The sequence below is a fragment of the Rhinolophus sinicus genome, linkage group LG04 (assembly GCF_036562045.2).
Source record: "Rhinolophus sinicus isolate RSC01 linkage group LG04, ASM3656204v1, whole genome shotgun sequence".
Lineage (NCBI taxonomy): Eukaryota > Metazoa > Chordata > Mammalia > Chiroptera > Rhinolophidae > Rhinolophus > Rhinolophus sinicus.
The window spans coordinates 142,257,395-142,545,752 of NC_133754.1; the positions used below are offsets into that span (position 1 = coordinate 142,257,395).

At 40.2% G+C, this 288,358-nt stretch overlaps 2 protein-coding genes and 1 pseudogene across 11 annotated transcripts in view; 2 read left to right on the top strand and 1 right to left on the bottom strand.

Moving 5' to 3' along the window:
• Nucleotides 1-11,539: 11,539 nt before the first annotated feature.
• CFAP95 (cilia and flagella associated protein 95) lies at nucleotides 11,540-167,364 on the top strand. Of its 9 annotated transcripts, none has more exons than XM_074330542.1 (13): nucleotides 11,540-11,879; nucleotides 38,067-38,175; nucleotides 51,598-51,716; nucleotides 52,589-52,657; nucleotides 71,164-71,221; nucleotides 113,528-116,449; nucleotides 116,604-116,685; nucleotides 133,172-133,397; nucleotides 133,995-134,093; nucleotides 134,351-134,503; nucleotides 135,885-136,765; nucleotides 139,624-139,738; nucleotides 165,029-167,364. In XM_074330542.1, exons 1-6 carry the CDS (start codon nucleotides 11,707-11,709, stop codon nucleotides 113,822-113,824), a joined length of 825 nt encoding a protein of 274 aa, XP_074186643.1. In that variant the 5' UTR covers nucleotides 11,540-11,706; the 3' UTR covers nucleotides 113,825-116,449; nucleotides 116,604-116,685; nucleotides 133,172-133,397; nucleotides 133,995-134,093; nucleotides 134,351-134,503; nucleotides 135,885-136,765; nucleotides 139,624-139,738; nucleotides 165,029-167,364. The 9 variants fall into 9 exon arrangements, with proteins under 9 accessions (XP_074186643.1, XP_074186641.1, XP_074186640.1 ...); XM_074330540.1 differs by having other exon boundaries at nucleotides 135,885-136,751; XM_074330539.1 differs by lacking the exon at nucleotides 165,029-167,364 and adding an exon at nucleotides 147,753-147,795 and having other exon boundaries at nucleotides 135,885-136,751.
• On the bottom strand, nucleotides 30,351-30,980 carry LOC109446298 (large ribosomal subunit protein eL15; annotated as a pseudogene).
• A 6,263-nt stretch (nucleotides 167,365-173,627) lies between the features above and the next one.
• Nucleotides 173,628-288,358, top strand: part of MAMDC2 (MAM domain containing 2) — a 132,942-nt gene continuing 18,211 nt past the window's right edge. The window contains exons 1-11 of one of the 2 annotated variants that reach the window (XM_074330547.1): nucleotides 173,628-174,284; nucleotides 174,638-174,751; nucleotides 236,689-236,966; nucleotides 238,464-238,548; nucleotides 241,736-241,873; nucleotides 251,839-252,095; nucleotides 256,538-256,631; nucleotides 262,693-262,836; nucleotides 265,758-266,023; nucleotides 283,100-283,193; nucleotides 284,886-285,034. In XM_074330547.1, coding sequence (XP_074186648.1) covers nucleotides 174,251-174,284; nucleotides 174,638-174,751; nucleotides 236,689-236,966; nucleotides 238,464-238,548; nucleotides 241,736-241,873; nucleotides 251,839-252,095; nucleotides 256,538-256,631; nucleotides 262,693-262,836; nucleotides 265,758-266,023; nucleotides 283,100-283,193; nucleotides 284,886-285,034 — 1,653 coding nt within the window. In that variant the 5' untranslated portion in view covers nucleotides 173,628-174,250. Of the gene's footprint in view, nucleotides 174,285-174,637; nucleotides 174,752-236,688; nucleotides 236,967-238,463; nucleotides 238,549-241,735; nucleotides 241,874-251,838; nucleotides 252,096-256,537; nucleotides 256,632-262,692; nucleotides 262,837-265,757; nucleotides 266,024-283,099; nucleotides 283,194-284,885; nucleotides 285,039-288,358 lie in introns of both variants that reach the window. The other variant, XM_019730591.2, reaches the window with a different exon arrangement.

The window sequence follows — 288,358 nt, forward strand, 5'->3', positions numbered from 1 at the left end:
TATGCATTTTTCCAATAATAAGGTTCAATCAAAAAAAGAAATTTAGTTCATATTAAACGAAATAGAATAGACACTGATAAATGAGAGGCAATGACACAGGATGAACTTTATAATTAAATTTAAAATGCATTTCAGAGTAGTTTCCTTTAATATTAAAATTCTAATTCTTGATAGAATTGGATACAGGCTTTATGAATATTTTTGTAGAGGATATTGAGATCTTGGTAATTTTTTTTTAGAATTTTATGTGAAAATAAAATCATACTTGTTCTAAAATCATATTTTTGGTGAAAGCAAAGCATTTCATCTTCCACTGTGGAATAAAAGTTTTATGTTGAAATGTTTTAGAAATCCAGAACCCTTTTCCTTCTCTGGATTCTTGAGTAACAAGAGAATTCTGAGGAAGAAATACTCAAGTCCTCTAGTCCTATCAAGGACCATGGCCATACCACAAGGAGTTGGAGTTACCCACACAAAGGGAAATCAATCCAGACACAGAGAGGATGAGAGCAAAAGAAAGGCAAAGTGTGAGCCAGACCTTCTTTAGTATGGAAATGAAATTTTATCCCAAGTGACAAGGAAAGGGACAAGAGACACAAATAATTTGACAATATTTTATGAAAGTCTTAGGGTATTGCATTGTATCATTTCAGAGGACGTTAACAAGGAAGGAACTTTGGAAACCCTGGAAACTATTCTGAAATGCATTTTAAATTTAATTATAAAGTTCATCCTGTGTCATTGCTTCTCATTTATCAGTGCTGATCTAACATACAGGTACTTACTGTCTTAGGTGGAAAAGTCAATGTAGCTAGAGGAGACAAAGTTACAGAGGTAAAGGCTTAGCTGAAGAAATAGTCCTGTAGTCTTAGAGACCAGACTCCTCTCCTGCAAACAGAAGAATGAATATATCATGGTCTATAGAGAATAAGAATGAGAGCATTCCTTGGAATCTAAAGATAAGAAGACTGACTTCTGGCTTTGTCTCTTGCTAGTTATGTGATCCAGTTTACTCATAGCAAAAGAAATGACACTGTATACCCCACATCATTTTTGTGAGGGCCAAGTAAGAAAGCATATGTAAACATGTTTTATAAAATGATACATGGATGGATGTCTTATTGTTACTACCTACAGTTAGGTTTCTGTTGTTTTTGCCTACCAGGTATGCTTTCCTTTTATTTTGGAAATAGCAACCAACTTTTCCCTTTAGTCCAATCTCATACTTTTAGTCAAAATTGCTCAGTAGGGACAGACCTGATCCCTGGAGGGGAGCCCATGACAAAGACCAAGCTGGGGAGAGAAGCATATCACAACCCGGCCTGGCTAGGATCTTTTCAGAACAATCATGAGTCAAGTCAGGCCAACTGGTTTCCAGGACTTTTGCTGGAACTAGAGGAAACTTTATGTTGTGAGATAGTGGGGGAACAGTGTAAATTGGGGCCTTTTGGGGAGGGCTTGCCTGAGAATAAGCTAACCAGAGAAGGAAAGCAGAACGATGAAATAGAGAAAGTGTATCCTCAGCTCTGGAGTTCAATGTACTTGTAGCCAGAAGTGCCCCTGGGACTCCCAGTTACATGAGTCCAAAAATTCCTCTTTTCATCCTAACTACATAGTTTGATTTGGTTTTCTGTTATTTGTCATCAACATTGTACTGGATGATGTCACAAATGATTAGGGGAAATTTAACTAGAAATCATTAGTGTTACTTGAAAAACTTGTGTACCTGATTTACACTAAAGCAATTATATGAGTACTTCAAATTGAAAGCTTAAAAGCAGGGAAGTTTTCATTTCCTTCTGTATGTTTTCCTTCTTAGGCTCTGTCTTCCAGAGTTAGCATAATAGAAAGGTCCTAAGAACATTAAAGTTTCCTTTTGGTCAAATTACAGTAAGTTTTCTTTCCAAATAGTTTGAATACCATAATTTCAGCCTATCTTCTATTAATACAAGTGTTTCAAAATACTTTGGGTTGATTATGTTAATTTTTCTTCATAATATTTTATTATTTACGAGTATTTACTTTTTCACTCATCAAGCATATATTCAAAGTCCCTGAATCCAGGCCTAAATCCTTATTATTTTTTCTTTTGGTAGGAAAAAAAATAGATTCAAGAACAAATGCATAGCAGACTTTTTAAAAAAATAACAAGTAACTGAGAATTTAGCTAATATTTAATGAATTATTTACATGTTTTAAACTCAAAACCAGGGATTCTTCACTTTTTTGTATGTGACAAATGGAACTTTTGAACATCTAGTGAAGTCTATGGACCTCTTTTCTGAATAATGATTTTTAAATGCATAAAATAACACAGAATTACAAAGAGAACTAATCATAGTAGCGTATGTAAATGCTGAAAAATGGCAAATGAATGACATAGTATTATATGTACTTTTAAAAAATGAATGCATTAATTAAGAAGACCCAGCATGGATCTAATAGCTCCCAGAATTTCAAAGTAGTATGAGTGTGAATGCTGTTTTGGAATATTTGCAATAGCAATAACATAATAAAAATATATCTGTGATTTCTGTTGTGACAAAGTCACAAGCATTGCTAATGCCATGTGGTCTGTTGCCTACATTTGTAAGCGAGGGAAATAGAAATCTTAGTTAGAAGTTAGAGAAAACAAAGCTGTAATCATTATTTTTTTTGGTCCGAGTTATGAATTCTGTATTAATACCTATTTTAAATATTTTCACGTAAATGACACATGTTAAATAGACTATTCAAAGTAAATTTGGAATAAGATTTGTACTCAAATGATATTTTAGTTAAAGGAAAATTTAAATTTACTTTAAATTAATTTGTTAACATTAAATTAATTTTAATTAATTGGGAAATAAGCCATAATTTTAAATATAATTAATCAGTGTTTTATTACACTAGGAGACTAATACTGAACAAAGATTGGGTTGAGAGTCCAACTGTCTGCATTCAAATCTTGTCTTCATTATTTGGTAGCTGCATAATTTTGGAAAGTCATTTGAATTAAGTAAGCCCTATTTTTTCATCTTTAAAATGGATCTGAAAGAGTTCCAATTTCCTGAGGGTGCTGTGATAATTAAATGATATAATTACCTATGTTGGAATTCCTAGTATAGTGCATAGCAACTAGAAAGTGCTAAATGAATACTGGCTTTGCTTTTTCCTGATGACAATCCAAGTTCCCTGCATTGTGCTACACACTAGGTTTGCCAAAATGATGGTGTCCTCAAGTCACGCTAGCCGGGAAGATAAACATACAAATGCTGAACTTTTGTACAATATGATGGGTGACATCGTAAGACTTGTTCAAGATGCTGCAGGGGCAGAGAGGAGGGAGTGTTCGGTTCTAGCTGGAGAAGGTGGAGTGGGCAGTGGAGAGAGGGAGACACACTTTTGTAGAGAAGGTGATACTTGTGCTGAGTGTTGAGTGCCAGACCAGCTTGGTTGGTTTTGCTGATGGTCCAGCATCACCCAACCTCAGTTTATATACATGGAAAGGTCAGACTAATAGAGCGGAGGGAGAGCAGTAGTGACAATTTCTTTGGATAGAGTTCGCATAATGCTATGGTCTTCTCTTCTCCCCTCTCCATTCAAGTCAAGTGAGAGGGGTTTTGAAATATTCTCAGAGAGTTCCACATGTTCCCCAGGGATTTGGAGCACTTGGTGAATAGTGCCCATTTCCAGTCTAGAAATGTCTAAAGGTCAAAGGCCTCCTGGAGCTGTGTGTGATGGCAGAGTGTGGGGGCAGAGCCCCAGAAAGTAGTTTCCAGGCTCTCGGCCTCACATAGACAGGTGCTGGCTCAGGTAGTAAATGGCCATCAACTGTGATGGGATGGCCATCAGCTGTGGCTAGTTGGCCGTCAGCTGTAACCAGTGAGCCATTGGCCACAATATAACTGCTGTGGCTACGCTAGCAGAGAGGAGAGAGAGAAAGAATGGGGGCTAGCAAGAAGATGGTGGCTGGGCTGGCAAGTGTGGATGGCGGTTTGCGGACAGTGTGGATCCAGCCTCCAGTGAGAGTATAGTGCCGCCAGAGAGAGAATATAGTGGTATGACTCCCCCATCTATGGCTCCGTGGGTGTTCCTTTTTGGCCTCACCATATCCTGCGTTCTTGTATGGGGAGCGGGACCAGAGACCCCGCAGGCCTTCCTGCATGACACAGAGCCTGGAGAGAAGCAGCCTATGCTTCCATGGTTTGGAGGGCACCAAAAGTCCTGAGTGTTTCCTGTGGGCAACGTTGGATACTGGAGAGATGAACTGGGCATGGGCCAATTTCAAAGGACTCTACCCAAGTAGTATGCCACGTAGTATGCCTGCTAGGGTATCCTCAACATCAGGAGGATACACAGCTTGCTCTTAGCAATGATGCAGCCCTCTCAGGGGGCCCTTGAGGAACCTGCAAAATCTCCCCATGTGCTCCATTTGGGCATCATCACCCAGAGGGCCTTAACACCAGATTCCAAGTTCATCAGTTAAATAATATCTTCTTCTCCCTTACCGCTCTTCCCTTCCTCAATCCTAGGAGGGTGAGAAACTGCATGGTGAGCCCAGGAGGAAGAGAGGAGTAGTTATGTTGGGAGAATAATAAAGCAGCTGACCCTGCTTCAATTCCCCTGGAGGGCGGGCTCCACGGTGGACTCACCTTTGTAGCCTCCACAGCACAGTATCTCAAAAACCTCCCTTTTCTGGCAAATACTATTTGTTGAACATTACCTCCAGCTTCCTATGAAAAGAAACATTTTAACTCTTTTCCCCATCTTGAACCATTGTGGGGACAGAACCCCAGAAAGCAGTTTCCAGGCTCTCGGCCTCACATAGACAGGTGCTGGCTCAGGTAGTAAATGGCCATCTACTGTGATTGGATGGCCATCAGCTGTGGCTAGTTGGCCGTCAGCTGTAACCAGTGAGCCGTTGGCCACTAATATAACTGCTGTGGCTACGCTAGCAGCAAATGGGGGCTAGCAAGAAAATGGTGGCTGAGCTAGCAAGAGCGGATTGCAGTTAGTACGGTGGATTGCAGCTAGCAAGTGAGGTTGGTTGGCAGAGAGAAGTAGTTGTGGATAGTGTGGCTCCTGCTTCCTGTGTCTCCAGCCCAGCCGCCAGTGAGACTATAGTGGTATGACTCCCCTATCTATGGCTCCGTGGGTGTTCCTGTTTGGCCTCACCATGTCCTGTGTTCTCATGTGGGGAGTGGGACTGGAGACGCCGCAGGCCGCCCCGCACGACAACCATGTTCCAAATTGTAAGGAATATACTAATTACTCATAGAATGGGTGACAAGAAACACGGTATTGAGTACCCTTCTTCTATGTCTAAGTCTCTAGTTCCTTTATGTAGATAAATGTTGTCATACTGCACTTGCTTTTAGTCCCCTCCTGACTCTAGAAGATGATCCTGCTCCCTAGCTTATATCTCCCTACTTTAAAGCAACCTAAACATGATGCTATAGAAAGATATTTAATTAACATAGGAAACAGCCACACAAATCTGACTTTTGCCAACCGAGCATGGGAAACTCAAAATCATGCAATGCTCAGACAGTCCCTCAGGGTTCAGAAAGTTTTCCAGTTTCTTCCCTAGGCTCCCGACCTCTACCCCAGACTGGGACTCTGGGCCCCCTCAGCTGTGTGCTTGGCTTACTCAACAACCAGAAACCTCCTACACACACCTGACTCTCAGAAAAGCCTTTCAGGCAGTTCCTTACCAGCCTGCTCACCGTGTAGGGTCACTGGGGGTGGGTCTTGTGGGAAATATGGGAAAATGTCCACCATCACCAGGAGCAGAAAGGAACCTAAATCCACCTTCTTTTCTCTGAGCTTCTTCCCTGGGGAAAAGGTTCCTTTATCCAGATTAAAGACATGAGGAACAAAGAAAGCCACAAACAGTATTGAACTTAATTTCAAGCGCAAACTCCTCTCATGAGAACTGTGAACTGGTGGCTAAACTGTCTCATTCTTCTTGCTAATGAACACTGAATGTGCCCAAAAACCCCAAAGCAATACAGGGGAGAAAAGGAAGAAACCAAGGGCTTAGATCATTTGTGAAAATGGATAGTCAGTCTTTGAATAATTAAGGATATCCAATTTGTCAGATATTAAAGAAATCCCTAATCTACATTTATGTTAGAGCATGTCATCACTAATCCAGGACACTAAATTTTTATCATAATAGTTATAGACAATTCTGCCAAAGAATTTCACTTATTGGCTGGATTAGATATCAAAATAAGGGAAATGCGGAATTATAGAATGTTCTACATTGAATATTTAATAAATTAATCCCCTGTGCTGATAGGAGTTCTAGAAATAATGCCTGTGTGTGACCACACTTAGTGTGAGTCAATAAAAATGTCCTGAGAGCAAGTCAAAGCCTAATAGGTGCGCAATCCAAATTAGAAGCACAGAAGAAACATACTCAAGGTGAAAATCAGTCTAAAACCGATCACTGGTGGTTATGAATAGTTAAAGGAAAAGAAAGAAGATTGGAGCTTTTGTCAAATTGACTCCTTTGAGAGTCCTCCTTTGAGGGTCATTAAACATGAGTTTATTCATATAAATTTGGGCCCTGGTTTCTAGGTTGTATTTTTCTTTCATATTTTTCATATAACTTTGAATTATACCAGAATTTCAGCAATAGATTCTAACTCTAAAATCCATATCGCTTCTCAAAGGAGGAAGAAGAGGAAGAGGAAACAGATGGAGAGACGGAAGGAGGAGAGAAAAAAGGAAAGAGAGGAGAGAGGGAAAGAAGTAGGGCATGGAAGAAGAAGGGATAACCAGACATTTCTCATTCATTTTGACATAGCAGGTGGACCCCAACGTTTTCATATGAAATGTTCAAAGGTGAGCCCTTCGATGTATACATAGTGGGTAACAGGAGGCCCCTATTCCCGGAGAACTAAACAAAACAACAACAACAACAAATGCAATATTTGATAAGGACATAAATACTTAGTTTTAAATTTAAATACAAGTTTTCTTATATATTTAAACTAGATTCAACAGAGATAATACAAATTCATTTTCTTATGTAATTTAAAATTTTGTATCTCAGCTTAAATGAATGACATTTAGTAGAGAGAAGAAATGGCAGAACGTGCTGATGGTGACTTTGGAAAGTCCTGAGCAGAGCCTTGTTCAGGAATTAAGCAGATGAATTGTTAAGACAGATAAGGAAAGGAGATGGAAGAGGTCTGCCTCTGTGGTCGTTTGCATCTGGCTCGTTTACATCTATTTCAGGTTTGCTGTCCTGCTAAGCTCTGCTGGACAACCTCTTTAAGGATCTGATAATGCCAGTAGAGAAATATATTAGACTGGGCTCAGATGATGAGATTCTCACTTCCTGAACAGGTCTCCCTGTACTTAACCTACAAAAAAGTCCTGTTGGAGCCCCCTGAGCTTACCCCAAAGCTATTAAAAGAAATTAATATAAATAGAGAGCATTGCTTTAAGACCTACACTTCATTGCTTTGATGATGTTTGAGGAAAACAGGAGTAAGTCAAGTGTGCTGAGGATCAGCGATTTTACATTTATAAAGCTTATTAATGGTTTTGAAGTGAAAAGACTTGATGTGAATACAAAACCATCATTATTACCAGTGACATATCCAGATATCTTGCCAACATTTTTCTGATCCAGACTATTAAGTTTCATATTAAAACATGATTAAAAATACTCATTAAAGAGAACTTGTAAACAGACAAAGCTTCAAAAACAGTGAATATACTTAGGAAATTTCACACAAACAACAATCACATTTTAGGGTGCTTTTCCCAAATAATAAGGACAAAGTTAGGATGTAATAATACCAGCAGTAGTTCAAATTTAATTGAGGGCTGAGCATCTACTACCATGTTTCCCCAAAAATAAGACCAGGTCTTGTATTAATTTTTGCTCCAAAAGACACATTAGGGCATATTTTCAGGGAGTGTGGGGACAGAGCCAGGAGTGCAGTTTCCAGGCTCTCAGCCTCATGTGGAAAAGTGCTGGCTCAGGTAGTAAATGGCCATCAACTGTGATTGGATGGCCATCAGCTGTGGCTACTTGGCCGTCAGCTGTGACCAGTGAGCCATTGGCCACTAATATAACTGCTGTGGCTACACAAGCAAAAATGGGGGCTAGCAAGAAGATGGTGGCTGAGCTAGCAAGAGCGGATTGCAGAGAGGCGGATACCGCCAGCGAGAATATAGTGGTATGACTCCCCCATATATGGCTCCGTGAGTGTTCTTTTTTGGCCTCACCATATCCTGCGTTCTCATGTGGGGAGTGGGACCAGAGACCCTGTGTGACTCCCTGTGTGACAAATGGAGCAGCGAGCAGGGTATGGTGCTGGCCAAAGCTCTCTAAAGGACAGTGGAGCAGTTTGTGCATATGAAGACTCAGTCTCAGGAAGACCAGGAGGAGCAGCTGCTGGAGAGCTCGATCCCCGTGGAGAGGTGGAAAGATGTGGACGGTTCCCCAACCAGCAGAGGCCAGAGAAAGCGAAGGTTGTTGCGGCCCTGTGAGCTGGGAAGTACTTGCTGATGCAGCCCGGATGCTGGACTTGTCCCAGGAGGAAAGGCTTGCTGAGTCCTCCATGGGAGCTGAGGGTGAGGTCAGGGTCATCCCTCACCCCCAGGACAGCCCTGGCGAATGACTATGGACTATGGGGAATGGGCTCCATTGCTAATTTAGTGGACCGCTTGACTGTTTGCTTGGGAACATACCACCATGTAGTGGAACTGGCGGATATTTGCTTTTGTGTTTTGGTGGCTGCCGTCGAGAATATGTGAGAGGCCCTGGCTGTGTCCAGGAAGTGTGGCTGTGCCCAGAGAGAGTGGCAGTGCCCTGAGAGCCCTGGCTGAGTCCAGGAAGTCTGGTTGTGCCCAAAGAGAGTGGCAGTGCCCTGAGAGCCCTGGCTGTGCCCGGGGAGACTGGAGGTACCCTAAGAAGCCCAGGAAGTCTGGCTGTGCCCAGAAGGACTGGTGGTGCCCTGAGAAACCATGGCTGTGCCCAGAGAGCCTGGCTGTGTCCTCCAGGCTCCTTGCATAGAACCCCTCGCAGAAGACGCTTGTCGCGTAGATTGTGAGGCGAGACCCTGTAGGGGTGGAGTGTAGGGACAGAGCCAGGAGTGCAGTTTCCAGGCTCTCAGCCTCATGTAGAAAGGTGCTGGCTCAGGTAGTAAATGGCCATCAACTGTGATTGGATGGCCATCAGCTGTGGCTACTTGACCATCAGCTGTGACCAGTGAGCCATTGGCCACTTGTGTAACTGCTGTGGCTACACAAGCAAAAATGGGGGCTAGCAAGAAGATGGTGGCTGAGCTAGCAAGAGCGGATTGCAGAGAGGCGGATGCCACCAGCGAGACTATAGTGGTATGACTCCCCCATCTATGGCTCCATGGGTGTTCTTTTTTGGCCTCTCCATATCCTGCGTTCTTATGTGGGGAGCGGGACCAGAGACTCTCCATGACTCCCTGCACGACAGGGAGATGTCTTATTTTTCATGTACAACAACCTACATTTATTCAAATACAGTCATGTCATCTTCTTTTGGAACACCGTCATAACGTACTAACTGTGTGTGTCTGGCTGACGATCTTAACGGGCTTATTTTCAGGGTAGGTCTTATTTTTGGGGAAACACGGTAGGCAATGTTCCACCTGCTTTCAATGTAGTTATGTAATCCTCACAAAACTCCCTGCAGTAACTACTGTTTTATTTCTATTTTGTCGATAAGGAATCAACAAACCAAAAATTCTACAGTATGTACTGGTGTGTACAAAGAGAATGGAAAGCATCTAAATAGAAGGTTTTCAGAGAGTTAATCTACATGTCAACACGAGGATGTTGGAAAGTATTTAAGAGACATAGAAGACAATGAAGCTTATAAAGTTATAGTGGGGAAAGAGAATAGTATAACAAAAATGTATATTCATAGACTCAAATAGGCTGTCAGCTTGGCTGAAGGAACTCTAAAATAACAAACTATCTCTTGCTTGTTTTCTTAACTTGCTGCTGCTTGGTGTGCTGAAAAGCTTTTCAATCTCTGCAGCGCTCGTGTCCCACAGCAAAGTCTTGGCTCCGGGCAGCCTCTTTCCTATGTCAAATTGGCTGCACATTTATTATTTTGCCACCACTTTAAGCATAAGTTAAATAAACACACAACCAAACCAATGATAGTAATGATGCTACTATTTGGAGCAACAGCAACATGCTATGCTTTGTATATAACTGAGCTTAACACAGAATATATATATTGAAGTTAACTTCTTTTTCTCTTCATTCCTTCAAGAAGGAAAGAGCTAAAGTAGCAGTCAGCACTCTACTAGCACCTAGCTGGTTTGGTTATAAATAACATGGCTTAACTATGGCTGTCAGTAAAATAGGGGCCTTCGGTTCCACAGGCGGGGTACCCCCACTGGGCACCACAGGCCACAGCAAAACACTTCGTGGTTGTGTGTAATCAAATTTGTGAAAATGGATCCAGAAGAGTCCCTCACTGTTTATAGGAGTGCTATCATAAATCTTCTGCAAACCAGAGAATCTAGAATCAACGTATTTGTCATGTGAAACATCTCTCAATTTGTTTCTCAATTTGAGTTTCTGTGTACATGTGGTCTTTTCAAAGTAAGACCCTTCTGGAATTTATGGAAGCCCAAGTATCTCTATGATAATCAAATGCAACATTCATTCATTGGCTCATGCAACACTTTGAAACGATGCCATGTACTCAACAGCACTGTGCCAGGCAGGAGGGATGGCCGTGACCAAGACCATTAATGCCCTTCGGGTGTTCAACTGAGGTTGGGGAGAAGAATTCTGATGTGTTAAATATTTTTTACTTGGAAAATAAAAACGAAATGAACACTTTCTGTCTGTAAGACAGCTAACTGATGATTTCTTAAAGGCAATGCCATAGATCATCTTTTTTGAAATATCCTTCTCACATATAACTCACAACGCAATAATGTGATGAATTTGTGTTGTCCCCAAATAGCAAATGTTTAAATGACTAGAACTTGGAAAGTCTGAGGGAGCTGAGTGTCCTGGAGCCCTAACCTGTACCTAGAATCTGAAGGGCCCTTCAATTCTTGTGTCCACTTGCCTCCACAGTCCCATCCCCTCCTTTGTTTTCCAGAGGAATAAACTCATTCTTATTGGAAAGATTGAGAGAGAGCAGCTGAAACTAGGACCAGCCAGACCTCATCCTCGGACTTTTTAGCTGATTTGTTGAATGATTCAGCTCTTCCTCTTTCTCAGTTAGAAAAGCTATATAGAAATGACATATTTTAAGGTTTGAGGGGTGTTCTCTTGCTCTCTTTCAGTCAACCATGTAAGCAGAAGGTGTGGTGGCAACAGATGATGGATGGTTGAAAGGACTTCCGCAGTGACAGCGAGAGCAGACCCCTCTCCGGGCTCAAGTCCCATTAGTCCTTAACTGACCCGCGTCTCCCCATTAACTCCTCCCAACCACTCCGGGAATTAGGCTGGTGGGCAGGTCCCAAGACGCGGATCTCTCGCCCTCTTTCCATGTAGCCCGGACGCTCCCCTCATTGCATTCTGGGAAATGTAGTTTTCTTTGAATCAGCAACTTCTCTGTCTAGGAAACCAAGGCTATTACGTTTCAGAGAGCCCTCCATTGACCCCGCCCCAGGTTGCTTGGGAGATGAGAGACGCCGAGTCTTGGTCGACCTTGGCGCCGGGCGGGATCGGTGCAGAGGGAAATCCTCCGAGATGTGTACCTCGAGGGCGGCCATGGAGAACTCGAACAGCTTCAGCCAGGACGTGTGCAGCAGTAGGCAAAACCGGTTTGAGCTCGGACCCACCGACTTGCTGGAGCGCAAAGGCTCCCTGACCCTCCGCTCCCATCACAAGAAATACTCGAAGCCGGTGTTGGTGTATTCCTGGTGAGCGAGCTTTCCAAAGTTTCCAGTTCCCTGGTGCCGGGGAGGGAAAAGGGAAAGGGTGGGGACGAGGGGACAGGAGAGTAACAGAGAGATGCAAGAGTGGAGAGGAGGGAAGAAACAGATGAGAATGAGAATAGAGGAAAGAGCAGAGAAAGAAGGGAGAGGTGAGAAAGAAAAAGATGAGACGAGAGAAAACTGAGAGGAGAGGAGGGAGAGAAAAGAAAGGGAAGCAGCTCATCAAAGGAGAGGTGGAGGAGGCAGGAGTGCGGGTTGGGGAAACGAGGAGGACACAGTAGCTCCTCAGCACACACCTGACACCTGCTGCAGCCACCAGCAGGATGTTCTGGAGGATGTTTGCAGAGGCCTGGAAATCATGTTTCTGAGACACGTACTTACTCATAAAAGGCAGGGTCCATCAGGGGGCCAGAGGCACAGCAGGAGGGAGATGTTTGCAGAGGGTGGCCTCCAGAACTGCCATTTCTTGGAGGCAGTGAGACACATTGAATGATTTGAAACATGTCCCTAAATATCCCCTAGGCTACTAGGACTCTTCTAGCCAAAGATTGCAAACTGGTATTTCCCACCGGGTAAGGCCAACAGTTTGTTTGGTATGCAGTATTCTCATTTTTTTTTTAATTTATTACCTACACACAAAACCAGGAGATTACACATAAAAATCCAGGATTCTGGGTTTTTTGGGGGTTTTTTTCTTGAAAAGTTGAAAGGCCTGGCAGCAGGATTTTGTTCCTGCTGGCAACTATGAATGTACTAGAGCTGAGCGCTGGCTACTCAAGATGAGTGTTCTCTCATACAGGTACTTGCCTGGGCCCAGGAGGCATTTGCTTTACTTCCTCTACCGTAGTCCTTGAGTTTGGAATTCACTTAGAGATTCTCTTGTTTTATTAAATATTGTGGCAACCAGGAGCAAAACCATGACATATAACTGGAAGGAAAATGGGAACTTTTAGGGCAGTTAGGATTCTGTCCTTTGGCTCAATTTTGCTGGCTATACTGTTGGCAATAATTACTTTTGCAGTGTTTGGAATATTCTAGGGAAGAGGGAAGAAAGAGAAAGGAGATGTCTCAAATCTTGTCTCCTTTATACTTCTGCCTTTGAAAGAAGATGAATGATTTTGACTCTAGTGCTAAGGTTAAGCCCTTCTTGAACCCATTCATTAGCGTAATGTATGTGAGTTCTGCAGTTTCTGTCTTAGAAACTTTCTACAGCCTACTCCTTAGTTTCCCACTAGCCTACTCCCTTTCTTTCACTTTTCATCCCTGAAACTGACTGCCTATTTTGAATTCTGTGTCAGTGGTTATACAGATTTGAAATCAAAAGCTACATTGGGAAACAGAAAATCCTCTTTTAGCCTCGTCACGGGCCCTCAAGCAAAACACTTAGCTCTTCCATGAGTCTGCTACTCCAAAAAGACTTAGGTCATAATCTAAATCATTACTAGAAATTATTGTTAAAAATAAAGATCTTTCTCATGTGGATAGTGCTTCTGCTCTTCATTGCTTTGGAAAGTTGCCTGTGAACGTTGTAGATATCAATAGCAAAACCACAGAAGAGCATAAATAAGAAGGAGTTGAGGAACTTGGTGGGGAAGAAGGGCGGTATAACACTGGAAGTCGTTCTGGCCACTGCTGGAAATGTAGAAAATTCTCATGCTGTTGGTTTTAGAAAGAAGGTTTGGGAGCAGCAAGACATAAATTCAATCCAACTAACATTTGTGTGTCATGCTCTTTGCTAAAGCAAACATTTGCTCACACCTTATATAATACGCTATTTGGGTGGCCTCTCTCTCGACTGAGTATTTGATCAATTAAGTGACTACACCTGTGAGTTCGCAAAATAGAATTGGTGAGTGGGAGAAATTCTGAGTTACCTCTGCTTGCATAGTTTAAGCATTTGGATGATTCCTGTGTTTCTGTTTATGTGGTATGTAATACAAGTCTGTTGGACCTTACTACACATATTTAAAACAATTGTATATAATGGACATTGTAAAGTGATATATCCAGAATGGCTGTTAGAGGCATCTCTGACACGTTACTGAGATAAGACGTTGCGTAGTAGCCATCTCTTCCTTGCAGCTTGAGTGGTGGATAGAGAACCATGTCACCTGCATCACACCTTGATACTTCTGCGTGAGAGAGGCCTTTTCTAGAGATTATCTTTCTCTACTGATTTCTGTAGCATTTATGGAGCTATATCATCAGATGATTCCATCAGAAATTCTGAGTCGTGGGAAAATTTTCTCTTGGGGTTTCTTCCCAGTCTCTGGAATAATGGAATACTAAGAACCAGAACAACTGTATTTGCCTTAACCCTAATCCTAACCCTAATTAATAAATTGTCTGGTGGGAGGCTAGTTCTTATTTATTTATTTATACTCATTTCTTCATTGGCCAAATCAATATCCAGTAATAAGTGATTATAATTTAAAGCAAAAAATAATTCATTTGAATCTTTATGGAGGTAGTTCATGCTTTGGTCTCCATGGTGACAGAGTTTTAAGGGCTCAGGTTAATTTTATGTATTTGCAATTTCAATTATTTTCTCTCCTGCCAAATTAAAGAGCCTGCGCGTTTTACACTCTCCCTACACCACCCCATAACAGAAAGAAACAGACAGAGAAAAGGAAAAAAGGGAGAAAAATAAAATGTAAAATGTGGTGATTTTTTGTAGGGTAGGGAACTTCATAGTTTTAAAGACTTTTCCAGAAAATAATTTGGGCAGAAGAAATAAAGAGCTTTCTGTGACAGTCTTCAGACTTATACCCCACTGTATGGTTTGAACATGTTCTTATGTATGTAAGGTAGTCCCCATTCAGAGGAGCACCCGGTTCCTGGCTCCAGGATAGCATTAGTGTACTTAAATAGAAAATAGAGATGCATTTTCTAACTTGCTGTATCATTCTTCTTGTATTTAATCAGCAACTTCCTCAGGGATTCACCTGGAAGTATTTAGAGTCCTTCATATCAGTAAGGACCAAGCCGGAGTTATGTAGTTCTCTAGCCAGCAGCCCCATCTCCTCACATCTGCAAAACCTGCTCAAAAACCAGGCTAAAAAAGGCAAAGAAAACAAGAATGCCCTTTAGTAACCGCATACTGTAGCCTGCCTCTTTGTTGAAACCCATAAAGTTTTCTCCTTCCATCACACCTCTGTCCTACATTTAACAATTCAGGCCCTCAAGCCCTCAATCAGAAGCTTATTAACTCTTATTTTGTGCACATTTTAAGTAGGTTTGGTTATATGGTTTCCTTGTACACAGCATAGGATTTGGAGAGGAGAGGAAAGAGACTTTAAAGAGGCTTTTTTTAAAAAATAGGGGAACAGCATGTTTCTCCAGGGCCCATCAGCTCCAAGTCATTGTCCTTCAGTGTAGTTGTGGAGGGCGCAGCTCAGCTCCAAGTCCAGTCGCCATTTTCAATCATTAGTTGCAGGAGGCACAGCCCACCATCCCATGTGGGAATTGAACCGGCAACCTTGTTGTTGAGAGCGCATGCTCTAACCAACTGAGCCATCCGGCCACCCCTCCCACAGCTCAGCGGCCGCTCATTGTCTTCAATCTAGTTGTGGAGGGCACAGCTCACTGGCCCATGTGGGAATCGTAGTGGCAACTCTGTTGTTCAGAGCTCGCGCTCAACCAACTGAGCCATCCAGCCACCCCTAAAGAGGATTTTTTGGTCAATAATGAGACGTGAGAAGAGCAAGCCTCAAGGTAAGGGTAAGAACACAGTAGGTGCTCAATTGATGTTTATCAAAGAAATGATCAAATGACTGGGTAGAAAGAACATACACAGAAACCCAAAAGGTACTGTAGGATGGGGCCCTTTTATAACTTAGAAAGTCCCCGAGGTAAAAGACTATAGGATAGCACGAATCCATAATAAAACCAGAGCTGATTTTCACAGCCATAATCCTGGTGCAAAAGGATGACATGAAGACATGTTTGGTCACTGCTGTTAAGTGAGTTTAGAGAGGATAACATATTAGACTTCCAATTAGAATGGTGACGCATTTTAAATGGGAGCTTGTGTTTTTCCTAGTGGTTGTGCATGACTTACCAGGGACTGACAGGTCCTAAGGAGATTTTTAGTTACTATAGGACAGAGGATATTTACCCTTTAAAGAGATATTTTTATTTCTTAACTCATTCTTTAAAAAAAAATCTAAATTATAATTTCATGAGACCATTTGAGATGATGTAATAGTAGAAAAATGACATGGACATATACTCACTGTCTAGTGGGTAACAGAATTAGAAATCTGCACACAACTGAGACACATATATAAAATTTATTTTCTGAAACTGATCCTCATGGCTTTTTAACTGTTGGTTACTAGAGAAAAATTCAAATAGGCCAATTAAAGGGTATCTCTGTCTCTTTGAGTTATATTAAAATAGCCTCTTTCAGTCCAGTGCCCATTCTTTCCGAGTCCTTTCTCCTCCACCCTCTACTTCCCCCACTGGCATCTGTGTGTGTACGAGAGTCTGAGGTTATGAGATATTTTGGTGGGCAAGGGGGGGGGGAGTGAGACCCCCAGATCTATGTGTGGGTCCCTTTTCTAACTCACCTCATCCATTATTCAACTTCTGTGCCTGCTGCTGGTGAATTTGTGACTAATCCCCTTGGTCTGTGGAGGACCTGACGTCTCTGCTTACAGACTCAGTTCCACTTTGGCTTTTGCTGTCACATCCCTTGTGAGGCTTGTCCTTCCTCAGCCCCTGACAGGATGGTCACACTACCGCCACTGTGGTAGGTGCACCTCCATCCCTCCAGGTGTCGGCCCTGCCGCTGGGCCCCTGACACTCAACTCCTCTCCCATGAAATGCTCTCCAGAGAGGGTGTGCATATGTCGTGGTTTGCCCAGGATAGGTTAGCTCCCACGGCCTGAGATTTAGTACAAGTACCTCTTCCACTTTCTAAAGTGATCTACTGTAAAAATATCAATTGAAAGATCACCCTGTCTGTCCCGTGTTTGGGAATTTCTGGGTTTTACTGCTCATTGAAGCTTAAGATATTTAAACCTTTATATTTTTCAACAATGCTTGACTTTCAAGGAAAACTATCTCCCTCAGCACTCAAAAACTCCATTTTGTTAGTCAGAAGTTAATCAGCAACACTTTATTTTTCTTCATAGTCCTAGCACAACAGTCCTAAATCTTCCCAAGGTAAATGTGGATGCCTCTGATTTATTAAAGCAAATGTTATTTTAAAGAGTACAAAGAAAAGTACAAAGATTAATATTTAAAAATATAATCTCACTATAAGGGAGCAAAAAAAAAAAAAGCCATGTGTAATGGATTCTTTTGTTAAAAAATATGTCGGTATGCGTTGAAAAGAGACTGAAAGGACATTCACCATGTAACTAAATATTTACTGCTGAACGGTAGATTTATGGATTATTTGTAATTTTCTGATTTTCTATTTTCCACTTTTACATTTTCCATAACGAACATGTATTATTTTCTAAAAGAAAATTGCTTTTAGAAAATTAATATTATTTTCTACATGTTTCCCTTGAAGCAAGCATTCTCTAAATGATCAGAATTTAGACACAACACTTCATCTCTTTCAGCGTCTGAGTCACTCTTCATGGTTTATTATGAGTCTTTTTAAAATATCTTTTTAATTGCTAGTTTATGTTGGATAAAAAGGATGATGCTATTCACATTCATTTGGTTTAGCCACCCTTTCTTTCTGTCTGTGTTCTAGAATGGGAGATCCCACGCCATGGTTATTTTTAATCTAGTCTTACATTCTTATTTCTCAGCACACGCACATACCCCAAAATGCTTTTGAATGTAGTAATTTTTTTTTGGTGGAAGCACCTTGTTTTCTGTTTTTCAAAATGAAGTCCAGGAGACTGTGCATCCTTTCGCCCTGACTACAGGTTTTTTTTTTTTCAATTTTATTGTCTTATGAAGTTCCAATCAAATTCTTTTTCTGAAAACTTATGGTCATAGAATTGTTGGGCCTTGACCTTTGTATGAGGTTTTGCTCCAATTAACTGGCACTGGCCAAAATAAACCAATTTTGCTTGCAAGGTGAACACTTGTAAGGCGTAGTATTACAGAACAGGTATTTCCCTGTGTGGGTGCACTTGGATTGCTGTAGACAGGTACCTCTTCCTGAGCCATCCCTGCCCTTGGGACCATTTCCCACCAGGGCCACAGGAGCCACCAGAGCCCCCTCATCATCATAATTCTGCTGTATTCTTTCCTTCACAGACAGTCAGAGGTGCTTTTTCGCCAAGCTTTCTTTCTCTTACCTCACTGATGGTCCCTTCTGAGTAAAGATGTGGGGAGTGAGAGAGGAGGTAAGAAGAATGTGAGGCTTAGTGACATTTTGCTAAAGAGAGGTTCAGTCTATGAACAGTTTGATACCCAGGCTCAGGATTTTTAATAGCACTTGAACTAGTATTGTTAGGTAAACTCTGAGTTGGCTTGGGAAGCCACCCCATTGGTACCATTTTCTGTATGTACTGGTCAGTTGTTTGATTGCAAATGACAGAGTCTCAGCTTACACTAGCCAGAAAATCAAGAGAATGAATTAGCTCATGATGTTCATACAATGGTTGATAACCAGATAAGAAGGGTAGAGACGCAGCTCAGCTTTAGAAACACCTGGAACAAGGGATGCAAATGCAGTCAGGTCTTGCTTCCTTTTCCTCTCTCCTCCTCTTTGTGTGTTTACTTCATTGTATCATTGAAAACTACGGGAAACATGGCTGCTGCAATTCTGGAATTTATACTTTACATCCTCATCCCACAAACAAAGGTTGGTTTTAAGGTATTTTCAGTTCTGAATCTAAAAATTCCAGGTCAGATATCCATTCCTGGGCCAAGTGTCTGTTTGGGCTCATCTGACTGGGCAAGTTTAGATGGAAACATGGTAGCTCTCCAATGGCCAGGGGCAAGGTGGATCAATGCAGAAGAAAGAAGTGCTGGGCTGGCAATCCTATAGTTATCTACTAAGTTATCTACTACTTTCCATCCTATCCTAGAGATCGTTACAATATCTACTGTACAGCTAGATAGCTACTGTAGTGGAGAATAAATGACAAATTCCAAAGACCCAATTTTATAGCAAAAGTTTAGACTACAACCCATTAATATACTGGGGATTTCCTACATTGCTATTATTTTGACTTTAAACTACGTTCCCCCCAACCCCAAACCAGTATCAACCCAATGCAGCTTTAAAAAATAGGCTTTAGATGTAATGAACAAAAACCAGAAATCTTGTGTAGAGATTAGGTGAACAGATCTTTGTGGTGCTTTGGAAAAGTTAGTTCTGAAGAAACTTTACTATTGTGTTACTATATTTGATAGATACTAATCTTTTATTACTGTTTCCTTTATTTAATTTAAAATACAAATTCATTTTAATTGTTATTAGTCACATCGTGTATTTTCTTTATTTTGATTTAACTGGGTTTTGATGCATTAACAAAAATAATTAATTGGCAGAAAAATTATGTTTCTTTGTTACGAGGTTAGATCCCCAATCAGATTGTTCCCAGTTCAAAAAAAAAAATGGAAGTAATGTAATGTTGTTTATTTATTGCAAAGAATTTAGTCTCCTTTTATAGAACATGTTAGGAAGAATATTTTAAAATGACAATATATGAATGACTTATCACAAGTTTTAAACGCTTGGAAAAACACTGTGATGCTCAGCCAGGAGCCAGAAACATTAATTGAATTAATGTAAAAAAAAAAAAAAAAAAGCACTTAAAAATGTGTTCCTTCTAAATAAAGAACTCTTTTTTAATAGCATTTTTCAAAAACAATACATATTTATTGAACCATTGCTCTGTTGCAAGCACTCTGCTGGGTCTGGGATTTGACAGTGAGCAAAACATCTTCCCTGCCTTTAGGAGGTCAAGATGGCAGCAAGACAGGAGTAGGGAAGGCTAACTGAACAATTACAATGCACTGTGGTACTACTTGCTGGGATTAGGGTGAGCAGCTACTCTGGGAACATCTAAGAGGAGCACTTAGGCCTGTTGGACCAGGGTAAGTTTTCTAGAGGATGCTGTTTTAGCTGGTAGGATTCATATGGAGGAGATGTCACAGTTAGTTTTTAACGGAGGGCATTACTATCCTTTTCCCAGAAAGTTTGGAAATCTGTGTGGGCATTTTTGACAAGTCATTCATGTATTTTAATTTCAAAATATTCTTCCTAACGCTTGCTATAAGCCAAAACTAAATTCTTTGCAATAAATAAATGACATGAGGTATATTATGTGAATTATTAGAAAAATTTAGTATAGGTAGATTGCATGTTTTTTATTGGACTTTTTCGTATGTTAAAGAATCCTACAATAAATATAAATATAAATAATTTGGAAAGGCTACCTCTGGTTGGTTTACACTTATATTAAAGTGAGTGTAGTGAAAATAACGTGATCCACTATAGGTCTATTGCCCCCATCCATGCCTGTGTATCTCTGACAAGTGAACACATCAAGGCCTGTCAAATGTCCTGCTAGATATTCAGGCACAAATAAGAAATTTCCTCCCACAATAAAACCATCTGGGCCTTGTATTGTTTTTTTTTTTTTTTGGGTGGGGGTGACATTTTTTTTCTTTCACAACTTTATTTCTTTTTGGAAATTATCATTTTAGACTTTTATCTTTACTGAAGACAAATTTGGTCAATTGTTTTTCTTAGAAAGTATGTATGTTTTCTAGCTTTCCAAATATATTTGCGTAGAATTAAGGAATGTAGTCTTTTTCTTTTTTTAATTAGTTTCAGGTATACAAAGCTATGTAATAGTAAGACATTTACACCCCTCACAAAGTGATAACCCCCCCAATCTACTGCCCTTCTGACATTGTATACAGCTGTTGCAATACCATTGACTGTATTCCCTATGATGTACTTTACATCCCATGACCATATATTTATATATGTATATATAATATTTAATTATAGTTGACATTCAATAGTTTGATGGTTAGATCCTATTTTATCAACTTTATTAAGATATAATTCACATAGCATATAAATCACCCCTTTAAACTGTGTAATTCAACTTTAGTATTCAATTTTATTATAGTCACAGAGTTATAAATCCATCAACACAATCAATTTGGGGACATTTTTATTCCAAAAGAAATGCTGCTCCCTTTAGCTGTTGCCCCGAAATTCCCCCAGCCCTAAAGCCCTAGACAACCACTAATCTACTTTCTGTCTCTATAGATTTGTCTACACTGGGTATTTCGTATGAATAGAATGATGTAATATATAGTCCTATGTGACTGGCTTCTTTTACTTGACATAATGTAAGGTTCATCCATATTGTAGCATGTATGAGTACTTTATTATTTATTCATTTATTCATTTTTTATTTTTAAGATTTTTATTAAAAATATAGCTAACATATAATATTATATTAGTTTCAGGGGTACACCATAGTTATTTAACATTTATATACCTAAAGAAGTGATCACCATCATAAATCCAGCAACCATATGACATTGTACCATGCTGTCACAATATTACTGACTATATTCCTCATGCTGTACATTACATCCCCATGACTTACTTGTTTTATGCCTGGAAATTTGGATCTCTTATTCTCCTTCACCTTTTCCACTCCTTTAAATTTTTTCAATTATAATTGACATTTAATATTAGTTTATATTAATTTCAGGTGTACAGCATAGTGGTTAGACATTTATATGATTTAAGAAGTGATCCCCCTGATTAGTCTTGTATCCACCTGGCACTGTACATAATTATTACCATATAATTGACTATATTCCCTATGCTGTTCTTTACATCCCCATGATGATTTTGTAACTATGAATTTGTACTTCTTAATCCCTTCAACTTTTCACCCTGCCCCTCAACCCCCTCCGATCAATCACCCCAACAAATCTAGTACCACACTGACACCATATATAGTTTTACAATATTACAACTTTATTCCTTATGCTGTATATGCTATACCTTACATTCCCATAACTACTTTGTAACAACCAATTTGTACTACTTAATCCCATCCCTCTTTTCACCCACACCCCAACCTCTTTCCCATCTAGCAACCATCAAAATGTTCTCTGTATCTATGAGTGTATTTCTATTTTGTTTATTTTATTCTTTAGATTCCACATATAAGTGAAATCTCATTGCATCTGTCTTTCTCTGTCTTACACTCCACTCAGCACAGTACCCTCCATGTCCATCCATATTGCCACAGATGGCAAGAACCCATTCCCTTTCATGGCCAAACAATATTCCATTGTATATAAGTACCACCTACTCTTTATCCATTCTTCCATCAATAGACACCCAGGCTACTTCCATATCTGGGCCATTGTAAACAATGCTACAGTGAACATATGGATGCACATGTCCTCTCAAAGTAGTGTTTCGGCTTTTCTCAGATAAATAAATACCCAGAAGTGGAGTTACTGGGTCCTTCTTTGTCTCTTGTTATAGCCTTTGTTTTAAAGTCTATTTTGTCTGGGATAAGTATTGTTAACACAGCTTTTTGTTTTGTTTCCATTTTCATGAAATGACTTTTTTCATCTCTTTACTTTCTGTCTTTGTGTCTTTTTCAATCTGAAGTGAGTCTCTGGTAGGCAGAGTTTTGTTTTCTTATCCATTCAGCTCTCCTATATCTTTGGATTGGAGCATTTAATTCACTTATATTGAAAGTAATTCTTGATAGATATGTATCTATTGACATTTTATTATTCATAATTTTGATTTTTTTTCTGTCTTAAAAAAGTCCCTCTAACATCCCTTGCAATACTGGTTTGGTGATGATGAATTCCTTTAGCTTTTCTTGTCTGGGAAGCTCTTTGTCTGTTCTTTGATTTTAAATGATAGCCTGGCTTAGTATAGTAATCTTGGTTGTAGGTCCTTGCTTTTCATCACATTGAATATTTTGTGCCAATCCCTTCTGGCCTGCAAAGTTTCTGTTGAGAAATCAGCTGACAATCTTATGGTGCTCCCTTATAAGTTACTAGTTGCCTTCCTCTTGTTGCTTTTAGGTTTCTCTCTTCATATGTAACCTTTGCCATTTTAATTATAATGTGTATTGTGTGGGCCTGTTTGGTTCATCTTGTTTGGGACTCTCTGTGCTTCCTGGATTTGTATGTCTATTTCCTTTGCCAGGTTAGGAAAGTTTTTGGTCATTATTTTTTCAAGTAAGTTCTTAATCCCTTGCTTTCTCTCTTCTTCTTCTGGTACCCTTATGATGTGAATGTTCTTATGCTTGATGTTGTCCCAGAGGTCTCTTAAACTATACTCATTTTTTGGATTCTTTTATCTTTTTGCTGTTCTGATTGGGTGTTTTCTGCTACCTTGTCTTCCACATCTCTGACTCAATCCTTTGCTTCATCTAGTCTGCTGGTGATTCCTTTCAGTGCATTCTTTACTTCAGTTATTGTATTCTTCACTTCTGACTGGTTCTTTTTTATGGTCTCTGTGTCCTCTTTTATGCTTGCTATCTCTGTTTTGAAGTTCCCCCTAGGTTCCTTGAGCATCCTTATAACCAGTGTTTTGAACTCTGTCTCGGGTAGTTTGCTTGCCTCCATTTCGTTTAGGTATTTTTCTGGAGTTTTCTCCTATTCTTCCACGTGGGATGTATTTCTTTGTTTTCTCATTTTGGCTGCCTCTCTGTGTTTGTTTCTATGTATTATGTAGATCTGCTATGTCTCCCAGTCTTGGCTGGGTGGCCTTATGTAGTAGGTGCCTTGTGAGGCCCTGGCACAGTCTCCCTAGTCACCTGTTCCAGATGCTCCGGGAGTGTCCCTTGTGTGGGTTGTGTGTGTCCTCCTGTTAGAGTTGAGCCTTGTTTGCTATTGGCATGTCAGTGAGTGGGATTGGCCCTCAGGCTGATTGGCTGTGGGGTTTGGCCACGTCCACAGCTTATGGGCTGCTTGAGGGGGCTTATCCCACTGAGTGGGATTCAACCCAGTGGGCTTTGGTGCCTGTTGAGACTGCCCTTTGTGTGTTGCTTTTAGGGCTAATTGGTCAGTGCTCTGCTGTGGTCTGAAGCCCATGTGTTGGTTCTGGGGCCTCTTGGGAGGGGCTCCAGTGCAGGCCTAGGTCACCCACTGCCTGTGACCAGCTGGGGACTACCTTGTAGAAGCTAAAAAGCTATCTGTGGTTGTTTGCTGCCTGTGCTGAAGTTGGAGGCATGTAGGAGAGGACACACTGTGAACTGAGGACAGCTACCATCAGCACCCGGCCTGGGGTAGCTCTGCAAAAAGCCAGGATATGCAGGCCTGCTGCCACCTGCTGGCTCCCTTAAGGTTCAACCACTGATAAAGCCTCATGAGATACTCGAGTTGGGTGAGGCAGGGTGTCACAGAGTCACTAGAGTGGGAAGTTGTGGTCACCAGGTTAATGCAGGCTCTGGTTTGGTGCCAGTGCTGATCCTGGAGCTACTTAGTAAAAGTCTCAGAGCACACTGAGGCCAGTTGCTGCCCAACTGGGACCCAGGGACTCCCATAGTTTTCCAAGAAATGATGCAATGATGGTGGGGCTGGCTTATCATCAGAAAGTGCCTCCAGTGTTGGGGGAGTTGGGTAGGGTGCAGTTTCAGTGAATCAGCAGGGTGTAGCAGGGGAGCTCATCCAACCAACCAGATTCAGATTTGGCCTGTGGGGGGTGGGGGAGGTGGTCTCAACAGAAGAAAGATGGCGCCCTCCTACCGGCTGCACAGGAGGAGCACCCCCATACAGGGAAAATGGCGACTATCTTCCAGCCTTGCCCCAAAGCCATACACCTCAGTCTGCCCACCCCCAACCCCATATGCCTCCAATGCCTCCTGAGTCAGCGTCCCTCTGCCGGAGCCCAGGATGAGTGCCTGGGTGTGAGATAGTCTGTTCGAGGGCTGTTTAAGAGGACTTCTGGGTTTCCCACAGCCTTTCATCCCACCCAGATGGTTGGAATCCTTACTGCTTTTCACAGCCAGATGTGTGGACGCTTCTTGGCACCAGTACTCTGGGCTAGGAAGGCCAGTGTGGGGCTGGGGTCTCTCACTCCTTTAGGGGGAACCTCTGTGGCCAAGGTTTCCCGCCCAGTTCTCAACTGCCACATGGAGGTTTGGGGCTAACCCATTTCGTGTCTCTGCCCCTCCTACCAGTCGCGACATGGCTTCTTCTTTATACCCTTAGTTATAAAACTTCTGCAGCCAGACTTCAGATGGTTCTCCAGGTTAATTGTTCTATAATGTAGGTGTAATTTTAATGTGTTCATAGAAGGAAGCAAGCACAGTGTTTAATTACTCTGTCATCTTGGATCTCTCTGTACTTCATTTATTTTAATTGCCTAATAATATCCCATTGAATGGTTGGTATACCCCTCTATTTTTTTTTTTATCTCCCGGTGCCCTTTTCCTTAATTTTTTTAGATAAAGTTTGTCTATTTTGTTTACTTACTCATTTATTGTTTTCTAACTCATTTCATTCTGCTTTTATCTTGAATTATTCTATGACTCGGATTTCTTCCAACTTGCTCGTTCCTTTTGTTTTTGAATTAGATACTTTATTTATTTTTATTTTTTCATATTTATTGATGTAAGACTTAAAGCTTTGAATTTTTCTCTGGGTACTGCTTGGCTATATCCTAATGATTTTTATAAGTGATATTTCTATTTGGGATTTTTGAGAAATTCAACAATTTAACTTTGAATTGATCTTTGGTTCAGTACTTGTTTGATAAAATGTTTAAACATTTCCAGATTGAAGACAGATCTCTTAAAAAATGTGTTATGGATTTCTAGTTTTATTGAATTGTATTGTTATTTACATCTTTTAAGATATCCAAATATTTTTTCTTAATTTTTATGAAAGTTTTATGTGCACTTGAAATTGTATCCTTTAGGCTGGTCTCACTCTTCCCACATGCAGGCTATGTTCACCCATTTACCCAAGGAAAATGACCCAGATTACATCTAGTCACAGGTCAATGCTCTAAGATCTCCACATGCTATGCTTTAGTCTCTCTGCTAAATCTAGCTATGGCTCTACTTGGTTCAAAAACCTATAAAGTAACAAGATAAATTATTGGCCCCCTTCCTGTCCATCTACTTAATATATGGCACAATGGTGAGACAGGGACAAGATAACTGCTGTAAGTAGTCCCACTCAGAAAGAGGAAAGATGGAAGTGACAGGACTGTCATTTGTCCACAAGCATTCTTTTTTTTTTTTTTTTTTATAAAGGCGTATGTTTAATCAAGGAAGAAAAATGTCTGTTTCTCAAGGAAAAAATTTGAAAATGTCTCATCCATTAGAAAGTAGTAACTGTTGAAAGTTGAACACTGATACAAAGGGAATATTCTAATTCAGAGAATATAAAATAAACATTTAAAATGGGGGTGGGGAGACCTGACTTTTTGCATATTGTTTTATCCTTTCCATCCTGGGTTTAGGATAAAAGAAAGCCCTTACTTGCTTGTTAGAAGAAGAAAGCATGCACTTGAAGTTCCTACTTGGCAGATGTCAGTTGAAAGCTCTGCTTATGGAATGTGCTGCAGTGTCAAACTCTGTTGGATAATTTTAGACGAATGTGTCATGTGTGACATGGAAATATGGCATGCTGTACATTAGTGATTTCCCAAGTGTTTGGATCAGGGAGTAATGCTCTGGGAAAGTGCTCTTTATCTATGAGTGTGCTCATAGAGCAGTGGGGGAAATGCTTTTGGTGGAAATTACTTTAGTCAGAAAAAGAATCCATTTACAATATGCGCCTTCCAACATCTTTCAGACAATGCATTGTATTAAAGAGGCATTTTTGATTAATGTTTTATAAACATTTTTCAGCATGACAGCTTAAAGTCCCTGTAAAATTGTCCACAAGCATTCTTAAATCCAGTCAGGCAGACATTGTTAGGGAGCCCTATACTGGTGTCAGGAATGTTCTTTGATTAGACATTGATTTTGCCTTCTGGCAGCAGCTTCCCTTTCCCATTTCTCTCTGTGGCTCTTGGCTCTGCCCATATGTGATATTTTCTATTATTCTACTTGACCACACCTGCAATGGTGTTAAGAATACTCGTATACTCTTTTGTGGGTTGTTGATCTTTCTCGGTTCATTCCCTGTTCCCAGAAGTTTGAGGGCGAAAGATATTTTAAATATTGAACAGATAAAGGATTCTAAAATGCAAACTTCTGGCTTGTTTGGAAGTACAGTTGTTAAAAATTTAGTAAGTTTTTGATTTGTTTGAATCCAGTTAGTTCCAACTGCTAGTAACCTCACTCTCCATTCTTTCTAGACAAAGTTCTCAGACTTGATGTATTTCTTTACTTTTTCTTCTCATAACATTTTGAATATCACTTTGAGACTGGTGTAGCTACAGAAATCAGAAACCCTGGGAATTTCTGTTTGGCCAGCTTCTTAAGCTGATATTTGTTCCAATGCAATTTAATTCACTGGGAGAGTCTATCAATAGGGTGAACCTTGCTGCAAGCCTGAGCTTAAATGGAACTCTGTCTCAAAAAACTCTCTCTTACTCTCTTACTGTTTGAGATCCAAAGGTTGTTGGCTCTTCTAACATTTCAAGGATCCAAATTTCTGGAATCTCTTGTTTCCCTTTATCTTCTTGTAAACCAGCCAATTTCCTGAATTTTTTTCTCTCTCCCTTTTTAAATACCTCCGCAAAAACAATTGTCAATAGAAGTTCACACACAGAACTAACAAATTGTTTTCCAATCTCTTTCCCAATCTCACTAGGTACATGATTTGACTCTTCACCTGTGGCTATCAAATGTCTGGACTTTCCTGCCTGTGATATCAGTTTCCAGTTTCCTATTCTGCCTGGCCTTTAGCCAACGCCATATATTTTAGATTTTATTACAATGGCACCTACCCTACTTCTGGTACTAATTTCTATGTTAGAATAGGCTAGGTGTAGTCCGTGATAACAAACAGCTCTAAAAAATCCCAGTGGCTTAACATGTAAAGTTTTATTTCCTGCTCACACAAAGTCTGCTATAGGTTTCTGATATCTGTGTATCTCCACATAGATACTCCTGGACTCAGGTTGATTGAGGCTCCATCATCTGGAAAGTTGTCAGTTGCTCTGGTATGAGAATTGTACAGAAGCTTTTACTGTTTTAGCCCAGAAATAGCACATATCATTTCTGCTCATATTTATTTTATTGGCCAGAATCAGAGAGAAATGAGATACTAAGTACAATGGGAGTAGTGAAAACCAGGATTGTCCTCGTCAAACCAAAAGGCCTCACTAACTATACAGGAGCTGAGAATTTTAACCTCTTGCATTCCCAGGAAAGCAGGAGACATAGTATTAGGGAGCACAATGTGTATCACTTATGGAAGACTTTCTTGTGAAACTCCCCTCCTAGGTGGACTCTACGATGAAACTTTTGTCTCCCTAACCCTGAAGCCATTGCCCCTGTACAGCAGTTAACAAATACCCTGAGGGAATCAGCAGATTGGGTGTTTAAAGTTCTACTGACATTGGTTACAGGCTTTCATCCACAAATTGGCCTGAAAATTTCCAATGGATTTTCAGCTCTTAAATACTTTTTCTTTTTTTTTTCTTTTTTTAAATTGGGGAAGAGGGAACAGGACTTTATTGGGGAACAGTGTGTACTTCCAGGACTTTTTTCCAAGTTAAGTTGTTGTCCTTTCAGTCTTAGTTGTGGAGGGCGCAGCTCAGCTCCAGGTCCAGTTGCAGTTCCTAGTTGCAGGGGGCGCAGCCCACCATCCCTTGTGGGAGTTGGACCGGTAACCTTGTGGTTGAGAGGACACACTCCAACCAACTGAGCCATCCAGGAGCTCAGCAGCAGCTCAGCTCAAGGTGCTGTGTTCAATCTTAGTTGCAGGTGGCGCTGCCCACCATCCCTTGCAGGATTCGAGGAATTGAACCGGCAAACTTGTGGTTGAGAGCCCACTGGCCCATGTGGGATTCAAACCGGCAGCCTTTCGGAGTTAGGAGCATGGAGCTCCAACCGCCTGAGCCACCGGCCGGCCCCAGCTCTTAAATACTTTTAATGTGTTGGAATTAAACATATATATATTCTAGCATTTTTCCATTGTGTTCAGTGGAAGAGTTGTGTGCATATTCACAAAAATGTAATTTGGTTGGCATTGTGAGAGTTCCCAACTCTGGGCAATATCATTACTGAGATTTCTTGCTACTGCCTGTTATCTCAACTTCTTCCAGTTGTCTTTGACTGGATCTTGGCTGCTTATGGTAACCCTTGCACGTGATGTAATCTGGGGATTATAACTTCTGATTTTGCCAAAGATTTAATTTGCTTATAATTCTTCCTTTTCCTTTGCTGTGTTTGAGCGATTTCTAGAAAGAAAAGGGGAAAATACTGATTTGTGTAGCTATGTTCAGAATGGAAGACTATTTTAACTCTAAATTCCATTCATGAAGAAAGGCTTGTTCATTTGTTTCTAATGTGAATGAAACAAATTGCTTTGAAACCAAAGAAATTTGTATTATCTACTTAATATGCAATTGCTCATACATTCACAGAAGTGTGCATTAAAATGGGCCTCACATAATATAATCTTTTGATGTTATTCTAGAGTAATTAATTCAAATTATTTAAGCCAGTAATATTAAAACTATAGAAATAGGAGCTAGCACAGGTAATTAGGTGTTTGCTTTTTGTTTTGGAGTGGGGCAAACTGGTCTTCATGCAACTCATGCCAGATATACTGTCAAGGTGTTCTTGGAACTACAGGAAGTACTAGTATGTAATAGACTTTAAAAACTCTGACTTTCAAGAGCCATCCATGTTGTAGCAGATGGCAGTGTTTCATATTTTCCTATGGCTGAGTAGTATTCCAGTGTATATATGTACCACATCTTCTAAGCAAAATAAATCAGACTAAAAAAAAATAAGCACCATATGATTTCACTCATATGTTAGCTATAAAACAGAAAGCAACAGATGAACAAATAAAACAACCAACCAAAAATCTCATAAACACAGACAACAGTATTGTGGTTAACGGAAGGGAATGGAGGAGCTAGAAAATGGTAAAGAGGGTCAAATATATGGTGACAGAGACTTGACTTTGAGTGGTGAACACACAATGCAATACATAGATGATGTATTATAGAATTGTACACTTGAAACTTACATAATCTTATTAACCAATATCACCCCAATAAATTTAATTAAAAAAACCTCTATTTCTCCTTCACAGAATTTATTTTACACCTGTTATACAAAACAGCATTTTAAACACTGACATATAAATTCCCTAATAAGATAAAGCGAGGACAAAAGTGTTTATCTTATGAGAAACAAGGTATACCATCACTTACACGTACAGTCTTCAATCACTGTTGCACTTTAACTTTCCTAATTTGATAATACATTCATGAAACAATCTGCAGACAACTAGTTTTAATAGACACATAAATTAAAGAACACTTATAAGCAGATGTGACTGTCCTTAATTGTTTATTAGGTAAGAATATTACCAACATTACTGGTGTTAGTGGTAATGGTGGAGCTGGAGAATATTATACCTTCTCCAAGCTGCACAGCAAGAACCCTCACTAATATGGTGGAACTTGTGGTACTTCAAGGCCATGGCTCTTGAAGCCTGCAGATATCAGCCCTTGCATCTCCCCGTGAGTGTGGACTGGTTTGGTGATCCACTGGGTATCAATATTCCGTCTGACAGCATTATGGAATGGATCAATGAGGATAACCTCAAAGAATTTGTATGTGGAATCTTCACCAACCCAGTAAGAATTCAGGACTCTCAGAGCCACACAGTGGCGTCTTGCTCACTCCTCAGCAAAAGACTGAAGGCTTTGAGCAAACTTTAGCTGATTAAAACTGTGATGGACAGGCTTGCCATAGTTCGCACATTTATGAACTGGGCATTTGCAGCTACCACCGAGCACATGAATCCAATATATGCCATAACCTTGCATGGCCTTGTATCCAAGCCTGTGTGCTTTATTGGGCAAGTTGGGGTGTGTGTGTGTGTGTGGGGGTCCCTGTGGAGCGCAGAAAGCTGGCGGTACTGCAAGCAGTGCACCCTGAGAAGGAAGCACATTACATTGGACTGCTTCTTCCCCCATAGCTCTTGGATGTACTTGGTTCTAGCGTCCATCTTGCTTATCTGTTGGCTGTGGCCAGAAAGAAAGGAAAGAGCCTTTCTCCTACAGTCCCTTTCGGGCTCCTCCAAACCCGGACTCTATTTAGCCCTACTCTTCCACCACCAGCATGTCTTTAATCAGTCAACATACGCTGTTTCTGGAGGAGAGGATCAAAGAACCCCTAAGAAGTATCGTAGGATTTGAAGATAATTAAGATCCAGTTGTCTGAAGATAGGGCAAGAAAATTCTTACCCTGGTTTGACGAGGACGGTCCTGGTTTTCACCGCTCCCAGGGTACTTAGTACCTCATTTCTCTCTAAAAATGTCCCAGGTGGGATAATCAATTATAGTGTTACCCTATTTAATACATATCCCTTCAGTTGTTTTCATGGTCATGTGTTCAGCAGTTAATCAGACTGACAACATTTATTTCATGTTTAAACTGTTAAGATAGGTAAAACCTCCAAGTGCAGAATTCCTTTTGTTTCCTCCCAATATCTTCCATAGGGCCTCCTGTTTTTGAAGATTTTTTTAAATAAAGAATATTCACAGTAATGATTGGTCTTAGTTACCTGCCACTTAATATATGTTGAGTGAAGAAAATGACTTCACTTATTTGCCTCCATCAAATGGTTTTTCTTTTGAGTGCAGTTTAGACTTCAAATTCTGTGGTTTCATGGTTATAGATGCACAAATCACATACAGCATGAGACACATTGAAAAACAAAGTCTGTCTTCATAACTCTGAAATGTCACAATACCTCCCAAGGACATAGGATTTTTCTTATAATTCTGCAAATGCATCTAAAAGTCTCCATTTGTCAGTTTGATGAATGTGCCACCAAATAACACTACCTTATCATGTAAATCATTTGTGTATGAAATCTTTAAAGAAGATTGCCAAATGTTTCTTTGCAGACTTTGATTTTATTGGTTTTGTGCTCTAATGTGTCAGGAGACATAGCTGACTCTTGAGGGTTATTTTCTTTTAAAGTCCTAGATAGCAGATGATTATAAAACCTAATAGCAAAGGTATCTTGCTCTTCTCATTTGGGTTAGATTTACATCAGAAAATGTAATGGCTGAAAGAGTAGTTGTGAATTACATTAATAATTCTAAAATTTAAAATTAATATATTCTGCCATCTGGCGACTTAACTAAACATTTTTAACATCTTTGAAATTTGCAGAGAAAATGTGTCTCTCATCAACTAACCAGAAGCTAGAATTCAGCTCAGATTTTCATTGTTCTCATGTTAGATATTGCTCAGATTCAAACTCCCTTTGCAATCAGTGTTATGCATATGTATGTTGACAGTTTTCCCATTCAGCAAGTAGATTTATAATTCCTCCTGGGACAAGCTTTGGCTGCAAAAGACTAGCATCTCTAGATGCACAATTAGTCCTATTTATGTGTGCTTTTGCAGAGTGAGCTGGGATACTCTTTATTTTTATGGACACATTTGAAAGCTGTTGGTCTCAGCATTTAAATTAAGATGACAAAAACAAAATGTAAGAACATTTATTCAATCAGTCATTTAAGATCAATGAGCATTTACAATGTGTTAGACTATGCTAGGCACTGAGATCACAAAGATGAATAAAAAATAAGCCCTGTGTCTAAGAAGCTCTTAGTCTAATGAGAAGGCAGATTCATTAATGGATAATTATAAAACAATGTGAAAGGCAGAGCAGTGATATTGGTTTCTTTGCAACCCCCCAGCTTGCCTCCCCCACATAGACATGGGGCCACAGAAACCCTCCCGTGTAACTTGATCCCCTTCCCTCTGAGGCGTATCCTGTGGCTGAACCCCACCCTGTCCTGCACTGACTGCTGGGGCGGCCTCAGGAAAGCTGACGATCTCAGCTGAGTATGCTCCGGACTCGAGTTTCTTCAGCCCTGCAACTCACTTGAGGATTTGTATATATATATTCAAAGGGGGCTTACAGGTCTGGTTTGATGTGGAATCATCCAACTTCTTATGGTAGGAAGCTCAAGCTCTCAAAGGACCCCAGATATGGACCTATAAGGGTTGACAAGTGTAGTCAAGAGGTTGACAAGACATGAATTGGGACTATGTTAGGCCTGAGGAGACAGGAAGAACAGTATCTAGAACAGGGGTGTCCAAACTTTTTTCAACGTTTTTCACCAAGGGCCATATGCGGTAAAATACACAAACAGCCAGGCCACTCACTCGAGGTGAAGTACGTATTGCCTCACCTGGTTTGTTTAAGTAAACTAAATATGTTTTTAGAATTTGCTGCGGGCTGATAAAAAATGGATCGTGGGCCGCAGTTGGCCCATGGGCCGCAGTTTGGACACCCCTGATCTAGAAGATTCAGATGATGGTGGGAACTTGTATACCAACTGGGTATGTTGGGCATTGGCCCAGCATGGGACCTGCACGAACTGTCTTTGGTCTACTAGATTCATTGAACTTGACCTTCTTTACATCAGTCTAAGTAGCATTTTTGACAACAGGGTAATGATTCCCAGCTCCTTTTTCTACAGTTGACAGCTCTGATCCTGTCCTGTCAGCCCTTTCCCCATTCCTAATTCTATTCATACTCATACTATTTCTACCACAGTAGAGAAAGCAAATTTCATCTCTTATAATTTAGGATATCTTCCATAAAGATCTGTCATGTAAAGATATAGCCAAATCAGTCCGCTCTGGGCTTGATAGAGCAAGGCTGTCAGCAGAAGCAAGGCTGCTTGTTAAGGAAGATTCTGGCCCTGCTGGCAGGAAGCCCTATGAGCCCTCCTGCTCCTGGCAAAAATGTCAGCCAGCACCTGACAGCCTGCAATCGAAGACCCAGCTCTTCCTTCAGTCAGCAGCATGGAATACCTGCATTCAAGCTGCTTTGGCCTTGAACTAACTGCTGACCAGCTGCTGTCAAATTCATGTCTGGGCAAATTACTATCTGCAGGAGCCAATCTGTAGCCTAGTCCAGTACTGAACATTGATGACCTTTTTGCTAATCCAAGATGATGTACAAGCTGTAAAGACATGTACATTTTTTGTATAGACAAATGTATTCCCTTTCAAGGAATCAGATTATTTTTACCTATCGTTGGTGTTAGAGGTCTTCTTATTAATAGGCGATAGATCGTTATTTTTAATGATCCCGTGAAAACAAAAAGTTGTCAGTTTTATGTTGGTTCTACAAATTGTGAGGGAAAGTTTTGCTGCTGCCTTCAACTCTCAGGTTTGGGAACCACTGATCTAAGAGTCTGGTATGCAACCGTACTCTAGAGCTTTCTTAACCTCAGCTCTATTGATATTTTAGGCCAAATATTTCTTTGTTGTGAGAGTTGTCCTGTGCATTGTAGGATATAATCAGCATCTTTGGCCTTTACCCACTAGGTGCCAGTAACAACCCACCCCACCCAGATGCAACAACTGAAAATGTTGCATCTGGGTGGGGTGGGTGGGGGCTGTGCTAAAAACGTTTGAAAGTTATTGTTCCAGAGACATTGTAAATTTTATTTTATTACGTTTTATTTTTTTCCTCCTAAATTATTTTTATTGCAGTAAATGACAAGTCATGGCAAGTTACATGGTGACCATAAATAAACGCAGGTAGCAAGGAGAACAAGGTTATATAAAGTATGTATTTATTATACTTTGATTATTTTTATGTCACAAAGATGCTGAAAGGCTTAATTTGTATTGATGAAGTATTTAAAAATACCCAACTAAAACATTTGTAGATAGATAGAATATTATTACACATAACAATATTTTGCATTTATATGTCACTTTTCACTTGAGACGCTCAATTCATTGATTCATTCCTTTCCTCAGCATATATATGATTTTCAGTTCATCTTGGGCAAATTGAGGCACAAGCCAATGTTCACCTGACATAATACAAAGTCATGGAATTAATTAGGTTACTCCTTTCCTTTATAATACCCTAATCATTTTTACTATATTTTTATATGTATAGTAAATATACAATTAGTATACAATAAATATGCTATATTTAAAAATATAAAAATATATTTAGTATGTAATAATTCTTTTGTATTTTATATATTACTTTACATCTTTTATCATTTTTTTCATGTATATTTCTCTTTGCAAGGCTGGCAGCCTCTTGGAAGTAGAGACAGATCTTCAGCTGTGTCTCTCTCAGAGCCTGCAGACTGTGGGCACATCATTTGTGGGCAGCCTGCTGGCATTAGGGAATGCCAGTTGCATTAGCTCAGTCCTCCGAAGAAACACTTATAGATTCATGTTTTCAATGCTGGGCTTTTGGCTACTATCTGAGATTGCTATAAGGAAAGGAACATAGCTATATCTTTTGTAATAATCTAGTTATAATACAACTTAAAATATATGGTGGGCTAGTCAGAGCTGCCTTCCCACTCTCACAGGCCCTAATTATCTTTGCCCTCATGGGCTCCTCCCACCTTTAAAAAAATTAAAAATGATAGCTTATGAATGCGTTGGTATGAATTTGGATACAATCCTAGCTGGATTATATTCTTCTTTTTCTGATTTAGAGAATAATTAAAACATTCTCTGGGCCCCTAAGAGCATCACAAGCCCTGGGCCCTGGGCCTATGGTGTCCAATACAGAGATGGGCCATGGGGATAATACATTGAAATGTTTCCTCTTCATTCCTATGCTCCTAGGGAGCTATTCTGGTTTTATGGCCTCAGGGAAGAATGACCTAGCAGGCAACAAGAGCCAGACTCTTGATTTTGGGTTTCAAGCACTTGGACCTTAGGATGAACCATACATTTGGAAGAATAGATGAAGAGTGGGGCTACCTTGCCCCATAGTAGATGAAGAGTTCATGGACTAAAGATGGAGGAGGCCGGAGAAGTTGAGAATGTGTGGATTTGTCCCAGATCCCAAATTTGAATTAAGACTAGGGAAATGCTGGAGCAGATGGGACCTGTTGCTACCTAGCCCTCTATTTGTACAGTAGTGCCTGTGGAGCTGTTGAAGGTCGGGACTCCTGTGTCCCCCAATCGCAGTACGGTTGGGGATACAAAATATGGTCTGCTTGGTGGGCCAGGCAAACAGTCCAGGAACAGCGTCAGGGTTTCCAGGAACCTGGGTGGAGAGGGACACAAGAAGGATTTTTGGTGGCACAGTGCCAGTCTACACAAGCATCTGTGCGGCGGCACCAGGAGAGCGTAGCAGAGATCTGCATGGATCCATCATGGAAAACCACAGATGCCGCCAAGGAAAGACAATGACAACAAAGATGGATTCTTGGCATCGAGGCACCACACAAATCTTTTACAGCTGGAAGGAATCCAGAATTGACCAAAATTAAGGTTTTCCACCTGGAAAAATGAGAGCTTGGAGAAAAGTTACATTATAGAAAAACTAAGTTTCAATTCTTGTATTCCAGAATTTTTTGAAGTCCAGTTAGTATTCACTGTACATAGATGTTCATGGTGCTTTACAGTAGTTGAAGGACCTTCTGCCTTTATTTTTTTTCATTTTAATTCCTTTAAAAATCTTAAAGAAGTACTGGTATTATTTTTGTCCTCATTTTACACACGTGAACATGGAAGCACACAAAGGTTAAATAGCTTGCCTAAAGTCACACAGCTAAGACCTGGCTTGGCAATGACTCAAACCCATGGCCTTATTCACTCTACCACTGCCAGTTCTTGATGTTGTTCAATATCCCCCCTAAGGACTTAAGTGAGACCTTCTTGTCAGGGTCTCAAAAAATGCTGGTGTGGTACCAAAATGCTTTTAGTTATTTCACACTTTAACGCTCAGAAGGGAGGCAGGCAAGAGGACTCACACCCTGGAGCTCTGCCACTCCTCCCTGGGCTCCCTGTCTGCTGTGTTCTCAGAGGTGCGGAGGCAAGGGTGTCATCGAATGCAGTGCAGGGGCCCAGATGAAGTGGTGAGGGGTCAGGTCCTCAAGGACCTCCTAGCTTGGATGCTGGGTGCCCCATCCAGGTAGAGTGGATGCTGTTCTGCTTCCATAGCCGTGACCACACTCAGCACGTTGTATATTTTCCTTGTTTAGTTTTCTGTGTCTTCTTGCCACACTGTGAACAACTGAGGGCAGGGACTGCATCATGCTTGCTCACCATTGCATCCTCTGCACCTAGTAAAATGCCTGGCATGTAGTAGATACTCAAAAACACATGCTGTTGGGGCGGCTGGTTAGCTCGGTTGGTTAGAGCATGGTTGCCGGTTTGATCCATGCCTGGGCCACTGTAGGCTGCACCCTCCACAACTTGATTGAAACACCTACTTGACTTGGAGCTGATGGGTCCTGGAAAAATACACTTAAAATAAATTTTTAAAAAAGTTTTAAATATACATGCTGAATGAAGGAACAAATGAAGGGATGTATGGATAGCTGAATTCTTGGGTATCTCAGGGATCCTAGCCCCGTCTCCCTCAATAGCAGGGCCCCTTCTGGGGGGTGGTTGGGTTTGGCTTCCTTTATTTCACTCAAGAAAGTTTTATGAAAATAGCTACTTCACCTCCTTTTCCCTTCCCTGTCCCCAAGTCGCTCCTTTATTATCATTTCTAACCAGTCTTTCACTCAAGATGTTTGGAATATTTTTTTCCTCTCCCATCTACGTGTTTTAAAAACCGTGTTTTTTTCCCTAGCTTATGTTTAATTGTCAGTTTCCTTTAGACCCTCTTTAGAAGCAGGAGCCCATGTTATAAATTCATATGAGTAAATATTGTGGCTATCATTTTGAAAAAAATACAATTAAAATTCATAGTAGAAAAAATTTCTAAAATGGCAAGTTGCCTTTCTAAGATATTACCATGTCTTATTTTAAAATTTACTTTTGGTAATTAACCTACGTTATTAAATAAGATTCACTTCATTGGAATCACTGAATAATTGCTGTGTTTGGTATGTATGGTTTCTGTGATCTTAGTTTTATCACATGTGCCAAGTTGTTTTTAGGAAGTAGCTTCAGTATGACTCAAAAAGAGATGGAAAATATGTTATGTGTCAGACATTCAGCAAATCTATCATTAACATAATGTCACAAATACAGTAAAATTTCATTGTAATTAAAAAAATTTAAATGCAATACATGATAAATGAGATTTATCTCCTAACCGTTTCTTAATTTTTTTCTTCAGGCACCGTGACAGAGAAGCTTATCCCAAAGATTATGATATAGAGGGTCCTGAGGAAATAAAAAAACTGTGTAATTCAACATATGGGAGACTTGGAACTGACGAACCCCCAGTAAGTAGTTGCTGCTAATTTCTTTAAGTCTGGAATCTTCCTCCTTATGAAAAATGAAAAAGTAAAGGGAGGAGCACTTCGTCAGTGTCACCTGTCTTTGCTGTTAGTTACTAAGGCAGATGACTTAGTTGTCATGTGGCTCAGCGACCTCACCTGTAAAATGTGCACATGTCCTAAGGCCATCAGGAAAATTAAATGAGATCAAGCAAATAAAGTGCTTAACTCAGTGCCTGGCACATAGCAGAGGCTCAAGAAATTATTACTGTTGTTATGATGCTGTCACTGCAACTGCTAGATGCCTCCTTTAACCTTCACAATAACCCTGTGAAGTAGGTATTATTATCTCCGTCTTATAGATGGCTAGAAACTTCTACAGGTTAAGCAGCTTACTCAAAGTCATACAGCTCGGGAGTGGAAGAGTGAGAGTTTGAACCTAGGTCTTTGATTTCAAGTCTTTTGTACTTGTCTGAAGGTGGTGGATTTGTGAGTAATGAAAACGTGCTACTGATAACCTCATAACATGTGTATGACACAGTTATGAAAAGAATATTCATTGCGTAAGTAATTCGTATTTGAATTGTTGTGAGTTGGTTACTGCTTGGCTTTTAGGTTTCTGTCCAGTCAGCATGAGGCAGGCAAGAGCTCAACTCCCCAAAGACCCCCAAATTGTACAAAGCTAAGAGCTTTGGGGCTAGTTGAAGACTCAATTCAGCCTCTTAGGATGGCCTTGGGGCCTGAAGAGCTGGTAATTTGACAAGGGCAGATATGAATGTGTTGGGAAGACTGGGTTTGTATCATATTCTGCCCCCAAAGACTGAGCTAGTCTGAAATAGGGCAGTCCTAGGAAGATCCATAATTCTACATTAGAAATGGATCTAGAAGATTCTTCATTCTCCAGGATGATGGGAATAATAAATTAGCTTATCAGGGCCCGTTCCATTTCCTTCCATCCTTTTACAGTTGTAATGGTCTGAGAGTAATAAGGATAGTATGAAAAATGGGGATTTATTACACAAATACAACAGCCTGTATATGAAACCAAGAACCTTACAAGAACCAAAATAGCAAGACAGCCTCTCTATCACTATCATCTCTATCTCTATCTGTATCTGTATCTCTGTCTTTAGCTCTCTCTGCTTGCACAAACACAGTCTCTCTTGCCATCTCTGTTTTTCTCTGCTCAGTTGTCCTCTTGCCCCACAGCTCAAATTTTAGGGGCATTCTGATGGTTTCCTCAGTTTCCATCCTACCCTCTTGCCTTTGAACCACGTAGCCTCAGTGGTCATTAGCCAGCACATGGATGGGGCTCTCAAGTCTGATGCCCAACTCAGCCAGTAGTCACCCTGCCCCACTCCCCCAAACCCAGCATAACCTTGCTTTCTTGAGCACAAGACTGGTCAGGACAAGAAGTTGGGCAAGGCAGGCACTGCCTGGCATGCACTTAGAGTCTTGGATCCCTTAAAAACATTTATGTGTAATTCTTAAATGAAAATGTTCTTGGTCTCTGTGATGTTGGAGGAAATGAGATGAAGTGAGATATGAGATGTAGGAACCTCAAACATTCATTTTTTATATTCTGTGCATTATAGTCGTCAAGCCTCAGATTTAATAGAGGATGTATCAAGAAGATATTAACCCTCTCTATGACTTTTGCTCATGGTCCTTGAAACCTTGTCCTTCCTCTACCAGGTTTGCAGTATGTATTAGACAGGAAGGAAAATAGACCAAGGGGTCATTATTTCTCAGGAAACTGCTATTCTCATATCTTAATAGTAAATTACATTTTTCTCTGTAGATTTGTTTTGTATATAAAGCACTCGTTTATCCATCATTTTTCTTGCTCAACTCAACAAAGTTATGAAGTTGACAGAAAAGACGTTATACCAGTTCTAAACCTAGATTCACTGATTTTAAATGACTCACCCAAGGTCCCAGGTATAAAAAGGGGAGGATATAGGCCCAAAGCCTCCATATGTTCATGTGTCAGGTGGGATGCAGGATGTGTCAGAGGATGGGTACATACCTCTTCCTCTTATCATAGAGTTTTGACAGAGGCCTAAATACTAGAACACTCTTTTTTTTGTTGTGTTTTTAAGGAGGGCGCAGCTCACAGTAGCCCATGTGGGGATCGAACCGGCAACCTTGGTGTTATTAGCACCATGCTCTAACCAGCTGAGCTACCCGGCCACTCCAGAACACTCTTGATATTTGGCAAGAACCACGTGTCCTAAAGCAGGTTGCTGGACCACCTATGCAGGACCTCTAAGAGATTCTAAACTAGGTTAGACCAGTCTGAGTGCTTATGTTCTTGAAAGAAGATTTATTTAGTTGTAGGTTGCATGGCCCTCCTTCCATAGTTGAGAGGTGTTTCAAGGGAACCACTCAGAGAGATAATAGGTGTGTCCTCAAATTTAGAAGACATAGGGCCCAGGTATATGACATGATTGAGAACCTAATGGTGAGAGGTCATGCCTGGTCTGGCAGAGCAGAGAGAGAGAGAGAGGGAGCAGGCAGCCCTTGGAGTGGAGATGGTGGTCAAGGATGTATGAGTGTATGGGTTTACCCATGGGTCCGTTGCAGAGAATTTGCCAAAGCACTCTTGAAAGGGCAACGTAGCAGGGGGCAAAGAGACTCAATATAAGACACCCACCAGATACCTAAGGCTCAGGAAGAAGCATAACAATCAACCAGGAGGAGGAGAACCTTTACCTGCTTCCAGCAAGCTGCAGTTGGAGGTCCTTGTAAGAGAGACTCTGGAAACAATTACAAATGTGCCCCATGAGAGGAGTCCGTTTTGAATGTCCTCCAAGGCCAGGGCCGCCAGCACAGGACAAGAGCATATGGCCATTTAAAATGATGCCTTTTAATCCCATCTCTCCCCATCAGCCAGGCCTGGGAGGGAGGGCCCTGTGAGAGGGGGCAGGTAAAAGAGAGAAGCCTGGAAGGGAAACAGCAGGGGACCAAGGCCCCACCCATGTTTAGGCCTAAAGCAGCACTGAGCTGGGAAGGTGAGAACCTTAAATCTAATACACTTAGAAGCTTTGATTACTTCACTGGACTGGAAAATTTCGTAACTGAAATGAGATCTTTCTTGAGATTGAGGGGCCCAGGAAAGCTATGGGACTTGCTTAAATTTTCCATTAAGCCAAAGGAAAGAACTAGCTCTCCAAGTGGGAGGGAAGAGGCAGCTTGATTAAAATGAAGTTGCTTTATGATCACATCCTATTGATGAAATAGGATCAATTCAAGGAGATGATTACATGAACAGTGTCTCATTTCATCGTCTGGACAACTCTCCAAGCAGGTACCACATGTGACCCTCATTGTATAGACGAGGACACTGAGGCAAGTAAAGCTTTATCACTTGTTTGAAATCAAATAGCTAGAAAGTGTATTAAAAGTTAAAATCCATTTGTCTCCCCTGGTTCCAAAATCTATGATCTCAAATACTTTCCCAAACTGCCTCTTGGCGTGCCAGGTTGCTCTCTCTTCCTTGTCCAGTGGCCTTTTAAACATCTGACACTGCATCCTCCTTGCAGAAAATGAGCCTGATTATTATTATTATTTATTTATTTTTTTTCCTGTGGCTTGAGTATTGTATACATCTCACTGCATATGTCTTGGGGCTTTGATTTCTTACAGCTTAGCTTTAACCTCTGTCCTGTTACCCAAATTATGTCCACACTTGTGCTGGCTAGCCCTAGTCCCATCTGTTTCTCCTACTGAATGCCTTCTTAGCATTTTTGGTGTTTTTGCAAGATTGCTGCTGAGTGGTTGCTTATGTCTACCAGCATTTCTTTTTAGCTGATTGAAAGTCTCCTTGCCTTTAAATACTGCTGCTGAGGCTAAGGTAAGCATCGTTTATTTGTAAAGAGAAGTAAGATGGAACCCACTGCGCCTACATTTTGGCTGAGACTCCAAAAGGTCAAGAACAAAATCATGTGCCAAAGGGAAATATTAGGCCATTTAGATAAGACCCTCAAAGAAGATAGTACCCTTAGGCCACAACTCACATACAGGATATAAGAGGATTGAAATCCAAGAAACCAAAAGAGGAGTTTGAGAGTAGAGACATCGTTTTGGAAAAAGTGTATTATAAGTCTCATCTGCATACCCTCTTGGGTGCCTGGTGAAGTTACAGATATGAAATTCTGGGGATCTGTTCGAAGCAGCAGAGCAGAGAAAGATGGGCACCAGCTACATGTACATCATTGGTAGGGCAAGGATAAGTGAGTACTCAGGGTCAGATGTGGCTTTTGGAGATTAGACGTGGGCCATGTTGAATTGAAAGGTGATATGAGTCATTTCAGAGCCTATCTAAGAGCACCTCATGCAGGGATGGGGGGTGGGGGTTGGCTAGATTCACAGGGGCTGAAGCAGTACGTTTAAGTCCAGCCAGTGGCATCCTGTGTCATGGAACATCCCATTGAATGTTCCCAGAAAGGATCTCAACATCTTCTAGAACACCCCAAGAAAGTCTGCTTTGAATGTCTAGCAGTGCGAGAGAGGGTCAGAGACAGACACGGCCAGAGGAAACCAAAACAAGAGCATTGTGCTTTATGAGAAAAATATATATTTGGTCATTCAGATGACCAAAATATCTTCATCCATAGTTCCTGGCTTACAGCTCCCCAAACCCTCGGAGTTTCCTAAGTGTTGAGAGTGGAAAAGATATCTTTTGTTGTGTGAATGAGGTGATTTTTTTTGGAAACACCTGAGGATAGGGGTTGGTAGCCAGTGACACCAGCCATGTGATTAGAGGGTTGGAACTTTTAGGACCCCTCTCTGCTACCACCTCCTGAGAGAGAGGGCTTGGAGATGGAGTTTAATTACCAGTGGTCAATGATTTAACTAATCATGCCTATGGAATGAAGCCTCCACAAAAGCCCAAAAGGATGGGGTTTGGAGAGCTTCCATGTTTGTGAACAAGAGGAGATGTGGGGAGAGTGATGTACCTGGAGAGTGCATGGTAGCCCCACCCCTTCCCCATACCTGGCCCTGCGCATCTCTTCCATCTGGCTGTTCCTGCCTTTTATAACAAACCAGTAATCCAGTGAGTAAAATGTTTCTCTGAGTTCTGTGAGCCACTCTAGCAAATGCATGGAACTCAACGAGGAGGTCACAGGCACCTCTGATCCACAGCTGACAGGTCAGAAGTAACAACCTAGGCTTGCAGCTGGTATCTGAAGTTGTTGGGGTGGAGACAGTTTTGTGGGATTGAGGCCCTTCATCCGTGAAATGTGATGCTACCTCCCCGTAAATGATATCAGAATTGAGTTGCAGTGTAGGACAGGCACTCAGTTGGTGTCTAGAGAATTACTTGATGGTGTGGGGAACACAATGCCTCTGCCACCACAGTGGAATTGAGTGGGCAGAACACCAAAGAATTTTACCTCTTCCTTTCCTGCATTTACCTCTCTCCTTCCTCATATCCCCATATTCTTGGCTCCAACATCCAAGGAGCCAGAGGGAGTCGGGGAGTAGGGAAGAAGTCTAAGGGGGACTTGAGAAGAAGCCCACTGTGCTGCCTTTTTCCACAGAAGGAGACCAGGCCAAAGCAGCCTGAAGTGGAGGCACAAAACATCTTACATTTTAAATGAAGAGTGAAGTTTTGACTAGTACATGGGACTGGGTAGTTTACTTACCTCCATTAGACTTTTCTTGGGCGAGAAGTAGCCAGAAGATTTTTATATTATCTGAAAGTGACCAGAAAAGTCCTGGGACCTATTGTATATTTCATCAAGCAGCATAAGAAGGAATTAGCTCCTCCAAATGACTATGGATGGACAGTGATGGAGAAAGAATAGATTTCTTTTTTCTCTCTCTTTTTTTAAAGATATAGTTTGAATTTACTTTTTTTTTTTAAATTTTACTGGGGAATATTGGGGAACAGTGTGTTTCTCCAGGGCCCATCAGCTCCAAGTTGCCATCCCTCAATCCAGTTGTGGAGGGCGCAGCCCAGCTTCACAAGTCCAGTTGCCACCCTCAATCTCTAGCGGCAGGGGACGCAGCTCACCATCCCATGCGGGAACTGAACTGGCAACCCTGTCATTGAGAGCTCGCACTCTAACCAACTGAGCCATCCGGTTGCCCCTAAATTTATTTTTCTGATTGTACCTACTTACAAGTCCCACTTGTTCAATGAGCCAGTTATCCATTTGTGTATAAAAAAGCATTCACGTCATCCCTTTCTCGCCTCTTTCCTTACTTTAGTTTTCTTCATGGCTCTTAAATCACTGGACAGATTTTAGACTTATTTAATTTTAATTGTCTGTCTCCCCCTGCTAGAATACAAGCTCCATGAGAGAAGGAACTTTGGTCTGTTTTTTTTCCTACTGTATTTCCAGTTTCTAGAAAGGTGCCTGGCACATAGTGAGTGCTCAATAAATACTTGTTGAAGAAAGAAAGGAAGGAATGAAGGAAAGGAGGGAGGGGGAAAGGAAGGAAGGACTACATTCAATAAACATGTACTGAGGTCCTATTATTTTGCCAAGTGTTGGAGTAAGAAACATTATGCCAAGTTATTACGTTAAATGCTAGGGTAAGAAACAGAATTCAAAACAAGATCCCTCTATATTAGGAACTCAAAGGCATGGAGGAAATTGGGATGAGCAACCACAGTGATGATGGATGCTATGAAAGGGAGAAGTGTATGATGGGTGCTGTGAGGGGCACCTGAACTGACATGGGTGGCAGGGAGGGTCAGACATGGCTTCCTAGTGGGGATGGCCCCTGTGAAGCTCCTGAGCTGAACCATCTCTTGAAGGAAACTGGAAACATAGCCCTCAGATTTCAATGGTGGCTTAATGAATTTCCTATGCTGATGGTCCCTCAGGCTTCAGGAATGGGGCCACAGGAGATCCAGATTTACAGGGGAGCAGTAATTCAAGTTCACTGGCCTTTCTCTGGTTATCATTAGTCTAAGTGATTTTGGGAAAGAGCACTTTAAACTACAGTATTTTGTTTTGGTATTTTATTTGGACTTTATTCAGGGGTTACTTAGCTATACCAGGATGCGTCCCATGCAAACTCAAATGATCAAGAGTACTTCTGTCATCTTTTGTTCATTTGTCAAGTCTCTCACCTGAGACGACCCCAGGCCCTGTCATAATCGCAGTCATAAGACTGACTCTACGGAAGCGGGACATGTTGAATCCTGTAATCTCAGAAGGATTAAGTGCAGAGCACATTTGGTGCGGTGTCATAGAAGGTGACAACTTTTCGGACACAAAGGAACAAAGAAAAGCGAGTTATTTTGATAGACAGATTTTTCTCATACAGCTAATGAACCAATGCCAAGGCATTTTTGGAACTCACAAGACAATATTGATGAGCAAATTAGGCTAATATTAGTATTAACAACATTACAGACATTTTTTTTAGACTTAAAAATGGCAAATAAATGACTAGCACAAAAATATGCTAACACTCATTTTATAAATAGATGAAGCACAGCTAAGTAGGCCTCAGATATGAGCTAGTTTAGTGGATGAAAATAAGACGTTTAAAAATTATTAAATTAATTAAAATATCCCTTAAAGGAATATAAAGGGATATAATTATACTGGATCTGAGAAATTCAGTTGTCATTTACTGAATTGGTTCCAGTGTTTTTTTTCTTTGACATTGAATGTTATTTTGACAACTCTAGTCTTATTGATACTTCTTGCATTCAGATCTAAGTACCTGAAAGAGGCATAGAGATCAAAGTTTTGTAAATGGAAGAATTTTAAATGCTATTGTGGGAGAACCACTTCAACCAGGAGAAAGGAAACTGTTTTGGGATAAGGGGACCCCTCATTCTTCCTGTCTCCATAATCTCTGGGCTTGGAGTTGCTGCCGTGGGTTCCAGCCTCTTTTCTGATATCAGCACACTGAATTGACCTGTCCAGTTTCAGAAATTCTGTATCAATTTTGGCCCACTAGATGTACTTTCCTTGTTTTCTGCTGCAGCTGTGGGTTTATTCTAGCAAATATCTTCTCTATCATTGATAGGGATTTGGGACAGGAACGAAAGTAGTCACCTGCCATTTTGATCCCATCATTCTCCTTTGCAACTCTTTTTCTATAGCACTAATCATGCGCTGAACTTAACTTTTAGATAAACTGGATTTTAATTGTTTGTGTATATCAGTTTGCTAAAGCAAATGTAACTGTTATTGTTGAACAAATGGAACTCAAAATGTGCAATCACTCCACACACACACACACACACACACAGACACACACCTATGTTTTTTGCCTCCATTGTCTGTTTGCTCTGCTTTGTGGAGTTAGTTTTTTCTCTACCCATGGATAAAATCGTGGGCAATTTCCATCATTTTTATGGGCACTCTCAGATAGTAAAATGTCTATTGGTCACATTTCAATAATTAAAATATCTCATCAAAATTATCAATTTCATATAAAATTAAAGCTCTTCCCTTTCTCCAGTTAGGGTCTGCTCCCAGTCTGAGAAGTGAGCGGAGGGAAATGTGTGGGCAGGGGGTTTTAGCTGATTTTCTATTTCTTCACTTGCTCTGCTCCTCCCTTCCCTCAGACAACTAGACAACTAAAAAGCTCTCTTGTGATTATCTTCCTAATATTAATTACTTAGCTGTACCTGTGTTTGTGACATAATTGTTTTGTTTTCTGAGAGTGACTGGAAAAAATATAACACTTGTCCAAGATTTATTTTTTGTAGGGGCAAGGAATGAACCATCCCCCAAAGGCTAGCATAAAAAGGCAGTGGAGAAAAACAATGGAATTATTTGTCTGATTGTACTGCATGAGACCCAGTTGATTAAAATAATAATGGGAAGGAGTCTCTCGCTTCTCTGGGATCCTTTAAATATGACACTACTGAGTTCACCTAGACATCAAAACAGCCAGAATTTCCAAGGGCAAAACTGCTGAGAAATAGGAATAGTCTTTTGAATGACTTTTAAAGATACAGACTTCTAACAAAGTCTCAGTGTTTACTTGTTGATGATAATGACTTTTTTGGCAATGGTGCAAAAAAGCTACAGTTGGTAGGGGAGTGCTGTTTAACAGGGTAAAATAAGACTCTTCCTCAGTTATAACGGAAGGTTTAAGATCATGGAGGCCAACTTCTTCATTACAAATTGAGATGCCGAATTACTCATGTAGAACATGCAAAGCATTTGGGCAGTAACTGATTTTGAGCCTCTTGGTCTTGCATCCACCTTGAAAATTAAAAAAAAAAAAAAAGTTGAAATTGAACAGATCTGGCCAAGACTATTTAGAATTTAAAGGGGTCATTTGGAGCTGGTGTGCTTACTGAGTCCCACTCCTCTTGTTGTAGGGGTGATAAGTATGTCTCATTCACTTCAAGTCTTTGAGAAAAGCCTCAGGGACACTAGGCTGGGAACTTTTTTTTTTAATTGGGGAATATTGGGGAGCAGTGTGTTTTTCCAGCACCCATCAGCTCCAAGTCAAATTGTTGCTTTCAATCTATTTGTGGAGGGCGCAGCTCACTGGCCCATGTGGGAATCCAACCAGCAACCTTGGTGTTATGAGCTCTGCGCTCTAACCAACTGAGCCAACCGGCGGCCGCCTAGGCTGGGAACTTGATTAGTGTCTCCCTGAAGTTGGGGAACTTGGTGGACAGGAGTCTGACTCATTCCTGAAGCAGCCTGTGGCATCAGAGAAGAGAGTTGACTTGGGAAGTACCTGCACTTCCTTCAATATAGGTCAGAGGAGTATGCTTTCTGGCGACTCTACAAGGAACCCAAGAAAAAACTGTCAGTTGAGGATCATATAAAATGACTCATCTGAAAGAGAGTCTGCCAGGGGGTAAGTCATCCTCAGCAGAAAGAGGCTGGTTACCCTCAAATGTGGAATTTGAGCGAAGTCCTAAGAGACCTGCTCATTTCCTGTACCAGTCACCCAGGTTATGTGTCTACTGGGTTTTCTTAATGCTGCACATGTGGGAAGAATTCACCTTGGAAGATTAGAAATGAGGACTTTAAAAAAATTGATACTCAGGAAAATAAGGAGTAAGAATGATATTATGAAGTGAACTTTCTGTATTTTTTGTATTACCATTTGACTCAAGCTTGATTTTATTATGCAAATTAAATGGAAATTTTAGTGATTATCCTGTGAGTTTGTGAGTTTGTGCTGTTAATTTAGCTGTCACATACCAAATTGCCAATCTCCAGTATATATAATATATATCCACATCCCAAAAGACTTTTAAACATACATTAGTGCTTTTATAAACTACCCACCCTTATGTCAGGTTATGAACATTTTAGACCAAAATAATTTTTCACACTACAATGGTGTAGGATTAGGTTTGCCTACATGCAACGAAAATCGCACATCAACAGTGGCTGTTCACATAAGGTTTTATTCTTTCATGTAAAAAGTCTGGAGGATAGCAGGCTAGGAGTGCTATGGAAGATCTATAAATAATCGGAAACCCACTCCTTCCAGCTTTCTACTGCTCTTCCATCTTTTGGGCCCAAGACAGATGCTGGAAACTTGTCATTATATCTGCATTCCATGCAGCAGGAAGGGAAAAACAAAAGAGGGACCTTTCCCAGAGGTTGTATAAATTACTTCCACTTATGCCTCACTGTCCAGAACCAGTCCCTGGTTGTATCTAAGTATAAGGGAGACTAGACAATGTCATCTGAAACACCATAGGCCCAGATAAAATTTTGGGGTTCTATTACTGATGATAATAGGCGGTCTAATATTGGGGGATAACATTTGCCTCTGATAAAGAAAACACGAGGTTAAAAAGCCGTCTCTGGAGTCAGATGGCCTCTCTTTGATTGTTGGCTCCACCATTTATTAGGTTGTAACTGGTCAAGAGTCTAAAACATCCCGTGTCTTTATTTACTTAGGTGTAAAGTGGGAATAGTAAAGATTCAGGAGCATTTAATGTGAAGACATTTTGAATGGGGTCTGGCCATGTGCTATTGTTACTATTATCCCCATGGTTTAGTACTATTATCACCAAGCTACAGTCAGTATAGCTTCTGGAGTTTACTACTCTAGCCCTAGAATTTAGTAAGATGCCCAGCACTTCATAGACATGGATGGATGGATGGATGGATGCAGGGATGGGTGGATGGATGGTTGGATGGATGGATGAATGAATCAGACTGCATGCGTTTTAAATTGTGGAACTTCTACTTTCTAGATGGTTTACATGGTCATGACTTAATCCCCTTCAGCCTCAGTTTTCCCATAAAATGAAAATAAACTCTTCCAAGCATTCTTTCTTTCTTCCTCCTGATCCATTCTCCACCCTTTTCAATCCTGCTCTGGGCCAAGGAGGCTGACTTTTATGGATTGCATCAATGAACTCCCTGGCCTTCTGGCTTCCTGTTGGGATTGGCCTGTGGAAGGCACTGGCAGGTGATCAGAAGTGGGAGGAGAGTGAGCTTGAACATTTATTCCTGTGGTTTCCTCCCTGCAGGGCCATGGTTTGGCAGTGGCTATGTGCTACAGACTGAATGTTTGGGTCCCCCGAAAATTATAATGATGAAATCCTAACCCCTCAGTGGTATTAGGAGATGGGTCATTTGGGAGCCCTGGGATGGGTTGTGAGCTTCTAGTAAAGCCCCCAGAGAGCTTCCTCCTCCTCCCTTCTGCCATGTGAGGACACAGTGAAAAGATGGCCTTTTCCAGACACTGAATCGGTCGGCACCTTGATCTTGGATTTCTCAGCTTCCAGAACTGTGAGAAATAAATTTCTGTTGTTTACAAGCCACCCAGTCTGCAGCACTTGTAACCAGTAATGGACTAAGACACTGTCTGTCTGTTCTGAAAGCCACAACTATCAAGTGGCCCTCTTTTTACAGCTGTAGGTCTTTCAGGGTTCCAGTAAGTACCCCTCCCTCATGGCTCCCCACTATTGCTATCCTCCAATGACATTTCAACATTGTTTGTTGATTTTCTGAATGCTGGCTGGCCACACTTTTATTAATACAACCTTCATTAAAATCTCTTCAGTTCCCCATTTCATTGTTCTTTTTCGTCTGCGACCATGATTGATACACAACACTCCTAGGGTTACTTGGAGTGTTTAATGAAATAACGCATACACAGTGCTTAATGCAATGTCTGACACAGAATAAGAACTCAATAAACTTAAGCTCCACCAATGCTATTATCATCTGTTTTTGTTTACTTCTCATTATTTCATGTTTGGTGATATCTTTGTTTCATACAATTTTCAAAGGTGTTTATTAATTTGTTCAAGTATTTTACTGCCCCAAATGATCAGAGCATACCTAAGGTTAATTTTGGGGTCAAACTTACACCTTAAAACAAAACGGTAACTAGTAATTTTCCCCCCTAAAAGATATGTCTTATTTTTCGTGAAAGTATAAAATATGAAGCCCAATACTGTGTCCTCTGCCATTGACTTGTGAATCTGGGAATCTAAGAAGAGGAGTAGTTGAACTGAGGGTGTAGGAATCAGAGCTGGGAAACTGGGCTGGGAGGCTGGTGATTCCGGAAGTTGAGGTCTTAGAGGACATGACTCAGGGAGCCAAGGATCAGCAGGGCCATGGAGTCGACCAGGGAAGTAGGACCAGAGACTCCAAGTAAAATTGCTTTCAGTAGGATGGATTCCTAGTTATTATAGAGCCTTATACTGACCCAAAGTGGACCAAAGGCATGTGATTATAGCTATGATAGTCTTGCAGTTGAAGTCTCCAAATTTCTATACAGTGGTTTCTCCGTTTTTAAACAACATCTAATGAGATTAATATGATCTGGGCTTCCTTGGGTGTGTTGTGGAACCTATTCTGGAAGCTCAGGGAAAGTAATGGGTTCTCTTGGTGGTGGTGAGTTCTGGTTCTGTGCTGTGAACCTCCACATTTGTGATCTTCTAGCGTTTGTATGGAAATATTCAATCTTCAGCCTCCGTTTTTGTTCCTACGATCCCCTAGATGTTACCCATGATGCATCTGCAATTGGTTAGAGTACATCTTACAGTCTGAAAATTTTCCTCATAGTAATAATTGCTTGTAATTCATTGAGTTTGTCATCTACGATAGAGAATGGAGAATGATGATGAGGACGATGATGATTGTGTCTGAAGTCCTATGTGATTTACAAAATGATTGCTACAAACATTTCTTTACTTAGAGAAGTTAAAATATATTTACCTTGAGAAGGAAATAGAAAGCAGATGTAATTACTATTTAATTGAATGCAGTACTTTCCATTTCATAGAAACAACTAATTTGAATTTTATTTTCCAACAACACATAGTAAGGAATTGCCATTTTTACGTAGTTATGATGAAATAGTTAACTGCTATGAGATATCACTTATTTTTAATGTCAGTGAATTCAACAATTAAAATCAGAATGTTCTTCAAAGAAATATATTTTAGTAACTGACCATTCTTTACAGTTAATTTACTTTTCTTATATATGGCTTCTGCTTTTCCAGACTTGGATATCAGAAACACAAGAACAAATGGCACAAGTTTATTTAAACACAGAACTGGCCGAAATGAAAAGCAAGGCTTTATTGAATGAGGAAACAATGAACTCTGGGATTGTTGAAAGGTATGCTTAATATTTCCCTTTGCTTACAGACCAGGCACATACAGGGAAGGATTTACATAACTGTTGAAGTGGTATAGTGACCCCAGCTCACATCAGAGGAACACATCTCAACGCTTTCTGTCGATGCCATTCCATCTGTTTGGAATTCCCTTCCCTCGGTTGTTTGCCAATCAGCACTACTCATTCTGGGTCCAGCTACAATGTCATTTCTTCTGTACACGTGTTTCCAGTCAGGGTTCTGACTATCTAGGTTTGACCCCCAGCTCCACAATTGACTTATAAAAGTCATGTGGTATCGATAACCCTCAGTTTATTCACCTGTACAATAGGAATTATAAAAGTATCTACTTCGTAGAGCTTTTCTGAAATTCAGATGAAATAAAGTATGAAATGTGCATAGAAATATTGCCTGAGGTGCATTAAGAATTAGGTAAGCTGTTATTAATCAGAATTAGTTGCTCTTATGTCTTTGCCCTCTGAGCATTTTGCTTATGTTCTACATAGCTGTTGTACTTAGATTCTAGTTAGTTATATGTATGTGTGTTTCCCCTGAGACAGAGAGTTCCTTAAGGGTTGGAACTGTTTCTTAGTCACAGCTATAGTCCTGCAACAGTACCTTTCTATGGAAGTGTGATATAGACTGTCTTATATTGTAATTATTGGAAAATGTAGTCAAACTAACGATGAAATGCTGCAATGTCCATTTACACACTGGGACATTTTACTTTGCAAAAGTACATAAAGTTGCAAACATGGAAATCCTTTAAGAAAGAATTGCCATAAAAATTCAGTCCCAAATTAGTTTTCTCTGGCTTTGATAGTCTATAAATGTCAATCTGACGTGTTTCTAAAACTTGTTATCTTCTTCCCAGGGACACTGGCTTGCCGATGACAGGCTTTGGAGCCCTCTTTACTAGACACCCACCAGATCGGCACAAATTGTGAGTAATTGTTAAACTGCTTCAGATTGCACAAAATGTTTCTTAATGATTCAGGAGGTTTGTTTGCAGGGGTGAAGCGATGAGAGGAGTACCAAGGCCAACAAAATGCCCTTTACGTGGCATTTTACAGAATTCTTTTTTTAACAAAATGTTCCCCCTGCCCCATCAATATGCATAGTTGGTGCAAAAGTAATTGCGGTTTAAAAGGTTAAAAATAATTGCAAAAACCGCAATTTTGCGACGACCTAATAATAATACAATCAATCCATATTGTTCATGGATTCCATATTTGCGAATTCTCCTACTCACTAAAATTTATTTATAACCCCAAAAATCAATACTTGGGGAGCTGTTGCCATCACTGACGAACATGTAAAGAGTGTGGTGATAAGTGTGAGATGCCCACGTTACCAGCTGAGGTTGAACAAGGCGAGGCTCTCATACTGTAAGCAAGTGTCCTTTCCAGGTCTGTTTAGTGACATTTTGTGTGTGTGTGTTGCTGATGATTTTGCTGTTTGAAATGGCTCCCAAGTATTGGGCTAAAGTGCTATCTAGTGATGCTAAGCAGAAGAAAGTTCTGATGTGCCCTATGGAGAACATCCGCGTTAGATAAGCTTCCTTCAGGCATGAGTTATGGGTCCGTTGGCTGTTTTACAGAGTCTGCCTGAGATGGGAGTGAGAATGCCCTAAACGATAATGTCACAGCTCATTTCACAGTCACCTGTTATGATTCAGGCCAGGCATTCTAAGCCTGCGAGTCCTGACCCCGGTTGCTTCAGTAAGGCTGGCCTGCATCCCCAGCCTGCCGGAGCACCTCTGAGTTGGCTGGCAGCTCCGCGAGGAGTATCCCCAGGATGGTCCTGGAGGAGGGTGTGCTTCTGGCTTTCATCAAGGTGATGAGCTAAAAACATCCTGCCGACTCCCTTCCCTGTGCTGTAATCCCAACTTTCCAGCAAAGACGTGGGAAGGCAGAATGAATCCAGAGGCAGACTTTCAAAACTGTATCAAAACTCTGAGAAACGCTAAAGAAAATAAAGGACTAGAATAGGAGAAGTCTACGGGATGGGAAGAGGGGAGAAAGGAAAAGGTCAGAGATGAGGTCACTAGATGGAGCCTCAGTCCAGTCCAGCGGGGGAGCTGGGATCGCCGTGGGCCAGGCTTAGGCAGGAGATGGATGAGTCTTGTCTATTGTGTTTGCAAACTCGGATTATATGCTCAAAGTTGCATTTTCTGCATTGTCTTTGACTGCTGTTTTTAATCCAAGGAAGAAAATGCGACAGCCAGGGCTCTATATAATAGAAGATTTGACACCAATAGTCAGCTTCTCTGAAGCTCCGATCTCAGCACTGAGATCTGTAATGAGAGCCTTAGAGAGCCAGTAGGACCCTGAGTTGTCTCCCCCAACTCCAGTTAGAGAAAGCGGTCTTGGATATAGAAGAACTGGGTAGTGCACCTTAGGGAGAAAGAAATGCCAGGGAAAATAAGTACAGTTAATCCCAGCCATCTGCACTCAACTCGTATTTCCCACACTCAGTGAAGACACGAGCTTAGGCTCAGTTTTCACTGGTCCGCCTATGTAGTCATCAAAAGTGGAGGCAACGGATAGTTTTAGGAATAATACAGATGAAGTTCCAGTTTTAAAAAAATCGTGACACATCTAAAGAACAAAAGCATCATGAAGAACGAGATATAGGCAACCTATACCAGGGGAAGTAGATCTGATGGAGCAAATGGAACAGGAGTTGAAAGCTAATGGAACAGAACATTATTATTTAGGAAACCAAGGAAACAGCAGCAAAATAACAAAAATCAGGTTGACATTAATTTCCCAACAGCAGCACTGGATACAAGAGCATACCATTAAAGGATTGAAGGAGAAGAATTTTGAACCCAGAGTTATTTAAATGTGAAAGTCAAATAAAGCTATCTCTAGGTATAAAAGGGCTGGTTTCAGACTTACTATCCTGCCATGAATAACTATAGAACTGGGCAAAATATATTAGGTAACTTTTGTCAAGTTTGCTAGCAACCAGTGAGACTCTGTGTCCTTGAGAAGAGCAGTGACTCACCTGAGTTTACCTGGCCGTGGTGCAGGCAAATGAGCCCAAGTGCAGAGCAGTGTTCTTGTTGAGTTTGGAGGTGGCAATGGGAACTTAGAGCTTCTGATAGGACTAGAGTTGGTAGGACAGGGTATTGGAGACAAGGAAGTTGCATGTGGAGGTGGGAACAGAAGTCTGCTTCGGGTGATTGATCAGGGTCTGGACTCTGCATGCACTCTCAAAATACTACATCAACTAGGGCTATCTATAGTGTATCCTGATATTTCCCAGCGGCTCTCTCCTGCATGGTGGTATTGTGCAGTGGGCTCTGGGGCTAAGAGACCTGCCTTCAAATCCTGGCCTTGCCACGTACTAGCTGTGTGATCTTGGGCTAGTTGTATAACCGTTCTGTACCTCAGTTTCTTCATCTGTAAAATTGGGATGCAGATTACACAGGCACCCATATTATAGGGTTGTTGTGATGATTAAGTAAGTTAATATGTGTAAAGCAATTAGGACAGTAATAACTGATGCATGCATGGTTAAGTGCTAGGTGAAAGTCAGCTGGGCCAGATACTGGGCGAACCTGTTCAGTCTAGAAACTCGTATCTATCAGTTCAGGGGAAATTTTCTTGATTTACTTCATCAGTGATTCATTTTCTGTTCTTTCTTTTTGAAAATTCTTTATTTGGATGTTAGATTGCTTGCCTCAGTCTTTGATTGTCTTGTCTTTTCTATTTTAGTTTTGTCTTTGTCCCCTACTTTGCTTCTCTGTTTCTTCAGCTGTACTATTGAGTTCTCTTTTTGTTTTCTATTTTTATAGCATCTTTTTTTTTTTTTTTAATTTAATGACTGCAATATCTTCTCTAGATAATATCTATCTGGAGATGTTAAAGATAGTTTGTTTTTGTTTAATTTTTTCTTTTTTTATTCATGCATAGTTTCTATTTCCTCCAAGATTTTTCTTGTTTTCAGTTTGTTTTCTTTGTCAGCAGGTATCTATCTTCTATGTTAGGTTTTCCTCAGGTGTCTGGTAATCAATCCTTGGTTTTCTCCTCATGATGAAGAGATGAGGCTTGGAGCGTGAGTGAGACTTGTTGATTTGGAGCGGCATTGGAGGGATCTAGGTGGGTTTTTATTTTTTTTTGCCCAGAAGCGCTAGTGTCAGTATTTCAGTCTTTCCTTCTGAGTTGTTCAGACTCCCCAGAGGAAGCTCCCTGAACTGCCCATCTGAAGGGTGAGGGCCGATGCCTGTGTTCTTGGCGCGAGAAGGGCATTGGCTGGGACATCAATATTAATCCTTCATTGTGTATGGTCACTGACCCATGTTGTTGCTCAAGGTCTTTCTCTTTTACCCTTTCCAGTGAATAAATTTCTAGCTTCCTGCTGGACGAGGGTAAGGGCAGTCGCCCAGCACTGGGAAATGGAAGAGGGGCTTAGAGCTCTATGTACAAGTAACTGCTTCTTAAACAGCTCTCCCCAGTTCTCCTTCGCTGATTTAAGACTCAGCTTTCTGCTAAGTCAGAGACCACTTGTCCATCTTCTCTTTAGCTTCCAATATTTGTTTCTCTTGTCCATTTTTCTGTTTTTCCTGTTCTTAAGGATTTATTTATTTATTTATTTAAATCTCTTTAATGTGGTTTTAGTGGAACTTTTTGAGGAAGCAAGATGCGAGGTGTATGTTCATTCTTAACTCTGAAGTCATCAAGTCTCATGTGCAATGTCACCTCCTCCAGAGGAGCTTTCCTTCCCACTGTCACACCCTGCCCCCATGGTATGACCCTTGGATATTCATATCACTGTGTGTTTCTTTTTTCCTAACACTATCCATCTTGGTTGCAATGAATTGCATTCTTGTTTGCCTTTCGTGCTAAAGTCAATGCTCTGAAGAGCAAGACTGTCTCAGCTCTATCCTGAGTGCCTAACAGAGGGCCTGACCTATAGCAAATGCACAATAATTATTTCTTGAGTTAATAAATTATATATTATGTTGAAAAGCAAATTATAATGGGAAAGGCATAGCTAATTCCTATCTTATTTGATTTAGGGCTTCAAGGCCTGCAGAACCAAAAGTTGTTCTCGGTTCTATTCTGGTAAATGCATTAGAAGACATGGTCTCTAGAAAATCAGCCCTTATTGGTTTGAATTGTTAGAATTACTTGTTTGTTTTATTTGATTCATGAGTATTAACAAGGAAATAACTACATGAGCACCTTCCACCGTTCTCTGCTAATTTCGTATGTAATTCTTTCTTTTAGTTAATGTACACTAATTATAGGACATTCCACACAATAGAATGCTTTGGTGTCTTAGAATCTGCTCTCTTGAATATTAACTATTCTTTTGCTTATTGCCAACTGTACAGCTGTGGAAGTTAAATGTCAACTTTAAAAGGCAATGAATAAGCATGAGTTTGCTCAATAGACCAAAATAATGTGCTTCAACTTATAAAAGAAAAGCAGTAATTGAATTGTAAATTTAGATTTTAGGTTGTCGCTTAATGGGAAAAAATCAGAATACAGGTATAACTTTGTTATTGAGACATTAGTCAACACATTTATCTTAATTTTTAGATAATGTTCATTATGTTGTGATGGCATTTGACAATGTGTTTCTTTTCTCACAACTTAACCAATGGCCTACCTATTTATTTTGAACCAATGTGAAGAGGACATAACACCTTTCCTCCATAAACTGGCAGTAAATATCTCAGTGGAACATACTGAAAACCACAATAACTGGAATGCTTGACACCACTGGACTTATCAGTCCTGACCTTAACTACAGAAAAGTCTCCATATGTGGATAATTCCCTCCACATAAGTCACAGAGAAAACAAAAATTAAAAATTGTAATGTAGGGAATAGTCAGGTTGAGACTAAAAATAGTATCAATGACTTAAGCTTTAAAAATGAGATTTCTATAGTTTGAGGCTAAGTGAGCTAATCTAGAACCAGAGCTAATGTTTCTCTTGAGAGTTGGTTGCATTTCCATCAGTGAGTTTCCGAGGAATTGGCATGGGCCAGTGATGGAAGGAGTGAGAGGCAAGGAGGCTCAAAGACCCCTTAGACATCAAGGGGTCTCCAGCACATCTTACTTTTGGTGTAGAAAAGTAATGAGAGGCACATTTCCTTTAAGGCACATAGGAAAAGTGGATGGGAATATGAATATAATTAGTGAGTTAATTTAAGAGTCTTTCTTGCCCTCCCATCTTGTTCTCAAGAATCCTCAAGGAACTTTCACTTAATTTGGAAGTACTCTTTGAGACATGGAAAGCTAACTCACTAATTATCAGAAGGCCCCTGGATATATGATTATCTAATACAAAATCATTTTATGATTTGTCCATAGAACCAGACAGGTGTAGCTGATTCCTTCTAAGAAGTAAGATTTTCCATATAATATCTGGACTGAATCTGTGACCGTTAAACAAACAACCACAAACCAAAACCATAGGATGAAAAAAACAAACAACAGCAAAATCCATGTGAAGCAGATCCGATTTTGAAAGGGAGGTGTAATCTAAGTAGAATTTTAAGATCTTATTTCTCAGAAGCCCTTATTTAAATATCCATATGTTAGCCAGGTGTGGTCCTGGGATGATGGCTTTTAGGAGAAGTTAGTTTTTCTGACACGGAAAACCCAATTCTGGCATAGAGTATTTTCTGGGTGAGAAGCAGATTCATGGGAGCCTGGGTCAGTTTGCAGGCAGCCCGAGAATACTGACCACCTACTGGAGGACGGAGAGATACGCAAGGTCAGCCCTAAACTAAGGTGTCTTATCATTTTTACCAAATTTCATTACCTCTTGGTGGTAGTGATTAGTGTTTATTGTTGAAATTTTATGATAAATGTGTCATTTCCAGAATTCATCCAAACACTTATTGCGATCCACACGACTGGAGAAGAAATTAATAGTGTTTTGGATCACTGGGTAGCTTTTTGGACACAGTGTGGTTTTTCAAAAAGGGCATAGTATGGGAAAACATAAGCCATGGGTTCTACTTCTAGACCTGCACTAACCCTGCTATGTGACCTTGTGCTGGCTAATAAATCCTCTCTGGGCTTCAGTCGTTTCCATCTGGAAAATGAGGGGATTGAATCAGATGATCTGTGAAGTCCTTTCCTGCTCTAAAATTTTATGATTCCAAAGAGAAAGGCATCTGTAGTCACATAAATGGACAGTAGAAGGAGGCCAAGAAGTAAAGAAGTAGTTCAGGCAGTTAAGTTTGCATTGTTGGCACAGAGCACTTACCCACATGTGTGAGGAGCGATTACGTCACAGTTAGTAGTAGAAAGCTTAGGCCACAGTTTAAACGTTCAGTGTATTCCTCCCACGGGGCATTCAGCATCTGTAAAAACTTTGGCTCTCTTCACAGCAATGGGACTGCACGTCAATAGTAAGAGAGGTTTCTTTGTCTCCTTTTTCTTTTCTCAAAGTACAGTGAAAGGAAGGCATTTTACTTTCTTTTCTACTCAGGCACTTGTGTGTGGGGTTATCTCTTCCTAAAATACCGCGCAATTGTGGAACATTTTTCCAGAAGAAAAAAAAAGTTTAAAGAATTGCCCTGTCGTGATGGTGATAAGGATAACAAAAAAAATGTGAAGAGGAGAGTGGTGTGCTGAAAAGACCGTGGAAAGGCAGTGAGACAGACTTGAGTTCGATTCTTGATTCCCCATCTTACTCATTGTCGGAGCTTTTGTTTTCATGTGTCCAGCTTTCTTCATTTGGATAAATCCTCGCCCCCATCCAGTTAGGCCATAAAATGCTTGGGCTGATTTTGTTCCTCACTCTTATCTCCCCACAAGCCCAAGTGTTGGGTATATGATCAGAAAGCACTCTAGGTTAATAGTTGGAGTTTGGGGCAAGGTGCTCTCTCATAATTGGAGTTTGGAGCAAGGTCCTTTCCAGGGGGCAAGTTACAGAGGGCATCTGTCTGCTCGGGGAGCATCTATCTGTAAGTGAAGCTAAGCGAAGGCATGGAAACAGACAGCTCTGAGGACGGTCTTTTTATGTGCGGTGGAATTTTCCTCTTTGTTTTTTTTTTTTTGTTGTTGTTGTTGTTTGTTTGCTTCATCAGTTTGATTTGAGTTTCTACAACTTTAAGAGTGATACTCATAACAGTAAACACTTACCTGGTGATTACTCTGTGCCAAGCATTATTCTAAGGGTTTTACGTCTGCTAACTCATTTACTCCCTACAAAAACGGGGAGTTGGTTCCATCATTATCTGCGTTCTATGGAGGAAAAAGCAAGGCACAGAGAAGTCAACTAACATGGCTAAGCTCTCATAGCTGGTAAGTTATAATGAGCCAAGATTTGAACTGAAACGGGCTAATGCCAAAGCGCATGGCCTTAGCCATTTTTCTATGCTACCTCTCTGAATGATGTGCCATTAGGAGAACTCCAAACATCACTTTCTCTGTCAACATGGAGATGATAATTGCTACATTTAGGCAGGCCCGGCCTGAGCACCAACCTCATAAAGGAAGTACTCGGGAAAGGTTCTTTATCTCTTTTGAAATTTCTGGAATCAAATTTTCCATTTTTCAAACAACATGGGCTACTGGTTCCGCAGACATGCCTTGGTCTTGGCTTGACATTTTTCCTCTTTGAGGCAAGAATCCTGCCTGAGATCGTATCACCAAAATGGACTCCCAGGAATGGGTGCTTAGCTAGTGCTGAGTGAACGATTACTTTTCTAGAAGGCCAAACTTGCTGAAATGACTTCCGAGTGAACCAAAAGGCTGTTTCGCTGTGCATTACTCCTTCATAGAGGGTGTCCTTCCTTAGCTGGTAGACTTTGAAGCCAAATGGCTAAGTAAGTGGGACACTTTTCCATTCGTTGATGTTTGGGGTTGTGACTCAGGTCCTGACTTGCGTTGTGTGTCTTGGCATAGTAGTGTTTTAATGGTGGGTAATAATAACCTATTTCATTGCTATCCCGGCAGGGTAATTCAAATCATTTGATAAGAAAATTTATGTGAAGGCACCTGATATGTACCTGCTAGATCTAAAGTTTGGGCATCACAATAGATTGATGTCTGACTCAGACCATCCTTATAAGTGTTTGTTGACTCTAACTTCATTAAAGTAGCTACTCAAGTTATACCCACCAACTTGAAGACCAGGTTTCTTTGCATATTCAGGTGGGCTCAATAAGGTCTTCCAGATAAAATTATGAAGATAGGCTTATTTGATTTACTTACTGTGGTTGCTAGTCTCCAGAGGTGACCTCCAACAATTCCTTCCCTCTCTGTACAAGCATGCCACAGCTCCCAGCAAGAGGCAGAGGTTATTTGCCTGCCCTCTGAAACTGGGTTGGTCTTGTGACTGGCTTTGGTCAATCGAATGTGGCAGAAGTGATGTTCTGGGACTTCTGAATACAGACCCACTTATGGGACTGGTAGACTCTACTTTCTAGTTCTTAGACTCTAGCTGGCATGCCGTGAGAAGCCCAAGACACATGGAGAGGGACCAAGGCACATGGAAGAGAACCAAGGCACTGAATTTGATAGCTCCAACTGAGCTCCCAGACCACAGGCAAAACCAAGTGCCAACCATGTGCGTGAGCTGTCTTGGATATTGAAGTTTAGTCAAGTACCTGGAAACCTGTAGCTCTAACTGATGTCAAATGGAGCGAAAAAGCCAGCCAGCTGAACCCAGCCATCCCAATATAATCAGAGATAATAAAGTGATGGTTATTTTCAGCCACTAACTTTTAAGCCACAGAAATAGGTAATTGAAACAATCTTCATATCTCTAACTACTGTGATCAGATGGCTATTTCTACCATTATTTAGCCTAGATGACAGGCCTATATATAATTGCCTATTTGTCATTGCTAATCCATCAGGGATGCAAGCAGTTCAAACTTTTGGGACTGATGAGCTAACAAAACAAGTAAGTGGTTAAGATTTTCAAAATGTCATGGTGGTGGAATTTATATTTAGTCCTCACATTTCCTTTTATACCATGTACATTAATGATGAACTGATATTACTCGTATTTCTCTTAAAATACTACTGAAAGTTTATATGGTTGTCATAAAAATATCATTATTTATAATTACTTAAAATAAAGTCTTCATTGGGTCCCAGTGGATGATATTACAATACTATGAGTCTTTGAGACACGGTAGTGGTTTCATAGGAATAAGAACTTATCAGAATTACAGAAATCTTGCTGCTCTCCGTATCTAATTTGATTCCATATGTGGTCCTTACAGAGTTAAATTATTACCCTAACATGTAAACCTTATATTGTTCTTTCAAATGGCTTCCAAAACTTACTAAGCCTAAAGAAATTACATTTGTCCAATGTATCTGCATTCATTCTTCAACATAAGCATTTAATGAGTGCCTACTATGTACTAAGAACAATCAAATACTAGACTAGGAAGATAGAGACAAAGGACAGCCTCATTCCTGAAGTAGCTCATTTGTTTAATATATTAAACAGAAAAACAACCAATCAATACTCATATATCAGTCAGAAATACACTTGGCTGAAAGTAAAAGAAAACTTAACTGATAATTTGAATAATGAAGGAATTTGGTCACCTGGCATGAAATATAAGGGAATTCAAGACTGCTATGGCACCTAAACAATGTCATCAAGGATATAGGGTCTTTTTGTCTTTCTTGTCTATGAGTTTTGCAGGTTGCTCTCTTTCTCACAGTCTCAAGATGGTTGCTATGCTTCCCAATCTCAATCTGATCTAGAAAGAAAGAAGTGGGAAAGGGAAACCCTCTTCAGGATCTTCGTTCTTCATCTATTGGCTACACTGTGACATCGCCACTCTCGGTTCCAAGAGTGGTTTGAGCTTCTAAGTAGAGAAATACAGGGAGAAGGGAGATTGAAACAGGTGTTGAATGTGCCAACCTACACTCTACAACATGCTAGGGTGAACATAAGGTGCAAGCGGAGGACATAACTCAGATTTGGAAGGTGAGAAAAGGCTTTCAGATGGAAGTGACCCCTGAGCTGAGTCATGGAGTGTGAGTTGGAGTTGGCCAGATCAACAGGAAAGAAGGGCACCTGGGCAGAAGATAAAGGACCTACCAAGGCAGGGAGGAGTGGGACCTATGATGGGCATGCTTGGTTCATAGAGTACAACTTTGCAGTGACAACAGCTAACGTTGGAGAGAGATGATGGAGACAAAACAAGCAGGGCCTGAAAACTATGTTAAAGTGTTTGGACTTTACCATGCAGGCTACAGTGAAAGCTTTTCAAGTGGTGTAGAAATGATCCGATTTGTGTTTAGAACTCAGAAAACAGATTGGTAGACAACTGAGACTGCAGTCAGAAGACTAACCAAGGCCAGACATAACAAGGACCTGCCCTTTGATGGTGGTGTGGAAGGAGGGAAGGGTTCAGATTTCAGACATATTAAGGGAGAGGAATAGACATCTATTTGATGACTGATGAATTGTGAGAGGAAAGAAGACTCAAGGTTGATTCCTAGGCTCTGGCTTAAGCGACTGGGGTTACTGGGGCCATTCACTGAGGCAGAAAAATGGGAGGAAGAGCATATCAGATAATACCGATAAGTGGATATTTGAGACAGGAGCAAGAGAGAAGTCACTGACCCAGACCTAATTGCTAATATAAGTATCCCAACGAGTTCCTCTGCCTCCAGGCTCCTCCCTTACAATCCATTCTCCACCCTGCAGCTTGAATAATCAAATTAACAAGCAAAAAAAAAAACACACAAAACCCATGCCCTTCCACTGTTTGATACTGTTTTTCTTCTAAGTGTTAATGGGCACATCCTATGTGTCTATCACTGAGTTAAGGGCTTTATGTGCCTTATTTCATGGAATTCTCATTCTTTGAGATAATTGTGGCAATTGCCTCCATTGAGAAGGGGCTCAGAGAGGTAATTTTCCAAAAGGCCTTACCTACTAAGCACCAGAGCTGGGTTTTAAACTCATGTCTGTTCTGCCTGACTGCAGAGCTCATGTTCCTTAATCACTGTTGTACATTCTCCTTCATGCAAAAATGTACATACGCGCCATATCATTCAAAGAACTTCCATATACATTATCCGCTATCCCTTTCCTCCTAACAATTATATAAAGTCATTTGGATAGGTATTTTTTTAATTGTATCGAAAAGGAAAATAGAAGAGGAAATCAAAGCACCGAGATAATCAAGGAATATAATTCCTCATTAATTAATAAATCCATCCATCTATTCTATAAATATTTATGGGACAGAAACTGATGGGGGGGAATTAAGATGCAGAAGGTTTAAATGACTTGCTCAAGGCCTCAAGATTACCTAGTGGTAAAGCAGGGATTAGGATCTTGGGGTTCCCAGACGTGTGTGTCTGAGGGGAGAACTGCTTCCAAAGTGCTAGGTAACTTAGCAAGGGCTTGGTTTTGATTAGGAGTGAGAGCAGCTTCAAATGGTCCTGCATTTTATCTTTCCTCTCTACCTCTTGCTCACTAGTTTCTTAGGAGTTGATTTCTAAAACACAGGCCTGGCATTCAGCAGCTGTGGAAGGACTATCAGATTTGGAGTGTGTGTGCAGGGGATGGTGCAGGGAGACTTCATTCAGTAGGTAGCAGGAGCAGGGAGTGATGGGGATATTCATTACAGCACAATATGAGATTTAAAACAAATGATGGTTGCTGTTAAGAATGAGACAGAATTTCCCAGAGTGGTTGTAAGCTCCCCCTTCCCTCCTACCACAAGAGTCAAGTAGACTGCACAGCCCTCTGTTGCTGAATGCTCCTTCTGCTGCCTGCGATGGGATTAATTCCAGATGAACTCTCTGCTACTTGAGGTCACTTACCCAGATGCAGACTCTGAGGTGGGACCATCTGATTTACTGAGATGTCACATGCCCTTGTCCTGGCTGCCAGGAAGCTGGGAGAGAAACTGTCTGCCCCTCCTCCAGAGAAAGCAGCAAAGAAAAGCTGATGTTTAAAACTCTTCCAGATTTAAGAAATTGTGATTCTGTGGGCTTTGGTGCCTCATCTTGTCATAGATTCACACAGGATGTCACTGGTGGTAGTGCAGGCATAGGTGTTTTGACTAGTACATTGGCTTTAATGATAACTGCGGTATCGGACTACTTTTCCTGTCTCATCTTAGGAGAGACATCTCTAGTTCTTGGCCTTTAAAGGTCGAAGAGGGCATGTGTGGCAAATTGTGGGTGGTGCTGGGTCCACCTTCCAACTTCCAAGAGTACTTCTAGCATAGCGTTACCCCTGGTGAACTTACCAGAATCTTGTCTTCAGTTTTACATTTCCAGAAAAACCCTTTCATCTGTGCTTCAGAGTTTGTCTGACTCACGCAGATTGACTTGGTGCTCATTACACTCACAAGAAAAGCCAGAATTCTAATTAGTTGATTTATAATGAGAAATAAAATGTTCAAGCATAATAGTCATGTCAGCCTAATAAGAGCATTCTCTCTCAGTTAAAAAAAACAACATAGGACGTCAAACTGTAATTGAATGTTGTTCAGAGCTTTTGGAATCAAAGTGAGGGGAGTTTGTTATGTGATTACAATGGTCACTGGCCTGAGACTCTGATTTCCTGATTGTAATAGTCAGGATTCTTTCGGTTGTTAAGTGACAAATAACACAGATAAAATTACCTTGGGCCAAAAGGGGAGTTTATTGAAAGACTACTGGAGTACCCTATGGAACTCTGGGAAATTCCATGGAAGAGTTGGTCTTCAGAGACTGCTGGGATCAGGACTAGAAAATCCCCAGGATTCTCTTCCTGTTGTCCTCATTTGCTCCCTCTGCAACTAGGGATATTACATCCCATGGTTCTCTTCACAGGGGAGTGACTGGCCCTTTCCATTGGTCTTTCTTCAGAGATCCCACTGGAGAGCCCTGACATGGGCTGGAGGCTGATATTTGGACCTGTCAGCTATGGGGAGGGATGGAGTGGTGAGCAGGGCCCGGAGGCATATGCTTGCTCCTGGAGGTTCCAGGCAGTGAATTCAAGTCAGGGTTGGCTGCCATAGGTCAGAGTGGATCACTGACATCGTTGTACTTCATCTCCGTTCCCAGAACCAGAGAGGTCTATTTACGAGCCAGGACATGTCTTCCCCAGGATGATGCCAAGAACCAATGGCTTCCTTATCTTTCTCACCTCTTGCTTTCCTGAGTTTCTCTGAAGGCTATTTCTCTTCTAAATGGACTTGTTCTTTCCTTGTGTTCTTCATTTCAGCTGCAGCCTTAAGCTGATATCTAAGAGGAAGATTTATGTTGATTTTCTATATTTTTATTCTCAAAAGACCATCTTATTTCAAATTTGACTAAATATATCACTTAAAGATTGTTGAACTGTTCTTCAGATTTAAAAATGGTGGTGGTGGTGGGGGGGTGATCACAAAAAGTTTGTAAGTGACGGAAGGTCATCATTCAGTCTTATAAAAGTTCCCATTTAGTTGAGCCACCTTGCCTTTTCAAAAAGATAACTGAATACTTTAATTTCTACCTATGTTTCCTTTAAGTTCTCTTTCAAATCGATATCTCTTTATATCTAATTTTTATTTTTCATTATAATTACAATTATTTTATAATTTGCTTTATTCATTCAATAAATATTTTTCAGTGCTTACCTTGTATTAGATTCTCTGCTAGAAGGTGATAATAAAGAGAGGTAAAGGGCCTGAACATGGGTGAAATGGATTTCTGCTGCTTTAAGTGAGTAGAGAGATGCCTCACGTTGCCTTGCAAGGTTGGCCTGCCCAAAGCAACACTGATATTTGACTTCTCCTATCATTTGAGTCATAACTTTGGATGAGAATAAGGTAGGGAAACAAGTACACTGTCATCTATTAACACTTAAACATCTTAAGATTATGGACTATTTCTATTTTAAGGTTATTGAATATTTCCATATAAATACCACATATTCAAACACCCATCAATCTACTCATTACCTGATTATAATGTAAATCAATATTTTTATCAAATTTGCTTTATATTTTTCAGAGAAATAATTTATCATGACTTACATAGCCATCTAACATATCTACCCTATTGATGGACATTAGCTTCCAAATTTTCACTGTTACACAGAAGATTGCATTAAGTATCCTTATACATGTCTCCTTGGGTATATATGCCAGGGTTTCTTTATACTCAGAAATAGAATTGCTGGGTATTAAATATATGCACCTTCAATTTTGCAAGACACTGCCACCAGTAGTGTATGAATATAGCTATTCTTTCATATCCTTATAAATATATTTTGAATTTTTATCAATCTAATGGATATAAAATGGTATCTCATTGTTGTTTTACTTTGTACTTCACTATTACTAAATTTAAGACTAAATTTTAAGCCTGAATTTATCTTAAAATATTTATTAGCCATCTGATTTTTTTCTACTATGAATTGACTGTTTATAGGCTTTGTCCATTCTTCTATGGAATTTTATATTTTCTTGATTTGTAAGAATGTTTAATTCTGGGTACTAATCTTGTTTTGATTAATTTTAGGATATCTTCTAGTTTATGGCTTCTCTTATAACTCTCTTTATGCTGTCTTGATCAATAGAAGTTTTAAACTATAACTTAATCAAGATATATATATATATATCTATACACACACACAATGTGAGACTGTAAACTTTTTAGAAATTATATATATAGTATGTATATATACATATAAAGCATATATAGCATATATTGAGTTGTACTTCTATAAACAAAGGAGTTATTTTATGTCCTTCAACAAATGTTATAATTTTCTCCATAAATGTCTTATAAATCTTCTATTAGATGTATTCATGTAAGAGCCTTAGAGATTTTGTTGCAATTATAAATGGAATTTGCACACTTTAATTATGCTTTCTAATTTCTTGTTGCTGGTATATGGCTATACTATTTTTGTATGTTGATCTTGTATCCAACAACCTTCTTGAAACTTGCCTGTTGTTATGATTCCAAGATTCTTTTGGATTTTGTTTTCTAATTAGTTTATTGGGGTGACAATTGTTAGTAAAGTTACATAGAATTTCAGGTGTACAATTCTGTAATACATCATCTATATTTCACATTGTGTGTTCACCACCCAGAGTCAGTTCTCCTTCTATCACCATATATTTGACCCCGTTTGGATATTTTAATGTAGACAGTCTTATCTTTGGAAGATGAAAATTTTGTTCCTTCCATTCCAATTATTATCCCTATGCTTCTTTTTCTTGTTTTACTACATTTGCTAGAATCTCCAATACATCATTAAATAGAAATGCTGGTAGAGGTCTTCTCTGACTGTTTAGGAATGCTTCTGGGGAGGATTTTCATCAGCTTAGTTTTGGTTCTTATTTACTGTTTCCTTCTCATAGTAATCAGAAGTAATATTTTCTGTACATTTTAAGTATGTTGAATTGTCCTGGACGAGCAGCAAAGAGGTAATTCTATGGAGGGGGAATGCGAAGTTTGGAGAGTTTCCTCAGTATATTAGTTCAAGAGTGCCCTCTTCAGTTAGAACAGTGAAGTGGACTTTATTTCATTAATGACACCTTTTAGACAAGTAGTGGTTGTAGGACCCTTAAATTCTGGGCTTGATTTCTATTTTTTTTCTTTATGTTTTAGTTGCCCCCATCTCCACTTCCCTAAAGGCAGTGCCTTACGAAGACTGCCATTGTCTTGCTTAACTTCCAAGCCTGTTTCTTGGAAAGCCAGTGTTCAACTCTAGTCTCAGACTGGTTGTCAGTTTTTCCCCATCAGGGAAGGATGGTCTCTTTCTGGGTCCATGTCCCCTGTGTTCCATCTCCACTAGGGACTTGCCACTCTCTCCTCTCTGCCATGTGATCCCCACACAGTTTTGTTCCAGCCTGGGCTTCAGATCTGGCTCTACTGTTTGTTCTCCAAACTACATGTAAACCGAAGTTTGTAGTCTTCATTAGCCTCTATTAATCTCTATGCATGGGCTAATTGTGTGATTTCATTTGCTTTGCTGTTGCTCTGTATTGTTTCGGAGGATGTATGTAGCATTTTGGATTTAAGGAACCAAAGGATCTGGGAATGTTTTACAATTTTCCTTTATGAAAGTGGAATTGTCATTTTATCTTTACAATTCTGTCATTTTTTGCCTTAAAATTCTATGTGTTGTTAGGTTTATTGGCTTAGGGTTTTTATATCTTCCTGGTGACTTATTCCTTGAACCGGTAGTAATGATTAGTAAATCTTTATAACTAATAATTTTTGACTCGAAGTCAATTACATATGATATAAAAACACTAACTTGCTTTTGGTTAATATTTGTGGGATATATATTTTTATATTCTTCTACTTTCTACTTTCGTTTGAAAATAATTTTATTTTAGGTATAAAAGCACAGAGTTGGACTACATAATAAAATTTGATGTTCAATTTAAGTCTGAAAAAAATACTTTCTCTGCTGGGTTTAACCCCTTTACTTTCCTTGCAATTGCAAAGATATTTAGTTTTATTTTTATGATTTTAATTTGTCTAGTGAGCAGAAATGATTTTACTCTCCTTTTTATTCTCCTTTCCTGCTTTCTATTAGATTGGTCATTGTAAAAACAACAACAACAACAACAACAACAAAACCCTATTTGCTGGTTTGAAAGTTATACTTCTAATTTTTTTTTTTAATTGCCAGTACTCAATCTTTAGTGTGCATCAAAATCACCTAGAGGGCTTCTTAAAACACAGATTGCTGGGCCCCACCCTTGGAGTTTCTAATTCAGGAGGTCTGGAGTGGGTCCCAAGTACAGTCATGTGCTGTTTAATGACAGGGATACACTCTGACAAGCGCATCATTGGCGATTTCATTGTTGTTTGAACATGGTGGAGTGCACTTATACAAACCTGGATGGCATAGCCCATTACACCCCTAGGCTGCATGGTATATATAGCCTATTGCTCCTAGGCTATCAACCTAGAGTGCAAGCCGTCTACTGTACAAAACCACATGAGGTTAAATGAAGCACAAGAGAAAATGATGCAATCAAGAGACATCGTAAATGTGAGATAAATGAGTCTGTTTCAGCATTAACACAGCATACTGTTATACAGGAAATTTTTTTTTTTTGGTAGAAAGAGTACACTCTAAAATAGTGATAAATAGTATTGTGTATGGACTTATACACAAACCAGTAACGTAGTCATTTATTATCCTTATCAAGTACTATGCACTGTATGTAATTGTATGTGCTCTACTTTTATACAGCCAGCAGTGCAGTAGGTTTGTTTCCATCAGTTTCCCCATAAGCATGTGAGTAATGCATTGTGCTACAATGTTATGACAACTGCTACACCACTAGGTGATAGGAATTTTTCAGCTCCATTATAATCTTATGGGACACTGTCGCATATTTGGTCCATCATTACTGAAACTCCATGACGAAGCACATGACTGTATTTGCACTTCTAACAGGTTCCCAGGTGATGCTAATGCTAGTACTTTGGAAACCACACCTTGAAAGTCTGTCAGGAATTGTTGGTCACCACCAGGTAAATATTAGCGATTGTACCCAATAACCATTCTGAGTTGGACGTTCTTGTTGTTTTGGAATTCTTTTACTTGTTGAATTCTTTTACACTCCCACAAGCTCGGCCATCATTAAAATGTTTAAATTTCCTTGTATCTAATATTTTCAGGTGTGCAATTCTGAGGATAGTTTCTTTGACCATCTAGTCCCATAATATTGCCAGGAACAGAAGTAGGTATTTAATTTTTCATAGGAGAATAATTTTTCCCCCACCCTGAGTTCCAAACAGAGAGAAACTTCCTTGCAAGTTTCCCTGGACTGGTTACTGGAGGTTTGTCCTCTTCTTTTTGGTCTCTTTCATGTGGAGATTCAGTCTTTACAGATTCCTGGTTGTGAGTAGTAGGAGTTTCCTCTTTGCCTTCTGTGAACCCACTCAAGAGCATGTCTTCTGTCCCTATGCTTGGGACATGAGCTTATGGCTTCCCATTCTAATCAGTATACTTTTCTAGCCTCTCAGGGTTTCCCTTTTGCGCTTGGCTGTGCCTGTACACTTGGGGAAGGGAGGATGTATTTCCTCCTGCATTTCTGTATGTTTCATGGGATGGAAGTTGGGGAAGCTCTTGTTATCTCAGTCTTCCTGGTTGTTTTCTGTGATCTTTTCAGTTGTCATCCAGGAGAGGACGTGAGGCATAGGATCCAAAAGGTTTGAGAGGCAGAAAGTGGGTGGTAAAGAGAACTGCAAACGTCTGGAAGGGACTGAGCTGAGGAACTTGGGGTTGGTAGCACATCGTTAGCACAGGGGAGCAGGAGATGATGCTGAATCGGAAGTAATGAGGGAAGGGCACGCTGCCGGTGGTAGTTAGCGCTATAAACAAGGCCTGGGCAGTTGTGGGCTTTAAAATGTTTATTCGGGCCACTCCTTCATAAAATGTTTTCATTTCATGTAAAATATATACTGCTAAAATTGTAAAATATCTTTCTTGGAGTCATTCCTTTTCTCAATCATCAACTTATCCATCCTCCTTAGATATGCATTGACCACATATGCTGAGAACTACACTCCACCATATGATTATCGGCCACTTGTGAGTATCAGAGGGCTGAAAAGCCATATTCTAATACTTGTTTATGTACTTAAAATGGTTCCTTCTATCTACTAAAGAGTCAAGTTTGGGAAGAAAGGACAAATTGCTGAAATTTATGATGTTTTATATTTATTTAGCGATAGTAGCTCTTTGTGGGAGTCAATGTAATGGTTTATGGTTATGATTTATTTTTGGCTGTTTATAGACTTCAGGGAGAAAATATTGCAGTGTCTGAAATATATTAGTTACTTTCTCCCTCACCTTGTTTTATTATCCTCATCCCTGAATTCAGTTGATCTGAAATAAGAATCTACCTTTCTATTCATTTGTATTGTATTGACATGTACAAGTAAGTGGCTTAATTTAGCTCTGGGAAATGTGTGTGTTCATAAAATATGACCATTTGACAACTTTAATATACTTTTACTTAAAAAATTAAACAACAGAAACAAAACAAGTCTGTGTCCTATTAGTCTTATTCTGGAAGACTTAACCAGTGCAATAGATAAGAGATTTGATTATTGAACAAGAGAAGAAAATATCCTTACTTTCAGATAGTATGATTATCTTCATAGGAGAACCAAGGTATTAAACTGAGTAGGAATTAGGATGAATAAGTAAGGTAGTTAAATACAAAACAAACATGTTAAAGAGTATCTTTCCTTCATATCAGCACTAACTGGCGAGTAAACTATAAAAAAAAAGTATACAAATTACTGTAGCAACAAACATTTAAAATACTTTCATGAGGAAAAAAGTCTAGATCAATAAAGATCAATAGAGAAGATACGGTAGTTTATCTCCAAAGATGGCAGACCTTCCTGTTTGCACAGGCCACTTTCCCAGCAAGATTTGAATGTTTCTCCACCTTTTGAATCTGGGCTGTCAGGTCCTCGATTTGATCAATAGACTATGGCAAAAGTGACCTTGTGCCAGATCTAGACCTAGCTTTTAACAAGACTGCTTCCAACTCTTGGAGCTCTGAACCACTATGTAAGAAATCCAGGTGATTGTGCTAGAGCAAGAGGCCATGAAGAGAAACACTGCTGCACTTGACTTATGAGTGAGGAAGCCATCTTGGACATCCAGCCTAGTTGAGCCTGGACTCCAACTCTAGCTGCCATCTGACTGCAACCCATGAGAGATTCCAAGAAGAAGATAATAAATTGTTGTTTGTAGCCATTATTTTTTGTGGTATACATCCGAGAGATAACTGGGACAGAAATCTCAAATAAAAGGGATAACTACCATTTTAGAGGACTGGAAAACTAAATTAATTATAAATTAAATTTATAAATTTAATACTCAGTGGGGTGAAGATGGAGTGAGATGAGTTCTTCTTTTATATATACTATTTTTAATTTTTAATTACACTTGACATTCAACATTATATTAGTTTCAGGTAGACAGCATAGTGGTTAGACATTTATATAATTTATGTGTGACCCCCCCAATAAGTCTAGTACCCACCTGGCATCATGCAAAGTTATTGCAGCATTATTGACTATATTCCCTGTGGTGTATTGACATCCCTGTGACTATTTTGTAGCTACCAATTTGTATTTCTTAATCCCTTTATCTTTTTCACTCAGCCCTACGACCCCCTTCAAGATGTATTCTTTTACCTGTTGCCAGGCAAATTGTTATTTGCTTTAATTTTTCTGGAAGGGAATTTGGCAGTATGTATCAAGATACTATTCAATCTAATAATTCTTCTAAGAAATTTCCCCAAAGAAAAATAATTTAAACTAGGAAAAAAATTTATATCCAGAGATACTCATCACTGGATTATTTATAATGGTAAAACTTGGAAAGTACCTAATGTTTTCTGTTAGAAATAGTACTAATTAAATAATATGATGAGATTTACGCAACCTTTGTAGCGTCCATAGATAGTGTCTTAATAAATCTTCATTGAAGGCTAAGAAAAACATTAAGATATAAAATTGAATGCACATTTTATCTAAACTATGTAAAAATGTAGAGAAAAACACTAAAGAAACAGTCAAAATGCTAGTAATGTTGGTCGTTGAATTGTGAAATTGTAGGTGATTTTCTTCATCGTTACATTTTTTAGCATGATCATTTATAATCAGAAAAACCACAAGGAAACAAATTATTATTTAAAAATGAATTCAGGCCCATTTCCTTATATAAATGGAATTTGGCTCCATCTCTAAACAAGAGGGAGTTGAAGATACATAATTAAAACCTCACAAAAATCTGAAGAACTAATGTCCCCCTACACAAGAAATGTGTAGAATGTGGGATGTGTCCTCAGAGTGCATAAATCTTTAGTCATTGTGTTGTGTATTTATCATTTTAATTTTTTCAGCATTGTTTCTACTATTTCTCCATTGCTTGTTTCCACATTAACAGCACAGCATGCCATGGCAGCAGTTGTTTGGCTTCATTTAGAGTTTTGTTCATTCACTTCTAACTTCCATACCAATGTAATTGATTTTGAGACATGTTCCTGGCAATTTTTTCTAGCACCCCCATTTAATGAATGCTTGCATAACACTGTTATAGGATACAAAAATTATCTTAAATTATAAGTGGATAGCTAAATAACAGCAGAATAGTGCTGAAGTTATCATGCACATAAACAAGTGTATATACTTCATAACATACTAACAAATGAAGCAGAATATTTTTTTACTTGCTAGATACTTCACCACATGGCCTTAGTATAAATAGTTCACCATTCACTGAGTCCACCATCTTTGCAATTAAAGAATTCAGGATGAAATCTTAAAATATTTGGATTCATATTATTTCAAATTTTGTGCATTGAGACTTTATTAATTTTTATATTATGGTCTCTTATATTTGCTTGATTCATATTTGCATAAAGTGGGACAGCATTATAGGATGATTAAAGGGAGTACAAGTTATCACACCATAGCTCTAGACATAAATAAGGAAATATAGGGTATTAGGAAGATGTGAAATCATTTCCAAGGAGAGAAATGAAAGGTAATTGCATGCTACTTCTTCAGAACGCCACCTCCTACACTGGATGTGTATTATGGCTCATCTCAATTTCAGTGAAAGCTTTTAAAAGCTTCCCCATCTTTCTCTAAAAGAACCAAAATAGAGGAAAAATTGAAGGTAGATTAGAGGACTTGTCCAAGGCTGGCTATTTGCAGTCTTTAGGACAGGGGACAAGTAAGCCAAGAATAATGGTGGAGAGTCTACTGAACACACTCAAGATGAGTAAGGAAAAGAATTAGTTCGTGCAGGGACTAGCAAACTCCGGAAGTTGAAGGGTGAAGGAAATGAAAATGTTGAAATGAAAAGAAGAGAAACAAGCACAGTAGTAGTGAAGGAATGAGAGAGCTAGAAGAATCGGAGGTGATGAGTAAAGGGGATGTGCTGGAGTTCATGGGGACTTCAGAGGTAGAGCAATTGTGGGGAATGACAGAGTCTAGGATGTGGCCATCGGATGAGTTTCTACAATGGAATCAAAGCCATTGACTTGAGAAAGTGAGAAAATGGGAACACCAAGTGTTGGCTAGCTTCTAAATGTGGGCCTACAAGACAGCAGGAAAGAAGGGTGGGGCCAAAGACTGAGTCAGATGACCAAGACCTCACTGAACTTTGGGGAGCACTTTGGAGGTTAATGGCTCCTTCCAGCCATACAGCTGCTATTCGGGTACATCTGGTTGGTCAGCATCAAGTGTGAAGCACCATTTTGTCTTCCTAAATAGAGCTGCCTATTGACCTATCTTTGCAGGCATATGAGTTACCTTTAAATAAAAAAGTGTTGTATACCCTAGTTCATTTAGGGATAGAAAGCTGAGGAAGTTTTTAATAGAGAATTGTGTCTTAAAGTTGGCATGCATTCCTAATTGACCACATGAGGTCCATGCAGTATTTCACAGTAGGGAAGAAAAGAGGCTGCATCTGTTTAAGAAATAAAATTAAAAAAAAAAAAGAAAAGAAAAGAAATATTCCCCGTAACAGCAGGATCGGCCTGTCCTACCACCGGGCCTTTATGTACTGGTATTACTACAGCGTTGTTAAAATACTGATATTTCTGTACCATTAGAAATTAGCTGTGGCCTTGAATCCCTCAGAACCCTGCCACCTGAGCAGCTCCAGCCCCTTCCCTGGACTCGCTGGACCCAGGACTGCATGATGACTTCCTGCCTTCATGGGCTCCTTTTTCCACTAAAAACAAACAACTATACATTTTATAACTGCATTGGCATTATATAATCCAAGTTGGATTATGTTTGCTTTTTGGATTGAAAAACTTATTAAAGAAGTATCCTTTTAGAGTATACTTCTCATTGGCATTTGGTAAAGATTACCCATGTTTCCTCCCTCCTTTTGTCCTGTCTCCTTGGCTCTTTTTGACTATGTTATTGTATTTCATGGTCATGTTATGTGATTCTGTTATTGTTAACACTCTTGAAAGTATTACCAATACACGAATAAGTGTTATTACAAAAAACTAAAGCATATAATACTCATTTTTTTTTTTCTGTGAAGTACTTTTGAACCTCTGTACCCTATTTTAAGCAAAATGTCCCATTTCTCTTACTAACTGAAATAAATGAGTTTTAGATTCTTCTGCAAATGAGGTAGTGGTATCGGGTGAAATTGGAGAAGGGGGGTCCTGTGGGCGTGCCTAGTACCTTTTGAATGTCAGTGTATTCCCAAATGCTGCTGCTAGTTAACCATGGAAATAGCCTCCTATTACCTGAGTTCAGGGGGAGATGGTGGCCTACTTCATACCTGAAAGATCTCAGTGTGTGCTGTACTTATATGTGCTGACCTTGTGCACGTGCAAACAGGTATGATTCTGTAGCTGAGAGGCAAACAATTCTCCTTCTGAATTTCATGGCATTCTGCCAGCACTGAGGGACCGTATTTTCTAGGCTCAGCTGCAACCTCAGGATCTACTGGCAGTTGCTTATATAGTTACGCAGGCTTCCACAATTCCCCACTTAATTGGGGTGCAATAGGATTTGCCTTATTGATTACCCTCAATAATGTGAGTGGACGTTGTCCAATCAGTGGATGGTAGCCTTAAGAGGAAAAGCTTGAGGTTTCTTGGAGAAAAAGAAATTCTGCCTCAACACCTGTAATATAGAAATCCTGCCTGAGTTTCCAGCCTTCCATTCATGTGAACCAATTACGTAAAATCTCAGTTCAGTCTCTCTCTCTCTCTCCCGTTCACTGATATAAACAGAAGGATATTCGTGAGTCCTCTGACTCCCAAATTCTACTATTTGATTCTCTTTCATTTATCATGCCCCATCCTAAGTCACTTATTTGTGACCAAGTGATCTTTTTGGAAGGACTGTGGCAGACATTTAATTTAAGTCTACTTGAAAATTAGGGAATAAATATTATAACTTCTCATCTTGTGTATCACCAACTGAGAAATTGTGGGTCTCTATTCTTAGAAAACTCAGATTCCTAAGCATTTTTTAGTACTGTGTCCTTTTTGTAGTAAGAACCCTCTTTTTTCTGAAATTATGCTTTCATCTTATATTGCCTTCTGAAGTTAAGTAACCATGATCTTTTTGTTTCTGGATTAAGTCATACAGCTCAGTTCTACTTCAGGGAATTTGGGATTATAGGAGATTTCATTCTTTTTGATTATCTTTAATTTCTACAATAAACATATTTGACTTTTGTAATGGATAAAAACAACAAACAATTTTTTTTAATTGAGAAACCTAAGCCTCAAATTTATACCTAACCACACCATTCCAAATATAAAACAGTAGCAAGTATGCTCATATAATATACACTGAAGAATAAGAAAAATAATATTTGTTTTTATATGATTAAAATTATAGGACCAATCAAAATTTGTGCATTAAAAAGAAAAAATTAGTCAATAGCTAAGGTTTAATGTTTTTGATGCTGGCCATTACTAAAGTTTGTGTGGTATTAAATCAGTTTATTTTGTGAAATGTTTGTTCATGTAAATCCGCCCATTTTTCTTTGTGATGAAACCTTACCATGTTGACTGGACTCATTAACGATACAAATGTTTCATTTATACCCATAACCTAAACTTCCTTGCACTTCCCATGACTATTTTTCTTTAGTTGCATACCTGTACTTGTTATAAGCACTCTTCCTTTGTAAAATAGTATCAACTAAAAAGGGATAGTAAATGTTTCTTAAATTTGTAACAGAATTACATCTAATTAGTTATATATTTATTATAGCTATCTATGCCAATTACTCATATGTTTGTAATGCAATCATCAGGAGAAAAAATATCCAATAAAAATGAAATCATTTTTAAATAGTGAAGGAAATGAATGAAGGGATCTGTCTGAGATGCCTATCTCCTGCCGTCCCCAGGGTTGATACAGTAGATTTGGCTGTAGGGGAATTGTTCTTTTCCTCCCACATCACTCTGCATGTGTGCTTAGAAGACAACCTTATTAAGGGAAGACAGGTCTTCAGTCAAGTGCATATAAGTGCTGAAGACTTTTATGCATGATGTGTACTGAAAATAATGAAACAAAATATCACAGCAATCCACTTTTATGTTGACTTTCATTCCATCCAATGTGACATTCACATTAATAAGCTTGCTGCCTAAAATACCTTTTTAAAAGTAAATGAAGTACCGCAAATGAACATACTTCTAGAGGCATGCTACGGTAGAATGGTCTTTGCTGTATGAATGCCAGGTGGCAAATAGCTCTCTGTAATGGTGGACACAAGGTTAGTTCACAGTGACTGATTTGGCCAGGAAACAGAACCCATTATGTAGTTTTATAGATGGTCTGGATGAAGGAATTGAACGATGCTGTCAGGTTATCTTAAAACATTAAATTAGGCAGAGTTACCGAAGTTCCAGAAGGCAGGCCTAAAACTGAAAATGACCTTGAAACAGAAAACTATCAAAAATAACAATAAAAGATCCTAAAGAAAAGGGATGAAATCAAATAAGAATAACGACGGAACAGTCTCTTGGAAGATTGGGAAAAACTGGGTGAGGATGGGGTCTATGGTTGACTAAAAAAATACCAATGTCATTTTATTCTGTAAAATGTTTCGGGAGATAATGGTGCTTAGAGTAAGAATATAACACCCAAGGGCTGATGGGGATGGAGAGGAGGGGCTGGGGAGCTAAGAGTAGGACGCCATCACTTAAAGACACACGGATAGATTTTACTGATGTAAGTGGCAAAACCTGATTCTGTTTGTCCTTCCTAATGAAGGAAGATCGGTTGGGGGCCCTGTTCACCAAGAGGACCCTCCTGTAACACCCTAACTTATCTTTCTATGATATGTTAAAAAAGAAAAAAAGAGAAGAAAAGGAAGAAGAAAGATCTTAAAGACAGATCCCCCCCTGTAATGATTCTCTTGCTGCATCTTAGGGGCTCCTGCTTCAGCAGAGCCTGTTGCCCTCAATGCTCCTTTACCTGACACTCTTTGTTTTTCCATCTTCTATCAGGATGTTTCATTTGACTTTTTCAACCCTTCCTTGAGACAGCACATTCAATGATGAGGAGAGATTGATTCTTACTGTTGGTTGTGTTTGGTCAGGTCTTGCCCTCTATGGTGCTTCTCTGGAAGTGAGTATCTGTTGGCTACCAAGCATTCTTTGACCTCCCTCTCCCTTCAGAATCTATGACATGCACCACTCTCTGAGTATCTTTCCTTCTTTGCCCTTTATTGTTTCTTTATGGATCCAGCCATACGTGTCCCCAGGATTTCGGCCCCAGAACCCTACTTCTCTCGTTATACACAATCTCAGAGAATTCATCCATTCCCATGGCTCCCCAGCCATCATTTTTTTGGGGGAACATGTTTTTATCTAATTTCAAACTTACAGGAAAGTTGCAAGAATAGCACAAGGAGCTCCCACATAATCTTTACCCTGAGTCACCAATTGTTTACCTTTTGAGAGTAGGAGACATTGTACCCCTTGACCTCTAAATAGTTCAGTATATATTTCCTAAGAACGAGGACTCATGTATAGTCATGGTAAAGTTTTCAATCTCAGGAAAATTGAAGCAATATAACTACGTAATCCGCAGTCCATATTCAAATATAATTCATGGCTCCAATAATGTTCTTTGTAGCTATTTTTCCCAGCCAATGATTAGTGCTGTGCTTGGCACACTGAGCTCTCTCCAGGTCATCTGTCCCATAGCACCACCTTCTAAATAAGCATTTTGTACTGATATTATCGCTAATGGAAAATGTCTAAAATGTGACTCATCATTTCCTCCTAAAACAAGTTCTCCCCGATCTCTGTGTCTTTTTTATTTTTTTTCGTGGTGTGAGAACTCTCCTAGCCATCCAGGTTTGAAGCTATGGAACATCTTTGGTTCTTTATCCCAGTTAGCCAGGTAAGTCCTCTAAGTTCTTCCTGTGAAATGTCTCTCTGGTGTGGCTCTGCATAAGCCATTGAGTGCTGAGACCCACCCATTCCACACCTCAGACAGATCCTTTCACTTACCCTCATCTACCTGAAGGGCTCAGAAAAAGTTAGCAGAGATTGTCCTATTTTAAGTTAACTTTGTCAGAACTCAGGCCCTGTGTAACACCAGAATAATGGACAGCAAAAGCAACAGTAATATGTGGTAATTCAAAAATATTTTTCTATACACAATTTCTAAACACTTCTTCCCACCTCCACTCAACTGATGTTGAACAAACATTTAATTATTATGTCAGAGTGTTGAAACTATAGCAATAGTCTACAACTCACACATGCAGAAGAAATGTGTCTGGTAACTGGCCTTCTTTCTGAGCCCACCACCAGAGGGAAAACGCTAACTTTTCTATCCATTTAAAGCTTAGTCCGATTCCATAAATTAAATAGTTCTGATAAGAAGTGTTAATCTCTCTTGAAAGAACTCACTTTCTCAGAGATCCTTTCCCCTCCTGTTTGCAGGGTAGAGCTAATACAGCAGAATTGAGGCTGCTGTCTGTTAAAAAGCCTGCTTGCAAGGTTGGCCCGGGGTGGGCATCTGGAAACTTGCCTTTCAGGATAAGATTCCCTAGTAAGAATGGTTCATTGTGCCCAAACTGTGCAAACAATGTGGTTTATGCTGAACGCCTGCTTTTCTTCTGGAAGTCTAGAATTTTGGTATGTTGAAGGCAGTGGGTGCCTGTATGACCAGCCCCCGCCCCCCCCGAAAAACCTGACCACCATGTTTCTAATGAGCATCTCCAGTAGAGAACATTTCACAACTCATTGCTGAGGGAATTGTGTGCGTCCTGTGTGACTCCCTGCAGGAGGACTCTTGGAAGTTTGCACCTGGTTTCTTCTGAACTTCAGCCCATGTGCCTTTTTTCCCTTTGCTGATTTTGCTGTGTATCCATTTGCTGTAATAAATCATAACCATGAGTACAAATATATGTTGAGTCTTGTGAGTCCTCCTAGCAAGTCACTGAACCTAGGAGTGCCCTGGGGAACCCCAGCACACCCTACTTTTCTCCCTGTGGCAGATTGTTATTGTCCCCAAATGGGTGCAACATCTACTGCCACCCCGCGTGCTCTTACAGTGTGATTTTGACAGAGAGGCAGTATCTGTGTTATCTCCCCTAGGATCTGGCAAACTATGACTATGGTGGAAGTGATGCTATGTGACTTCTGACTCAGGTGATAAAAAGCAATATGGCTTGCTCCTGGTTCTCTTTGTGCCATCCTTATTCTCAAAACCCGGTTACCATGCCATGAGGAAGCCCAGACAGGCAGGTGGAGAGAACCTGTGTAGGTATTCTGGTCAGCAGCCACCGCCGAGGTCCCGCAGACAGCCGTGTCAGCTACCAGTCCACGTGACAGGTTCCGGCTCCAGCCCTCGAGTCACCCTGGCTTTCCCTTCTTCCTAGATGAGGCTCTCGACATTGAGGAGCAAAGAGATACTGTCTTTGATATACCCTTTCCAAATTCCTGACCCAAAGAATCTGGAAACGGCTATTGTTTTACACTGCTATGGATTGGTAATAGTAACATGCAGCAATAGTAACTGCAACCCTCCCTAAGAGGGCATCCAGGTAAATGGAGAGGGGTACGACTTAGCATCTTGCTGCCAGAAGGGAAGAATAGGGTGTGTGTGTGTGTGATTTTTTGCCTGTTCTTGTCTCCAGGATGATATCCCTAGTCCACCTGGTTGCTCTTTTCCTTGCTGGACATTGCTAACTCTCAGTCTTTTCTTATTTCTCTCTGGGCTTGGTTGGAACCCTCATGGCATATTTGGGATGACTCTGCCTCATTTCCACTCTTGTAGATATTGTTGATCCGACAGAAACCTTCTGTGACTCCCATTCAGTCCCAGATCTGATGTTCAGCTCTACAGCTGAGAGCTAAATCCCCTCTGCAGACTTGCAGCTACTCGGATCTTGTTTATGCCACTAGATACCAAAAGTGGCTCAGATGACTCTCAGAGCCTCCCTCTACCTGACCATGCTGCTCTACCGGCTTAGTTAGGTATGTGCCGCAGGCAAATGCAAGGGCAGCCTGAAAGGTGGTCTGTTTCAAGCATTCTCATGAGGACTGGGGGCCAGGAGACCACTCCCATGCCTTTCTGCCATTATTCTTGTTTATCTAATGCACTTCTTTCTGCCCAGGTCAAAGGGATTCTGCTTGATTAAAGTCTAGGGATGGGTAAATTGGGAAACACATTGGTTGTTCCTGCTGTCCTGCTTTCCTTTCCCCTTATTTTCTTCTTCCTAACAATTCTCCAGACTTCCTTTTCTTCCTACTCTTCATTTCAACTCTCGTTTAAGCCTTATTGGCAAAGGATGTTTTTCTGTACATTTGGAGAACTCGATGGTCTGCTTCTTCCTAGTTTGGTTATTAATATCCTAAAGTCCTCAAGACTGTGAGTTGGATTGCAAGGTGTGTGTGTGTGTGTGTGTGTGTGTGTGTGTGTGTGTATAAGTATATCTGGGTGCCCCATGATCCAGTCAAGCTGACACAAAAAATTAGCCATCACACCCATCAATTGTCACTCCTCCTTCCTCTCTGTACCCCCATCCCCTAAAAAGCTGCTTTTTGTCTCTGTGGACTTGCCTGTTTTGGACATTTCATATAAGGAATTATACAATGTATGGTATTTTGGTTTAGCTTCTTTCACTTAGCATAATGTTTTCAAGGTCCATCTGTGCTATAGCACCTATCAGTATTTTATTCCTTTTATTGTCCAATAATATTTCATTGTGTGGATAGACCACATTTTGTTTATCCATCCATTAGCTGATGACATTTGAGTTGTTGAGATCCAATGCTAATCACAATTCCCGAATTCAATCCTTTCCACCTTCAGTCTTTAGTACCTCCTACTGCCAGAGTCCTTTTCCTAAAACACCACGTCTAATCTTGTCACTCACCTCATCAAAATGAATTGTCCTCTCTGCCTAGGAAATGATAAATGAACACAATGACCTTGCATTAGAAGCTCTCTTCAGTTTGACTGCAGCTGGGGTAGGAATGAGCAGATCCTGCCTCCCTCTGAGAAGGCAGTTTGGGCCAGTGATGCTCAGATCTCATTTAAAATGCCTCTGTCTGACCACAAACAAACAAATAAACAAACAAACCCCACAGAAATAGACCCCAATGACAAAAAGCAAAAGTCCAAACTATACAGAAAGTGACATGGATATTATGTAACTTTAGGATTTTATTGTTTATATTTCTTTTCATCTCTTAATTATTAAGAATTTCATGTGGGGCCTGCAGGGTTAATGGGTCTTACAGTTAGTTGGTTAGTTTGAAGTCCTGGCTGAGTCACTTAATATTGGTAGTCTTTAAATTCTCTCCTTCTGTGATTTTAAGCAAATCATCATTTCTTATATGTTAAGTAGGAGTAGTAATTCCTACTTCAGAGCCCTGTTATGGATTTAAAGGCATAAGCACTCACCAACCATGCCGAACTCATAATAGGCTCTTAGTGAATAAATAGACACTATAATGATTGTTACGGTTGAACATATGGTTAAAATTTTCAATTATTTTCAATAAAATTATTTCTAAGATTAAACTACATTTTGGTGTTCTTTCATTGTTTTATAGCTTTTGGTGACTTAATTTCAATATTGTCATATTGCTTTAAAATTAGTACCAATTTAAGGCAGATATTAGATAATCAGCTCAAGAGCTTTATGTTCCTTGTCCCCATTACCCTTAATGTAATCTGAAAGAATCAATATTTCCTTTGGGAAATGGTCAATGATAGTGTCTTGTTTTATTACAATAGAAGCTTTTATGATATGCTCTAAGGATAAATACCTTCAACGTTATACTGGGTAATGGTGAGGTAAATTTCTTACAGGAATGAAACTTTGAGCATGGCATTTACTGGAAAGTGTGACTTGATAGCAATTATCTTATATATAACCCAAGATATTATTCTTTGGAATGTTTATAACTTATATTTATTTTAAAGTGTTGAATGGCAGGGAAATTGTAATTGTTCGTGTCTTATGTAGATGGTTATAAAATTTAAATTGTTCTTTATGTTGTATATTTATGGTTTAGAACAATTTTAAATGTGTAATAATTTATCTTTTTAGTTTTATAAATAAGACAACCATGAACTAGTTTCTTCTTTCAGAGTTATAAGTACTTATAAATCTAATAGCCATTTTCTTCATTGAGGCATTTGTAATTTTGAGAGGTTAAATTAATCAATTGTTTGAAAATTAGCGTTTGATCATAAGATTAACCATTGAAGATCAACTTTTAGAAATCACCCCTTTTTACATATTTTAGTCACTGAATATCATTTTTCTTTCTTCCCTCCTCCCATAGGGTTATCCTTGTCAAGATGATTATTCAATAGTCCACAGAAAATGTCGTTCTCAGTTCACAGATCTAAATGGTTCCAAGAGATTTGGCATCAACACTTGGCATGACGAGAGTGGGATTTATGCTAATTCCTATGTAAAAGAAAAACTCTGCCCATTAACTGTTGGTCCTATTGTTCCACTTTTAAAATAATATATGAAGTCAGATCCTCTAACTAATGAAAGAATAAGGGATTTAACAGTTGATGATTTTCTATCCTAATAAATGCAATGGATATATTACTATAGTAGGTTTCTTTAAAACCAAATTTTATATTCTAGACCACTGTGTATATCCTTCCTTTTGTAAGCTAGTCAGGTATTTTCCAAAGTTTAGTGTGTGCACCAGTGAGGGTATACAACACAATTGTAGAAAGTACTTGGTGGAATTTATTTTATTTTATTTACGGATGGTATTTATTTGAATTTTTATTAGAAAAAATGCATAAAGCTAGCATAATCTTATGATTGCATAGGGTATGGCTAATTTTAAAAAGGGAACTAACTAAATTCCACTTTTAAGTGAAAGGTGGCTTTCAGATTTGACATGAAACTCTAATGGTGGAAGTTTGGGTAACACTGGCGCTATAATAATGTTGAATGTTTACGTGAGTGTGTGTGTATCGGTGTGTGTGAGTGTGTGTGTGTGTGTGAGTTGGGGGAGTGTCTATTTATAGATTTTGATTTATCTATGGTGGCTAGCTGCACTGTGGATTATCTATTCAGCATAGTGCTTTTCCTTATTGAAGTTAACACTTTTTGAGTATATGGGATAGCAGAGATGCAGACAATCTTAGTGAAACTTTAGGGGTTTGATGGAAAAATCCAATCATCTAGTATTAGATTTAGAAATCCTAGCAGTTATTTTGACTCACTCTCCGGTTTTACAGGTGAGCCGAGACCTACAGAAGTTTAAGTAGGTTGCCCAGGGTTACATAAATAAATTCTAGTGACCTTTGAGGTGCAGTGGAACTCTTATTTCTTCTGAGAATGGGTTTAATTATTTGGTCAGCCTAGGCTAAGTTTATTCTCATTATATTTCTTTAAAAAATAAATTCATGAAATAGCATTTCATGATAAATGTTAACTTAGATTGCCTCCAACTCTTGACTAGCAAAATATAACAAAAACTATAAACCTTGTAAGTGGAGAAATGATAATTAATAAAGAAAATGTGGATATTCCAGGTAAGCATTCACCAGCAAAGTTTTACTGTAATTTCTTGCTACTTTAAACTGTGTCTATAAATACACATAAATATATATGTACATATACATTATGTATACATAAATATGTATATTATATATGTATATATAATGTTAATTATATATATATATAAAATGCTGGAGGTGCCAAAAAATGTATACAAGTGGACACTTTGGTCAACGTTGCTTAAGCGGTAGTTCATCATAATCAGAAGTGTCTGGGAAGCCGGAATAGTGCAGAGAAAATATAACACTACAGTGTGAGAGAGAATAAAAGGCTGCAGTTGAGCACCTCTTATAATTGTGAAAGTCAAACATGACTTGTATTCATCTTTTGTTATTGGTATATATTGAGTATTACAATTTTAAAATAGTTTTCCTTTCTTAAAATGTGTATACATTTTTTTGGCACCCTGTGTGTGTGTGTGTGTGTGTGTGTGTGTGTGTGTGTATAATGTTAATTCTTCATATATTACCTATTTTAGTGGATATGCATCCACCTAAGGTTACCTTCCCTTCCACAGACCACAATTTCAAGATTAATCATTCCTAAAACTCATTAACTTCCCTTCCACAGACTACCAATTCAGGTTTAATCACTCCTAACACTCATTAACATATCTAGAGTAGACAGATGTTTGAAGTTAAATCTGGATGTCAAGTTTCTTACCATTTGTTTTTTTTTGTGTGTGTGTTTTTTTTGTAAGGAAAAAGTCTTAATGGATATCATTACCTTTGAAGAATGCCTGGTACCTATTCACCTATTTTAGCAGGAATTCTATATTGTCACAATAACTAACATCTTATTTTGCATAAATGAGCTGGGTCTGCCACAAGGGGGTCAACTTAGAAATCAATTTTGGTTTGGTTAGAAGGAAAATATAATGAGAGAGATTGTATTTAAACTAGTCAAGTAAAATGGTACATTGAAATGAAGATTTCAGCAGGGGTGTGCCTCGTTCCAAGTATTCAGTTGCCATCCATGAGTGAATAAGTGAATGTACTGGACCCAGTGAACACTACCGCATTATTCTAAAACCTAGATCTTTTAGATGTAAGTATTGTGTATTCATTTGGATTTCTTTACATAACTGCATCTCACCAGTATCAAAGACCATTCAAACAAGAAAAACTGGAACTCAGATTTGATCATTGCAGAATGTCTTTAGGAAGTGACCACACTGCCTCCTGATGGGTCCACACGTATACCTAGTAGGATTCCACCTGAGACACCAAAGCAGCACTATTTCTGTGTGTTTATAAAATTAACTTCTCTCTCCTTCTCTCTGTCTCTCTCTCTCTCTGTCTCTCTCTCTCTGTCTCTCTCTCTCTGTCTCTGTCTCTGTCTCTCTCTCTCTCTCTCTCTCTCTATATATATATATATATATATATATGTATATGTATATGTATATGTATATATTCACATTTGTTTTGTTTTATATTTTCCTTTTGGCCTTTATGCATTGTTATGTCAGAACTGTTGGTGTGAGTCCACTGTGACAGAATGCAGACTGCTATAAGGAGAATGGGAGATTGGATGGGCAGATCCTAAGCAGCAATATCACCATGGTGATTCTTTAGTTAAATTTGTCCCACAGATAAGTTTTATTTAGTCTCCACAGTGTGTTCTTTTTTCATTAATTAAAAAAAAATCAAATCAAATTTTCTAAATGAGAGCATTTTTACTTAAAAATGTAGATTTCTGCGTGCTTGACAAATTGTCATATCTGGCAAAGCTAGGCCTCATTTTGATACAGCAACAATCATCAGGGGTATTATGGGAGGTCCTCTTTAGATGGGGTTAAGTTCATTATTTTGTTGCATTTCTCACCTGGAATACTTCATTCGTCTATGGAGGCATTATAACCCTTTACCTAAGGCGAAGTGGAACAAATATGAAATTACAGATTGTATGGCGGAAGGGAAGGAGTAGTAGAAAGGTGGCAAAATTGGCAACTTCTTGGTGACTGAGATTAGGATGGTAAAGGCAGAGGCTGTATCCTAATAGTAGGGACATAGCAAATCTGGTTGAGTTTGAGTACAAATCAAATCCCAGGCTTTGTAGTGCAGAAAATAGAAATAGGGAGTTGGCCAAGGGCTTCATGGAAACCTACTCCCACAATTACCTTTTCAACTCTGACACCCTCAATTTCTCACAGCATTGGCAATCTTGACCCAAGACTCCTGCGAGCCACACACACACTGCCCTGGCTTCTTCAGTTGCTCCATAGCTGGCTTGTTGCCTTCCTTCTCCTACTTCTCATATCCAGGTATTTCACAGGCTTGGCCTTTCCCCGTTCTCTGTACAATACCTTGGGTTCAATGATCACCTTTATGTACAGCTGTGATTTCATTGTTTTATTTACCATGACATACACAAGAGAAAGTATTCACATGTATGACACAAAGCCTTGGCTAGGCCCAGGGTGTAATGAGGTCCAAAAAAATTAGTTGGAAAATAAAACAATAGTTGGTGATGGTTAATTTTATATGTCTCTTTGATTGGGCCACTGTGCCCAGATATTTGGTCAAGCATTATTCTGGCTGTTTCCGTGAGGGTGTTTTTGGATGAGATTTACATTTCAATTAGTGGACTTCCAGTAAAGCAGATGGTTCTTCATAACATGGGTGGGCCTGGATAGAACAAAAATGCTGACTTCCTCCCGGCAACAGGGAATTTTCAGTAGGCTTTTTTCAGACTTCAACTGCAACACTGGCTCTTTCCAGGGTTTCCAGCCATATATATATATATGGAAGAGGGTGGGCATAACAGTCAGAAAAGAATTTAACAAAGGTGTGACATAGGAAAACTTTTCAGAATGCAGTTTAGTGAGCATATGATACTATTATAGGTGTACATTAGTTCACATACTTTTGCCTGCCAGAAACAAAATGTTTAAACCAGTTTAAACAGTAAGTACATTTACAATCTCATGTAACAAGAAGTCCAGGCCCCCAGTGTGTTATGTCCGGCCTCGGCTTCTGCCCTCCTCAGATTGGCTGCATAGTGGGTGAAGTGGTTCCAGACCTCATGTTCAGACATGCAGATGTCCAGAGGAAAAAGAATGGTTATCTCTTCTTGAATGTGTTTCTCTGGAGCTGGGAAACCTTTCCCAGAGGCCTCCTCCAGGCAGTCTTAGTGGCTACAATTGGAGCCCATGCATATTCCTAAAACAGTCTCTAGCAAAGGGCCTACCGTGATTGGCTTAGACAAACAGACTCTCCCTGGGGTTAGCTTCTTCTGGATCCTGCTGGGTGGTTACCTGAGGCAAAGCAGGGTCCTGTCAGGAAGAAAGAAAAGGGCAGATAGACGTTGGGTAGGAAGCCAAGAAAGTTCACCAAAGGGGTGACTTGGAAGTTGGCTGTCCTTTTTTCATGCAGTTAGATGCTGTCTTGGTTCTCTGCCAAACAAAACATTGGTTTCTTTACAAAAAAAAAAAAATCAGCCCACATAGATCATATTGTTTTTGGAGAACTTAATTTCAGTTACTGGGACATGAAGATGAGTTATATCACACAGCACATGACAGTTCACTTGAAAATCCCCATTAAATGTCTTTGCTCTCACATCTTTTCCTCCTCCCCCTGCTCTTGCATCTTTTCATTCAGCCAAACCCTCACATTCCAATGCACATAGCTTCTCTCCCCTTCTCTCTTTCAGGAGTTGAACTCACACTCTTCTCTTTGTCTTTTGCTGGAAAGCTTTGCCTACTTACTCCTAATCTGAGGCCCTGGAAGTCCAGCCTCCATCTTCAGAGAATTATCAAAGTATCCATTCACTCACCAGTTTCTTCATATCATTATATAGAGAAAAATCTATGATACTCTATTTTCTTTGAAAGTGTAAATCTTTTGCAAACTTGGTATTTTTAACTAATATGAGTAAAAGGCTCTTCGTGACCCATCTCACAAGTCATTGTAATAGATTGGAGTCCTGAGACGGTGTGGTGGAGGCTTTCTAATCAATAATAATCAATAACCCCAGCCTGAGCTCGCTCCTGAGTTTGAGTTTCATACATACTGCTCATCTCTACCAGACAGAAAAAGAACCTTATGTTCAAAATGAAGTAACGTCATTTGCAATCTTATCTGTCTTGTTTCCTATTGCTGTTTAACAGCAGCACCGTCCTCCCAACAGTCATTTAAAATTTCTTTTCTTCCTTGTTCTTGATATTAATCTAGCACTTCCCAAATTTCCCTATTAATAGGTGTTCCTTGAAGAAAGTGTTCTGTGGCCAAATGCCTTCGGGGACTGCTGTATGCCATACCCTTTTCTTGGAGCATTACAATGCACATCCAAATATTAAAGACCCTGAGAAATTCTCTAGAACAGAAAGTAGTTAAGCCCTATTTAATCCAGCATCTCCCAGGCTTATTTTATCATAGAATCATTTTTGCAGGGACTATATGTTAATGTATTCTGTGTTATTAGTATTTCATGGAAAACATTGTTCTAAGCAATTTCTAAATAAGGATGGGTGACAATTACAATATGTATTGTCTAGTAGGTACCACATATGTACGTGAAGTAGATTTATTTTATTCTGGTTCTATTACAAGAGAAAAAAAGCCTAAGTACCTCTTAATAAACAGACTTAGGCAGAAATTCGACCTCATGATGATGACGTGAGTATAGGTCCCCCCTTATGTGTTATAGTAATTGCCAGGCACACGTTCTGCACTTTCTCCCTTATCTTTCTCAGAAAGAGTCATGGCCAACTCCTGCTTTACTTTCTCAAAACTACTTGTGTCATATTTCACCTCTGAGACTTTCATTAAATACCACTAGAACTTGTGGCCTATGGTTTCGATATCATTTAATAAAGGCAGAATTGAGTATTTGTAAGTAATAAGTATTTTATTCTACATTGTACTACCAGGCTAAGGACTAACGAGAGTCTTTCTACCTTAGCACTTAGTGTGTTGAATTCATACAGGTGTCCAATGCATGTTCATTGATGAGTACGTAAGATTCTATATCTCTTAGCGTAACCTCAAGAACTATCAGAATAAAATTTGCATTTAATTAAATTTAAGTCTATACAAATTGGTAGAGTTGCCAAGTAGAAAAACAAATTGAAAAGGATAACCTGAAGTAAATTTGGAAATATTTGGGAGAGAAGAAATTGAAGTTGTGATTGGAGAATGGGACGGGATAAAGAATGGATTAAAGAGACAGTATTTTTCAATATTGTATATTTTTGATGCATTTAATTCAAATTTTTATTAAAAATTGTATACAAGTTCCCCGTAGATTAAATTCAGGTAGGATATTGATATGACAATTGATATAACACTGGCAATTGAAAAGTTGATTGGGCTATTTTTTGTAAGACCCAAGAGTTGGCCACAGAAAAGCCCTTAGTCACTATTTAAAAAAAAAACTGCATAGTGCATACAGTGGTTTGGTTTTTGTTTTGTTTTTTAATTGAAGTACATCAGACAATGAAATATTTCTAAAAGACTCAAGCAAATACAGGAATCTGAAAACACTTTTCTGTTCAAGTCAACTGAAGAAAAGAACACAGGAAAATCATAAAGAAAAGAGCATTCCTTTTCAAGATGCGTCTTTCTCATCAGTAGTTTAAAGTCCAGTGGAGTGTGCAAAAAGCTCTTTCATAAAGCAAGAAAATGTAAAAAGAAGCTGGTGGCATTTCTGATTGTATTGAATAACTGCAAAGCAGTGGCTGTGAAAGGGAAGAAAGAACTCAAGGAAATGGGTAGTTAAAAGGCATAATAAAACACACACACACACACACACACACACACACACACACACTATAATAGAGATATATCAAAAGGACATGGGAGTCTACTGAAAGAGCTCCAAATGGTCATAGCTGGAACGTAATTTTAAGCGATAAAATTTTTTAAATTGTATTAGATTATAACCCAAAGTATAAAATAAATATCCATGAGTAAATAAAAGATTGAATAAATAAATAAATAAATGAGGGAGAACAGAGAAATCTTCCTTGCAGAAGAATTCCGAACAACTTATGTAGATATTCCAACTTTGAGGGCATAAGCATAGCTTTCAGTTTGTTACGTGTGGGCTGCACACACTGACGTTTTCCCCAAATAGTACCATATGGAAATGAAGGGAATAAAAGTAACTTTATAGGGGAGAATCCTGATAAACACATCAGGCAGATGATCAAGGTCAACTTCAGTAGTGATAAATACTGTTGATGGTATGTACCTTTGATATAATATGATGAAAATGGCACTTGACCTCTGTGGTCTTCCTCTAAAACCCTATAACTCCAGTCTAATCATGAGAAAAACATTAGATACATCCCCGTTGAGAAACATTCTACAAAATATCTGACCCGTGTTCATCAAAACTTTCAAGGTCGTCAAAAACAAGGACAATCTGAGAAACTGTCATAGCCAAGAGGAGCCTCAGAGCACATGGTTAATAAATGTACTATAATATCCTTCATGGGATTCTGGAACAGAAAAAGGACATTAGATTAAAAACGAAGGTGATTTGAATAAAGTATGAACTTAGTTAACAATAATGTATCAACATTGGTTCTTTGTGACAAATGTATCATAGTAATGCTAATAACAGGAAACTGGTAAGGAGTATATGAGAATTCTTTATACTTTCTTCACAACCTTTCTGTAAATCTAAAACTATTCTAAGGTGAAAATTTTTATTTAAACATTGTGATGAATGCTGGCATCTGAAGGTGTTAGCTAAGAAATTGTCACAAAGATGTGATATCTGATATTTGATAGCCAAGCCTTGAACGTGAAACTTGTTTTTTCGATAAGTTGATTTGCTTGGATGAAATAGCTTATTTTATAAATGGTTAAAACATATATGAATTCAGCAAAACTACTTTCCTCCCCCCCCAACAAAATCTGGTAGGCAAAAGAAAGGAAGGAAGAAAGATGGATGGAAGAAAGGAAGGGAGGGAGGGAGGGAGAAAAGGTAGTTGGGTCCACAGATGAAAAAAAAAGTATTATGTAATTTTATTTATAAAAAGTTCAAAACATATAATTAGGGGAAAATTAATCTAGAATGTTGAAAGTTGAAGTGATGATTATCTTTGGGGATATGACTAGGAAGGTCATCAGGGCTGCTTCAGGAGGCAGGTTGCGTCTGTTTTTGACCTGGGTAGTAGTTGCCACACTCTATTCACTTTGTGAAAATTCATCAGGCTGTAAGCTTTTGTAGGCTTATTTTCAATATGTGTATTATACTTCAATAAAAATTTATTAAAGAAAACAGTTTAACCTGAGAGGTTTGCCAGTTTGCTTTTTGGCATTTGTTTAAATATGGACTGTAAATGGCTTCAAATAATAAACATTTTTCAAAGTGGAAGACCTAGTAGTTCTGTGTTGTTGTTAGAAATGTATGTTGTCTATTTATTTCTTCATTCATTCCACAAATATTTACTAAACACCTTTGGCTGACTTGTCTCTAAAACCATAGATTGTATGGGAAATAGACCTATGAATAGATAGTAATATATTATGATTAATGCATATATATAATGGTATGTGTGCAAATGTAATGGAATCATAGAGACGTTCTTTGGTCTATCAGGGAAAGTCAGAGATGGCTTCTCAATAAACAGGGACACATGAGTTGATACATGATGTACAAGAGTACACATGGATGGTGTTACATAGAACAAGGTGTGATAAGGAGAGAATTCTAGACAGAGGAAACAGCTGCATAAAAGTCACAGAGGCAGGATACATTTTGGAAAATTCCTACAGTTTGGGAGAGTGGCAGGAAGTGGTTGGAGCTGAGTATTCCCGGCTGACACTTTGTGTCACCCCCAAAATTCATAAGTTGAAGCTCTAACCCCCAGTGTGATAGTATTAGGAGGTTGGCCTTTGGGAGGTGATTAGGTTTAAATGAGGTCATGAGGATGGGATCCTTAGGTTGGCATTAGTGCTCTTATAAGATGAGAGCAGAGAGAGCTCTTTCTCTGCACCATGTAAGGACATAGTCAGAAGACAGCTGTCTACAAGCCAGGAAGAGAGCCCTCACCAGACACCGAATCTGTCTGCATCTGAGTCTTGGACTTCCCAGCCTCCAGAACTGTGTGAAGTAAATGTTCGTTGATTAAGCTCCCCAGTGTATGGAATTTTGTTATAGCGGCCAGAATTGACAAAGACACCGAGGCAGCAGAGGAAGACAGGAGCCAGATCATGAGAGGCCATGTGTATCATGCAGAAGAAAAGACTTTATCCAGGAGATGATGAGCTTTCAGCAGTGAGTAATATCATAAGAAAAATGATTAGAAAGATGACTCAAAGGCACTGTAGGGGAATAGAGCGGGAGAGAGAGGATGTGAGTGTGGACAGAGCAGCAGACAGAGAAGTTGAAGAGTCAGAGTTGGCAGGCCTTGGCGATTAAGTGGCTGAGGAGGGAAACAGGTGGGAGTCCAAGATGGCTTCAATGCTGCCGTTAATGCGCAGAGAGCACACTGCAGGAAAAGTGGGGACGTAGAGGAAGATGAGTTCTGTCTGGGACATGTTGCACTGGGGACATCCAGGTAGGGATGTCTCACAGGTAGTTATAATGGGAATGAGGCCCAGAAGAATGATCTGGAACTATAAGAGTTTTCTGCAGTGGCTATATAGTCAGTAATTAAAACTAAGGGAGGTCTGCATTTAGATGTTACATGTAAGTAAGTGTGAAGATCATCATGGAAGAGGGTTTGTAGATAAAAGGATTAAAGAGTTGAAGCTCTTAGAAAACTGCTGACGTGCTCCATCATGCCTGGGGCCAAACTCGGTAAGAAGGAAACTGTGTTCAAGTGTGGATGTGTGGAATGTCCAGGAGTCAGGCGGTCCTAGTGAAATGTATACATTTTCTGTTTCCTAGAATATGGTCAAATTCAGAAAACATCCCTTTTTCTTGCTTTAGAGAAAATACATTTCTACAATGTATACATGTCTCGTCAACGCATTCTATTTTAAGGAGTTCACCAGACCAGCATTGAAAATGTTTGATATAAAACGTTTACTATATCACCTATGATGTGATCTAGCTAAATGTTTAACTTGAATACATTAAGCCTTTAGTTCTGTCTTCAAGTGTATCATAAATACAAAGGCTAGAAGAGCAAACTAAACGACACCATGAAGGAAGAATTAACAAATTTAAAAGGTGGAACATTCTGCAGACAGTTGTCCCCGTTTATTCAACAAGTCAATGAGGTTTAAAATTTTAAAAAGAGGAGACTGTGCAAGACTAAAGAGGGTTCCAGGGTTGGACTGTTGTTTGGACCAAGCAATTGTAAAAGCATTTTGACGATTAAAGGCATTAGACTCTGGACTGGACTTGAGAACAATGAAAATTTTTCAGTGTGGAAAGGTTTGGCTTATTAAGTGAATAACGTTGAGACATAAAGCATCCTATATAAAACAAATCAATATTTATAAATTATGAAGATCTGAAAGTATATACAATAAGCTTTTAGCAGAGATAACATCTGGTGTATGTAATAGGATATTTTCTAACTTCTACAATTCTATTTCTTGGCAAGATTGAAAAAGTTATTTTTTTGTGTGTTAAAAACTGAAATGAAAACAAACTACAAATGAAGTTTAGAAAGAATACTTTTTTCCCTAAACACTACAAGAGAATAAAATAACTTCATGTATTAGTTTACTAAGACTACTGTAACAAAGTACCATAAACTGGGCGGCTTAAACAATAGAAATTTATTTTCTCACTGTTCTGGAGTCTAGAATTCTAAGATCGAGGTGTCAGCATCATTGGTTCCTTTTGAGGGCAGTGAGGAAAAATGTATCCTACGCCTGTCTCCTGGCTTCTGGTGCTTTGCTGGCATCACCCCAATCTCTGCCTTCATATTGATTTGGCATTCGCCATGTGTGCATGTCTGTGTTCAAATTTCGCTTTTTATAGGGACAACAACCATGTTGGATTAGGAGTCCAGCCTAGTTTCGTTACCTCATCTTAACTAATTACATCTGCAGTGACCCTATTTCCAAATAAGGTCATATTCTGAGGTGCTGGGGGTTTGCATTTCAACATATGAAATTTTGGGTGGGGTTACAATTCAACCCAGAACCCTTCTCAAGAGAGGAGTCCTTGTTCTTTCAAAGGGTGTCAACTTTCCTGCACATGGGAATGAAGGCTGCAGTCCACAAGTTGTTTTTTCTTTCATGAACCAAAATATTGTCCTTAACTGAGACTTTTCAGCCAAGAACATACAATGGGGAAAGGATAGTTTCTCCAAGGAATGTGCTGGGAAAACTCGACAATCACATGCAAAATAATGAAGCTGGACCCCAATGTTACACCATACATAAAAATCAATGGAAAATGGATTAAAGACTTGACCATAAGCCTGAAGTCATATAACTCCTAGAAGAAAACATAGGAGCAAGCTCTGACATTGGTTTTTGCCAATTATTTTTTGTTTGACACCAAAAGTGAAAGCAACACAGGCAAAACTAAACAAATGGGACTACACCAAACTAAAAAGCTTCTGTACATCAAAGGAAACCCTCAACAAAATAAAATGCAACTTTCAGATTTGGCAAAAATATTTGCAAATCATATATCTGATAAAGAGTTAATATCCAAAATACATAAAGAACTCATACAACACAGAAGGAAAAAAATGGGCAGAGGAAGTGAACCAACATTTTTCCAAAGAATACATACAAATGGCCAACAGGTACATGAAAAGATGCTCAATGTCACTAATCATCAAAGAAATGCAAATCAAAACCATAGTGAGGTATCACCTCACACCTTAGAGAAGGGCTATTATCAAAAAGAAATAGATAACAAGTGTTGGCCAGAATGTGGAGAAAAGGGAACCCTTGTGCACTATTGGTGGGATGTAAATTGGTGCAGTCACTATGGGAAATAGTATAAAGGCCCTTCCTAAAATTAAAAATAGAACTACCATATGATCCAGGTATTCCACTGCTGAGTAGTTACCCAAAGGAAATGAAATCACTATCTTGAAAAGATATCTGTTCATTGCAGCATTATTCACAACAGCCAAGGCATGGAAACAACCTAAATTTCCATTGACAGATGAATGAATAAAGAAAATGTGATATATATATACATACATATACACATATATATTAAATATATATACAATGTGATATATATATACATATATACATACATATATATTAAATATATATTATATATATTAATACATATTAAATATATATTAAATATATATATCACATTTTCTTCATTCATGTGTATTAGATAACATACACATACATTGCATATTATTCAGCCATAAAAAAGGAACTCATGCCATTTGCGACATGGATGGAGCTGCAGGGCATTACACTAAGTGAAATAAGTCAGACAGAGAAAGAAAAATACTATATTATCTTACTAATATGTGCAATTAAAAAATAAAAAACCTAACTCATAGATACAGAGGACAGATTGGTGGTTGCCAGACAGACGGCAGGGAGATGGGTAAAATGGATGAAGATGGTCAAAAGGTACAAAACTTCCAGCTATAAGATAAATAAGTCCTGGGGATGTAATGCACAGCATGGTGAGTATAGTTCACAGCGTAGTATTAGAGATTTGAAAGTTGCTAAGAGGGTAAATCTTTAAGTTCTCATCACAAGAAAAAATATATAACTGTGTAGTGATGGATGTTAACTAAACTTACTGTGATGATCCTTTTGCAATATATACAAATATCAAATTATGTTGTACACCTAAAAATAGTACAATGTTATATGTCAATTATATTTCAGTAAAAAAGACTTTCTCTTTACCTGTAAACAAAAAAGTCCCCACTGTAAAATAATAACCAAGCTATAGTGATACCTTCCTAGTATAAATTTTATTTGAACTTGAACTCAGATACTCACAAGCTGAATAAATGTTTGTAAAGATCCTACAGGAAGGGTTAAAAAAAGAAACAAGTACTTATTACTCGGAAAAAATCCTGTCTTTTGGAGAATTAGTGTTGGTCTCTATGATACAGTTCCTACTATTTTATATAAGACCCAGAAATGAGGATTCAGTATCAAAATATTTGTTTTCTTTTTATACATCGGGCAAATATTGCTATGGAATTAAGTGTGGTCTGGTTAACGCTTAAAATTTGGCTCCCTCTACTGGAGACTATAAAGGAAGGACATCCCTTCTTTTAACCTGAAGTATAAGAAACATATATAGAGGTGGAGTTGACAACTCAGATTTTCCAATCTTTGCGCATATATAGAAATTTCCTCGTTGAGCAACTTGTGGTTTGTAATGGGGAAAACTTGTAAATCTCACTGTTTGTGAATCAGCCACAAACCGCCCCCACTTCAAACAGAGCTAATGTTTAATTCAGCCCCCAAAGCAAATAAGAATATCGCCCTGACATTCAGTCTTCCCCTCATTGAGACATGGACTGCTGGTCTGCATTTAGGCTTTCAGAGCTGGAAGGAACTGCAGAGATCCTCTAACTCTTCGTTTTCCTCAGTGGGAAAGAGCAGGTGAAGAAAGAAATGATTTCCCAAAATCATGCAGTAGGTGTACATACTCATACAACCAATTATGTATGACGCACTTCTGTAAAATTTTATATTGATCAGTACTTCAAATCAAGTTAATAAATATTTCCTGATTACCTACTATGTGTCAGACATCAAGAGATGTACACAGATGTGGGGGACAAGATCTTTGCTCCTCAAACAGCTTATAGTTAATTAAATTGTATGAATGGTGATTCCAGGTTAGAGACAGCTTCCAGGTCTGCAACTCCAAATGGCCAATTAAATGACCTTTCCACATTAAGAATCACTTCTTGACAGATGATTGGTGATTTCTTTGCACAGCCAGTTAACCTCCTTCATTAGGTGTTGGCTTCCATACAGCTAGCTTTGGGATTTGAATGGCTTTTTGAACTAAAAACCTGAGTCTTTGATGGGGGAAGGTGATATATGAGTTTCAGCGGGGTTACAAAATTTTGATTTTGTTTTTAATGTAGAAAATGACTTTGGATTATCCTGGTGAACTAAAGTTGCTTTTGAATGGAAATGACAGACTCTCCATAAGTTTATTCATTCCTTGGAAAGCACATTTGCGTATCCTGTTTTATTTATTGGTCCAACAATCTCAGCCTTAAGCCCATCTTGCAATGCTAAGATGCCCATGCAAGTCTTGTAGTCAGTTCAGTATATTACTTTTATCTGCCCACTGTAACTTCACATCAGTAATAGTAACACCCTTCATTACACACCTGTATGCATATATAGGCCCTCAAGAGTGATCTAGTAAGCAGAGAAAGAATGGAGCATGAAAGCTGTTCTGACTTTGTTTGGACCACTCCACTGCTCACTTATTCTGCTGCCCCAAGAAACAATATTAAGTTTTTATATAGAGGCAGTACATTGTAGTGATTGCCAGAGCTTCAAACCCCAGCTCTGCTGTTTGCCAGCTGTCATCTTAGAAAAGTTACTTGACCTCTTTGTGCCTCACACCCACATAAGGTTGCTGTGGTGATTAATGAATTAACATACATGAAGCCATTAGAAGAGATCCTGGTATGTAGTGAGCACATTTATGTATTGACTTATATTATTATTACTTGATTTGTATGTGCAGGGCAACTAATAGGGTATTATAAATTCTAAAAAGGTGATTTACAAAATGAGACTCAACTCAATAAATACCATTTCATGCTGGCTCTGGACACAGATGTAGGGGAGTTATTCTCTGGGGAGAGTGAGGCTTTTCAGTAACCATAGACACCAGGGTGAGAAATCTCAGTTCTAACCTAATGAACTAAATGTCAGTCTTCTGCTGTTTCCATATCTTCTGCTTAGAAGATATAAAAGCATTATGGAAATGATTTTGAAGTCTGTGGGGGAAGGGGCCATGGGGGACCCCCTAGGTCAAAAGTCAAATAATGTGTATTTGAGCACACCACATCTCTCTTCCTTCTGAAACATTTTTAGAAAACATAGGTTGTCCTATTCCAAACTCTTTGATAGTCCTTGGGTGCTAGATTTTAGCATCAAAGGAAAGATACAACTGCAATAAAAGGACTCTGTGTTCTTAATATTCACAGTGTAACATCAGGTGCTTCCCTCAGCACCTCTCTGAAGACGTTAGACAATATGAAATACCTTCCAGAGCTCAGAATCACTCTGCGGTTTCCCAGTACCTCACAGTCATCAAGGTAGATGTAAACGTGATTATTGCAAATGACTAGAAAACTTTTCCAAACATTTAGCTTTTAAAACTCAGATCACACTTAATCAATTGTTTCCTGTTTTATATCACAGACATCTCTTATTCTGTTCAGTCCAGAAATCAAACAGAGCTTGAATTAAGATCCTGTTTTCCAGGCTATTTCTGCAAGATGGAAACACGAATTGGTTTTCAACTTCTTCAAAGCCTGTACAACACGTTGAGATTTAGTTGTTTAATTATTTGTGTTACCTTATAGTGTCTATCCAATGACTAACAAACCCATACCTTCTATGAGCTGTTTTCTCTTAGTGGCTGTGATCTCACCAAGGTAAAGCATGATTTCACCATAAGCATCTGTCACTGTTAATTGGGGATCTCATACCATGTCACTAGTTGCTACAAACCCATTTGGCATTAATGAGTGGGCAGCGTATACTCCATAGCCATTCTGCGATAAGTTAACAATTAATAAACCCATTAAAATGAAGGGTTGCTGGACTTCCTGCATTATAGTGTGAGGAGCCCTGCTGACTTGCTTCACAGAGAAACTGGTGAAAATTATTTTTTAAAATGTTAAAGCCTCTAGAAATGCTCCTAAGGGCAAATAGCAAATGAAGAAACAGCTATTCAAGCAAATATGCAAGAACTTGGTAAGAAAAATGAGAGTTTGTGTTATCTGAACCAAGACTACATTTTCCTCCTCCTCTCCCAACTCAGAGAGGCAGAGACTTCATGACACACTGTGGCAACCAAGAAGACAGGGATCCTTCTCTTCCCAGCCCCTAGTTGGAGGGCTTTATTCCCAGGAGCAGGATTTCAGCATTTCTTATCCTGCCTGCAGGCATCTGTTGCTGAGGCTAAGTCCTGGCTGAGTGCAATCAATAAATGAGGGTACCTTTCCCCTCAGGCTCCATCTGTGGAATGGAGACAGTACCTTGGGCATGACATGCTGAGAGTACTGGGGCCCCATGGCCCTTACCCCAGCTCATGAAGTGGTGGCTCCATGCCAGGAGAGGCAAGCTCAGGCTGCTGCCATCCCCATCCAGCAAACACTCAGCACTTAGAGCACAGAGTCACTCAGAAAGAATCTTGCCTTTGTCCCCACCCCTAGATCCAGAGCCCTGGCTCATAGATCTTTCCTGGGTGGAGAAGAGGCCATAAAACAGATAGCTCTCAATCTCTTCTCCAAGGGAGCCAACTTCATTTACAACAGACCATGGAGAAGTTCAAGCTAAAGGGCATTCTCAAGAATAGTGGGGTTAGTGGTAAAATGCAATTGGGAGCAAATTTGTGGATTTAATGAAGGTAGAGCCTAGCTTGTAGGTAGACTACTTTCCAGGAGAGAACTAGAATTAGAAGGTTGGGAGGAGCCCTTCTGAGGTAAGAACAAACATCAAACACTGACATCAGAAGCCATTCCTTCAAAGGAGCCACAATTTGATTGTATTAGTTTGTAGACCTATTTATGACCCAGGATATGTTAAAAACAACAGAGCAATCAGCTGGCAATTAGTGGAGTTTAACAGCTATATGTGGTCAGTGAAAGAAAGAGATCCCTACCAATACCGCTGTCATCCCAGGGTTACTGAGGGCACACCCAAAGGCATATCTCACTGAGGAGCAACATCAGAGTCTTAACACTATGGGTGGAGAAGGAAATAAACTTCAATAAAATAATCCAGCAAGTCAGTTTAAAAAACAAGCAAATAATAACAGGTCTGGAGAAGAGAGTCTAATACCAGAGCTGCTACAATATTCTATTGAAAATATCTAGTTTTCAATAAAAAATTATGAGATATGCAAAGATACAGAAAAGTATGACCTATACTTCAAAATAGCCATTAGAAATATGTTCATAGAACTAAATGAAAGGATGATTAAAGAAGTAAAGGAAGGCATGATGACAATGTTGAATCAGATAGAAATATCAATACAGAGGTAGAAATTATTTTACTAAGAACCAGATGGAAATTCTGAAGTTGAGAAGTACAATAATTGAAATAAAAAACTTAATAGAGGTGTTCAGCAGTTGATTTGAACTGGCAGAAGAAAGAATTAGCAAACTTGAAGATAGATAAATATGGATTAAGCAAACCGAAAAACAGAGAGAAACCAATTCATTTTATGAGGCCAGTATTACCCTGATATCAAAACCAGACAAAGATATCACAAGAAAAGAAAACTACAGACCAATTTCTTAAGCATACTGATGCAAAACATCCTCAGCACAATGCTAGCAAACAGAATCCAGCAACATATAAAAAGAATTATACACTATGACCAAGCAAAAATTATCCCAATAATGCAAGGTTGGTTCAACATCTGAAAATCAATTGATGTAGTAGATCATATTAACAGAAAAAGAAATTCACCTCAATTGATGCAGAAAAAATATTTGACAAAATCCAACACCCTTTCACGATAAACATTTAACAAATGAGGAATAGATGGGAACTTCCTCAACCAGAAAAAGGCCATTTACAAAAAACTCACAGATAACATTATATTTAATGGTGAAAGAGAGGATAATTTCTTTCATTTCTTTTTAAGATCAGAAACAAGACAAGGATGTCTACTCTCACCACTTCTATTCAACTTGTACTGGAGGTTCTAGCCAGGGCAATTAGCAAAAAAACAAAAACAAACAAAAAATTGTTCAGATTGGAAAGGAAAAAGTAAAACTATATCTACTTTCAGGCGGCTGGACGTCTTGGTTAGAGCGTGAGCTCTGAACACAGCATTGCTGGTTCGATTCCTACATGGGCTGTGAGCTGAGCCCTCCACAACTAGATTGAAGACAACGAGCTGCTACTGAGCTTCCAGAGAGGCAGCCAGATGGTTCAGTTGGTTAGAGCAGGAGCTCTCAACAACAAGGTTGCTGGTTCAATTCCCACATGGGATGGTGGGCTGCGGCCCCTGCAGCTAAGATTGAAAATGGCAACTGGACTTGGCGCTGAGCGGTGCCCCCCACAATTAGATTGAAAGACAACTTGGAGCTGATGGGCCCTAGAGAAACACACTGTTCCCCAACATACCCCAAATTAAAAAAAAAAAATTAAAATTAAAAACTATACTGTATTTTCCTGAAAATAAGACCTAACCGGAAAATAAGCCCAACCTGATTTTTTAGGATGCTCATAATATAAGCCCCACCCCCAAAATAAGCCCCAGTTGAGATTGTCAGCCAGACGGACGCATTTAGTACATTTGTTGCAACACACGAGGGACGTATTGAATTATAAAATAATAATATTAATATATAATAAATATAGATAAATAATATTATTGACATTAATACTTAAAATAAATGATAATATAAATTATAATTAAGTATTTGTAAATACCCAAGCGGGTGCCTTTGGACGAGAGGTAAGCGCCTATGTAAACAGATGAACTCGAGACTTATTGCCAAATGACCAATCGGAGTACAGACACAGTGCTTGATAATGAACAGACGTGGTTGTGTCTAATATGAATCTTCATAATTCAATACGTTGTGTGTTGTAACGGACGTACTTAATGCACTTGTGTGAAATAAAGAAATGTTTTCTCAATTTTGGTGCCTGCAATTTTTTGTCACTTTTGTGTGGACCATCATTCTTAACTGTCATCATTTTTGTTGCCACTCCTATCTTGTAAGTGTTCAATTAACACTTGATTTAATGGTAGATTTAAAGGGAATAATATTTTGACCCCCCAGACAAGATGAGTGCAAAAAGAAAGAGGTATTCTGTCGAGTACAAGAAAGGAATTGTGGGGACTCTTGGGGCAAGAATCTTACGGCTTTCTGCAAAGAGAAGAAGTTGTATCTCCAAATGGTCCGAAAATGGCGAGCAGAGTACAATAACCTCAGTCAACAGGCAGATGAGGGAAATGCTAAGAAGTGCAAATGTGGATCAGGTCGGCAACCATTATTTCCTGAGCTGGAAGACATCATCTGTGAGTGGATTGCTGACAGGAGAGCAAAGGCTTTGGTTGGCTGATATTCAAGCATTTGCCCTTGCAATGGCACCACAGTTAGAAATATCCCCAGAAGAATTCAAAGCATCACAACACTGGCTGGATGGCTTCCTTCAGCGATATGAACTGTCTCTAAGATTGAACAACACTTCAAGCTGGAAGATACTGAAGTTATTAAACGTGCACTTGCATTCCAGTCCTTTGTTGATGGCATCAACTTTTCTAAATACCAGCTCTCCAACACGATTGCTATGGATGAAACTGCAGTGTTTATGGGCCAAGGATCTCAAACGACAGTTGATCAGAGGGGTGCCTTGTCAATCTACATTCCCTCCACTGGTTACGAAAGTGCACATGTTACCTGTATTTTGGCAATTCTTCTGGATGGAAAGAAAGCCCCACCTCTAATCATCATTAAGGGCAAGAAACATAAGGTTGAACATGTTTCGGGCATTTATGTTTTTGAAACCAAAAAAGCCTGGTGCATATAAGCAGTTATAAGGAAATGGGTCGATTTAATGTTGCCACTTGTTTTGTGAGGTGACCAAAGAGGTCTGCTAGTCTGGGATTCAGCCAGCACTCACCGTGCTAAAGACATGAAGAACTTTCTTACAGAGAGAAAAATAGGAATGACTGCCTATCTCCAGACTCTTGATATTGCAATAAACAAGACATTCAAGGACCATTTGTGCATGGAAACCAATGATGACATTGAAAATAGAATGGAGAGAAATCAGCATGGAAACTTTGTGCAGCCTATCCTGCAAGAGGTCATGACTTGGGTGAAGAATTTATGGGATAAAATCACTGACAGCTGTGTTGCCAATGCACTCCGAGCAGGCAGCTGGACAAGAAGTGCTCATTTAAGGAGAGCTCCATTGCTGAACATGAGAGATTGGGGCCAATATTTCTACAGGAAATGGAGTCGCAAGAAAGTCAAGCCGGAATTCAGGGTTTGGAGAGTTATGACGATGTTCCAGAAGAAGATGACATGACTGTATTTGAATAAATGTAGATTTTTGTACATGAATAAATGCATAAATGTAGATTGTTGTATATGAATACATATAGATTGTTGTACATAAAAAAATAAGACATCCCCTGAAAATAAACCCTAATGCATCTTTTGGAGCAAAAATTAATACAAGACCCGGTCTAATTTTCGGGGAAATACGGTATAGATGACACAATCTCATATGTAGAACATCCTAAGGCACCCACTAAAAACTATTACAACTAATAAAGAAGTGTGCAGGATACAAATCAATTGTATTTTTATACACTTTGCAATGAATAGTCCAAAGATGAAAGTAATTCCATTAAGGACTGCAGTTTTTTCAGTGACCCACAGTATTTGCACAGCCTGCTTCAAACTCATAATGTCCTTCTAAATCCAATAGTAATTAAGAGTTATCTCTGCTGTATTTAGAGAAAGGAAGCATAGGAAATTGATGACTTTATCCCGCATGTATTCCTAAATATTATTTTATTTTAAAAACACATGTTGTCCCTCACTAAAAAGTAAACCCCAGGATTCATTCATTCAATAAATGTTTATTGAATCCTGCAGTGTTCCAAGCACTGCTCTGGGGATCGTTTTTCTCATGAGGAAAACACCAAAATTTATGTTCTCATGGAATTTACATTCTGTTAAGAGGAGACAGACAGTAATCAATAAGCTTAATAAATATGTAGATCATAGGGTGTGTTTGAAAGTAGCCAATCCTATGGAAAAAAAAAAGACCATGAAAACAATAGTTTAATGAGTTTTACATGAAAACCCCGGTGCCCAGAAGAACACCTGGCTCAGGGAGGCACAATGAATATTTGTTGAATAAGTGAATAGTTGTTAAGTGAATAGTTCTAAGTGAATAAATTAATAGACTTGTATGTTTGGCTTCTAAAACTTTGCAGTTTGCACTTTTGGACTGGTTTTCTTTTGAAATCACTGCATCTGTAGAAAGAATTTCACCTCTGTCCTCCTTTCCTGTTCTGCTTTGCTCTACAGGGTGGCACAGTACAGTGGTTAAGCACAAAAATCTCTAGAGCAAGACTGCATGGATTCAAATCCCAGCTTTACCACCAATTTTTGCAAACTTTAATTATATTTATAGTAATTTTTTAAATTGCATTCATTTCATTACCTAAAACTTGAGGCTTTGTGTTTTGAAGACCTTCCTCTTACAGATAAGTTAGATAGTGTTTGTTACCTTCATCTTGATCATTCCCTTGACTTCTTATATTCACCCAAAGTTTATTTTGTCAGTTGTTTGCAAGAAACTGCCCTGGGTGCTAAGGATATTACGTAATGATGTGCCCATCATAGGTGGATGTTAATGATCCTTTTTAGTATTAATAGAAAATGTGACATATCTAGATTCTATGCAAAATGTGAACTTCTTGTCAGGTGGGACGCTGCATTCACATTTAACATCCTCAGAACCTTACATACTATGTTTCCTCGGAAATAAGACCTAGCCAGACAATCAGCTCTAATGCATCTTTTGGAGCAAAAATTAATATAAGACCCAGTCTTATTTTACTATAATATAAGATTGGGTATAATATAATATAATATAATATAATGTAATGTAATGTAATGTAATGTAATGTAATGTAATATAATACAATACAATAGAACAGAATAGAATACCAGGTCTTATATTAATTTTTTGCTCCAAAAGACTCATGAGAGCTGATTGTCTGGCTAGGTTTTATTTTCGGGGAAACACGGTAGTGACTGGTACATATAGACATGCAGCAAATGTTTAATGAATGAAAAAATGTTATTATCCTGTAACAGCAATTAGTTATATATGCTAAAGGTACACATTTGCCACTGGTTGGACATTCTGTTTAGAATAGCTTTAGTCTGTCTGAGGTTGGTCTGCTTGGGTGTGGACTCCATTTTAAACCAACAGGGTCTGCATGGATAGAGGACCAGGTGACCTGTAGCTTGCAAGAAGCCCAAGACACACTTCTCTACTTTGGACATCGGCCAGCCTAGGGCCAAGTTCAGAGAGTAACTCCTTCCCTCCTTGGATGTGTTATTGCAACTCTCCCTTGTGAGCTGAGTTTTCATTCCTGTGTTTCGTTACCTGTTCTTATTTCTTCTTTTATAGGTCATATTTCAAAAGTAAAGCAACAGTGGAGTGTGTTAAGATGCGTCAGTCAAACTGTAATTTATTAGCTAAGCTAAAATGATGTCAGGAAACAGCAAGCCCTTTGGCTGTTTATTTTTTCTCGTTGTGGATGGAAAGAGTAAGCATAGTGGTGACTCAGTTGCTATGGATACCAAGTCTTTGGATAATAAAATCCTTTTAACATAATCCAGTTAGATTGGCTTTTCTCTTAAATATTATGTCTACCCAACATATTAGATTGGTGCAAAAGTAATTGCGGCTTTTGCAATTTATTGTTTAACCTTTTAAACTGCAGTTACTTTTGCACCAACCTAATAACATTTTTTAATACAAAAAATTATATCGCTTTCTCCCAATATCAGAAAGTGTACTTTAATTTTTTCTTCAATTTTGCCCTGAAATTTTTCTTTTTCCTATATCTCTTCTTTCCTGCAGTAGAATAGATGACTTGAAGAAATAAACTATATCTGTGGCTTTCCTTCTATCTAAGCAGGAAAACTGATTTTGTTGGTTTCACATAATTACACACAAATATTGCAACACAGTTGACCAAGTTATGATGTTTAAAAGCTTTTAACTCAATCTTCAAAAACCAGGTTGATTATAAAAAGGTATATAACCATCTCCTCAACATTCCATTGCTTCATTGTGTCAAAATTCTTTGAAATAGAATCTGTTTAGGGTGCATAATTTTGAATACAGCATTAAGTTAATTGGTTGTTGCACAGGAAAAAGACCACCAAGTCGTCAAAATAAAACTCAAAAAGTGGCGACTCATAGTTCAGAAATGTGAAGAAAAAGTCTACTCCCGTGTGTAAAAGTAGTCAAACACCTTGCTAAGGACATACATATTTAAAGGTTTAAATGCCATCATTCATCTATTTTTCAAAAGAATTCTTAGAGTGCATTTATCAAAACCCAATACTTTTTGAACTTCTATTTTGGTCCCTTGTTCCTCATTTTAACTTGCATCTTTCTTTAGAAAGGAGCTAGATTCATTATATAAATTTTTAAATATGTGCAATAAACATTTTTCTGGACTGTTTTGCTGGCTGCCATGTTGGAGATGAAAGAGCCAGTTTATGAGTCCCAAGGCCTGGATTTTAGTCCCAACTCTGCCACTGGTTGTGTGGCCTCCGATGAGTCATTTAACCTCTCAGGTCTTAATTTCCTCATCCAAAAATTAGAGGTCAGGCTACATAATTTTCCAAAGCCCACATGACTTCCTAAACTATCTACATTACTTTGAACTTTATCCACATCTCCAAGGTTAGTAACTTTTTGAAATAGGCTTACTGAGTTCAAAATGAAACAGAAAAGAGAAAGCTTTAGCAGTACAAGCCTGCTGGCAACTATTTTTTTTTCCCAATCCTGCACTAAATTAAAATAGTTTTAAATTTTCAGTGAAAAATTGGAATTAGACAACATTCAGGTGAAGCCTTTCAAAACCTTCATTGTGGGTGGTACTTTCTCCAGATGGACAGTTAGTGTGTAAAGCAATACTGGCTAATACTAGCATTTATTGTTCCCTTAGTGAATGTCAGGCAGTTCGTGGCTCAACTCATCAGTCCTCACAGCAGCATAATGATGCAAATAGTATGATGTCTATTTTACAGATAAAAATGGGCATAATAAGGAATAAAAAGATGAAGTCTTTTGTCCTAGGTGGCTCCAATAGTTGGTGGCAGAGCCAGGATTTGAATCCGTACTGACATTATATACAAAAACTCTATAATGCATAGACATTCAGCATTTGTTTGAGGCTTTTTTTGTTTGTTTGATTTTGTGCCTTATATGTTCTTTTTATATCTCAACATATATCGTTATCTCCTTTGCAGTGGGCCTTCTGTGCATGCCTGATATCAGTGAAAGGTACCACTCCCATCAATTACACAAAGGCAGAAACTTGGGAATTACACCTGACACTTTTTCCCCCCTCGTTTACATTCCCCACCCTTGCAACCCATCACCAAGTCCTGTCTATTTGGTTTATTAAATACCTTTCAGGATGGATGTATGAGTCAGGGTCCCAGAGCAAGAGTCCCTGGCACACTTGAAAGATTTAACCTAAGGGACTTCAGTGAAGGGAACTTTTATAGAGTGTAGGAAAACTCAGGGTAACCTGCAAGAGACGTGGAGTGCTAAGGAACTAGCAACAGTGGAATGCTGTTGGCATCTGTAATGACTTGCATTGTGTCCTCTTCAAAAAGATAGGTTGGAATCCTAACCCCCCAAACCTCACTCTCTTGCTTAAGACTTTAACTGGCTCCTCATTGTTCTTGATAAAACAAATTTCCAACTGGGTCGTAAGGGCAGATGGAATCTGTCCCCTCACCTGGTACTCCTCTGTCTCGGTCTCAATCTCTCTTTCGTGTGTGTGTGCGCGTGTGCGTGCGTGCGTGCGTGCGTGTGTGTGTGTGTGTGTGTGTGTATACGTCTCTTCCCTGGCTACCTCTCATTACCCCTAATGCATTGTGCTCCCTTCTACCAGGGAGCCTCGGTAGTTGGATGCTTTTCCTTCTGCCTGGTGTACAGCCGCCACCTTTGTTCCTATTGTTAGCCTGGGGTTTTTCAGCAGGTAGAGTAGTCTAGTCAGCAGTCCTAATTTTTGAGTCGTCTCAAGCTCCAGAATGTGAGTGAAAGAAACTTCAGATGGTTTCAGTCCTCAGCATCAAATCAGAGAGTCTTCCTAACTAACCAGTGGAGTCCAAGATATTATGAAGCGGGGCCTGCCATCCTCACTAGCCCCAGACCTATAGAATCCCTGAACTTAGAAAAAAAAAAAAAGATTGTTTTAAGCCACATAGGTTTGGTAAAATTTGTTCATTTGTAACTGATGCATATATGCACAGAAAGTGTTTCGAGTATATATATTCAAAAATATTAAGGGTGGGTTTAGTTGGGGATGTGTTTGGGAGGAGAAATATAGTAGGAAAAGGGAAGAAATGTTTACATCTTCAAGGGCACATTCTTTTACAATAACATGAAGTAATAGAAACTTTGCATATTTGAATGAACCAAGTGTTCCATAGGGAAACTGTCATGGCGAAGGGAACAGTGTTAGAGCCGGGGGTTGCGGGGAGTCCCTGCAGCCTCAGGACAGGCCTTTGGAGAGGAAACCTCACCCCTCCTTTCCCCTCCCACTACCACCTTTGATATTCCAGTTTGTGTCATCTAAAAGTCACCCCAGAGAGTCAAGGGGAGGAAACAAGCTTGGAGAATCTTCTATTTGGGGGGTTGGTTTCCACAAGATGACCCTCTTTATTACAGTCAATTTCTGCAATAGCAGCTGCAACCACAAACCAAAAATCTTTATATGTGGCCGTTGAAAAGCTATGTATAGATTTAATGAGTGACATCCCGGCCCTGTGAAAATTCACAATGAAAGAATGAGACTTAGCTGCTACTCCACTGCCTTTTGTTTTCAGAGTTATACTACTGGTAACCAGAAACTAAAAGGATCCTGAGGGGGGAATGAACCTGGTATGTTCAAGTAACACAGAGAAGGCTAAAGCATCATGAATAAGAGGAGGAGGGAGATTAAATCTGAAGGTTGAGCAGAGGGCAGAATACGTAGGGCCTTTTAGGCTGAGATAAAAAGTCTGGATTTTTTCCTAAATGCAATGAACAATTATTGGAGGGTTTTCAACAGGAGACTGATACAATATGATTTACACTTTAAGCAAATCTCTCTGGGTGCCATTTTGAGAATGTGAAGAGCAGGACATCAGTCAGGGGTTGTTGCAGCTGTCTAGGTGAAGGTATGTCAGGCTTGGGTATTGTCAGAAAAAATGAAGAGAACTGGCTGGATCAGGGATGTACTGTGAAGACTTCCTGATGGGTCACTTGGGAGGCTAGGAGAAAGGGAGACGTCAAATGCAACTTCCAGTTTCTGACTGGAGGGGTTGGGTGGATGGTGGTGCCATTTATTGAGATGGAGATGATTAAGGATGGAGTGTGTTTGGTGGGGGAAAAAATGGAAGTTCTGCCTTGGCCATCTTAGGTTTGAGAAGCCTGAGGCTATCCAAGTAGAAATGTAATTACTCTAACCAGGCCCCCTGACTCCAATACTGGCTCCAATTCCCTTCCCTCCCCTAAGTCCCCCATTCTCTTCTCTAAGCATTGCTCTATTTGTTTTTCTAAAGACTGGCTGGAATCATGCAAGGTCCATGCTTAAAAATATTCACCATGCCCTAACTTGCTCCCAGAATCATGTACAGATACCTCAGTCTGGCTTTCAACCGTTCAATTATGCTCTGAGCATCTCCTTTCAGCCTTATCTCTTATTGTAACCGCCATGTATCTATTGTATTATTTAGCCCAACTGGACAACTTTCTGTTTCTCCAATGGACCTTGCATATTACTGCTTCCATATCCTTGGCCAAGCTTTCCCATCTGCCTGGAATGTACTCAACAGTCATAATCAGTTAGGACTCAATTGAAATTATAAATTGCAAGAGCATGACTCTAGACCTTTCTGGATAGAGGTATAACACTGACACTGAATATTATTTTAGTAATTCCTCTAAGTGTGTCTACCATCTTTCCGGCATTTAAAAAGAATTTATATAAAGTAATAGTTTCAAATGTTTATTGTTAAGCAGTGATGCTAGTACTGTGAGCAAAATAGTAAAGGCCAAAATACATATAAATGAAAGGGTCATATGGCCCCAAATGAATAGAATGAGTGGTACATACCTTTGAAGTCTCATTAATCTTTGCTAAGGAACCATGAGAGTAAAAGTCACCCCTCAGAAGTTCAAAAAAATTTTTGAAAGATTCAAAGTCTAGGAATGATTTATGGAAAAATCCAGTGGAAATGCCCTTTCATGAACTAAAAGAAGAACTCAATATGATTAAAGGAAAGCAGGGTGAGAGTATGATTTTAATAATAATAATAATACCCTTGAATAACAACTTAAATGCTCGCACAATGTTCTTACTGTTGTTGGTTCACTATTACTCCTCTTACTTTAGCGAGAGGCCTGATGTTGCTTTTTGAAGAAGTTTGCAAAATCCTGGTACCTTGAACAGAGTTATGCACTCTGTGGGCTCATATCATTATTGCATCCGTTGGAAAACATATCTGATAATAGGGAAGAAGAATTAGCACTTGGCCATTTTGTAATGGAGATGGAGGTTAGGTACTATCCCGAATATAGAAAAAGCCTCTTCATTGGAATTCGCTTATCTATATTCTGTTGGGAAAAGAAAGTCATGAAGTATAATAACTCTAGGTTGTAGTTAGTAAATTCTGCCATCAATTACAAAATATTTTCAAATTCAGTGTTATAGAGGGCATGTACCTAGGCGCTACAGATGCTTCTTTAAGTGAAGTGTTTTTGTTTTTGCATTTTTTGTTGCATCGTATATGACCAAAACAATGATTACATTTGACTTTATAGCTAAAGTGACAGAATAAATTGTATGTGTTGATCATCAAATTGAAATCCATTAAGATTCATTGTTCAACACAGATTGAGCTGTGCAGTGAGCACTAGATCTTCTTTTAGCCAGAAGTTCAGAATTCCAACCCAAGGCATTTACAAATTCCCCTTTGAATAGCTCTTCTATCCACTGGTGCTATTTTTGAGGCCTTAAAATTTCATCCCCACCCCTACCCAAGCTGATTATGTTAATTGAGTTCAGAACAGATGTGTGTGGCATCTGTGCACATATGTTCCCTGCAAAATTCTTGGGAGTGGAGGATTAGTCCTCCACCTTTGAAGCAGATCCCTTATGATGAACGCTCTTGAAATCACTATTTCTGGATCTGAGAAATTACACTTCCTGTCTCTAAATCTATCTGTGTTTTATGTAGCAGGCAGGCAATTTAATGAGTTGCCTTTTTTTGTTTCCCTCCCTGATTTTTTCCCTAGCACATTCCAGTTTTCCAGCTGGGGTCGTCAGCCTTGGGACTCACGCACTTCTGGGCCTAGAAGTCAGCCTGGCAGGCCCAGCTCCAGAGCTATGGCCTCCTTACAAAGCCAGCTTTGTCACAGGACCCCTTGTCTATGGAGAAACCTACCAGAGCATGAAGTTTCTTTCCTCAGTTCTTGGAGTCTCAGACAAAGTTCTGATCATTTCACCAGGCATCCTGACTTCCCTATGAGGTTTCTATGGCTCCGCTGTCAACATTTTGCAGTACTGACTTTGGAGCACTTGAGAGAGCTCCAAGAAATAATGCCCGTTTTACATGGGGAAAAAAAAAAAAAAAAAAAAAAAAGCACCTCATTTATTTTAGAAATGATTAGGAATGCCAGTTATATTTGAGAATGCACTGAAATGTCTCATGCCACAGGCAGGCATACTCTCCAGGCGGGGAGGCCCCACACAGTCTAGGTTCATACTTACTAATGCTGATGGTCTGGGGGTGAATGATACTTACCACACCAGAGTCCACAATGTCCTCCTGACATCTGTCAGATGACTGTGGAAAGGTCGAGACAGCAAACCAGAACATGCCACCCCAAAATACGCCTCTTTGGCATATGGAGTACTTTGAGAAACAGCAGACACAGGAGAAGCTCTGAAAACAAAGTAGAAGTTGCCTTTTTACAGGGGAAATTTACATTTATAAAGAAAATCACTATTTGTAAGGTGTCCCCCTCACCACCAGCACCACCACCAGGAAGAGAAAGATGGCTGTAAATCCTAACAGACTCTGATTAATGGAGAGGCACTTAAATCTGCATAACAAAACTTACCCTTGTTTACTGTCTGTCCTTTTCCTCCTGACTTTCCCATAACTTGTCTCCCCCACACCATTCTTCGTTTAGCTGAAGAGGGTGTTTTAGCTCAAGTGCTATCTACTTCCCTGAGTTCCCTGAGTTTCTTCCACATACATGAGATATACTCGTATGTGTTAATAAACTTCTGTTTGTTTTTCTCTTGTTAATCTGTTTTTCATAACAGAGGCTCCAAGCAAGAAATTGGAAGGATAGAAGGAAAATATTTTTTTCCTCTCATATAGGGATGTGACAAAAGTGAATCCAGTGTCACCTACATACTGGATTTTTTTTTTCCTTGCAGATTTTACAATGCATGGGTATTTTTCTACTGCTGCTATCTGGGGAATCAATCCGGATTTTAAAAAGATCTTCAGAAGTGATTCTGACAAAATCCCAGTCCATAATCCTCTGCATCTCTCCTAAATCTCTCCTCCTCTGTCTGTTATGGCTCCATGTGATTTACGACAGAACCAGGTCATCTTGGAAACATGTACAGATCATTGCCTCACAGTTCAGCAGGCATTTGTCTTTAAAGGTAGTTCAGCACTACTTTAAACTTAATTCAGATTTTTCTAATAACTTCCAGGAGTTATTATAGCTAGGATTATATGGTATGTATATATAAGAATTATGGATCTCAGCCTGTGGGATGGCATGTACTAAGTGCATTGCTTGCCTTACCTTCATAAACTCTATGGTAGGGACTACTTATGCCTATTTCACAGATGAAAACAGAGATTCAGAGAAGGTAACTTGCCTAACACGTAAGTGCTAAAACTAGACCCTGAACCTAAATATGTAGTTTGAACTACCATGCTGCATTTTCCCTCACTGCCTTTCTCTGTTCGGTTTTTACTTTCCAGTAAAAAATCTGAGCTAATTTTCACCATTTCCCCGGCCTTGGGAAAATGACTAACCTTCCACCTGGACTTCAAGTGCATCCATTTCTTTGGGTTTCAAGCAATCATTGGGAAAATATAATTAAAAACAGCCCAGAAAACCTCTCCACAAGGTAGAAGAGAAATAAAACAATTTTAATATTGAGTAAGCATTAAGCCAGAATGTGGCGTGCATCACAGACGACCCGCTGAAGGAATTTCAAAAATGCAGAGCACTCTCACTGTGTTATATAGCTGAGTGGAGGGTATAGGACATAGGTTTTGTAATTGGAGTTCAGGTAACAAGTTAGACCCAGATCCTCCTAGGGCACTGGGAGATGGGCCTCATTTTCTTATTGATTACATTCCAAAGCAATGGATTCCAGGTTCTTGAAATTTTCTTGCATTGTGAGACTGTCAAGAGGCTTATTTAGCCATTAAAGAAATTAACATACATTTGAAAAGGATAGAGAAAGAAATTCTGAGAAAAAGGATGGGAAAGACAAAAATCTCTTCCTTTATCTTCCACAGGGAGAATTAAGCCTTTTATTTTTTATTTGTATTGGCCTCTTACACTATCTATAATAAGTCCTAACTCTTCAGGATCACATTGAGCTTAACCTCCCTTCACCCTACGCCCAGCTTTGGGGTCCGTGCTTCTGAACGGCTCCTGCGCCGGCAATTTCATCAAAAGGTCTCCCTACACCCCTCCACCTAGAATTTCATATCTCTGGTCTCTCAGCTCTCCTTAAAGCACCCACCACTCCCAGACACAGTCTCTGAGTCTATTTTCTTTCCTTAGGAGCAGCATTATAGAAATCATTCACTTCTCTTCAACTGAATTTCCATTTCACTTACTCTAGGGGCTAGACTGGAATAACTTCCAAATAAGCACCTGCAGTGACCCTGCCCTAAGCATTTAGTGACTTTCTGGAAGTGATCAGCCCCCAGGAAGAAGAGGGAGAAAGATAAAAGTGGCCTGTCAGATATAGATCTATCTGCCAGTTAAATGACCAGAAAAACTTAATTTACCTCCTGAGCTTGATATAAATCAAATCTCAGTAGAATCTCAGGCTTATGTAAGGGCGAAAAAGTTTTCCTTGACCCTTTTAGGATCCCGGGCTGGGTCCAAAAATTAAACTGACAAAGTTTAATAGGATAAAAGAACATACATTTAATATAAGAACATGTCATTTAATAGAAGTTTTAAGAGACACAGGAGCTTTCATAAGGAAAGGAAGATTCAAAGAAGTGATTAAACCTGAGCGTTTTTGTGCTAGGTTAGATGAAGAGTGGACAGTCATGGAGAAATACGATAGGACAAAGGATATAAGGCAAGTGTAATAAACTTAGTAAGTCCTGTTCATTCAGATTGCTCTCTGTGTCCCTGTGTCTTGGACATACTTCCTGTGTGTAAGGAGGGCACCTCTCACCTGGGGGTTTTATAACCTGTTTCAGGGGTAAAAAATGGGGGAAGGCCAGCGAGACCTTCTTGCTTCTGCCATTTTGTAAACATTCTTCAGCTTAAAATATTTAATATGCCATGGTGCCATATTTTGGGGCAGTGCATTTTGAATGCTGTCACTTATCATACATCACATTGTTTCACACTGGAGTGCGTTTCTTCCCCTCCAATTCTTCTTCAGACAATTCTTGTCCTCCTAACACCTCTTTTACATACAGAGCTGCCTGTTAAAAACAACTGATTTCATCCATGGATGAAGTGATACGATGCTGAAGGGGATCAAGATATGCCACCCCAAAATACACCACTTAGGTATAATGATTTGTAGCTGAAGGTATTTGAGTTCCTGAAATCTGTTATCTGCCTAAAAAATGGTGCCTCCCAGAATAACGCAGTTGTCATAAATCTCATCCGTAGAGCAACTCTAATCTTCTCTTCTGGGGGATGAGAAGTCAACTCTACACCCAGATAGCCATTTTCACAAACTAGAATTTTCCATTTAGTCTCCTAAGAGCCCACTTATCTTTCCAAAAAATCATTTGTGTTTTCATAAGTGCCCTTTTTTCTCACCTTTTAAGAAGTGATTTGTTCTCCCAAAAATGTCCCTCTGCTCCTTCTCACTCCTTTCCCCCTATTACAATGATATATAAACTCTCACATTTCACCACTCCTTCAGGTGCTCACTTCTTTGGTGATGTCTCTATGTATGTAAAATTAAAAATGAATAAATTTATATGCCTTCTCTCCTTTTAATCTGTCTTTTGTCAGTTTAATTTACAGGACTCTAGTCACAGCACTTAAGAGGATAGAGGGAAAGTTTTTCTTCTCTTATAAAGTCCAGGATTTGCTTCAAAATGATGTGGAAGAGGAGAGTGGATAGGTAAGAATTGGCTCTGGGTTGAGTGTTGTTGGGATTGGTGATATCCCCGTTAGCACTCTCCATACTAAAAAGAAATTTAAAAAAAAATTGACTTGTTGTTGCCAAGAATCTGCTAATTTGATTTCCTGTCTTTGGTTATGATTTTTATTATTAGGAAGAAAACAAGGAAGAATTTATGGCTGAACATTCCCTCACCAGATTTTCAGAGGAGATATTTGGTTGTCTATATGGATAAAGTAAGTGATCGCCCACATGTAAACTGATAACTATTGTGTATTGAAAGCCTATAACATGCTAGGCACCTTGTGCAATACTTCATAAACACTATTTTGAATCTTTACAAAAGCCCTGCCTGGTAGGTGTTACTATGTCCTTTTTATAAGTATGGAAACTGAGATTCTGATAATTAAGTTGGCCAAAGTCACCCAGCTAATAAATGACAGAGCTGGGATTCAAACCCAGGTGTGTCTCTCTCAACTCTGTGCTTTCACTCATATAGTTAACAAATGTTTATTGAGTGCTTGTCATGTACCAGGCATTGTTCAGAGCCGAGAACTTGGAAATGCCATCTCTGCCCAAATCAGCAGAATCTACCTCTCCTCCTTCTATCCTGAACCACTTCCAAACCACGGATTTGGCTTCTGCACAGGAAAGTAGGACCTGACACTAATCTTTTTTCGACTACATGCAAAGCCAATGTACAGCAAAGTTATTGTCAGGAAAAATTGTCGAAGTCTTGGAAATATGCGAACGAGATGACTGCATGTCCATTCAGTGGAGTGCTGGGCATTGTCTCGTGGATGCTTTGGGGATTAGCTGTTTCCATGGAAGTGATACCTTTGGTTGTCTATCTATTGATGGATATCATGCCACTTTATAGGTAGGAATAAAAGTTCCTTGGAGAAAACTGATAACAATGTAAATGATTCTGGCCCATAGCAAGAATGCAGACAATAGATTTCCGCCCTGCAGAAGGAACCATCCCAAACATTACATTTTATTACCTGATATGATACTACCCAAATTTGCTCCTATTAGCAAATTTATATCAGCATTACTGATTGCCAATGGCTGGCTGGTTTGGAGCAGTCAGAGGCCTGACCATAGTAGGTCTCTCAGGCTGTGGGGAAGAGTCTGGACTTGACTGACATTGTGCTGGGAAACCAAGGAGTGATAGGATGTGTGTTATCCTCTATAAGGAGCCCTCAGGCTGCATGGTGAGCTGAGTCAGATAGAGATGGGGCCTTGGGGAAGCGGTTCCATCTCGTTTCCACAGATACATCATATGTAAAGTGAGGAAAATGATAACTGCACTGCAAGATTGTTGTCAAGGTTACGTGAGGCTGGAGACAAGCCTGCCTCCCCTCTCGTGACGTAAATCATTAGTAAATCATCGCTCACTTGGATGGGTGTGATGTCAGCCAGGCTGGGCTGACTTAGCCATGAGATGAATCCAATGGCATCTTCTGAAGGATCCTTACCTCATCTCCAAGGGGAGAGAGGGGTCATGGAGGTACAGTTAAGTAGGTAGGGGATAGGGGATAGGGGTGGGTGAGAATAAGAATTTAAGCACATGCTTTATGAGCCCTGGCAAGTTTGCAAATCTAGATTGAATAAGGAAGAGTTGAACAGGGCTTTTATTTTGCTTTGTCTTAGTAGGCAAATGGGAACTATTACTTAGTATGCTTGTAAAAGCCAGAAAAAAAATAAAAGAAGCAAGAAAGTGTTCTATATTGCACATCAGTTTGGGTTGAAGAAATTATCTCATGCATAGATTTCTTGGTCTTCCTTTCTGAAGTGCCTGAGTAATGACTTTCATCCCTCTTGCTTGGGGAAGTTCTTTGGGCCTAATTATACAAAAGGGAAACCTGGCCTAGAAAAACTCTGAGGAGAGAGAAGAAAAGAGAACCTTTGGTTCCCCAGAGTGTCTGAGGGTTCTCCTTGCCCTTTACCTGGTGGGGTGTGAGGTGGAGGACCTGGTATAACAACAACTCCATGAGGTTGATATGTCTCCCCCATGTACCCATATTGAAACTGAGGCCCAGAGGGCTTAAATAATTATGCAGAGCTGGTAAGTAATGCAGCTAGGACTGAAAGCAAGTCCCACCTGACTCCAGATCCCACACTCCTAAAGCTCAGGGTAGGTATGTGTCAGCATTTTTGTATGGTTTGACCGACAGCAAGTAACTATTTTTGAATCCAAAGTATTTGAATGTTGAGTATTTTTTAATTAAACAAAGATGGCACTGTTATGTTCCCTGCTCTCACAAATTCTTTTCCAGTTTAGGTAGTAAAGAACACATAGATTTAAGGTATTTTAAATTTGGGATCTGTAATCTTCAGTTCTTCTAGAGAATAAACAGAGCAGGCACATTTTTAGAAAATCAGATTCCTTTAATTTCTTATTAAAAATTTAGCATGTTATTAAAATTGTGCAAGAGAGTAGGTTTGCTTTGTGTAGAATACATTCATTAGGGTGGTTAAAGCAAATACATTTCAGATTTATTTTTGTTGCTTAAGAAAACTGACCAACGTTAGATGGTAGAGAAGCTGCATGTGGCCAGGGAGTGTTTTCTGTCTGGGACAGTGCCCGACACCGACAGTTAATAAAGGCACCCTTGGCTGTCCGCCCTGTATTAGCTCAGGTCGGATTTATTTCTATCATCTGATGGCCATTTCTCTGCCATGTAAGCATTGCTGCAATCTCAGTAAAGTCTGGCTTCTTACCACTGAATTGACAGAGTGGGACATGAGACATTAAGACTGACTAAGGAGTGTGTGTGTGTGAGAGAGAGAGAGAGAGAGAGAGAGAGAGAGAGAGAGACTGTGTTTTGGAGGCAAGGAGAACATGCATATTTAATTTTTGGAGACAATGCGTTAATTCATCGTCATATAAATTCTAGTCTGTGGCAGGCCTTTGTGGTATTTAGCCCACGAGTAAGCATTTCTGCTTTCATTTGTTCCAATTCTAGCCATAATTTTGTAAATGACTAAAGCAATCGGCTCCTTGGTTTATTTCTTCTCCGAGATGTATGTAGAAGAAGGCAGAGTGAACAGCTATTTTTGAGACTAGCAAGGGGATCTCAGACCCTCCTCCTTACACTTTAAAGGAGGCATTTAAAAACACCCTTCTTTTTTGGTCAGTTCCTGCATATTTGCTGACAGAAGAGAGGCACTAAAGGTGGTGGGTGGTGGTGGGTGAGACAGTGAGCTCCCAAGGCCGTGTTTCCCCCAAAACCATGTCATCACATCTCAGCACTGGGTCTTATTCATCAGGATCTATTGATTGTATGTGAATGAAACCCACAAAAACTAGCTTAAGCAAAAGGATAATTTATTAAAACGGCAAGGAGGCAGTTTAGAATATTCCAGGGCAGGGATGTATTACAGCTCATCAGCCAGAAGCAGATGGGAACCAGGGCCTGAAACAGAGTTTAGCTCTGCTTTTCTCATTCACCTGATAGGAAAAAAACTACTCTTCCAATGCTTTTGGGTTTAAATATTACAGTTGTGACTCTCTAGAAATATTTTTGTTTCTCTGCCTCTCTCTCTGCTCTCTCTCTCTCTCTCTCTCTCTCTCTCTCTCTCTCTCTCCCCCCCCCCCCCTCTTTTCTCCAGTTCTAAAATCTTAGAGAAGAGACTCTGATTTACCAATCTGGGTCAATTGCCCACTCCCAGACCAATCACCTGGATAGATTTTGGTATAAAAGATAAATCCCAGGCAAAGCGTAGTTTGGTGAAAGAAGTGGGCTGAAAAGAGGCGCTCGTGATGCAGAGGAACAAACCCGGGCTGAGGGCTCAGGTCACCACAAAGCTGCAGCTTGGAGACTAGCTGACTGTATGAATTTCTATATTTTTCTGGGCATCCGTTTCCTGGGGAGGAAGGTCGATTAGATCATCTCTATGGCCACTTAGGGGTTTTACAAGTTGCTTTTCCTGTTGTAGTGGAAAATGGAATTGGTTTAATAAGAGGAAAGTCTTGGGAAGAGAACTATAAAGTTTATTAGCAGAATCCAATCCTTCTGATTTGGGCCCACTATTGACATCTGAAAAGGGATGTTTTGCAGGTTTGTTTTTATGGATGTTTGTAAGATTAGTGGATGTTTATGTACGTGGCTGGCGGGAGGAGGAATGGAATTCCACATACATCACTGATATTTGGCTAAGCGATTTGCCCAGATATGATATGTTTGTGCCTAAGACTGAAACTGAGACCATGGAAGCAAAGGTGGAGGTTGCATTGGTGAAATACAGCATTTTGAAGGAATGATTCCTTGTACTTCCTGTAGTTGTCATAGAGTCCAGGCAGAGGGTGGAAGACAAAGAGGCTCTTAAATAGATAGAACTCAGAGCTGCCTCGCTGACCATATGCTGTCCTCTCCAACTCTCCATCCTTCGTTCCTGCCTGACTCAGCTGTTCTCTTTACATCCCCTCTCATCCCTCAGTCATTCTTTGTTCTCTCAGTCTTTCAGTCCTCTTCTGACAGCATTTGACTCCCTATAAACTCTGAACCCCACGTCATGTGTTGTCCCGCCACCAACAGCCATCACGTTAGTTGCCTGTTGGGCCTCGCACTCTGTCTTCCACACCAGTGAGAGCTCCCCCATCCCTCTATCCCTGACACAGGTCACCCATCTTTTCTTTTGACCTTTGTCCACTGGGCATTTCTCTGTCATCTTCTCAAATCTCCTTTTCATCTCAGTAAAAATTCTACCAAGTCCTGGCCAAGACTAGTTCCTAATACCTGTCTCTGTAATAACACTGTGCATGCTGCAACTTAATTTTTTCTCTCTCCACTGACATTTTCCAATTTACAAACAAACAAACCATTTCTTTTTGCCCAGGTTTTTAATACACAGAAATATTGGTAGTTAACAAAACTAAACCAAGTAAACTTAATATTTTAACCCAGTCTCTTGGTTATTGTTAAAACTTAGTGGAACAGGACTTCAGATCAGGTTCTAGACTGGAAGGACACATTTTGAATAGAAACCCCAACTCATACAGGCTGAAACATTAAAAGGAACTGAGAATCGTAAAGAGGAGCCACAGAGAAGGCTCGGTTCTGTGGCTCAATGATGTCATCAAGAACCTAGCTTTTTTCATTTTGTCTATTTCTCCTTCCATGGTGTCAAATTCATCTAAAATTAGCTTTTCTTGTGGGCCCAAGATGGCTACGCGAGCTTCCTGACCTGCGGGCTTCCTGGGTCACCTCTACAGGCAAGAGAAACTTCATCCCAACATGGCCAACCAAAGTCCTGATGTTTAGTAGTCTGCTCACCTCTGACCAATCACTTTAGTTATGGAGTAAAATGTAATGTGGCCATAACCTCAGTCACATATTCTAGTGGAGCTTTCTTTCCTGAAACCACATGGCCCCCCTAAACTAAAGCAGAGTGTTTGCCCTTTGCTTGTGTGCCTGCAGGACCGGCAGATTGGTTTAGACCCCAATTACCAACCCATCCCTGAACCTATGTCCAGTTGGTGTTCTAACCTCTCTTTGCCCCAGCCCCCCACTCGAGGCAGAGCACTAGATGTTACAAAATACCATGTGGAAAAAGTCCAGAACTGTGTATGGAAACCTGTGGGCAGACATGAAAGGATGCAGAGAAGTGGTGAAGGGGTAAGGACCGCTTGACTCTGTAATAGTCATGTGGTGATGTCATAACTTTAACTCTCCAGACATCTGTTGGGAGGCTCCCATTGCTAAAAGTGGAACAGCTGATTAGAGGACAAAATGAATAGAACTTGCACTGAACTCCGACCAGAAAGGAAAAGCCAGTTGGTCAAACAGAAGGTATGGGAAACATGGCAGGGAGTGACTGAGTCACCTTGGAATTCACAATATCAGAGAAAGGGAACAAACGGGCATGTTCAGACATATCCACTGGATTCTTTTTGTTTAATCAGAGAAGGGTAAAATGAGTTTAGTGTCATTTTCTAAAAGGGACTTTCACTTAAGAAGAGCAGCTTTTAAAAAAGGAATGCCTGCTCTGTAATTTTGGGTTGTCTAAATGAGGACACTGAGGAGACATGAAAGAACTAGAATGCGCTCAAGGAAGAACCCAGCACTAGATTTAGAAAGAACAGAAACAGAAGCCTGGAGGTGGAGCACCTAGTCATGGATGAGTATAAGACCAGGGCTGTGGCACAAATCTGCACAAATGAAACATCTTCAAGACCAATTGTGAATAAACAGATACTTGAGAAAATGTTAAGACCCTCATGATTGCAGGGCATTGCTTACGTGGCAGTCCAGTGGCTGCCTCGCTGCCTAAGGCCTGCCCCCTTTGCCCACACCAAGTGATTGCCACAGCCATTTTATCCTCAAATGGCATCTCCGTAACTACCTTTTCATATGTGCACATGTCTTACTCTGCTCCATTTCGGCCTTAATGGATAGAGACAGGGACTGTTTTACACTCTTCTTTTTATCCCCCACAACATCTAGCACAGTCTCTTGCATGGAGTGCATGCTCCCAAACTGAATATTATTGACAAAGGAGGAGGTTAAGTTAATGATGATGCCAACTATCATAGCATTTGTCCTGGTGAAAAATGGTGGTGTCTGTGATGAAGGAGTGAAGCACCATGGGAAACTCACTTAGCTTCAGAAGTCAGCGCGTTCAGTTTTGGGATAGAGTCAGGTTGCAAAGTACGTGGGGGTTAGATTCCAAAGGCGCTAAGGCAGGCATCTAACGTAGGCAAAATTGCCATTTAAATCCCTTAAATCTCAGTATCTCTCTGTAGGTGATTTCAGTTGTGTTGGAACTAGTGAAGTGTTAGCTTGAACACTGATGAAGCTGTTGGTTCTGTTTGAGGCGGGCCATGCTGCACCAAAACTTATACTTTTCTGGGTGTGTGAGGTTGTAATGATGGTGCTGTTTGCATTTCTACGAAGTGTGTGTTGTGAGTTATGCATATTCACCCCATTATAATTATGTGGCATCCATGTATTGATGCCTAATGGATTTAGCTGAGTAGTTTCATCCTCCATGGCTCCATGGCCGATAACCTTTTAGTGCAACCTTTTGGGAAAATTGCCTACCGTTTGGCAAATCTAAATAAACAAATGGTGTTGAAGATGCCTTCTGCTGAGTTGGTGTTGGAAGTTGGTGTGAAGGTGGAGGGGAGGGTGAGTCCCTTAGACTCTTCAGTCTTCCCTCCTCTTGTCCACAGTGGTACTTCCACTTTCTACCCTATCCCCTATTTTGGAATTGCTTTTCATTCCTTTAGCAGATGTGGACTATTGCATCACCAGCAGATGGCTAGTCTATTTGGGATGAAAAGACTACTATCAGCCTAACACTGCATGTAACTATTCCTGGTTATAATTCAGAGAGGACATTTGGAGACATTAATTAGCTTTGGAGGGAAAACTGCAAACCCAAGTACAATGTTTCACTTGGTTAGACTCAAGAAACAATTTTAATGACGCTGATGAATGTGGGAGCCAGCAATTAAATAAATCAACCCATTAGGCAGAAAATGCAAGTCTCTTTATAGCAACAGTCAAGCCATGTAGTGATGGTTGATAGGCAATCGTTGACTGAGAAATTAGCCATGAGGTCAGCCTAAATATGAGCTCCATGAGTTCTTCACCTCAAATGCCCGAGAAGGGTTGCCTTGTTTTGTTGATACTGCTGTTAAGGAAAAAGAAAATCATGAATCTGGACATCCTTCCCCATAATATTAACCATCTGCTTAAATGTAACCTATTTATTTCCTGGCTGACATTCGACTTTTGTGGTTCTTTATTTTCATAGTGATTATGAAAAATCCCTAATGGTGACTGGTGCTCACTAACAGAATAGGGGACAATCATTTGGAGGCTTTCTTCCAAGTTCTTCAACTACAAGCCCCCTTCCTCCCAAATTCCTTAAATTCAAATATTAAAACTCCAAGAGGGTGGCAAGGCAAACCCATGTTGCTTATAAAAAGTTCTCAAAGGAAATATGTTTTGAAAATTCTTTTAAGAATTAACCTTCTATGGATAGAAGAAAGCACTGAGCAAAAGGATGCAAGACCAAGGTCAACTAACTTGGACTAAAGGGAAAAAAGGATGTCAGCCTGTTTTGCAGAATCCCCCCCACCCCCAGGTGCAGAAAGGACTACGTCCTCTGCTAATGGCGAGCAGCTGTTCAAACAGAGCTCCTCATCACCTCAACTGTCATAACCACAAGTAGTTGAAAACATAATGTTTAAAACAAGTGACAAGGTGCTACCTCTACATTTGAAGGATAATGCAGCAAAGGTTGGATTAAAAAAAGGAGGAGTCTCAATAGATACTCTTTAAACTTCAGCTATTTTCCTTAAACTTTGACTTTTGTCTGGCCTATTGCCTGTATGGGGTTAGCCCTGTTAGAAACAAGATCCAGCTTCCATGAGCTCAAATTTGTATTGCATAGTTAATTCTGGGGGACACTCCTGAAGAATTGGAGCGATACCCATAACTAGTCACCCCCTTGGAAGTTTTCTCATCAGCTTGAAATCTGACTGATCCTTAAATCGTTAAACAGAAGGGAAGAGTTCATTTTTGTTGAGTCTTGTTTTCCGTAAGAAAATTACAAATGACTGCAGTGAGTTGCCTTGTGAGGGTCCTTGTATGATTCCCCAAACAGAGATACATTCAGTTTGCCCTATTTATCAATCAGTATTTTTCACTTACCTGTCACCTTTTTATTAATTAGTTCAAAGTGCTCTATTGGAATCTTCTAGGGGCAGAGGATGTGTTGCCTCTGCCTTTGCATTTTTCCAGCCCCTACCTTTGCTTCAGTTGATGTCCGATTCACGTTGACCGGGGAGGATCTTATGAGCCGTTAGCCATTAAAAGCCCCATTGAGTAGAGAGCAAATGTAAGCAGAGGAAGTGGAGAGATTGGCTTCCTCTCTCACTGGGTGGATAATGACCTCTTGGAGATGGATTGAAAGCCAAGAGTCAGGAGAGAAGGATGCAGCGGAAGCTGGAATTCCACACACTTTCCCCGCAACCACCATGTGATGTATGGGGCTGCTCTTGAAGGTGGAAGGAAATCTGCTCTGTTCCAAGTTCTCTGGCTTTTGTCCTCAAATGTTGACCATAATTTCAAGCCAGTTGAGATGAATACCGTGTTAGTGGAATTTACATTCCATCACTTAAGAAATGTTTCCCTTTCACTTGGCCATGAGCGATGTGTTTCTCTTTTTACTTCCTCCTGCTGCCCAAATAAACCGCTCTGCAAGGAGTTAACGGTTTTATGGCCACGCAGCTGGCAATAGGAGATCACAGAGCTCAGTGCAGGAATCCAATTATTTCCTTTGTCTGAGTTGAAAACTAACACGTGGGAGAAGCGCCTCTGCTTCAGGGTTGTTTGATTTAAGGTTTTGTTCTAGAAAGGACAGGTTCTCTGATGCAGCGTGGCTCCCGGGTCACAGAAGCTCACCTTTCTGTCCTACTTGATGCTGGCCACCTGAATACACTTGGGATGCAGGAAATAGGACAAAAGAATCCTTAGTTTCTGACTACTTTAGGGCTTAGGATAAGTGTTAAACTAGCATTAAATATCCCAGGCTATGGATGGCTCAGTTGGTTGGAGCATGGGCTCTCAACCACAAGGTTGCCGGTTCGACTCCTGCGAGGAATGGTGGGCTGCACCCCCTGCAACTAACAACAGCAACTGGATCTGGAGCTGAGCTGTGCCCTCCACAACTAAGATTGAAAGGACAACAACTTGACTTGGAAAAAAGACCTGGAAGTACACATTGTTCCCCAATAAATTCCTGTTAAAAAAAAAATTATATATATATATATCCCAGGCTAATGATCATGGTGATTCCAGCAACTTACTATCAAGTAGGAGATGCTTAGGGAGTAATTTGAAAAGAGAAGCTGCCACCGAGACCTTCCAACTAACCCTTGGCCAGCAAATGTAGAAAGAAATGCATAAATACACAGAGAGATAAGATAGATAGCTAGAAAAGCCTGGAGTTTTTCATTGGCTTGGAGTCGGTAGGAGAACTTCCAAATCCAAACCCAAGACAGAATGTTTGTGTTTCATTTTTTTAAAAAGTGGCCATTACAAAATGCAAAAAGAATAGAAATAGCTGCATAGTTTCCCAGTTATCAGAAACCACTCTGTCACCTAACCCAGTATTCTCATCTATTCCCTATCCATTTTGTCCCAGAAATCTTGTGGAAAGATATAATGATGTACTTACTCACAAAAAAGCCCAAAGAAGTGAGTGAATTATCCAAGGACTCAAAATCATTCGAATCAGAATTGGGGTCAGAAACCAGGTGGAGTGGGATAGGCCGGAGTGTGGACCTCGACGTCAAAGAGACCTGGGTTTGAGGTCCTGTGCTGCAGCAGAAAAGCCCTGGTCTCTTATCTGAGCTTTCATTCTTTCATCTATAAACTGGGAAAATAATACTCATCTAGGTGATATGTTAAAAGGATTAGTGATAACCTACATAACGTATTTTCCCCACAATAATCCAGAAGAGTTGGTGGAAGGGCACCGTAGGTAATAAGACAGAAAGGAAGTTGGACTCAGATTATGGAGGAGCTAGAATTCATCAGCTGTGCTTGTCAAGATGTTTGGTCAGAAGGGACAGAGATGGGCTTTGACCAACAGTGTTATGGCACAGCTGAGCCTATGAGAGGCTCCACGGAAGCCCATGGGAAAGATAACCGAGTGGAGTAGCTCAGCTCTTCCTACGTGGCCACAGTTAGACTTTCAAATGCTGACCTGGTCCTTACTCCAGTGTAAAGATATGGCAAGCGGGATTTTTACTTCACATGGGATGCTCTGTCCTTTGAACCTCAGCAATGCCTCTATTAAGGACCAGGACCCACTCACTCAGATGTATTCTTTCCTGGTGTATACCATTTGCACTGCTTGTTGGCTGGTTTGGGGGTAAACTGAAGGGAAAGCATGCTGACACATCGTCCAAGGCTTCATTCTTGTCAATCCTCACACTTGGACCATCCTGTGTGGTCTGACTTAGCTAAAAAGCTTAAGCCAAAGAATAATGAATTAAAAGGACACAGGGTAGCTCAGGGATGAAAGGAAATGCTGAGCAACCAGATCTTAACAGATGGGGGTCAGTCTTACTTGGGGATCTATGGATCTATAGGAGGCAAAAATAACTGAGTCGTTTTTTTTGAGGTACTACTAATGGGATCAATTAGTTTCCATGATTTTCCCAAACTTGGGTCATTCCTCTGAAAACTCAAATTCCTAGAGGAAAGAATCTGATGGGTCCAGCTCAGGTCACCTATTTACAGTCCCACCCAGACCCTATCCCATGAAGGAGAGGCTTTTTTTTTTCAAGGAGAAGGAAGAAGGGAAGTTGAGTAAGTTCAACATCAGCTGTCTCTCCTCACGTTAGGCCTCTCATAGAAAGTGAAAGTCTCCTGAGACTGTAGTCCCACAAGCTCTCTGGGGGAATCTGCCTTTGCAGAGTGAGAAGTGATTAACCAAGGCCTGTCCGCATTTTGCATGTTACTCCTGAGCTCAGTACGTCTACGTCACTTAGTAACCAAGCTCCCGTAACATAATATGAACACCGCTGTTGAGCATCACACAATCCAAATGGTGCCGAGCTGAACAAGAAGTCAGTATTTTGGAAATATGCCTCCTGACATGGACATAAAGAGCTGATTGTATTCTAGGTCTCGTTGCTGAGAAAGGGGTCTCTCCTAAACAGCGGAGATACAGGAACTACTCAGGATTGCAGCAGGAAGTGTCACAGAAGGGCTGCTGTCTTGGCACTTGAGGGCTGAGTATGGCCATCTGAAATAGTTTTCAGGGGAACAGCAGACAAGACTCAGATGTTTTGTCCCTGCGGCATAATATGCTGGTTCATCCTGAGTCAAAGCATTCAGAAACAGTTCTCCACCTTCCTAAACGAAGTGGCCATTCTGAAGTATGGATCCCTCTCTATCTGTGTCCCCTCTCCCTACTCTCTCAGGGGCCAAGGATTCTCTCCCCACACAGCCAATCAGAATCTGTTTTTAGCAAAGAATGTGAGCTACTTGTTAATTTAAGAGTAACCAAAAGCTACTATTTGTATAACACTTCCTGTGCATCTAAATGTTATCTCTTTGAATCTTTACAATGACCCCCAAGAACTGGAATGCTCATTTCCCTCTCCATATCCTCTCTCTACTTTGCTCTCTCTTTCTTTCTGCCCCCAGGAGCTTGACTTTCTATGAACCATATCAATGGGCTTCCTTGACCGCTGGTTTCTACTTGGGTTTGGCCAGTGGGAAGCACCAGCAGGATAGAGGAGGGGAAGCTCAAGGCATGTCCCCCCCCCCCCCACTTCCTCCCCACTGGACCAGGGATGAACAGTATCTATGTTTCACCTGGAAGGCCGCAACTCCTGCTGTGTAGCCCTTTTCTATAGTTACAGCTGTAGCTCTCTCTTTTTTGTAGGAATTGTTTTCTCCCCCCTTGTCCCTTCAGATCTAGTAGTAATAAAGGACTCCTAGCTTCAACCCTTCCCAGAGTGCTTCAGCATGCCTTGCTAGTTTCTCTGAACCCTGAACTCAGCTTTATGCAGAGTCCCTCATTAAACCCTCCTCAGTTACCCTATTTGAGTATATTATCTATTGGTTACTAAGACTCTCCCTGTTATAGCTGGGTATTACTGTCCCTATGCTACAGATGAGAAAACTGTGGCCCAACAAACAGCATATTGAACCCACGCTGTTTATCTATAAAACACATGTTCTCCCTACTAACCTAGTCTATGTAATCGTCTTCATATTTAAGAGAGCTCTTGCCTTCAGCTAAAGAATTATACTCTGGCCTTTCAGGTAGTCACTTATGTGCGGGGATGTATTTTTGGAAGAGTGACCCTTTCTTCTTCCTACCAGGCATAGGTCCCATTCTGTCCCGCCCACTAAATGTGGTCTGGGTCCTCGTTTTCAAGTTTTGAAGAACCTTTCCTTCTTTAGTTTAAAAAGAATTGCTCTGATGTAAGAAGTCCTACTGTGAATACTTTTGTGAATAACTATCCCATGATTTTTAAAATTGTCCAACTAATTTTTAACTATAATTAATTTTTAAATACAGGTTTCTTGCACTGTTTACAGTTTCTTTATTATGTTTTTGTTTTATCTCAATAGTAGATTTAGTGCAAAGACTTGCATTTTTCTTTATTCTCTAAAAGGCTGAGAGATGTTTTGTTAGGCCATGTAAAGAACCATTGTTATTAAATTGGTATTGATCTTAAAAAAAAAATTGCTCTCTTTTCACTCAGGAATACCTCCTGAGATTTTGATATTTGCAGTTCTATAAAGCAGAACTCTTAAACTTACTTGGAAACAACCTTAATAAAATCTAACTTGAGGCCAAGTCCTGAAATACTAGATCAGAGAGGAACCTAATTAGCTTTTTTTTTTTGTACTCTAAATGCAATAAAGCATGTTTGAGCTGGAAATGGCCATAGAGGTTATCCAGGTTCTTAACCTCATTTTGAGTAACATAGACTCTCTTAAAATTTGAAAAGCTATGAAACCTCATCCCAGAAAAATACAAAATTCTTCTCTCTCTCTCTCTCTCTCTCTCTCTCTCTCTCTCTCACACACACACACACACACACACACACACACACACAAACACACACATACAAACGCACACAAAATATTACCTATAATTTTGCGGTTCATTGTCATCCTGAAGCCCACTCATGGGCCATTAGATTAAGCCTCCCTCTTCTAGGCTAATCTCTTAGGTTTACAGATGAAGAAGCTGACAGTCAGATAAAAAGACTGGCTCAAGGTCACACAGCTCATTAATTTGTATATCAGTCAGGTTGGGCTAAGTTATGCTGCAGTAACAAACATCACATTTCAATGGCTTAAAACAGCATATTTATTTCTTATTCATCCCGTGTTTCCACTGTGGATGTTTTGCTCCATGTCATTTTTATTTAGGAATGCAGGGTGACAGACAAGTAAGTGCCTTCTAGAACATCATCTGTCATCATGACAGAAGGAAAGAGAACAGTGTAAACTATGCACTGATTCTAAAGCTTCTGCCTAAAAGGGACACATCACTGCTGGTCATATTTCCATTGACCAAAGCAAGTCAGATGACCATGCCTAACCTCAGGTGGCCGAGAAACATGTGGTGGATAGGACACATGACTAAGAAAGCTGGGAAAGCCTGAAGTAGAACCAAGCCATTTTTATCTTTTGTCTAGTGCTCACTATTCTTCCAAGGCAACTGTATCAGAATCTAATTCATCTGGATATAGCCCACAGAAGATTTGTCATCAGCTTAGGAGAGCTGTATTTCTGATATAAAATCAAGACTAAATTGAAGGCTTCTGTTTGTCTTATTTGTAAGTGTTGGTTTTTCTGGACCAGTTCATTTAAGGTCCTATAGCAACAAATGAGGCCTGTTTCATACGGGGTAGGTTGATATTGATTTTATACAACATTCATTTTCAAACTAAAAATTTTTTTTTCCTACTGTCTGAATTGCTCTTATGTTTCCAACACTCATTCATTTTGGACGGCCTCCATAGCATGGGACCATGGTGTCACCAATGCAAACAGAGGAGTTTCTGGATTTTTTATTTTTATGTTAGTAATTGATGATAGTTGTGGCTCTATTTTTATCTTCAATTGTTCATTTATTCTGCAATTTACTGAATACCTTTGTTTCAATAAATACCTTTGTTATTGAATGCTTTGTTTTAAGGGTTAGTGAGGATTAAATTAGAAATTTCACAGAGTCTGGTGCAAACTAATTGCTCAAAACATGTTGGCTGGTTTGTGTGTTTGTGTGTATTTGTATATTTTGAAATCAATATAGGGTAATGATTGAAAGCACACACTTACTATAAGTGTAAGATTTAGGCAATTTTATTAATCTCTGTGTCTCAGTTTTCTTTATCTATTAAACAGGAATAATAATACTACCAAACTTTTGGGCTGCTGTGAGGATTAATTATAAGAATATATGTAAAGCAACTACTCAGGACCTGGCTCAGAGAGAGTCCTTGATGACATTAACTATTATTAGTGTTATCAGCACAATTACTGGAAAATATGATTGCTCTTTGCCAAGTAGGCAGTGCAATGAGGAAGAAAGAGCACAGGTTTCTGTGTTAGTTAGACTTGTATTCCAATCTCAGCTCAGTTGTGGTGTGAACTGAAATAAGTTACTACTCTGAGTTTCAGCCTCTTCTTCGGTGATACATGGTAGCTCTCCTCACCTTGCAGGGTGTTGGGAAGACCCTGCAGGGATACATTGCAGTGTCTCACACAATGCATGGCATTTTGGGGACAGTGGATAAATATTAAGTCTTTGAGATGTTGTGGGACATACAAAGATGAACCAAGGAACCAAGTCTCTCTCACCTTCCAGGGTTTATAATCTCATTATGGGGATAAGACATGTCCACACATAACTATAGATACCCTAAAATGGTGAGTGCCATAAAGGAGCTATAGCTAATGGGCCACAGAAGTTCACATTAGGTGAATTACTATAAAAGGATCATTTAACGGGGCTGTTGGCTTCGGATGAACACAAGTGCTCTTTCCTAAAATGATATTTTAATTTACAAATGCCATTTGTTTTCCTCTCTCTCTCTCTCTCTCTCTCTCTCTCTCTCTCTCTCTCTCTCTCTCTCTCCTCATCACCCACTCCTTCCCCCTAACCCTCAGAATACCCTATTATGCACCACTGATAATTTTGTATGGAGGGGAGAAATTAATTACCATCACTGCCAGCACAGTTTGCTGATGTGCTGTGTTTTTTGGCTGTGATATTTACAGCAGCTCAGTTAAGATTTAATTTTCTGTTATTCCCTGAACTTTGCAGCCCTCATTTTTCATTTGCTGTCTGAGCTTCATTGTTCTAGCACCCTGGAACCACTGCTGGAAAGACTTACTTAACATTCAGAATCGATGAGCAAACAGGAAAAACATTTTACCAGAGACAGGCTACAAGTGATGTAGATTTAGCTTTGATTCTTAGCGATAGTTTCATATCCTTCTTTCAGCTTCCTGTGGCCAACTGCATTTCTCCATCTACTTTTCAAATAAGGTACCTTAGAGGCAACTGAACTTGGGCGTTCTTGCCTGGAAATGCTACAGTCCAGAATCAAGCTGAGTGTTTTTATTATTTCCCTTTAATCTTGGCCTCTGGACTTGTTTGATATTGTAGGAAACCTTTTATTTTTCATTTTGTCCCCTCTCATGAGTCACTTGCTATAATTTCCCTATGACACAAAAACTTGTCTAAAGAGATCTCAGGGCAAGCAGCCTTTTTTTGGCCTGGTTATCTGTAGATTCATTTGATCAGTGGGACGGGATTTTGATTACAGTATTTTTCCACTCAAGAGCTCACTGCTCCCTACACAGCCCTTTCCCCTGACCTCTGAGAGCATTCATCAGGGATGGGGTGGTGGAATACTTTCTCATCGCATGGCCGTTCACTCTGCAGCCCCACTACTAAGATGTCAGCAGGCTTACCATCATTCTGGACCTGTGGCATTTTGGTAACTCCGTGCGTGTCTCCAACATATATTCCCATATCATTTTATGCAATCTGACTATGCCTTCTTAGCCAGACTTCATTGGTGGGTGGGACCTTAGCTAAAATGATTTCCCCTGGAATTTTGGATTTGGGACTGAGAGATAGGTAGGCAAGTCTCTTTATAGGGGCTGGAGCTACAGGTGTCCAAGTCAGGGGTACTGAATGCCATTTTTCTTCCAGGTGGAATCAGCACGCAGTGAAAAAAAAAATGGAGCAGGCTCACAGAAAGGAGAGAGAGTGGAGCCATAGAGATGGAAGGTCCTGAGGGCCACTGGGAGCTCTGGTCCCCCTTGTTCTTATAGCATAGGAGTGTGTGTCTTCATTTTCATTGGGCGCCACAGATACCCTCAAACTTTTCCAATGAATCTCACCGACTTAGACTGGTGAATGTTGGTTTCTGTCACAGGTAATCAAAGAGTCCTAATTGGCTCAATGCTTTTCCTTCCCAAATTGCTGCCTTTTATGCTTCTGGTAATAGCTAACAAGAGAACGTTTAGGTCATTATTCAGTACCTTGGTAACCATAGAGGAAAATGTTAACACGTAAATGTGCTTTAAAAAGAATCATCAGCTGTGCCCAAAGAACTGAAAGCAAGGTCTTGAAGACATATTTGTACACCCATGTTTGTAGCAGCATTATTCACAATAGCCAAAAAGTGGAAGCAACCCAAGTGTTCATAGACGAATGAATGGATAAACAGAACGTAGAATATACCTACAATGGAATATTATTCAGCTTTAAAACGGAAAGAAAGTCTGTCACTTGCTAAAACATGGATGAAGCTAGAGAACATTACGCTAACTGAAATAAGCCCATCGCAAAACAAAACAAAACAGTCAAATAGTGTATGATTTCATTTATATGAGGTACGTAGAGTAGTCAAATTCATTGATATGGAAAGTAAAATGGTGGTTGCAAGGGGCTGGGGAGAATGGGAAGTGACAGTTTAATGTGTATAGAGTTTTAGATTTTTTCATTTGTTTGTTTTGTTTTGTTTTTTTAGTTTCAGTTTTCAAAGATGAAAAGAAACCTGGAGATTGGTTGCCCAACAATATGAATGTACTTAACTTACTAAACTCTACACTGAAAAATGGTTGAGAAGGTAAATTTATGCTATGTGTATTTTATCACAATTAAAAGAATAATAAAATTCCCTGACTATATCATTTATTTGGGGGACGTAGAGAAAGATAGTGGAATGACCCTGGACTGTGAATAAGAGGCCCAAATTCTATGCCACATTCTATTCCAGGCTTTGGACTCGAAGAAGTATGACTCGTCCAACATTGTTTAACTTCTTTATGACTCACTTCATTCGTGTGTTCCTTGAATTCATTCATATGAGTACCTGCTTTGTAGGTTCTGGGTCCCATGCAAAATGCTGGGAACATGATGATGGACAAGTTGTGGTTTCCTGGAGAAGCTTGTGCATGGGCTGCAGTCTCTGGCCATGTCTGGGAAGATCAACCAAGAGGATTTCAGCAGATGAGAAAGTGAGAAATGGCGTTCCAGGTAAAGAAGCAACATGCACAAAGGCCGGGAGTCAGGGAAGGGCCTGCCTGAAGCGTTTGGGAAATTCTGAGAAGCACTTTTATGTCAAAGCCAGGGCAGCATATGGGAGCAGATGAGAGAAGAATGTGGGAAATGGGGCTGAATAAGGAGGCCAAGATGGGTTGAGAGAGGCTTTCCTGCGGATGATTTTGGAGCTAGCCAATATTTCTCTCTGTGCGTTCTGTAGACCCCCTGCCTCTCAAGAGGCTCTTAGACAAGTAATCCGAGAGATGTTTCATTTTTTGTCGCCATCTTTGGTATTTTGGGTACTTCTCAGCATACAAAAGGTTAGAATTCCTTCTATAAAATCCTTATTGCCTTTGTTTAATCCAGCATTTTCCAAATTTCTATGACCATGGAACTTTTTTTTTTGTGTGTGTGTGTATCCTTTAGAGGCAGACCTATATTTTAAAAAAATCAATCACTTTGGAAAACCTATGTTAAGGTTGGGACACAGGAATATAAACCACACCTAATTTTGGTTTTGTTTTTTAAAAGAGGAGGGAATTTTACTGGGCCATCATCTCCCATTCTGTGAGTATTTTCAAGACTCTGGTTCCTTTACTGCCGTCCCATGCTGACTTTCCCAAATGGGGAGATGTCCTGTAGGAGAGGCTGCCATGTAAGCGGCAGCTGGATTCGGCATCTGTATAGTGTATTCTGCCCCAAAGGAATGTCTTTCCTCCTCCTAGAAGCAGGTCTCTGAGACAAGGATTTAAGGGCAAGTAATTTATCTGGGAAATGATCCCAGGAAACATTCATAACCGAGTGAGAAAGTGAAGCAGGGAAGGTAAGGCAGCTGATACATAATGTGTTATCAAGCAGTTTCAGACTGGGGGCAATTGAGGCTTTGGGGAACCCTGAAAGGAGTGTAAATTCTGTACTTCTAAGTGTTTCTACCGGAACGGCAAGGGAGCTGGGGCATTTACCCACCTGCTCCTGACAGTGAGTGGTTAAGAACTGTTCCTTTTAATTCCCTGGCACTCCTGGTTTGTCACCCACATGAGCAGAGCAGACTTCAGGGTTTAGAGAAAGTCCGCAGAGAGAGGCACGCAGGGGCCTGACATCTGGAAATCAGACTGACTGGTAAGGGCCAAGGGGCTAGGGATGGGGTACTGAAAATGTCTGCTACAGTCTCAAAGTTAGGGAAGACGGAGAGGACATTGTTACTGTTTTAATAGCTCTGTTGTTTATATTGAAGGAAGATTTTCTGATAATGTGGCAAGTTTCCGTTCACGGCTTCAAGATTCTAGAATTTCAGCTACAGTTCCCTTCTGTTTGACAGTGATCTCATCTCCAATTATTTGCTGATTTAACTCTCACTTTCGCCTTTTCATTCTAGGTCCCAGGTTTTTCACTTACCTGATTAGTACTCCAAGCTGTATCTTAGCCCTTCTGAAGAGGCATGTCATTACCATCAAGTTTTTGCTTTTCTTTTGGGGCTGGAGTCTCCTTTCTAAATTGCCTTTAACTTTGGAGAAAGGCTCATTCTGCTCACAGACATTGACAAGAAGATTAGATGAGCCACTCTGGGCTATGTCCCCGAATCTGCCCTTTCAAGTCCCCCTCAGCCTCCCGAGCAAGCCATTTGGACACCTGGACCTCAGCACTTACCCTTTCAGCATTCACCACTCATGCTTTGTTTTTATGTGCGTTTCATTTATGCAACAAGAATTCGTGGACTCCTACAGTGTCCAGGAAGCACCACTGCACATGATCTGGGAGTAGCAGGTGGAAGGTGAGGAAGCAGCGAGGACAGTGGCTCCAGAGAACAGACTCTGGAATGATAAAGACTTGAGTGCAAGGCTCGCGTCAGCCTTTGGGAAGTCACTTTGCCTTTCTGAGGCTCTGATTAACTCATCTATAAAATGACACCTCTGTTATGGGCTGCATTGTGTCTCCCTAAATGCATGTGTTGACGTTCCAACTCCCAGTACCTCATATTTGGAGACAAGGTCTTTAAATAGGTAATTAAGTTAAAACGAGGCCATTGGGGCAGGGCCCTCATCCAATGTAACTGGTGTCCCGATAAGAAGAGGAACAGCCACAGGGGTGCACAAGCACAGGAAACGACCATGTGGAGGCAGCAAGAGGGTGGCCGACTATGTGGAGGCAGCAAGAGGGTGGCCGTATGCAAGCCAAGGAGACTGGCCTCAGAGGCATTTAACCCTGCGGATACCTTCCTTTTGGACTTCCAGCCGCCAAAACTGTAAGAAAATAAATGTATGTTTTTAAAGCACCCAGTCTGTGACATTTTGTTATGATAGCCCTAGCAAACTAATATACCCACTGTATGTGGTTATTAAGAATATTAAATCATATGATGCACATAAAACTCTTAGTACAGTTCCTGACTCATAGACAACAATGAGTACATGGAATTATTTTTGCTATTATTATTACAAAGCTAGACTAGACATAAATGCCATCCTGAAATGACAGTGTGTTTAGATGGAGAAACATGGACTGAAATACCTATACAACAAGATGGAAAATGCTGAGTGCCAAAAGATATAAAGAAGAATCTATGAAAATCCCAAGAGGAAGGTCTGGGAGGAGGGAGCTTGGAGAGACTGAGATGGGTGTGACAGAGAAGAAGCATTTGACCTGAGGTGGATAGTGTTAGTGCATGCAGATGGCAGTGCTAGGATGTTAATTATACATGCATGTTTAATTATGTGTATTACATATTAATATACCACATGCATACATATCTATATTTAAGTGACCTGGAACAATACTCATTATGCATTCAGTCAATAGATATTTAGGGGGTGCCCACATGAAGTTGCTGTTCTAAATGTTAAGGAAACAGCAATGACTAAGTCCCTACCCTCATCAAATTTATACCCCACGGAGTGATGTTCATAAATGTTAAGAATAGAAAGATTCTGAAATGATATGTGCAGTATGATCCTATTTTAAACATGTATGTGTCTATAAATTGATGTTTTATAAAAATGCTATCACGTATGTATAGTTAAAGAGAAAGTGAGAGGGCTAGAGCAACAGACATTTGGAAAGCTAGAAACCAAAGTGTTAAGCGTGATTGTATATCAATGCTGGAAATATTTTTCTTTATTTGTATTTTCCAAATTTGGGGGCACTAAACCTGTGCTTTATATATAAAGTTTAAAATGTTGTATATTATGCCTGCAATTAAACAACCAAGTGCTAAAAGTTAGAACTTCACAGAAGGTGCAAGGAAAGAGCCTTTGCCAGCTTTCCTTATTCCCATCTCCTAGACAATTGTCACATTTCTAACCCTGAAGGCCTTTCTTTGTAGTTGTCGTTATTTTTCACATTTCCACTTGAAGGCCTCTTGATGTTCAACTCTTTTCCCTACGTCTGCTACCATCCTCTTTGTTTATGGTCTATAAATCCTTTTATTTGATAAAATAAAATCTTCAGCTTGAGGGGAGTGCTTTCCCCAGAGAACATTATGCTCAAATTCTGAATCTTTGGGCTTTTAGAAGGAAAAAATACTCCATAAATGCAAGTTATTGCTGTTTCTATTTGTTTTATACTTCCTAAATGTATAGAAAGTGTTCAAATAAAGCTGGCTTAAAAGTAGCTCATGGATTTTACAATAAGAAGCAAAAACCACAGAATTTAGGATCCCCCTGATGGTGCAGGTCTCCCATTCACAAGAGGGGTTCTGATATAAAAGCATGGTGCCCTTCCTGGCCCCCCCAAAACATAGGAGACAGGCCCTGACTCACCAGTCCTGAGACCAGAATCTCAGCCCTTGGGTGCATAGGCAGAGCCAGATTCTAGGCTGAAGGTCAGGAAAAGTTTGTGGGTCATGGCAGCGCTTCTGGCAAACATAGTTTATCTTTTTTCCATTGAAGCCCCAGTCTGCTTGGCATGACCTGGTTTATCTGGCAAACCTGGTTAGGTGGTGCTGCAGCTTTTCAGAGCTTTGGACATCTTGCAAATAGACGGCATGGTGATTTTAATAGGCTCACAGTTTACAGTATGATATTTTCACATGTCTTTTCATTGATTTACTCTGGTTTCTTATCCCAGGGATTCCTGTCTTTTCTTCTTAATTCAAGTGCTAGAAATTTTAACTACAATTCTTGCAATGCATGTATTTATTCCATAAATTTTTTTTTCATCCCAAACGATCACTTGTGATGTGGGCCCTGCTGTCATTTTGAGTAAAATTAATCAGTTTACCTATGTAAATGTTTTAAATGAATGTCCAGTTCAGTGGGGTTCATTATAATTTAAGTAATGATTTACATAGATTCTGGACAAAATAGAATGAGTTATTTAAATTTGAAATGAACCTACATGGATATATTCACACCACTGAAAACAACTCAAAAGTTAAGAAAAAAATCTGATTCCTCATTGAGAAAGCCATTTATGTGATGGTTTCACGTTGTCACTTAAATTTTTTCTGTTTTCTATTGGCTGGTAGGATAAGTGCATTACCCTGGCCTGTCAGACCAGGCATGAACTGGCCTCGGCCTTTTCTGCAAGCCTCACACTCTAACCAGAGCATAATTACTTCTTTAATTTCCTCCAGAGCACTAAATTCCTTTATCCCTAAGTCTTCACTTATATTAAAAAAAAAAATTATTATTTTCATCCTGGAAAACTTCACCCATTTCCCTCCATCTGGGTAACTCCTGCTTATCTGTTAAGCCTCAGGTTACAAGTGGCTTCCTCGGGGGAGCCTTCCCAGATTGGCTTGGTCTAGGTTAAGCCCCCTCCTCTGTATCGTGTCATCATAGCAGGTCATTACTGTCCACTTCTCCTCCACGAATCTGTAACATTGCTAAGAGTAGAGACCATTTCTTTATGTTACCATTTTATCCCGTGTACTTAGCACAGTGCCTGGCTGGCACATAGTGAGTGCTCAATAAATATTTCTTGACTGAATGGGTCCATTGAAATAGTTTGTCCAGAGAAGGAATTAGATTTCAAGTGATTTCATGAGTCCTGTGCTGCCATTTACTTGGGTGCCTGAATCATCCAGTCAATTCAGATCGAACAGTTATTATAGAATACCACATGTGTCAGCTGTTTCCACCTACACTAGTTCATTGATCTTCTCCTTTCTGTTTTAGAGCTGAGGGCACTCAGGCTCAGCAAAGCGAAGAACTTGATCATGGCAACTCATGATGAATAGAAAGAATCCTGAGCTTCGGAGACCAAACTCGTCACTCTTGGCCCTATGTCAAGGTGCTGCCTCTTTAAGCTTTTGACTTTTGCCATGATCTCTTCCTGCAGCCATCTGGTAGGCCATTGCATTAGAACCTAGGAAGCCTTGGATTATCTACATGAAAAGTACAACTTAGGCAGAAATCAAAATGGAATTCTGGAGGGGAATTGGGGGAGGAGCACTGCTCTGGAGATCCAGACACCTGTTCTGTTCTTCCCTTTGTTACTAACTAGCTGTGTGACCTTGGGCCTGTCACTTAGTCTCTCCGGTCCTTTCTTCTCTATACAATGAGTGGGAGTGATTGGATAATTTTGGGGGGCCTTCCAGTTTTAAATTCTACAATCCTAAGCTTGAAAGCCGGTACAAGGCATCAGGCTTGCACATTGATTACAAGCAGGGCATCAAGTCTACCTGAGAGACAGCTCACCTCTCAGGGGCTTTTCTGAAATTGCATTCTGAAAGTAAGAAGTGACGAGAGCTACCCTCTTATTTACGTTTTTTGTATACACCAGGCAACAGAGTAATCACCATGAGTCATGGGGGGAGTGGAATGAAAAGAATGAATTGTGCCACCTTTTCATTGGCTGTCATCATTGGCCTTTGAAATAGGCCCTAGTGAACACTGGTCCTCTGCACGCATTCCCGTTTTCATAGAACAGACTCCTTCTGAGCCACATTTGTTCTATGAAAATCGTCTGTAGCTCTGTACCTCTTCAAACTACATTATTATTTAAGCACTTAGCAATCAGACTTCACATCTTATTGCTGCCCAAGCAAATCTGAAATGTAAAAATGCAAAGTGTAGAGAATGAAAATAGATTTTAAGTTGTTTGCATATAAATTGATTTCCATGAACAATTAAAATGTACCATAATTTGCAATGCTTTTTAGAGGTACTAAAGTAAATAAAGTAATTTTATTATCCACATGTGAACTTAGTAAAATTACAGGTAAACTGTCATTCTGAATTTAAAAAGTGAGCCAATTTTGACTTTATGTAGCTGAAAACAACAGAGTAAATTAAAAATATATGTAACTTTAAAACTTTGAAGTTATTATAGAATGGATATCAGTAAGTACCTTAAAATTCCCTTTAAAAATTGAAGTTGTGGAGAAGGCAACAGAAAAAATATTAAAATTAACAAGAGATTTGAACTTGAGGATTATTAGTCTAGGTTAAAGCAGTAGCTGTGGCCAAAATGATAGAAAGTGAAATAGAAAATGAAGATATTTACTTTTCCTGTTTTCTCTGATTGTGTGACTTTGAAACTACATCAAAAAAATCAGGAAATTAATTTTTTTTTTGCTGTCACCAGCTAACTGTGTCAATTTAGGCAAGTTGCTTTAACTCTTTGGAGAGAAATTTTGCTGTGCATGGAGTTAATATTTTATAAAAATTGTTAAACCTTAGCAACTTTATGAAAAAGCTAGAATGTCCTGCTAGGAATGACACCACAGATTACAGCCTTATTTCAAGTTTAATAAATTCTGGAAGTAGATGTCTACACTTCATGGAAAATAAGACGCATTTTATTTCCATACTGAATCAACTTCCTGTTTTCAAATGCGATTTCTGTGAAGAAAATGGCCTGAACATTGACACTGTAGTGTAGACACGTAAAGGCCAAATCCCACAGATCATAGCTTAGCCTGTGTGGAAAATGTAGACTGTACTCCATTAAAAGATAGATTTAGACTAAACAGACATATTTCTAGCAGGGCACTTGCAGTATTGAGATATCTCATGGAAAATGGATCTGTTTTTTTTTTCTTGTAGCAATGCTGCCCATTTTTTGGGAAGTTAATTAAGAACAGCACTGCTTCCTTGTTGACCAACAAATCAATAATAACATCCTAGAGTTTTATGGCACCTTCTTCAAAAGAACGTATCATGCTCAAGTGAGAAATTCTATTTTTCTTGTTCATAAAATTTCTAACTTGATTTGTCTCAGTGATAATGTAAAAATACATATAACCTACGCACCATAGAGAATGTTTATTTCATCTGTTGATACTCAGAGAGAAGCAAGAAATAGAGTGAGCTTCAGTGGTCAATTGTGGTTTTGAAACCAATTGAATTTCAAAGCAACTGTAACCACAATGTAGATTTAGGGAGCAGGGCTCATTTTAATGTTGAACTTGAACCAGGTATTCCAGAGTGAACTCTATAGAATTCCACGATGAAGTATGAGAGTCAGTTGAAGAAGGAGAAGCAGGAGAAGATGATGAGCAATGAGATAAAGATTCAGTTAGTGCAAGAGAGAACAGTACTGAGCTATAAGGAGTGATAAAAAAAAATACAGTGAATGTTCAAATTTTTAAAAATGTATTACAGTAAGAGACACATTGCCATTAATCCCCCTCAAAATCCTCCCCCTCGCTTCAAACACACTTATCCCATCATTTTTGCCACTTTCTGAGGCAGTTCTGGAAGCCCTCTTTCATGAGTGTCTTTAGTTGCGCTGTCGTGGCTGCCTCGATGTCCTGAATTGATTCAAAATGTTTACCTTTCATGGTCATTTTGATTTTGGGGAAGAGCCAGAAGTCGCACAGTGCCAGATCTGGTGAATTAGGTGGATGAGGACATACTGTAATGTTTTTATTTGACAGAAATTGTCACACCAGAAGCGATGTGTGACATGGAGGGTTGTCATGATGGAGGATGAAGTAAAGACACTCACGAAAGAGAACTTCCAGAACTGCCTCAGAAAGTGGCAAATGTGTTCAAAGTGAAGGGGAGTATTTTGAGGGGGATTAATGGCAATGTGTCTTCTGTTGTAATACATTTTTTAAATTTAAACATTCACCATATTTTTCGATCACACCTTGTATGTGGCTCAGAGGCAGGACCAGGGATGGAGGGGATCTGAGGAGTGGAGGATAATCTGTAAATTATGGTGAGAGACTGCTAAGGCTGTAGACACGAGGTCAGAGAGGCACAGGCATAGCAAACTTGAGGATGGTGATGGATTACTGGAGGGTATATTTGACTTTTCATCAAACATGCATTCCTGAAAAGTTCTGTGAAAATCTAATTGTCGTAAAGTAAAAATGTATTTAATAGTTAGCTATTTAAAGGAAATTTAAGTTTCTAAAGGAATGGGTACTTTTGTAATACAAATGCCAATCCCCTAACTTATTTCTTTGAAAATGCACGGTTGTTGTGTATATTGAGTTTTCTCAGAGCAAAGGACTCAGGCAGTTGAGAGAGAAATGCATATTATTTTAGCTTTGGGTATCGCATCAAGAAAAGACAGACTGTTTCCTGCTGAAAGAGGCTCTTGTAATTATCTAATTCAACTCCATTCTCCAAATGAGAAAACTGAAGATTAAATGCTTTGCTCAAGGACAACCAGGGGTTCACTGAGAGTTAATCATATGTTAAGTGATTCATTCATGGTCCTCAGCTGGCTGGCTGAACAAATGAGAGCTAGAACCCAGCAGCTCTGCCTCCCACTCAGGCCTCATTCTCTGCATCTCCCTGGGATTGGATGGCTGCTATGCAGAGAGAATGAACGGAAGCCACAGTGCAGCTGTGCACTGTTGTCCTCAGGGACCCTTTCCAGCTCCAGAATCCTATCGTTCTATATCATCACTGCATCTCTTGTGTTTTAAGACTGTTATCTGAAAGGATTTCTTGTAAGATCAGGAGGCAGCCAAAAACAGGAAAAGAAATAACTGTTATTGGCTCCCAAATGGCCAGGGAGTATAGTACTATATCTTATGGAAGGAGATGGATAATGTGAAAAGAAGAAATTTATCTTCTAGAAAGCAATAAAGCTTTAAAAAACACCAACGCAGTTTCCCTTCAGTTCTGCCAGAATCTATCAAATATGGCACCTTAAATAGGTCCAAGTTTCACAGATATCAGGAAACCCCAAGTGTGGTGTTTTTGAAGGTGTCATACATCTCCAGAAACATGTCATTTTGTTCCAGCTTTCTCTTCTGTGCACGCCATATAATTTAGCGTCTTGCCATTTATTCTCAGAGATTTCTCATGTATCTCTAGTTTCCTAGAAGTGAGCCCTTTATTTTTAACTGAAGAAAATGGATTATGTGAGAACTCAGAGAGAAAAAGAGAGAGAGAGAGAGCGCGAGAGAATAAGATTAAACACCATTCTCACACCCACTTTTCTATTCTCTGCTAAGCACCATAGAGATGGTCTTCAGATAAGGGCTCTAATTTTAATCTCAGGATTTGAAAATGATTTTATTTCTAAGTGACAGCCTTACGTCACCTATTTCCTATTTTGATTTCTTTTCCCCTTACCTAGCACACACATTTCTTCCTAAAAATATTTTAGAGCAGCGTGCATTCACATGAAGTGTTTAATGTAGTTGGGTTATCCAAAGAAGAATAAATATAACTGCTCTGAATGAACAATCCTAACTAAACCACTTTTAAATAGAAATCATGTTCTGAGATGACAACATTGTCTACATTTTGAATTGTGTGTAAAATACTGAAGAAAACATTTTATAAATAGCCATTCTGAGCTTCAGTGTAGACGGAACCATAGAATCAAGGAATGCTAGAGCTGGAAGAGATATTAGAATTTCTGGAGAGGTTTCCTCACTTTACAGATGAGAAAACCGAAGCCTAACATCTCACTTCATTTGTTTTCTTTTCCTCAAAAATCACAGTCCTGTGCTGCCTGTTGTCCAATATCTGAAAATATTACTTAGTATATTTTGCCAAATTTGCAAGGTATGGTGGGAGTATAAGTCTGGTTCCAATTACTTCATCATGGTTGGAAGCTGAATTTTTCAATATTAAATATTTTCAAATTTTGCAATCTTTCTCTCGCTGTGGTTGAGAGCTAATTCTAGTTCTGAGCCAACCCCTTTGATAACTAGTGAGTGATGGAAGCAAGAGGGCTCTCTGCTCAGGGCCCCACTCTTTGGAGAAACACGCAAACACATGCACACATGAATATATTAGGAACACAGGAGCAGCGATGCCTCTGTCAGCTGACAGCTGATGTTCAGCGCTGATTCAGCAGGAGCCACAACAGAAAACGTATCCTTGTGACCTGCACTGTTCAGGCCCCAGGAGACTGCTACATTTGAACGCCAGGAAGCTTTGTGAGTTGTGCCACCATGATTTCAGAGGCGGGCACTGCTTTGGGGGTTCTGGGAGGATTTGAATGGCAGAAGCATTTAGTGAGAGGAAAGAGAAATTAAATTCTTCCTCTCAGTCAGCCTGAATATAATACATTCTTATTTATCTTGCCAATAGTGCCAAATGTTCATTTTCTTGCTTCTGTTTGTGTTACAATTTGTTGTCCCAGAGATACTCACAGATTACTGTAGTATTTGCAACAGTTGCACATGGCAGCTAAAGAATGCTTGGAAATATTTAAAAAAAATATGTATATATATCTATATCTATATATATAGATATAGATATATATATATTTCTGTTAAATTTATGTGTATGTAGATGAAGACACAGCATTGTGAAGTGTGATACTGAGTCTTTACCTCACAAGACTGATACTGAATCCCATAATTTTGAATAAGTTAAATTACGTTAAAATATTAGTATTTAAATACATTTTCAAAAGAGCAAATTTTAGAAGTTCAGCATTATTTTAAAACTTTTAATTTTACGTTTTCCTACTCATTCATTGCAATTTGTATTTTGCCTTTTAATTTTAATATGCCAAAAAATAACATTTCAAAGACATTAAAAATCTTTATTTTTAACATTTAAGTTAAATGTTTGATAAAATATATTCAAGATTTGTGTACTTTGATAAATTATATCTTAATATTTTACACCATTGGGAATGAGTACAGGTTGAAATCATGGTAAATGCAGAAAATACAAAATGTAGTACAGTTATATATCTGAAGGGGAAAGAGTAAACGTCATTATAAAGGTGTTTATTTGACAAAGCTGAAGGATAGTATGTATTCTACTTAGCAGTTAGTTAACTTGATTTGGCACTTTTAAATAATTACACTTAGGATATGAGAGCCATCAGTTGTATTCTGCTCTAGAGTCCATGAATCTTAGGGGTGGGCCTGGGTGAGAGGGATGGAGACGAAAGTCTGTTCCTCAGCTGAGAGAGGGTCTCAGTGTATGTATGTTGTGTCCAGACTGGGCAGGGTGAGATGAGGAGTATAGGGAGACTGATTTGAGAACACTATTCTTCAGAATTGCGGGTTATAGCTCGGTTCTGGGGTCTGCTTTCCCTAACCAATGGTTCTATGGTGAAGGCCAAAGGCAAGCAGGCTGGGCTTGGGGGCAGGATTCCAGCCAGCAGAGAACTGAAGCGCAAACAGGGCCACTGAGGTTGACCTCTGTTCATGTAGACAAGGTCAGAGGAGGAGATGGTGGTGGCTGGGGCAGAGGGCAGAACAGACAGGAAATGCCTGCCCTACGTCCCCTCCAGATGGCCAGCACGCCTTGGCTACAGGCTCCAACTGGCCAGTTGTGCCAAGACTCTTGGGATGCTTCCTGCCCTGGTCACCATTCGCCAGACTTTGAACTGGTGGCAAACATCATTGACTCCTGTTCAAAGGAGTAGGAAGCAGAAAAATAATAGGGCTATTTTTATCTACCCCACGTGATTAAGGCTAGTATTTGCAGTGATGTTTTATAAACAGTTTAGTCATAATCACCTCGCTAAGCATGTCTCCTGTGACAAAATTTATGTTCTGTCTGTGATTGTCTCTGCTGGGTTACTTTGACTGAGCCAGGATGGATAGAGTGTTGTCTTTGTGCTAGTTTCTGTGGGAGGCAGTGGGAGAACTTCGGGCAGGAGAGAATGGCTATCAGCGTTTAATGGATTGCTTCAGCTGTGAGTGGAAGTTGTGCCTGTGAGAAAAGTCACTGAAACAAATCAGAGACATTGTAAAATAACCATGCGAGGCCATTCATTTGGCTAACAGATAGTGCATATCTCTCACCAAAGCAATCACTGTCCTGCGCAAAGAGTTAGAAAAGCCCAAATTGATGATTGCCTTACCCAAAGTGAAACGTTAGTGCCAGTTACAAATTAGCCAAAGACACATGACGTCTTAGAGGGGAGAGACTGTGCTATGTTCGTTTCTGTATCTCCAGTACCTAGCTCGGGGGTTTTCAACCCTGGCTGCACATTGGAAACTGCAGGGAGCTCTTAAAAATACTGCTGCCCAAGTGCCACTCCAGACCAATTAAATCAGAATGTGTTAGAGATTTTGGGGCTGGCATGTTATATATTTTAAAGTTTCTCAGGTGATTGCAGTGAGCAGTTAAGGCTGGCATGTGCTAAGCTAGCTATCAAGCTGGACACATAGTAATAACTCATGAACTGAACCTGGAGCAAGTAGCTTTTGCAGATACCACTGTAACTGAAAGAAAAGGATGAGCAAAGGGCTGTATCCTTCCAGTTAGCAAACGGCATCATTGGAATGGTTTGTGTAGAGGTGCAGTCTCATGGCCATTAAAGAGGTGTGTGTGTGTGTGTGTGTGTGTGTGTGTGTGTGCGCGTGCGCGCGCGCGCACATGCACGCATGTATGTGTGTGTATTTTGAGGGGTGGGGGGTGTTATTTTAGGCTTTTTTGGAAGCAGTTGAGGCAACGACCTTTCTAAGACTGCCTCTTCTGGCCAGAAGCCCAGAAGAGGGCTATGGTGAAATCATTAGAATTGTAAAGTTTTACCACATCTGTTGCTTTTTGTGGAATAAATGACCTCTGTTCAGATTTTCCCATTTGCTCATGTGTCTGAGATAGATGCAGCTTCCTGGTACATAGGGGAAAACTTGGCTGATTGACCCTGGCCAAGGGTCATTTTCCGTGTATCAAATGTACAGCCCTGAATCACTCAGTTCTGTGAGCTTTACTTTTGTGCCAAAATGTGCGTCTGGGTCTGAGGGGGTCCCTAGCACATATATTTTTGAATTTCACAAGTGCAGAATGATGTATGAATTTGTGTACAACACAAATATTAAAACATTGAACTAACATTTCTAATGGAGGATTAATGAATATACTAAGAGGATAACTCAATGGCCCTTATTCTTTGTTTTCCTCTTCTTCCCTAGGAAAGGGAACTAGTGTATATCCATGCACAGGTGACTACTTTAGATAAGTATTTTTGTTTATACCTGACTCTTTATATGGGAATTTCCCTCATCTTGATTCTTTCTTTTTTGGATTTTTTAATTAGTTTCAGGTGTACAAAACAATGTACTAGTTAAACATTTATCATTTATGTCCCTCACATAGTGATAACTGCCCTCTCCCCATCCACTACCCCTCTGACATCGCACAGAGCCATTATATTTCCACTGTCTCTATTCCTAATGCTGTACTCCACTTCTTGTAACTGTATATATACACATATATATGTGTGTATATATATATATGTATGTATATATACATATATATATGTGTATACATATATATGTGTGTATATATATGTATATATATATATATATGTATATAATTATAGTTGACATTCATTATTGTTCAGCTTCAGCTTCTGGTGGACACTGCAGTGATCAGGCATCTATATCATCCTCATCTTGATTCTTGACTAAGTATGACTGAGTTCCAAGAATAGGCTGAGATATGACTATCCAAAAAGAAAGAGCATTACACCTAGTCTTGCAATATTTTCCATTGTTACTTTGTAACTTCTAGTAAAAGACATGTCTGAACATTTTGGGGGGTTGCTTAATAACTTAGATCAACTATGGTAATCTGTCAAAACAATAAAAGCAAAAGAATGAATGGAAAGATGAATAGATGGATGAAGACCCAACAACAACAACCTCTGACATCTGTGGCTGTCCTGTGATTGTTCTGTAATGCAAAACTGGCCCATCTTAGTTTTAGTTTCTTTCAGGTTTTCTCTTGCAGAAGAGCTGTCTCTGCTGATGGGCAGTGAACCCAATATGGATTTCACTTTATGTCAGAATCTGCTCTATTCTGGTTATCCACCCATAAACCAGATGGTTCTTGTGACCTCATGTCTGTAATTGATACAGAGTAGAATAAAATGTTTAGGGCATGTCATAAGAAAAAAATTGGACTTTTTAAAAATATGTGACTTTATGTTTTATTCTACCGTGTTTTCCCGAAAATAAGGTCAGCTAGGTCTTATTTTCGGGGAAACATGGTAGAATAAAACAGATCAGCTCTACTGCGTCTTTTGGAGCAAAAATTAATATAAGACCCAGTCTTATTTTAATATAATATAACATCATATAATATAATATAAATATAATTAACAATATAATATAATATAATACCTAGTCTTGTATTAATTTTTGCTCCAAAAGATGCATTAGAGCTGATGGTCCGGCTAGGTCTTATTTTTGGGGAAACACAGTATTTACAGCTTCATACATTGAATAAACAATGACAAGTTTTTTTGGAAGCTTCCTGCCATTTGTAAGATCAGAAAAATGTTACTACATCTTGGGAATTTTATATAATAGTTAGGAACCTGGAGTTATCTAGTCCATTTTATAGATGAGAAAACTGAGACTCAGAGAGAATGATTTGTCTTAGATCTTGCAATAGCACATCCGGAACTAGGGCTCAGGTGGCACATAACTGGTGAAACTGGGTCAGGAAGCAAAATCTAATGTGGGCCTTCATATGATGAAGAGTCTCCTTTATTTCTACTAAAAATGGGGAAAGTTTATTTGTCAAGAAAAAAAGATTTGGGAGATGAGGGGTGGATAGGAATGAGAAGGTGGGGAGAAAGGGAAGGCGAATCCTTGTCTATGTTATGACTGAACTTCCTCATAGCTGTAGAAAATATTCTAGGAGCTTGCACACTGTTGGGATTTCCATAGACTAGATTCAAGGCCACTTAGGAATTGATTGATATCTAAACTGAGGTTGTGGCCACATCTTATCGGTCTCAGAACCAGCTTAGGGTGCCTCCATTCTGTTGACCAGTTGACCCCTGGGCCGTGACAACCACACCCATCTTGCCCTTGTAGTGACACTCCCACAATCACTAGTCTCAAGTGGCCTCCCATAGCACCCCATCCATCTCTTCCATCAGTTTAGTTTTGCAACTCTCTCCAAGACTCAACTCCTACCCCTGACATTTTAGGGATGAAATAAGACTAAATATGACAAATGAAACCTTGAGTATCACAGCAATGAATGATAATAGCATTCCTCAAAGAGTCTGCTGAGGAAGAAAAGATTGAATTAATCAATACCAATTAGTATATTGCTTAGCCTGACTTGAATGGGGTTCGATGAGTTGCTTGACTTTGGTCCACTCACTTTTCCTCTTTAGGTCTCATTTTCTCATCTGTGTAATGTGATAGCAAAACTAGCAAGCCTCTAGATTTTCTTTCATTTCTAACATCCTAACTAGTATTTTATGACCCTCATTATTTCTTCCACTCTCTTTCCCTGTACATGATTCATTCACTGATGGTAGTATGTGGAGCAGTGGACAGTGAACTGTCCAATGCTTGGAGATTAAGCACTGGCCCATTTACAGCTAGTTCACCAGCTGTGGCATCCTGTATCGTCACTTCACCGGGGCACTTACTCACTGGGACTTGCCTCCGATAAACTTCACTGAGCATGTGCATTATTACTTTTTCCATTGAAAAAGCCATTCACTTCCAAGAACTTGAAAGTCTTTCTCCCATCCATAGCCTCTGCACCCTCTAGCAAGGCCGAATCTGGTACAGTGATTCTCCCTTTCTGTGCTAAGCACCTCAGACTAGACCTCCGTCTTAAGCCACATAAAGGAAATAGGTCACTTGGAGTCCTGTTAATACAGCCTGATGACACAAGCCATATATTTCTTTGGTGATTTTGGGATCCAAACCACAAAGGGTACCTTTAAAAATATTTTTGAACTTTAGAGTTCATTTTGGGTTCCAGAAAGTATCTGCCACCTATGAATCTTTACTTGTAGACGTGTCCTACATATCATCAGCTATGCTGTCGATAGATCTTTACCCCTCTCTAGTTCCTTTACCTTCTTTGTCACAGGAATGAATGCATGGGCATTCTTTGGTCCTGGAGGGAGCATTTGCCTGGGAAATGAAAGTCTGCTCTTTTGTTTGACAACCTTTATTTTGTGTTTCTTTGAGACAGATTCCTGAGTCATGTAACCAGTGAACTATGCCAAATTCTTTTATTAAAATCTCACTGACGCCTGTGAGATCGATAAAGAATCACAGCATTAGAACATAACTTGACCTAAAAGAAACTGAAAATTATCAAATCCAACCCTCTCTCCTTATAGATAAGGAAACCAGCCCCAAGAGGTGAAGGAACTTGTCTGAGGTCACACAGCTTACAAGTACCACAGAGTGATACTAGCATAAATAGTTGGGGGAGGGGAGTACGTGGAACAAACATAATCACCTTTTGGATAACTTTATGTTTTAAGGAAGCCCATTTTTTTCAATTTTGTATTTTAAAGTTTTGTCACTAAATTTGGTATTTTAAGAAAATACTTCCAACGTTATAAAATAATCTTAGCACTAATATGTATTACAAGAATATCTTCCTAGACCTGGCTAGTAACCTCAAATGCCTCAGGGGGACAGGCAGGTTGGGGGACACAGCCAGTAAGATGGAGGGGTTTCCTGCAAACTGAAGCTGTAAACCTTGCCTACAGGCCTTCAAATTCTCTATTGCCCCCCTCCCCCCTCTCCACTTCTCTTGCTGCTCCCCCTTCTCCTCTGACATTTACACAGCACTGGACCAACAAAACAGTGCAGCTTAGGTAACAAATTTCCTCCCCTGGTGGAAGCTGTAGTTTCTTCTACTGTAATATGAGCATTGATTCCTTCTTACTCACCGCATAATATCCGTCACATGGTAGGCAGTCAATACATGTTTTTCAGTGGGTCCATGATTAACTATGTATTGAGATTTTGGTTTTGAATTCACTGTAATGATCTGCTTTTGTAAAGATACACTGGTTTAGAGCTTGATGAAAATTTTCCTAAAATGTACCATATCAAGTGTACCAGTTTTTAAACTGTGAGAACTTTGGCAAGGCCATCAGTCATTTACAACCAAATAGGAATTAATCCCACTCAGTCTGCTTTCCTCCTCACCCTGAGCTGAGATCAGTCACATTTGGAGGGTGGATAAGGCAGAGGAAAAGAAGAATCATATGCCAGGGGGTGTGGCAGGGGAGGCGGCACCACTGCACAACGTGAGGACAGGGGAGATGGGGTTTCAGAAGGCAAAACAAGAAGTGAAAAGTTGATGAGAGTAGCAAACAGTGCCTATTTCACAATTTTGTTTAAGGCTGGCGCTGCTAGGTTCCAATACAAAGGAAATGGGCTCACTTTTAGATGCAGATGACGCATACACAAGCTCATTATAAAGTCATTGGAAGAAATTTTGCCCTGTAGTCCGTTTCTTTTTCTGAGAATCCTTTCTCTCCTGCATTCTCATCTCAATCTCTCTGTCCCTCCCTCCCCCTCTCCCTCCTTCTCCAAACCAATATACTGGATAGAAACATATTCTCTCATATTGGGGCCAGGTATCATCAATTAAATCCTGATCATTTCAACAACAACACAGCCTGTAGTTCAACATACCATCGGGCCTTCAGGCAACACGCCAAACACATGTCCTTGTTTAAGGGGAATCAGGAGCAGAAGTGCTCTGAATTGCACTTTTCAAAACCTGCTGTGCACGCGTGCCAACAGAACGGGGACCATTTCCTTTCAGAGCTGCCATGAAGAGCATCCAGATGTTTGCACAGAGCTAAAGTACACCTGCACCAGTGGCTGCTTGTTACAGCAGCTGCCAGGACCCTTTGCAAAAGCAAGCCCCCCTGAGCGTCACGAAGTGTGTCATGGATGATGTGGGGCCACCGAGTTTCAGGGGAAAGCATGCTGGACTCAGCCTTAGGCAATCGGAGTTTAGCTCCTTGGTCTCCCCTTTCTGGCAGGTGATCTTGGGGAAGCCCCTCCACCTCCCAAGCTCCACTCTGCCTGTTTGCGAATAAACCCCCACCCCTGTTCTGCTCATCAGTACAGCTGTCATTTCTTTAGCTTCCATTTTATGGTGGGCACACCTGGGCATCCAGTAGTGAATTGATTCCTCGTTACAGCCCTGTGGGTGCTTAGACACTATTATTATCCTCACTTCACAGATGCTGAAACCCCAGCTCAGAGCCTTTAAGAGAACCAAGGTAGCACAGCTCGGAAGGGCAAAAGCTGATGTTTCAAACCCAGCTTGCTTCCAGAGTTGTTGAAAAACCAAATGTTATACTATATGTACAAGGGCTTTGAAAACCATAGTCTAGAAGTTGCAAAGGAGAATGATTTAAGAACCTAGGATTTCTTAGTCAGAGAGGACGCTGGCTGGGGGGCTGGGGGGGTGGGTGGGGTTAGGAAAATTATTCACCCTCTCCCGGCTTCAGTTTCCTCATCTGTCAAACCGGGATGCTAACAGTATCTGTCTGGGGGGTGACTGTGGGAATGGAATGAAATTGTGTGTGTGAGGCATGCAGCACAGAAATGTCAGCTGCTGTTACCGTTGTTGGAGGATGATTTTAAGGTTGATTATAAATTAGAGAAAACTATGTTCACAGCCCCTTTCTCCTCTTATACATGCCGTCTTCCATTCGCTTCCTATTCCCGCTGAAAAGCAAAAGCCAGAAGGAAAACTGATTACTAAATCAATTTTTAACAAAAACACTTCTTTTAGCCTGAGTAGCACATGTACTTAAGCCTCTCTGTTCCTCAACCTGCATGAATAATTTTTAGCATGCAGTACTACAAGAAATAACGTCCAGTGCCTTCTCCAGCATGTCTATCCCCTGTTGGCCTGCACCCAGGGTTCGCAGAAGGTGCTCAACATGCTTTTGCTCCTGGTCTCTTCTTGGCTCTAACCAGTCAGCAGCTCTCCCACCACTGGTGTTCGTCCTTTTCCTCCCACTACTGGGCCCCAGTGGCCGCCTTATCGCCTCTAGCAGCACCTCTGGCTCCCACTGTCCCTTTGGTCTCAGACCCTAACCTTGGGTCCCAGCCAAAGCCCTTGGAGCCTCACCCTGTTGTGATAGGTGGTGGAGAGACTTGGCTTTCCTCAGGCTGTGTTGCTTTGCCTTCTGACGTTCCCTGCTTTGGCTCTCTGATGATTCATGCAGGGCATGTACCAAGCAAAATAGCAATTGAGGCCCAGATCGCGTCTCTCAATATCAGACGTCCAGATGTTTCCCCAAACCCAGAAGTTGTGATCATGCAGCTAAACTCCAGTCCCTGAGTGAATTGTTGACTTTCCCTCCTGATGTGGCATCACGCAGGCACAGCCTGTGACTCGGGCAAGTGAAGGGCAGGCTCTCTCAGTGCACAGACGTCAGAATTGTCACTGATGAAATGTACCTTTTCTAAATAAGCAGACCTGAAAGAGGGCTTTTCAGGCCAGCTGCAAAGCCGGACCATGTAAAGCTTTCATCAAGACTGTGAGGAGGCTTTAGTAACAGAGAAAGACAGTGTAGGATTCATCTCTTTCATGCCAGCAAAGCATGCTTTTTCAAATGCCTTCTTCCTCTGTGGCCGCCAAGGTATGTCCAAGTCTTCCTACTGCCTGCTCCTCCCCGACTCACATGGTTGAGTGGAAATTGCATGATCTACAGAGGACGTCCCCAAACCCGGGAGGGAGGCCCAGCTCAACCACTTACACCCCTCGTGTGCCGAGCAAGTTAGCTAGCTCCTATGAGTCCTGACAACAGAGGTTGTAAAACCTAACACCTACCTCTTAGGAGAGTTAAAAGAGCTAATATTTGTAACATATTAGTGTAAAGTAGAGCTATGTGTGTGTGATGGGTGTGCAGGTAACTATATGAATGGTATATGTCCGTGTGTCTGTCTAGGCCTACATATGCTGTCACTTTACATCTTCCTCATGTTGGTGACCCATTCTTATACATATAATATCTTTCTCTAATCACAAGCAGCATTTGCAATTTCATCTCATCCCAGCAGTAATTCTGGAGTGAGTTATCCCTTTAAAAAAACTACTCCTAAAAGTGGCTTTCTTGTTCAGACATTATAGGGTTGTTGAGTGTGTTTTGATTTTTTTATGTGTGTGCGTGCATGCAAGCGTGTGTGCGTATCTCCTAATCTTCCAGTTCTTTCCACTGAGACAGTTTGTCTCCTGCAAGCCTCTGTTAGAAACGGTCCTGGTGGCTGTCCAGTGGGGCTGGCTGGCGGACCTGCTCCAACTCACTGATTTCAGAATTTCCGTTGGCCATTAACAGCCTGTGTCCTTCAAATATGTCCTAGCTAGTTTAGTACTAGAGGGGCTGTTGGCTCTAACAAACACAACTGAGTGATTTCTTCTGTAAGAAAAAGCATTACTACGGTACTGTCCTAGCCCCCTCCCCTCCCGATACATCCCCCTGGTGTGGGATGGCTGGGAACGTTATGCTTCGTCTGTCAGTGGGTAAATTCTCCAGGAGTCAATAAAGCCCTCTGGGAGGGGTAGTAGTAACTCTGTGAGAGTACTGCTTTACTACTTTATCATAATGTGAGAGTTCTGAAACATACTAGTTTCTCTCTCATCCAGAGAGGATTTGAAATGGCTTCAAAAATGCATGCCATACAAATTAAATAAACTTCAAAGACAGATACAGCTAAGAATTTAAAATGAGAGCAGAGTAGCACATAGCCTTGTGTAGTGGCTCTTGTCAGATAGCCAGTTTGTCTCCAAGCTCCCCAGAGACCAAAGCAAAGAGGGACACTCTCTCCGTTTTAAGAGCTGTAGTAAGTATTATTACAATGTAGATCCAAACCAACATTTTTCTCAAGCCAAGAAGACATTCTCTGTGACGTTTCCCCAAGGAAAGCCATTCCAATAACTCTCAAAGTGCTGGTTTGACCTAAATCGCTGGACAACTCAAAATCTTTGGGACAGTTTGTCAGCTGGCCTGGGCCTAGGCAGTGGGCAATGGTCAAGTAGGTGTGCACAGAATAAAGACACAATGTTTAATCTCTCACACATGGACATAAAAACGAGGGCTGTAGAGAGCGTGATGAATCTGCCCCTGGCTCTTCCATATAGCAGCATTATGTAATGTCATGTAATTGAAAACAGTACTAAATTACGGAATGTGTGTGATTTTAGATCCTGCGACTCAAGGGAGAATTTTATTTTATCCTTCAAGAGGTTGCCAGAGTGTCTCTATCTATCCTTTGAAATTCTGAGGCAGTTCAGGAATCCCAGCATAACGCGCAGCAAAGCAGAGGGCCGGCGATGTTCTCTACGCTGATATGTCTTAATTATAGCGTTGTAACGATTTACACTAATGTCCGCTCCTCAGCTAGGCTGTGAGTTTGCCAAGAGGAGTCTGTCTTATCCATCGCTGAATATCAGTGCCTGGCATAGTGCTTTCTACAGTAAATGAGTCTAAGAGGAGTGAATATTATGTGCTAGTCAGTGCTGAATGCTTTCTGGTCATACTCATTCAGTCCCTCTAACAGCTCTATAAGGTAGTTATTATTATCATCCCCATTTTACAGATGAAGAAACCGTGGCCTAAAGAGTGATTTGCCTGTTTCCGGGAAGTAAATGATAGAAGAGAGACTTTAAGCCCGTTCTCTCAGCCAATGCACTAGAATGAAGACCAAGTGTTAGTGTTTGGAGAAGGAAAGCCAGTCTTGGGCTTGGGAGGCATTAAATGTATCAGTGGATTGTATCACTAGAAAATAGTAAAATACATTGGTGTTTTTGGATGCTTCAGTTTTAATTTCCTCTCCTTATCACAGTCCCAGGAAGGAGACTTGGAGCAGTTTCAAATCTCTGACTTACGGCTCGTGATCATTACCTTCAGAAGCCATGGGACACTCCTAGGGGCAAGCACTTTATACATCCTCATTTCTTAAATTAAAATGTAGTAATGCAGCCAAACAGGTCTGCGGATGGTACTGCATTAACCGATTGAAACTCCGAGATAGAAAAATAGAGATAATAATCTTTACTTCTAATTTCTCCTAAATGTTTATGCTCTCTCAATGTCAAGTACTATTTACACGTTCACATTACTTCACTCTGCACTCAGCAGATTCTTAAGTGGCCTGACATCGCTATGATTTTCTGGGGGAAAGAATGAAACAGTTGCAGTAATCTTATGCTGGTAATTACTCTAACATTTTGCTCAATAAATCCCTGTTCTGTAAGGGAACTATGCCCTTTTAACATGCTTGGCATATTTCTTTTCCAAACGCGTCCCAAATAGGTTGACTACAAATATTTCTGCTAATGAGATGGCCTTGAAATATCATTGATAGGATTAGAGGCATAAAAAGTGAATTTCATTAGGTTGCTTAAATCCTCGTTTTGATGACATAGTAAATCTCAGAACAACCGTGAGCGGTAAAAAAAATGAAGATCCTTTTTGGAGACACATAATTAGCTTATTCTCATGTACCTACCAGCTACCGTAGCTTCTAACTCAGTCTCGTACCACTTTAAGTACATCAAACAATTAGACACTGTTATAGGGATCCTTCCTGCGCCCAAAGGATTCTTAAGTTTGTTTAAAAAGAACTCTAGTTTGAGAAAGGCATGAAGATATCGATTAAATTCTCCCTTTTCTTCACTAATATTCACTGTAAGTTGGTTGTCATCTAAGTGCTAACACCTGGTACCTAACGTGAGCGTACATAGTAGTATATAATATACTCACAATAAATTTAGTTGAATCAAATCTTTAATGTTTTGAAAAAAAAAAAAAATCTTTAATGTTTTGTCCTAAATGATAGGGTTCTGCTTTGTCAGTTATTGGATGAGTATTCCTTTTGATGTGACTCCTGATGAACTCAAATGTTATTTATGAAGGTGTGTTGGCATTAAGGGTAGAAAGAGGGATTTTTCTGAGCCAGATATAAGCATGGCCTTGGAAATACATGTAGTGATAGCAACCGTGCATGAGAATGCCAGTTCCCCCCCACCTCCCACACCAATGCTGTTTTGAAGCCAGTTCAATTATCTTGTAGAATGTTCCATAGTCTGAATTTGCCTGATTGTTTCCTCATAGTGGTGTTTAACTGGTTTTCCTATCACCTGCATTTCCTGTAAAATTGAAGGTAGGTTTAAAGGTCTGGGTAGATTCAGGGTCAACATTTTAGGAGTAAATACTTCATAGATGATGTTGTATATTTCATGTTGCATTGCATCTGGAGGCACATCTAGTCACACAGCCCTCTATTTGTGATGGTTGGTTATGATGGTGTCACAATTGTGAAGGTATGTTTCTCACTTTACAATGAGAAAGTAACTAATGGGATGCATTTATTTAATGTTAACAAGATTGAACATATTTGCATATGTTTTTGGCCAATGAATTAATTCCCATTGTTGAAGAAGCATGGTTTTTTGTTTGTTTGGAATGGCGGGGTTGAGGGGGCAGTGCATCCTGGGATTCCTCAATTCATATCAGGCAGATTCCCATTTATCAGTAAGCCCCAGATGATGTCCAGGCCATTTCAGCTTAAGCCAGGGAATTTTGGGAATAATTTTGTGTCATGTACTTTTTAAAATAGGAAATACATTACATGATTTAAAGTTGAAAATGTATAAAGGGTAATAAAACAGTGAGCGACCTCTGTTCTAGTTATATTTCGCTGTGTAGCCAAGCACCCCAAAACAGCAGTGTAAAACAGTAATGATATCATTAGTCAGTAGTGAAGCCGGAGGCCAGTAGGTCAATTCTTCAGAATCTGTCTTGCAGTTGCCATCAGATAGTGGCCGGAACTGGGTTTCTTCACGCACCTGTCTGGTGCCTGAGATGAAAAGACTCAAACAGCTGGGGACCAGAGCAGCTGGGGCTCCTTAGTCACCTCCCTCCTTCCTCTTCTCTCTGTCTCTCACTATGTGGTCTCTCCGTTGGTGGCCTCCTGGTGACTGGGCTTCTTACATGACAGCTAATTATCCCAAGGGGACCCGATACATGCTGCCTGGGCTTCTCACACGCAGCCTTGGGATCACGTCACACCACTTCTACTCCATTCTGCTCATCAGGGCAGTTGCCAAGTCCCACCAGGGTCCAAGAGACTCCACCTTCTGATGGGAAGATGGTCAAAGAACTTGCAGCTGTGCCTCAAAACCATCATACACCCCCCCCCATTTTCTCCCCAGCCACTCACTCAGTTTACTTTTACCAAAGCAACCAATGCCATCAGTTTCCTGTGAAGCATTTAAGAGATGCTCTGTATACAAGATGACCATATTCTTCCAACTTAGCGTAATGTCTTCCGTGTTCTGTACTTTGTTTTTTCCTTAATATTTCATAGCGATTATTCAAATTAGTCCATAAAAAGGATCTCCTTTTTTTAATACCTCTGTAGTATTGCATTATATAGCTGTACCACAGTGATGTAACCAATCCCTTGTTAATGCATATTTCATATTGCAAACAACACTAATATGAGTAACTGTGACCACGCATACATCATATTGGATATGGGTAAGCATGTTTGTACTATAAATTCCTACATAAAACGAATACTGGAGGTGTAGAATTACAGGGTTAAAATGGTATGAGCCTCTTACCTTTTGATAAATACTGCCCTCCATAGAGGATAAAAACATTCTCACTGCCACCACGCGTGAGAGGGCTGCTTCACACCCTCACAAACCAGAATTTTCTCAATTGTTTGGGGTTTTGCCAAGTTAAAAAACAGTGTTAATTCAGTGTGGTTTTAATGTGCATTCTTTTTGAGTGAGTTTGAGCATTTATTTTCCTGTTTAAGAACAACTTATATATTTTTTCAATTCCTGAAAAAGGTTAAAGATCATTTTAACATAAAACAAATGTTGGCGATGAGTGAAAAGATGTGATTCCACATTTTTGGTAACCTTAAAGACCTCTTAACATTTCAAAAAGTCCCATTTTCCTGTATCCTGCAAATGAATAAGCTGTGAAGATTGAGACCCTATGTGATTCCTGGAGCTGCTCTGTCTCTCAAACCCAGCCTGAAATTCTCAGGTGGGCAGAAATGGCTTTGAGATATTATGAGATGTCTATTTCTACAGTGATAGCCACTCTTTTGTCCGGAAAATTCTTAATTTAAGAAAGGGTTCTTCACTATCCCTTAGAGCTTAATATGAAACTTTCACTATTTCTGCAATCCTTTTGCTAACCTCCAGACTTGAGATGAATGATCTGCCTTTTGGATTTTGTGAACCTTCCTCAGGCCCCCTTCTTCCACTCCACTTTCACTGTCTCCTCCTCGCTCTCCTCAGCTAATATTTTATTTTATAGATTCACCGACTACGTGGCAATTTAGTCCAGTACAGTGTAGTCCCAGCACTACCAGTACGATGTAGTAAGTAACAGAGCATCATGGCAAAACTTTGTAGGCAAGACAGAGGACACATGGGTGTGGTTGAAAGGCGCCGGCACTGCAGCCAGAAAAATCTGCCATTTACTCACCTGGCCTCTGGCCTCTTGGTCAGCTTTTCAGAGAATCAGTTTCCTCATCAGAATGTGAGGATAATACTTAACTTACAAAACTGGTTTGCTGCAAAGATCAAGGTAAGGAATGTTTTCAACTGAGATTGATTGAGTACCTATTATGTCCAGGTGGCTTTGCATACTTGATCTCATTAGTCCTCAGGTCCACTAACTTTCCAACTTACTGACTGTATTTGTTCCTTAGGACTGCTTTCACAAATTACCACAAAACGAGTGGCTTAAATCAATGACTTTTTCTTTCACAGTTCTGAAGACCAGAAGTCTGAAAATAAGGTAGGTTGGTTCCTTCTGGAGGCTCTGAGGGAAGACCCATTCCATGCCTCTCTCCTAGCGTCTGGTGGCTTCCCAAAAAGCCTGGCATTCATTGGTTCATAGATGCATCACTACAATCTCTGCTTACGTCTTCTTGTGGACTTCCCCTCTGGGTGTGTCAGTCTTCTGTGTTTTATAAGAACACGCGTCATTGAACTTAAGGCCCACCCTAAATCTAGGATGATCTCATCTCAAGATCCTTAATTTAATTACATCTGCAAAAAAATCTTATTTCCAAATAAGGTCACATTCACATGTACTGGCGGCTAAGAATTGGACATGTATTTTGGGGTCCAGCATTCCACCTGCTACAGCGACCAAGCTAAGAATTAAATCCAAGTGTTTCTGATTCTCAGACTCCTCTGTGAAACTATGTTGCTAGTGTTAAGGACCACATCATGGTTTCTTCTTCTTATTTTGGAATTATATGGTTCCCTGTGCGTCTAGATTATACCAGAAAGTAACCTGGGCTCCTGGAAGAAACCATTGAATTCTACTAAATTATTCATTTGCTTATAAGGACATTCCCCTGCCTAAATAATTTTTGAATAATAAATTGAGTTATGCACTCAAGAGTTGTTAAATCATCCAAGCTTGTAGCAAAAATAAGAAGATAAGATTTATTGAACGCTTAGTATGTGTCAGGCCTTGGCTAAGGGCTTTAGATGCATCATCTTATTTCATCCTAGGAAACACTGACTATTACTCAATCTCTCATTTATAGAAGAAACTGAGGTTCGGAGAGGTTAAGGAGTTTGTCTCAAGTCATAGAGCTGCAAAGTAGTAGAGCTGAGATTTGAACCCAGGCAATCTGACCAAACCCCATGCTCTTGAAACCACAGTAGAGTAACAATACCACTGTGGCTCCTGGCATGGGGTTCAGACACTTACTACCAGGCAGGGCCAGAGGTAGTTGAGTTGAATGAGCAAAGACTTGTTAATCATGCAAATTAACCATGTAGTTCTAATAGGAACAGATTGGGCATGCAGATGTCTCTTTGTTTTCCCTCATTTCAATTTTAGAGTGACACTGTTGAAAGATATTTGGAACTGTTGAATGAAAAGTACTTGGGACTTTACCTCAGTGTTTAGGAACAAAAAAGGTATTTCCTTTCTGTCATTATCATTCCAATTCCTTTGGTCTGGAGTTTCCCTATGCATTCATTACTCAGAACAGTTGTTCTACATTTGTCAGCACATTATAATGTTAATTTTGCTCAAGGAATATAGCGTTTTTCCCCACCACAAAGGTTGAATTTATGTTGATTTGTCATCAGTGTACATTTGCCATCAAAAACAAATTTCCCTTCAACAGGGAAATATAATAAAACGCCACCTACTATGAGAAAGGATGTAGGAAGTTAGATGTAGTCAGCACTATAATTCTTTCTTTCTGATTAATATTTTAAAGTTATCTTTACTTGGCACAAGAAAGGTAAATCATTAATATGACCCTGAAGTCTAAACAAAAGCTTATTGCTTTAGAGTATATTCATTTATTTCTAATGCTCATGTTTTTGCTCACATTATTTCTAATGTCTGTTTTTAAAGAATGGCTTTGTGAAAAGGTTTTAACTACTTAAAATATTAACTACACTGTCTACCATTACATCATCTTATGCTAAATGCTGTCTTTAACTAGAGCTGCTCATTGTATTCTCATGCCTTTAATGCAATTCATTAATGATGGTATTTACAGCTTATATGAAAAAGGTCTTTTTTTGTATATTGTCCTCTTTTAATTAACTTCGGATCCTTGAAAAAATTTAAGTCTAAAAGTTCTGATAGATTTATTTTCCTCTTAAGGTAATAATGTCACTTGTATTTAGAGGACCGAGATAGCTTGCTTCCATCTCCAAAGCAGTCTTTGTAAATCACGCAGGTGAGAGTTTCTTGGGAACATACACTTGGATTCAGGGTTGCAACTTAGTTGCACTGGGATGAGCAAGACAGGAAACAAAAGAAGAGCACCGGCAAGAGAGGAAAAGATGGCTCTCTTGCGCCTTTGCTGCACTATGTCCTTTCCTCAGCATTTGATACAATCAAGTTACCAAGGCAACAAGAGGCAAGAGACGTAGAGTGGAATTGCACTGCAACTGGCAGCCAGTGTGTTTTGACTTCAAAAGCCATAACAAAGCAAACTTTTTCTTTGTTGTGTAGAAAGTTTCTACTCTATTATTTGGAGCACTTTCTGTACTCCAAACGAACCACCTGATGATTCTTGCTCACCGCAGTTTTATATGGATTTTCTATAAATTTGAAAGGAACAAAATGTCTTCCCTGGGTTTCTGCATGCCATGGATTTACCTGACAACAGTGAATTCAGGGAATTTCCCAACACTTCTGTGGGGAAACTATGGTTTTCATGATAGAGTCAGGGAGGCAGAAGAGTGGAGAGCTTAAGTGACTTGCTCAAGGTCAACTGGAGATCAGGGAATGTTTGGTTCCAAACTTCCTGTGCTAATTATTATTAATTATGTGCTTGTTAATCATTTGTTTTTCTTTAAAGCTGGAGAAAAAGAGCTGAAGACCTTTCACAAAAGGAAACTAGCTTTAGGTATTGTTGTCGTCGATAAGCACCTTCTGCTATTCTTGGTTCCAAGCCTTTTATGTTGTTTTCATTGCCCAAGGACTGTTAGAGTTGTGAACCACCACCAAATGGAGAGAATTGCATACTGATGCATGTTCACCTGATGCTCAGTTTTTCAATATGCTGCACAGACTATAGGCTGCAAGGCTGTCACTGTGGTATCTAAATTTGTAGGGGTTTAGATCCCAACATTCAGATCTCCTAACCCTGGTGTGCCCTGCACATTACTAAGTGAGAGGTCTCACACAAAAGATAATTCTTCATCTCCTTTTTTATTCGACCTTAACATCTGAGTAAATACCAAAGTATGGCAGTAATTAAATAAATTATCTGGTCAATTGCAACATCATTTTGATTTACAAAATTATTAATCAATTTTATTTTTTTATTGTGGTATAATATACGTAACATAAAATTTACCATTTTAACCATCTTTACGTGTACTGTTCAGTGGCATTAAGTACACTCACGGTCTTGTGCAATCATCACCACTATCCATCTCCAGGACTTTTTCATCATTCCAGATTGAAATTTTGTGTCCATTAAACAATAATTCCCCATTTCCCTCAATCTCAACTCCCTGGTAACCACTATTCTATTTTTGTCTCTATGACTTTGACTATTCTAGGTACCTCACATAAATGGAATGTAATATTTGTCCTTGTGTCTGGCTTATTTCACTTAGCATAATGTTTTTAAGGTTCATTCATGTTGTAGCATGTACAAAAATTTCATTTCTTTTTGAGTCTGAATAATGTTCCATTTTATTTATCCATTCATCTATTGATGGACATATGGGCTGTTTCAAACTTATGGCTACCACGAATAATGCGTCTATGAACAGTGATGTACAAATATCTGAATCACAACTTTCAATTCTTTTGTATGTATACCTAGAAGTAGAATTGCTGGATCATATGATAATTGTACGTTTAAATTTTGAGGAACTGCCATACTGTTTTTCATGGAAGCTGTACCATTTTACATTCCCACCAGCAATGCACAAGTGTTCCAATTTTTCCACATCCTCACCTTTTTATTTTGATTTTTTTTTATCATAGCTATCCTAATGGGTATGAGTGGATAATAATTCTCTTTTAAGCAATATTAACTATAGTGGACAACCATCACATTTGCAGTGACCTGTTATCTTCTAAAAATATGTTCAAATATGAGAATTTGCATGTTATGAATTCTACCTCTCCAATAGAGAACTTAGTGTTCAAATCCCCCAGCTTCTTTTTCAGCTAGAATAAAATCACGTGACCTAGATTCCACTCATCAGACACACCTATGCAAGATTAAAATTCCTAAATGACTAATAAAAGATCTAAGCCATGTTCAATGCCACCATTTTGTTGGCTTGGGTGATGGCAATGACATCTGGCTTTGGGGGGCATTAACAGTTGTAGTAGGTCGAACACAGTAGAGCTCTCGATGTCTAAGGTGATAGTGGCATTTCTTTAGCAGGCCGTTTCTGTGCCATGATTTGGGGTGTTGTTCCTGGAAGCTCAGCCTCAAGCCTATTTCTACAACCAAAAAAGTTCAGTTCAGCCTAACTTCAAACTTTAAATGCATATCCAATTGAATACTTGTCTTCGCCCTGCCTCATACCACCAGCGAGGCTTCTTTCTGGAGTGGGGGAAAGACACTAGCTCCACAGTCACTCTTCCTTCTCTCTTTTTCCTCCAGTTGTGGTTCTTGCCATGCAGGGGCAGGGAGGATGGATGAAGAAAAGAAAAAATATTCACCTGATCGGTGCGATTCTAGTCCCCTTTCAGATCACATGCCCCTCTCGGTGGCACATGTCTAAATACTGGCTCTCTGCTGGTGAGATTTTCTATGTATGCAAGTGACCAGAAATTATGGAATCCGCATAAGATGTCATTAAAGAACAGTCAAGGAAGATCCAGTACAGCATGGTTGAGGACAGCAAGTGGAGAAAATCAAACCAGTTCATGTTCTCTCCTCTCTGATTTCAGGTTGCCTAAATGTGCTAGTTGTTGAAGGTGCAGACATTTGAGAAACCTCTTCTTGGTTCCAACTCTTCACATCACCTGGACCCATCTCCTGACCTGGAAGATTCCCTCAAATTTGACCTTTACCACAGCCCCCTCACCCCCAGCTTTGACCCATGGTGAATACCCCATAGACTCCAGCTACCGGAGTTCTTGCTTGAATAGTCACCCTCTTGGGCAGTATATTAATAAAGCAGCTCAAGCCTGGCTCTTTGTGGACCTGCAAGAAACTTACACAGCTTTGCCCCACCAAGTAGTAAGAAGACAGACTGCCCTGTCATCTTTCTCCATTTCTTTGCCCCCTGCACGTATAGGTACAGGGCATAGATCAGCAAGTGCACTGTTTAACATAACCCAAACTAAGAAATACAATGTCAGGAAGATACTCTAAATCTCTGAGAGTCATATTTGAAGCCCTTTTCCCATTGGGGGGATTTGGAAAAAGGCAGCTTCTCTTTTCTCTCCCAAGGAGATAGGAGGGAAAAGCCATATTACTCATCCTTCACCAACAACATTCAACTCACAGGATTTTCCTTTCTCCCCCTAATCTTGTCTTACATAGACTGGAGGTGGAAGGGTGTGTAGGGCAGAGGCTGAAGTAATGTTTGGAGGTTACAGAGCCCATTTAGCCACTTCTTAATAATCCCTGGAAGAGTTGCCTGGCCCAGATCAATTTCATTTCTCTTTTGAATATGGGGCATTCCACATTGCTCTTTTCTCTGGACATAGGCCATCTTCCACTCAGCATTCTATTACGTCTATTCCCTGGATGTTCTCCCTGGGTAAAAGCCCATTACTCATAGCCTCTTTTCAGAATTTTATATTTTTGCAGTTTATCCAAAGGCTGTTCTTATGTCTCCAATGATTTATCCTTATGGGTATAATTTGTGGGCCTGGGGATATCAACTGGCCCAGCATACAACTGTAGTGCCATACATGGATTCCTAAAGGGGCTCATTCCCAGATGAGCCCCTTCAAATCCCTCTTCACCAGGATTGTTGGGAACCCTGAAGAACACCAAAGACAAGGACTGAAACAAAAGGTGACCAGAGAATAAAGAAAGATTACTGGCAAAGGAGCAACTATTGGAGTATCAATAAACTTCTCAATAGCACCAACAGAGGCCAGAGGGTAATAGAATAATTATTTCTGCATTGAAGGTAGGGATTTCTGTTTTCTTCCTTCTGCATCCATCATGCACTTGCATACTTCCCAGACCCCTAAACTTTTGTATAGCAATAGTGCAATTTTGTTTAGATCAATCACGAATGTTTACATTATTATGAGTGTAAGTATGACTTACTTTTGAGTGCATGTGACTTGCTTTTGCCCCCTGAAAATGTTTAAGATCTTCTTGTTGTCCCCATTGTTTGATATTTCATGGTGACATGCCTCGGTGTGGGTATTTTCTTCCATTGTCCTGAACGCTTAGTGAGCCAGACTTTCAATCCAGAAACTCATGTATTTGAATTTAGGAAGTTTCATTAAATTATTTCTTTCTTTTTTTTTCCTCATTCATTTTCAATTTTCTCTCTTTCTTAAACTTCCATTATTCAGATATTGGCCTTCCTATACTGTTTATACAAAACAGAATGTTTTATACAAAACAAAGCTGATTGGAAGATCTGAGTGGGTTTCATTGGAGGGTGACATGCCTCGGCCATTTGTAAGGGGAAACCTCAACATCAGTATCTTTACATTTTTCTTCTTGATCTGGTCTGAAGAGATGACTACTCCATTCTTCTAATTCTCCCCCCTGGAGAGTAAAGATCTGACCATAACCATTCTGGAAGCTGAGTGGGTGAACAGCGCTTGGAGGCAGCATCTCAACTTTCAGGTCTACACATTCATTGACTCACCCTGGTTTCAGGGTGGTACTCCTGCTATTAACCCAGTCTGTGCCACCCAAGTCCAGTATACCTCTGTTTGGCCCTTTGCAGAGTATAAACATCCATTCTTTAGCTGGGATAGTGTGATAGTTAAATTTTTGTGTCTACTTGACTGTGCTAACAGATGCCCAGATAGCTGGTAAAACATTGTTTCTGGGTGTTTCTGGAAGAGATTAACATTTGAATTGGCAGACTGAGTAAAGAAGACGGCCTTCACCAATGCAGGCGGGCATCATCCAATCTGTTAAGGGCCTCAATAGAACAAAAAAGTGAAAGAAGGGTAAATTTACTGTGCTGGGACATCCATCTTCTCCTGCCCTCGGACTATAGCACTCCTGGGTCTTGGGCCTGGACTTGGACCAGTACTGACACCATTGGCTCTCCTGGTGTCAGGCCTTCAGGTTTGACTGGAGTTACACTACTGGCTCTTCCAGGCCTCTAGTTAGCATATGGCCAACGGTGGGACTTCTCAGTCTCCATAATCACGTAAGCCAATCCCTCACAATAAATACATTATATTATATTACATTCTATTATGTTATATAAATTATATTATATATATAGTATGTATTTTTTAAAACTTGAGATTACTAGTTTTTGTGTGTGTTTTTTTAACTTTTTATTTATTTTAAGTGTGTTTTTCCAGGACCCATCAGCTCCAAGTCAAGCAGTTGTTTTAATCTAGTTGTGGAGGGTGCAGCTCACAGTGGCCCATGTGGGGATCAAACTGGCAACCTTGTTGTTAAAAGCACCGCATTCTAACCAACTGAGCTAAGCGGCCACCCCATATTATATGATTTTTATCGTATTGGTTCTGTTTCTCTGGAGAGCCCTGACTGATACAGGTGGAGAGGAGCAGTCATCCAGTTGCATGGAGTGTGAAGGAGATCTAGGGAACTAGTGCTTCTCAAACAGCTTTTCTAATCCTCCTCTTTTTAAGCCACCTTCTTCACCCGCATTACCCGTATTACCTGATGTCACTGTCGCCTGGATTCTTGATGATGTTGTGGCATAAACTGAGCCAGCTTCAAATCTGACTTTCTTTGATCTGCTTGGTCAGTTTTCATTTATCCCTATTCTATCTTCCAAAAGTTTGTTGTTCTATCTTCCAAAAGTTTGTTGTTGTCTCTTTTTCCATTCTCCATATTCTTTAAAATTCATACATTTCTAAATAATGATTATTCACTGTAATTTTTCAATAGTTTTTGGAAAAGTAAAATTTGGATGAGTGTGTTCTATCCACCATCTTCACCCAGAACTTTACTGTAGAAGCCTATATCCAAGAGAACTATATTTTATGACTAATATTTTCAAAGATTAGGAGAATTGACCTTTTGTAGATATTTGCTGAAAAAAAAAGTTACTAAAAGATGTACCTCAAAAATAAAGAATTTGAACCTTGAAGAAAGGAACAGAATGCAAAAATCAATAGACTCACAAATGTGGTGGGGACCCAGGTGGATGCCACCTGTGGGGAAGCCATTCCCTACTGGAAGAATGTGGTGATGTTGCTGGCCCCGTAAGAAAACGTGAAAGAGATGTAGAAAGCAGCCCCCATTGCAAGGCATTTCCACAGCTAGTGGAAGAGGCCATTTCAGTCCCATTGCCTTGTTTTAGAATCAAGCCTAGAGGTGAGGGAACCAGTTTCCTGATGTAATATTCCCATGCCCCACCTCCATGAGAGAAGTTCTGAGTCCGAAGTGTTAGATACTCAGAAGTCTATTTCAAACCTGCTATGGGTGAATAAATAAATAAGCTACCCAATAAAATAAATGAAAAATGAATGTGTATATAAGGCTGTAAAATGGGTAATGCGAAAAGCAACCTTTTCAGTTTGGGTGGAATTATGGGGGCTTCCAGCAGTTCAGAGACAAGATGTCTCACTTAAAAGTTTTTTTTTTTAAGACACTTTTATTGGACATGGACAGACTTGGCCCTCAGGCTATAAGCAGGGACCAAGATAATTTCCTGTAGCCTCTAGAAACATAATCCTGTAAGATGCCTCTTCATATGGTCCATTCCATCTTTGCTCCACCTCAAGTGTCATCAAACAAATATTTCTATTTTAATCCTGAAACTATTTTCTGCATTACTATTTTTAATGTCCTAGTTGTTGGTACTTGCAATGGTATCCACTCACTAGTTTATATTTTACTTCTGCTCTCATAGAGCATCAAAGCTACAATTTACCAATTGTTCAATTTATATTTCTAGTTTCCGCGTCCCTCCCATCCCCAAGGGCATGAAACTATATGAAAGGCTACTTGGAAGGATAGACTCCATCATCAATTTCAACTACAAGCCTGGACCTGTGGAAATACTTGAGTTGGTAGAAAATTGATATTAATACTTACCAGTGCTCCGTGTGCCAAGTACTCTTTTGAGTACTTTTTATACAACAGTATAAACCGATCTAGCATGACCACGCTGTGAATAGGTACTATTATTATTTTCATTTTATAGAAGAGGAAACTGAGGCCCAAAGAGACCAAATAACGGGCTCTAGGATTCATAGTAGGTGGCAAGTGGCAGAGCAACAATTTGAACCCCTGCAGTCTGGCTCAAGAGTCCATGGAGTCAATGACAAAATTATGCTCCCTGTTCTATATGACACTTTCTTACTATTTTTAGGCAGCTTCCCCCGGCCCCTTCGTTAACACTGATAGTACTTAATTTTGTTGATGACGAAAAGATTAAGCCAGTGCATTCTTAACCCTGGCTCAGTAGAATCACCTTGCAGAGCTTTAAGGAAATACCAATGCTTTGGTCCTAGCCCAGAAATTATAATTTAATTGGTCTGGTGGTGCCTAATGTTTGCATTAAAAAGAAGCAAGTCCCCAGATGGTGCTAAGGTGCATGTGGACTTGCCATTCACTGGATTCGCTCACCAAGGCATCTTGGGATGCCTGGTGGTAGAGTTTCTTCATTATCACCAATTATCTGGGCTTTGGGTACTAGCAGATCTGGAAGAATTGGTGGTATTTAACATCTTTAAATCCCAGTGCTTTAGCCCTTTGCAATTCAAGCTTTCAGATTAGTGGTAATGGTGGGATGTGGCTTCTCATTGGGAATGTGACCGCACAGCACGTCCACAGGCATGCGTGCACACACCTCACACACCTGTATAGAGCTGATATTCTGTGTGGGTGTCTGTGTCCAAATTTCCCCTTTTTATAAGGACACAAGTCATATTGGATTAGGAGCCCACTCTACTCCAGTGTGACCTCATCTTAACTAATTATATCTGCAATGACCCTGTCTCCCAATTAGGTCACATCCTGAGGTCTCTGGGGCTAGGACTTCCGCATGTGAATTTGGGGGTTAGGAGGACACAGTTTAACCCATTAAAAAGAGTTTACCAACAGGAGAAGGGGAAGAAGGCATGCTGACTCTGAACAGAAAGAAGAGCATGTGAGAACATGAGGAGTGGATGAGAGGACACGGTGGGAGGAAGGCAAATGGCCGGGGGCGTGGGTGTTAGGGTGGGGTGGATGTGGGTGGAGAAGTAGGTCCCACTCTGACCACAAAAGACTGTGCCCACAGTACCCTGGGTCTGGGCACTTCGCTGGGGCAGAGAGAAACTCCCTTTCCTCGTCTCCGCCCACCCTTTGGGTAGAGAAAGGAGGGGGAGGGGCAGAAATCTGAGACCAGGACATTTCAAAGTATCTGCTCAAACCACCCCTGGGGGGAAAGTTTAGAGGTCAAGCAGACGTGGTGGTAGCTAGAGTTGGGTTCACATTCCGGTCCTATATTCTCGGGCAAGTCACTTAAACTCTTCAGGCCTAGTTTGTTCCCCTATGCATTGACCATGAAACCACCTGGCACCTCACAAACACTCAACAAAATGTGGTATCCCTGTGACGAGCCAGCCCAGGGAACTTGAATTAAAAAAAAAGAAAAGGTTGCATTCAATACACAGTGAAGGACGTCTGACTCCAAGCTAGGATTCACAGTAAGCTGATGGAGGAAAGATGAATGATGGAGAGAAAGTATCTATTTCCTTCTAAATGCTCACTCTCAAAGAAATAGCTACTTTACCAGTTCAGGACATTTGAGTGTGGCAATTTGAACAGTGGATTATACATGTTGTAATAAAAGGAGATTTGTAAGTACTGGTTAACCGTGGGCCTTGGTCCCTCACAGTGGATGATTCAGACCCACAGCAGGCATGTGACTGATCCTTGGGGGTGAGAGGCAGCTGGTGCTGGGCAGGAACCAAGGGATACCACCAGCCCGCCTTGGGGCAGAGCCCACATACACCTCCTGCTGGAATGCAGCAAAGGTTATTGGCAGGACAAGCCACAGAGCCTGGAATTATTTTACCATTTCATTTCCAACCTGAGAGCAGGCAATGAGTACGGGCATGTTGGTGTGTGTGTGTGGAGAGAAAGCATGAAAGCAGCACAGAGCAAAACACTGAATGTAGAGTAGGAGGCAGAGGGGAGCCCGAGACCGATTGCAGCACAGACCTAGAAACAGGGACATAGAGACATTGACAGATAGACAGAGACAGACAAAAATCAAGAGCAGAGGCAACGTCTTGTCAGAGATCAGAGGTTATAGCATAGATTATAATTTTAGACCATATAACATGTAATAGAAAATAACCAAAGTGTGATTACTATAAAGGATGTTATGAATACGCTTACATTTGTACAGGACATAGAGTATTACAAAGTGCTCTCCACATGCCCAAATACTGGCCAGTGAGGAGGCGAGCTAATGACTTCTCATCCCATCCCTGCTACTTTGAGCCATGTGATTTTGGTTAAAAGTCATCTGGACTCTTTCTACCTCCACTTCCTCTTCTCTAGAATGGGGCTGGTCATGTATGACTGGCTATTGGGTGGTGGCGAGGGCTCTCTTTCTCCATCTCCTTGGTTCTATCTGGGTGCTGTCAACTCCAGCTCAAGAAATGAATTGAGCAGGTTTTGGTTTACTCCCACAAAGGTTCAAATATATTTTGTTTTAATTAATTGCCAGAGCTATTACATATAAATCTGGACATCGGGCTTCTTTTGAAAAATGGGTGGAACGGACGATGCTGGACCTCTGTCCCACCATGGCAGCTGTGCCCCAGGCTGGTGCCAGCGATGCCCGTTGGTTAGGCCTGCTTGCTCCCATTCACCATCACTCCCCATTGTCTCCCTGACACCAGCACTCGGCATTCATTTGTTACCTCCCTGGTCCCTGGGTTTTAAATGTTTACAAGAGCCTTTCTTCTATCTCACCAACGTATTTTATTGAAATGATCCTTTCATGGGTCAGTCTCCATCCCAGAGGCAGAGAATGTGTCTTGTTCACCCCTGGATTGATGAGCTCAGAAGGATGGGGACAGATCTTGTAGGACCTAGTAGGTCGTTGTGAAGATTTTGCGTTTTGCTGGATGATTTGGGAAGTTGTGAGGAGCCTTGAGCCAAGAAGAAACATAACCCAGTGTCTGTATTAAACGGATCCCCTGACTACTGGGTTAAGAATAGAGTGGAGGTGGGCAAGGCAGAAGGAGCAGGGAGACCACTGTTAGGAGGCTGCTGTAATATCCCGCGGACGACGATGGCTGTTTAGAGCCAGTGACGGTGGGCGTGGTCAGCACCTGCTATATTCTGAGTCCCGAACGACAGAATTTGGTAATGTCCTGAGAGGAAGAGAAGAGTCAAGGATAACACTAAGATTTTTATGCAGAGGAGAGGCAGGCGTGAGAAGGAACCTTCGGCCTTCCTGTTGGGACCTGTTAAGGATGGACTAGCTCGTAAGTGTCCAAATGAGAATGTTGAAGGGGCAGCGAGGCAGAAGAGGCTGGACTTAGCGGGCAGTCGGGGAGAGAAATACGCATTTGGGAGTCATTGGCCTATCGTTGGTGTTTCAAACTATGAGTGGATGAAATCCCTGAAGAAGTGAGTAGAGAAAGAAGCAGGAGGTAAAAGAACAGAACCGAGAGGCACTCCAATGTTCAGGGGTCGGAGAGACAACAAGAAACAGCCAAGGAGACAGCTTCTTCTCAGGAGCTGCCAACGAAGGACAAGGAAGGCATGTGAAACCAGGTGATGGCATGTGAGTAGGGCTTTGATAGTTGAACAGGAGTTTGTTAGGCTGTGGTCCTCAAAGCGTGGTTGCAGACTAGCAGCATCCGTCTGAGCATCTGGAAACTTGTCAGGAATGTGCAGAACCTCCGGCCCCACTCCAGATCTATTGGATCAGAAACTGATGGGGGGGCCCTCCAGGGGATTCTGATGCTCCTCAGGTTTGAGAACCACTACCCTAGGCATAAAATTGCCTGCACAAAATTATAATGAGGATAGAAAAGAAAAACAAAAAAAACCCCAAAACCCCACAATTTTCTTTACTGGAAGAGAACATTTTTAAAGACCCACTTAGTGCCCAAAGCAAATTTGTAGCACGTGGGTACCTCCCAGCAAACCCCTCCCCCATATCACCACCCCCGTGCCCCACATCCCAATTTAGAGACCTTCTATTAATTTACCATGGCTCTCTGGAGAGGAGGAATGCCCCCATTTCACCGGACAGAGGGAATGCTGAGCACCAGGCATGCCAGACATTCCACTGCTAAAAAGGGGGGGTGCGTGTGGGGGGGTGGTATTCCAAAGTTAGCATTACTGGGCCATAAATGCTGAAACTCCTGAGACATAAAGCTTATTCCACCCTACAGTTTCCAAAATTTCCTCTAGGTTTTCCTAGGAGAATTCTACGCTCTTCTATTCTGCAGAGAAGAAGTTTAAATTAGGGCCAGCCTTGGAGGACTGGCGTGCCAGATGCGGGGAGGCTGTCCCCAGAAATAAGCTGGTTCCCACCGCTGATGGGCGGGGCAGAGGGCCTCCTGTCCCAACCCAGTGGAGGGGCTCCTGGAAGGCCTGCCCCCTCCAAGTGTCTGCAAGGGGTCTGGACCCAAGCTTTAAAATCCTGAGCGGAGTCACTGCATCCCGACCTCTCCTCTCCCAGCCAGTCCTGGCTGGCTTTTCAAATGGGTGCAGTTGTCTCCTCCCCACCCAGCCCCATCCTCGCCCGGGACCAGCTGTGCCGCGCGGGCCGGCCTCAGTAGAGACGTGGTCAGACCCGCGGCTGCAGCAGAATTAGCCGCTCTCTCCATTCAGGCACCTTCAGCTTTCCGCTCAGCTCCGGGAGCCGCTTTGCAAAGTTGGGCAGCTCCAAGAGCACGCTTTGCCTCTCCCTCCCGGTCCCCCCGCGCCCCCGCCTCCCACGCTCCTTCAGCTGGGAGCTGCTAGTCCCAGCTGGCTGGCAGCTTGCACCCCTTTCTGGTCCTCCGCCCTGAAGCGCAACCATGCTGTTAAGGGGCGTCCTCCTGGCAGTGCAAGGTAAGGGGGAACCCCCCCCGGGACACTCTCGTGACCCTCCCCCTCTCCTGCAACCCCAGTGGCGGGGCTGGTGGTCCTGGGTTGGGCCATCCCAGGGTGCCTTCGGATCCTTCTCCGCAGCCGCTAACCTCGCTCCCCAAGCCAACCCTGGGGTGGCGATGGGGGTGCGCACCGGTTCGTACACTGGAGGCACCCTGGAGGTGGGCAGGGAAGGGGCTAGTAGTGCATTTCTCTGCTGCCCCCTCCTCCACGCCTTTCCCCCACTTTCACCAGGTAGTTTCCCAGGGGTGCCCCGAGTTGATGCAAACGCTCCCCGGCCGGAGCCGGAACTGAAACTCACTTTGTGCCCGCAGCCCTGCAGCTTGCCGGTGCCCTGGACCTGCCCGCTGGGTCCTGCACCTTTGAAGAGAGCACCTGTGGCTTTGACTCGGTATTTGCATTCCTGCCGTGGATTTTAAATGAGGAAGGTAAGGGGCCTTAGTGCGCAGGGGTCCAAGATGAACTTTCCTCCTGCTGTTTGGCTCTTTCACGTGGGTAATGTTATCTTGGAGTTAAATCCCGTGGGGAGGAAAAGTGTGCGTCACAGATCCTCTTTCCAAACCTCAGCTGTGCTGCGTGGATGGCCAAGGAAGAGATGGGGGTGGGGCGGGGGGCGTGCTTTGTTTACCTGGCCTGTGGGCAGAAGGTTTTGCCCCTCCGCCCAGGACTCCTTAATGGAGAGGAGAAAGGGGGCACAGCTAATGATTGTCACCCACCTCCTGTGTGCCCCTGGCCCGCCATCATCCTCTCTGGTCCTCAGTAGACACCTTTGTGAGCTGGGAAGGTTCTCATCGCGCCCTGCAGGAATGGTTCCATAATTCTGTGATGGGATCTCAATGCTAAGATCTCACATTTATGTTGTGCCTGACAGTGTTTTGTTGCATGACTTCATTCTCATACTCCTGTTGTATTTATAACCCAGCACTTGGCAAAAGAGGAAACCAAGTCCATGACCTTGTGTGCGAGGTCACTCAGCTGGCCGGTGTTAGTTGTGGTCTCACCATTTGGGTTCTACTGACAAAGTTTGAACTAAGATGTAACTTCTTACCCTTCATTTATTTAGTAAAAATAAGTAGTTCTCCAGTGCCCCACAGCAGGCATTGAGTGTCCCTTCTCCTCTCCTTTCTCCCTCACTTGTGGACCCCCTTTAGAAGATTGATGCCTCAGGCCATTTGGATTCGGAAAGAGCCTCTTTAGAACAATGCTGCTGTTTAAAGGAGACCAGCTCACCTCCTTCCCCTTTCAATTGTCCTCATGCCTCCAATCATCCAGCTTGGCTCCCTGGAGAAGGGTGGAGCCCAGGACCCCTGATTCAGATGTAGGAACTGTCATTACAGTTTACTCTGCTCCAGGCTTCTGTTTGGGGCTTTGCATACATTAGCTTCTCTGCCCCTCACTGTAAGATGATGTTCACCCCATTTTAAACCAGAGAGAATCTCAGTATTAGACTATTCAGATGACTGGCCTGTGTCACATGGTGTCTTTGAGTGGTCAGCTCAGAGCTGCCTGGTTAGGGGAAAAAACAGGGAACTAGCTCAGTAGTAATCTTTATTTATTGCCAACGGTTGCCAAGTCCTGTCTACTACAGTTTATTTAGGGGTAGCTGGGAAAAAGCAATTCCTGATTTGTTATCTGAGGGATTCCTACCTGGCTGATGATGGCCTTAGGAAAGTCTCTTTCATCTCACCCCTTCCCTTTCCCTGTTCTGGCTGTGTGTGAAGCATTTTGAGAGACGGCCTGACAGAGGCCACGGGACTGGCTTTGGAGGCTGTATTCTCTAGCACAGTGCTTTGCAAACGAGCTGCATCGGAATTACCGGGTGCATGAGTTACAACACAGATTGCTGGGCCTCACCCCCTGAGCTTCTGATTCAGTTCGGCTGGGTGGAGCCTGAGAATCTGCATTTCTAACAAGTTCCCACGTGCTGCTGCTGCTGGTCTGGCTGAGGACCACACTTTAAGAGACACTGACCTTCACAATGTGTGTGTACACACACACACACACACACACACACACACACCCCTCAGCTGGTGACCCTGAGCAGCGCTGGGACTAGGATAAAGGAGCCACTTGCACGACCCTGGGAGTAAAAACCTTAAATCTTGTGCTCTAGAGACCTCTCTTGCCTCAGCCTAATCCTAGCTTGGAGAAAAGGAAATCAACATCACCTGTTATTCCAGGATCCTCATTCTCTGAGCATGCACCCTCCAGGGGCCTGAGTCTCTGACCCCCTCCTCCCGACCCCCCGGTCCTCTCTCAGGAGGGTGCCCCCCTCAAAGCCTGCTGCCGCCTGGGCCAGTGGGCATGCCACAGCCTGCTAAACTCAGCCGCCTCCCAGACCTACAGGAAGTGCTCTCCGCTGAGTTGGCACCTCTGCACCAGTGGCAGTTAAACAGTGCCCCTTCAGGGAAAACAGAAAGATGCTTATAGGGAAAGGTGATTATGGTTTAATAATATAATGAAGGCACTGTTTCTTCCCATTTTGCTTGCTTTCTGACTTTTAACAGCCACTGCTTTCTGGCTCAGGTCTGGGACTACTGATTTGGCTGGGGGAAGTGAATTCATTCTCACATGAGCACTCCAGGCAGAGCAGGCTGGTTAGGCTTTGGTAAATACAAATTGAGCTGTTCAAAGACCAGAACTTGGACATAACGGTCCTCTCCAGAGAAACAGTAAATTAGTTGTGTGCCAACTGCTGTGGTTGCCAGCTGAGAAGCCATCACTAAGAATTTCTGTTATAAACCCATTTCTAGGTTGGTAAATTAAAGATAATAAAATTGTCCTGGGCTGAAATTTGGCAAGTTGCTTGCAAGCTTCTCTGCAAATTTCTTTCATCTTGCTGCAAAAGTCCTTGGAAACTGGGTCTATCTAGCTCCATGTGTTGTATCCACCGCAGAAAACTAGGTTTCAAAGACTTTTGTTCATAGTATTTGGAACACAAATGGCACTTTCTATATGTCCTTGGTCACTAGATTAATTTACAGTGGAGAGAACAAGGCTAAAGTCCAGTGAAGGGAACTGAGTAGGAAAACGAATCTGCTAAGTAGAATTTCATCACAGGAGATTCAAATCTGGGGATAATTGTCTTCAAATATCTCCCCAGCTCCCCAGAATTGTATTTGAAGTCCACCCCTTTGGTTCATTTCAAGTATTAGGTCTCTAAGCATCTATGATTGCAATCCCAATGTCTCTAGTTCATGGCCATTTTGAAACACACTTGGTCTCCCCTGGGCACAGAATGTGTGAGTTTGGACAGCGCAGTGTGTTGACTTGGGTTGTGTACCACAATGGACGGCACCCCAGGGACAGGGCGCAGCCTGTGCAGGTGACCTGGCCCTGCAATATAGCCTCCTCTACTTTCTAGTATTGACAATGGTTGCATTTTTTTTTTTTTTGGTAGAATTTTTTTGTTTTCCCTAACTTGTCAAGGCAAGTGTGATTATATCAGACTCAAATTTGAACTCGCTTCTCCGTTTTAGTTTTGAATTAAATCCAGGAAAGAAGAGATCTATTTTGTCCTATAAGCATCTTCTTTATTCACAATTCAGAGCATATTGGAATCTCTTTGAACAGTGGTCCTCAGCTGAAATCGAGACTGTTGGTTCCATTTTCCCAGTGCCAGCTGTGGGGGCAGAAGCCCTTCGGCTGAGGATTCTTGGAGACTAGAAAGTTGGCCTCTCATCTGAAGAGTCACAATCTAAGTTAGTCATCAGGTAGAGTTTGGCTCCACTTCTAAGTTGTGGACATTTTGCCTTAGCACCTTTAACCTGACTCCATCGGAGGAACTGGGGAAGGGAGAGGAGTAAAATCCAAATCCTGGTACTGCTCCTTAATTGGAAATTTGAAACACCAAGACACACAGGATGGGAAGGTAGCTACTGAAAGGTGTCAGGTTAAGATGAGGCCAAAAAGGAAACTCAAAGCACTTTTGTAGGGAAGGCATTTTTTCTACAGCTATGAGGGTCGGGGTTTGAGAAATTGCCTAATATCGGAAGAATTTGAATAGTATTTGTACCTGGGAGCAAGGGCTGGTATCTGAGTCGGGACCAGCCCAGAGGTTTGGCATAACCGAGGGGTGCGGGGTGGGGCCATGGTAAAAAGTGTGCTGAAATTACATTCTAAGGACCTATGGGTGTCTCTTTCTAACACCCCTGTTCTTCACCCAAACTCCTTCCTTCTCTCTCAAGGACACGTCCAGTCACGTGGCCACCTGAGTTTCAGTTCTGCACTCAGTCATGTGCCAGTCATTATAAATAGTGATAAATCCTGACTGATGCTTCGTAAGGCCCAGCTAGAGCCAAAAGCCAGGCAAAGATCCCAAAGGGGCCTTCCAGGGAGAGGAGGAGCAGTCCTCCCTTCCTGTGGATTGCAGCTCTTTTCCTGACCCTGGTGGTTGGACCCAGCATCCCATCCTAATCAGTTTACAAGGCAATTCCCAGTCCCTGGGCCTGCATGGCCCCTGCTTGTTCGTCTCCTGGTGCCCTCTCAGCAGGAACACAACCCCCACATTGTGAAGAGGGTGGATAGCAGCACAGGTTGGGAGTGTTCCTTGTATGTCTCTCGGAAAGACGGTTGATACCAAGAATTGATAAGTTATTCTGCAGTATCACGTGGCATTCCCTAGGCAGCGCTGGCTCCGACTGCTGTCAGTTTGAGCGTGCTTGTTGTGTGCTGTGCCTGCGCGCAGCAGGGGTTCTGCCTGGGATTCTAGATCTTAGAGCTGGGCCTTAGAGGTCATCAGTGCCATGTCCTCAATCCTCGCAGGAACCCACTGGGCCTAGAGTCAGGCAGTGGCAACCTCTCGTTCTCTGGGCTCTTCACAAGATTTTCCCTCCAGCATTGCTGCCTCATCTCAGTCTCCACTGGATCCTGGAGCTTTGGTGCCTTAATTATAACTTTTTGGAAACTCTTCATCAGAGATATAATTATAATGCACCCATGTGGAAGAGAATGGGTTCCAAAGGTGCAGTGCATTGAGCCTACCAAACCCACAAAACACAACACTTGTGGTCATTTAGTGTATTTATTCACTTTTTCAGGTGTGTAGGTATCCTACCTTCCTGGAATCTTTAGCATATAGAGAAAGACCTAGCACATAGTAGATGTTCAATAAAGATTTGTTGAATTAATGAATTTTCTGAATAAATAGATGAAGTATCGGATGATTAAAAAGTCCTTATGTATTTTCATTTAGGCTCCTGGTTCATTCTGTACCTTCAAAGGTGATTCCTTATCATGAGAAACAACTTACACCTAGTGGTTAGTGCAAACTCTGGAGTTGGAAAGCTTGGATTAGAATCCAGTCTCTGCCCTTTCAAACTGTGTGGTCTTGGGCGAGTTAGTTATCCTCTCTGTGTCTCAGCAGTAAAATGGGGATAATAAAAGTACCCATCGCATGAGGTTGTTGTGCAGATTGAATACATTAATGCATGTAATACGTACTGAGCACTTTATACATATAACCTGTTATTCTTACTCTCACTATGACTAGATTTGTATTTTTATCGATCATGATTTCTTCGAAATCAAACAGCTTTCCAACACAGCTTCCGGGGAGCTAAGAAGAGTCTAATTTCCTTTTGATTATAGTTTTGCCATTTGCTTTTCATTTCTACCAAAGGAAGAACTTCCTTCGTCTTATTTGCTTCTATTTTAAGCATCCATGAGCCTCTCGAGCCATCTAACGCTTGCGTGCCTGAACGAGGTATGGAGGTAAGTAATAAGACCAAGTTCACTTTTGACTTAAAGTCTCTCCCAGACGCTTAGACTTTTCCTTGGTTTGTGTCAGGAATGCTTTGTGCTCTGTCCCATCCCTGTCCCACTCTAGCCTGCCCTTCCCTCTGTATCCATCCCACAGAGCTGGTACCTGAGCATCAATCAGGCCCCGTGATTGGTGGTGCTGGTGCCTTCTATGAGATGCTTAGCCAAACTCCTCTCTCATCTACTAACCTCTTGGGCAGGCCCCTCACCCTTGGCCTCCTTGAGATCTCTTGCTTGACTCCTCCAGTGGGATTTAACCAGCCTGGACTGGTAATATCTGTCTGCCCCTCCAGTCTTGACTAACTTCTCTGGACGTAGGCTCTGTCTGGCCAGACTTCTTCCTATCAATGCCAACACCCAGTCTGGGTTCGTCCCTACTCAGATTAGAGTTGCTCAATGGAGAGATGGTACCCAGCTCCGGGCTTGGTTCTCAGCAAGGTGCCTGGGGATTTTTAGGGTGTTTCCCTTCTCATAATTGCAGAAGTCAGCTGTGGCCACAATGTGTTGGGAGGAAAACGCAATATCTTGTCGTAAGACTGTCTGCCTCCATTGCCGTCTTCAATCTCTTAGGCTACAGTTACCATGTTACGTGACTTGCATCTTGGGATATAGTATTCGTAAGAAATCCTGGTTCTTACAGTAGCTGAACCTCTTTGGTATGTCACCCCAGCAGTCGTCCTCCTTCTTTTACTAAACAATGTTTGACTTTTAAGAATTTGAGTGAAACTCATTTATGTTAATAGAAGTGATGGATATCTCAATAAATAGAACAGGAGGTAGTTGAACATGCCTTGGCCATCTTGGCTGGTCAACCCTGATTTTCATATCTGCTAATTTTCCCGTCACTCTCTTTCAATTTTTCTTATGCTTGTCTTATCAACTCAATGATATACATGTATTCATGTATTCAGATCTAGGTTTTTGGAGTATTTAATTATATATATATGTATATATATATATACACACATATATATGTATATATACATACACATATATACATATATATATATATATATATCCTGTGCATTAGGCCAGTGGTTCTTAACCCTGACTAGATGTTAAAAACACCTAAAATTGCCTTTAAAAATCATCATGTCCAGGCTGTACCCCAAGAGATTCTGATTTATTTGGTCAGAAATGGGGCCAGACTTGGCATTGTTCACCAAAAACCAAACACTACAAATTAACAATCTCCCCAGGCCTTTCTAATATGTGGCCAGGGTTGAGGACAGAGCCTTAGAATGACTGCCAACTCCCCGCCCTCTCCAGAGGTAAGAAAGAAGAAATGTCCTCTTGTTAAGAATCCCTTGATGATTATCAGTTGCCCACAAATAAAGTATAAGCTGCCTAGCTTGGCACTCAAGACCCTTCACGACTGGCCCCAAATTATATTTCTACTCCACCCTCCCTTTAATCCTTAATATGCTGTTCACTCAATATGCCCTTTACTTTCTTGCTTCTTTGCTCTAGTTGCAGTGTTCTTGACACTTGTATTATTCTGATTTGTTATTCCCCTGCCCCATCTTGGCCTACTTAAATCCTATGTATGCTTTAACGTCCAGCTCTTTCTTGAAACATTCCCTGAGTTTCCCAGGTAAATGAACCTCTCCCTTCCCGTTTCTCTCTTCAATTCCCACCTTGTAACTCTTATTAGCGTCTCCTTATTGGAGTCCCCGCCCCTTCCCATCATCGTATCTTTGAGAACAGGGATCACGTCCTCTCCACCACACCCGACAAACAGTATCTTGTATCAACAAACACTTCAAATTTAATCAACCTCTAAAGCTCGTGTTGAGATAGATAAATAGATAGAAAAAAAAGTAGAAAAGCCTTGACATTTTCCCCTGTAGTGAAAAAGGTTGTGTTTAATAACCCTTCCTACTATAGGGCTTCAAAGATTTTGGAGGCTTCTGTTGTAATTTCCAAATATAACAGTGAAGCGGTATTTCAGCTTGCCTCACCAATATGTGGTCTGCCTCATCCCTGACACACCAGTGGACAAATAGCCGTTGGATTATTTAGCCATCAGGGCTGCCTAAGTCCTTTGATCCTCTGCCATCACAAACAATCACAGTGCAACCTCAAGAGAGACACTGCTTGGTCTGAAAAGTATTTTTGGCAAAAGATTATCAGACTTTGAACTGGCTTTTGAGAGCTGTTGTTTCTAAGGAACTCAAGTGTGAGACATCAGTAGTGCCCACCCTGATGGGTAAACGCAGGTAGAGCTGTGTGTCTGCTCCTAGAAGAATCTCTTGCCCACTGATGTGACTCATGGAGAAACCAAAGGATTAGGTTTGTGATTCAGTGAAATCTGCCAGAATATTTGCTTTCTCTACTTTATGAGAAAGTTGTTTGTGTTTTCGGGGATTCTGAGGCTCAGAATAAGATGATGAAACAGAACAAGTGGTACCATACCATAACTTCATCGTATCCTGGATGAATCATGTGTTTTACAAGAGAAGCTCCTAAGAATATTTATTGTATAAACAAGCATTTGAGTGCTTACTATCCACCAAGCACTGTATTAGTAGTTGGAGTACATAGAGAACAGGGAGTGCATACAAGGTCATGGTCCTTAACCTTGGTGGCAACCATCGGAGGAAACATAAATCTGTAATTATGGTCAAAGATCTTCATTACAAACAGCATGAGTTGGCTGTTTAAGCAGAAAAGGTGTTTATTAGAAGGGCATTTGTTGGCTCTTAGAATCAACAGGAAGTCTAGAGAGCTATGTATTGGGCAATAATAAAGAGATATCAAGTGTAGACAAGATCTTTCTGGAGGAATCATTTGTGTGACTTTGCTACTGGACATTTGTCACTGCACTGCTGGACCTGCCTGTACATTATCCTTCAGACAATAAATAGTGTGTGAGGAGGGTCGATTGGAGCGGTATAAGATTGGCAGGGGAGGTAGTTAGGGAACCATCTGGCGGTCTGGCTGAGAGATGATGAGGGCTTGAAAGAGGACAGAGGTAGTGGAGGTGAAAGGGAGGGAGTCAATAAAACACCAAAGAGGGGACTAAATTGTCAGGACTTGATGATTAATTGGGTGGAAGTGGTGAGTCAGTGAGTGGAAAATGACTCCCAGATTTCTAGTTTGGGCAGCTGTTTGTTTGGTGGTACCAGCGGTTAAGAGAATTTTGAGAAAAGCATCCTGTTAGGGTAGAAGATGTGTTCAGTTCTGAGTTGCCTGGGAAACATCCAGGTGGGAGAGTCCATCAGGAATGGACACTTCCTGTAAGAATGTAAGAATCTGAAGGTCAAGTACAGTCTAGACAGGACTATGGCTGTGGGAATCTTCAGCATAAAGATAGTGGTTGAAATATTGAGCAGAGAGAAGATCACCAAGAAGAATATATAAAGTGATAACAGCAGGAGGCAGAGAGCAGAACTTTAAACTCATGTTTAAGAATTAGGCATAGGAAGGGAGCTGTGCAATGAAAGAAACAGAAGGAACCAGACTTACATGAGGAGAATTAGGAAAGTGCAAGACCGCAGGCCAAGGTGTTAGGAGTTTCAAAAGCAGGATGTGATCAACAGTCTCCAATGGCAGCAGAGAGGCAGGCAGGCACAGTACGACTTGTCTGTTGGAAATGACAGTGAGGGGCTTGACTGAGTGCAGTTTCAGAGGAATGACGAGGGCAGAACCAGAAAGCCCCGGTGGAAGAATAATGACGAGGAAATATAGACAGTTAGCAGAGAATTCTCAGCAAAGAAGTTTGGATATTCTCTCTTAGAGAGAGATTCAACCACACCTACAGAGAAACTTTAAGCGAAAGGTTTTTGTTTATATTTTGTTTTACTTTGTTTTTTGTAGGAAGGGGAGAGTTGAGCTTGTTTATAAAGTGAGGGGAAGGAAAGGACCAGTAAAGAAAGAAGATTCAGGAGAGGCTTCCTCATTTGCTCTGTATTAGACTCAGTTTCCACTTTAAAAGTTCAGAAACCTCGAGAACATACAAATTTCCTCGGCCCACATAACCCAAGAGTTCTCCCCTAATGGTTCAATAACACTTAAGTGTCAAACTCAAAATGAGGGAAATTTTATTTCTGCAGAGGATGTGGGAGATTGGGCTGAATCTGTGGTAATTATGATGCTTCCTGGAATTTAGTTATTAAAAAGCAAAAACGAAGCTTTGTAAGCTACAGGAGAATGTCTTGGGTGTAAGGAAACTAATGGCATAGCATGTTCTGTTTCTGTTTAGGAGTCGTTCACAATGAGAAGTGTGGAGTTACACCTAATGAAATAGTTACACAATAGTTTTCCTACGCAGCCAGTATCTGAGATCCATAAGTAGCATTTCATGGTACCTGCCAAGTCTGTTTATTATCATTATCTCTAACCTTCACGACAGTGCTGGGGGTGATGATTCTCAGCATTTTATAGACGAGACAGGGAGGTGAAGATAACATGCCCAGGGCAACACAGTTAGAGAGTCAGTGTATGGACCCAAGCCCACCTGGCTCCAGAGACTTGCGCTTCACCTGGCCCTCGTCTCCCTCCCATCAGTGAGCAGGATGACGCCTTTGTACTTCCAGAGGTCAACACCAGGAAAGACAGGCATGCAAGATTTATGCTTCTCTAGAGTTAGTGAGAAACCTCTGCAAAATATTTGATGTCCCAACATTCCCACTTCTTCTCTGAGTTCTAGGCCTCAGCTACAAAGAGTGTTCCTGCCATGCGGTGCCGAGCCTTTGGCACCAAACAGGCCTCAAGCAGAGATAGGGGAATGTAATTTTACCTTTCTTTTTTTTCCCTAGCAGATTAAAGTTTACTCTTGGAACCATTTGAAGGATTCTCTTCTCAGTCCTCAGCATAATTTTGGCAGAGAACTTCAGGGAAAATTTATAGCTTGACCTAAGATACTTGGGCAGTCCTAAGGAATACTCCTAAATTTCGAATACATCCATTCCTACTGTGAAAGAATTTTAAAAAGTACACAGTTAAATGGGCTTTTGCAGGCTGGCTGCCCTACTAGACAAGCATTTTAGTACTTATTCATCCTATTACTCTGAACAGAATGGCAATGTTACTATACAGCAAAGAGATCTATAATTTAGATGGATGCCGAGAGAAATTTCCATTCCTTATTTGAAAACCTTTTGCTTCACTGCCAAGAAGAGCTGAAGTGTTATTTGGAGCCATGCTTATAATGAAGATGACTTTAATATGCTTTAACACTCAGAAGCTGCCTTCTCTGCTTACCAGTATTTTAGGACTAAGTCCATCTAGTCTGAAACTCTAACTTAAGAAATTTTCTTTTTTAAGCTGCTATAGATTTCTTCTATGTTTGTGATTTATTAAAAATGGATAATGGACTGTTGGAGAACTTTCTTTTTAAGGTCTGTTTGACCCTACATTAGCCAATTTAAAAATATAAGCTTTATGGAAACCCTTCTGTTTTTCCATTACAAATTTTGAAAGTCCAGAATAAGTCTCTGAAATCACATCATTGTTTCTGAAAACGTTTTTCCTTTTCCACAAATTCTGATGAGGAAAATGTGAGTTAAACATTGGTATCTTTTTGTTGTTTTTTTAAAGGATAAGCACTGAAGACCAGACCTTTTTGAACTCATATTTGATACTTAGGAATAACTGAAAAAAAACAAACAACAACACCAGGATATAATAAATATATCCTAGGTTATATATTAGCTCTGCAGATTTTTGTCTTTGTTGTCAACGCAAATACTTAACAAACTAGCTACACATGGTTCTCTACTGAATATTGTGTAATAAAAGAGAAGTGATGTCAGAGATAACACATCTAGAGATGCAGAGTATCAACATAGGCATGATTCATTTTTAATCTTGGGCTTGTGGACCAGGACTTAATTGCGTTCCATACACATGTGCTTTAAAGAGTGTTGAATTCAAAATGAAATTCTATTAATTATACAGAATAAATCCCATGTGTCTAGACCACCCCCCATTTAAAGACTATATCAATAATTACCAATGATATTATGTTCAAGTTTGATCCAAGTGGCCTTCTAGTCTGTCAGGGACTCTGTTTAGCTACTTTCGAGAGAAAACGAGGGCAGCCTATTTGGGTAACAGCTGAAAGCCAACAACTCAGTTTCTAAGAAAGTTGCTTTGTCCCTCAGAATATTCCTCAAGCCTCTTACCTCTCCACAACTCAGCTACTCACAACAAAAATTGCTGGAAGATGAAAATGGTGCAAAATGGTTTATATTTTTAATTAACTCCATTCATTTCTCATTTTGGTTACCAGGAAGTCATTCATAATTTTATGACTATATTCCTGTCATAAAATAAGTTTGGAGACATTTTTATGAGTTGTCTCTTGCTGAGCATAATATTAACCTAGTAGTCTAAGAATTTCTAGAAAATGGAATGGGTCTTGGAAAAATAGATAATATTTACTATCGGTCTAGTCAAATGTGCAATGGATCATGGTCACGCACAAAAGATGCTGCGTTTGAGGCTCAAATGATTTAAGAACCTTTCCTTGGAAACAGCTGACAAAAGAAAAAGGCTGAAGAGTGAACCGCGGAGATTCAAAGTTTCAGTCTCCTTTTCGTCTCGATCACCAGCCACCAGGTGCACTATAGAGTGACATGCCATCAAGGTACCCTCAGCTGGGAGTTTGAGGATAATGCCTGGCATATTTTATTTAAATATTACAAGAACGGACACATCAATGGCCACTTTTTATGTTTATCCTTAGATCTCATTTCAGAGTTGCTAAAACAAACTCAAAGACCAAAGTGGCATTTGGAAGCATTTACTGGGCACTGGGTGATAATTTTGGCACTGATTCAGCAAACCTGGTAGAAAAATGCATACTTATTTTATGGAACATTTATTGACAATTATTATCTGCCAAGCACTGCGCTAGATGCCTTGCCTGTATAATTTCATTTAATTCTTACAATGACCCAATGAGGAAGATGAAGAAAGTAGGGTTTAGAGATTTTTTTTTTAACATTCCCAAAATCATGGAGCAGGTAAATTGATGGAGCCTGTAACCTACGTTTGTCTCCACACACTAAGAAAATAACCATTCTGCTATTTTTACCTCTCTCTTCTTACTCTCACTTAACATGTCTCAAAGGATCTTTGTGATAGAGATAATCACAAGTCATGATAGTAATAGCTGACTCCTATGGAGCAAATTCTCTCAACTATATACTGTTCTGTGCATTCGATGTTAACTAATTCAATCCTCCCGACAATTTCGTAAGTTGAGTCCTCTTTTCATTCTTACTTTGGAGGTAAGGAAAGTGAGGAATGCAGAGGTAGCATAAATTGCAGGTCACATGGATCCTAGGTGGCAGGGCTGTATTTTGTAACAGATTTTCTGTCTCCAGTCTGTGTTCTGTGAAGGAGATAGCAATTGTAATATTCTTTTCTTTTTTTTTACTGCACTTTGAGATGAAAATCTTTTCTACTTAAATTCTGAATGTCCAAGAGAACCACATAAAGACATTATTTCTTCTAGATGCCTCCACACACGGGAGCCCTACCAGCAGATACATTCTGATTTGAGGAAGTTTTAAATCAATATTTTCCTTTGGAAATGGACCAGGGCCCCAGGTCAACAGAATTCCTGCTTGTTTCCAAGTTTAAATGAGATTATTTTGGGAACTTCTGTGAGAGTCTCACACTCACAACATCCCCAAGACTATCCTGCATTCTCTGGACAAATTCCAGTAGAACTTGTGTTCCTTGATTATCTCTATGGTCTTGTTTTGAAAATGAGTCAAGTCTCCTCATGCAAAAATAAAGGTAGATAGTTAGATAGATAATAAAAATGTGGTACCATGTTTCCCCGAAAATAAGACCGGGTCTTATATTAATTTTTGCTCCAAAACACGCATTAGGGCTTATGTTCAGGGGATATCATCCTGAAAAATGCTAGGGCTTATTTTCCGCTTAGGTCTTATTTTTGGGGAAGCACGGTATCTGCTTGCTTAGGTTATGCAAAAAGACACTGGGAACTCAAATTAGTAAGTACGTAAGCAGGAAACACCATACAAGCAGGAGGGCAATGAAAGTTCTTCACCCTTGGAATACAGACAGTGGTGCGCTCAGTCTTCCTGTCTGTCTTTTCTCAGTCTTTCTCTCTGTCCTTATAGTGACTGATGTCTTTTGATCCATGGGATATGAATATGCATCTTTTATTTCATTCTTATAGTGACTCATTGAGGAAGGTACTCGATATGGGCAAAGACAATGTGGTTTAGAGAGTTTCTTGTAACTTTTCCAAAGCCTGTTCATGGGGTGTGAACATGTGTCTTAAGACACCATGGACAAAGAAGGGTCTATGGCCTATTGTTCAGTGAGTACCTTTAGCTTAATTTTATTCATTTAACAATTTCTACCTATACTGGGCAAGGAAGGTAACAGCAGTGACTAATAAAGGTACTTGTCCTCAAGGAGCTGCCCGTCTAGTAGAAGAAATAAGATATATCAATAGTAACTGTCTCAATGATCGTTGAGATAAGTACCATGGGAAGGAAAATGTAAAAGGTCCTGGAAATTCAGCGGTTAACAAGAGTGGATAAGCTGGAGCCTGTTGGTGGACTTTGTCATATTGGGTGAGATGTGACCAAGAGGGTATGGCTCTTAGGTCATGTGAAATGTCAGGAGCAGCAGAAGCCAAGGCCAGAGGTGGAAAAGCAAGGCCTTTTGAGGCCTTGCATATCTCTTTTGACAGGTGTGTTGGATGCATGAAGGAAAAATACATAATTAAACCTGGTATTTGTCACTTCACTTCAGGCCATTCCCATGCACGTGATAAGCAGAAAGGTCTGTCTCATTTGAGTTTGCAGCCTCAGTCGCTAACACTAAGGACAGTTGCACCCTAGGACCTCTACATTACACAGTAATCTGTGCAGAAAAACTGCCAGTTCCCAGGCGTAGAGAGGATGCAAAGGCTACAAGTAGTTTCCTGTAGGTTGGAGAGCGCAGTGGTCAGTAACTGTTACTGATTTCTGGATCCCACAAACTGTCACTTTGGATAATAACTGACCCGTTGATAAAACTCACTTTCTAGGTTTACTAAAGAAAGGCATGCTTCTCAGTCTTGAATTCTGACTAAATAAAAATAAAATCATGAGTAGTCAGCAATGAAAACTTAGCCTGAGGAAGTTTGATGTAATAATCATGGCCATTAGTTACTGTGTTGCAGATATATCCATATTATCTTCTCTAAACCTCATTATAGACTTGTATGATCTGTGTGGCTATCTCCATTTTTAAAGATGCAGTAACTGCTACCCAGCAAGGTGATTCAACCTGTTCCAGGTCACACAGTCAGAGCAGGGATTGGATCAGATCTAATCCAATGCCTGTCCCACTGTCTTGCCCTTGGGGGTCTTCTAGGAGTGAGTAGGATTCCAGCCTCTCATGTGTTGACTATTTTGATGACCTTTCCTCCCAAACCAGCCTCTACTTTTTTGTCTTTGCCAGGAGCTGTTCATCTTTGCTGTCATCCATCACGAACATCTCCCAAACTCCACTGAGGCAGGGATTCCTTTGTGTCCCCACATTCCCATGTGGCCTCCTCATGGCAGGGCAGACATTTAGTAAGGGCTCAGGTCATCTTCCTCCCTCCCTTCCTGTTAAGCTCATCTTGCAATGTCCCTTACCCTCCTTCCTTCTCCCAGTGGCTCTCAGTCCTTTATGACTCTCTCTTCCAAGCCTAAAACTAGTTCATTCCTCATTCAGGGAACCTAGTGCCATTGTCACAAAACCAATATCATGTCTCACTTCCCAAGCCAGCTTCAATAAAGTAGAAATGGAGACAAAGCTTCCACCACTACATTCAGTTCTTTCTGGCCTCATTCCTTGAAGAATAGATGTCTTCATCCTTTTGTCAGGGACAGTGTGATGGATCATGGCTCTATTAGCTGGAAGAGATGCTAAAATCAGAGGTTATGTCCCTGTGACGCTTATGCTATTATACCCAATACACGATTCTCAAGGTCCATTTACTGACTCAGTATCTGCTTATTCTTTGATAAAGGAAATAGATGAAGATGTGTATAGTGCATTTCCTATGCCTGGAACCCTCCTCTCACAAACCATCACTGAGTGGTCTCTTTCTCATCATTCCAGCCTCAGCTGAAATGTTACCTGCTTCCCTGAGCACCCTCTCTCAAGTTCAACGTCTGTCATAGTCATTACTACAGCGCCTGATTTTAATCCTCTCTAGAACACATTAGCTCTCTGATATTTTTCTTGTTATTTAATGGTGTCTATTGTCCATCAACTCAGTTGAACTGCAAACTTAGTGGGAGTAAAAAGCCTGTCTCCCTGGTGTCACCGGATTCTCCCATGTCCAGCACAGTGTCTGCCACCTGAAAGATACTCAGTCAATGTTTGGAGAATAGGTGAATAAATCTTGTGGTGATGCTGCCTTCGAAATGTATGAAGGCCAGCATGTTGTCAGGATTTGTTCACTGAAAAGAAGGACCAGATGAGCCTGAGCGTTACAGAGACGTTCTGTATAAGTGACGCGTTTTCCCCCAAGGATGTATCTGGGCAGAAGCATCAAATACAGAAGGTGAATGTTTCAGTTATGCTTTGGTCCTGCGGTTATGGTGCAACCAACTCTCCCTTTGTCTGCTGGATTGAGTGAGAGTTCCACTGGGGGAACACAGGCTTATTATCTAGAAGCAGAATGGTATTTCCTTCTTTTGACAAATGAAAAAAGCAATTCCTGCAACAAAGAAAAGATATATACCATTGAGAAACTGAATTCTAAGGCACTGCCCAAACATGAATGAGAAAGTGTGTGTGTCTGTGGGTGTGTGTCTGTGTGTGTATTAAATCTGTGGTCTGCAGAGTGATTTTTCAGAAAACTGGTTCGTTCCCAGTCCCAATGGTGTGTGAATTATTCAACAATTGTCTTAATTTTCTTCTCTTCACCTAAGATAAGCCAGGCTGATTTCCTGAAATTTATCACAGTAATCAAACTCCTGATCATGTGGAAAACATTCTCCCGTATCACATATTTTTCCGATCCCAATGACATAGAACTCGGTATGGAGCTCTTGAAGCATGTTGCAAAGAAATTGCCAAATAACAGAGGTCAGAGGTTAATAACAACGTGTTGCATTTCTACACCCTTCTCTCTATGGAGGGACATGATCACCCATATTGTAAGTGAGATTTTAGATCTATGTTCCCCAGGCCCACGATGATAGGACCACAGCCCCTGATCCCCCAGTGATCGTGGACCCCTGCGTGCTTTACACACGTTGCCCTGTTTCATCTCACAGCCATCCTCTGAAGTGGGTGACGTTCCCTGGAGTTCACAAGTAAGGAAATGGAAGTCCCTAGTGGTTAAGTGGTCTGCCTGCTGTCACACGGCTGAGCTGGGCCGTGAAGCCTTGTTGTGGAATCTGCCCTGGCTCATCACTCCCAAAGCACTGTCATTGTGTTGGAGCCTCTCTGAAAACACTTGACACTCTTTCATTTTATTGGCCTTGTTTAAGAACATATCTTTTCCTTCCTGTTATGCTATGATTCTAGAAGTCAGCATCTGCATCTCTTCCTTCTCTTAATACCGTATATGCCTTGGTGAAATGCCCTGCACATAATAAACCTGGGCCAGGACAAGGCTGAGGCAAGTGAGGCACTCACCGGAGGGGGAAAACTCATGGGGGCACCAAAACAATGCAGTAATGAAGCTCCATAATATTTTAACACACTATTTAAAAATGCAAAATTAATGCAAAAATTCCATGATGAAATATGTAACATATCAATTTTAAGTAAAGGAAGGCTCTGAGTCTGCTCTCGGCCTCCCCAGCCTGTTGCTGGCCTTATCAGTGCTCTTAAAACATGTTGAATGAATGGCTGTAGAATTGGTGTTTGGCTATTAATTGGTGGTGCTATGAATGATCCAGTGAAATGTTACCATTCAGAACTCACTGATGAATCAGATGGACTAAACTCTTGGCCTTTCTGGCTGTCAGTTTGTCCGTGAAGATGTTGATTCAGCTGTACTGGTCACGCCCACCCAAGCCTGGGAGAGCCACCAGAGTCTAGCTTCCCTACCAGTCTACTCAACGGGGGTGTTTTCTTAGGAGAAGTTCAACTCTAAATTAAAAACTGTCCTTGGGTTGTCTAAGATTCTGAAGTTCCTGGAATTGCTCTTTCATTTTGTTATTTTTTCCCCTATCTTTAGTCTTGATATTTCAAGAACTCAGAGTACTTGATTTTGAAGGACAGAACTGTGAGGTACTAAATATGCACACGTACATTCATATACGTCATTATCTCTCCACTGTCCTCACCCCTCCACCAGGACTAGGTAGATAATAAGCTCAATAAATGTTTGTGAATGTATTATTGGGCTGTAGGAGACTGTAGGACAAACAATAGTTTAATTTTGAGCACATTAAATTTATATCTGAAGTCACCATTATGTTTTATAGCCAACAAAAAGCTTTATCCCAAACAAAAAGATTGGCAGGCCTCATTTGTTTCATTTAAGTTAAGCCTAGTTTTTCCATGCTGTTTTCATTGTTTGTACTTGTAGCATTGGAGACTTTGCCAAATGAGGAATCTAATCTGTAAGTAGAATGCTGTTGCACGGTTGTTCACAATAACAGTGGGATAGAAAGCCGAGGTCTCAGTGTATCTTGGGCAGCTTCTCCCCTCAGCAAACAGGCCCAATTATAGAACAAATCCCCACTTCCAAGGCAACTTCAGTCTCTCTCCAAAGACATGTGTCTCCAAAGCCAGTAGAATTAGAATGGTGCAAACAAGCTTCAAGTCTACAAATGGCCAGACTGAAAACTGAAATTTAAGGGGAAAAGGCATGTCAGTGCTGTGGCAACAAGGGTCTGAGCAGAGGAGTCTTTCTTCTTCCTACAGGTGTGGCCTTCTGCACTGGAATGCAGGTGGAGTTGATTTTGGCTTAGACTGTTGAAAAGAAGGAGCCATTTCCATCAGAATAAATCTTTCTACTGCTTAGGTATAATCCACCCAGACAGACACAATCTAGAAAGATTTAGCAATTTTCAGCAAGACCAAATGATTCATTCATTCAACAAATGTCTATGGAGGACCTACACATGCCAGGTGCTGGGCATTCAACAGTGAACAAAATAATAGTCCATCTCACATGGAGGATGTGTCCTATCGGGGGAGCTTAAGATCAATGATGCAACAAATAACAGTATGACGTGACGGGTGGTATAAGGTTCATGGAGAGAAACGGAACAGGGGAAGAGGAGCTGTTTTGTCTCAGGTGGGCAGGGAAAGAACATTGCAGAAGAAATGTGTGACCAGAGGAGGGAGTGAGAGTGGGAATGAGTGTGGTATATGGTGTGTTTGGGGAATGGCGAGGAAGTGAGTGTGGCTGAGGTAGGAGGAGCAGCAAGAAGGCCAGTGTGCTCAGCGCACAGAGAGCTAGGGAGAGGGGTTGAGAGGTAGGAAGGGCCAAATCTTGGGGAGATATTCAGGCCATGGTGAGGAATTTGGATTTTAATCTAGTTGAAATGGGAAGCCATTGAAGGGATATAAGTATGGATTCTATTTCAAAAGGATCACCCTCCTGCTTTGTGGAGAATAAATTTGAAAATGATTTCTATGTGGAATTTCTTTTCAGGCCTGAGGTAGGAAAGTTTATTCCAAAAAGGCATACTAATACATACTTCATTTTAAAAAGTGAGAATAGAAGTGTGAGTGAGAATAGAAGTTAGGAAACCAGCCTTTGCAGTAATGTAGGCATGAAATAATTGTGGATTTGATTCTGGGAGAGGTTGTGGAGTTCAAGAATGGATTTGAGATATATTTTGGAGATACGCCAACAGGATTCATTAATGCAATCGATGTGAGAGAATCAAGAATGATGTCTAGGTAAATGGCTTGAGTAACTGGATGGATAGTGGTGTCGTTTAGAGAGATGGAGAAGAGCGGGAGAGGAACAGATAAGGAAGGGCCATTATGGGGATGGAGTTCTGATTTGACATGTTACATTTGAGGACCTTGATAGAGCTATAAATGTATATATTCAGTAGCTATTTTGATATGGGTGTCTAGGGTTCAGAGTAGAGGTCTGGGGGTGAGATGCAAATTTGGGGATTATCAGCATGCAACTAGTATTTAATGCTCAGGTCTGGATGATCCACTAGGGAGATAGTATAGGTAAAGAAGAGGAAGAGGGTAGAGGACCATGCCCTGGGGGTATTCCAAGATTTAGAATGGAGGTGAAGAGAAGGTGCCAAACAGGAAGACTGAGAAGAGGTGACCAGGTGGGTAGAAGGCAAGTCGAGACCGAGGGATGCCTTAGAAGCCAAAAGAATAGACACCGAAAGTGTTTCAGGTGGGAATGTCCAACTGTGTTGAATGCAGCTGAGAAGTGAAATGAAGACCGAGAAACCATTGGATTTAGCCACACGAAGGTTTGTGGTGATCTTAGCAAGAGAAGAGCAGTTTCCCTTTGGCTGGGAGAGCCCGGCATCATGACCTCTCCACGAAGTCATTTGTGAATGTTTATCTCTTGGAGCACAGAGATATATACCAATGTCCTGCTGTTGAGCAGACTGAAAATGGTTGCATTCTCTGGCATAGAATTCATTAGTTTTTGGTATCCTTGGTTTCATTCAAAACCAAACCAGAGTCCAATTTCTTCGCTTGTACTGATTGTTTGCGTTTTTTGCCTATTACTTTTGAGATGTTTCAAATCATAGACTGGCCCAAAGGGAGGGATGTTGGTGATCATTTTCACAATCCCTTTATGTGATGGATGAGGATACAGAAGGCTGGGAAAAATAGAGTGATAGAGGAAGACTAGAATGCAGGAATCGTAACTACATCACATTTAGGGTTTCTGATTCATATTACCCTTTCCCTCATCCCAAAAGGTACTCAACTGAACTAGGTGAGAAGCATTGTCCCAGGTGGCTTGAAGTAAAGGTGTTCTAGTTCCTAGATTGCTTCTGATCTGAGACTATACCTGTCAAATGGAATCCGCTTCATTGATTAGGTAATTTTTAAGGATATTATAGAGACCCGATTGATAAAGGTCTGAAAACCGCCTTGTATCCCTTGTCGATAGCACACGCAGCCCTAATACTCTTTCCTGCTTGCTCAGCAACAGCCTCCAGCAGATTTCCAGGCAGCTACCAACAGTCACTTCATATGGCTATGAAATGAAACCTATCTGCCTTACACATTTTAGAAAGAAGCTGTCCTCGACCCTAGCCTCAGCAAGCTTAGAGTGCACAAGGGCAAGAGCTGTACATAGAACAAAAGAGTCATAGATTCAGAGGTCTTTGATCAGACAAGGTGCTCAGGTGGTCCTAGGTGCCAGTCGTTGGCTGGTATGGAGTTTCTTTGCATGAGTTTATTATCTAAAGATAGGATCTTTCAGTTTGGTGATACAAGTGGAAAAGTCAAGTGGGTGATACAGCTCTTTTGGATAACTTAAGAAAATGATGTTGTTTATGAGGAAATTACCTCTTAGGCACCTGCCTGGCTGTGTGACTCACCAATATGGTGTCACTATGGCAACAGCTCCTCACCCGGATCAGAGAACCAGATCTCAACCTATCACTATGCACGGCGCCATCCAGGGTCTCAATGTGCTGAACCATGTTTCCTTATGCGAGGCATTTGTCCTAAGTCTTATTTTTAACACCTGTAAAGTGAGAAGAATTCCCATAAAAAATGCTGTGAGGCTCATATGAACTGATCGAGTGGATGCACATTATAAACTGGAAAACACTATACAATTGTGAACTGTTATAAGACTTACAAAGAGAACTCAGAGCTGAGTTAAGCTTGACAATTTGACAGCTGAGACTATAAACGGAAGGAAAATATTTATTTTAGTTAACTTGTGAATTAGGCAAAGGGCTGTTTTATGAGTATTCGGGGCACACATGCTACTTAAAAGGCACAGTAATGACCCTGCGTGTAGGACAGCCTGTATTCCGAGGCACTGCCTGGAGCTGGAGATCAGGAGAAACAGCATGCATTGTGCATCTCTTCTGCAGACTCGGGGAGCTTTGGGCTGTGTAGGATTCAGCCAGAATGGAGACCGGTCTCTTTCCCTCAAAAGATTACAAGCCAATAGGGAATGGGAGACAAACAGTCCAAATCCCAGGACAGAATGTGATGTGTAGAACAAGAGAGATACAGAGATCCAAAGAGTGGAGGAGATTTGTTGGGGAAGGGAGGTCAGGGCAGGGAAAGAGGTTTCTTAAAGAGGTAGAATTTACAATTTGCTGTGGTCCACGGGTCGGATTCTGAAAGTTAGGTAAGGCAAGCCAAGCGCAAGTGAGAAGCATAAAGGTAGGTTGCAAAATGTATTCCAGTAAAAGAGCTGTCTAATGTGATTGGAGCAAAGGTCAAAGTGGGAAAATGATCATAGCTAACGCTTATGGATTGCGTACTGCATATCAAGCACTGTCCTAAAGGCACTAAGTGTATTACTTCACAGGGACCCAGTGGAATCGATATTATTGATGCCATTGCATGGATGAGCAAAGTGGGGCACAAAATTTGAGCGAATTGCGCAAGGGCACCCATCTAGTAAGTGGCTGAGGCACGAGTTGAATTCAAACAGTGTCATTAGGGGTCCACACTTTAAACCACTCTGCTATGTTTCATTCCCAGAGTCTAAGAGGTGAATAGCCAAGATGAGGCTGAAGACCTCTTTTGTGGCTACACCACCATAGAGGTGTTAGGGAGCAGACATGAGTGTGCTCTTAATTCAGTAGACCAGTGTTCCCCCAAAATTGGTGCATAGACTACTAGTGAGACAGTTTATACCATATTTCCCCGAAAATAAGACCAGGTCTTATATTAATTTTTGCTCCAAAAGACGTATTAGGGCTTATTTTCAGGGACTGTCTTATTTCTTCATGTACAACAATCTACATTTATTCAAATACAGTTATGTCATCTTCTTCTGGAACATTGTCATAACTCTCCAAACCCTGAATTCCAGCTTGACTTTCTTGTGACTCCATTTCCTGTAGAACCATTGGCCCCAATCTCTCATGTCCAGCAATAGAGCTCTCCTTAAATGAGCACTTTTTGTCCATGTAGCCTGCTCATAGTGCACTGGCAACACAGATGTCAGTGATTTTATCCCATGAATTCTTCACCCAAGTCATGACCTCTTGCGGGCTAGGCTTCTCAAAGCTTCCACGCTGATTTCTCTCCATTCTATTTTCAATGTAGTCATTGATTTCCATGTGCCAATGGTCCTTGAATGGCTTGTTTATAGCAATATCAAGAGTCTGGAGATACGCAGTCATTCCTGCGGGATCATTATTTGATCTGTTCTTCTCTCTGCAAGGAAGTTCTTCATGTCCTTAGCCCGGTGAGTGCTGGCTGAATCCCAGACTAGCAGACCTCTTTGGTCACCTCGCAAGACAAGTGGCAGCATTAAATCAACCCACTACCTTATAACTGCTTGTGTGCACCAGGCTTTTTTGGTTTCAAGAACATAAATGCCCGAAACACATTCAACCTTATCTTTCTTGCCCTTAGTGATGATTAGAGGTGGGGCTTTCTTTCCATCCAGATGAATTGCCAAAATACAGGTAACACATGCACTTTCGTAACCAGTGGAGGGAATGTAGATTGACAAGGCACCCCTCTGATCAATTGTCGTTTGAGATCCTTGGCCCATAAACACCGCAGTTTCATCCATAGCAATCGTGTTGGAGAGTTGGTATTTAGAGAAGTTGATGCCATCAATAAAGGACTGGAATGCAAGTGCACGTTTAATAACGTCAGTATCTTCCAGCTTAAACAGTGTTGTCAATCTCAGAGACAGTTCATATCACTGAAGGAAGTCATCCAGCCAGAGTTGTGATGCTTTGAATTCTTCTGGGGATATTTCTAACTGTGGTGCCCTTGCAAGGGCAAATGCTTGAATATCAGCTCGGCGCACAACCAAAGCCTTTGTGCTCCTGTCAGCAATCCATTCACAGATGTTTTCCAGCTCAGGAAATAATGGTGGCCGACCTGATCCACACTTGCACTTCTTAGTATTTCCCTCATCCACCTGTTGACTGAGGTTATCGTACTCTGCTCGCTGTTTTCAGACCATTCAGAGATCCAACTTCTTCTCTTTGAGGAAAGCTGTAAGATTCTTGCCCCAGGAATCCTTCACGATTCCTTTCTTGTACTCGATGGACTAGCTCTTTCTTTTTGCACTCATCTTGTCTGGGGTCAAAATATTATTCCCTTTAAGTCTACCATTAAATCAAGTGTTAATTGAAGACTTATGAGACAGGAGTGGCAACAAAAATGATGACAGTTCAGAATGATGGTCCACACAAAAGCGACGAAAAATTGCAGGCACCAAAATTGAGAAAATGTTTCTTTATTTCACATGAGCAGATTAAGTATGTCCATTACAACATACGACGTGTTGAATTATGAAGATTCATATTAGACACAACCACGCCCATACGTTCTCAAGTGCGCACATTATTCGTGTGTTGTGTCTGTACTCTGGTCATTTGGCAATAAGTCTCGAGTTCATCTGTTTACATAGGCGTTTACCTCTCATCCAAAAGCACCTGCTTGGGTATTTACAAATACTTAATTATAATTTATATTATCGTTTATTTTAAGTATTAATGTCAATAATATTATTTGTTTATATTTTTAATGATATATTTATATTATTATTTTATAATTCAATATGTCCATCATCTGCTGCAACGGACTTACTAAGTGTGTCCATCTGGCTGATGATCTTAACTGGGGCTTATTTTGGGGGTGGGGCTTATATTAGGAGCATCCTGAAAAATCATGCTAGGGCTTATTTTCTGGTTAGGTCTTATTTTCTGGGAAATATGGTATTTCAGATAATACACACACCAATTTTTAAAAGTTATATATTTATCTTACTATGTATTAGAAAAATCTATATTTAGCATATCAAAACCTTGATCATGGAAATTTTTACTTAGAATGCCACTATATATTAAAAGTATGTCAAATTAAAGAAAAACTCTATTAAAGAAATTCGTTAATGAAAAATAATAGTAAGGTTGGTAGAAAAATTTGTCAAAAACCATGAAAGTAGTCCTGGAATGCCTAAAATTTGAGAATGCACTGGATGGGCAATGGGAAGCAGTTAAATTTGCTAGAAAACAGAGGGACATATTGAGATACAGTCTATTAAAATTAATCCTGTTTCAACATTTAGGATGGACTAGGGGTTCTTCAGTGAGATATGCAGTCTAATATTAGTGGACTGGATTAGTCAATGTTCAACCAAGAAAACAGAAGTCTCTTTAAATCTTTGCAACAAGGGGATTTAGTGGAGAAAATGCAAAGGTTATATAGGAAATGGAAGAACTGAGGAGCCAGAGTGGGTATATTGAGGCAGCCCAGGAAGCTGCTTCCTTAGGCTGGAGGGACAAAAGGAAAAGGTTGTTTTGGAGCCCCGGTTCCAAGGCCACAGGCAGAAGCAGGAATTGCACTGGAGCCATGGAGACATGCTGGAGGCATACAAGTGACATTACTTAAGGCAGAGAGGGACAGGGAGCTTCTCCCTCGATCCAATTCTCCAAACTCTTTCCTCCAGCACCTCCCATTGTCTGAACCTCACCTAGAAAATGCAGCACCCTGCAATACAGAGTAGGGGAAGGGGGAGAGCAAAGTATAGATCTGAGCCAGAGAGGCCCAGGGCCAGCGCTCTCTGATCAGGAAGTAATTATAGAGGGTCCAGTGGAACCAGAGTGCAGAGGGTTTCTTCTAGAGACATCTGTAGACAGAATGGACAGGATTTGGTAATTGCTTGGAAGGCAGCGGGCGCGACAGAAGAGGAATAAGCAAAAATAAACCCGAGATTCAGCCTTTGGTTGTGAGTCTCCTGGCTATTACCTTCTCTTTTATTTACAGATGTTCCATCTCATTTGTGGCATTTCATTTCCATGCACACTAGAAAAATCTTTATTCTTGTTGTTCCTGTCGGGGTTTTTTCTGTTACTATAGTTGTTATTTTACTGGCCAAGTTAAAGACTCATATCATTATGTTCAGTAACGGGTCTTTAACTTGGCTGGTAAAATAACTGGTCATATAATTACTGTGAAAATAATTGTATTATACCCACAGGCATTTTTAATGTGATTTTTCCAATGATAGCACTACTTTCTTGTGTGGCTATTATCCCAGCCTGCTTTCTTGGCTATATATGCTAACGTACCCACAGGATCTTCAATACTCTTGTGGGTCAAATAGCCAGGGCTTGTCTTTATAAATAATTCATAGATGATGGGGTCAGAAGCAAATTGTGAATGTACAGTCTTCTGATAGTTTGTTTAGAAGAGATTATCTGACCAGTTTAAAATTGAAAGCAACTTTGTTCCTGATTGGCTTAACAGAGGCTAAAGTCCATACAAAGTTTTGTTTCAAAGGAGAAAATCGTGAAGGTTTCCAAATCCTGAGATGGGGGACTTTGCGAAGATGATTGTGACTATTTAGCATTAGCCCTGATCCACACCATGGTACCTTGAAGGGAACTGTTTTGCTTTCTGGAACTTCGTGTTCCTGTCGAGTTGCAGGAAAAGTTGGAGAACTTCAGTCAGAAATATTTATTCTTTTGGTTGCTCTCCCCTCACATCCCAGGACATCATTTTCATGTCAGCATGATCTTGGCTGAAGAAGAATTTATTCCTTTTAACATTTTCCTCAACTTAGAATAACAGTCCTAATGTGCCTTTTCGAAGCCCTGTCCAAGACTGCTGTGATGTCCCTTCCTGCGGGAGGTGGTTTCAAAAGGGACAAGCTGAACTTTGGAAATAGTGTAGGGTGAGTGAAGGCTGCTGGTAGGTCATATTTTCATCGTGCATTGTTAGAAACAGGCATCCACTATTTGGGAGATCCACCAATACTCAAATCCTTCCTTGTCCAGTGACCACTTGATTTTTGGAGGTCCCTGAGAAGCATACATGCACAAAATGGACAAATGCCTAACTGCTCCTTGGGAGGAGAGAAAGCAAAATCTAGACTCATCCTATGGAAGAGTGGGCCTGGACCTTTACCACTACAAGAATATGGAAGAGAAGAAAGACTAAACCCATAGGGGCTTACGGAGTTCAAAAAGCTAAAAAAAAAAAAAAAAAAAAAAAAAAAAGAAAAGAAAGAAAGAAAAAAATAGGGTCCAATCATTATCATCAATTTGAGGAGTTGCCCTTTTTTTTGAAGAGTGGTTTCTTCCTCTTAATTTTAATTAATCCTTTGGAATAAGTGAGGTAAGAGATAGGGAGGCTGAGCATCAGCTAAGAAAGCCCACATATTGCTAGTGTAGTAGATACTAGCAGTACAGCTGGTAGTAGATACCAGCTGTAAGTGTTGAGTGTTATCTACGACTTGAGTCACTGAAAGTACAGGGCTGAGTGCATAAGAGATGTTCAGTGACTCCCTACAGATTGAACGTTTGATTGATTTGAGAGACAAGAAGATCTTATAATAATGTATTTCATAAATAACATGGTGCTATGGCCCAGAACTTGAATTCAAACACTAGACCATTTTTTGACCTTCTTTCTAGGCACTTATTTGCCATAGATCCTTTACTCGTATACTCACTGCCTCATTACATGTCTTATTCTCTTGTTTTAGCAGAATATATTCTTCTGCCATTCCACACTCAGTTGTCACACATGCCCCCATTTTTAAAGTTACTATTCTGAGATTTAATATGTAGTGTCAATAAAAATATTTCAATAAATAGTGTTGCTATTTGCAAGGCATTCGAAAAAATGACCAATTAAATATTTGAATATCAGTGGTTATTTCTATTAACTTCTTAATGTCGAATATCCAATCTAGAACTCTATAAAACTGCGGGAAATAAAGAAAGACCTAGTGGAATCCCTCAATAAACAGTAATTTTCAGAAGGTCAGGAGATCATCACTGGTCTAGCAGAGTGGGAGGCCCGTATTGGCGCTGGTTTTGATAGAGTTAACTTGGGTTCTGTTGGGTTAATAATGTGCGTTTTACCATGCACTTTGACCCATTCTTCCTTGTAAAAGAGACCAACTGTGAGATGAAGGAAGAGTTGAAAGGAGCACTTGATTTACTGAAGATGTCATAGTTTCTTTTCCTGAACCAGAAAATTCCCCAGTTGGGGCCATGTTACCTTCCAGGGGTTCCAGAGTTAAGAGATTACTCTATTTTTCTTTCCATTCAAGTAGAAATAGTTAACTAAGGACCCTAACATGAGTCACAAGTCTAGAGTGTTTTTGGTAAAAATATTCTTTCTTTCTATGATCCTCAAATTTCATAAGATCAAAATGCCTGCTTATTTAATTCCTCTGAGCTAAATTGTCATGTAGCTTACCTATCTCCCAGAATCATTGTGAGATGCATGGAGAGAGTGGCAATATAAAATGTTTTGTAAACCTCAATGTTCTATACACACTTAAGGTATTATTCTTATTTTTATTCTTACTTACTAAGATAATGCCAAAGAAAGCATTTGCACCACACAGCCTTTGGGTAATTTTTTGCTTTAGCTCCAGTTGAAAGCATTTCTATTTGGGGACTGGCTGATGGGAGAGAGAATCAAGAGTCAGCAATTCTAGAAAGAACACAAAGTGGCAATATTGAAGAAACTAATAAGTTGAGGAAGAGAGTGGAAGCCCCTGGGGTTGGATAAGACTGGTTATAAAGAGATGAACAAAGGTTGGAGGAAGGGACCGAACTGAAGTTGAAATTTTTCTTTACTTACAAAAAGCTCCTGGGACAACATTACAAAATGAATTTATGCAGTATAAAGGAGGTACACTGAGAGGCTGAATCTAAAAATATAAATGTGGAATATTTAGAAGAGCATTCATTTTGACTATTTTAGGAACCGCACAAGATTATAATCTCACAGAGTTTATTAAAGATTGGTTGCTCATGAGTAGGGGCCATCAATATTATGACTGACAATGATAATTTACGAATCATTTATTGTTAGGAAGTCTTTAGTGTTTGGGTAAGTTGGGGAGGGTGGAAGTTGCTGATCGTCACATGATTTATCTTATATTTAATTCTTTAATAAAAAACAAGGTATCAAAGTTTCCTGCTCAGCAACACCATCTTCATTTAAAACCCAGTCTCACAAAAGTGTGGTTCCTAATTGTACTGGTCCCAACACTGTGTGACTTGGTGCCTAAAGCCCAAGTTCCCAAGGAGTAAATGTCTGGTTCTAGATGAAGCCCCCTTTCCTCAAGATAAGTAAGTATTCAATAAGACATCCTGAATTCTAGTCCTTTCAAAGTATATTATAAATTCTCTTCATTTTAGAAGTATGATACTGTATGTGCTAGAATAGTAATGGTGGCTTCATACTTATCAAACATGTTCTACATACCAGCCTCATTTCATTATTATAACAAGTGTATGAACTGGATACTGGTACTATTATTATTCCCACTTTACAGATGAGGACATTGAGGCACAGTGAAAATGTTCAGTAACATGTCCAAGTTATACTCAACTGGATTTGAACTTAGGCAATCTGGGTTCTCAACTATTAGACTGAATTGTCTCTCTAAATATTTGCTTTCCCCAACTTTCAAAATATCAGAATAGATATTTATCTTGATCTCTGCCATATTAACAAAAGAAAAGTCGGACATAAAAAAGTACACCACAACTTAAAGGGCGAGAGAGGCAAATTTGAAGAGGAAAGGTGAAAACATATTTTTATTACTTTTATCTAAGATGCAACAGAGATTTGTGTAAGGAAATGAAAAATGGGCTGCAAAAGAGGGAAGCTCTTGTTTCCATGCTTAAGTATCTACAAATATGTGGTGTAAAAGGGAGAAGGCTTTCCCTTCTGACCAGCCAAGTTTATTTTAATTTGGAGTAATTGTACGTCTTGTACCTGAGGAGCACTGAATATTTGTAATGAAGTGTCCAAGTTGGTTTAAAATCAAAATAAAACCAACAGCTGGTATAATGGCTGATTTATCCCAAAGGGAAGATTTCCATCCAGGCAACAGAAAATTCTTGTGGGAGGGGACCACTGACTTTTCCAGATTCCGGATGGTCTCTCCAAATGTCAGTATGGTCTCTGCAGCTCAGATACCTCCTCTGAAGCTACTGAGGGATTCTTGAACTCTGGCTTTTGGCTAAGGAAATTGAAGAGACTAGTTGGAAAGAATCACTGCTCTGCAGTGATTGGTAGATGGTGTGCAGCAGCTTTTGAATGATGTGAATTACAGACAGGGTCCTAGCAACATTGAAATCATGATCAAATGTAGGTCCTTTATATTTCTGGCATAAGCCATGAATCTCATCTCACCAAGACAGTGGTGGGAACGAAGGGGTTAGAATCTCACTCCTGGCCTGGCCACGACCCTTTTCTTTCGTCATTCCAGTCCTGTTCATGTTTTATCCATGTTGTTCGCTTCTACATCTCACATTGCTCTGGTTAGTGCCTGTTATGACTTCAGCATGTAAACAGCCAAGGAGAATGCTGTCTGCAGCTGCCCATAGCTCAGCCCTTAAACTCATAGGGTCATGGATCCCTTTGAGAATGGGATGAAAGCCATGGATGCTCTCCCAGCAAAATATTCAGACACATACTGGTTTGTCTGCAATGTCATGAATCTTTGAAACCTGCGCGGTACCCCAGGGTAAGAACGCTGGCCCCAGTAACTTTACATGAGAGGTGTTGTTTGGGGTCCAGCTGACATTTTGCCATTCCTAAGTATGACCTTTATCCTCATGGTCTCAGATAGTGGCAAATATCCCAGCCATTATAAATGCATTTCAGGCAGGAAGATGGAAGGAAAGGATCATTTTTAAGGGTGTCTCACAAAGGTTGGCCATAAAACGTATGCTGACGTGCGGGGCTGGCTCCATGGGTATGCCATCAGTGCAGTTACACGGGGCCCTTCACTTCGGATTTAACGCTCTGTAATCACCCTCTTGAAATTCTTCATTAATTAATGTTTGAATTTGTGTTTTATAAGTGAAGTCCAACAGAACAATGGAGAACGTGCTGGGGGCTTGAAGCCTCAGCTCCTGCAGGGGTCTCACGCCCTGCCTCCTGTTACCGCCCGAGGACAAGGTCTCCATGGCTGGTCCTTCTCCTGCTGATACCCTGTGCCTTCCCAGTCTTCCCATCTCCATCCCCACCTAGTAATTGCTGTGGACTTCTGCCCTGGGCACATGGGCCCAGGCAAGTGGGCCCAAGGAGTGTCAGTGTCAGGTGAGGTGTTCCAAGATATTTCGGAGCAAGGCATGACAATGGTTGTCCCCATCATGACCTGTGAGTGTCTCCACGTCCCCACGAGTATTGGTATGCCCAAGGGAGAAACATCAGACAGCAAATAAAAATCATCGTGACAGGTCGAGAGAGAAATCCCAGAAGAAATGGAAAAGCTTTAAATTTAGACCTTTAATAGCACCTTCGTCCTGGTTTTTCAATAAGAGGCTCTGCTTTTTTATTTTGCACCAAACCCTGCAAATTATGTAGTCAGTCCTGCTATGTCTCACTGGCCAGCCACAAAGAGCTGCATGAGAAATGGATAAATACAGTCTTTATTCTGGGTGGCTGTTCCCAGCCCAAAATCAGGAGTTCCGTTACCATGGAAGATGGGGACAATGGATATTGAGGTGGATAATGAGCAATTTCTACATATAACACTTTAAAACTAATGATCGGGAACCAAGCATTATTGAAAGTGTTTGCAACTTTTAGCTCATTTAATCCAAAAAGCAATAGTCTATTAGCCCCATTTGACAGATGAAACACCAGCACACAAAGGGGACGTCACTTGGCCCAGAACACACGTCTAGCAAGTGATAATGCCAGTCTGGACAGTCTGGCTTTGGGTCCAGGATCCCTGCATGGCACCACCTTTGCAGCTCAGCCTGCAATATCCGCCATCTGTGTCTCGGCAGGGATGTCCTAGTTCTTTAAGACAGTGTCTTATAACAAGTTAGGTCATGGGATCACTTGCACCAGAATGGCTACAAGATTTGTTTACAATGCAGCTTCCTCGGCTTTAAGCCAGACTACTGAATCAGAATATCTGAGGGTGGATCTCAAGAATCTTCGTTATAAACAAATTTCCCAGGTGATTCTTAGGAATTTTAAGAAATGTTGCTCAAAAGCTTTAGGGTACAATAAACTTCTGGGATGAGATTTGTGTGAGAAGCTGTGAGAAATGAGGTACTCATTAATACATTGGTGACAGGAAAGCAAAAGATTAAAACCCAGTGAAAGGGAATTTGGCAGTATCTACCACGTTTCCAGATGTATTGCCCCCATGTTGCGGCAGTCCCACTATCCAGAGGTTTATCCTACAAACAGACCTACAGATGTATCAAGTGGCACACACACAAGATTATTCATGGTGGTATTGTTGATAATAGCAAAGTATGGAGGCAGCCCAGGCATCCAGCGGTGGAGAGCTGGCCACGTCCATCCACACAGTGGCACACTGCTTGTCCAGAAGACCGAGAAGATCACTAAATACTGATGGAGGGAACTCTCCAGGACGTGTTGGGAAGTGAAGAAAACAAGGTTCCAACAGTATACATACATAACAGTGTAAACAATACAGGCAGGCAAGACGATCACCTCTCACTGGGAGCCATGTGCTCCCCAAAATGACTCTCTTTATGGATTCTGATTCTCACGGCTAGCCTGGCAGGTGGAAACGGCAGAGTCAGCTCTGGCCCCTCTTAGGAAGCCCTAGATTGTTGAAGGCTTCCTGACAGCTGTCTTTAGAACTGATGGAGGTACTTAGGGCCTGTTCACCAATACCATAGCAAAAGAAAACGTCCTGTTACATCTCTTTGGAAACAGTAAACCTAGCGTTCGAGTGTAGAATGGTTCTGAGATTACATTAATTTTTTTTCATCATTTCCAATTGGAAAGACTGCTCCTTCAGTCCTGGACTGGATTTGGAGGGACAGACTAGGTATTTATTTTTTAAGTGCATTTGGGTGATGGGTGCTCTTCCTCCAGCTCTGTGTGATACCTTTCTCCTCTTGGATTTGGATCTCTCACTCCTGGTAGCGTGTTTTCTTTAGTACCTAAGAGAATGCTTACACTCTTGAGTGGAAACACGAGGGAGTTTTGCTAACAGATTGTTCTCTAAAAATAGTCCCTTCAGCCTTTCCCATTACACTAGGTGTCAAGGCTCAGAATTAGCAGAGTGGTTTGTTGGAGCAAAAGCAGCACAAGTGTTCCCTTGGAGATTGTCATATATGGCTGTGAAACCCCAGGAAGGCAGACCTTGGAATTCTTCTTCTGAGTTAAGAGGAGAAAACCCCAAATGCCTGGTCAATTTTTATTTTTTTTACATAAAAAGTAAGGATTAAAAAATACTCCAGCATCAGGAAGTTGATTAAATAGTAGATGATCTGTTAGCATAATAAAAATTCTGCTGCTTCCTGTGTTTTCGTCCTGGATTAATTTATTCTGGGTCCTGTCATGATGAGTAGTGGTTCAAGAATGTGGGGTGGGTAGAATTTGAAGCTCCATTTTCATGGCCCTTTATGTAAGATCTAAGAAGTGTAAATTAGCCGTGTCAAAGAACGACGGGGTAGTTGATGGACAGTAGAGGTAATGCCCTCCTTCTATACCCCCTCAGGCCTCACCTCGGTACTTTAGTTGCTCTAACTTGTTAGATGAATCTCATCTCAAAGGCCCAAGGTTATATCCAAGGTTAATCTGGACCAGTGATGTCTAATAGAACTTTCTGTGATGATGGAAATGTTGTGTACCTTTACTGTCCGATAGCCACTGGCCAAATGTGACCATTGAGCAGTTGACATGTGGCTAGGGTGACTGAGGAACTAAATTTATAATTGTATTCATTTCAACTAATTTAAATTGAAATAGCCACATTTAAATGTCTAGTGGCTATCCTTTGAATGGCATAGCTCCCCACAGTTGGAATGAGAATCAGGATTTAGGATTTCCGAACTCTGTCTTTATGTCAAATTAAGATGGCAGTAGTGTCATGTTAGTGCTGTGTGCACTACATGTCCACTATAGAACAGATATAATTGACCCTCACCTCCCTTTGTGATGTTCTGAGAGGTGTGTGCCATCCAGACTTCCTTCTTATGCTCCATGAACCAGAGATGCCAATGCTAAGCTGTCCTCTGACTGTGTTGGTCTCATTCGCAAGAACCGAACCAGGAGTGAAGTCTCTGGAGAGACAGGCTGGTATGAATGCCCTGCCGAAACAAGAAAAGGTGCGAAATCACAACAGTGCACCTGATATTCACAAGTACTAAAACTGCATTCCTCCATGTGTGTCTGTGTGTGTTCCCTTAAACTCAGAGTCAATGAATTAATTTCAGGAATTTAACGTTACTCACATACTCATAAAACCCAACTCCACTTATTCCTGCTGATAATTTTTACCAGGAAATAGAAAAGAACTGGTCACTGTAGTGTATAGTTTGTGGGGTTGTGACAATTAGGGGCTAATTTATTGTTACAAAACAGTCTTGAGTGCAGTATTGCTATCTAAGGTGGCTTTGTAAAAGCAAACACTATTCAGTCTGTGTATTTTACTAACCCTACATCAATGTGATAACTCTCTGCTACCCCCGTGTCTCTCCTTCAGAGTGTTCATGTTGTACCTTAATCCCTTAAGTGGTATTTTTCAAATCACCTGCTACCTAATATTGTTGATACTGTTGATTAAGAAACACTGTGTAGTCGAGCGTCCTGCCATACAACCCACTAGGTCCTGCCAACAAAATCCTCATTCACCCCCAGCCCCCCCCACACACACACACATACACACACTCACATCTCTAGGTCTAGGACAGACAATGCCAACATTTTTAAGAGATGGGTCTCATTCTCCTTTCCTTACGAATTCTATCTCCTTAGGGTGTGGGGGGGTTGGATGGCCCAGAGAAAACCCAGCCTGCTTCAGGTCTTTACTCCTAATACTTTACTCCTAATACTGTCCATCTGGGAATTGGAAGACTTCCAGGGTTAGCACAGAGGAAACCATCTTCCAGAATTAGTCTTCACTCCAGCCTCCACTTAGCTGGTGTGCTTTGTGGTCAAGGCCTGGAGCTGGGTCACCATTTCCACTTCTGATGCGTGCCCATTAGTAATAAACCATGCTTTACTTGACCCCCCTGAGAAGAAGCCTTGAAATGCCATAGACAGCTGACTGTTGGCCCACGCACGCTCCATTGTTTGCATCCTTCACTCCTCAAAGTGAATCCTCCTGTCATAAGCTGTTATGTACAACTTATGGATCTAAGATGATTTTGTGATACTGGAACACAGAAGCTCCCCAAAGGGCTTATTCAAGGAACAAATTTATAACACATTACAAGCTGCTATAAGAATGACATTAACTACTCTCCTCTCCTACCGAGTGAGCCCCCCAGCGGAGTGCCAGGACTATAAACAGCCCTAGAATTTCAAACCTTACTGTTTTGTTGATGAGCACACATGGTCCGTGAGCATACAGCGTGGGTGGTCTGCTGGGGGCTATGAATCAAAGCCAAGGGGTTTTGTTCTCTGGTGAGCCTCCACATGTTATTTATGAGCACTTGACTAAGTGCTTCTAAACTGCACATTTAATGGCCACTTCTGGGTTTTTGACAGGAAAATGGCTACTTGTTTATTCACACATGTCATAATACATCTGCCCTTTATAAGCCAGAGCCTCAGCAAGGACGCATGAATGGGCTATAGGGTTAGATTCAGTGGACCTCCATCTGATCCACAACCCTGTACGACCTCGAGGAAGTGATTTGATAGGTGTGCCTTCGGCCTGCCACCACCATAAGCAAAACACACCTGCCCTTATCTGGTTGAGTGGGGACATGTGCAGCTGCAGTAGGTTAAGACCAATGCAAGTTTGCCTGCAAACAGAGCTTCTCGGTGGTTAGATGTTATGCAATTGCAAGTGTTATTGCTAAATATTGTTCTTATTTACTTTGCATATGTTGAAACATTTAAAATTTATCATCAATTTTGTAGGACACAGTTCTTTTCCCACTCTTCTGTTTTTGCTTTACCAGATTATTGGTTATGTTGAATTACCAAAACATTCACGCATTTGTGACAATCCAAATAATGCAGATGTGTATAAATTACCACTTAAGTCTTCTTCATATTCTTATCCCAGCCCCTCGAGGTAACCAGTGTTATCAGTGTAGTGCACAACATGTACCTTTCCACAATTCCTCTAGGTGTGCAGAAACGTCAGTTATTATTTTTGTAGTTTATAGAAGCATGGATATGCCTTTCACATGCTGTGGCTATACACACGTGCGCGCATGCACTCACGTGTACTCAAACATACGATATATTTTCAGGTCAATATAGAACTACCTCATTCTTTTTAATAGTTGACCACCAGCCAGTAATATGGACTGTAATCTATCTAATCATTTCCCCATTCCTGGCCACTGTAGTTTTTCCTCTGTTCTTAAGAAATAAGGGGAAAAGCAAAGGTTGTTGCTTGGCTTTATGATTTTTGTTTTCATATGGTTAATCTTGACCTTCACTTTCTTTTAAGTTCCTCTTAATTAGGTTTTTTGTCCTTCACATAACAGGTGGTATAATAAATATAATACTGCATATATTAAATATATATGTATTATGTATATAAATATATATGTGTTATATATAAATATATATGTATGTATTTTTAAATCTTAAGTCCCTTTATTAAGAAAACAGGAAGAGAAAAGTGCCTTGCTCTACAATAGTAGAACTTGCAAGAGTGGTTGGTTTGGTTGCGTGAGCATTTGGGAGTATTGTTTGTTTACATAGTCAGTTTCCTAGGTTTCCGCGTGTCACTGCCAATCTGTGTGACTTGGCAGCCAACTGCTCTTCCTAAACTGTCTTGTGGCCAAATGCAAACTAAACGTCGAGGAATGGAAAATATTGCAGTTTCTAAATGGTCAGGAACGTTTTCATTCTAGTTCCTATTTTGTGAAAAATAGTGTGGAAACACTTAATTTTAAAAAATTGTCTTAAGTATTTACACTGCACACAAGGCATGAAAATATTTTTTACTTGGTGTTAAATGAGGAGATTTGGGGTTACCGGTTTGAGTTCTGTACTAGACAGACTGTTAGCTCACTTTGCTAGGCCTCTTTATGTGTTTCTGTATTACGGCTGGCAGAAAGTAGATACCTGGTAAATATTTGTTGAGCCTAATGGATTTACATGGGGCTGAAAAGTACCATGTTTTTTTAAAGAGCCTTGCTGAAGAGGGACTGTCAGATGTTTGTTTGATGCCAAGAAGAGGGCTTGTGGAGACAGAGTAGGGGAAGGACAGCCCAGGCACAAGAGACAATTTGGGAGTAGGAGGAAGACCCGGAAAATGAGGTAATGCGGTTTGCTCTAGTGATAGATGCTAAATCAGATCTTGAGGATGTTTATCTTGGACTTGAGAGCAATGGAAAGCCACAGAACCTTTCTAGAGAGGGGAGGGAATGGCCAAATCAGTGAGTGGAGAAGCTGACACAGGCTTTTATGTGGCATTGTGATTGATGATCTGGGAGGAATTGTCCTCTTCTGCCCCTTGCGTGGGATGAGTTTGTTATACCTTATTTTTGCAGTTGGTTCTGCTATGTGTCTGTGCACCAAAGCATATTCAGAACAATAGAAACAAAACTCCAATTTTTCATATTATGAGTTTATCTGTAGTATGATTTTTGTATATATACACACACACCACACATTTCCACAGCTCAACCAACACAAATATAATTGGGGAACAAATAAAACACTGTTCCAACACAGTGAAACTTCCTTACTAGTCCTCAGTCCTTTGGAGTTTCTTGGTGGGCTGCTAAGACCTCTGCCAGTCTCCGAAAGGCTGTAGAAGCTTGCGGATAGATTCAGCAAATTGGAGGTCCCATATTCATCATATGAGCTAGCCCCAAGTGTAATTCACTTAGAGAAACAAGCTTCAAAAGGTCTTCTTTTTTTTGGAGGTCCTTGGAGGTCAACATTTCCTGCCAGAAATATCTAAGTAGGTTGACCAACTAAAATTGATTCATCTAACTTGCCTATTGCCTACTTTGCCAGTGCTGGATGTTCTTGTTTGTGATGATCTCATTTCCAGGCAAAATAAAAGATATCCTGGCAGAAAAATACCAGATTTTCCCAGCTCTGGTGAGGTCCATGAGATGGGTGTGGCTTAAGCCTAAGGGGCCAGAAAAATGCAAAAAGAAGGGTAAATGGTTATAGAACTTTCCGTCTTGCTTAGTGTTACAGATCATGAAGTGTTAAGATGTAAAGAACATGGAGTGGTAACAGCGACTTCAAAAGATTGTTGCACAGACAATAGTTTAGTGGTTACAGAGGGTAAGGGGTGACGGGGTCGTAGATGAGGGTAAATGGGATCAAATATATAGTGATGGAAGGAGAACTGACTCTGGGTGGCGAATACACATGATATATAGATAATGTATTACAGAATTGTACACCTGAAATATATGTCACTTTACTAACAATTGTCACCCCAATAAACTTTAATTAAAAAAAAATGATTGTTGCAGAGCTCACATAAGATAATGTGGTAGCAGCTCTATGTACACTGCAGAAAGTGCTATGAATTAGAGTTGTTCTAGAATGCAAACTTCATTAGGTAAAAGAAATTCTTTAAAAAGCTGTCTTCAGTAGCCTAGCTTCAATCTACTGTAATTTTCCCATGGAAGTAAGTGTGTAATTTACATATTAACAAAGTTGGTGAAATGTCACTTTTTTTTTTAATGCTTTTGCCTCAATTGTTTCTCATTAGAAGTGTTACTATATTTTAAACTCAAAAATATTGGGGTAATTTTTTTCTTTATCTATCTCTTCTGCCTTTTTATCTAAGAATTCAAATTGGGGCCTTCTCTTTATCTGAAAGGCAAGTCAAGAGCTCTTGCAGCCTTTACACCTAAAGAGCCTGCTGCACGTGGTTTAGCCCAGGTTTGGGTCTGTCTCTGGCATGGTTACTGTTGGAGGGCTGCTTAGAAAACAGTGCCAATCAGGGAAGTTACTTTTCTTTGAAGAGAGACAGTTCCTTGTTCTTTCAGACCTGCAAGCTTACTGGGTTCACTCTTGGCACTTAATACAGTACCACCTGCAAATCTGAACCTTCTAATAAATTCCAACCACTCTCCACCAGAGGAATGTTGGGGGGAAAAAAAAAAAAAATATATATATATATATATATATATATATATATTTTTTTTTTTTTTTTTTTTTTTTTTTTTTAAAACACACAAAACCTTACCATAGGAATAGTCTAGGGGACAGTAACCATCATCAGTGAAATTCCAAAGCATGTTTATCTTAGCTCGTAGATAATGATTGAATTAACATAAAGGAAACATAGGACATTTTATCTTATGAGTAAAATCAGAATACATATAGTCAACATGACCAAGCTTTGAAAACTGGAAGTGAGCTGTGGCTGCGATTGTCTTTTCCTGAGAATGAGAACAATTTTCAGACATGAATGAGTGATTTGTCCACTGTTGTCCTCCTCTCTCTCTCTGTATATTCATGTTGTACCATTGATGATTTCGTAGTAGAGAACATAATTAAATATTTTCATTTCAAAGTGTATATGAAGGGATTCTCTAATTTTAGTTTTACAAAGTTATATTTGTTTCAGACTGAATTTTTGGAAAATAGTTTACATTTCAGTTTTTTTTGTTGTTGTTTGTTTTATAATCAAAGCAATAAAAAGCTCCATAATTCAGTGAGCTCGTGAACCATGTCTCCTAAGCCAAAGCAAGTCCTGTCTGATCAGTAACAATCACCAGGCCAGAAGGGAGCTGTAACTACAGATGAGGATGTATTTCTCACTGACAGGAGCCAGGGAGCTCAGGCCTTGCAGTCCCTCGGCTTCATTCCTCTTTCCCTTCTTACCCACAGTTTCCTCTTTCTTACACCCCTCATCACAAGCCAAAGGCCAGCCTCAGGGACCTGAGGAAACAACTGCCCAGTAAGCCCTCAAATTTATATTTATTACTGTAGATTCAGTTAGTTATTGTTATTTAGGATATTCTTTAACCAGACACAATTAAAATGTGAAAGTCACGCAGAGAAACATCTTGCTTTCATTCCGGTAATGATGAGCATGTGCTGGCGTTAACGCTAATTAGCCAAGAGGCGTAAGAAGAGTTGAAAAAGGGGGTTGGACTCAGTGACTTCTCAAGTCGTTTCTAATGTTAGCATTTTGTGATCTCAAAGAAACCCAACTACATATCACCTAAGTTTCCTCTAATATATCGAGTCCTCCTTGATTTCAAAGTACCAAGTGGATCTTCTCCCCTTCTGGCAGGTTCTCAACTTACATACTGTGAGGCTGGGTTTTGTGAGGTGGGGGACTTATAACTTCTGAATCTCATACCCAGGTCTCTCATGTCCCCCACTGCTGGATCTGACGTCCCCACTTCCAATTTTGCTACCTCCTTATGTCTTTGTCATAGTCCTTGAAGAGTTACCATTCAGACAGCTCTCACTCCAGGTGACCTGATTTAAGGTTATCGGAAAAGGAGTAAACAATGCCGTAAACATCTGATTTGTTTATAGCTGTAGCTCCAGACCCTTAGAACAGTGCCTGGATACAGAGCTGATGCTCAATAAATATTGTTGAACTCAGAGCTGGCAGCACATCACACATTGGATAGGTGTCCCCAGTCATTTTCTTCTCTGTTACCACCCCACCCCAGGCCCAGCCATTACTCACAGCTTATTTTTCTTCCTTCTGCCCGATTCCTTTCATAGGTTAATCTATAAAAATTTCCTGTTCACTCAATACTCTAAATGTCATGTTTTCACTTAATGAATAAGCCATTTGGAATGAGTTTGGTTTTCCAATTATTATTATGATTCACTGATATCATAAGGCAAATGCAGCCAAAGAACTTTGAGATAAATGATATTGCTAATCTTTGAACCCAAGAGACTCTGGGCTCTACCAGTGAGGAGTCAACTGAAGCAAACTTTTCTCCCCTATTAGTACTTGGTCAGAAGGAAATAAAGTCTGGCAATAGATGGTTGCATGGAAGTCACACCCAGGGATTGATTTTCATTATCATGATCTATATCTGAAATTGTACTAATGGGAAAAATTACACTTGTTTTAATGTAGGACTTTATTACATATAATAAATACATAGTTCACTATATCCCATAGTTCACTATATACTTATATCGCAAATACAGGTATCTAAGAGACAGTATGAAACCCAAGGTGACCATTAACACATTAAATGGTATCCCAGGGTCCCTTGTCATTCACAGCAATATTGGTCCTAGGATGAACCTCTGTTCCCAAATTAGTAAGGATAAGGCTTTTGGGAAACATATTATCTGAAGTTCAGGAGGACAATACTTTCTTCCCTCCCACCTCCCCCATCCCACCATCACCCAACAATCTATTCCTCAGGGGCATACACATCTTTCCTCGGGCTTTAAGTCAAACCCTCCAGGAGAATATTACAATTGATTTCCATAGGCTCCAGAGACCACGTTCATTCCATCAGGAGTGGTACCAGTTGGGAAGTCTGGGGCTTAGAGGATAGAAATCATTTTGTTTTAGGGTCTTAGCCTTGTCAGAACACCTCATACCCAGGGAGCTATCCAAGGTGCTGTCTGAAACTCCCCGTCATCTGGTAGATCTGAATCTCTTGTCCCAGTGTTGATATACATTTCTGCCCATCTTGAGTCTCACCCTTCTGCATTTGTCTAATACTGAAACCATTTGTTTTTCCCAATTTGGGTACTTCCTGACTGCTACTTGCTTCCAAATCCTGAGACGTGTTGTAGCACATTCATAGATTGCCCTCCACTAACCCTGTGCCTGCATCTTGTCTTGCATTTGCCTAGTCTTATTGAACTCTTGTCGTCTCTTACCCTGTCCGCCATCTGTGCTTTGTGTATCTATAGAACATATCAGCAAAGTGATAGAAATCAGAAGTTAATCAACAAGAGCACTTAAACTTCAAGATATATATGATTTTATTTTTGTATTAATATAAATTGCCTATTACATACTGTTGAAAAAAGTAGTTCTCTAATGAGAAAACTTCTAGTTATAGAAGACTAAAAGGGCAAATAGAAAAATATTTTTCATTTTTCATTTATTATCTTTCTACATGTTTATTAAAGTAAATTAAATATTCAACTACTGTTGGCAAGATCAATATTATTATTGGAACATGCATTTTTTTTATACAGACTTTAGTCACATTCACAATTTTTACCTGGAATAAAGCAAAGAAAATTATTTCAACTATAGTTGTCAATGATCCATTCTGACAATTGTTGCTAAAATGTCTTTTTCAAGATAACATTTTTTAAAGATTTGGAATACTCCAAATTTACATACAGTGTCAAAACTTGTCTGGAGGTTAATATCTTTTTAATGTAATCATAATAATTTATGTTCCCACAAAAGTGCTTTTATATGTTTTCATAAAATTTATCATCTCATCTGATTTCCACTACAGTGTGTATGTTTTCTCTATAAAGAAAAACAAATCCATATTAACTTAGACCACTGTGGCTACACATCAGATGTTGCGCAATTGACTGTGTAACAAGTACTCTCTGTTTTTCTAGTTTCTTCTACCATGATCACACTATCTTGAGAAAGGCAAAAAAAAAAAAAAACCAAAAAACCTCCCAGCACACCACCCTGTACTCTAGCTGTGAGAAGATTGCCTGCCTTGAGTGTGACCAGTGGTGTTGGGTGTTTGTATTGGCATTTAAGGCAGAACTAATGACTGCATGGAATCATCTCATTCCTCTTCCCAGTCCCTCTGTGACCAATGACCCACATCTCTATGACAGTTCCCAAGGTTAGGAATGCAGATCATTGCCATTAACAACCATTTTATTTCTGTGGAAGGCTAATAAACTCTTCAGGGATTGAGTTCTTGACCTTGGCTTCTGACCAACTCCTAGCATAGAGGAACCACGTTCTTACTCAGGCTGAGCCTTGACTCAATATAGACTTAAGTATAAAAAGAAATGGAATGGTCAGCTAGTCCATTTTATCAATAGAACCCATTCTTCCAACAAAACCTCACAAGAGGTAATGGCAAATCATATAGATAAAAGGAGACCGAGTCCCACAGAATTGAAGTTGGGGAACCTGAATCCCTATTGCCGTCCCATCGCCCGAGGCACTTCAGGGCTCCACTGAGCTCTGTTTGAGAACTACTGATTTTCCGAACTACTGGTTTCTTTATTTTACAGACTGGGAAATGGAGGCTTGGAGAAGTTAACTCACTGTTCAAGGCCACACAGCTAAGTAGGGGAAAAGTTGAGGCAAGAAACTGGTCTTGTGACCAGCTTCTACTGTCCAGTTTACAACATCTGCCTTCTCTCTTTCCTTTTCCCTGTTTCCTCATGATTGAAACTAACACATCATGCACTCACTCTGACTTATATATCAACAAAGCTTTTTTGTCCACAGGTTTAAAAAAATAATCTGAATTCAAACTGACTTAAAGTAAAGGATTTTATCACCTAATGTAAATAAAAAGTTCAGGGATATTTGGCTTCAGGAACAGCTAGGGGCTTAAAAAACGTCATCCAGTTCAATCTCCCTCTGTTCATACCTCTTGGTTCTGGCTCCTGTTGTACTGGCTTCATTTTCAGGGAAACTTCTTCATAGACTCTAGCAGATGGAGCCAGCAGAATGATGGAGCCAACATTCTTATACTGATAGTTCCTATGAAAGGAAGTTTCTTTTTCACAACAGGTCTCACAAAATTCTTGTAATTGAGCCTCATTTACCTGGGTTTGACCATGTGCTCATCCAAAACCAATCTCTGTGGCCAAAGGGTTTGAGTTACCCAATTGGTCAAGCCTGGGTCATGTGGCCACCCCTGGAAGGGGCGGGTGCGGTTCGTCCAACTCAAACCATTTGGACTGAAAGTAAGGAAGGGCAGGTTCCCCAAGAAAAAAACAGGGTGCTGTTTGTTAACCAGAATAGTGAAGGAATAGATGCTGGGAATGTAAAAATGACATGCGCCTACTGCAACATCCTCAACTTAATTGGCTTTTGCGGCTGTTACTTAGCAACAGAGGTAAGAGGGCTCACCACAGAGCTGCCTATACTGTTCTGTAGGACCCCAGACTCCTCTTTGTTATGGATTCTTTTCATTTTATTGCTATTTAGTTAGGGAGTACTAGGGATTTCTTGATTTTTTTTTTTAAAGCATAGAATTTAAACATATCTGTATTTTTGGAGGCAATTGGTAGAAATGTCCAGAGAATCCATTAGAGAGCTGGATACATTTGAGAGTGTTTGGTTGGGAGAGGATGAAACAAGATCATAAAATTTCCACAGAAAGTCTCTAAACAGTACATAGTGTTGACAACCCCACGTTGCCCTGCTCTTCATTCCATTTGCCCCTGGGGCGGGATGCTTTTACATACCAAGCAAGGCTGATAGCTAGGTCAGCTCAGGGCTTGTTCTGTGAGGCAAAGGCCGCCTCTCAGGTTTCCTAGGTGAAGAAATAACAACAGTGGGAGAACAACAAGATTGCTTGAGGCTATCACAGTTTTAATCCTGTAGTTTTACAGCAGGATTCCAATTTAGGCTTCAGTTAGAGACATTTCAGGAAACTGGCTAATGGAAATGTTGACTTAGAAATTCACAAACTTGGGTTCTTGTCTCAATTTTGCAATACATTGTCTGGTTGACTTTGATCAAATTTCTTACCCTCTCTGGCCCTTAGTGTTCAAGTCTTGAAACTGAAACATTGAAAATATGATAATAACAACTAACTTTCACATAAATTAGTGTTTCCCAAAGTGTAGTATGCATACCACGGTGGTTCTTAAGATTATTTTAAGTAGCACATGGCCATAATTTTATTTTAATAATTATGTGTGTGTGTGTGTGTGTGTGTGTGTATTTTCCCCAGTTTTGAGATATAATTGATATATAACATGTATATTTTTTAAATGTACTAGATTAACCAGCACAGCATTGCCCAAGTTTTACGGATAATATTGCTAAGGAACCAGATAAAATATTATATTCTTCAAAGATGAGTATAAAGAAAAACATTAAATAATATTAGGACCATTGGTACATAGATATGGTAAAATCATGAAGGTAGTAACGTGAATTATAGAATTTGAGAAAACTCTGATATACATGAGCTCAATATAAAAATTCTTTGGTAGAGTAATATAATAATGATTTGACAGATATGAAATCTGAGAGCATGCTTTAATAAGAACATGCTTAATAGCAGGCACTGTACAAGGTACTTTCCATTCATGAGATTATTAAATTTTCACTAACGTCACTGTGAGAAACAGATTATTATCCCAATTTTACACCTGAGGAACTGAGAATCGGAGGAGGCTGAATAACTCCTGAAGTCAGGCACTGATTGGTTGAGATGGCATTCAAAGTAAGAACTACCTGATTCGAAAACCATGTTCTTTCCACCAGCCACAGTATCTCCCCAGGACTCATGGCTAACAGAGAGGTAACATCAGGGCAGGACCTCATACCTTCTGACATTCAATCCTGGATAGTTTTTTCTCTAAAATTCACAGTGCTTCGAATTCCGGAGGGGCCTTCTGATGCCCTTCATACCCTAGATGAGGTTGGACGCATGAGCTGACAGAACAGGGAGCTTCCTACTTTGTGCAGCTCTGCAAGTGCCCCCGACCCTATATTCTATCAATTCATTGTAGCTCTAATTTTATATGTATTTGAATTTTCTGCATCTTAAAAAGTTGTCTCTGAGCTCTGTAAGCTTGCAGTTACTGGAGAGTTTACACCCTAGGAGGGAATAGCTGAGAGCTGGCAGGAAAACCCGTAGAAATAGAAATAGGCTTTCTCAGAGTGTACACAGGATCTGTGGGGAGGGGAAAGGAGACTTGGAGGACAGGGAAGGGGAAGTAGTGCCACACTGAAGAAAGGTTGACTGAAAACTTGAGAAGACACCAGAGATAAACTCCACGTGGTTTTGTTTTATGTCCGTCTACCTCTAGGTCCAAAATAAATCATAGGAACCATTGGTACAATGACTCAATGACACTCTCTTCATGGGATTGCTGTGATGACTTAAAGAGACAAGCACTTACGTGATCTGCACGGGGCTTGACCCATAAGTAGCCCTGCTGAACATGGTGGCTCTTACAGTTCACGGTGGTGGTCATATGTGCTGTTGAAAATGACATTTTCCCTGGACTCAATTTTCCTGATGCTTGTGTAAATCTAAGATGTTTTGAAAACTCATTAAGTTCTGCATTTTAAAAAAAGCATAAATCAGAGGACAAATGATGACCTGGGAAATCAACACATAAGACAGATATTGGGTTAATGTCCTTAATACATAAAGAATTTCTGTAAATCAATAGTGAAAAACTAACAGCCTAATAGAAAAATGGCCCAAGGACAACACACAAAGGAAATAGCAGTGGCTCGTAAACATAGAAAAAGATGTTAAACTTGACTCATAGTGAGAGAAATTAAATTACAACTGCGATGGCATGCTATTTTTTTAATCTATCAGATGGACAAAGATAAAAAAGTTCAGCACACTGAATTGGTTAGGACGGAGAAAATATTCCCATGTAATTGCTACTGGAAGCATTAACTGGTATCATTTCAAGACGTAAAATTTGGCAATATTTAACTAAAGTATGAATGCATTTCCCCTTTCATTCAGCAATTTCCTTTCTAAGGGCTTTCCCCCCGGCTATACTCAAAACAGTGTGCTACTTGGTTGTAGGTACAAGGAGATTTACTGCCACATTAACTATTGCTTTAATAGTTAATGGTTGGAGGAAGTGGGAATGTACATCATTGGAGCACCAATTAATTAAATTATGGTATATCTGTACAATGGAAAGCTATGCAGTTTAAAAGTATGAGGCAGCTATTGATAGGTAAATAAATAGATAAATCATGTAACAATCTCCAAGATATAGTAAGTTTAAAAAATCATGACAGAATAGTATTTTGTATGTTAACCATTTATGCAAAAGCTAAAGGCTATGTCTAGATATGTGTTTGTATGTATTAGCATATGTATGAATAAAATATCTCTGGAAGAATGTCTTAGAAACCAAGAATAAGAGAACTACTTACCTTCATGTCTTATATCTTTCAGTTGCATACCATTCTGTGTCAAAAAATAATAATAAAAACATAAAAAAAACCATTGAGTCGGCATGGAGAGTGTGGCCCTGGGGCCCTGACACACAGCAGTCGTATTATTCTTTGCCACCCTTTCCCCTGCTTTGGCTTGGCCCACTGCCAGACTATGCTAGAGTAAGGCACATAGACAGGCTAGGCACAGAGCCTTCAGGAAAGTCTGATCACAGAGGGTTCGAAAGGGAAGGAGAAAGGAGCCAGTCTCAGCCCATTTAACCTGGGAGGGTCCACAGTGACCCTTAAACTTAATAGTTTCTTTTCACATAAAAAGAGTTGGCCTAGAGCCTATGGTGGCCAGGTAAAATACAGGATTCCCAGTTGAATTTGAATTTCATATAAACAACAAATTTTTTTAGTGTAAATACATCCCATGCAATATTTGGGACATACTGAAGTATGTTTAATTGCTTAATCTGGCTGTCTGAGTAGGACCTGGGCGCAGCTGCGCAGCAGGCAGCGTGTATTCTCCGAGCCTGGCTTTCCTGATCCGTGACACGGAGGATAATAACTCTCCAGCTTTATCGTGGGGTTGCGATGAGGCTTAAATGTGCCCCACTGCTTTGTGAATAGTAAAGTGCTGTAAAATTGTAAGGAATGAGCACAGTTGCCCTCAGTGTTATTGTGATCAAAACCCTAATCACCATGGCAAATAATGTATTGAAACCCACTGCCTTTTGACCCACTTTCCTGTGATTTCTTAGAAGCCCTATGCACATAGTCATATATTTATTTTCATACTTAAGGAGGATTTCTAAAATATTAACAGGGACTTCATCATCGGTGTTTATTGTTCTTGGACTTAAATTCGTTGCCTTTATTTTAAACCATCTTTACCTTAGGAGAGTGAGTGGCAGGGTGTACTGCTTAATTCATTTAGTCTATATTTATTGAACACCTACTATGTGCCAGATATTGGAGATAAAGGGGTGAGTAAAATAGATAGATCCTGCCATCACTGAGTGCATTGTCTAGCTGAGGTTCAGCAGTGATAGAACCAAAGTAGGAGAGTAAGCAGATAAGAGTGCTTGTCAAGCCTGGCTTAACTTTGAAATCACCTTGAGAAATTCTCAAAGTTCTGTTGTTAGTAGGGTGACCCACTAACCCAGTTTGCCCAGAATGGAGGGGTTTCCCAGGACGTGGACTGATGTCTAGTAGACCAACGCCTGCCTCAGTGACACGAGTGTGCATCCACGGTTGAGAACTGCTTCATTAGGGGTGTAGAGCATATTGGCTCTTGAACTCAGCGAAGACTCCTTGGCAAATGATGACTTCTCAGCCAGTGTGAATGTGGTTACTTACGTAGATATGTAGAGAGCGAATTCGTGTTGTAAAGCAAACACCTAGCTAACTAGGTAACAGAAACATGGAAGGAGCAGGAATCCAGCTGGGACTTGGCAGGACAAGGAATGGCTCTACTTTGTAGTGTATTAGACTGCCATATCGGAGAGCCCAAAGACTGTGTACGTCAGGAGTTTCCTAACCAGCCCCATGTCCACAAGACAAGCTTCAGGGGGCCTCTGTGAAGGAGGCTGATTGGGAGAGAACAGACTCAGTAAGCAAAATTGCTCTGGACAACAAATGACTACAGAAACTATTTAGAGAACTTGGCAATCACGGCCACTCTTTTTGCTCTGTTAATAGATGAACTTCTGTGTTCAATTATGTTTGAAAAACAAAATGTTTCAAAGCCGCTAATCTAGATCAGATCACTCATTTTACACATATTATGGGGTTTGTTTTCATTTAAACTCTTCTTCCTATTATTATGCTCATACTATTATAAGTTATATCTTCTCTGGAATGCAACAAAATGATCAGTGTGTACCTATATAGCTATATTTTCTTTTTAAGGTGAGGATTCTTGCTCCTGCTTGTTCTTATACTTTATAAGTACAAAATGCAGAATTTGAAATGAGAAAGTGCAAATAAATGTATATTTATCTCTCTATAAATATAAATAAATATATAGTTAAAATGTATTTAAACTCAGATTTATTTATTTACCTGTACTAAGGTGTAATTTTCATAGGCACTCCTGTTTTATCCTGGCTTGAACGAAGCTGAAATGTGTATAACTCTTTTGGTTTGACAAAATTGCCTTGCATAATGCATGAACCAAAATATTCAGCTGTACTCTCAGCTGTGGTCCTAGCAAAACAGGGAAGATAGAGAGCTCGAGTCTCGTAAGTCAAAATAGGTAAACTTCTCTTCTAAAACCACCACTGGGGCCAGCAGGGTTTAAAGCTGCACCCTTCCTGTCCCTATGGAAAAGGGTGGAACAAACATCTGTGGTGGTGGTTTCAAGTGTTTGGCAGATTGTTTACACTGGAGTTTCCTGGCTTTGTTTTCCTTTTGCCAGGCTTAATGCTTTGTAATCTTTTAGGACTACTTTTGCAGTGTTAGGCATGAAATGAGAATAATTTCCCTGTTGTTAGGGGAAACCAAAGTGGCATTCGAGACAGCTCAGCAATGCTGACTTCATCATTTCTCGATGTATTGCTGGTCTCTGCACTTTGGAGCTCCTTGAAACTTGAGGCTGATAAAACTATAGCTTGCTTTAGAAATGTCACACAGTGAAACATTTTCTGAATGCTTCCCACAAAGTCTGCATTCCAGAAAGGCAAAGAATTGTGCATTTTAACAATCCTTTGTATATTTTGACATAATGAGAATTTCTGTTTCCGTGTTCACAGGGGGGAGCATATGTGAAAATATTAAGTGTGGTGTGAGTTACCAGTGAAGTTACATTAAATATCATATTTCCTAAAATAAGAGTATATTGAATAATTGTTACAAAATTCAAAACCAATGAGAAATCTTCACATTAAAAGAGTTTTAGCATATCCTTTATAGTAAACATAACAAGATACATCTATTATCAGGAAGGCGTTTACTCATGTACCCTACTAGGAGGCAAGAAGATATAGTGTGTGCCTGTACGTGCTTCAAATCTAGTGAAGAATACTTCAAGTATACTGCTTGGAAAAGTAGTAGCTAAACAAGACCACTATGTACAGTTGTCTAGGTTGTGCATTGCACAACTCTACTTAGTGGCCCTGTTAAGCTAAGACCTCAATGAAGTGTAGGAGTGAAGTAGGAATGGAGGCAGAAAGTAGTGGTAGAACATTAGAAGGAAGAGAGATGAAAGAGTATCTTAGCTAAAGAAAACAGCATGTGAGAAGGCCTGGATGCAAAAGAGAGTGTGGTGTCTTAGCTTAGAGAAACTAAAAGAAATTCTGTGGCTGCCCTATAGACTGTGGTGGTTAAATATGAGGGCCAGAACACCTTATAAATCAAGGACAGTGGGGATCTCTTTAGTGAGGACTCTCAAGTGTTTAAGGCCAGGAAGCAAAAGGATCAGTTCGGCAGAATAGAACTAACACGACGGGTACAGTGTGGAGATCAGATTAAAGTGGGGCAAGACTGAAGAGGGAAGACCTATTGTGAGGCTGTTGCAATAATCCAGGGGAAAAAAGATGGTGTTCTAAACTGGTACAGTAGAGGGAACTTGGTGGAATGGATGGCTTTCAAAGAAATTCAGGAAATTAAATTATCAAGATTGGTAGAATTTTGGAGAAAGAAGGAGGCAGAGGAATCAGTGAAGTTGTTGAGATTCCTTGAGTGGTCCTCAGAGAGTTGGGGGCTCAATTCGCTCAGATTTGGATGGAACTCAGAGGAAGAGCAGGATTTGGGGCACAGAGAATGAGTTTGTGTCTATGGCACATCCAAGTGGAGATGCCCAGCAAGCAGTTAGATGTATGGGTCTGGAAGTTAATAAGGGATGAAGCCTGTGGTAAGACTTGGGAATCACCTGTATAAAAACGAGGCTGGAGGTCTTACGGGTAGTGAATCAGTCAGGTAGTCTGAAAACCTATAGCAGAAAAAACTAAGCAACAGTGGTTTAAATGGGGATTTGTTTTTCTCTTTCGTAATGAAAAGCACAGAGATTAGAAGTCCAGACTGGCTGGAAGACTCCACATATGAGCAGGAACGCTGGTCTGTCTGTGTTTCTACCCTGCCCTCGGTGATGGCTTCCATCCTCAGGGTCATCTGCTACGGTAACAACTGTGTCAGTTTGCCTGGGACTGAGGCATTTCCCAGGACATAGGATTTTCCATTTTAAAACCAAGAAAGTTCCCGGATAACAGGCATGAGTTGGTTGTCTTGTCACCTACTGGTTTTAAGACGGCCACTGCAACTCCAGCCCGTGGTATCCATGCCTCAGACGGGAAGAGGGAGGAAGGGAGAAGGATCAAAGGGGCATGCTGCCTTAGTCAGGCTGTCTTTAAGGAGCTTTCTTGGAAGCCCTACTCAACAACTTTCTTATATCTCTAGGGCTTAGCCTTTGTCTCCTCTATATGCAAGGGTGCCCTGGCAACGGCAGTGTTTTGGCTGGGTACATTACCAGCCCCAATCACATTAGGGGAGGAAGCAGGAGAGAATGGATGTTGAGTAGGCAATTAACAGTTCTACCTCCAAGAGGAAGACTCATCAGAGTAGAGAAACCAAACCCAGACCCAGTGAAACACAAAGACCCACTGAAGAGACAAAGTAGAGAATTTCACTAGAAGACTGAGAATTAGCAGGTGGAAGGTCAGAGCAAAACCATGAAAGTAGATATCAAGGAACCCAGAGGAAGAATGCCCTTTAAAATCAAAGGGGGGTCAGAGAGGTGAATGCCACTTGCATGTGATTTTATAAACAAGAGCCACCTCTAAGGGCAAAAAGTGCCACAAACTTCCTGTGGAAATTCCCCTCACTCCCCAAACGCCAAACACCCCAGATGTGGGAAGAGGTGCTGAGTCGGAGAAAGAAGTTGAACCCTGTCTGCCCCCCATGGCCTGGTCCCAGGACCAGGGCAGACGGTACTAATCGATACTAATCGATGGTGACATTCTATTCAGTGAATCTGCATTTGGCCTCACAGTTTTCTTCAGTTTTAATCCCTAGTGACACTGGAGGAAAAAAACCTCCTCTGGCACTATTGAACATAAAAGTCCCCTCCAGCCCTGACATGTTTCTACAGAAGTTCTGCAGTCATAAGCGAAGCTCTAGCTCCGTTGGTGAGAGGAGCAAAGTCTTATTTATAAAGAAATACAAGGACAACTGAAAAGTCAGTATCTACCTCAGGAGAAAGGGCTTACCCTGCCCACAGCACTGTGGGCTGGGAGGACACTGAAACTCACACATGGCAATTTTATGCTGCTCTTTAAGTGCAGGCTTTCCTTTTTCCATAAACAAAGCTATATTCGAAATGTTCCCCCAAACTAAAACCTCTTTGCTAAACTAGGGAGGGTTTCATTTTGGGAGGGGTTTCTTACCACTTGGGACAATGATAGGACTGCAAATGCTAGACATTTCTCAATTATAGATCATTTTGCCCATCACATTTCAGAAGTGGGACTTGATTACAAAGTTGCACTGCAGGTCAACCATCCTCAGGACATTGATTTCTGAGAGATTCAGATTTAAACTCATATCTCTTCAATCTCTTCCTCTCCTAATCCATGGAAACTATCCAGAAGCCAAGACTCTCATGCAGAGTTATTGTATGGGAATGAGAAATTTATTGAACCTCTGTCATTATTGGGGACCTCATATTAGAGGAGAAGGAAGAAAAGAAGCCATTCCCATCAAAAACTTTTTGAAAAAGGATGTGCCTTGCAAAACCCTGTGGGGAGATTCTTTCTAATCCAGCAGGGAGATTGGGAGGCTGGCAGATTTGTTTTTGTTGGATAGCACCCTTTGTCTGGCAGTTAGGGGTCCAAATCCAGCATGCAAATGGATTACCCATAAGATGCACACATAGTGCCTTCTGCTCAATGCACATTAGTAAATACTTCTTAAGACACTGGGCTGAAACTCTGAGCTGTGCTTTGCACATTAGGTTGATACTCATGGGTCTCTGGGCTGCCACTGTTGCCCTTATGCTGAGGGGCCCCATAACCCTTCATCTCCATATTGCCCCACACCCCACTCCCAGAAGGATCTACCAGGAACACTGCCTGGGGTCCTCTGAGGCCAGGACTGGGGGTGGGGTATGATTTCTGTCCATTGCCACTAACCACAATGCAGATGTAAATGTCTTATTCTATATCCACTCATTCTAACCATCAATTTGGAGAGGAAAAGGTATACTATTATAGATTTAATTAAAAGACATACCCTAATGTTAGAAAACTTGACATGTTTGAAACCCTTTCAGATTTCAGGCAATGAGGCAGAAAAGTTAATCTGGTTATTGTGCTATCAACAGGAAAACTATTTGCAGAAAAGCCTACATGAGCTTCCATATACAAACGGACATCCCATCAGCTTCCCAGTGTAAGGAAAAGGAAGACAACTTTGCTCTCCTGCCATAGGAAAGTGAATACAGTTATGAAAAGATAAATTAATAAAGAGACAAGGAGATATTTGGAGTCAGCATGGTTCAAGGGAAATGCAAGGCTTGGAACCAGACCTTGGTTTACTAGCGGTGACCTTGGATTGCTGAAGTAACCTTCGTGAGTCTGTTTCCTCCCTTGTAATGTGGTGATTCCCACCTGATAGGATCATTTGTCATTTTTAGGAGGGAAGAACTTATGTCAATAATCTAGTTCCTGCAGCACAATGACTGTTCATTCCCTTTGAATATTTGTTTTCTAATAGATGACATGAGATGAATTCATAAAATCTGTGTTCATTTTCATATGATTAAAATTATATGCATGTAGTGATTTATTAAATAAACTACAAAGGATAATCATAAAGCTGGAAACTTCAAACAGAAGGTGAGGATATTTTATGCATTGTCAAAGTATTGTGATTTTTCTTAGATAATTTCAGAGCAGCGCATTCTTCTGCCAAAGATAACCAGTAGATGTATGAATAATCGTGAATCGTATTGATAAAGAAAAAGTCAGATCTTAACAATCCCAAGTATTTAATACCATTGTTGGCACTTGAGGAATGCTACCGCATTTATTTTCTAAGAACACAATCAACTGTTTTTGAGAAATTCTATGCCCATTGCATTTTTTACACATATTTAGTTATTTGACTTTTTAATTTTTTGGAAATTCTTTGATGTGCAAAGAAAGCAAGATTCCTTCAAAATGTGAGCTGACGGCCTATCCATAATGGAGGATGTAGTTCCCTGGAGGCATTCTTTCTCCACAATAGGCATCTGGTTCTTTGCAAACAACTTTATGAACATTTGCTTGATGCATTGCACGTATCCTTGTCCAAGGCTGCTTTGATCAAATGATAGATTGCAAAAATGATTGTCATAGCAGGAAATATAGTTGTGCAATGGGGTGGAGCAGACTAGAAGGCACTGGGACCTAGAAAAAGATGTACTCATAGCAGTAGAGCAGGCAATAGGGAGAATGGGTCTTCCATACAGCGGGCAGAAGTTGGTGCCAGAAGGGCTGGGCAGCTGGTAGAACAAGCAGCAGTTAGAACCGGAGGCCCAGTATGAGATGATGATGAGATGGGCTGACCCTCAGGAGGAGCATGTTCATCAGATATCTGGAAAAATAAGACCTAACATTTATTAAGATCTTACCATGTTCCCTTGGGCACTATGTTAAGTGCCTTCCTACATTATCTTACTTGGTCTTTAAAACTCTGCAGAGTCAGTCTTTTAGCATCCTCATTTTACCAGTGAAGAAAGTGAGTCTCAGTATAAGTAACTTGCCCAAAGTGACATGATTTGTAATTGGTCTGACTGGGATTTGAACCAATATCTGCCTGCATGATAAACACTTTTTAACCACTCCACTGCACTGCTTCCACAGGCAGGACCCAGTCCAGGCAGGCAGTGAGACATTCAGGAAATCTGGTGAGAAGGTCCGCGCTTGAGTGCAGGGGCTGAACTCCAGTCTGAGAAGGACGCTGCCCAAAAGGAGGGAGCGTCCTAGTCTCAGACACATAAGATACCACGCTAAACAAAATAGAGATGTAGGTGTCGTTATTAGACCTGGGTTTCAGCCAGAATCATAACAAGGGTAAATATGCTGAATTTCACTTTAGATGATGATTAATCCTGGGTGAGAGCCAAGGGGGCTTAGTTAGGAAGAGACGAATCTCTGAGGATGGGCCCAGCCCTCAAGAGGATAAAAGTGTAGATTTCAACATCAAAAAGTCAGTTAAGGTGAAATGAATGAAGACTGTTCTTAGCAATTCGCATTGAAAATGTGCTGCTGGTCTGCTGCCCGAACCATATTGGTGTCCATGTAAACAGCATCCAAACCTGCTCTGGTGTGGGAGCTTGTGTCCTGAGGGATCTGGAAAAGGAGATTATGCTGGCATTGCAAAGGTGTATTATCTTAAATGCGAAAAGACAACAGACAGGCTCGCTTAAGGTAAAGACTAACCTTTGCCAAGGAAGCTGGAGGCCTAGGACATGACTACTCACCATGACCTGCTTTGAGTTGGGAATTTCTATGTTCAGACCATCCTGTGTGGTTATTTTCAGTCTCCAAGTTTGTAAGACCCACCATGCAGGCCTCCCCTGAGCTTGTCAGGTGTAGTGTGTAGCCCCTTTTTTGTCCACATTGGAAAAAAAAGAAGACAAAATTTCACACTATCGCTGGAACAATTAAAGGACTCCACCCCCTGATGATGCGAAGAGAAATAGTTAACACTACAATCACAAAGCATTTGTATATGCATCATTTTCATCAGGTTCTCACAATCCTATAGCTATACATCTCACTTGCACTTCACCTTCTAAACTCAGCACAAAAGTTGAAATTGGATACTGTCAAAATTGCCCTTGAAAGTTCCTTAATTATGCACTGTACAGTATACATAGTTTTCTATATATTATACCATTTCTATGTCTAACACAGCCAATTTTCCTTTTTGTGTTGAAATCTATAAAATAGATTCGGTAGCTATTTGTATGAAAATTTTTTTTTCATATGTCTATGTGTATATTGCAGTGGTTGGATTGTTTTCAGTTGCTTTATTTTTTTCTGAGTACACTGAATGATTTCCCACATATTGCATGTATGTGTAAGACTCCGCTGTTTTATTATTCCCATTTTGCAGATAAGGAAATTGATGACACAGTTCGCGAACGCATGATAAAGTTTTAAGCCCAGGTTATATTTCACAAATCCAGGGTGGGGTCCATTGTACCCCACAGTCACCCAGCATGAGCATCCCACCTGAAGGATGGGATATTCATTAGCAAATAGAACTGCAGGGGTGCCAAGAAGTTCCTCGTGACTACAGGCCAGAGTGGTGGCCTGAGATTTAGACCTATCACACTGCACCTTGACCGTGAGAAGTCATTAATACATTCAGCTCTAGCTGTGCAGATGTGTCTAGCAATTAAGCATGACCTCAAAACCCAGTTCTCTATGTCTGCCTTCATCGAAACGCAAAAGCTTTTTCTGTTGTCGTTTTCTGATGCCTGCCTGTGACTGGAAGATATGTTCAGACCCGGAGGCACGCGGAGCTTGACCTTTATGGCAGGATGGTTTTGTTATTAGTTTCGATTGGTGACTTACTTTTAAAAAATCTGTTTGGAAGTTTCTGGCTCTTCTCTGACCCTGTAATAAAGATTTTATCATTTCCAATGTCTCCTAAAGCAGTTCGAATTGCCTCAACGCAGCATTTGAAAAGGATCCTTTCTTCCCCTCCTGTCATCATGCTCCAACACTAGCTAGTAAATCTCCCCCCGACCTTTGGCCTGATTGACTCATAGTCAACAACCCAACCCACATGTGATTTCTGCCATTCTTTGCCTTTTTCTTATTTATTTGTGTTTGCTTTAACATTTTAGTTAAAAAAGATGTGGAAAGGGAGTGATGTCAGCAGGAATGGTGGGTTAAGTACTTCAGAAAATCCTGTCCCCATAACAGCAATGAAAACGCTGGCAACAATTGTCGAAATTGACCTTTTAAGAACTTGAAATTAACCAGACTTGCAATATTCCAAAGCATTTATTCAAGAACAAAGACTGAATATCAGTAAGAACAGTGATTTCTGTTATTTTAACTTGCCCTATTCCTGTCCTGATCTTTAAATTCATATGGAAATGCAAGGGCCCCAGAATAGTCAAAATAATCTCAAAACAGAAGAATGAGGTTGGAGGGCTTACACTTTCCAATTTCAAAACTCACCACAAAGCTATAGTAAGCAAGACGGTGTGGTGCTCCTATATGGACAAATTTGAGAGTTAAAAAATAAATCCTTATATCTATGCTCAGTTGAGTTTCAACAAGGGTGCCAAGACAACTTAATGGGCAAAATCTAACTCAAAATAGATCAAAGACCTAAATGTAAGAGCTAAAACTGTAAACCTCTTAGAAGAAAACAGGTATAAACCTTCATGACCTTAAATTAGAAAATGGTTTCTTAGCTATTACACCAAAAGCACACATAACCAAAGAAAAGATAGAAAATTGGACTTCAAAATTAAAAACTTTTGTACTTTTTTGTACAACCCACAGAATGGGAAAAAAATATTTGCAAGTTATGTATCTCATAAGATCTAGTATTCAAGAATATGTAAAATCTCTTATACATCAACAACAAAAAGATAAATACCCCAATTTTTAAAATGGGAAAAGGCTTAAATAGAAATTTCTTCAAAGAAGATGTACAAATGGCCAATAAGCACACACCAAAAAAATGCTCTACATCATTAGTCATTAGAGAAATCCAAATCAAAAGCGCAACTAGGTATCACTTCATACCTATTAGGATGGCTGTAATTAAAAAACAGATGGACAGTAACAAGTTTTGGTGAACATGTAAAGAAATCAGAACCTTCATACATTGCTAGTGGACATGCGAATGCCACTTTAGAAAACAGTTTGGCAGCTCCTCAAAAAGTTAAACACAGCGTTACCGTATGACCTAACAATTCCACTCCTAGACATATTCCTAAGAGAATTGAAACTTATGTCTACATAAAAATGTGTACACATGTGTTCATAGTAGCATTATTATAATAGTCAAAAAGTGGAAACAACCCAAATGTCTATCAACTGATGAGTGGATAAATAAAAAATAAAATATGGTATATCCATAAAATGGAATATTATTCAGCCTCAATAAAGAATGAAACTCTGATACATGCTACACCATGATAAACCTTGAAAGCATTATGCTCAGTGAAAGAAACCAGTCACAAAAGGCCACATATTGTTTGACTCCATTCACATGGAATTTCCAGAATAGACAAACCCATATAGATAGCAAGTACATCTGTGGTTTCCAGAGGCTAGGAGGAGGGAAAAATGAGGAATGACTGCTAATAGGTATGGGATTTCCTTTTGGGGTGATGGAAAGGTCCTAGAAATAGTAGTGGTATTGGTTGCACAATTTTGTGAATATACTAAAAACCACTGAACTGGATTGAAAGGATTAATTTTATTGTATGTAAATTATGTCCAAGATTAACTTCCAGATGTCACTCTCATGAGGATGGAATAAATGAAACATTTCACAAAGAAGACTTCATTAACTCATTTTCTCAGTGGTAAAATGATTCTTAACAGAGTAAGAAGAAACCACTCACCAACAATGTTTATCAATTTGTTCTGGAACAGCAATATTGGTTTTTAAATATTTTTATTATTAATTTTTCACTACAGTTGACATTCAATATTATTTTATATTAGTTTCAGGTGTACAGCATAGTGGTTAGACATTTACATAACGTATGCAGTGATTCCCTCCAATAAGTACCCAACTGGCATTATATACATAGTGGTTGCAACATTATTGACTATATTCTCTATGCTGTACTTTACATCCCTTGTCACTGTTTTGTAACTACCAATTTGTGTTTCTTAATCCTTTCACCTTTTTCACCCAGCTCTCCTACCGCCTCTCCTCTGGCAACCATCAGTTTGTTTTCTGTATCTATGAGTCTGTGTCTGTTTTGTTTGTTCATTTACTTTGTTCTTTAGATTCCACATATGAGTGAGATCATCTGGTATCTGTCTTTCTCAGTCTGACTTATGTCACTGAGCATAAGCCCCTGTTGGTCCATCCATGTTGTCACATAGAGTAGCAATTTTGTTAGTGATGGTCCAGGGTAAGTCACCATCCCTGATACCACGTTTTCCCCAAAATAAGACCTAGCCAGACAATCAGCTCTAATGTGTCTTTTGGAGCAAAAGTTAATATAAAACCCGGTATTATATTATATTATAGGTATTGTATTATATTATATTATATTATATTATATTATATTATATTATATTATATAAGACCCGGTCTTATTTTACTATAAGACTTATTTTACTATACTTATATTAAAATAAGACTGGGTCTTATGTTAATTTTTGCTCTGAAAAATGCATTAGAGCTGATTGTCTGGCTAGGTCTTATTTTCGGGGAAACACGGTATCAGTATCTTCCTCATTCTTTCTTTATTTCCTAAAACTTATTTAAAGTATGCCATGTTCCTTCTAGTTCAGTTTAGCTCTAACATGACCACAAAATATACTCTAACACTGAAGCCATAGCAAGGATAACAATTTCAACTCAAGTGCCAAATCAGATTTCTTAGTAATGGCTACATGGAACATTGTCTTTAGAAGGATTCTGAGGCTATATCCAGGCTGAACAGGAAAAAAAAAATGTAGTGGTTAATTGAAAAAAATCTGTCTTGAGCTTGGCAGTAGAGGAGAGGTGAGTACCACTTGGGCTAGTTATTCGATCTAGGAAAATGCATTATTCTGCTGAGTGGTTGCAAAAACAGTTGGGTAAATAAATCTTTGGGTGGGTCATAATGCAGCCAGTAGGCCCATTCACACAGCATGACCTAAAAATGAATTTGAGTCCTGTAATTTACATGCAAAAATCCCCAAATTTTGGAATAGTCAACATTTATGGCTCAGATGTCAAAATCACTCAGTAAATAGCACCAACTTTCATACTGTATAAGGTCATACTTTTCATACTGTATAAGATCGAAGTATTTTAAACAATGCATTTTATATAGTGTGAGCTATCAAAGGTTCGTAACGGGAGCATTAGCATATCCTTATAATAACATCTGACATAGTGAGAGAAAATGTCAAGAGCGATTTTTTAATTACGTTCATTGAAAAAAAATCAAGATAATGACCAGTAGATGAACTCTGAGGCTGCTATGCCCCACACTAACTAAGTTTGAGTTTTACCTCCAAATAGAACTCCTCCCTCCTTTACTTCCTACAGTAGCCTGCTCTTTCTTTGCTAGATAAGAGGTGTCTGAAGAATGAGTCCTATTTCTCTGTCACATTTGGCAAAACAATGGTTCTCAAATTGTGATCCCTGGGCCAGCATCAACATCACCTAGAACTTGTCAGATATACAATCTTTTAGAAATGCAGCATCACCCAAGACCTGCTGGGTTTGAAACTCTAGGAGTGTGCCCAGCAAATCTGTGTTGGAACAAGCCCTCCAGGTGACTCTGGGCTCAAGTTTGAGGGCCTTTGCTGTGACTTGTTCTCTTCTAGAATGGAGAAAGGAAGGAGGGGATAAGAGAACAAGAGAAGTTGGGGAAGTGCCCAGGGAGAAGTGGGCCTCGGATGGCAGCAAAGCTGGCATGGGATGTGAATCTCCATAGGACCCAGTGGGGACTCTCTTTGTTTATTTCCTCTTTTATACCAACTCTCTGGTTCCTCAGAAAAGGTTTAAAGGGCTCTCAGGATCTCCCCGAGTCCTCATCTTTACCCCACCCAACTAACAGCTGTTTAGAGTCCTTTCTTTTGAGGCCAATGCAGAGAGTAGGGAAAGGAAAATAGCGCTCAGACATTCCTCATGTCACAGTGAAGCAGCATTTTTAGTCAAAAAAGGGTTGGCATCCAGATGCCTGGCTTAGTACGTCAAAACCCAACAGCCCCCAATGCTAGTAAATAAATGTGTGTGAAGTACTTAAAACAATGTCTGGTTCACAGTGAGTGTTCACTGAATGTAGAAGGCAACAGTGTTGGTGGTGATTGCTGCGAGGGCCAGATTTCTCCACAGAGGTGCCTGGGTTGGTATCTTGAAGCAATTGCTATTTGCACCCAGCTGGTGGTTGCTATGTTAAGAAGACTGCCAGCTGGACGTAGCTCTTGATCTTGAAACGCTTCGCAGGCAACTGAGGCTCCCTGAAGGCGATGCCCTCACTGTGCGCCAACTGTTAGTATGGTCATCAGTTGAGCTGCTGCTTGCCTGGCAGTACTCGTCACAGAGACAAGAATCCTGTCTGATCAGCATTTGGGAGGAGGGGCTGAAGAACATCAAGCAAGCAGAGGCATGTCAGGGCCTTTCTAGTAGGAGTTTAGTGTTGGGGAGCCCAAAATTCAAGGGGTGGAGTGAGTGGTCACATGATGAGAGACAGCAGGTTAGACGCTGGCCACGAAATGTGTGAACGTCTGAGCAAGCATGATAGTTGCAGGCCAGAAAGGCAATGGGTCCCTGGGACACACAGGCAGATCAGATCACTGCTATAGGAAGCTGATGGCCAGGGTTGGATTTGAAAGACTCAAGTTAAGGTTCTTGGTTCCAATCTTTTTTTTCCGCCCCCATAAAAATGCTGTTCTAAATTCTGATGTAGCTAAGAGAGCACCACTTGTCAATATTAGGAAGATGGGGAGAGGGGGCAGGAGGAGGGAAGAGAGCTGAAGAGAGGGAAAGGAAAGGGGAAGAGGGTGGAGCAGGATGGGGTGGGGGAGGGAAGGAGAAGACAAAAAGAAGAGGAGAGGGAAAGAGGAAGCAGAAGGGAGTGAGAAAGGGGAGAAGGGAGTGGAGGAGAAGGAAATGATGACTGACAGTCCCAGAGTCCCCATGCTTTCCAAGCCCGGCCCTACATGTTTTGTATATGCTTTCTCATTTAGTTATTGGAACTATGAGATTTGGTCATGGAAGAGTCTAGAGACCCTAAAGAGAATCTTATTCCTAATGAAAAAAAAAAAGTTTACAACGAGCTTTTTCTACTTAGGCCCCAAGATTTGAGGAAACCAAATTGACTCAATCTATTGTAATGATGCAAGTTAAATGCACATTGAATCATTAGGTATGAGGGGAGCTATGGAAGGAGAAGATTGAGTTCACTCCACTCTTACATAGTTCCCCTACTCCTGCTGTTCCTCCAGATTCTGAAGCGCCTTAGCCTGGGTTCTCAAATTCATATGCATATGGGGACCAGGAAGATGAATGAAGTGTGCTAAGTGGGTCTGGTATAACGGGACACAGACATTTGGCTTCCGTGTCAGGAGGTACTCAAAGGAGTAGTAGAGATTATGGCAAAGTGCAGCTCACATGTCACCCTCTGAAGAGGCAGTGCTACTCAACTGCACCCCGTTGTTGTCGTGTGTTAAGTGGCCTTCGTGTTGCTGGACCTTCTAGTTTTTCACAAGAAGGCAGAAATCCAGCAATCAGACAACATTTAGGGGATAATAAAATGCATTTGTAGGCTGTACCTGCCCTCAGGTTGACTGGACCGCAGCTGTGTGTTTTCCCGAGTTGCCAACAGAAGTTTGATCCCTTCCCTGTGTTATTTTCTCTTTCCAGGCCATTACATCTACGTGGACTCCTCCTTTGCTAAACAGGGGGAGAAAGCTGTGTTGCTAAGTTCTGACTTACAGGCTGAGGAGTGGAGCTGCCTCCGGTTGGTCTACCAGATAACTGCGTCTTCTGGGTCTGGGTCTGCATCAGATTCCAGCCGACTGAACCTCTACTTGAGATTTGAAGACGAAAGCTTTGATCGCTTGCTTTGGACAGCTAAGGAACCTTCGGACAGCTGGCTCATAGCCAGCCTGGATTTGAAAAACACTTCCAAGAAATTCAAGGCAGGTGGAATTTTGGAGGGAGGTGCAGGGTTTATCCGTGGCTTTATGCTGTTCTGAGGCCTTCTGAAAGCTTCCACCATTGAAATTAATTATCTCCTGTGTTAGGGAGTGATTTTTTATAGGAGATGCATCAGAGAAGAATATTAGTAATGGGAATTAGTATGTTGTTTATTTCTTAAAAGAGCTTCCTTCCAGATTTCTTTCCTGTCAGTTTAAATGGGACTTTAGTACAAATCTAAATGGGGCCTAAACCAACCTCTTCAATGGAAATTTATTTTCCAATGGGTGTTAAGGAAGCATTCTCATTTCTTATAATTTTGTTTCATTCTTCTAAGTTGTGTGTGGTATATGTTTATGTTATCTCCCTAATGGTTTGTTTGCTACAAATTTTAAACAAAACATTAGCCATAATAAAAGGAAAAAGGAAAAGTACTTTCCTACTTTGAAAGAGGAAAGCTATTTAAAGGACATGCTCAGATTCCTTTTCCAAGATGGAAGTTGTTCCACCGGAAATGTTGGAAAAGGAAGGTAGAGCATGTAAGATAAAGTTGGATGTGGACTGGAGTAGGGAAAATGGATGGAATCTGGACTCACTTGACCATAAAGTGTGATATTTAGGGAGACTATGTCATAAATGATACAATGGAGCCTTCATGAATATGTTGTCCATTCCTAACCCCCTTTCAATTTCCTATCCCATCCCACTTCTTCGAAAGTTTTGAAATCTCCTCCGTCCCTGTCTGCTTGTAGTCCTTCCCCATCAGCCAGCTCAAGGGAAGGTGCATTGAGGGTCTGAGATTCCTATTTCACACATCCTCCCAACAGCATATCATAGCCTAAACCCACCAACATAGTTGCAAAATATTGGGCTAAAATCACTAAAGGAAAGTGAGTACTTTCAGAAACAGGACCAAACATGAACGACAATGGTGCTTGAAATCAGCCGTATCAATTGTCACGCTTCTATCTGTTCCTTGTGTGAAATTTTCAAAATTGTCAGCACTATAGATACTACAAGTTAGTTTATTTAGGAGCCTCCTCCATCTCATGTGGAGGTCTCCCACCACTCGTCAGATTTTGCACCTTATCTCCTCCTCCACGGGATTTCTCACCCCTGAAGCTTCTGGCTTCTGTTCCTGATCGTTCTCAGGATGGATTCCCCCAGAGGCACAAGCTCTCCTCTCCACCCACAAGCACTGGAAAAGGTGGTGTTTGGGGTAACAGTGGAAGGCACCTGACTCTGAGCTTTTATTGGACAGTTTACTCACCTCAAAGTTCTGGGTATATATGTACACGCATACACACACACACACACACACACACACACACACACTTTTATAAAGTCTGTTATGAGATTGATATCCAATAGCAATTGGCTGAGACAAACAATGTCATTTTGCCTTCGTTTGCTGAACAGCTTCTGACTAATAGCTGAAATATTGAAGCAAGAAAACATGTTTTGGAGTCTCACTCCCTTTTTTCCCATGTGTTGTGCAGATTTTAATAGAAGGTGTGCTAGGACAGGGAAACACAACCAGCCTTGCACTCTTTGAAATCAAGATGACAACGGGCTACTGTATTGGTAAGTGGGTTTCATTTTCAATGTATCAGAACATGAATCTTTTTCTAAAATCCACTGTTGCCAGGGGTAATTGAATCAATCCTAAAGTATTTTATAGATGCACTGTATTATGCATAGTAGTTAAAATTCTTTGCTAGGTTCAGCTGAATGACATATTTTTGTTTCTGTCTTTAGCATGGGAAGGCTCATTAGAGTTTGCCTGGACTGGCTGGATTAATGAAAGAAAATTAGATGCAGCAATGATAACCTAAGCTGCTGCCTTAACCTTCGCATAAAAGTAATTTCCAGTTTGCTGTGAACTCAGCTTTTCGTAGCATTTTCCAGAAAAGCAGGCATCGTATTACCTTCTTTCCTCACTTTACTTCATTTTTCTCTTCGACCTCATTGCCTCTGTCTTTTTATTCACAGTTGTCACTTAGATTCCACTTGAGCAGGGTTAGTTGGGTACCTCTTATGTGCCAGCTTCTGAGGGGCCGTAAGGAAAAGACATAGTCCTGTCCTGTGGCCGCTCACCTTCTACTTGTCTACCCCGAAGCTATTTCTATATATGATGAATATTGCCGGAGAACGACAAGCCGTATTGTAGAGGTGCAGCAGGGAGGTGGGGAGATCTGAAAGGACTGAATTCAGGAGATGCATTTGAGCTGGCATTTCAAGAAGAATTTAGTCAAGTAAAGGTGCTGGGTAGGAAGTCTCCAGTGGAGAGAAAGCACAGAACAAGCTCAAGCAAAGGCTAGAAGCTGAGTGGGGTGTTTGAAGTGAGAGGCAGGACTGCTAAGGGAGTTTGTTACAGAAGACTCTGGATCCAGGCTGTGGAGCTTGGGTTAATGAATTACAGGGCTGGGAGGTCCTACAAGTCAGTCAGCGGGGGAGGGGTTTACAGCTGCGGTGTGCAGATGATGACTCTGGCTGCCATATGGAAAATGAGTTAGAAACAAGGAAAATGCTTAAGAGGTAGGAAACTCCCTAGGAAGTGGTTGTGACCTTACAGGGACATAATGAGGGTCTAAAATTGGGGTTGGCAATGGAGTAGGAAAAAAGCGGTAGATTTGAGAGATTTTTCAGCACTGACAGTACTTGGAGGTTGAATGGCTGTGGAGAGGAAGAGAGTATCAAAGATGATTCTGAACACAAAAGAGCCTTTGCTCATTCCTGGAGTCTCACGTCTCTGTTTTGGCCTTGCAATGACGCCATTGCAAGGGAAAGAAAACAGCCTGAGAATGTGACCATTTTCTGAAGATACAGTGAGTTTGGGCCCCAGCTCCCTTCCTTGAACCTCCCTGAAGCTCCCACGGTCTATTGCCTGGGTCTTAGACAACCGACTAGTCAGACACATGGGTTAAAGCGCCACCTGCTGGCTCAGTCAACCCTCGGGGCTTCAGTCAACCCACGGAGCCTGTAAAATGGGGATAAACCTCGTCCTTCAGAGGATTATTGTGGGGACTAATGAGGTCATGGATATATAAGCAATTCGTGCGGTGCTGGACACTCAAGAAATATTAATTTGCTTTCTTCAAGTCACTTTCTGGCTTCTGGTTTGTTTAGAAAACGGGAGTGCCAATGCTTTTATCTTATTAAACTTATACTGACACTCTCACTTCTCCTTTCTTTCTATGACTCTGTTTGCTTCTCTCAGTTCCTTATCTATAAAATGAGGTTAATAATAGTACTTACCTATGGGGTTGTTCTGAGGATTAAATAAGTTAATTTATGTAAAGTGCTTAGAAAAGTGCCTGGCACATTGAGGGCTATTTTGCTTTTCATTTCACTCTGTGGCAGTCTTTGGCACTGAATGTTGAGCATTGGTTAGCAGATGCTGCAGTGGAAAAGTTGTAAATGAACATCGCAAAAATTTTCAATGCTTGCTAATGTAAAAACACATCGATAACTGTATCAGTCAGGGTCCTGGCGGGAAAGTAAAACCAGAGGGTGCATTCACCCTGAGTAATCTGAGGAAAGTTCAACAAGGAACTACAAAGGTGTGAGTGGGTAAAGGAAACCAATGAGGGATAATGTGGTAATCTAGGACTAGTAACAGTGATAACTCATGAGCTGGTACCATCTTTAGATCTGAAGGAGCAAGGAAGGAGGGTTATGAGAGTCTGGAGACAGTAGCTGTGTGGTAAGAGCTTCTTGACAGAAGCTGTGCCATCAGTAGAGGGACACAGCCAACCCATGGTGACCTGTTAGAGAGGGTGCTGGAGGAATAAACACTGCCAACCTCATTCTCCTCGCACTTTCCATTGGTCGAATCCAACAGGAAGCCAGAAGGCAGGGGGGCCCATTGATATAGTCTATATAGGCCGACCTCTGGAGGACAGAGCAGGGTGTAAAAAGGTGGAGTAGATGTGGAGAGGCCAACGACAGGTGGCAGCACAATCACACTTCATGTGTTTTATTGACGGTTATGGGGGTCAGTGGATACACTGGCCTGTGAGTTTCTTGTTCCTACTAAAGGCATCTGTTGGCCAGGAACAATTTATCCATGCAAACATGTCAATGCCCTGAAAAAGGGCAGGGGAGGGGGCCTGTTTTTTTGCTGTCTCTACTCAGTAGCTGCATAAGGACGCAGAGCCTAGGATATGCCTGTGCTGCCTAGTCTGAGTTCTTGTTTGTAAGAAAAGCAGACGTTAGCATTAGGAAGCATTCCCCTTGGCTCTGGGTATTTTGTCCACCATCAGGAGAGAAGCAGATGGAAGAATGGGCTACCAGGTGCAAGAAAAGTGGAGGATAAAATTTCTGGAGCTAAGAGCATAGCCCTAAACAGTGCTTTGTAGCAGAGATGGATGATAAAAATGGCTGGCTTGTACCAAGCACCAAACGTGCGCCTATCATTGTTTTGGGAGCTGTCCACACCACCAACAATCCTATGAGGTGGGAACATTGCCCCCATTTCACATATGAAGAAACAGAGGCTGAGAGAGGTAATGAGTCACTCCCAGCACGAAAGATGGCTAGTAATTGGAAGGGCCACAATCCAAAGGGGGCAACGATTGGTTACAATCTCTGTTCGTTACAGAATCTCTCTCTCTTCTTGATTGTGAAGGAACCCTGGTACAAAGGTTCCAGTGGGCAAAGGGAGTGAGAAACGTATTTTAATATCTAAGAGCAGACTCTGCAGTGAGTATGGGTGTAGCCAGGTATGATTACATCTCCATGAGGTATGTTTTCTTTTCTCTTCTGCCAGAATGTGACTTTGAAGAAAATCATCTCTGTGGCTTTGTGAATCACTGGAACCCCAACGTGAACTGGTTTGTTGGAGGAGGAACGATTCAGAATTCCCACTCCATTCTCCCACAGGACCACACCTTCAAGAATGAAATGGGTGAGCTGGGGACAAATGGATGACTTTTCCCAGGATAACTATTTCTGCCATCTCCTCCCACCCCCCTGCATTGACCGAACTGTGGCTCTGTCAACAGAGAAGAGAGGAGAGAGGAGGGTGAGTAGGGACCGGGAGTCCTGCTGGAAGAGTAGGGAAGCATAAGTGGTCAGATAAAGACAAACTGCAGACATGAGATCTAATAGAACTAAGAGGAGGACCAGCCAGTTAATGGTTTTTCTTCACCTATGACCTGGTCTTGCTATTTTTGCATTTCTATATTACGCTTTACTTTCTTATCTATTTGTTGTTCAGTATTTCTTATTTCTAAAGGCAAGGCTGGAATAATCCTAGGTTACTTTTCAATAAAAATAGATCGGAGGATGGGAACCAGACCTTAAGAACATCCCAAGTGGCAGTGAGGTGAGACAAGACCAGAGATGTATCCTGAATGCGGCGTGCAGCAGGGCCCCCTAGTGGCCACATGGGCTGGTTCTCTGCGGGGAAAATAGGGAATCTCCAGAGGTGGTCCGTGAGAATGCCACGTTGAGGAGAAAGCCTTCACAGAAGGGAGATAAGAACAAGGTAGAATAGGAGAATGAAAGAATGCCCCTTGAGATATGTGTTGGATCACTTACAAAAGGAATTGAGATTTGAAAAAGACGAAACATTTTCACTTTTTCTCTTTTAAAAGTAGGGAAGGCTTAGGACTTTTGGAAATGGCGAAAGATTGGAGTTTCCATATGTATATACATACTTTGATCCTGAAGAGACACAACCCATCTCCACTTGTGGCCACTGTAGGAACCACACTATACATGAGCGTTATGTGTAGAGTGAATCATAATCAATCGTGATAGATTAATCCACGAACCTGCATGAGTATTTTAAAAGACAGTTGGGTTAACTCAAAACAATAAAATGTCACCACCTCTTGAGACTTTTGTGTAAATGAATAAAGCAGTTAACAATCTCTTGGAGTTTCAAAAAAGAAAAATCAGATGACTTTTTCTTAATTTATGGAAGTAAGCCGATCTTGAGACTGTTTTTCTGCCATACCTTAAGAACCTAGTACAGAAGTACAGAGAATCTTGAAAGACTAATGCATTCATATTGCAATAATCCTGGGTGTCATCTTCACAGGTGTACAAACTTAAGTGTGGGGAAGTATTGAAGAACTTTTCCCAAACACTTAAAAATTAGTCCCAAGGTCAGATACTCTGAGTAACCAATGTCATGATCTAATGATTACTTTTTCAGTGCATCATTTTTCCTCTTTAGTGATGGTGAGGACCACCTAGCTAGGGAGCACATGTATTTCCGGGGAGAGGCAACAGACCTGTGGATTAGTGTCAAATCAGCCACTTGACTGTGTTACCTGAATATAATCCATCCTTTGAAGAGTGCACCACCCCTAGTCCTTACTCAGTCGTGTGATCACAGAGCACGTTGACCATGTTGGTGTCAATGGGGGATGAGAAAGAGGGCAAGGAGCTGAAATGCTCGTGCTCCAGGCCCAGTTATCAGAGTGCTGTATTACTTTGGGCATTATTGTTTCTGTATTACCCTGAACTTCTCCGCGTCTCCATTGGCCTGCTTGCAAATGAGGAGCTTGGATTCCATGATCTTGAAGGTTCTTGGAGTTCTAATATTTTCCTCTTCTTTGTTTAGCGCTAGATATCAAGATCTCCAAATGCACCACCCATTGAGATCTATTTCAAAATGTTTTGGGTCCCTTTTGAGTACTGATAAGCACATTACCTTTGGCAGGAGGGGAAAAAAGGGAGGTCTAAAGATTACAGGGTAAGAAAAAGAGGATCCGTCCTTTCTAATGTCTTGAGCAGAAGAGTTTTTGATATCTATATCAAAGATAGGCAGAGTGCCACGGTCATCCCTGAGGAACAAACACGAAGACTGAGAACACTGTTACCCCTGCCACAGGCATTTGCCTTGCTCCTCTCCCACTCCCTCTCCCCATCCCACCTTCCCCTCTCCATTTTCTTACCTTTTGGCTATTCTAAAACACCGCCCTAAGGCAGGCAGCTTTACCCACTAGCATTGCTTCGTCCCCTGATGTCAATACAGAGGCTGACCCTGGACCTGAAGGGAAGAAATCCAGGGAGAACTTTTACCTCCCTTCCCGCAATCCCCTGGATTATACAGTCTGTGCAGTCAGAGCCTGAACACCAGAATAAGCCTTCATCACTCACTCACTCATTCATCCACTCATTCAACCAACACATAAAAGGCACTTTTTATATGTCAGGCATTCTTGCATATCCTGGTGATACAGAAACAGTCATTGGCCTCAAAGAGATCACAGGAACCAACTTTTCCAAAATGCTACTCCTTAGAATACCAGTTTTTGAGTATAATAATCTTTATATGAGGGAAGAAAGGCTATAGGTGGTCAAATAAACTGGGAAACCCCTGAGCTAAAGAGAGCTAAACAGATTTCCTTACTTCAGGACTTCTCAGTGCCTTTAACATAGTTTTGTGTTCATGTATATTATGGCGTTTCTCGAATTATTCAAATACCAAAGTGCTATGTAAACATGCACAGTGACACATGACTAACAGAAGTGCAAAATAAGTAAGATGGGGCCAGAAAGGCTACCTTGGATTCGGGGTTCAGGGAAGGCTTTCTAGAGGAAGTGATGTCAAAACTGGAATTTGGCCAGCTGGATTAAGGAAAAGATAAATGCAGCATATGTGAAGGTGTATAGTCATGAGAGTGGATGGTTTGTTAGATGGTCAGAGAGGATTTGAGAATGCCAGGGTGTATGATGATGGCAGAGTAGCCCCTAGCTCCTAAGCTATGTTCCTGCTTATCATGAGCAGGGCGCCTGGATGCCTGCCTTCCACTTGCTTCTTCCAACTCTCCACTGCTATTTCCCTCCAGTTTGTCTTCAGCTTTTGGACTGATGTTTGGCCCAATCGTTAGCCAAACGGCCCTCTCATTTCCACCCAACCCGCGCGCACACACGTACGTATGCACACGTGCACTCATTCATACTCTTCATACCTGGACTCCTGTGCAAGATTTCACCCTATATAAGATGGGGCTAAAAGAGATGAGTGCTAAAGATTTTTAAATATTTTGTTTGAAAAGCTCTCTGTCCAGATGACTCAAAGGTTTGACCAGGATCACTCTGAGAAAACAAAAAATGAAAAGCAAAACACAAGCTCTGATGCTCTAAATAAGAGAGAGGTTGCCTTTCTTATTATGTTTTCCTTCTCCTGGATATTGACTTTCCCTGAGCGCTATCAATTTGGGCAGCAAAGGAAAGATTAAATGGTTCAGATGTCTGCCCGCGGCGGCAGATTTTTACTCTATATGAACTCCATGTTCATTTGTGTACTGGAAGCCGCTGCTGCCTTTGCTTTTAGGTAAAAACGGGAGAAGAGGACTGCAGGGGCAAGGGAAGCTGTGTACCTGCTCAGAAACGTTAGCACTTCAGAGAAATTGAAGGAAGTCTTCCCAGGAGGGCACTGGCCTTTGTGTTGTAGAAAAGAGAACAATGCACGTAACATCTGAAAAATATGATGCTGATACGAATTTTCCTTCATTCGGCTGTGTGTTTCTAACACTTAGCCCCCAACACAGGGAGGCTCATTTCCAATGAGCACTGTGAATCCAGATTCTTGTCTAGTGATGAACATGGCTAAAATAATGCAGCAAGATTGTGGTGGGATGTCTTTGAAATACTGGAGGGGATGGGATATTATCCTGCTCTTCCTTACTCAATTCTGATTCATCGCATACGGGTTTTTTTTCCCTTTGTTAATATTTTATGAAGTGAAACAAACCCTTTCAGGTGGTAACCTACTGACAGCTTAGATCATTACTGTTTTCTACCTGCCTTTGCAAAAAGAAGATAATTGCTGGAAAAATAATGAGGGAAATCTCTTTCTTTGCTGAGGTTTTTAAAATCAAATCTGCTTATGGTGCCACTCTAGAAGGAGCTGACCAAGGTTTCAAAAGCTAAAATAAGGTCAGAATCATTTTATTCCATCAAAGACCATGAGGTGGATGGATCATGCTTCCGTAACTCATGATAGTCTTTTCTCATTTTGGTTCAGATTGAGCTCAAGCATCGTTTTCACAATACCTGTTTGTTTGCTCTGCATTGAACCATTGAGTTCATTGCCTAAGCACTCAGTAGGGAGGCGGCTTTATTAATTTTCTTACCATTGCCTTTGTACAAGCTCTGCTGGATCTCCTTTCCCTGTCCTTGGATAACTTACCATAGCTTGCCAGTCATTTTAAGGTATTAACCAACAGTCTCCTTTTCAAGGATTAAGTTCAGTCAAGTCAAAATTCCAATATCTCATCCAATTCAAATCTTCCCCAGCCGGGGTACAGTAGAGCTGTAGAGAGAGGGTCTGTGCTTTACTTCTTCATACTTCTTCCCTTTGCTCTTCACCCACTCACTAAGCTACTTCTGGCTCCTCCAGGGTTGGGGGAGGCATGATGAGGGTGGAACAGAAAGGGAAGGCAAAGGAAGGGGAGGGAACAAAAGGTTTTATGAGACCTGTGCTATTTAATTTGGACTTGATGCCCTTCACTCTGCAGGTGGCGTAATGCTGGCCGTTTCTCTCTTGGCCAATGGGGAATCCCGCTTCCCTATTCCCAGACAGGGATGATGCTCTGTCTGGCTGGCCATCTGTGAATCCCCTTTTGCACCTCTAAGTAATGGCGTACCCGGCCAGCCCCTCGCTGTTGGAGTTACTACCCTGCACGCAGTCCTCTTGAGAAAAGCCCAGCTACTGTCTGAGTTGCCTGCTTAGGCTAAGGGGAAACTCAAATCTTTGCCCCATCAAATTCTGGAAGTATGGCAACAAACTCTTTGTCTCCACTCCACCCTGATAGCCATCTTACCTTTGCATCTATACAGTCCAGAGTCAGACACCAGCCTCTGCACCCCACAAACTCCAGTTATCACTCATTAAGTTCTCCCAGTAACTGACCACCCTCCTCTCAAGGTCCAAGACAGTCTCAGAACATGGAATTTCTGCGAGCATGGGTGGGAATGAGGTGAGATGGGGCTTCCCTCCTCTACCTTCTCTGCAAGTGGTTCCCTATGCCTCCTTTCTTGGATCATGCTAAACGTGGGGAAGCATTCCCTCCTCTTTCCATGGGAGGTCAAAAGGAAACGCATAGCAGGTCAGCTCCGTGACAACTCTCTTCAAAGAAACCCTGTCTCCAATCTCTCTGATCCCTCTCTGGCCTTGTCATATATACAGGCTGGAGGGGAGAGACGGGCTAAATCTAGTGGAGCTGGCTTAGGTGTCAGGTCTGCCACACTGATGGTCTGCACCACTCTTTAAAAAGTAGAGGTGCTTGTCACCCTTTGTTCTCGGCATTGAGGTCTTAGCAGAGACTATGGGAAGTCTCACGTCACATTCATTTACGTTTATGTCACCCCTGAAAGCTATGTAAAAAGACTGGAATCTGACTCTATTATAGTAAAATTTAGCCAAACCCATAGAACTATAGAGGTGCATGAAGATTTATGGACGGGGAGAGCCTGCACTGTCTCCTCCCAAGGGTGCAGTCTCCTCACCATGGCGGTAGATCAGTGGGTATTTCCAGCTGGCATACATACCTTTCTGCTGACCAAGTTTTCCCCCTTACCTGGGTGCTGGCTTGTCCAGACAACCACGACAGGGATGCTGGCATCACAACTAGAGCACAAATGTGGCCACCTTGGCGAATCACAGCTGAGTCAGAGGCCGCCTGTAGCCTCACAGCCGAGCCAAGGGCAATCTTTGTGGAATGCTGGTTAGCCAGACTGTTTGAAAATAACGGTTCGGGAACTTCCCTCAAAGTTCTTTTCCTAATTCAAGGGAAAAAGACAAACTACCAAGGGCCACTGGTTCCACATGAAAAGTTAAGCTAATCTAGAGGGCTATTTCAAGAAAGGAAGAAAGTCCTCTTAGAAGGAAGTGAACACGTGCTGTCACTGCAGGCGGGTTCCCAAAGGGGACCTGAGCTTTGGCTGCCATTAACTAACAGTTTAGATCTTTCAACAGAATTGGAATTTTTTCCCCCCTAGAAACTGCAGTCTTTTAGTGTATAATACAGAATTAGGGGAAACAGACTGGCTCCCAGTCTGAATATGGAGATGCAGCACAGGCTTTGTAGCAGTGGCAACAAACTTCTCAATGTTTAATCTTATGAGGAAGCCGTTGTCCCCTTCATAGATTCTTTTATTTCCAGTTAAAATTTTAATACTTAAGAATCTTTGTGGCCTACAGGATCCCCAATAATTTGGTTGATTGCAGGGTCATATCCACATGGGGTCCATCAATACTTAGTTTCTAACTAGTTTTATCCTACTCAAGCTTAAACGATCTGATAAGAAATTGCTTCTCCCATGTATTCTGGAAGCTCTAGAACACTGGACCGGATAGGAGGGCTAGCCTCATGAAACTGGGTAGGAAAATTCTCATAATACCAGACACTAGACATAATTTCCTAAAAACTCCAGCTGTGGAAAGGTGCACAAAATGGTGCCTGCACCCACCCAACCATTTTCTCCTTTTCCTCAGAGCACACTGTACCCAATGACACACACTCAGCCTGGGCAGGTGATCATTCCCCCAGCCTGGCCTCCTGGGGCCGACACCCGGTGATTTCTGAATCATCTCCACCCCTTCATCTGAGATGATGAGCTACCATTTGTATTCCATTAAAAAACTTAATCTTACTCAGTTTTTCAGTAAATAGTACCCAACATTGGCAACAAATGAATGATGGGGGCGGGGGGGATGTGGTCTAGTCTAGTGGTTCCATATGAGACTTGTCAGCAGTCCTGTTCTTATTCCCAGAAGCCTCTCTGACTCACTTTGGGCAGGTCACATTGTGTTCGCTGGATGTTTTTGGGGATCAGAAATGTGATTGTGGCTCACTTGGCCTAGTGTCCTGTGCATGAGTTGTTAATAAGGGACTTTAACTACAAATTCAGGGATTAAAATATTGTCCACCCAGAAGGTGAGTAACTAGCGTTTAAAGAAGACGGTCCAATTTTTGTCAACTGCGAGGAAGATGAGTTCATAATTAGACATTTCTCTAAGCGTAGTTTTTGTGCACTCAGGAAGCAGAACGAATAATTCCAAGTGGATTCGTGAGGTCCCTCCTGGGTTCACTGAGTGTCTCCTGGAATCTTTGGAGATGCTCCTCACCCTGAATAGAATGATGTCCCTCTTTATGGCTGTGTCAGTTGGGGTCCTCCAAGAAGCAGACACTAAAGTGGGATTAGGTAGGAAAGAGATTTATTGGGGGAAATGGCTGTGAAGGATAAAGGGGACAGAGCTGGAGCAGCTTGGCCAGGTCAGTGTATCCATCAATAGCACTCATAGTACCTAGGAGCCATGACACTCTTAAGGATCCACGAGAATGTTTTTATTTTATTTATTTTAAAATCAAAACAAAGAAAATGGATATAATAATAACAAATATGGTAAGTCCAGCCTAGATTGTATTCATCTTTATATCAATGCAGTTATAAAAATAATTTTTCATGTATTTTGTGGAGAAAGGGGCCCACGGCAATGAAAGTGCCTAGGTTCCACAAAAGTCATAATGTGGCCTTTGGTGGGAGAACTTTCAACACAAGATGGAAGGCTGACACCTGTGAAAGAGGGGCCCGGCTGATGGGGAGTTGCTGAAGGACCCCATGTCAGACAGAATGGCCCTGCTCTGGTACCCTTACGATGTGTGGTCGCTGGGCCCCAAATCCAATATGACTGCTATCCTTTATAAAAAAGGGAAATTGGGACACAGAGACATACACAGAGGGAGAATGTCATGTGAACATAAAGGCAGAGGTCTACTAGTCAAGGAACAACAAAGATTGCCAGAAAACCACCACAGGCTAGCAGAGAGGCCTGGAACAGATTCTCCCTCACAGCCCTCAGAAGGAACCAATCCTTCCATTACTTTGATTTTAGACTTTCAGTCTCCAGAACTGTGAAACAATAAATTTCTGTTGTTTAAGCCACCCAGTTTATGGTACTCTGTTACAGCAACCCTAGCAAACTAATACAGGGGTATCATTTTTAAATGGATAGATTTGCCATGAAATTCTGGATTTTGAGCTTCCATGGGAAAAGCCTGCAGCATCGGGCTGCATGTCAGGGCATTGGCTGGGAGTAGAGGGATGGGCTTTCAGGATGGGATGGAGAACACAGGTCTTGGGAGGGGCTGCCATTCCTTACCACCAGCTACTTGTTGAAGCAAGAGAATTTGGGCCCAGGGCTATCAGATTTTCTGATTTTTCCAGAGAGGCTTGATTCCTGTTTCTCATTGCTGGCGAAATATGATTTCAAATGTTGGCAACTAATTCACCACCCTCTTTTTTTCTCTCTCTGACCCAAACCACTACTTCAACCATACCACTTGATCTGTCTGGCTCCTCTAAGGAGCTGAATTTGTGATTTCTGTTTATGCACAGTTGCCTGGCTTGGCGAGATGATCAGAGAAATTATGTTTAAATGAGAAACATTATTCAGGGGTTGAACAATTTGCTATCAGGAGAAAGGGATTTGTTCATTTTTTCCCCTCTACCATGTTGAAGTAAGGATCTTTCTGAGATTATATTTGTACTTTGAATAATGATTGGTGGAGGCCCTACCACACACTGGGCAGTTTGTTAGATGCAAAGTAAGTGTCCAGTATGTAAATAGATAGATAGATAGATAGATAGATAGATAGATAGATAGATAGATAGATAGATACACACATATGTACGTGTATATATGTATATATCTATATTCTTCCTAATATTTTTACCACTATTTTGCCAAGGATGAAAGAAATTGTTATTAACTAGGCATCATGTAATACAAACAAAATGTTAGATTGTTCTGAACTTGTAATAAGTAGAAGGGCCATTCTATCGAAGCTACATTGCATAGCATTCCTCTCTCATTGCAGCTTAGATAAATTCAGACAAAACTACTACAAATAATAGCTTCCTTTTATATAAAACAGATAATGGGGAAAGCATGGTACTAGAATCATTAATGGCATTACTTTATGTCATTATAATTATGTTAGGCAGTTAACAATGTGCCAGGCGCACACTAAGCACTTCACATACATAATCTCATTTCGTCCTCATATCAACCCAATGAGAGAAGTATTTGATTCTCATTCTAGAGATCAGAGAAATGAAGCCCAGAGAGATGCAGTAACTTGCTTATGGTCATGGGGTTAGCAAGAGGTACAGCAGGATTTGAACTCAGTTCTTTCAATGCCAAATCGAGGCTCTCCCCGTTCTGCCTCACCGTTTCTCCATTTCACCAAAATGCCTCTAACGGCGGTCCACCAGAATTCACCAGGGCCTTGCCAAGAGTGTTATCACAAGTTCAGCCTTGCAAATCCTAACCCTGTCTGCAGTGTTGACTGACCTACGTGTTCTATTAAAGAAGTACAACTTGTCATCTAGAATGAATTCAAAATCTTAGTGTCACTGAAAGAGCACACAGTGTCATTTTGGGTATATTGTAAAGATCTACAGGAGGGTCCCTCTTTTTGAGAACAGATGATATGAGTGGTGTGCTCTTAAAAACCTTATAACTCAAAGAAGGCTTGGGAGAGCAGGGCTTCTGCGGTAGTGTTCTGTTTTTTTTTTTCCACAGCTGTATTCAGCTTCTGAAAATTCAAGCACTTTACAGATAATACATCTACCTTTCTGTCTGTATGTACACTTCAGTCAAAGGTAAGGAAAAGAAAAAGAATGGTTCTTATCTTGTATTTAGCAAAGCACAGTGAACTCCATATATTTATCTCTCAGCTACAACATTCATCAACCCACGGCCATCATCTTTCATCTATAACTCATTTGTTTCCTGCCCATCACTCCCACTGGATAATTTCAAAGTAAATCCCAGAACCACACCATTTCATTGGAAAATCCCCAGCCAGTCTTATGCTGCCTTTTCCTCTGTGTGATTTCCAGGCCACTACATGTACGTGGACTCGGTTTACGTCAAGCACTTCCAGGAGGTGGCACAGCTCATCTCCCCAATGACCACGGCCCCCATGTCTGGCTGCCTGTCGTTTTATTACCAACTCCAGCAGGGGAATGACAACGTCTTCTCCCTTTATACTCGGGATGTGACTGGCCTTTATGAGGAGATCTGGAAAACTAACAGTCCGGAGAATCCTGCCTGGAACCTTGCTGAAGTGGAGTTCAGTGCGCCGTACCCCCTGGAGGTAGGTGTGGCAGGAGTGCCAGCTGTCCCAGGTGTGCCCTGGCCTGGCCACTCTACAGGGCTACTGCCTACACACAGGCATGGAAGTGCTGTAGTCTCACACTTATTCTTTCTTTTCTGCTGTGTCTGTCTTTATTTTCATTTCCCCTCCTCAGCCTCCTCTACTCTCTTTTTTGCCTTCCTCCTTTATCACCTTCATTTTCTAACAAGACTTTTTTCTAAGGATGAAATCAACCAACTAGATTTCTCGGGCACACATTCCCTCCGAACCTTGCACTGTGGTCATGGGGCGTTCAAATGAGATCAACGCCTTCTAAGTGAAACTCACTATTGAACTTTTATGCCGGAGAGCAGTTATAAAGGTTTCCCTTACTTGAGAGAAGAGTCTTTCTAGAGGGGGAAAAAAAAAAAAGATATGTTTTCTTCTTTTCTCCTTTACAGAATTAATAATGTCATAAAAATCAGAAATAAATTTATGACTGCAGTCCCAATTTGAAACAAGCCTTGGTGCTTTAGTTTTAAAGCTTTTTATAGTCACATGAGTGATAAATGTCCAATGCGTAAGAATTAGAAAATTGAGGAAACTGAAACAGCCTGGGTGAACCCAGCCAAATTGAGAACTAACATTCTGGTGTTTATCCTTAAAGACCTTGTTTCTAAGCCCAGGTATTAATACATATCTATATCTATGTATATATTCTAGTATTTATAACAATCCAACGAAGTAGATAAAATCCCCATATTACAGATGAAAAAAGAGAAATGGAGAGTCCAAGAATTTTGACGTTTTTTCATCTAGGTCACAGAGCTGGTGAGTGCCAGGGCACTTTCAGAAAAGTTCCTGGTCTAAAATCTGACCTAAAGCCGAAGGAGGACGCCCAGCTTGTGTGAGGACCCTATAGGATCTCTAGAATCAGTGGTGGCAGATTTGGAGCTATCAGCAGAGTCTTAGTTACCACAGGTTATTAATATCGCCTACTTTTCACTTTGCGCTTTTTGCAATATCTTTCCTAGTTCCCTAAAAAAAGTGCAAGAGGAGAAGATTCTCCTCTGGATGCTTTTGGTGGTGTCACCTGCTCGCCTGATGTAGAGCTTCAGAGAGCACAGGGGTTGGGTCTTGGTTTCTGACACGTCCTGCCTACAGATGGTGTGTCTGACCACTCCCCTGACCATGCTCCTATCCCTCCCCTCCACCACCATATAGCACCAGAAAGAGCACAATGCCTTTTGCAGTACGTGTGCTATTTCCTACCCCAAAGGTTGACCAGGCTTCAATTCTCTCTTGTAGCCTAGGGGAAATTTTTGTGAGTTTGCGTTACAAGGAGAAAGAGAAATGCACATACTGCTTCAGAATGTTTTCCTTCTATTTAAAATCAAACGAGTCACACACACACATACACACACCAACCAAGTTTTTTCCCCCGAACTCCAGCCATAAACTCCTTGGGCAACATTCACATGAGTGAGACATCGCCGGATTTTTTTCTTTAAATCAAAGCTGAAAAGTTATAATTCTAGATACTACTAAACTTCAATATATATTCTTTTGATGCTCACATGTGTGATTTTGCCCTAGTCTGAACTCATTATGCCGGTATTATTTGTTCTAAGTCATCGCCAGGAAAAGAAACCTCCTGCAGAAATCAGTGAATTTAATGTCACCATATTCTCCAATGAATTTTAAAAAGGAAAACAAACATTTGAGATCCTCTTTCTGAACAAGAGACTAGCCCATGGGCTGTGATGAGCTTAGTAGCATATTCTGATCAGAAATATCATTCGTATTCAGCCTGTTCAGTAACATAAGTTTTGCCATTCACTTTCTTTATCAGCTGGAGTCTTGAGAGCTAAATGTCATGGACCCGTGTTAAGTTTGTAAACTTCATTTGCCCCTTCTCATCTGTCCACATCTGTTCCCTTTGTGCTCCGTGCGTCCCACCTTGCTGGGGACAAACTTCCAGGCCCCTCTTGGATTTTGCAGAGCCTAGGTACCACGTTATTGTTGGTAAGCTAAAGGGACCCTAGGAGCCATCTTGTCCAAACTCTTTTTCTCAAAAATGGAGAAACTGAGACCTGGAAGAGAGAAGGGGCCTGCTGTCTTCTAATTAGTAGCTAACTGGGCTCGCATCTGAATATGAGTTCAAGTGGCGCTCAACCTGGGGAGAGAAAGGCATGAATTTAGTTCAGAGCTCATTATGCACTTGACTGCTTGGATCTTTATACACATAACTCATTTAATCTCAACAGCTCTACAAGGTAGGTGTCATTATGCCTATTTTTACAAATAAGAAAAGCAAGGCCTTGAGAAGTTTAGCAATGTACCCAAGGTCACCAAGCTAGTAAGTGATGAAAATGAGATTTGAACTCTGATCTGTCTGCCTTCAAGACACCATTCTCTTCAGAAGTTGAAAAGTAGAAGCCTGTAGATCAAATCTAGCCTATGATATTTGCCTGGCTGCTGAAGTGGTGTTTCATTTTTTGTTTGTTTGTTTTTTCCTTCTTTGTTTTAATTTTTTAATAAATTGCCAGCGTTGAAAAATCAAAAGATTGTAAGTGAAAAAAATCTAAATCGAGGTCCTCGTGACAATTTGGTAGCTATTAAGCCTGAATTCCCACATGTTGACAATCGACAAAGCTGAGTAGTAGCATCACCTTCAGACAGGGTGTGCGTTCTCTGTTTCACCAATCCGCACCCTTACCAAGCAAGCCCACGTCATGCATTTACATGACCCGCCTGGCTCATTTGCATTTCAACCCCTGCTCAACACTGTATCTTCTCCTGCTATCAATTCACAAGCGTGGACTGCACACGTGGGTGGTTTTCCCAGCACAGGCGAATGCTGTGCTGAACACACCTGAGCCCCATGGTCACGGGCAGAAGGTGGTTGATTGATAGAATTAAAGTTGGTGGCAGAAAAGAGAGAAAATCTAAATAGGTTGAACACATTACCCCCGCTTTCTTTCTAACTATTCAAACATCCTTGCACATGCTGAAATCCTAATATCCATGCATAGCATTTCCAGGCCTGATATGCCTTAGCTATCAAGGTGATTGATTGCTGCAGCTCTATCCAAGACCCTCACATAGAAATCCATGTATAAAAAAGGGAAAGGGACTTAGAGGGGCTTAGTTCTCTGTGAAGGGCAGGGGGAGAACCAGCCTGCTTTCTGCAAATAGCCTGTTGTTTTTTTTTAATTGAAGTTTATAATACAAATTGTAAATTCTTTAGTTGTATCAGAAAGTGACTGAGGTGCTTTAGCTGACACTCAAGGGAAGGAGTCCTTGAGTCCTTAAATATAAGTCCACCAATAAAATATAACTTAAGCCTAACAGAAAATATGTAAACCTATAACAATATGTCATTTTCCTCTGCAGGTTTTTAATATTTTTTTTCAATTATAGTCGACATATAATTCAATTACAGTCGACATATGTTTCAGGTGTATAAGACAGTGATGATACACTTATATAACTTACAAAGTGATCCCTCCCCATAAGGCTAGTACCCATCTGACACTATACCTAGTTATTACAATATTATTGACTATATTCCCTATGCTGTACTTTACATCTCAGTGACTGTTTTTATAACTGGCAATTTGTACATCTTAATTTCTTCCCCTTTTGCACCTGTCCCCCACCCCCCCAATCTAGTCACCATGAATTTGTTTTCTGTATCTGTGAGTTTGTTTATGATTTGTTTGTTCATTTATTTTGGTTTTTAGATTCCACATATAAGTAAAATCATATGGTGTTTGTCTGTCTCTGTCTGACTTATTTCACTTCACGTAATACCCTCTAGGTCCATTCATGTTGTCACAAATGGCAGGGTTTCATTTTTTTTATGGCTGAGTAATAGTCCATTTTGTATATGTACCACCTCTTTATCCATGCACCTATCGATGGACACTTAGGTTGCTTCCATATCTCGGCTATTGTAAATAACGCTGCAACAAACATAGGGGTGCATATATCTTCTTGAATTAGTGTTTTGGATTTCTTCGGATAAATACCCAGAAGTAGAAATGCTGGATCATAAGGTAGTTCTATTTTTAATTTTTTGAGGAAACTCCATTCTTTTTTCCATAGTGGCTACACCAATTTGCAATATTACCAATAGTGCACAAGGGATCTCTTTTCTCCACATCCTTGCCAACTCTTACTGTTTGTTGATTTATTGACGATAGCCATTCTGACAGGAGTGAGGTAATATCTCATCGTGGTTTTAGTTTGCATTTCTCTGATGATTAGTGATGTTGAGCATCCTTTCATATATCTATTGGCCATCTGTATGTTCTCTTTGGAGAAAATTCTATTCAGGTCCTCTGCCTATTTTTCAATCAGATTCTTTTTATTTATTTATTTATTTTTGGTATGAAATTGTGTGAGTTCCTTATATATTTTGGATATTAACCCCTTACTGGATATGTCATTATTTGCAGGTTGTTTTTGAAGTTGCTTTCAATGGTCCCAAAGGAGGGTATGTTGCCCTGGATGATATTTCTTTTTCTCCTGTTCACTGCCAAAATCAGACAGGTAAGCATTCTTTTTTTTTTTTCCTTCCTCACATTTGGAATTTTCCTTCTCAGTAGATGCTTATGATCATGACTTGCTTTAATTCTTACTAATTTCCTCACCTTTCCTGTTATCTCATCCTTAAATAATTATTTAACCAAATAGTCCTTTTTCTGGTCTATTGCTCTTTTCTTCTCCTCACAGAGTGAATCTAATTTTTCTGACACCACAGCCAATCATCATGTGCTGAGGTAATTTCATCTTCCCCACCTACTAGGAAATGGAAATTAAGTAATACTAATTCATTTTCTCCCCATCTTTCTCTTTAAAGGCTATCTTGGGTTCCTAGACAGGTGGATGGGGAGGTGGAAAAAACTCTCAAAATCTACTGAGTTGAATTATGAAAACTCTTTCCAATTTTATGTATCCAAGACCTATAAATATCCCCATGTTTAAAGATGTTAGTATTTGGTATATATCTCTATGACGGATTTTGGCTAAATATTGTATACTCAATTTAAATTCTCTTTCTAAGTGAACTCTTAAGTTATTTTATCATCGTGGCCAATTTTGTAATTTCCATAAACTTGGTGTTTGGAAACAAGAGGAAATTTTCATTTTCTGAGAAAATAGGTAAGCAAATCAATTCAAAGTAAATTAGAAAACAAATGATACTCTATTAATGATAACTCAGATAGATGCAACTGATCTTACCTTTTAGTGACTTTGTTTCCATAAGAGACCCCAGGGAAACACTGTGGTCTTCCCATTTTACTAATGAGCCCTCATTCTGGGTTACGGAGCACAGGAAATAAGTTTTTGAACTTGACCTTTATAGTCTGATTTTCACTTAAGGTAGTTAATCTGTAACTTAATATAGTTTCAGATATATTCTACAAGCAAGGGGACTGAGAAAGGTAATATTTTCTACTCAAGCAAAATTCTCACCCCAAAATTAGAGAGAAACCTACTAAATTGCTGAAACCAGATGTTATTTTTTACTAATTCCAATTTTTTAAAAAAGCTAGTGAGACAGAAATAACCATACTGATTTACATATCTTCATTAAAATTATTTAATCCAAACTATAATAAAGATTAAAAGAGTCTCTAAATTTGGCAAAACACAGAAACCAAAATTGTTTTACTTCTCTAATCCCATCCCAGTTAATACTATTTCAGTGATGTTAATAGTAGTTTCACAACCTCTTTAGCATTATTTTTGGAAACTTTTCCTTTATCACTAGGCATTTACATTGAACTTTTATATTTCCAAGGTATACGAGAAGAGGTGTTTATTCAATATCTGCACTGTGTAGAGTGTACAGTGAAGAGGCAGCCAAGAAGCTATAGAATCTACTGAGCCACCTTAGAAATAATGTTTGGAAACACTCTCCCCTTTAAAAAGATACAGAACATACGTGCACTCTTTCCTACTGACTGGTGAAACTAAAAGAGGGATTCCAGCAAAATAAGGACCATTTACTTAATACCTGGCTAGTGGACCCTCAGTCTGTAAAATCCAGGCCCTTCCTCCACAGGGACCACCAGAGATTCACATTTTTATACAATTAGGTTAACCAAAGCTCCAAATTGGTCTTCAGAAATTCCCAACACACCAACTTTGCTTTAAAATGATCTAAATATGTGATCATAGTGTTATTCGAGACAGATAGGACTATGCATTCACATCCCTACTCTGCCGCTTACAAGCTGTGTGACCTTGGGCATGTTAATTAACCTTTCTGAGACTCTGTTTCCACATTTATAAGACAAGGATGGAAGAATGGAGTGTTGTCGGGAAGATTGATGAGTTCATGTCTGTGATGGTCTTAGATGAGTATGGCACACAGAAAACGCTAGGTCTTGAGACTTAATATTTTTACTTAATTTTCAAAATACTCCCATCCATTACCTGGAGGACAGGGGCTTAGATTGAAACTAAAGAGAACCAGCCAAAGGGCACTGCCTTGATGAATGTGTAAGCTGGAGCCTGCTTTGTGCCTTTCATTAAGCAGCTGTGAACCAGATTCTGAGGCTTAGAAGCTGAGCCCTTTAGTTTTCATACTTCATCTTGCATTTCACAAATAGTTTATGCCCTTCTGTTTCATAACAGGTGCCAACATTCTTTTCTTTATCTTGGTTAACTCCAGACTTGTTGTCTCTGCTTTTCCCAGCTGGACCTGGCCTCTTTCCTCATCTCCGTTGTAGGCCGAGACAGGAATGATTTCAACACATGAAGCATCTTGTTCCCACCATCTGGTTGGGCTTCCAGTTAATCCATTTTCTCCAACCTGAGACGCATCGTAGACTCACAGGTGTTAAACACCAGTGTCATGTTGCTCCCTGAGTATTTCCCTAGGATGCTCCAGAGGACATTGAGACCTCCCACTCCCCCGACCTTGAGTTCTAGCACTTCCCTTTCCAAGCGTTTTCTACCCACAAACTCCTTCCGTTCCACCATCACATTTGACCTAGAGTCTAGATCATAGGTATAAGCTCTCCTTTCAGGCTGTAAATCCTTGAATGCCTAGAAGGTGATTACATCCACTTCCAGGAATCCTGCCTTAATGCCCAACTCCCAAAGAGAGAATTTCACTTCTCTGCCCTGTGCAGGCCCAACCTCCTCTCTGAGCCTGGGTCCACCCCGTACTTAGGCCGAGACTGGAAGGGGCCTGACATTCACGGATATACTCTCAAAGGATGTCTACCTGGGCCTAAATCCCAATATTGACCATTCACTGGTAACACACTGCCCAGACCTCTTGTACAGTTGGAAACCTGCTTCCCAGCATTGCCTCGGTTACAGCTGAAGTTCCCACAGCCTTTCTGAGCTCAGAGGTCCTCAAGTGTCTCTGCAGCTTGTGTCTCAGTGGCCCAGCCTCTGCTCCATCCTGATTCCTTGGTCTGGTGCCAAGTTCCACTCACTCTCTTCCCCAAGCAAGCTTTGAGCTGGTTCAGCCTGATTTCAGGTTTACCCGTGCTAAAATAAAACTACTGTGCAAGTTTAACAGCCTAAAGAGCACACAGCACCCCAAATCTCTCTAGCACCATAGGAGCTGATGAGCCTTTTAGATTTCTAGGACTGATACTGAGTTACCTCCATGACCTCTACCAGCACAGGAGAAGAAGAGAAATACTCCCAACATTCTTCTTTGCAATCCCCTCCATCTGATTAGATTACCTTCAAAGTTTCTCATTTCTAAAAAGTTCAAATGTCAGAAAGCAAGTAATTAACGAATTCTTACATTGTAATGCTGTTTGGTACCTTGCTTAAAGGGACTTTTTTTTTTCTGCTTAGCTGTTGCTCAGGGGCTTCCAACTGCCTGATTCCTTTCTATGCTTCAAATATGTCATTAACACTCCCCGGTAGCTCAATAGAGATCGCCACTTGATGCATGCTTCTGAAACAAGCTGTGAGGTAGAGGCTGTTCAGCCACCTTAGATCTCTCAGGAGCTCATGTTGGGCCACAAACAGGCCCTCTGGCCCCATCTTCAGGAATTTCAGGTAAAAGAAGTTTCCTGGGTGAAAAAAATTTAGGTGAGTTATGTTTTTGAGATTTTCTTTTTATCAGATTTTCTGAGGACCCCAGACAAATCCATATCTAGGACTAGATATTTAGCAAAAGATTATAATCTCTTCCTCAGAAAACTGTTTTCTGTACAGCTCAGTTTGTCACCATGGAGAGAACGGATCCTTGCTTACTTTCAAGTTTTAATACCACCTCCCACCCTCCGCTACTTACCTAATAAATGGGCTATGGTTCTCTTGTGACCACCCAGGGATATATTCCTTGGCATATATTCCTGGTGAGTTAATTTCACTGCCCTGCGGTTCTCATTGAGCATGGCTTGGTGGCATGCCATGTCATTTTCTGAGCTAGACGGACATGTGTAGATTTTGAATTTTCATCTGCTTTATCATTACTAGGTAGAAGAGGGGTGAATAAAACTGGAGACCATCGTGAGATTTTCCATGGTGTCAAATCTCGATGGGGGAATGTCAAAGGATCCTTGTTTGTATGACATCATATTTACTTTTGAAAGACTTTATTTGCATGGCCTTAAGATACTCCCCGCTGCTGACAGAGTTGGGCAGAGCAGTATGTGGGCTAATCTGCCAGTTTAGAGCTGAGAATTCTCATTTCCTGTTCTCCTGTCGGGCTCATCAGGGCGCTTTCCTTGTACACTTGCTAAGGTGTATAGTCTGAGACACAGTCAGTTTCCAGATATACAGGACGATTGTCTTCCTAGTCTTTGTAATGTGCTATCAGTCACTTCCTTTTTTTTTTTTTTTTCTAATTTGGTGTTTTTAGAACTCTTTATTTTTGTTTCAACCTGGACCAAGGTTGAAACTCATTTCAAACTCAGAAAAAATTGCAAGAGTACTATCAAGAACTCCAGTATAGTCTTTACTCAGATCTACAAATTATTAACATTTTCCCACATTTGCTTTATCAACTATTTAAAGTAGGTTGCAGACATTACTCTTATGCCTCTTTACCCCTGAATATTTCAGTGTGTGTTCTCTACAACCAAATTATACGCTCTCCAGCGTAATTATAAAATTCAGGAAATTTAACACTGATAGAATATTATCAACTAAACCATAGTCCATATACCAATTCGCCAGTGGCCTCACTCATGTCATTTATAGCTGTTGCTTTTCCTGGACCAAGGTTGAAACTTGGATTCCTTGTAGCATTTAGTTGTCATACCTCTTTCGTCCCCCTCAATCTGAGCCAGCTCCTCAACCCACTTGAATGTTTTCTTGCTTTGAAAATTGATAAATTGTCTTTGTGCCTAAACTGCTTCATGTTTCATCAGATCACTGCTCCCAGAACTCAAATGTTTCTCTAGAGATGATTTTCCAGTTATTCAACAGTACCCTCTCGCTCTAGCTCTAAAAGGTTAGACCAGCGTCTGTCAGCATGCAGGACAGGATCCCACTTGGCTACACTGGATGTGTCCCAAACTTTGAGTCATATCCCCTCTGGGCTCAGAGGGCAATCTGAACAGTGAGGTTTGCAATCACTTGTTGCTAGGACTAAGTTATTCTCGAAAGAGCAGAAATATTTTGTATTCCGTTCCCTCCAGGCAATCTGGGATGAAGTGATATTTATAGACCAAGGTAAAATGATACTGGAACTCAGCAAAAGCCTAAATGATAGCAGTATGGGTGACAGAATTGGTGTATCTTTTTGAACAGCATGGTTTATATACTGAATAATGATTTTCTTCCAGCAGATCAGCTACTACTACCGTGTTTTCCTGAAAATAAGACCCAGCCAGACAATCAGCTCTAATGTGTGTTTTGGAGCAAAAATTAATATAAAACCCGGTATTATATTATATTATATTGTACCCAGTCTTATAATATTATATTATATTATATTATATTATATTATATTATATTATATTATATTATGTTATATTATATTATATTATACCCAGTCTTATTTTACTATAAGATATTTACTTATAGAAAAATAAGACCGGGTCTTATATTAATTTTTGCTCCAAAAGATGCATTAGGGCTGATTGTCTGACTAGGTCTTATTTTCGGGGAAACATGGTACTAATGTCAATTATAAATAGACAACAGCTGTGCTTCTGAAATAGAGTTTTATCAGCAAAGGAAAATTATTTCTGGAAAATATTTCTAAAATAACTGTCTTAGGGGGAAATTAAGAAGTCCTTAAAATCCCTACCTTTTCTCTTTCTTTTTAATTTTGTATGAATGGATTTTGAATTGTGAAGAAGTATGTGAATAAATGCTCTCAGTTTTTACAGCATGAAAGGAAATTTCTTTTGAAGTTTGGTACTCCCTTATTTTTATGCAGAATGTGAACAGAACTCCTTTCTTCCATCCCTTTAGGGAGGAAAAGAACAATTTTCCTGTCATGCTGAAATGTTGGTTTGATACTAACCTGTCAGCATGCCATTAGGGTAAAAATATTTTGTTGTGTTTTACTTTTCCAGTTTCCCCTGGCACAAATATGTACCTATTTGTCAATCAGTTGATGTAGTCCTTTGAGATCCCTGGGTTTGACTCGCTTTAACTTTGGTTTTCCTTTGCTCAGAGATTCCTTTCAATGCATTAGAAGCAAGCTGCGATTTTGAGGAAGATCTCTGCAACTTTTACCAAGATAAAGAAGGTCCAGGCTGGACCCGAGTGAAAGTAAAACCAAACATGTATCGGGCCGGCGACCACACTTCAGGCTTAGGTAAATCAGGAATCTGTCCATGTGGGACATTGCGGGAGGGTTGGTATTCATGCTCCATTCACCATTCTTACTCCACACCTACCAAGATGCTAACTTTAAAAAAAAAGAAAAAAAAAAAAAAGGGAGCTGTAAAGAAGCAAAAACAATTTGTAATCTTGTGTTTGACCATTTTTTAAAACTGTAATTCACATTGCTGGTCTAGCAAAAGTATTTGCCAGTTAATTAAATAGCCAAACCTTTGGAAATTATCTTGCTCTTCACTTTATATGAAGTATCTTTAAAAAAAAAAAAAAAAGCTATTAGAATCCAATGATATGAAATGTCCAGAACAGGCAAATCCATAGAGACAGAAAGATTAGTGGTTGCCAGGGGCTGGGGAGGGGGAAATGGGGAGTTACTATTTAATGGGCATAGAATTTCCTTTTGGGGTGATGAAAATGTTCTGGAACTGGATAGTGGTGATAATTGTACAGTACAGTGAATGTACTAGGTGCCACTGAATTGTACACTAGGGAATGGTTTAAATGGTAATTTTATGCTATTTGTAGTTTACTACAATAATAAATATATTATAGGAGAATAAAAGCTATTGGAAATGTTGGGTGGGCACTTGATGGATAATATATCTACGAGGAACTCTTAGAAACCAGTTTGAGCTCCCTATATAAGGATTACTTCTCACTTTAATGGCCTCCCTTGTGAAGCTCACTCCAGTAGAAATCAGTGGAAAGAGCTGGTTCTCAAGGGGTTAGTGTCTCATTTATTTGCTCAATGATTACTTATACATTGGGCACCAGAGTGAAGTTACCAGAAAGCTGGTAAAGCTTAGGTTTCAGGGCCCTTCCCTTGCATAGGCCCTGGGAAAACCCTTGAAAGGGGCCTTTTCACTATTATACCTATAATTTTATATTCTTTTCTTAGAGGTTGCCTAACTTGTAGACATACAGGCCCTTCAAAAACCTATTCTGACCTTGGCCAGACTAACTCCTGGGAGATATGATAGTAAGCAAATGAGGTATGAAGCCTGTCCTCTCTGACTGACAATCATTTCAATGGACAAGAGAAATATTAGACAAATATATGCACAAATAAACTCATAGTTGCAAGTTGTGGTAAATGCTATAAGAGAAATGAAGAGCGAACTCCGAGAGAGGACAGAAGAAAGAACGTAATATTGATTGGGGATTCAGGGAATCGCCTTCTGAGGGAAGTGGGTATTAGCTGGGAGTGTGGGAGCCATCCAGGCAGAGGGAACAGTATCTGTGAAGGCCTCAAGTTTGGAAAGAGCTGGACACTCCAGAGAACAGGAGGGTTAGTGTAGCTGCACCATGGGGAGGGGAATGGAGGAAAATGAAGTTAGAGAGGAAGCCAGGTCATGGGTGGAGCAGGCCAGAGTAAGCATTGGGGGCTTCATTATAAAGGAAATGAGAGCCACTGAAAAAATTTAAGTAGAGAAGAGAGAGGGATGAAATGTACATTTCAAAATGATTGTTCCGGCTATTGAGTGGCCACTTATATTAATCTCCTCAGGCTGCCACAGCAAAATACCACATTGGTGACTTGAACAGAAATTAATTTTCTTACTGTTCTGATAGCTGGGAAGTCCAAGATCAAGGTGCCATAAGGGTTGGTTTCTTGCGAGATCTCTCTTCCCGTATGTAGATGGAGGCCTCTCAGTGTGTCCTCACATGGCCTTTCCTCTGTGGATGTGTGCACATGTGGTGAGAAACATCTTTTGTGTCTCTTCCTTTTCTTAGAAAGACACCAGTCCTAGAGAATTAAGGCCCCACCCTTATAATCTCATTTAACCTTAATTACCTCCTAAAAGGCCCTATCTCCAAATACAGTCACATTAAGGGTTAGGACTTCAACATATGCATGGGTGGGGGTGGGGCAGGGGTGGAAGTGGATTGTCCATAGTTTGGTCTATAATATCACTCATGTGAAATAAGCAAAGAACTTTTTGCCAAATGAGTTAAATAATTGGGTGAAACTATATGGCAAAAACTGAGGCACCCAGAAGAAAATTGATGGGGGAGGAGCAGAAAAGGAAAAGAAAAATTGTAGGATACAGTAGGTCCTCCAATAATGTTCTTTTGTTCGATGCCATTTCATTATAATGTTGATGAGATGTCATAGTAACTTAACTCTTGTTTATATCAATTAGCTGATGGTAAAATTGGTTTCATTATACAAAGTCACAGAACTTATTGATGACATTATGTGAGGGCTTATTGTATTATTATTTTCTGTTCTATGTAGGCTTTCTAAGATACATAGATCTGTTTTAACGTTACCATGGGGGTGGTGGAACAGGTGGGAGGGGAGATCCTTGATTTTATTTTTCTTTGTGTTATTTAGAAAAAATACGGGAAGAATCTTCAGCTCTTCAGCACCTGGTCCATGTCATTAAAAACCTGTTCTTCACGGGCAGGTTTAACATATGACCAAGAGGGTATTCAGCTCTGCTTAGACACACAACCCTTCCACCCCCAGGGCTGCTAGGCCAGTTTGTAATCTCTCCATCTCCACTGATCACTGCAGCAATGAAGAAAGACCTGCTCTGAGCTTTACGTTCACTGTGTCTCAGTACTGGGTGTTCAGTCTCACTCAGCTGGTTGACCCATGGTCATGGAAAGTATGAATCCTAATTGATGACCAGAATCTGTGCAAATGCAGTTGGAAATCTGTACTTGTTCATAAAGTTTACTTAGAATTGGAGGTTTATTGGTAATAGAGTCACATAGGTATATTCTATTATGAAACCACAGAGAGTACAAAATGCTTGATCATTTAAAGCTTATGGAAACAGTCTTTTGACAAATTCCACTGCTTTAATGAAATTTTCTCACTTAATAATCCGGGCTAGATTATTTAAACGTTTCATTGCTGATGCACTGACTGCTTTGTCCTGTTTGCAGGGTATTACTTGCTGGCCAACACAAAGTTTACTTCTCAGCCTGGCTACATTGGAAGGCTCTATGGTTCCACCCTGCCGGGAAACTTGCAGTATTGTCTACGTTTTTATTATGCCATCTATGGGTTTTTAAAAATGAGTGACACCCTAGCCGTTTATATCTTTGAAGAGAATCACGTGGTTCAGGAGAAGATGTGGTCTGTGCTGGAGTCCCCACGAGGTGTTTGGATGCAAGCAGAAATCACCTTTAAAAAGCCCATGCCCACAAAGGTACGGTAGAACCTAATGTTGGTTGGGGATTCAGGGAATTGCCTTCGGAGGGAAGTGGGTATTAGCTGCACAGTCCTTTGTTCATTTGCAGTTGTGGGACTGGATTAGTGAATTTCTGTTTAATGATTTTCAACTGGTGATGTGTTCTTTTTCTTCCATTCAAGCTGACAGCCCCACGCTATCCCCAGCCATGCACAATTACATCCTTCGGTTCTTTTCAGTTTCTGTGTCTTGGAATCATGGCCACCTAGGGAGTATGCTTGTTGTTTATTTCTTAGATTCCCTGAGAATAGTCCAAAGACAGGGAATATGTGAACAATCCAAGTTCAACAGCTAAACTTTAGTGTGAAGCCACGGTCCTCTCTCTCTCTCTTTTTTTCTCTCTGTCTCTCTCTCTGTCTCTCTCTGTTTCTCTCTCATACACACACACACACACACACACACACACACAAGCAGACTTGCATCACACTCACACAATTAGGGATACACCAGAAATTAATGGAGTTTTGTTGTATTCTATACCCTGTTTTGCTAATGGTTTTAAAGGGGAGGAGGGTTATAATAAGTATTTCATTTGGCTTTCATTTATTTATTCATTCATCCATTTGCTTATTTATTCCTTTATTCAACCAGCATTTATTAGTCATATGCTCAGGGCAGGGGCTATAAAGATGGATGAGGCCCAGTTCCTACCCTTAAGGAGATCACAGATGACAGAAAATTCATATACAGATACATACATGAATAAGGAACTAACAACGTATCATCTCATTGCCTGATAGGAGGGCTTTATAGAAATATGGAGGATTGGTTCTACCAATTGGACATATAAAAAACAGTGACAAATAGAGGCTCTGCTGAGCTGGTGTTTGGAGGGTTAAGGTGTATATCATGCTGGATTCTAACTCCGGCCCCATCCATTTTACCCTCTCCCCCCATAGCCTCTACTCACAAACACATGGGTTGTTTAGGAATCTGCCCACTTCTTTAGAATGAGTCCCTGCTCTTACCTGACTCCCATGGAATGGAAGCAAGCCCCCCAGCAAATAAGGGTGCCCTAGAGAATTTGCTTGCTACTTCTTTGGCTGACCTCCAACCTTCCCAGCAACTGCACACTTCCTCCCCAACCACTTACGGGAAAATGGATGGAGACCCAGTGGGGGCAGGGAAGTTCTTATAGCCTCAGAAGGAACTACCCTGTTTCCCTGAAAATAAGACCTAGCTGGACAATCACCTCTTAATGCATCTTTTGGAGCAAAAATTAATATAAGACCCGATTTGTATTGTATTGTATTGTATTGTATTGTATTGTATTGTATTGTATTGTATTGTATTGTATTGTATTGTATTATATTATGACCTAGTCTTATACTATAGTAAAATAAGACTGGGCCTTATATTAATTTTTGCTCCAAAAGATGCATTAGAGGTGATGGTCCGGCTGGGTCTCATTTTCGGGAAAACACGGTAGTTATGGATTTGGCCCCAGTGCCTATGAAGAGGTAGTGCAGTTCAACACTACAAAACTCTGGACACATGTCTGAAGGTGGGCCATAGTTTTGGCAGGTCCCTGCTAAAGGAAACCAGCCCCTCAGAGAGTGAGAGACCATTTGACATCCACCATAGAGGCATGCATTAAGTAAGGCAGGAAACTAAAGTTTACTGACTTATGTAACCTATACAGGTAGAATTAACATACAAACAGTATTTCAGAGAAGGGATAAAATGAAAAGTCAGAGTTTCCCTTACCACTCCCTATCCCTGAACTCAAACTCCAATTCCACTTCTTTTTGTGATGCTTTTCTCCTTGGTTTTCTAATGGTTTCCTCTATAATTCTAAATACTGTGTTTCCACCTCCATTTCTTGATTGATTAACCTTAACGGTATTTGCTGACTCTCTGCTATGAAAGATAAGGAATTTAGCTTATTTATACCATTTCTTCTCCTTTTCTCTCTCATCCTCACGATTTCTAGTTATATTTTATTTTTCACTTTTCTGTCAGTTCCTTTTGTAACTTTAATCCACTTAACTGTCTATTTTTGGACCCATAAACTTTAGATCCTGTCTCTTAACATCCCACTATGTAAGATGAGTACATTTTTAACCCCAACATTTTCCTTCACCTGGGTGGCTTGCTCCACTTTTCAAAGTCTCTCAGCTGTACAATTGCTTTTATATTGTCATGGCTTATAACATTTACACTCCTCCAGTGAAGCCATCTGGCTTTGCCGATCGCTGGATTTCCCAGTGTGAGGCCCCTTGGCATTTGGAAAGAGGACAGTTCTACCTTTGTGGGGGCCATACCTCACATTATTGGGTTTTTTAACATCTACAGTTACTGCAAAAACCCAAATTATTTGCACACATTTCTCAATGACCAGAGATGCCATACCATCCTTGGATGAGAATCATTGCTCTATAAGTTGATTCTGAAATTGAAGTTACCAAGGGCACTTGCAATCCACTCTTGCTCCCCTCCAGTTTGTGCTCCCTGGGCAGCAGAGTTCTCATGAGGAAGCCCACCCCCCTGCAGAAACCCTTAAGTTTCCGGTTACTTGTAGGGAAAGGGCTCTGCATACTCTGGCATCAGTCCCCTCCCCAGCTTCCCCTCCAGCTCTCTCCATTCTAATTTCACTGCACAATCAGTTCCTGGAGCACACTGCTGTCTCTTACCTTGGGTCACTGCACACTGTTTCTTCTGCCTGGACTCCTCTTAATTCAATCAGGGTTTAAATTTCACTTCTACAGAGAATCCTCCTCTGGCCCCACTCCCCAGAATAGGTTAGGGTTCCCTGGGCCTCCTAGGTCTCCCCTTCGTCCTCTCAGAGACAGTATAACACAGTGAATAGGAGCATAGACACAGGAGTCTCTGGTTTGAAATCCTAATTCTACCATTTACTGGCTTTGCCATCTTAGTTTTTCTAATTGATGTATAATTGACCTTCATATAACTAATATAAAAATATTATATTAATGCATTCTATATTATTATATTTAACATAATATAGTAATTATAATGTATTATTAATACATTATATAATATTTGATACAATACAATTACAATATAATACATAATATAATATAAAATGTGATATAACTAACATTTTGTTAGTTTCAGGTATATAACATAACGATTTGATATTTGTATATATTGTGAAATGATCACCACAATAAGTCTAGTTAACATCCATCACCATACATAGTAACAAAATTTTTTTTCTTGTGATGACGACTTGTAAAATCTACTCTCTTAGCAACTCACAAATATGCAATACAATATTATTAACTACAGTCACCATGTTGTACATTACATCCCCAGGATTTATTTATTTTATAATTGGAAGTTTGTACCTTTTGATCCCATTGACCCATTTCCCCCACCTCCCACCCCTACCTCTGGCAACCACCAACCTGTTCTCTTGGGTTTTTGTTTTGTTTTGTTTTAGATTTCAAATATAAATGAGATCATACAGTACTTGTCTTTCTCTGTCTGACTTACTTCACTTAGTATAATGCCCTTAGCACAATTGTTACAAATGGCAACATTTCATTCTTTTTTATGGCTGAATAATATTCTCTTAGTCAGTTTTTTAATTTCTTTCTTTCTTACTTTTCTCATCTGTAACCCAAAACGTAGAAGGTACTTGGCACACAGTTGATGCTCAATAATTGCCTGTGGGGTGACTGTCCGGTTCTGACTTTTGAGCCGTGGTTGTTGTCTCTCATTAAAACCACCTGGGAAGCTTTTAAAATGCTGATGCCCAAGTTATTCATTGTCCATCTCTCTTCTCCCATAAAAATATAAACTTCATGAGAACAGGGACCTCGTCAGTCTTGTTTATTTCTGTATCTACAGCACCTAACACTGTGCCTGGTACAAAGTAGATCATCAGTAACATTTTGCTCAATAAATTTGGTTTAGACATATGTGGTCAGTGAATAAATAGAAGAATAATGAAAGAACAATGAAAATGAACAAATAAAAGAAAGAATGAGCGGACTTTCTAGGGCTGATAAGTGGCAGAGCTAGGATTTGGACCGTGGTCTATCCAATTTGGAAGCCTGCCTTTTGGTGCAGGTATCCTTTGGTGCTCAAAGTTTTTATTCTTGGGGAAGGCTTCCTATACGGCTGGAGAAAGTGAGGCTCCCCAATGGGCCTTGGGGCATAGACACCTTCTGTTTTTTAATTCTTATAACATTTAATTCTTATAACACAACAGGAGATAAAGTATCTGCTTTTAGTGCCCCTGGCATCCTAGAATGCACAGTAAGACTAACCCAAGGTCGTGTTGTACTAGAAGTGAGCACATAGGTGCAGAGCTATTCCTACTGTGGGGGAGAACCTTCCCTGCCTTTGTTTCATGTCCTCACCACGCCAGTCCTAAAGCCAGTCAAGTGTAATTAGTCAGAGCCCAACTCAAAGAAAGCAAATGGCAGCATTTTCACACCCATTCCCTTACTCAAAAGCCATGTAGTTGAATTTTGACCACACCTGGTACTAATTTTCACTGGTGGAAATGTTTGAAGATGTGTTTGACTATGGTGTGTGTTCAAGATAGTAACTGCAATAATCCCTTACATTTGCATTATTTGTTGGTATAACATGCTTTCATGAACATTATTTTCACCCGTCACATAGTTAGCATTTATGAAATGTAGGTGGAGAGAGAGAGAGAGAGAGAGAGAGAGAGAGAGAGAGAGAGAGAGAGAGAAGAGTGCTCATAAGGTTTCAAGGTAACATCTCTTTAGTACATTGATATTTCTACACCTTGATTTTTGCTGTGAAGTATTCTGTAAACTGAAAATCAGGTTAGAGTTAAACCTTTGTTTTAATACTACTAGACTTTCTTAATGAAATGGCTGCTTTTATACATCATGAACATCTGAAAATAAATGTTTAAGGTTTTAGAAACAATACGAAAGGGCAGGAATCATGAAATGGTTTTACTGATCTGTTTTTCCCCAGGATGTTACGAAATAGAGAGCAGGTAATCAAGAGTTACCTTGAGACTTTAGTACACTAGAGAGGATAGTAAGGAGAGGCAACAATTCACTCCAAAATGCTTTTCACTAAAAGCCAAATGTCAGGAGAGATTAGTGAGTCATCAGAAATTTCATAATGATAGAATGCTAGCCTTCATGTATTTAAATCCTTATTTTAACATTATGCTTGGTCACTGCAGCATGTATACTAGGTCCTGAAATATCTCCTGGCCTGAAGCTAGTTTTCTCTTTAACAAAAATCTTTACGTGGTCTATTAATTAGAAGCACTGAGAGGAACTCAATATTGTGTTCATTAAATATTTCTTTTGGAAAAAAAAGGTTAAATGGCCCATAAATGAGAGAATGACCAGGCATTCTGTTTCATCCAGTCTCGCTTAATGATCAGCTCAGCAGTCATTAATATCTTCACGGTAAATTCTTCTAAGTCTACATCTTTATTCTGTTAGAGGATTAAAAAAGCAAATAAACTTCAAAAGTCATTTATGGATTTGGAGAAAACCCCCATCTGGCCAATCTGAAAAAATTCAAATACATTTTTTTTTTTCACCCAGCAAGAAACTTTGGTCAGCATTTTTCAAGGTATATCTCATGGGGTACAAATTTCTTGAGTTGTTCCATTGAGAAGGGGTCTGTGGTCAAATGAACTGGGGAAATTTTGCATACTAGGTGTTTATTCTTCCATATACACATATGAAGATTCACAATGCATGATAACATATTAGAAACTCTGATAAGCTCTGTATTAAAGAATTTTATTTAAGGTGGCAACTCCCTCAGAGAACTTGACACAGAAACCTTGTCTTATGTGGCCCCTCTTAGCATTAATCTACTATCATAGCATCATAGTTCATGCATCATATTGAAGTTGTCTACTTGCCTGCCTATCTTCATTAACCAGACTGTAAGCTTCTGGAGAACAGAGATCCATGTTTTATTTTATTTATTTTTTTATTTCTAATGTGAACACAATTTCTGGAACAGAGTGGTTACTCAGTAGTTAAGAAAGAGAACTGAACTGTCAATAAACGTGTGTTGATGGCAAGGAAGAATAACAAAAATCGATCAAAAGAAGATTATGTGTTTCTGCCTTTGGGGTATATAAACTATAATCTCTTATGGCCCCACACCTGAGCAATTTCTTCTGCATGAAATTTCAGTGTGAACCCTTCAAAGCAAGAATACCCAGCTGGTGTTGATATAAGGACACCAAGTCTGGTTTGGGGCTTTTTATGATAACACTTATTAAAACCAAAAACTGTGATTCTTCCCTTTGAAAAAACTTCCCATGCTTGCATCATGGCAGTTTCCTATACCCAAAGACCCATGTGAGATTTCACCAGCCCTCTCAATTTTCCTCATCATTTCCCTGTCACCCGACACAGCTTTTCCCAGCCTTCATTCAGTCTTTCGACAAGGATGTGCTCGCTCTGCATCACACTCTCTCCTCCCCCAGGTTCTTCTGGCTTCTTCCACCTTGGTCCTCTTAACTCCTGGGAATCCTCAGCAACTCATTCCATCTTCTTTTACCTGGGTTTCTCAGCACAACTGAAGAAAATAAAACTAATCTCTGTGCCCTCCATGTTGCAGGGAAAGCCTTTTTATTCATCTCATCTCTAGTTGACTTCCCATCTCATACCCCACTCAGATGTTCAGATCCATTTCACTCACAAGTTTCCAACTTGATTCTCCCTGCCTCATTCCTAGGATATGACCTCATGGGTTCATCTCCCAAAAGGATGAAGGCATTCAACACAAGCCCCTTCAATTCTGTTCCTTTCTGAATCGTCACCTGTCTCTGTCGCTCGATGAATCTCACAAAGGATGTAATATTATTCTTGCTCTTAGTCAAAATCAACCCATCCATCCAATGAGATGCATTTGATTTCACCCTCCTTCCTTCTCTGGGACCTTATTTCTTAAATTATTCTCTCTCTCATAAATCTTCAGTCTCCATTAGTCCTTTCCACACTGCCACAATATGTTGGTCACACAAATGAACAAACCTTCCTTTCACCTTTGTACTCATTTGAGCTGCCCCCCATCCCATTCCTGTAGTATTCAAACTTCTGGAAAAATGTTTCATTTATTGTCTATTCTCCAGTGCAGTTTCTCATTCCAAAAATCCTCACTTTCTGACCTCTGCCTTTCTCCCCGAGTGCTTTGTCAAAGGGTTTATTTATCGCATTGGTCTTGCTGCGGGAATCATCATGTCTGAGAAAATGCTATCCTTCTCTCAAAGTCCATCTCAAGCACCCCTTCCTCTTCAAATCTTTTGTAAGTCATTAACTTGTATTTTACATGTTAGAATGAGATTTGTGTCTGGAATAGGAAGACTTGGCTTTACGTCTTGAATCTGACATTAACTATATAGATCAGATTGTCATGTAACCTCTCTATGAAATAAGGACCTGTTTTAAGATGACCGCTAAGCCTCTTCTACCTTCTATTTTATTTTTAGGGGTCTTAATGTCAGGAACTGTCTGTTGGTATTATGCAGCTCTGTCCTTGTGGATAGCTTTCTCTATTTCTTTATTTCCTCTTACAATTATCTCCTTTTAGGAAAAAAACATATCAATGAAATTTAAATCTGTGATTTGGATTTCGCTTTTAAAATCTTCCTTTTAACTTTGTCCTTTAATAGTGAAAATGAAACTAGATGTAAAATATCTAGGGTTCTGAAATTTTTAAAGGCAGTGCTTAGAAGTTCATCAAATAGAAGAGCAAGTCTAGGAAATTTCTAGAGAGAGTTATGAATAGGTGACTATTTAATAACAAGATATCTGGCTATGAAAGGATTAAAGAACCAGAAAACCAATGTATAGGCAAGATACATGAGAGATCATCTTCCTGTCACATTTCATGATGTCTGGGAACACTCGGGAAGAGCTGCTACAGGATGCTACTGCCCCAGCATAATTAAAGCAAGGCAGCTGAGTACAAAGCAGAAATAGCAAGATCATTAATTACTGACAAGATAATCAATACATTATAGAACAAATTAGAGTGGTTCCGTACACAGAGCATGGAAAATTATACTGTTAAGTGGAATAGATTTTGATGTAAAATTAAATAGAGGGGCTAAGTATGGAAAAGGAGCCTATTCTTGAGTTTTTCAAGTTACACTCAGTATCGGTTGTCAGTCCCGGATTTCTAAATTGCTTTAAATATGAGTAAGGCAAGGTTGAGATAACTCTGGTTTTTGTTCTTTTTATTTCCTTTCAGGTATTTGTTGAGGGCTTCTGCATTTCATGTCAGCTTATGGGGAAATGACTGGAAAGACTGGTTAGCACCACTGGTAGTTGCTAACATTCAGTTTACACAGGTGTAGTGTTTATGTCAGTGCATTCCTTCATGACTTTCCAGAGGAATTAATTTCATGGAATATTGCTGATTATCACATTTGTCCTCCCAGCACCATTGAGATAGCTGAAAAAGAAAGAATAGGCATTCTTTCCCCATAGTTTTATTAATAAATGTAATTAAACAAACATTTATTCCAAGGATTGCTTATGAACCTGAAAACACGACTTCCCACCACCCTTCCAAATTCCCAATTGTTTGAGTATTTCACAGCCTTAAAATAGCTACAGTGTTAGGGATTCTTTTCCTAAGTTTTATTGGATGGGGCACCATTATATTTTGATACTCACATTGAGTTTCTCTAGGGATCTTCTTGTTTTCTCAGCTCATAGACCAGGTAGCTACTTCTGAGCTCAAAGACTTGGTACAATAAGCTTAATTCACTTACTTGGAAATTGACAATTCACACGTTAATACTCTCCACTTTCACCCAGGAAATAATACCTTATTTCCTTTTTCATAGATATTCCCATCTTTTTCTCCTCTTGTATGACTTTCTGTGGCCATTTTCTGCTGTTTTTTTTCAGTATCTACCCCTAGTAGTCTCTCTCCAGGCAGTCCACAAGCCAGCTCCCTGTGACATCACCCACCATACCACTGATGGGCCACGAGCTTCTATTTTCTGTCCAGTGTCAGGTTACATGTGTATCTATACAATGCTCAAGGATGCATTACTATTTGTTGCTTGCCTATTTCATCTCAGTCTTCAAACCAAGACATTTGGTTCTCCCTTAGTTTCATCCTCCAAGTAATGATTGCCTAATAGACATACCTGAAAAAAGGCAAATGTGAAGACAGGAAAGAAAGGTTGCAACATATATGACAAACTTAATACAGTTATTATATAAATTTACTCTAATAAGTCAATAAGCAAAAGGTGAACTAACCAATAGGAAAGCAGACAATGGATATATTTAATATAATATTTATAATATATATAATATATATACAATATATGCTATATATATAAACCACTTTCACATATATAAAAAATAAATACTACTGGAAAATAAATGTACAAATGTATCCAAACCCATTCATAATCAAAAACTTAAAAATTAATAATGCATTAAGTTTTTTATTTATCAAATGGATAAAGATCTTTTTAAAATATAATAATCTAGAGTGTGATGTTTGTATTGATAGCTATACTCATAATATATACTGTTTATATTGTTCTGTTTACTAATTAAAAAATAAATCTTTCACTTTGGACCAAAAAATATATATGTAATGTATAATATATAATATATAACATATTATTTCACATTTTATATATATATATAGAAAATATGTATATGTACATATGAGTTATATATATGAACACTTAAATATATATAATATTTTTATATAGATATAAAACATTACCCCAGAGAGGTGAGGATGCAAGGAAATAAGGATTCTCATAATCTTTAGTGTGAGGGTAAATTGATGTAATTTTTCTAGATGACATTTCAATTATATGTATCAAAAAAAAGTCCCCAAAATGTATACCTTTTGGCATAACAATTGTACTTTTAGGGGTTTATCATAAGGAAACAATCATGGTTATGCACAAAGATTTAACTACCAATATTCATCACAGCAATATTTGTAACATTGAGAAATTAGAAACTGCCGAGTTATCTATCAGTAGGGGATGATTATGTCAGTTGGGACAATAGCTAAAATGTTATATAAGCTTTAACCATAGCTCTTCAAGTCAAGGATCTACACTTTACCTTTGGAATCAATGAAAATAAGGCCAACAACTGTCTCTATGTCTCAGACAAGTGTAGAGCAAAGTGAGTATTCCTGCTTGGGTATTAGCAGGGCACTACTAAAGTATCTGCTGTCTTCTCCTGACCCAGGAGAAATTCATCTGGAGCTGGGGTCAGCTCTTGAGGGTCAAGACAAACATCAAGGTTTTTCCTTTTTTGCTGTTTATTGATTGCATTCTGCATGTCTTCTGTGAGGATTGACATTTTTATATCTCCATCCAAGTGACCCGTAACAATAGTGCTGTATTATGATGTCCATCCTTGGACTTGACAATCAAACTGGTCCTTGCATTACATTATGTTAGTCAGGAAAGTATTTGACCAGGGATCTTCCCTAAGGGAGGTAGACCAGAGATAAACCGTATTGTATGTCCATGCAACATTGTTTTTTTTCAAGACACCTGCCCCCTGAAGAGAGTACGTAAAAATCAGGGAGACAGTCAAGTGTAATTTCCTTCAGTGATAATGAAAGGTTTATGGAATAATTATATATAATAGCATCTTCATTATTAGGTTTGGAAATAGACTCTAAACGCTGAAAATGATACCATCTTACCTTTTTCTAATGTTCATTTTTTTCAGAGGCTTTTCAATTTTATTTTCCATTTGGATCCTCAGTATTAATTGTGCGGGATTAAATTATCTGTGCCCCACAATGAGAAGAGCATAATCTCAGCAGTCGGATAGACCTTGCTCCCAAAAAACAAGGAAAGAGAGTGAAAATGGGTGCAAATGTAGATAAGGTTGTAGGTGTGGATGTGGAGATTTGAGGGAATTCTTTCCTATGAGCCTAAATTTTCAGTATGGAACAGGAGGTAGGGTCCTCAGCTAATGGAAAGTAGGACATCACTGAGGTGAGTGCCCACCTGCTATGGAGGGAAGAAGTTACCAACTGAGAGAAAAGATTTCAGCATTTGCCATTCCTGAAATTCAGCCAGGATCTATGTAAGATTCAGGTACTGGTATCAGGTGACCAAAAACTCTTCATAAACAGACATAAGGCAAAATGATAGGAAGCTGGCTGTAAACACAAGTCAAAGACATGTTTGGTCCACTGCTATTAATTGGGGAAGTTTCAAGCCTTTCAGAATTATATTTTAAACCACCTAAACCAAAAGGAGAAAATGAGCAAGTTGATAGAATGACACACGCTCTGTTGGAGATTCGGAATGTGATGTTCACGGCTGGGTGTGCAGCTGGGTGTGGCCTTGGGCTTATATCACAGGGTCTCTGGGCCTTTTCCTCATTCTAAAAAAGGATTCTGAGGTCTCTTCTGGAATCTTCCTGAAGGATTCCTGATTCTGAGGTCTCTTCTGGAATCTTCCCCTCCTTTACAGTGACCAAAAGATCTGAAAATAATGGAGATTTCTGAAATCAATGAGTTGAGAGATCTGGATAGTAACCAGCTATTAATCTGGATATTAGCTAACAAAATAGCAAAGAAAAACTTGGACTGTAGATCTGCAAGTCTACCTACCACTGTGTTTTTTCTACCCCAGAATGGAAGGCTCCCATGAGCAGAAAGACTCACGCTGAAAGAAGCTGGAAGCAGGTCAATCTTTGTTGCTTGCCAAAGCCAAAAGCTGAATTAAAGCAGATGAGACTTTAAAAAAAGAAAAAAACAAAACATATGGGGCTTTTAAGAACGAAAAAAGTGTTGGTCAGTTAAAGACATTTAAAAACACGTCATTCTGCCTTTTGTGGGATCGGAAGACTTAATATAGTATCTGCAGGAGGCATGCTGTTACAATTTAGCAACTATTTCCTAAAACATGGCTGTCTAAAAATGCTAAAGTCTCATACTCATTTTTCTAGATAAAGCTCCCCTCAGCCTATCTTTTAGGGATCTGTGAAAATGTTATCCTTTTAGCCAAGTGTCTTAATATTAGAATTTTTGTTTTGTTGTACTTTGTGTCTTTGTATTTTAAAAATTCTATTACAACTTAATGTGTCAATCAGTTAAATGAATGCAATTGCATTATATAGTATATCCTGGAATGGTGTCAATACCCGTTAATGAAAAGCTCTGGATTGTCACTAACTGGATTATAGTAATTTTGTGACTAATTATTCCAACTACTCTGTAGTTGCCACATCCAAATTTATATGCACGAGTGATGTCAAAGGATTTTAACCTCATCAGAAGAAAAGTTAAATTTAATCCAGAATCAATCCTCTGGTAAATTGCTGAGGTCCACCGCTTGGAAGAGCCTAGCTAGGTTTGTTTTGTGAACATGGGTACTTTATGGTATTGTTGGCATGGAATTGAAATGTTCCTGTGGGAAGTTAGAAGGCCATTTCTGCAAACTGTCACTCACATACTAATTATAGGCCTACTGGGGCTATGTAGTTAATGAAGTAGGTGGTGGACTAACCCAACAATCTGGCCAACTAACTATGTATATCCAGCAGGCCATGGAAACTACTATAAAAGACACTGAAAGGAAAAAGACTGAAAAACCAGTTCACATAGCTGGTGTTTAGTTCTTGAATACAGACAATCCTTTTTAGCTGTACAACAAAGGTTTGTGGTTGTATATTCCACAGCTCCCTACAAAGCTTGATTTCCTCCCTCCCTCAGCAAAATCCTATTCATTGTGTTGGGAAGCCCTTAAACTATGAGACTTTGTAAAGTTAAAATCAGTAATCCTAATTTTTAAAAAAAAATCCAACCTGACTTGGTTTGGGGAAATAAGTTCCTGACATATCTGTTTCTCTACTTTTTCTTCCCTAGGTGCTTTACCTGGGAACTTGTATGGACTTTTACAGGTCTAGGGGTGGTCTAGCAGGATAGCCCCTCTGACTAACACTGTGTGGGTTTCTATGCAGGCCCTCTCACAACCCCACTGCTTTCCCTCCCTGCCACCACAAAAACTTTGGGAGAGAGTTAAAATTGTATACTCTGAGGAAAGTTTGCTCAGTTACGTTTTAGGATCTCCTGCTTGACAGTATGTTATTTTGAGGGAGTAAATCTTTTTTTTTTTTTTTGAAACGGAGAAGGATATAAACAAAGAAGAGATTCTTTTGCCCTGCGACTATGCAGTTTTCTGAAGGAAATTGGAGCAGTAAAACCTAATGATCTCTGGGATGATTACTCAGTTTGAGTGGTAGTGCATCCCCCGTGTCTTTTTCTTCCTTTGCCTGTTATTTCTAGGGCTTTAGGATATTTTGTTGTTTCTTAGAACCACCACCCAGTGATGTGCAGAGGAAGAGAAAACTACCTCAGTCAGTCCACTTTTAAAACAAAACAATCATCCTGTTCTGACCAGGAAGAATAAATAGGTTGAAATTGGCAGTGAATCCAAAACTGAGGGAACAAATCTGAGAGTGCCCAGCACAGAGACGCCACAGAATAGGAATTTAGGAAGTAGGGTTTCATCATCGAACAGCAGTTTTCTGCCACCCTTGACCAGTAGTTCTCAACCAGAGGAGATTTTGCCATATACACCAACCCCAGGATTTTTGGCAATGTCTGAAGGAGACGTTTTTGATTGTTATGACGTGGCGGGTGATACTGGTATCTAGTAGGCAGACACCAGGGTTGATGCTTAACATTCTACAATGCATAGGGGCGCCCCCACAACAAAGAATTATCAGGCCCGAAATGTCACTAATGCTGAGATTGGAACACCCCACTATAGATAAATTAGCACGTGCAATTTCTACTTTTAGAATGATAAAAAGTTAAGTACTATTATTGATCCTTCCTTGACTAGATTTAAAATTATTTGTTTGCAAATTATTTATTTATACAGCTCTCTGTTCACTACTTATCTGTATTTCCAAAATTAATCTAGGTAAGTTTCCTCAACAAGGAATACTTGCTATCAAAACAAAAATGTTAATGTATCACCAGTACCTAAACACTGGAACCTTTAGTACACAGAAACAAATTGATTTACGTACATCTAGTTTGTCCCTAACTTTCAGAGATTTGCATAAAATCAGGAATACCTGCCTAGGGGATATCATTTTACTTTGTCCTCTTCTTCTTCCCTATCAAATAGATATTATACATTCAAGTTGCCTAAGATTTTTTCCCCCCAGTTTAGAGATATCCCACTTGCTTTGAGATACGTCTTGCCTAAAATGAAATGAAATAAACATTCTTTTTTTTTTTAAAAGATCTATAAATAAACAAGAGGATAATCCCTCAGGAATTTAGACTATGGCCAATTCCAGCTTATCACATTCTTAACTGGACCCAGGGACAGAGTTCTTCAGAACAGACCAAGATGTTTGCCTTTCTCTTTGACTTGTGTCAACCAGGCCCCATCATCAGCTCCGCTTGCCCTGTCACCAGCTACCCTAAAATAACCTCTCCACCTCAAGTAGCCCTCACAATGTAGGATGGTGGCGTAAGAATAGAAGTTGACATTGTCAGCATTAATTGCAGGGTGGAAAATCCAATGTGTTAGACCAAATAGCAGATCTTGTCATGTTTCTTTTGTGTTGGAATGCTTATAGACAACTGCCAAACAGATTTGAGGTTTGATGCCATAATTCAAATATAGCCCATAGCTGACTGACTTTGTGGACCTTTTATCAGAGAGAACATCATGTGGTCTGGCTAGTATTCTACCTGTGGGAAGAGTTCTCCACTAGAACAACCTAATGGCCCATAGTTATCCAGAACATTTTTAGCATTTTCACTTTACCCGCTGTGGCAGTTCACAGATTGTTTGGAATGTACAAAAAAACTCAGGAAGTTCTAGCCAATGGAACATTATGCAGTGAGGAAATGTGATACATCTGTTGTGTCCAGTTCAGTTGGCCACTAGCTCTACATGGTTATTGAGCACTTGAAATATGACTAGCGTGACTAAAGAAATGAATTCTTAATTTTAACTTAAATAGCCACATGTCCTAGTAGCTATCATAATAAACAATGCCAGTCTAGGAAACACACAATCAGTATTATATATATTAACCATAGATATCATGATTCCTGTTTTGTTTTTTAAAAAAAATAAATAAATATAACAAAATTATAGAATGTCTGTAAAATAAGGGGAAATTCTGTTTAATATCCCTGATTTCATGAGCCTAACATAATTGTTATAAATTTGGTAAATTTTCAGGGGTTTGTTTCTATGTATTTTTAGATGAGTTAGATATAATTTTATCTTATTTTGTTATTATAATCAGCTTTTTTCAGTTAACGTTATGAGAGGAATGTATTTCTGCACTACTAAGTAATATTTACAAGTTAATGATTGCTTATTTCTTATATTGTGGTACCACAGTTTATTTATTTCCTCTATTATTGGAATTTGGGGTTGTTTCATTTGTTTAGTTTTATGCTGTTTAGTATAATGTTGTAGTAAATGTATGGAAGCATGTAAATATTTCTTCTCTTTAGAATACATTTACACGCCAAATGTCTGAGTCTTATTCAGGTCATAATTTACATGGTGAATCATTTTACTACCACAGATTCATTTTGAAAAAGTACTTTTCACTGTTATTGTGAAAAATAGACTTTAAAGCTGCCAAAATGATAGAAAGCCAAGACTTTTCTCTCTGCAGCACAATTAATTCAATAAATTATGAGACGATTGCTATTCCTTCCCATATAACAATAGAAATTGCTGATAAAATGTAACTGCATTCATGGCTGATGCCACAGACCTTTGCTTTGCAAATGAGGAATAATTTCCCAGGCATAAATTCTGCAAGTAAAATATTTTACATGTTCAGATAATTCCTAGAATCTCTAAAGATGAGAAAATTAACAGAGGTTAAAAATTTTTATTTTATTTTAATTTATATAGTTATATATTGTTATATCTTCAAATTTATCTTTTTTATAATTTAAAGTAATAGGAATACAGTTCAAGTAAACTTTCACAGATCTCGGCTTACGACATTTTATATTGTGCATACTGGTAAACTGTCACATGATTTAAAATTTTCTTTTTAGATAGTATCTATATTCTGATGGCTCTGATCATGAAAGAACAAAGGGTTCCTACTAATAACATAGATAAATTGAAGATATAGCATACTGAATATTAGAACCTAAAAAATAAAATGTTTTCATTATTTATAATTTGTGTTTTAGTTTCTGTTACATCACCCTTTGTCTTTGAATTATGATTTGTATTTGAGAGATTGAACATAGACTGAAGGACCTTGTGCTAATTAAGCATTAGGTTATACATGGAAAGCAGCATTGTAAACCACAAAGTACAGTGAAGATCTAATATAAGTGTTTTGAAAAGTGCTCTCTGCTCATCCTATTTATGAAAAGTAGACTCAAAAATTGGCCTAGTGGAAAGAAATCCAAGACTTTTCACTCTCTCTCTTGTGCAATGAATTTAATAACTTATGGTATGGATTAGTTTTTCCTTCACATAAAACAGTAAATGTTTGGTCTGATAAAATAATTGTGTTTAGGGCTTTTATTAGCCATACCATCCTAGGGATATATTAATAGATTTTTTTTGTTTTGGAAATGGAATGTAAGTCCCCAGATGGGACTTTGTTCCCAATATAAGTAAAGCACAGTGCCAGAAGTCATTTCCAAAAAATCAGTAGTGTTTGTACTGAAAATGTTTGTTAAGTGCTTAGAATACCATCAACTCTGTATGCTCTTTTTGGATTATCTGGGGAAAATACTTAAACCCTGATGGATTTTTTTCTTTGCCATCCAGTTCACCTCTTGCTTTCCTCTCTCAATTCTTTAAAGAACGCAAACTAATTTAAGCCTTAGTATACACAATAAGCCATTCTGAGCTTGACTCTGCTTTACAAAAATAAAAGGAGTAACTCCAAGGTCATATATAAATGGTTAACCATTCGTCATGCCACTGTGATCTATTGTTCATATGGCAGTGGTGTCTGTCATTTCTTTATGCATACCTGTAGTGCCAAGTAAATCCCAGGTTGTAAGAGCTTCCCATTTTTCAGTTAACAGAACTTGTGGTTTTATTTTTCTGAATTGCAGGTGGTTTTCATGAGCCTGTGCAAAAGTTTTTGGGACTGTGGCCTTGTAGCCCTGGATGACATTACAATAGAATTGGGAAGCTGCTGGTTTCCAGGTAAGATGGCCATCATTTCACCTCTCTTTGTCTCCTTGTCCTATAAATGACATTTCCTGTTTCTTTAAGAACACACTACATACATTTAATTTGTGCTAGTTTACCCTTTTCTTTTCTTGCCAGGCGTGCCTTTCTACAGAGCTGTGTAGTAGGCTTTGGAATTTAGAAATGAAGACTTAAATGCAATGTGTGACTCTGTACATAAAACTTAATCCCTGTTTCCTCATCTGTAAGAGAGGTAGTAACACCTACCTGAATATTGGGGAAAATATATATAAATGACCTGGCACAAAACAGTACTTTAAAAACAAATACCGCCCATTATAATTACTATTGCTATTTTTATTGTTGTCTTACACAAATACAGATTTTTAAGCAATATTTATGAAATTGTTATTAGGTAGATACTTGACTAAACATACTTTTTAAATGATAATAAAATAAATATTTTCTAAGTAAGTTAAATGACAATGGAACAATGGACCAAGCATTGATGATAGTGACAAAATAAAGATGGTGGCTATGTGTCGGACATTATACATAATGAGAAAATGGTGAATGCCTCAACCCAGATTGTTGGTCTGTATCTTTTAATTACCACTGTATTTTAAATCATGTGATGTCTATTTCTTTAAAAAAAAACCAAAAAACAGGAAAATTATGGTAGCGATCTGACACTGGAGAATAATTTCCATGTTTAATTAAAAGACAACTAGTTTATAGTCCCTTCATTTGCAAGGTACTGCAACGACAAAACAAAGAACAAGATAAAAATCTCTACACAGAAGGTGTAGAAAAGGGAATGAAACTTCATTAGCTTGTACTGTATGTAAAATAAAATGAAGGGAAATAATCATCATGCCAGAAAAATAAAATAGAGCCTACTTACTAGAGAAATGTGCTAAGAATCTGGATAGAAGGTACCACCAATTTCAGCCAAAGGAGAACTGCCCAGTAAGTTGGGAGGTGGCACCTTTCTAATAATAATGATTATTAAAGTTATTGAAGATGGCATCCAAAGACATAAAATTTGTTTCTGAAAATGGAATATGTGGCCCCAGGTAGCAAAACACCAAGTTTTAATATTTATTTAGCTGATATTTATTGAGAACTTCATGTTCTAAATACTTTACACATATCATCTCATTAAATCCTCACAACCCCATGAGGTGGATGCCATTAATACCCCCACATTACAGATAAAAATGCCGATGCACAGAATAATTGAGTAATCTGCTCCATACAAATTAAGCTATGCCTCCAGATGCCCATTTAGTTCTCTTTCATTCTTCCCCTTATGCAAAGGACTTGTTCTGAGGACTCCCTTCATTCATCCTGAATTTCTGAAGAAAGCTCCTGCATTACGCATTTTATTATTTCCCATATTTCCATAAAGGCAGTATACCACCAATTTTCAGAGCTTTGTGAGCTCATTCACGCAAGTAAATTCACAAGTCAGAGAAGGTTTCTTTCTTAAAGTATCCCAACGCTTTCGGATGTAGATTTTGGATGCAGGATCCATGTGGAAGTCCAGACTCTAGCTGGAGGCAAAGAGCTTGGCATTGGTGGTCTGCGTCTCTATACGCATGGCACATGGCCAGACAACACGCACACGTGCAGAGTGGGCTGTCAACGAGCCACAGAATACATATTCGTTGGCAGTGTCTCACAACACCTGCTATTTCCTTGCAGAGAAACTCCCACCTACTCCTGGAGAGTGTACTTTTGAACAAGATGAATGCGCATTTACTCAGGAGAGAAGAAACCGGAGCAGCTGGCACAGGAGGAGGGGAGAAACTCCCACCTCATACACAGGACCAAAGGGAGACCACACTACTGGGGTAGGTGAGTTACGCCACGTGGTGCTGTTTCCAAAGGAAACCTAAAACAGCATTCTAGAGGTAGTTACTGCATTTTGAAATGTGTAAATTTATGTCTTGTGTCTAGAATGTACCACACGCTCGCTACCCACAGGGATAGATCATTCAACATGTGCCTTTAAAATCGTTCTTTCCATTTACTACGTTGCTTATGTATCTTGCTGCAAAGAATATTTAAATGGGCTTACGACGAAAAATATGCATACAAAGATAATTTAATTAGAAGTAGATTTTTAAAAAAAAGAATGACAGAAGTAAAAATAAGTAAATAAATGGTGCTCTAAACTAGAGCCAGGACCGAGGCCTAGCATAGAAAATGTAGTGGCAGGCAGGGGAGGAGACATGCACACTTGACTCTACACTTTCTAGCAGCTGAAACAAATATGGAAAACTCGTCTGTTCATACCCTTAATGATTTTAATTGTTGCCATTTGTTGAGATGCTTAATCAATTTAGGTAACTATTCTACGTGAATTAGAAAATAATGTATATTTTGTTGTTGTTGGGTATAGTGGTCTATATATGTTTATTGAATCAAGCTTGTAATCATCTTCCTTTTTTCTATATTTTTACTGATTTTTTAAAATCTGTTCAGTTGAGATGTATATTAGTTTCCCATTAAGGTTGTGAATTTGTTTGTTTCTGCTTTTGGTTCCATCAGCTCTTGCTTGTATATATTAATTTGGACCTATGTTATTAGGCATATACAAATTTATAATCATTATACCTTCCTGGTGACTAAACCATTTTCTTAGTATAAAATGTCCCCCTTTATCTCTAGTAATGATTCTTATTTTAAAGTCTGCTTTGCGTGATAGTTTGCTTCACCAGCGCTGTTTACTAGTGTTTATGTTTCTTTCTTCATTATTTAACTTTCAAACTTTCTGTGTACTTTGTTTTTAATGTGGCTCTTATGTGTGACAATCGTTGAGTTTTATACTTTATCCAGCCCCACAGTCTTATCTTTTAATTGGAGTAGTTTGATCATTAATATTTAATGTTGTTACTGATATATTTGGATTTATATTTACTTTATTATTCTAATTTCTCTTCTATTAGCTTGTTTATTTTTTACATTATTTTACTAGTATTATTCTTTGAATGGTTACTATACTATTTGTCTTGCATTTTATTTCTGTATATTTTTATACCCCAAAAGATATGAATGGGTTGGTATTATTTTATATTTCTTCATGTATTTCCCCCATTCCATTAGTCTTCATTCCTTTCTTAAATTTCATGTTTCTCTTTTGAATTATTTTCATTTGTAGGAAATGTTTTTCTTCTGCCAGAAGTATTTTCTTCTGCGTCTAGTGTTTTGTTTTGTTTTGATGTTAGTGTTTTTTCATTTGTTTGGGGTTTTTTTGCTTTTGTTTCTTTTGGTGCAAGTCTGCTGATGATGAATTTTCTGTTTTTGTTATGGGAATGTCTTTACTGTCTTTTATATTTAAAGGATATTTTTGCTGAGAGTAGAATTCTAACTTCATCATCAGTTTTTAAAATCAGACATTTAAAGATGTCATTCAATTGTCTTCTGGCTTCCATCATTTCTTTTGAGTCAGTTGTCAGTCATACTTTGAAAGTATACTTTTATTCTCTGGATGCTTTTAATATTTTCTCTGTATGTTTGGTCTCTAGAGATTTAGAATGATATGCATATGTGTAGTCTTCTTTGTAGTTATTTTGTTTGAGGTTCATTAAACTTCCTTAATCGTCAGGTTGAAGTCTTTCATCACTTTTCAAAAATCTTTGACCTCTATCTTGTCAAATATTGCTTCTGGCCAATCTCTTCTCTTCCTGAGATTCCAATTACACATACATTAAAAGTTCTCACCTTGTATTTATTATGTATCCTCTATGCTGTTTTACAAATATTTCCTTTCTTTTGCTCTCCATTGTCCAGTTTGGATATTTTCTATTGACCTACTTTTTCAGTTTGAAAATCTTCTTTTTAATTGTGTCCAGTATACCATTAAACTTATTGATTTATTTTTTTAATTTCCGTAATTCTACTTTTCAATTCTAGAATTTCCATTTGTTTCTGTAAATACTAGTTTTTTTTTAAGATAAAATACGTATATTATACAATTCACTCTTTTAAAGTGTACAATTTAGTGGTTTTTAGTATATTCACAAATTTGTGCAGCCATCATCATTTAATTCCAGAACATTTTTATCACCTCAAAAATAAACCCTGTACCCATTAGTAGTCACTCTTATTCCCTCCCCCAACTCTTGTCCTCCCACTCCCACCCCATCTCTAGATAACTATTACTCTATTTTGTCTCTATGAATTTGCCTATTCTAGATCTTCCAAATAAATAGAATCATATAACATGTATGTAGTCTTTTGTGATTGGCGTCTTTTACTTCTTTTTATTTATGTTTTCAGAGTTCATCCATATTGTAGCATGAATCTGTACTTCATTTAATTTTATTGTAATTATGTTCCAATGTGTTGATATACATTTTGTTTATCCATTCACCAGTTGATGAACATTTTGGTTGTTCCTACTTTTTGGCTATCATGAATAATGATGCTATGCTATTTGTGTACAAGTTTTTGTATAGACATATGTTTTGATTCACTTTGGGTATATACCCAGGAGTGGAATTGTTAGATCATATGGTAACTCTATATTTAACCATTTGAGAAATAGTCAGGCTGTTTTCCAAAGCAGCTACACCATTTTACATCCACATAAACAGTGTATGAGAGTTCCAATTTCTCCCTATACTTGCAAAAACTTATTTTCTGTTTTTGATTATAGACATCCTAGTAGGTGTGTAGTGGTATCTCACTGTTTAATGTCTATTTAGTCTGGGTATATACCACACCAGTTTTATTTTGGGTACTGTGTAAATGCTATATTTCTTCCCAACCTTTTACTTTCAACATATTTGTCTTTGAATCTAGAGTGTGTCTCTTAGAGACATCATATAATTGGATCATTTTTTAAAAAAATCCATTCTACCGATCTATTTTTTGAGTAGAGTGTTTAGTTCATTTACATTTAATATAATTGCTAATAAGGTAGAACTTATGACTGCCATTTTTCTATTTGTTTTCTGTATGTATTATGTCTTTTTTTTTCTTTATTCCTCCATTACTTCCTTCTTTTGTGTTCAATAGGTATTTTCCAATATACCATTTTAATCGCCATATTTTTGGAGTTTTCCTACTATATAAAGTTATTTTCTTAGTAGTTGTTCTGGAGATTAAAATTAACATCTTTAATTTACAACAATCTAGTTCATATTACTATGACTTAATTTTATGTTATA

Coding starts and splice junctions, on each gene's coding strand:
- CFAP95 (XM_074330542.1), top strand. CDS start 11,707: ATGTGTACCTCGAGGGCGGCCATGGAGAACTCGAACAGCTTCAGCCAG. Junction 51,717..52,588: donor AACTCTGGGATTGTTGAAAG/GTATGCTTAATA, acceptor TCTTCTTCCCAG/GGACACTGGCTTGCCGATGA. Junction 71,222..113,527: donor CATATGATTATCGGCCACTT/GTGAGTATCAGA, acceptor TTTTCCTTGCAG/ATTTTACAATGCATGGGTAT.